At 40.1% G+C, this 247,110-nt stretch overlaps 6 protein-coding genes across 17 annotated transcripts in view; 3 read left to right on the top strand and 3 right to left on the bottom strand.

The window, feature by feature from the left end:
- Positions 1–3,664: 3,664 nt before the first annotated feature.
- On the bottom strand, positions 3,665–15,813 carry POFUT3 (protein O-fucosyltransferase 3). The gene is made up of 5 exons (XM_074812645.1): positions 15,685–15,813; positions 13,413–13,616; positions 10,635–10,911; positions 5,634–6,469; positions 3,665–3,889 (listed from the first exon to the last, which is right to left on the bottom strand). Exons 2-5 carry the CDS (start codon positions 13,491–13,493, stop codon positions 3,665–3,667), a joined length of 1,419 nt encoding a protein of 472 aa, XP_074668746.1. The 5' UTR covers positions 13,494–13,616; positions 15,685–15,813.
- A 6,490-nt stretch (positions 15,814–22,303) lies between these two features.
- Positions 22,304–33,208, top strand: FNTA (farnesyltransferase, CAAX box, subunit alpha). The gene is made up of 9 exons (XM_074812178.1): positions 22,304–22,449; positions 22,911–22,996; positions 23,573–23,687; positions 24,536–24,640; positions 25,403–25,529; positions 25,946–26,094; positions 28,080–28,142; positions 28,659–28,830; positions 30,313–33,208. Exons 1-9 carry the CDS (start codon positions 22,319–22,321, stop codon positions 30,439–30,441), a joined length of 1,077 nt encoding a protein of 358 aa, XP_074668279.1. The 5' UTR covers positions 22,304–22,318; the 3' UTR covers positions 30,442–33,208.
- Positions 33,209–41,771: 8,563 nt separating this feature from the next.
- LOC141918813 (E3 ubiquitin-protein ligase KCMF1-like) lies at positions 41,772–102,553 on the top strand. Its single transcript, XM_074813661.1, is given in 9 exon segments — positions 41,772–41,785; positions 46,369–46,612; positions 46,614–46,932; positions 70,815–70,982; positions 83,568–83,707; positions 92,799–92,900; positions 97,138–97,312; positions 99,967–100,246; positions 101,923–102,553. Coding segments are annotated over 9 exon segments (1,704 nt in total). The 3' UTR covers positions 102,185–102,553.
- A 3,016-nt stretch (positions 102,554–105,569) lies between these two features.
- Positions 105,570–198,630, bottom strand: HOOK3 (hook microtubule tethering protein 3). Of its 6 annotated transcripts, none has more exons than XM_074812071.1 (23): positions 198,439–198,630; positions 183,403–183,488; positions 172,987–173,059; positions 165,152–165,202; positions 161,903–162,035; positions 159,779–159,846; positions 150,884–150,946; positions 149,374–149,457; positions 148,184–148,347; positions 146,243–146,383; positions 144,519–144,720; positions 141,286–141,396; positions 138,404–138,491; positions 137,765–137,834; positions 134,419–134,559; positions 132,286–132,373; positions 126,734–126,768; positions 125,856–125,938; positions 123,791–123,891; positions 120,625–120,729; positions 120,438–120,509; positions 118,800–118,936; positions 107,488–110,364 (listed from the first exon to the last, which is right to left on the bottom strand). In XM_074812071.1, the coding sequence occupies exons 1-23, from the start codon at positions 198,493–198,495 to the stop codon at positions 110,349–110,351; spliced, it is 2,169 nt and encodes a 722-aa protein (XP_074668172.1). In that variant the 5' UTR covers positions 198,496–198,630; the 3' UTR covers positions 107,488–110,348. The 6 variants fall into 6 exon arrangements, with proteins under 6 accessions (XP_074668176.1, XP_074668172.1, XP_074668175.1 ...); XM_074812074.1 differs by lacking the exon at positions 198,439–198,630 and adding an exon at positions 186,670–186,709; XM_074812075.1 differs by lacking the exons at positions 107,488–110,364; positions 118,800–118,936 and adding an exon at positions 105,570–105,653.
- A 42-nt stretch (positions 198,631–198,672) lies between these two features.
- Positions 198,673–221,705, top strand: RNF170 (ring finger protein 170). 7 transcript variants are annotated; one of them, XM_074811941.1, is made up of 9 exons: positions 198,673–198,758; positions 200,804–200,861; positions 205,483–205,555; positions 206,985–207,128; positions 211,596–211,671; positions 213,060–213,171; positions 214,223–214,296; positions 216,225–216,329; positions 218,063–221,705. In XM_074811941.1, exons 4-9 carry the CDS (start codon positions 206,992–206,994, stop codon positions 218,330–218,332), a joined length of 774 nt encoding a protein of 257 aa, XP_074668042.1. In that variant the 5' UTR covers positions 198,673–198,758; positions 200,804–200,861; positions 205,483–205,555; positions 206,985–206,991; the 3' UTR covers positions 218,333–221,705. The 7 variants fall into 7 exon arrangements, with proteins under 7 accessions (XP_074668042.1, XP_074668044.1, XP_074668047.1 ...); XM_074811946.1 differs by lacking the exon at positions 198,673–198,758 and adding an exon at positions 198,765–199,257 and having other exon boundaries at positions 206,985–207,066; positions 213,063–213,171; XM_074811945.1 differs by lacking the exon at positions 198,673–198,758 and adding an exon at positions 198,765–199,257 and having other exon boundaries at positions 213,063–213,171.
- A 16,010-nt stretch (positions 221,706–237,715) lies between these two features.
- LOC141918224 (transcription factor JunD-like) overlaps positions 237,716–247,110 on the bottom strand; it is a 12,823-nt gene continuing 3,428 nt past the window's right edge. The window contains exon 2 of the mRNA XM_074812426.1: positions 237,716–245,774. The gene's annotated coding sequence lies outside the window, so the exon portion shown is untranslated. The remainder of the gene's footprint in view (positions 245,775–247,110) is intronic.

Below are 247,110 nucleotides of genomic sequence, written 5' to 3'. Positions count from 1 at the left end.
AGTGGAGCCAATTGGGAAGCATCCCCACTGGGGTGGAGGGGATGCTGCACCACAGGCAGAGTGCGCAGGGCAGGGATGGTGATGAGGGGCAGGGTCAGCCACAGCTCAGTGATTGCCCAGCAGGTCCACAGGGACAAAGCAGGTCAAGATTGAGACAGAAGTCCAGAACTTTGGTCAAGGTCAGCACCATGGCCAGGCACAGACATGGCACAGCTCAGCCCGGACAGGGACTCAGGACCTCAAAAGCAGCTCTGGCATGACAGCGGGAGTTCCAGGTGAGGCTTCTCTCAGCTCATTCTCACGCTCACCTTAGCTGCTTCCTGACAGCCTGATCCCAGGTATCACTGCACTGGGTCTGAGGTGACCTTGAGCACAGGCAGCCAGACCCCAGGGAGGACAAAGAGGACTCTCAGGCCCCTGACACAGCAAAAGTGAAGGGGGAAAATGTGAGCAAATGTTTGCAATGAAAAAACAACCCCCCTGTGTTTCGTTTCCCTACACGACCAGATGCCATGGGAGGCACAAGGGCACAGGTATGTCAGTGGGAGCTGGTGGAAGGCAGAGGATGAAAGTAAAGAGGCCAGGGGAGTGTAGTGGGGAGGGTAAAAGCAATCCCTGCCCCAGTCCTGATTTTCCTTGTGGACAGGGAGAGGGAGGACCATGTCCAAGGTTGACCTCCAGAGTTGCCTCTTTCACCAGGCTCTTCCAGTCCTGTCAGGATGGCTGCAAATCCTCGGAGATAGCTCAAAGCTGAATGCAGGCATGTTCTGAAGGGGCAGTCTGGTCTCTAGGTTTTGTATTTCTGATGCAAATCCCACTGCAGGCTCAGAGGCCACTAATATGTACAACTCCTGAGGCACCTGATGGATATGGGCTCAGGGGAATAAATGCAAGCTCAAGTAGGAACTGTCTTTGTGTCTTATATCCCACGACAGGGGAAATCAGGACAGCTTGTTACCACTATGCAGGAGGTTGGGAAGCATGCACTCACTCATTCATCCAGAATCAGCTCTTGTTGGAAATACAGTTTTTCTCAGCTCTTTTGCTATGGCCTTTCTAAGGCAAAAAGAAACTGAAAAAGAAAGGGTTGTGCCATCCAGGATATATATAAGCCTGTCAAACAAATTGAATTCCTCTGTTGGCTAGAATTACAAACCTGTACATGGCATGAAGGCTAGAAAATCAGCTAAAAAAAAAAAAAAAAAGACAGAATGGTCAGCTGTTTCTGCTTATTCCTTCTCAGAACAGTAGGGGGAGAAAAGAGATCAACTTAAAATTCAGGAGTCTTACATTTCATTAGCCTGCATAAATCCTTGCCATAAGTCTCCCAGTGTGATGTTCACTAAGACTTCTCTCCACCTAGCACAGGAAAAAAGGCTCTAGAGGGTGATGAAAGACCAAGAGGCCAAATTTATGTCGCTGTGGGAGCCAAGAGCTTAATGTTTATCCTCTAGAAAGGATGCATTGTGGCAGGATCTTGTGATGCTGAGTGACAATCATCAGTACACCTTCAGGCAGCTGCTCTGGAGACTCATCTTTCTACTGTGTATAGCAGTGGATGAAGATGTTACCTCTTCTGAAACACCTGCTGCTGACCACCAGTTGCTGACCACCAGTTACTTCAGTGTCCTTTCCCTCCCACTCCACCAAAGTAAAATGAGGGATAATCACCATATACTGAGATAAATATCCATCATATCTTTGGATAATATCTATCAGATTGCTCAGGAAGCTCAGGATATGACAGATTCCACCATGGAAATGAAAAAAAAATCTTCACTTGTGCAGCTCCTGAGGTTTTTGAGATTGGCTTGAGATTTTTCACAAAGCAGACAGCAGATCATCACCAAAAAAAGTTAGTCCTTCATGCTGCAGATATTCTTTGCCATCCTGGGAGCAGAAACAGAGATTCATGGCAATGGATGGGGGATTCAGCAGTTCCCTTTGCAAATGTTTGGGGTTTATGTCCAGCTCTTGGTCCTGATTTAGGAAAGCCTCTAAGTCTGGTGTTAATGCTACTTCCCTGAAGGGTTTCATTTGTGGAGCTTAGTTATAATTTGCACTGTAAATCACTGGGAAAGAGTTTAAGACTTGTCCAACAGATGCTGCGTGCAGCACTGGCAAAATGCTAGTGGTGAGAAATTTTAGTGGGACTGTTTAGCTTAATCAAAACTAAGTACATGCTCATAGAAACAATGGCCAATACTATAGGGTTTGTGGCTACAAAACTGGTCTTTCTCATGCTAGATTTAAAAGTAATAAAAAATTCACCAGCTATTTGGAGAGGAAATTTCTGTTGAGGAAACTTCTCCAAGGTAAGCAAATTTTGCAGCTGAATTTTTTGGTGTAAATGCTATTCACATCCTTCCCCATGGCTACCCATTCATAAAACAGCCAGATGCTTGACAGCAATCTTAAAATAGCCTGCTACAAGGAACAATTCCATAGAAATTATCAGACAGGTGAAAATCTGCCTTCCCAGCAATGTGAAGAACTTCATATTAGTAGTTATATTTGCCTGTGTCATCATACACAGGCAAGTGTATGACTGACTGTCCCTCATTTGAATGGCTCCATCCAGGTAATGCTATTTAGTAGATCCCGTGGAAGTTGACTCCTCCACAGACTGAGGTCAGAAGAATTTGGGATGAAAACTGCAACAGTCTGCACACCAGGCTAAGGCGTGTCCTTCAGCAAGTGATGACCAAGATCACCTAGGTTTTTTCCTTGTCAGATAAAGTAATTTGGGGTTTTCTGTGTTAAAACAGGGATGCTGCTTGCCTACCTCTCCTTGTGCCTATTGAAGCACCCATGGACTCTGTTTCATCCCTGCCCTTTCAAGCAAATAATTCAATGTTTATATGTGACACAAATACTAGTCCATCATCAGAAAGGCAAGAAGGTAAGTCAGATTGAGGCCAGCCCTATTTCTGGGGAGTGGAGATATTCATGTGCTCTGCTTATTTTTAGCAGAAGATGTGGGTAAATCTGAGCCAGCACATTTCTCATTCAATGTCCCTGGACACTAACAGATGGTGCTTCCTTGTGCCAAGCACTAATGCACTTTACATTGGCACTCAGTGCCAGGACACAGAGCCCGCCAAGTCCCTGCTAAATCTGCTGATGCCAGGAAAATTGACAATAAATAGCTAGCCAGGGACACAGTCCTAAATTTTTCTTCTACCTCCAAAGAAGCACAGAAGCTGTACCACTGCAATGGTGTCAGCTGCTCTCCAGCTTGTGGTTATCAGCGCAGCAAAGAAGGGTCCTGGTCTGGGGGAAAAGAGGTCCTGAGACCATGAACACAGGTATGTATCCAAAGATAGAGGGAGATCCATCCATCCATGGAAATTAACTGTGTGTTTAAAACTGGGCTTTAACAACCTTGACAAGTTGTGCCTTAATGTTCAAACATCTGAACTAATGCCAATTAATATGAATAACATCATTCTAAATATAAATTAATATATGTATGTATACATATCACCTGGCAGGGTGATTCTATTGTTTAGCACTTCTTAGTACCCCTTGAGCACTGAACATAAATTCAGTCTTACAGGTCTACTTCCTCTGGCTCCCAATCTTACATATGATAAGGCCACCTACAAAAGAAAATTCCACACACTCCTCTGAAGAGCTCACTCTGTTTTACAGGTTGATATGTTTATTCTTTGAATACAAGCATCCAAAATTCTTGAGCTGTAAAATTCCTGTTCCTTTCCACCAGGTTCCTTAGCACCCAGGCTTCTTTCTTGGATTGCTCAAAGCTTGGCATCCACATCTCTTGGAGAGAAGTCCAGCTGTGGTTTGAAGACGAGAACCAGAATGCCTCCGGTTTAGGGCAGCTCAGATGATTAACCTGAGCCCTCCAACTCTGGGGCAGCCATCCCTGGCAATGGAGAGAAATAAAAAGGCTTATTCAGGGACGCCGGCAGACAGAGAAGAAAGGTGCTATGCCATTAGTAAACTATCAAAGCAAGTCAGTGACGCTTTCTTTCTCACGACAGGCTCTAGTCATGTCCCTATGGATGTCAGAGGAGAAGTTGTCCCCAAAATGTCTAGGACAAGACCAGTCATGCTGAAAAAATCCTGAGTCTCAGATCAGGTCTGGCTGCGTATGAGCAGCACCAGCACACCCAAACTGAAATTCTAAGGCAAAGAGTTCTATTTTCATAATTATATTCTGTTTCCATCTTAAATATGTACACACTTAATGATATTTTTTTAAGGACAAAAAACAAGTCATGAATCTGACCAGGAGAGCACACTGGTCTTCATAACCTTGACTAGAGAGACACAAAAGCATGGGAAAGGATTATCTGTATGCAACATTCTATACCATTCCATGGCTGTATTCCTAACTCAAAGAGAGGACATCTGTCCAGATTTGCACCAGATTCAAACAGGAAAGCCTGGTTAAATGTAATGCTTACCAGTTTGCCTTCCCTATCACTTCAGCTCACCTTAGTAACATCAAATGCGTTCTTCATCTCCCTTCTACTGGCTGACCACATAGTGTACTGCTCAGACTGTGACCAGCTAAAACATGGGCTAATGGATACAGGAGAGCTGTAGGATACTAAAGCCATTGACCAGTTCCATTACTGGACACAAAAGGGTTTTTTTGATTCATGATGATACGTGAGCTTGTGGAGAGTTTAAAAAATGGCTACCGACTCTTAGTATGTAAATCTGGAAACTTTAAAGTAATGTGGCAATTAAAATGAGTATCTATCAATTCAGAAATATATGTGGTGAGAGTTTTAAGCTTCAGTCTAATTCTATGTAATGCTCTGTTTACACCATCCAAATCCACCACAGCTAGTAGCCTCGGGAGACTGATGGTGCCTTTGAAATGGCCTTCTGATGTCATGGCTGGCATCCTTGCAAGACTGCTGGGATGCTCAGTGCTGGGCTTCCTGACAAGACAGTCATTTCTAGCTGGTCTCCATCAGCATAATTTCAAGAGGATTAGACCAGGAGGAACAAGTCCAGTTCTTCTCACAAACACACAACCTGTCTTAAATATCGATGTTTCAATGTTTAGTCATCAAACGTGGCTACAGACAATGGCATGTTGTCATTACAGGTTTGAATGTACGCACACATACACAGACCCAGACAGTCATAAAGTATTTAAGTCAGGAGGGATCTTGAGTGATCATCTAGTCCAGTTCCCCCTTCCAAAAAGGTCTAATCATATCTAATTGCCTAGGGCAGTATTGAGTTGAGTCTTAGAACACCTCCAAGGACAGAGATCTCACAACCTCTCTGGGCAAACTGTTTCCAAAATTTCCAGGTCATCTAAAGGAAGTCACCAAGTTAGGCTACTTTCTGTAGCCAGATAAAAACCTCCTCCCTGAACAATTTAAGCCTTCTGCTGAAATGACCACCAGCTCAACGATAACTGTGTATGAGCTCAAGCACTGCAGCAGTATGAGGAACACATGCTTTGGCCGTGCACCCACATATTTTGCCAACACCTTTTGACATGACGATGCACAACCCAATGGCATTGCAGTACCAGTGATTGTAGGCTGGCCAGAAATCTGGTAACCAATCTTCCTAGGACAAATCTAAGCCCACTGCCATTTTAAAGCCTCTCTGAGACACAAGGACAAAGTCACGTGTACCTTATGTTTCCTTCTGATGTTTTCCCACACTCTGTTACACACCATGCACTCAAAGGTGTCAATGTAATTATCCTGGGTGCTGTCTTGCACTCCCCACTTGCGTTCCTTCATTGCTGTAAGTAGCCTTGGGTTGGAAATGTCCCCTTTCAGTTTCCATTGTAGGTAGGACTCATATTCTTGGTCATTTGTATCCAGTGCTTTGATATAGTGGGCCAGCTCCTGAGGATGTGAAAAACTGGATACCAGGATTGCACTTTTGTTACTAGGAAGCCAGTCTACAATGCTGGGAGACCCAAAGTACACCGGTACCACTCCCAGCTTCAGCGGTCGCCAGAGTTTTTCAGTGATGTAATCTTCACAGATAGCATTTTCAAAAGCAAGAATGAACTTGTACTGTGCCAGTATTTTATAGAAGTTCCCATCATCCATGGCAGTTGGATTTCTGAGATGCTGAGGAAGGTCTCTGTTATGCAGACATTCCCCATAAGAGTCTACTTCAATGTGGCACATCAGCTCACGCACATAGCTGTCCCGATCAGAAGGAGGGTTGCAGTCAGACTGCACATATACAAGTGGTGCAAGCCTCTTCCTCAGGCTGTTCTTCACCTGCAGTGGGATCATGTACCTCAATGACTTCAGGACTTCTACACCCTCAAGGTACTGAGTGGTCAATGGTAGGTGAGAATGGCGGCTAAAGGTTGCAGTGTGGTTGAACAGGGTGATGGTTGGTTCGTGGAAGAGTTTGTAGTTGTTTTTTGGCGACTCTTCATGGAAAAGGGCCCAATCATGATAGTCTTTACGAGGGAGGGGTAGGCTGTCTATACTGAAGTCAGTACCTAGACAAAAGCAAACAGTGTTTAATCTGGCCCTATCTATCATGCAACACTAACTGCAATGACACAGAAGTCTAGTTTTAATTAAATATCAGCCCTACAGCCATTGCATCTATGACATTACAAGGCAGTATTGCAAAGAAAGCAATTCATGCAAAAAGAGGAGTGTTAGGACAGACAAAACCGAATTTGGCAGCAGAAGAATCTAGAGAATGGGGATCAGTAGTTAATATTAGAAATGGTTTCCTTTAAGGTCATATTGGTTTAAATGCCTCTCATTTCAAAGGCTCACTAGGAATTTTACATTTTAATGCACTGAAATTAGACTAATAAAATGCTTAATAATCCCATTTCTGTAAATAGGGGAACAGATGGTACTCCCTCTATCTATGATGTGAAGGAAATGGTTACTGCAGGGCTCAATTTGGTTCTAGTAGCAAAACAACAAAAGGATGCTAAAATGTTGGACAGGGTTAAGGAGAAAAATTACAAGAATGACTTCAAGTCTTGGAAAGACATTGTAGTATAGAGGCTTTGGAAGCCAGTCTATTTAGTTTATCAAAGAGAGCTGCCTATCAGATACACAAAGAAGTAGCTTCTGGCAGAAGATGGCTCCTCAAACTAATGCCAATAGTAGAAGAACCATATGTAAACTCTAAAAGCAGAGCACTGCAGTTTCTTGCATCTTCCTGTGAAGACAGTGAGCCTCCAGAACAACTTAGGGAAGATGTGGTGGAAGCTTTAGGACAAACCTAGAAGCCTTTTCTCAAAGGCTGATCTGTGCAGAACTGAATTCAAAATACCAGCTTGTGAATCTGACCCTTGCTCTCCCTTCAGTACTGCTGTAACACACTCATACAACTAGCCTTACTGCAGATTAAATGCAAATCTTCATCAAGACACTTCCTCACTGTCTTGTAACTGTATCTGTTTTACTTAAGTACAAGCACTGAATATACAAAACTTGTCATTGTATTGTCATTGGTATTGTCAAACAAGGGAGGTTCATAAACTGAAACAGTGAAGAGCAGGTTCAGAAAACACCACAAATCCCTTCTCTTTGGACAAGTTATTCTACCATCCCAGTCACACTTGTAATTTTTCACTCTGTTCTACACTTGACCTAAACCACTAACAGGAAAAAAGAGGGAGCAAGCAAAAGTCTAACACAGAATTTTGATATAAATACTAATGTATAAAGTAGGAAAAAAAATGCCCAGTGGTCTTTGCAGCTGCACTAGCCTGCCAAGATGACTCCAAGGATGACCTTATAAAACCAAAATAAGACTTCACTACTGCAGTGAAGATAGATGTTAGTTGCCAGTAACATAAAGACTCCCTATAGCACAAGATCCTTCAAGAGCATCGGGTGAGTTTTTTTAAGGCTACTAGGTATTTGACCTTCTGTTTTCCACTGAAGGGTAGTCCCAAGCCCTCAACACTAAAAGGATGAAGGGCTGTGCCACTCACTGAAAAATGCAAAATGCTATTTGCTGCCTCTGTTTTTGATGTGTTATAGTGATACAAGAAGATGAGGAAAACTGAAAGTGAATCATATTCTCACAGGGAAGCTTATAAGGCCTATCTGGCTTTGAAAACACTTTGTTCTAAGTGATGCCCAGAAGAGAAGCAGCAGTGCATATAGACAATAATGAAACGCTGTGGTTTGAAACCATAGCACTTCAGCTCTGTCTCTCGCACGGCTGCTCCCTCTTTAAGATAGTATTGCAGGGAAGAGAGAAGGAAAATGCAGAAAAGATTGAGACAATGAAAGGGATGAGAGAGAGACAAAAATGCAACACGTAAAACTTACTAAACAAGGAGACAATTAGGCAAAGAGAAACTTACAGAAAAAATACACTATGGATCAGAGCACATCAGAATGACTGATGCTAATATAACACTTAACCTCAATCCAGCAAGAAGACAAATAGCTTTTAAGGATTAAAGGGAAGATAACATCAGCATGTTCTCTATCCCATGAGAGGAAGGAGCTAAAGGAGCTTATGAGGGGATAAAAAAAGCACAACAAGACTACAATTATGAGCAATTTCAACTTCCAAGCTATTAATCAGGAAGTCTTCGATATGTGGCAAAGTGCAGAAGAGAAAGACAGACGCTGTCAGGAGATGTTCTGCATCTTAGGAAACATCTTTCATTCAGAATTCATAATCCAAGGACTCAACACCCCAGCACAGAAAAGTTAGACATCCTCCTCCCTTAGGAACAAAACCCCATGAGGCTCTGACAGCATGGCACCAGATCCAGTTCATGCTGATTCAGTTGCATTGGTAGCTCATGCTACACAGAAAACTCTGTGAAGTATGTGACACTGAAAAGGTGGAGCTGGGAATCCCTACCAAAAGCAGAGGCAAAATCAGCAAGTGGATGCCACATCTCACCTCCAGACAGGAGATGGTGGTACTTGACATCACGTACACCTAGGGGCTTCCCAGACCAGGACAGTAAGTCAGGACAAGCTGCAGAAAAGAAGGTGTTCCTAGGCGGGCAAATATCTGTACCCCGTATTTTTGCATACTGTTTTGCCTAATCTTTGGATCATTCTTCTCTTGACTAGTTCACTGACCAAGTATTAGGGGGAAATTAATGCAGTTTCTTTGGAAAGCAAAATGGTGTCCTAATCAAACCTTAGCATGGAAATGCAGATGTTCAAGTTTTCACTCAGCAGTCTGTTTAGAAGGAAGTTGTGGAATTCAGAAATCTGCCTTTTTGCAGGACTGCAGCGCAGCGCATCAAGGGGGTGGGTGTGGGTGGGTGGGTGGGGGTGGGGGGGGGTGTGAGAGAGAGAGAGAAGCTTTTCTGTACTGATGCAGCATTTTTATCACCTTTGATACCATCTATGACCCTTGTTTCTGCAGGTTTTAGCATTGTGAGATTATTTACTGTGGTTTAAAAAAAAGTAACATTTTTGCATATTTTGACACTTGTCTTTATACAGTTCATAGCTAGCATCACCAGAAAAAGAAAAAACTACAGGGAGAGTCTTTTGCTCAGTACAAATAGTCCTTTAAAAACAAGTAATTTAACCTTCTGTTAACCTTCTACAAGCCTGCTAAAAATGAATAGACCTTTTACTGCTGAAATAGACAAACAGAATTACTAGCAGAGACCAAAATCACCAGACTTTACAGCCTTCATGTGATGCAAACCCAGCTTTCCTTGTCTTTAATTGGGTCAGCTTCTCATTCATTTGCTGCTATTCCTTTGCTTTCATGCTTGACCACTGTATTGTCAAGTGACAAAGCTGATGTACTTGGAGGTCTGAAAAGGTTAGTGTTGAGAAGTTTTTGGTTCAATGTTAACAACCAAGCTAAAGGCCATTCTCTCCTATATTTCCAGTTCACCTGTATCCTGACTGAGTGAATGAGATTCAGGATTCTGTTTTATTTTGCTTTGTTTCCAGAACTGAATTTGCCAGTCAGAGAAAAGCATTTGGCTTTATTTTTCCATCTAAAATTCACTTTTTCTCTGAAAAGCAACTGTCTAGGAAAAAAGAACAAAATTAAAAAAATAAGGCTTACTTTTAAAAGATGCATCTTTTGTGGTTTTCAGACTCACTTTACAGTGGGAAGTTTCTGAGGCAGCAGAGCCAGACCAGCTCAGAAAGTTGCACTAGCTGCTGCTCTCTGTGCAGAATCAATAGGTTTCTTTCACTATTTTCCATTTACAGTCTGCTAGCAATCTCTTGGCACATGAGGCAGTGGAGCTGCACAGTTACCAGTGAGGGCATTATTTTAAGACAAAAGACTTGCACAAGTGCAACAAAAACGTTGCAGAACCTCTGCTAGGGGTGACACACCAGAAGACTGAAAAAAGCTGGCTTGATCTCACACCGTCTTTCCATGAATTGGCAACTATGGGAAAATACCTCTTCTCCCGTAAACACGGAGCACATGTGATTAGAGAGCAGCATGAGACAAGGCAACAGTCATCCCACAGATGTGCCCGGTCAGTTTTCAGAGTACTTTTACAGACAATGTGCATCTCTGGATCTCTACTTATGGGATTCAGCACCAGACAAAGTTTAGCACGATGAGCTGTGCAAGTCTCCTGCTCTCAGTAATTGCCACCTAGATTATTTAATCTCTAAAGGAAAATAAGTGGGGAGGAAGGAAAGTTACTCCTTTAAAAAGAAACAGATCCTTACCATAGAACAGAAATGCTCTTGTCATTTGATTGTGTTGGTAGGTCTTGTTGATAGTAAAGAAGCAAACATCCTCTCCACACTGACCCAATCTCCCTGTCTCTCCAGTCAGGGGAGACCACCAGAGCAGGACGGGATAGTGATTTACATCAGTCTCTGTCTTCAAGCTACTGTGAAGTTCCTGCTTCTTAAACTGAAAAGCATGTCTCTCCAATGGCCCACTGTGTAAACTGGAGATTACTACCACCTTATTCTCTGAATTGCCCAGTTCAGTGACAACCTTCAGGGAAATAAACATACATATCACAGCACATCACTGTCATTAGCCAGGACATCTGCTTGACAAATCAAAAGTTTAAGCATCAAGCATTAACTAAGTCTGCATGTGAAGTTTCTGTCAAGCAAAGCGGATGCATTTCACTGACTGCAGCTATCATCCAGCTGATTTATGTCAGAACAGCAAAAGCTTTAATTTGACTTTGTAAGGAGGCAGGAAATACATTTCTGTACTGAGATATGGTCACATCACATATGATTTAACAACACAAATTCTGCTTTCTCCCTGGAAAAAAAGCACAAAACCAAGATCAGCCCTTTTGTAGCCAGGTTTCTTCTGGAAATTAGCTGTAAAAAACCCATGAAGTTTTCATGTCTCTGTGCAACCATCTGTACTCACCCCTACTAATTTTTAAGCCACTGACTAAATAAACCAGGTGCTGACAGGTCTTAAAGACAATGTGACTACAACTTCATGCCTAGGTAGAAGGAAAAAATCCCATCTGTATGCAGAGAAGTGAAAGACCTACTAGTATGAACTATCATTTACATATCTGAAACACTGTGAGGAACCTTAAAAATTCTCCACCCATAGGAGAAGTCTCTAACACTGCTCACCATCAGCCATGAGACAGAAGTCCCCAGAAAATATGTGGGATTTCTGGTGGTCATGAAGCCACAACTTTTTTCTACAGGTAGTACCTGCCATAAAAGTGTCATGGGGCAGAGAAGTCTGTTGAGAAAAGTGACAGGCATGGTGCCAGCAGGTATTGCCACAGGATTCATAGCTCCTGCTCTTAGCTTTAGTGGGGCAAAGACATTCCTGATACCATGCAAATGGCTTTTTGTGTATGCACCTTCACAGGCAATGCATAATGCCACCTCAGGAACAGCTGCAAGAACGATGGGGGAACTCAAACCCACCAGACAGCTTTGGCCACAGCACTTTCACTTATCGGATGACTATGAAGGAGGATATTGGGAAGCAGGAGAGTGTTGTTTATATTAAGTGGTTTGAAAAACATTTATCTTCCCTGATAGCTTTAATGCACATACCCATTTTGCTGTTTGCTGTGTCATTCACTCTCACTGTGTAACAAAACACACTGATTGTAGCGAGACTAAATAGGCTCTGTGCAACACGGGGTACTGGGACAGCACACCCAGGAGGCTGTGCAAAGTGCAGCTGTACGGAAAAATACAGAAAACACTCCCACATTGGTGAGTGGACAAGATACTAGCTGGGGAAAAGATTCATATATCTAATAGCCTGACAAGATATAACTGCAGCAATATAATTGAGATAAGTCTATAACTACCTCAGGTCCAGGTTTCTCCAGGAACACGCTCCTTCTTTGCTTACAGATTTTGCCTTGGCGGAATTTAAGGAGTCTCTATATTTGCACAGAACTTCTAGCAGCTCTCTCTGAACAGCTGGGGGTTGATACATTCCAACTATATTGACAGCTCATGTGCTACAGCAGTCCCGGCATTAGGGCACCAAGAGTCACCATCCAGTGAACACTCCCAGGTAAGAATCCCAGCTAGACACAGGGAAGCTCTAACCAGCTCCAAACCTGCTTAGCTGTGGAGGTGCAGCAAAGTCACAGACCCTCCCAACAAAGGCCCTAAAGACTTGCTAGCATTGCTCCTATGCTAAGACAGCCATATCACCTTTGGATGTCTTGTTCAGGGGAACAGAACTGAAAGTGACCATTGAGCATCAGTGTCTGCCCCCAAGAAATGGCTCCAATGTGGAGTAGGCAGCTGGCCTGGGAGAGCTTCAGAGGTCCTTCTGCTGGCTCCACTGGGAGTTACCTGAGGAACCAGAGCCTCAGTTCAGAGCACAGCCCAAGCACAAGACATCTCTGGGGCAGATCCTGACCCTCTCATGACTGAAGTCTCCTACAGTCCCATGACTGCCAGCCACGGATGATTCAATTTGTCTAAAAGTTGTTCTCTTCTAACAAAAATCTAGGGTATCCTGCACCAGCCACAAATTAATATGTCTCTACATTGATTTTTCTCTCATGCATTTTTTTACTGACCAGCTACTGGACTTCCTAATGGTAAGAATGGCCTTTAAGTCAGGACTGATGGACAGATTTCCACTTATTGATGTGCTCAGATTTCCCTGGTCTGTTTGCCACATTAGTATGAAATGGGTCCAGCCTTGACTCCCTGCCTAATGAGGTCAAACACATGAACAGCGGAGGCAGTGCTGGATGGAGGCAATACAACATGGCATGGTGTGGCATACCACTCCTGAGAAATTTCTCCAGGAGCTGAGGAGCTAATCAAGAAAGGTGTTCTTTGTGTAATGTCACTTCTGGAGTCAGCTATTAGCACCTGGCCAATGCTGCTGACAGAGTTTCTTTAAACACTACTCTTAAAGCACAGACTTGCATGGAAAATGTGTCGTCTTCAATGCTCTCTCTCATCTGCCAGAATTGTGTCATACTTTGAGACTGATCTCATGCATCCCCCTTCCCTTTGCCCCTGTACCTGGAGCGTCACCACAAGGAAAAAGGCAGCTGCAAAGCAGAAGCAAGATGCCCACAGTTTCTTCCTCCTCATCCTAATCATGCTGCACTGCCAGGCCTTCCAGAGCAGTTACAGCTAGGCATTAGGAAGGCCAGCATGTTTAAAGTCTTCGGCCTTTGCTGCAGGTCTTTCCCACTCCATCCTTATTCATCTTCATGGTGACCACTGCTGAAAAAAGGTACAGCATTAATAAAGACTGCTCCTCAAGCTCAATGGTTATCTTGATGTCTACCCATAGATTTCTGTAGACGCCAGAGCCACATTTTGAAACAGCTACCCAAAAGGCAGCCGGCACAAAACAGCTCTCTCATGCACAGCCCCAGGCATCTACTCTCTCTCTGGTCATCTTGGACTTGGGCATCCTCTCTAATCAAGGTTACACATACTCTCATCCTTGCAGTCAGCGTAGAGACACTGATGGGCCTGGCTCAGTCCTGTCTGGGAAGGGCAGCCGTTTTCCTGAGTTTCAGATGGCAAACTGTGCTGCTTTTCAGCTGACTCACAAACAGATTGAGTGATGAAAGACACTTCTTCCCTGGGCAAGCCCTGAAAATGCTTCTGGAGGAGGCACACAACTATCTGGCCTTGGGACTTACTACACAACAGTCTTCTGGGACTTATGTTCACCAGCGTATCTAGCCCAATACATAGAGAAAATAATCATACAGCACACAGATGAACTCTCTCCACACCTGAAAACATTTAAATTTAACGTTTCCCTTCCCCTGTAATCTACATCTGTGCCAGTCTGACTCTCCTCAAATAACCCTTCCTCTTCCCCAATGCTTTTTTTAGCTTTCACAGAGCCCTACTGTTTTGCTGCAAGCTGGATGTTACTGTGTGAAAATCCCAACTCCTGACAACAGGAGTTGGTGCAAACTCCACCTTTGTCTTAAAAGAAAAAAAAAAAAAAAAAAAGAAAGAGGATGGGAGAAAGGTAAGACTTTATCTTTCAACACAGAGGAGTAAAGTTTGGAAATGTGTGCGTTCTAAAAGCTCAGAGAGCAGAAACATACGAAAAAATTGTTTAATAAAATGCTATTTTAAAACATCTCTTTCAGAGATGTGCCCTCTGTAATTTAGGCTGATATTCCATGAAAAGTTGTATGTGATTATATTGTCTCCACATGCATGCACCTGCCAGCTTTCCCCCTATCCTAATCTAACTCACAAAGTTCTAAAACAAAGTCCCTGACAAAGAGGGATGGGTCCCAAAACTACTGCCTGCCATAGTGCTAAGTCTGTGGCACTGGCAGCTAGAGACAAAAGAATGATCCTGGTTCTGCTTCCACTGCAACATGAGTTCTTCTCTTCCTAGTGACCATCAGAAAAGCCTCTTCAGTAAAACCTCACATGAAACCATGCTGTGTGAGTTCTGCCCTGCATAGGACAGGTGCTTTTGAAGATTTTGTGTGGCACAAAAGTGCATGGTTGCCAGCTGAGTGTTTCGCAAATCAGGTAGGATCTTTTGTAAAGCCTCTGCATCTTCTGTGACTCCTGCACTATAGCCAAAATAAGGCACCAGGCGGGGAAGGGGCTGAATTCAGCCCACAGCTGTGTTGGTGAAAATCTACTCAAGGCACACCCTGGAGCAGAACAGTATCTTTAATACCACATCTCACCCTCTGCATGGCAAAGAATAAGACTCCAATGACCCACTGAATGCCCCTCTATGCCCTGCCTTGGTAAAAGTCTAGTAATAGTCACATTTTCAGGTATTCTAGAGGGGGAACTGCCCACACCGTAGGTGTGCTGTACCTGGGTGTTACCCTAGGTCATGGCTTCATTCTTGCATTTGCAGCGCCCAACACTCAGTACTTCTACCCAGTCGTGCGATGAGATCCGTTTTTGGAGTGGGCCACACAAGGCTCTGTTCTGTCCCAACCTCGCGGGCAAAGCTGACCTTGCAGCGATTTCCCAGCTCGGTCACACTAAAGGGAGGCCCTGAGGACTTGAGGGAAGAAAGAGATCACCACCCCCGGCTGTCCTGCTGGAGCAGCAGCTCCCTCCAAACTTCCAACCAGCTCTCCTTGCCGCCTCTCCAGGAAGGAGAGCCCTGCCTCTCTGCATTTCTCCGGGCTCAGCATCCCAGTCGGTGCTAAGCCTGTCCCCACAACGCCGCCCCTTCCCTCTCCGAGGCTCAGCCTGTCCCGCAGCCCTGGGGGCTGCAGCTGCGGCACTGCTCCCCGGTCTGTCGGGCATCGTCCAGCCGGGCGCCCCCCGCTGTACTCACCCTGAGAAAGTCGCTCCCGCCTCACCGCCGCCGTTCCCCTCTGGTTGGGTGTGAGGGGGATTGGGGTGGGTTGGTGGGGGTTTTTTTCACTTTGTTTGTGCACCTACTTGGCGCACGGAGGAAGGCGGAGGACGGGCGCTGGACGAGTGCTGCGCGGCGCCCCGCGGCGGGGCGGGGCGGATCCGCGCTTCCCTCCGCCCAGCTCTGCCAGCCGCGGGGTGGGGGGGGTGTCGACTCTTTTCTGGGTCCCCTGGCCCTGAAGAGGAAACTCAGAGGGCTAATCGGCCTGAGAGCGCCATCACTCCCCGCATCTTTCTGCAAGTCCCGCACTGCAAGAACTCACACACCCCCGAAAATAAATCCGTCCCTGTCACTGATTTCTGTAGCTGTTAGCATAACAACTTTTTTTTCGTTTTTTTTACAACAGCGCCGTTATTTTAGCCGGTGCTACCCCAACGAGGACGCAGACTGACCGCATCAAGCCAGAGGGCTGTCAGGAAAAGAAACGCGTCACGGAAGCTGGGAAGCCTGAGGCGGCTGGAGAGCCGGTCCCGTCTCACCGGGACAGAGCGCATCCCTCGTCCCGCAGGCGCAGAGCTGCGGCACGCATCCCCTCTGAGACCAAGCCTTGCTCCCAGCCTTGCCGAGGCGTTCCCGCAGGGCCGTCCGTAGCGATCAGGAAACAGTCCTGTCTGCCCGCTCGGTGTTTCCAGAGGCTGGGCCCCTCTCTATGCAGTTTTTGGCATTTGCTGTTTGTCGTGAAAGGTATTTCCTTGAAAGGCTGGTTCTGCTGGCTCAGGCCAGAGCCTGTATTTATCCACCCAATGCAGACACATGAACCATGCATGTTTGTATTTACAACACATCTATCTCATACAAACACATTAACAAAGAGATACCTGATACCTACACACTTCTGCATATGTACTTTTATTTATACACAATCACTGGAAAGTGCCATATCTGCTGCTTCTAACCAAGACATGGCAGGCAGGGGAGGTGCAAGGGGTTGATTACCTGGGGGAGTGGGGAGGAAGAATCGAAGAGGCAGAGGGAACACCTGATGTGCCTCGACTGAAATGCATGAGTGATGTAAATTAAGACCTTTGACACCATTTCCCATAGCATTCTCCTGGCAAAACTGGCTGCTCGAGGCTTGGATGGGCACACGCTTTGCTGGGTAAAAAACTGGCTGGATGGCCGGGCCCAAAGAGTTGTGGTGAATGGAGTTAAATCCAGTTGGCGGCCAGTCACGAGTGGTGTCCCCCAGGGTTCAGTTTTGGGGCCACTCCTGTTTAACATCTTTATTGATGATCTAGACGAGGGGATCGAGTGCACCCTCAGTAAGTTTGCAGGCAACACCAAGTTGGGTGGGAGTGTTGATCTGCTCGAGGGTAGGGAGGCTCTGCAGAGGGATCTGGACAGTCTGGAGCAATGGGCTAAGGCCAACTGTAGGAGTTTCAATAAGGCCAAATGCCGGGTGCTGCACTTGGGCCACAACAACCCCCAGCAGCGCTACAGGCTTGGGGAGGAGTGGCTGGAGAGCTGCCAGTCAGAGAGGGACCTGGGGGTGTTGATTGACAGCCGGCTGAACATGAGCCAGCAGTGTGCCCAGGTGGCCAAGAAGGCCAATGGCATCCTGGCTTGGATCAGAAATAGCGTGGCCAGCAGGGACATGGAAGGGATCTTACCCCTGTACTCGGCACTGGTGAGGCTGCACCTCGATGACTGTGTTCAGTTTTGGGCCCCTCACTACAAAAAGGACATTGAATTACTCGAGCATGTCCAGAGAAGGGAACGAAGCTGGTGCAGGGTCTGGAGCACATGTCGTACGAGGAGTGGCTGAGGGAACTGGGGTTGTTTAGTGTGGAGAAGAGGAGGCTGAGGGGAGACCTCATCGCCCTCTACAACTACCTGAAAGGAGGTTGCAGAGAGCTGGGGATGAGTCTCTTGCAAGTAACAAGCGATAGGACAGGAGGTAATGGCCTCAAGCTGCACCAGGGAAGGTTTAGACTGGATATTAGGAAGCATTTCTTTACAGAACGGGTTGTTGGGCATTGGAATGGGCTGCCCAGGGCAGTGGTGGAGTCCCCATCCCTGGAGGTGTTTAAGAGTCGGGTTGACATAGCACTTAGGGATATGGTGTAGTTGGGATCTGTCAGTGTTAGGTTAATGGTTAGACTAGATGATCTTCAAGGTCCTTTCCAACCTAGATGATTCTGTGATTCTGTGAAATTGCACAAATGCACACAGGTCATCTCCTGACTCCATGGTGGGTCATGCCTGCAGCCTTCCTGAGAGGCTCACAGGGGTACCCAATGGACAACCTAAATCGAGCCCTCTGCGGCAGTTTAAGTGACCCCTTTCATGCTGGCTCTTGCCCCCTTTCCTCCATAGCTATGCTTGCTTGCAGGCCATTTGGAGCAGCACCCACCTCTTGCTGCACATACTGGACAATGGAGCTCTGATTTCTCTCTGAGCTACCAGGCTGAAAACTAGTAACTGAGATTGCAGCGCTACAACATGACAGATTTATTTCATAGAACCGTAGAATGGTTTGGGTTGGAAGGGACCTTAAAGATCATCTAGTTCCAAACCCCCTGCCACGGGCAGGGACACCTTCCACTACATCAGGTTGTTCAAAGCCCCGTCCAACCTGGCCTTGAACACTGCCAGGGAGGGGGGATTCACAACTTCTCTGTGTAACCTGTTCCAGTATCTCACCACCTTCACAGTAAAGAATTTCTTCCTTATATCTAACCTAAATCTACCCTCTTTCAGTTTAAAACCATTACCCCTCATCCTATCACTACCCTCCCTGATGAAGAGTTCCTCCCCCTTTAAGTACTGGAAGGCTGCTAGGTCTCCCTGGAGCCTTCTCCAGGCTAAACAATCCCAACTCTCCCAGTCTGTCCTCATAAGGGAGGTGCTCCAGCCTTCTGATCATCTTCGTGGCCCTCCTCTGGACTTGCCTGCTGAAGCAGGTCCATGTCCTTCTTACGATGGGGGCTCCAAAGGAGGACACAGTACTCCAGGTGGGGGATTCATGAGAGCAGAGTAGAGGGGCAGAATCACCTCCCTTGACCTGCTGGCCGCACTCCTCTTGATGCAGCCCAGGATACGGTTGGCTTTCTGGGCTGCAAGTGCACATTGCCAGCTCACAGTCAGTTTTCCATCCACTAATTCCCCCAAATCCTTCTCCACAGGGCTGCTCTCAATCCACTCCTCGCCCAGCCTGTATTTGTGCTTGGATTGCCCCGACTCATGTACAGGACTTTGTACTTGATCTTGTTGAACTTCATGAGGTTTGCACAGGCCCACCTCTCCAGCCTGTCAAGGTCCCTCTGGATGGCATCCCCTCCCTTCAGAGCATCAACTGCTACACTCAGCTGGGTGTCATCAGCAAACTGGCTGAGGGCGCACTCAATCCCACTGTCCACTTCACTGACAAAGATGTTACACAGTGCCAGTCCCAATACTGACCCCTGAGAAACACCATTCATCACTGCTGTCCATTTGGACATTGAGCGCCTGACCACTACTCTTTGAGTGCAACCATCCAGCCAATTCTTTATCCACTGAGTGGTCCATCTGTCAAATCCATGTCTCTCCAATTTAGAGACAAAGATGTCATGCGGGACAGTGACAAATGCTTTGTACAAGTCCACATACATGACATCAGTTTCTGTTCCCTTATCCAACAATACTATAACCCCATCATCAGGCATAATTTGCCGTTAGTGAAACCATGCTGGCTGTCACCAATCACCTTCTTATTTTCCATGTGTCCTAGCATAGTTTCCAGGAGGATCGTGGAAAGGATTTTTCCTTCACTCTTTGTTTAGAGCTTCATTACAGCTCTCATCCTATTTGTTGCTTCTTCCCAAAGGTCCTAGTTGCCAGTCATACTTTTAAGTAGAAGCTTTGGGTGGGGTCTTAATATTCTCTGTGAAGTGTGGTTACAGATATCAGACATGTAACGTAAATGATCTCCACTAACTCTGAGCCAGGAGACATATGCTAGAACTTTCAAGTATTATTTTGTAAAGCAGATCTATGCTAAGATAGACTAATGCTTTTGCAGGCCTGACTAAAGCTTTCAGAGTGCCCCAAGGCTGCGAGGATTGAAGCTAGCATGCCACAAGAAGTGTGCAGTTCAGTAAATTAAACTGAGCGGTTAGGGACAGATCAGAAGCCTAGTACAGTTAATAGAATGATTTGCTGTGATCCCACTGGGTTTTGGTCTGGTCCATCACTTTAAAACTCAGTTACACTCATGGCTTTCAAGCTTCCTAACTTGCAGACTCATAAGTTGCTCTCATGAGGACACAACTTGTTTGTAACATGCTTCAGCTTCCTGCAACAGGCTTGCTTTTCTCAGTTACCATTCCTCAAGCCTTTATAAGCAGTCCACAGACTCCAACACCCACAGGTTCAGACTGAAAATGCAGAAGCTTGTCCTAAGGGCAGTGGGATAGCTATCCTATCTGCTGTCTGCCCCATGTTGGACCAGGTCCATCCAGTGGCTGGCATCAGAGAAGCTCACTTTTGTTTCTTGTCCTGCTATGCCACTCTGAGGAAATTAGCTCCTATTGCAGAACCTGGCCTGTCTGTAATCCATGTACCAGTATAAGCAGCGGCAATGCCAGGTCATTACCTGTTAGTTCTGGAGGAAGCACGAACAAAAAAAACCAAATTGTTGCTCAAACAGCAGAGCTAATAAAGCATTCATAAAGATCTGTGTCTCAAGTGCCCTCTGCCCATGCAGAGCTATTGGTGTCTAATGAACTCACAATGCAACCTTTGCCTCAACAGGTCAGGAACAGTGACTTTCCTTTCTGCTCTGTCTCTTACAAAACAGGATTTACTGCCTTTGAGGTTTCTCTCACTCATATGTGCACAGTTTCTCTGATCTGGTTATAATATACCATGTTCCTTTTTAGGCCTGTCTTGGTGCTTCTTCTCGTTTTTCAGAATGTTCTGCATTTTATAACTTTCGTCTTTCACTTAGCTACTGCTGTATATCCTCTGTCTCTAGGTATGTCTTTCTCCATTTCCTTTCTGTGCTATTCATAGTCCTGTAGTCCAAAGCAACCTTTCAGTAGATTGCTCTTTTTTCTCCCTCCCTTATGATATTACTATAGTCTGTATTACTGTAATATCCAGAGGCACTAACCAAACTATGCACTCCAGTCACTATACAAACATCCCAGCAGAAACAAATGAAGTCCCCAAGTGTACCATTAAAATGGGGCAGAAAAAAATCAGAGAGGCAAGGAAAGCACAGTGGTCAGGTAACTTCCCAAAGGAGGAAAAAGCTGCTCTATGACAGAAGAAGCACCTACAGGCCCAGATCTTCCTTGTCCTGGATCTTGTGTTTCGATTTGCAGCTGAGCATTTATACTCCCTCATTTCACCTCTGGCAGCATTCTTCTTTCCATAAAATCACTGTAAAAGATGTGACACACCTACAGTCCTTTCAACTTCATCACCCCAGAATTAAAGACTTTAACCTTTTCCACCACATATAGAATGATTTCCCACCTCCCTGAATATACAGCACAGATGCATGGCCCTTACTATACGTGTGCTCTGCCTGTCTTTAACCCCCTCCTCCCCAAAGCATCTCAGCATGCCCTGGATTATGAACCTGTAACATCGGGTCAGTTGCTTTCCTAATGACTTTCTTCAGCTCTGCTACTTTGTTCTACTGACCAACATCACTTCAGAGGATCTCCTGCCTTCCACAATTTCACCCACTGGTAACAACTGGCTGTTTCAAAGCCTGCTCTAATTCCACCTTTTACAGAGACCAACCATATTCCTCAGCCTTGCCCTGTCAGAAAGTTCAACTGAAATGGTGCCATTTTGTGAGTTTCCACTGGGGAGGAAACACAGCTCACCATGCCTGCCACACCACAGAGCCTGAGCATCGGTAATGCCAGGGACCTGCTATTTGCAGCGTTCTAACTTTCCACCTCAGCTGCTGCAGCAGCATTTCCCAGAACCTCTTGTCTCCCGGTGCATTCCCACGGTGTCAGTCTGGTGCTGTTGGTCTTACTGCCTTGCATCTGCAAACCCCAATATTGGTGCTAGAGTGGGTTCTCACAAGAAATACGCTACTGCTGGCATGAGAAATGCCTCCCTTTGCTTTTTCTGTCTCTGATTTTAGTTTATAGTAGTGTAAACCAAGCATGAAGTACAACAAATACCAGCCACCCAAGTAACAGCTGAGCACTGCCCTATAATGTGTGGGCAGGGACGTGACCACTGGTCACGGCACAACGCTGGTAGACCCTGCTGGGTCTACAGGTTTTCGTCAGGGCATGGTGGAACGGGAAAAGTGAACTGGAAAAGTACCCGGGGCCCGGGCCGACCCAACCTCCCGCCGCCTACCCCGGTACGTTTCTGACGGTTAATTAGCAGACCCGTGGATTAAAACTCCTCGGGGCGCAATGCGACCCCTGGGCGCTGCAGATGCCGGGTCCGCGGGGGAACCGCCCTGCCCGGCGGCGGGAAGGCCCTTGCTCGGCCCCTGCCGCACAATCCCCGCCCTCCGTGCCAGGGGAGGCGATGGCGAGCCACGCGACGCTCTGCCCCGCTGCCGCACCGCCCCGGAAGCGGCAGCGGGGCAATGGCGGCGGAGGGGACGGCGGTGGCGGAGCTGCAGCCGGAGGGGGAGGGCAGCGGCGAGCCGGAGAGCGGCTTCGGGCAGCTGCTGGAAGAAGAAGAGGAGGGGGAGGACGCCAGCTACGTACTCTACAGGTACGGCCGCGGCGGCACAGCCCCCGAGCGGCCGAGACGAGGGTCTCTCCGCCAAGGGCACCAAGGCGGTGGCGTGGCGTGGCGTGGCGTGGCGTGGCGTGGCGTGGCGTCACGTCACGTGAGGCGCGGGACGCCAGGGCCGGGGCCGTAGGGCGGCAGCGGGCGTGTATCGCGTATCGCTGAAACCCAAGTCACAGCATTGCGCCTCTGGCAGTCTGAAGTCGGGTGATTGATTACTTTCCCGAGTTGTCTTACAACTGGATTTTGATACGATTACATATGCCAGTACCTCCTTTACTTGTTTATGTGCTGGTCTGTGTCATAGACAATAATATAGCGACAATAATAGCGACCGTTGGGAACAAGGATGTGTTGCTGGACATAAATTTGTGCGTGTAGTGGTTTGATTAGCATTTGGTGCTTTTCAGAAGCATTGAAAGAACAAAAGCATCTATTTACAGGGACAGAAAGGAATGGGCAGACGTTGAACCTGTCCGTCAAAATGATGGGCCAAATCCTGTTGTTCAGATCATCTACAGTGAAAAATGTAAGTTTTAAACATGTTCTATGCTGAAAAGGTGGTTAAATTTCTGTCTGACCTTAGCTTAGCTAAAGCAACTTTCCATGTTTTCGATAACATTTTCTAGCATAGTACTGTGAAAAAATTAATATTTAATGTGTTATGGTGGTAGTACATGATGTATTCACCAAGCATCTCTGAAGTTTAATCTTCACCTGAGGTGTTACTAGCCAAGTTTTTATTTTAAAATCTTGTGGCTTAAGAGGTAATACCACAGACAGTCTGGTTCTCATAATAAGGCATTTCTAGCCCACAAGTGGAAGAGAGATGTATGAAGCTACTGCATCTGGGGAAATGGTGTGAGTAGCAGCAAGGAACTTTTCTGATTGTTTGGCTGTTATTCAGATGGTGTATTTTTAAGGCATTTTTGCACCTTTTCAGTCTACTAATCATTTAGAGGTTTCAATCAGCAGTTCTGTCAGAGCAATAATTTTAAAGAGATAGAGTACACAAAATAGGAGGTAACTTGAAAGGATTACTAACCTTAGCCCCTAATCAGGCTGTTGTCTCACAACCTTGGATAAGATGCTGTTATCTGTTTAGTTCAAGATGTCTATGATTACTTCCGGGCTGTTCTGCAGCGGGACGAGAGAAGCGAAAGAGCTTTCAAGCTAACAGCAGATGCCATTGAGTTAAATGCTGCAAATTACACAGTATGGTAAGTGATAATCTCAGGATTATTTCTATCATCATTTGATTGCCAACCTCTTATGTCTCTAATAATTTTGTTAGTCTAATCAGGGCACAACTAGTTGAGTTTACAGAGAGCAGTAGTATAGTCTTCCAGTGAACTTCTAAATAAAGCCTTTGTTCAGTATTTTCTGTGTCTCATTTTGATTTGGTGGTTTTCATTCATTTGGCTTTGAGGATAGTATCAATCAAGGTCAGGATTAGCCACAAAAAGAACTTTGCTGTTTAAAATTAGATCACTTACCTGATAACATGGCCTTGGCAAAATGCTGAAGATGCCCTTGGTTGACTTCAAGAGGCAGCATAAAAGCACGATTGCTGTCATTTCTTGCTAAATAATTGTATACTTATTAAATAGTGCATTTTAGAAGATGTCAGGTTAATCTTCAATTAGGTAATGAATAAACAGTGCATTTCTGATATTCAGATTAGGCCCTTTTAACTTGTGAATGCTAACAAGTACTTCTTGTGTGTCTTTATTCCACTGACTTGCATAAAATCAAAGTTTACATTATTTTAAGCATATAAGTCATAGTTTTTGTGATTATAAGACTAGTGTGGGCAAACAGAGGATTGAATCTGAAACGGGATTGTTGTTATCTTAGATAACATAATGTTATGAGCGGTTGTATTCCAGTTCTCCAACTGTTCGATAATCGAATGACCTGTAGCAGAGTTGGATACATGGCTTAGTTTTTTGTACTCTTTTTAACTCAATATCTATTAGAACTGTGAACAAAGGTTCGTCTGTGTTCTTCTCTATGAATTTTAGGAAAGGCCTGTATCAGTGTTCAAATGAGTGACATTTTTATACAGGCATTTCCGGAGGGTCCTCCTGCAGTCTTTGGGAAAGGATCTCCATGAGGAACTTAAGTATATTACGGCTATCATTGAAGATCAGCCAAAGAACTACCAAGTCTGGTAAAATCATATTTTCTTTTCAGTTCTTAACGTTTTTGCAGATAATTTTTGTTTTGTAAATTGTCTAGAATAAGTTGTGATCATTGATCCTAAAAGTTGTTAAGAGTTGCTTCCTGCATCTACTGCAGTGGTAGTAGTGGAGGAGTTAAATGGAGTTGCATGGGTATCTCTGCCTCTTTAGCTAAAGTCCTCTTCAGCAGTTTGTTCTAAACATATGATTATGACATGCTAAAAAATCTTGTTTTCTTTTAATTTCAATCTTTAAACTGTCAAAATAAGTCTAACAGATCAAAAAAATGACTCATGCAAAGGCAAGGAAAAAAGCAAATAGAAATTAGTATTTTTTCTTTTATTGACTTTCGGAGTTTGCTCACCTGTTGTTGGGTTTTTTCCCAAGCAAATGGGCATAGACAAAACAGCAGTGTTGTTATTGCTAGAGAAATTATGTAGTACTGGTAAATTTTATTCTGCTGAAGACTTTGGCTATGAGTGTTAAAAGTGGAAACAGTTCAAGTAAACATAACTTGTCTAAAAGGAGGTGATTGGCCAATGTGTATGTGTAGTTAAAATTTGTTATAGTGTAAGTATGCATCATGTATTTGTTGGAGTCAACTGAAATGTTTTGGTATATTTAATTTGAAGTATTCAACTAGTGGGTTTTTTCTAAGTAGTAGAGTTGCTGTATGCTGTTTTAATACAGACCACATGTTCACAAAAAATTTTTAGACTATTCTAAACATAGTTTTCTCCTTTTGTCATTAGGCATCACAGACGGGTGTTGGTGGAATGGCTGCAGGATCCATCCCAAGAGCTTGAGTTCATAGCTGACATTCTTAACCAAGATGCCAAAAATTACCATGCATGGCAACACAGACAATGGGTTATTCAGGTATTGTATCCACAGAACTCTTGGCTTGCTAAAAAACCTGCTCAGGTGTCTTAAATACAATCTGAATTGCATTTGGTTCTTTGTATCTTAATGCTGAAGGGGGAAAAACAATTGCATTTTAATGTGTGGTAGAGGTTAGCTATAAACTTGCCTTTTAGGAAGCGAGTTCAAAAAGGTCAGTCCTTGACTGCTTACTGTTAGGTGTGTGAATTTAATGAAGAGCTAATACCATTGTTGCAACTGAAGAGTGTAGTGTGTTCCCAGTGCACCCTTTCTTATTTTTCTTTGAACTTTGTGTTGATTTCTTTAAAAAAGTCTCTGTATCTAATGTTCAGAGAACTTAAGAGCAAGGAGAACATACTTTAAAAAATAAAAACTTTTGATTATGATATTCTCTCTTTCTTCTCTTTATATAGGAGTTCAAATTATGGGACAATGAACTGGAATACGTAGACCAGCTTTTGAGGGAAGATGTGAGGAACAACTCTGTTTGGAACCAACGACACTTCGTAATTTTCAATACCACTGGCTATGATGATCCAGCAGTCCTAGACAGAGAAGTCCAGTTAGTAATGCTGTTCATGCTCACATTAAACATTCTCCATGACATGAAAGCAAAGGAATACTTTGACAGTCCCTGTGGGCTTGTCTTTCCTGTTTTTAATGCAGTTTTTGGGCTCACTCTGATGACTAGCAGATCAAGTGTTAGTGCATGTATAGATGTGTTCAGAACCGCTGTTCAGTAGTACTGAAGCAAACTATGCTTGCCCTGGGCGAGCTATTCTCATGAATCTCTTCCCACCCTGCTGTTTATTGTGCAATCAAAACTTTTGGCTTTATAAAAAGCCTGTAAAGTGTATAGGTGACTATAAAATCAACTGGCTATAGTGGAACAGCCTGCAGAAGATCTGTGACACTGGAACCACATAAGTTGCACTGTTCATTAGTATCTTACATCCTACCCCTAGAAAGCTTGGAAGGAGAGGCACTCTCAGTGTTATACTGAACTGCTGTTTTAGTAGTACAGTAACCACAATGATTTAAAGATAACGTGGACATGAATTGTAGGAAGAGAAGTTGCCTTTCATGAGGAATTTGATGCAGCTGGAATAAGAAAGGAGCTTTCAGGGGTATGTGGTCAGCACAAAGACAACTGTCTGTGAGTTGGCTTGTTCTGAGGAAACTGTTGAGGAAACTGTTGAAACTGTTTTGAAGTGGTATGTTTGTAACTGAAGCAAACTGGGTTTCTAAGCTGAAGACAAACTGGGTTTCTACCCATTTATTTTATTACTGATGGTAAGGGAAGCTTCCTTGTGTGGATTTCACATCTCAGACCACTGATCAGGGTTGATGGTTATGAGAAAAGGTTTGTCTAAAGTGAAGAAGCAATGAAAAGAAGGTACTGCAATTTTTCAGAGTTATTATTGAGAAGAAAGACTGGGTCTCTGAATAGGTCCATTGGTATATTGTTCGTAGGGGATCCCAGCCTCCACCACCTTTCATGGTTGTCTTTGCAAAGTGCTGTAAGTTGTACTTCTCTTTCAATTTATAACTTCCCTGCAGCTTAATAAATCTGATTCATTTCCATGACTTAGGCTTGGATATTTACAGCTTTTTCTCTCCAGAGGTTAAATCCAACACCCTCCTTTGATCCGTTTATGCATGGTGCTGTGTTCAAGATAATTGGATACCATCTTAAGAATCAGACTGTCTAAGGTTAAGACTTCTCAGATGTCATTATAGAACCACAGTTGGGCTGCTTGTTGCTTGATAAACTTTATCTTTGTCACATTGACTGCAGAAGGTTAAAAAAGTTTTAGGGTTGGCTATGGTTTTTTTCAGTACTGTTTACAGAACTTTTTATCAGTATCTGCTGTCTCTGAAAATCAGCTGCATGCCTGGTTGTGCTGGGGAAGGGCAGAAGGTAAAGTTTGTTTTGTGAAGGTGAAATGTGGCTTTGCAACTGTATGGCAGGTCCCTCTTGTTGCTTTGCTTTTAGAGAAGTTGCCTAACTGCTACTTTAAAAGAACTGCTGCAGAAGGCTGTGTAAGCTGAAACCTCAAGCTCTGCCTTTCTGTGGGTTTGGTTAAGTGCAGCCTCATGAAAAAAGTTCTGCAAATACATACAGAACATACCACATGCAGTCATATTAAGACAGTGCCCCCTGGGCTTCGATTACTCCAGTCCTTTGCAGCCCCTTGCCATTTCTGAGCATCAGGACACAAGTTACTCCTGTAGCATACCGGGATAGCATGTCATGTTGTTTCTTAGTGTTACTGCTCATAATTTTGAGAACTCTTTCACTATTGTATAAAATGCAGCAAATGGAACACTTCAGAATTTAAAACAGTTCTCACAGTGTCTGCCTCTCCGAGACTTGCAGTGATTACATTGCGACACATTTTTGATCTATGACCCAGCTGAGATGATCTGCAAAAAGACTGAAATACAGACTAGAGGGATGTATTTGGGAGTGTCTGAGCACATTCAGATAATTTCTAACTGCATTGTTAGTGGTTGCATTCATGACCTGTTACCTTTTTCTCACAGATACACTCTTGAGATGATCACAGCAGTGCCACATAATGAGAGCGCTTGGAACTATTTAAAAGGGTGAGGCATCCTTCTCTGTGGGGCAAAGAGAATATCTGTGGGTGTCTTATGCCTAGCTCTTAACCGGAAAGAGCTTGTTGCTTTTCGTTCTAGTGTTGTGTGCTTAAGCAAGTAGGCAAAAACCTCCACAAGGGGTTAATACATGAACCTAATTTCTCTGTAACTTTCCTCAGAGTTTCTGGCCCTGTTGAATCCCACAAGAATCCTTGTGGGAGGGTTGCAAGTACTTCTCATGTTTTTAAAAACTTGACTGGTAATGTTACTGGGTTCAAGAGCATAGAGTAGGAAGTAATGAGCATGCTTTCAGTCTAATTTCTGTTCACTTGAGCATAACTACACTAGCTTACTACAACATTAAGCTGTATTATTGCTGCATGCTGCTTACTTTCTGCCTTACTTGTTTCTGCCTACCCTTATTTCAAAACTGATTTCCAAATAAAGGAGTCATAACAAAAATGTAATATTTCACACTGTATTTCCCAGACATTGTTTCAAGCCTATTACCCTCTGTTCTAGGATTCTACAGGATCGTGGTCTTTCAAAGTATTCAAATCTGTTAGAGCAGCTGTTGAATTTACAGCCCAGCCACAGTTCACCCTATCTGATTGCCTTTCTTGTGGACATATATGAGGATATGCTTGAAAACCAGTGTGATAACAAGGAAGAAACACTAAATAAGGCATTGGAGGTACGTTTTGAGAGCTTGGTTTTGCTTCTCAGAGATGCCATCTTTGCTCTTGTTTTATATCGCAGCAAAGTGGTATTGATTTTCATAAATGGAACAGGTTACTTGTTAATCACAGGAGCTCTATGAAGAGTTGCACGTGGAAGCCAGATAATCACAAGGGTCTCATAAATTTATCTATAAATAATAACTTGCCAATTACAAAATCACTGTAAGTTTTCTTCACCTGGTAGTAAAGGAAGGTTTCTAATACTGCCTGCATAAGAAAGGAGATATTTGAATAATGGAGTTTCCAGTGCTAAGTTTGTAGCATGAATTCACTTTCTTCTCTGAAGGTTAATGAATCTTGTTCTCAGAGAATCTGTATCTAAACAGAATCTCAAATTCCCTTTGCACTTCTTAGCTCTTTCTAAGAAAGCTGGCAGAATTAGCTTAAAGGCCAGCAGGCACTGGGGACATCAGTAAGGAATGTCAGGCACCATTTCCTACAGAAAATAAATGACTTCTAGCAGTACTGCTTATCTCCCTGTGCTTCATATTCAGGGAACTCACTGTAGGACAGACTGGAACTCAGAGTAGTTAGAGCTGCAGTTCTTGCCTGGAGTCTCTGTGTTCCAACATCGTTCTTTCTCAAAATTTTTCCTTTGTTGTGTTCCAGGACCAGAGTGTAAGTGTGTGCGGGTGTACCTCCCAGATTCATGTCCCTTTATAGTACTTCACTGAGTTTGACTTCTTCATCTATTTAGGCATCAGAGCTCCTGTTTCTCAACTCTGTTTCACTGAGTAAGGGAATGTTAACTGCCTAATAAAAGGGAATTGAGTAGAACATTTGTAGGCAGTGTTCATACCATATAAATTTTACACAGCATCTCCTGTGAGTAGGGTTGACATCTGCTGCGCCTCACTGCTCACCCAGATCAAAATAAAACAAAAATTAGAACATGTAGAAGTATCCATATAGCACCAGCTCTAACATGTTTTGAGAGAAGGTTACTGACTTGCATGGAGAATCCTTTTGGGACAGTCTGCTAAGAGAAAAACCATAAACAAAATTATCTCCTGTCAGTCCATCAGGAGTACTGAAGATTTAAGTGCAGGATGTTCCCCCATTGTTTCAAATGAAGTGGTTTACAGCCTACTGGATCACTAAAAGCTTGTCAGGAAGTCACAAGTGTACTGTAGTATACTGCAGGCTGAATAAGCTGGGCTAGATTATGAGTGGTAGGCACGAAAGGAGTCACGGGAAAGAAGTTACAACTGAAATTGGACTGGAGAGATTTTTTGTGCAGTGTCAGATTGGTTGACTACCAATTGGAGTTGACATCAGTTTGAGGTCATTGGACAGTTGCAAATCTGGTGAATAAAAAAATTGTTGCTAAGAAAGGCTTTTATAATACTGGCTGAAGCATATATTGTATACATTTTATAATTAAGTTTCTGTAAACTTTTGGTATAACACTCCAATCTCTCAATTTTCTTTCATAGTTGTGTGAAATTCTGGCTAAAGAAAAAGACACCATCCGAAAGGAATACTGGAGATATATTGGAAGGTCCCTTAAGAACAGGCACAGCTCAGGCCCTGAACAGAGCACACTGGCAGACAAGCAGCAGTAACTGGACATGGAAGAAAACAGAGTTAAGCTCTCAAGCTGTTCTAAAGCAGTACTAAGTAGGTTCATCAGCTAATTTAAAATCCAGTGTAGTATTCCCCTGGTGAAGAGGTATTGCAATGAAATAGGAGTGCAGAGTGCTGTATAGTCTTGGGTCACTGCTGCTACTGGTGATAGCTCTGTGTGCAGTTAAGAAATGTATTAAGGGTTAATTATTGAAATGTACCAAATAAAGGGTTTGTTTCCTAATAATAAATACATAAAGTTATACCTACTATATATAAGGCACTAAATGAATTTCTCATGTCCTGGCTTACCCACTTGTGGTTCCTAACAGACACATCAGATGCTGCAGTAATGACTGCCGGTAACTTCACAGTAGTGGCTATAAAGTAACATACTTGTGGTTAGCGCAAGCAGGCGCTGCAGTTGTTGCCTTACGTGGCAGCAGCTATGCAACACTGACAGCACATGCTATTGTATGAAACTAACACCAAGTAATTTTGTAATAAAAATAGATAAAGCATTTGTCTGAAATTTTTTAGTGTGTTTCTTTTGGTCTTTAAATGTGCACAGTCTGTTCTTCTCAGATGCTAATAGAGATAAAATATTCCCTTTAGGGAGATTGGATTCTGTTGCATTGAGGTGGCTTTTGCACTGGAGTATTCTCATCCCAGAAAATTTCAGTATGCTTGATGTATTCAGTGGAGCTTTGAATTCTTATCTGCACAGTCAGGAAAAATGCTTTGGGGATCCGCTTAGTTTTTTCTAGGAATTCTGTTCAGACAGCTGCAAGTCTGAAATTTTCTTTTTCTTCGTCTTTTGTAAACAGACCAAACTGAAGTCATAGGTCAGAAGAGATTATAACTAACTGGTTATGTTATGTTATCTTCACTGAACTTGAAGGGAAGGAATGGTTTTATTGGACACCTATTTGCATTAAATGTCTTAACCTTGTTGCTCTTATAGGCTTTTCATATTCAGCCAAGAACTACTTTTCCTTTTCTTTGTGAAAGGTAGAAGGCCTCTGCAGTACAGAACTGTAGAGTGTGTGTACCTGTACAAGAAAACTGCTGCATTTGCCCTGTTTTCAGTAAATGGCTATTGTAAATTGTGTTCTTAACATAGAGTGCTTGTCTGATATGAAGTATTTTCTTGGAGGTGATCTTAAAGGGAACAAATAAGTACTAGTATTTATTCCATAATATGAATAGTCTTTCTGATACTAAACATTAAAAGCTGCTGCTGTAAATAATGTAGTGGAGATTTTAAATGATTGAAATACATTAATGCATTCTTTAAATTTAAAACAATATCTGAAAATTTTTTATCTGAAATTTTTTAATGCTTTTGCCACTTGCCCAGCAGTAAAGAAAACATCTTTATAATGACATGTCAACATTTAAAATGGACATGAATTTCAAACTTTTGGAGATTTGTTATCTGCTTTTTTTTCTTTTTTCTTTTTTTTTTTTTACCACAGTTGAAGCTCCAGCATAGAACAAAAAGTGTATGTTTCTACCCCCATTAATTGTTCCTAATTGAAACTACACTAAATACAGAGTACTGATCACTCAGGATGTTCAAGGTCTTCAGTACCTTAAAATAAACATCATCAATGAAGAGGGAACAGAATTTGTCCTCTGAATATGGTGTTACTAAGTTCCTGTATCTATAAACAAAATTCAGAGGGCACTTGGAATAAGGCAGAGTATTCTGTAAAGACCCTGGCATGAATTTCAGAGACAATAACTCATCCCAAGGTAAGAAGATGAACAGTGTCCACTGGGACACTGTATTTTGGCATATGACCTCTCAGTCACTTGTGGTCTGAGGAAAGACCTTAGATTTAGCCCTACTGTGCTTCTGTGTCAAGAATGGTGGGATCTTCTGACAAGCCTCTTAGACTATTTTATGGTGTGGTCAACTTACAGCATTCTCATGCTTGAAAATGATGTGTAGAAGTAATCAGTAAAGAGTCATTTACTAACAAGGTTAATACAGTTTTATACTGGTTATACAAGCACAGTGATAGTTGCAAAGATAATGCCACTTCTGAGATAAGTTTACCAATGAAGGAATAACCAGATATGTACACTAACAGAAAAATATCTCATCTCATGTAAAATAAACGTGTGATCAAACAAATCATGCAAATCCTAACAAAAAAACTTGCTGGAGACTAGAGTCCATTTTTTTTTTTTAAAAAGTCACTATGTTTTAACAGAAATGTTCATTTTTTTCTTTCAAATGTTTATGTTTACTGTCATTCGGATTGCAAGGAAGCTCTAAAAATCTCTTCAAAAGGCACCTCGGTTCTGTGATAGTCAGCCATACTCGGAAATACTGAGCTGAAAGAGCTGGGAAAACAATAGTCTGCCCAGCCAGGTTGCAACTGCAGCTAGCAAGAGTTTAATTTTAAAAATGTGTCTCAGACAGAATCTTTGTATGGTAGTGGGAGCTTGACAATATGTACGGGCTCTAGAGGGAAGGATCTTATGGAAGTGTTAGATGACTTTAACCTGTAGGCATTGGTACTGACTACCTATGATAAGAGGAAACACCAAACTGATTTGTTCTAAGGGTTCACCTGTACAAGAACACTTAACTGTTGTTACTGATTGTGTGTAGCGATGTGACTCTTGTGTACAATTTTATTACTGAAGAACTGTGCCTAAATGGAAAACTGTATTGGTACAAATGTCCCTTGTAAATCAGTGTAACTGGAACATTCAGTGTAGTACAGAGAATTATTAAAGCATATGAAATAATTTCCTATGCCTGCTTTCATCAAAGACTGATCTTCTTGCCCTGGTCTAGCTGTGTCTGTCTGTCTGTCTAAGCTGGTATTGACTGCCACCTTACTGTCTTTGCAACTTGGCTGACAAAGCAGTGCACAAGTCCTTCCTAATCTATTGAGTACAAAACCACCTCAGCTAGCACAAAATGCTTCTGTCAGTTGCTGTCTGGTTGTGCTGAGGCAGATTAGGAGTGTGCTGTTCAGCTGGACCTTCTGTGAGAGCAGTATCCTCCAGCAGGGAAGCAGTGAGGTTTCTAATCACTCCTGTCACACGAAATACTTCTGTCCAAGAGCTAGCAGGCAATTCATGCAGTGGAGTGGTGATGAGGGGCTTATAGAGAGATGGACCCCTACAAGAGCACAAAATGGCTTAAAAGCTCCCGTGGCTTTTAGAACAAAGGTGTAAGGGAACAACACTAAGTGATTGTGTGGAGTCATCCCTCCCTCACATGGAGGCTTTGCAACTGCTAGTGGACTTGCCCATGTGCAAGTTCAAACTAGGCAGGGGAGATATTGCATCTGTGATTTTCTTGCCCTGTGCACAAGAATGGAGAGAAAATATCTTTATTAACACCTTGAGCCACATGTCTGAGATGTTGTCCCAGATACAGCATGGTGGATGCAATAATATAAAAAATGCTCCTTAGCCTAGCTCATGCCCTTTTCTGAACACCAGTGCCTTCAGCACATTACTAGACATTGTGGGTTAAGATGGGTGCTTTGCACTTTCTATTCCACATCTGGTTTTATTTGGTGATTACCCCTGCGGCTTTTGGGTTGGCAGCATGTTTCCCTAGTGTATCTTCTGCTTAAGGGAAATTGATATGGAAAACTGAGATAAGATGATGTTTGGCTGAGTTTTGGCAAGCCTGTTAATGTGGTTGTATGACAATTTACTTCTAGTCCACAGGTGCCAAATATCCTTCAATATTCCAATTTTTTCTTGTAAATAACTATCTCTATTAAATACCTCAGGTTGAAAGCATTTTCTCTCCCTTTAAGGCTGTACTGTTAGGCTTTTGGTACAATATATTGTAACAGCAAAGGGTAAAAAAAATTACATTTGAATGCAAAAACCACATTACTTTTGTCTTATAACAGGTCCTTTCCAGAATCCCTAGCAGTCTGGACTGTTCTGTATAATTCTAGTCATGAATAACATTGCCATTTTAAAGTACTCTGTGTACATACCAGAGAACTCAACAGATGAACTTGTGGATCCAAGACTGGTGTTACCGTCAGGGCTTTGGATTTTTCAATCATGGGTTGGTATACAGGGCACCAGACCTTTTGGTATTAGATGGAATGCACCTGTCCCAGAGGGGGGAAAGGATCTTGGGGCAGGAGTTAGCTGGGCTCATTGACAGAGCTTTAAACTAGATTTGAAGGGGGCAAAACATCAGCCCATCTGAAGTGCATGTATACCAATGCACACAGCATGAGTAACAAACAGGAGGAGCTTGAAGCCATGATGAAACAGGAAAATTATGATGTAGTGGCTATTACAGAAACATGGTGGGATGTCTCCCATGACTGGAGTGTGCCTGTTGATGGCTACAAGCTCTTTAGGAGGGACAGACAAGGAAGGAGAGGTGGTGGGGTGGCGCTGTGTGTTAGGGACTGTTATGATTGCTTTGAGTACAAGTGTAGTGAAGACAGGGTGGAGTGTCTTTGCGTTAGAATCAGGGAGAAGGCCAACAGGGCAGATGTTGTAGTAGGAGTCTACTATAGGTCACCCACCCAGGACAGAGAGGTGGATGAAATATTCTGTAGGCATTTAGGAGAAATCTCACGATTGCTTGCCCTTGTTCTTGTGGGAGACTTTAACTTCCCAGACATCTGCTGGAAATACAACACAGCAGAGCGGTACCAGTCCCGGAGATTCCTGGAATGTGTGGGAGACAACTTCCTGACACAGCTGGTGAGTGAACCGACCAGAGAAGGTGCCCTGCTGGATCTCCTCTTGTGAACAGAGAAGGACTGGTGGACGATGTGGCGGTCGGAGGACGACTAGGGCACAGGGATCATGAAATAATAGAATTCTCTATACTTAGAGAGGCCAGGAGAGGGCTAAGCAGAACTGACATCCTGGACTTCAAAAGGCCTGACTTTGTCTTGTTTAGGCACCTGCTTGAAAGGATCCCTTGAGAGACGATCCTGAAGGGTATAGGGATCCAGGAAGGCTGGGCACTCTTTAAGAAGGAAGTGTTAATGGCTCAGGAACAGGCAGTCCCCGGGTGCTGTAAGAGAAGCCGGCGACAGAGAAGACCACCCTGGCTGAACAGGAGCTTTGGCTGGAACTCAGGGAGAAAAGGAAAGTTTACAGCCTTTGGAAGAAGGGGCCAGCCACTCACAGTGATTACAAAGATGCTGTGAGGCTATGCAGGGCAGAAATCAGGAAGTCTAAAGCCCAGCTGGAAATTACCCTGGCTTCAGCAATCAAGGACAACAAGAAATGTTTCTATAAGTATGTGAGCAGCAAAAGAAAGACCAGGGAGAGCCTCCATCCCCTGCTAGACGCAGGAGGAAACATGGTAACAAGTGATGAGGAAAAGGCTGAGATGCTTAATGCCTTCTTTGCCTCAGTCTATAATAACAAGACTAGTTGTATTGAGGGAATCCAGCCTCCTCAGCCAGAAGACAGAGACTGGGAGAACGACTCCCCCGCAATCCAGGAGACAGTCAGTGACCTACTGCATCACATAGACACACACAAGTCTATGGGACCAGATGGGATACACCCGAGGGTGCTGAAGGAGCTGGCTGGAGTGCTCGCTGAGCTGCTTTCCATCATTTACCAGGAGTCCTGGCTGAGCGGGGATGTCCCGACAGATTGGAAACTGGCCAATGTCACGCCCATCTATAAGACGGGTTGGAAGGATGATCCAGGAAATTACAGGCCTGTCAGCTTGACATCGGTGCCTGGGAAGCTGATGGAGCAGCTCATCCTGAGTACCATCACACAACACATGCGGGACAACCAGATGATCAGGCCCAGTCAGCATGGGTTTATGAAAGGCAGGTCCTGCCTGACGAACCTGATCTCCTTCTACGACAGGGCGACCTGCTGATTGGATGAGGGAAAGGCTGTGGATGTTGTCTACCTTGACTTCAGTAAGGCCTTTGACACCGTTTCCCACAGCATTCTCCTGGCAAAACTGGCTGCTCAAGGCTTGGATGAGCGCACGCTTTGCTGGGTAAAAAACTGGCTGGATGGCCGGGCCCAAAGTGTTGTGGTGAACGGAGTTAAATCCAGTTGATGGCCGGTCACGAGTGGTGTCCCCCAGGGTTCAGTTTTGGGGCCACTCCTGTTTAACATCTTTAGTGATGATCTAGACGAGGGGATAGAGTGCACCCTCAGTAAGTTTGCAGGCGACACCAAGTTGGGTGGGAGTGTTGATCTGCTCGAGGGTAGGGAGGCTCTGCAGAGAGATCTGGACAGGCTGGAGCGATGGGCTAAGGCCAACTGGAGGAGGTTCAATAAGGCCAAATGCCGGGTGCTGCACTTGGGCCACAACAACCCCCAGCAGCGCTACAGGCTTGGGGAGGAGTGGCTGGAGAGCTGCCAGTCAGAGAGGGACCTGGGGGTGTTGATTGACAGCCGGCTGAACATGAGCCAGCAGTGTGCCCAGGTGGCCAAGAAGGCCAATGGCATCCTGGCTTGGATCAGAAATAGCGTGGCCAGCAGGGACAGGGAAGGGATCTTACCCCTGTACTCGGCACTGGTGAGGCTGCACCTCGATGACTGTGTTCAGTTTTGGGCCCCTCACTACAAAAAGGACATTGAATTACTCAAATGTGTCCAGAGAAGGGCAACGAAGCTGGTGAAGGATCTGGAGCACATGTCGTACGGGGGCGGCTGAGGGAACTGGGGTTGTTTAGTGTGGAGAAGAGGAGGCTGAGGGAAGACCTCATCACCCTCTACAACTACCTGAAAGGAGGTTGCAGAGAACTGGGGATGAGTCTCTTTAACCAAGTAACAAGTGACAGGACAAGAGGTAATGGCCTCAAGTTGCACCAGGGAAGGTTTAGACTGGATATTAGGAAGCATTTCTTTACAGAATGGGTTGTTAGGTGTTGGAATGGGCTGCCCAGGGAGGTGGTGGAGTCCCCATCCCTGGAGGTGTTCAAGAGTCGGGTTGACATAGTGTTTAGGGATATGGTGTAGTTGGGATCTGTCAATGTTAGGTTAACAGTTGGACTAGATGATCTTCAAGGTCCTTTCCAACCTAGATGATTCTGTGATTCTGTACATTTACATGAGTACACTCTCTATGGGTGCCTACACAATATGAGCAAACAGTAGATGAAATCTGAAGCAGAGAAATCTCTAAAGTAGACAATGATTTGCTTTTCTCCACAATATGTTATCTGATGCTTAAGTGGTTCAAATAAGGATGATCTCTACTAGCAGAAGTCACAGTGTGAAAGTGACAGGGTCATTTTCTCTATTCAACGCTTCTTTGCTCTTAGCATCCTTTTATTTTAATGCATCACTTAAGAACATACACTCTTTGGATACAAGGCTTTTTGAAAATTAGGAGCCTATTTCTGGACCAAATGTGATGCTGATGACTCTGTTGAGAGAGGAACATGTTTACAAGTTCTGGGCCTCCCTTTGCTTGGTCTGAAAAGAATACCTTACCTTCTGCTGCTAGGGTGGGCCCTGAATTTGTAGAAAAGAGAAAAAAAAAGCAGGAAAAAAAAAGGGCGTTCTAGTACATAAAGAGGCACACAAGTGTCTGCATGTGAGCATTCAGGACAAGGCTGCCAAAATCGAGGGTGCACACACTTATTTAGGTTTCTGTAAGTACTTGGCATGAAGATCTAATTGAAGCTTCACCAAATTTCAATGGGAACACTACCTCAGGATGTCTAGATGTCTGTGTGAGGTGTCCTGTGTAAGCTTCTTGGGGCTAGGACTTTGTGCTCCATTATGTGTGTCACCCATCACTGTTCCTCAAGAAGTCCTGCAATATAAGCCTACATAAGATTTCAGCCTCGGGGAATTAAAATCTTTGCTGTATCATTTTTCTGCTGCAGCACAGCAGGGAAGTGAACATTAATCGCTAGATGGCAGTGTGAAATTCACCCTGAGTTCATTGACGCCGGCTACGTGCAGGCAAGGAGAGGTGTAATTAGGACAATTCATTCTCCATACAACTCCACTAGTTTCACACCTGGTAATTAAACACGGAAGAGCAGCTGCTTGGTAAGTCAATACATAGCACCACAGAGGGCTCAAGCACAAATATTCTGGGAGGGTCTAAATGGTCATCTTCACTAAAAATTGTTGGTGTTAATCGGAGAGCAATTTTTCATTAACTGAAATGATGTCTCCTCTGACACTGGACACCTTGTACCAGATCTGGACTCTGTTGAGTCCTGGTGATCTACAGTAACCATGTGGCTAAACCCCTCTACTCAGAGCATGGGTTTTGTGGCCAGTTTACACCTTCTGGAAATGTGCCTCCAGAGTGCTACACTCATGTACCTTCACAAGCTGGGGAGTTTTGGTCCCCTAAAGCCAGCCTTATTATGGTAAGTTTCTCTGATCCCTCTGTAAGGAAGTGCTGGCCGTTGCTGGTTGTTTCTGTGAACACAGGTTGAAGAACAAGAGGACCTTCTCCTGCTTTTTGGAAGACAGGGGAGGACTTGGGCCTAACTGAGGAAATTGAGTGTGCTGTTCCAGGTTCAAAAGCGGCTGCATCGCTCAACGGGAAGCAGGACTGAGGACTTTGGTGAAGAAGGGCAAACACAGACCTCTCTTCCTCACCCACTGTTTTGTTGAAACTGAGTCTTGTGGGTTGTCACCACAGTGCAGGGATTTTAGCCAAGCCAGTTTGAGCACTCAGGGCTCCTCAGGTACAGCTGCTTCCTATGTGTGTATGCATTGAGCTACCAGGACATGCTACCATTACCCCCTTCCTGTGAGAATAATGCTAGCTCTGGTACCTCCACCTTTGTCTGAAATAGTTGGGTGACAGGTGTAATGCTGCCGTATCGGTACTGCTCATGAGCCTTGATCTTGTCACTGCAGAAGAGGCCTTGCTGTGCTTGGGCTTCTCATTCTTTCGGGTTTGAGTTGCTCTGTATAGGTGTATTTACTTCAGTGGCTTCCTGATGTGTCCTCTCCATTGTCCAAGTCATCTCTCCAACAGACCCAAGAACAGCTGAATAAATGCTTGTGATGCTACCAAGCAGCTTTGGAAAAAAAAAAGGAAAAGGGAGCTGTGTTTGTATTGTTGATGTACATGCCCTTCCTCTTCTGCCAAAGCCTGTCACTAGGACAAGAAGGTGGCAGGTAGATAGTCCTCTTCCCTTTTCAGAGCCAAGGTGCTTATGCACATCTGTCCTTGCTCTAGGTTCCAGCCACACCATGAATGTGAGTTTTACTCCTGGTAACACATTCTCCCTGTACATCATAGCATATGGTGCTTACTGGCTCTGCTGACTGCTTCTTGCACTGACAGTTTCTCTGCTGCAAAATGAGCCAAAATGACCATTTGCAGGTACCTACAGTCCAGGTGCATGGCTGGTGTGGAGGGCTCCCAAGCATATAATCCTTTGCAGCACTATGCCATCACTCTGCTACCAGTTGAGTGGTAGTGCCAATCATCTTGCTAAGTTCTTTTAGAAGTCTAGCCTGCAAAGACCCTGAGTCAGCTGAAGGCTACAATGAAAGGAGAGTGTTCAGTATTTTAAATGGGCAAATGAAAACCAAAAACATCTGTTTTTAGAAACACATTTTTAAATGTCAATGTTGACCATTCTTTAACTGAAAAAATAAAAACTTGTAAATTGAGAAGAGAAAACTGCTTGGTTTCTGACCTTCAGAGGGGAAATGTATGAGAGAGATTTGGTTTAGGTGAGACTTAATTTTTTGTTAGAAGGGGATCTGGACAAAACTCCAAAGGCTGGATGAGTTCTGCTTGTCATTAGCAGTGTCTCAGGCATAGCTAGGTCCCTCTTGGAGCTGAAATTTTCTCCTGTGTCATTGTGGAAGGAAGGGGAAGATGAGGGGTGACTGGGTCCAGGGCAATCCAAAATCACTACTCATGCATCACTAACAGCAGCTAAAAACATTACAGGAAATTATTTCAGGAGAGGGATCTGCTGCTAAACCAGACAGAGCCACCTAGCATACCCAGCAGTTCTGTGAATTTGCAGTAAGAGCAGTGCCTTCCCTCCAGGTTAGTCTGTATTGACTTTCTCATTTCTTTTTTAAATTGCTAATACATTGGTGGCTCTGTGCTTGTCTGAGCTACACAGGCTCAATTTTACAGGGAGAGAAGGGAAAGATGAGATATAACCCATTTTACTGCAGGATTGCTACTCAGCAGCCATGGCCAAGACATGACCCTCATCCCCTGAGCTTTATATCCCATGCTGCCAGCTTTCAGTTGTCACTTTATAGCATGGGCTTTTTACAGCAGAAACCACATGTCCTCATATGTTTGAGAATGCCTGGTGTACCTAGAGATGCCCCCCCCCCCCCCCTCCAACAAATTATAGCAGTCTGTTTGTCACCACAGGAATTTCACCTGCCTTCTGTTCTTCAGGTCCATGCCTGTATAGCAGACAGAAGCAGTGCAGGGCAATACTTTCCCATGCTTTGCCATGCTGCACTTACTCTGGTTAGTGCTGGAGTTGAGATTTTGCAGTTACTTCTAAAGGGCCCCTTTGCTCACAAGGGTCCTCATGGAAAAGGACCCCTGCAACCCTCCAAAGTCTTGGGCCAATTGTGGAGACTGGGGTATGTGACTCCATACTGTCCCACCCATCACATGATCCCAGCAGGTGAGTTGAGAGGTCTAGGCATAAGGTAGCAGTTGGCTTCAATTTTACTGAAATAGAGGCATACAGATCCAAAGATTAACCACTATGCTCTGCAAAGAGCAGCTTGTGTCCTGTATCAGATGGCAGCATCCACTGTAAGAACAGGCATAGAGAAGCACTCAGAAAGGTCAGATAGGGTCACTCAGTGATTTGAATTCACAGGGAGTCTGCCTAAGAGCAGGTATTGTTTTGAAAGGGGGTGAGGATAGCAGAGAAGAAAAGGCTAGAAAAAAACAGAGGGTAATAAAAACCTAGCTCATAGCTGAACTATTATTGCAGTATGGCCCCAAGAAACATGGGCATAAAATATATCTGAGTAGCAGAGGAAAGAGTGTTTACAGTGATGAGCAGATATTGTTTTATTTGCTTCCTCCTGCTCACAGAAACAGGGCTTTGTGAGTAAACAGGATACATCCCTGATATCTACTCTTTGCTGGAACAGTGCTTGGGACAGTGTTTCTGATTCATTCACACGGAATGGAGTAAAACCAGTCACATTTGTGGCTATCAAGTAGAGGAATATCAGTTGGTTCAGCAGTGACTTCCCAAGGAACAGTAATAATAATTTCAAGGAAGGATAAATTTACTTTTTCCTCTTCTGAAGAGAGCAGAGGTGGAATTTGTAGAATTTTTAAAAGCTGTTTCTATTTCCTACTACATGTAGGTCCTGTAAGAACAGTGTGCCTGCTGGAACCATGCCGTTTCAAGGGTATGTGGTCAGTTTGGAATATTTTTGTAAGAGGACAGAATGATTTGATGAATTTTCAGTGTTCATTTTGGCTCAAATTCTTCATAAAGCTTTGGCCAGAAAAGTTGGAAAGAGGTATCTGGGGCACTTTTAGTTTTATATCAACATCTGGTATCTTAACCAACATCAAAAACTGCTGAGAAGAATGAAAGCTCTCAGTAATGAGGGATAGATCTGGGATAACCTCTGAATGCTAACTTCTAAGTGGAATGGTCTGGAAAGGTGGGGAAATTAACAAGGGAGTTCCCAATTTTGCCAAAGTCTAGATATATTTGCTGATAAAAGGAAAAGAGCAGCAATGTATTAGAATTCTGTGCAGTGCCTGCATGCATGTCTGGCTGTGTACAAGTACCTATCAGTTTAACCTCTTCACAGCACCTGTCCAGCTTCCAAAAAGATTTTCTGGGGAGAAGGCAGTAGTTTCATGGTATGTGCAGGTGAACATGGGGGCACCACTGCTCAGGAAAGACAGCAAATGTGACTCTACATCTGGACTGTGTGTCTGAAAAATGGAACAGCTTCTATAGCTGCTGGTTACCAGTGAAGTATGGGCATATCGGTGCAGCACTTGCATTGCACACCCTAGTGGTGTCTGGCATTCAAAAAGAAGAGTTCTAACAAAAGTTTAAACTGATGATGAGCATTTTATAGGATATTTAGTTGTGCTTAGCTCAGTTTAACTCCAAAGCCAAATACAGTTCCCACAGCAGGGATGTCTCTGCTAAAAATTCAAGCCCTGCTCTCTTCCAGCAAGATGCTTGTATTCCATTGCAAAAGCTCTAAATGAGACCCACTAAGCAAAGGTATCTGATGTTCCTGATGACTCCAAGTTTGCTTGTGCTGTTCCTCAGTGCTTTGGGTGCTTCAAGTTGGATTGTGAGACACTGTCAGTAGGCCTGGGAACGTGAAAGGATTCAGTTCACAAGAAGTATTTATGTGGAAATAGCATTTCCTATCTAGCATACAGCCACAGGACTCCCAGAGTCTGTGTCTTCTGGTCCATTAGCATGGCAGAACAGTTGTCCGTGGTGCAGACATCAGAACAAAACAGAAGATGCTAGGTATGCAGAGTTGTTTCAGGTCTTTTCTTATTAATTAGAAAGCAGCAAGACTGTCTTTCTGTTTGATTTTAAAAGCCTTCTTTACAGATCACGCTGAACACAGTAAGCAGCTCTATAGCATGTTGAATGACTACTGAGCAAGAGAAGGCATAAAAGTAGCAGTTAGAAAAAAAAGTGTAGTGGAAGGCCCTGACATGTGCCAGTGTGCAGATTTAACACTTGAGCATGTATCTAATCACAGTTCCATATTTATCTTATGATGACCTGACTGATCCAAGCAACTGATTTATGTAAGTTTTATACCACTGTGGTGACAGAATATCTTACCTCCAAGTGTGAAGCTGAACCATCAAACCGACAAGGACCTAGCATTGCAGTGGGGTGCCCAACCTTGGTAATAAAAAGTCCAAGTAAAGTGAAGCAGAGATCACTTCCTCAAATAGATGGAGCCTGGTAGGGATTGCACTGAAACAAGTAAAACCACTGTTTAGTGGGCTTTCAGTAGCCCACAAAGGGGTGAAAGATTTCAAGGAGATTAATGGACTAAGTAACTCCTAATGGAACAGTTTTACCACTCAGGAGCTCTGCTCTAGGATGTCACTATTAAGTTTAGTACCTGAAACTCTTCTGCTCTGATCCAGACACTGAACCCTTTCACAGTGGCAGCTAGAGGAACTGCACAAGGCCACACAAGCATCTCTTCCCTAATTCAGAGGGTTTTATTACTTCCAGGCAAAAATTTTATCATCTTATGATTTCATGTTGGGAAAATTCATGGATTTTTCTGTTTCTCACTGTGGCTTATACAATGGCCTAATTAGCTATGAGATCTGGGTCTCTAATCCCTTGCCTGATTCTGACTTTGAATGACCTTGGGTAGGTAAATTTTCATTTCTCAGCTTGTGTTTACCCGTCAGGAAAATACAAATGTTGAATTTTTTTTCCTCACAGCTTTATAGTGAGTCTTACCTATGGATTATTCTGCTGCATGGAATAGAAAAAATGAGAAAACCGATTATGGTAGGCTCTTCCCTTAGGGACAGAAGGATCCATCCACACCAGAACTTTATAAACCTCACTAAAATCTTTCTTTCTCATTCTTCCTGGGGAATAAGAGCATGTGGGTTTGTGAAACAATATTGTTCAAAACAAGGGCAGTACAGGCTATTGATTACCAAGTTGATGTTAAGAAGATAAGAATATTTCCTACTGGTGGGCATGACCTTGTAAAGGATCTTCAAATTCTGTTATGCACCTCCTTCCACACCAGCCAGAGTTGTCACATGCTCATCTCTGGGAGCCTGGGTGTCTTACATTTGCAGTATTTGCTACATTTGCAGAGGAGATAATCAGCAAAATTCCCACTGAAGGATATAATGCACATGCAGGCATATTTTAATGTGATTCCAAAAGTACCAAGGCTTTTTTCTATACTGTCTCATTGGGTGTAGATACTGGCCTTAAGGCAAGAAAACAGTTATTATATAACAGGGTTACAGTTTTAATTTTGGACTGGAGTCTAAAGATGGAGAAGAGGACACAGAATTCTGCTTGGCTGCTACAGGCACCAGGGGTGTTTCAGAAAAGTCATGTGCTGAGAGGCTCACCAGGATGTGCTGGACCATGTGCACTCAAACATCCCTGTGAATACACTTAATAAAGGCAGGAAAGGTTATTAAACCATTTTGCAACTGAAGCATGGAGAGATGAGGTGATTAGCCCAAGGTCTTCCATGACCAAAGACTGAATCTTCCAGGTCCCAGTGAAATACCCTGGGTTGCAGTCTGTATTTTACCAAGTGCATGAGAAGAAGCTCCTGTGGGAGGCCATTCTGCCAGAAACTGGGTAAAACTGAGCACAGGCCAAGACAGCATTGTTGTGCTCAGAGTGAGGCAGAGTTATGTACATAGTGAACCACAGCCTCACACAGAGGTAAGATATTGCTAGTCAGCTGAGTTACCAGCTCGCAAGCTAGCTTGCTCTTCTAGGGACTGGAAGGTAGCATCAGCCAAGAGCACCTGATGGTCTGTATTTTGCATTTGGGTGGGATAATTGTCATTTGCAATTAAAAATGCTGGTGCTAAAATCAAGTAGTAGGGCACACAGGACCCACTGCCCCACTCTGTGCACTGTTGCTGTGAAATGCTGGCAAGATGGGCACAGCTTCGCCTCCAGAACTATCTTGGAGATACCACTTTCATAGTTTGGTAGTGAGTTTTATGACAGTTGCAGGCTTCTCTTCAGTTTCTTGTCATCTGTGGTGTCCTTCTTGCAAACTCCTTGCATGGTCACTGTCTCTTGCCCAGCTTTCAGAAGCAGTGAAGCCATTGATTCCCATCAGTCAAAATGACCCCCAGTTTCTCCTACAGCTTATCAAGACACAGGTACTGCTTGCTTCCAGTGAAACTGCCCACAATCCACTGGACCTTTAGATAGACTGGATCCAGGTTACCTTCTCAGTAGGTACTGTGTTTATGAAACCACACGTGGCCAAGGGAAAGACAGAAGTGAAGCAGGTGGCCAGAGTACAGGGGACAGATGTGTGCATACACATGTAAGGGGGAGAGGCAGAGGCTAAATAGTATGATTGGCATGGGAGGGAGGTGGTGCAAGGAATGAGGTTGACACTTATTCCTTTCAAATCTTACTGTTCATTCCTGCCTTTCACTGCAGCTCGATGCTTAGGCTGCTCTGGCATGTGGGCCCTCATGGCCTTCGAATGAGACTAATGAGGAGGTACTTCACCAACATGACTGTATAAGAATTGCAAGTCTGAGGCAGACATATGGGGGCCATGGCATAAGATGGTGAAGTTGAAGGTGTTGGACTGGTAGAGATAAAATACTGAGGAATGCCATGAGAAGGTTAGAAGATGAAAACTTATATGAAAATGAAGGAAGGTGGGAATAGCATGGACAGAGATGAGGGAGATGGTGCTATCTGGGATGGAAGCTGGGGGGACGCCAGGAAGTTATAGCAAGAAAGGCAGCACAGAATCAAGATGCTTGATGCATGTACCCCATACATCTGAACCAGGGAAGGAACACAGCCCTGCCACAGGTTTTTCACTCATCTCAAGACTAGACTGCTTTCATGACAGGGCAGGAAGCAACCATGACCGGACAAAAAGCTCTCATGGTGGGAGAGACCAAGACATTTGTCTGGAGTATGATGACACACTGCACGTGGGACGTCCTCCTCCTTACTGAGCTGGAGCCTGACTGGAACACACTCTTGGCAGGAGTGCTCTGCAGGCCCGACAAAGGGGGAAGGGGGAAAAATAAGAAAATCGGCCCTGTGCCTGCCCTGGAGTCCGCAGCGAGCCGTTCCCCACAGCTGGCAGAATGAGTAACGCTATCAGTGGTTGAAAAATCGGTTCGGTGCATGCGCACTGCTCTCTGCCACTCATATACACACACACATACACACCCCCACCCTCCTTTTACATAAAACCGTGTGATTAAGACCTGTCCTCTGGGTCAGATTGGTCTTGTTGGCTACTTTGCTGCTGCCAAGCTCCGTCACCTTAGCCGTTTCCTCGCCCGGAGCCCGCCCCACCGCCAGACCCCGCCACCGCCCTCAGCTCCCGGCCCGGCAGTCCGCGCGGGAGGGCCGCCGCCTCGGCGGAGTATTTCCTCTTCCTCCCGAAGGGAGGCCGGGGCGGGAGGAAGGGAAAGGGGCCGGGAGCGCTCCAGCGCGGTGGGCAGCCCCGCCGTCGCTGCGGCAGCGGGCGGAGCGGAGCGGGAGGCGGCGCCAGCAGCTGGCGGGGCCCAGAGTCCCCGTGTCACGGCGCCCGGGAAGCCGCTGCCGCCGGATCCGCCCCACGCAGGGCGAGCGAGGGTGGAGGTGGAAGGAGGCCGTCTCCTCGCCGCTTCTTGTAGTTTTGCCTCCTTCCTGGCCCTGCCCTCGGCTCCTCTCCCCTCGTACCGGGGCTCCGTGCGTGCGGCGGCTGCGGGGGGCCAGGCCGCAGCGGCGCCCGAGCAGCCCGCGGGAGCCCCCAGACGGGCCTGGGCCGCCGCCTCTGGACTAGGATGTCCCGACATGAAGGTGAGCGGTGCGGGGCGCCAGGCCGCGGTGGCGGGGGCGCGTCCCGGGGCCCGGCCCGGCGTTAGGGCCTGGCGCGGCGCCCTCTCAGGCCGATCATCATGGCGCCGCCGCCGCCGGGAGTGGGGCCCGCGGAGCCGGCGGCGGAAGGAGGCCTCAGCAGCGGAGGGCGGCGGCTGGGCCCCGCTCTGCAGTGTCATGGGAGGGGAGGCGGCCGCGGCCGTTACGGCCTGTCTCCCCGCGCGGCCTGCGGCAGGCCCGGCCGCCTCCCCCGCCGCTCCTCCGGACGTGGGGCCGGGAGCCGGGAGGCGGTGGGGAGCTGTTCCGCCCCTCTTCTCCCGCTCCTCCGCCTGAAAGACGGGCGTGCGGGGCGCCCCCGGCGGGCACGGTCCGGGTGGGCGGCGGCGCAGGGCGGCCTGCCGACGTGTCGGCCGCCGCGGCGGGTCAGGTCGGGCACGGCGCCCCGTGGGGGCGGCGCGGCAGGGGGCCGTGCCGGGAGGGCGGCCTGGCACCCCGCGGGAGCGGAATGGGAGCGGGGGCCCGCTTGGTGCCCGAGGTCGCGCCGGGCGGGCGGGAAGAGGAGCCAGGCCACGGTGCAGGGCTTGGGAGAAGAGGTGTGCGGGCAGCCTGCGTGGCCCTGCCGAGGGGTAGCTTGTGTTCTGGTAGTGCCGGGGGCTGCCTGTTTCTGTTTTGTCTTGTGGCAGAGGAAACCAGTGCTGATGTAGTGGCATGTTTGGAGGCGTTAAGAGAAACGATCAGAGAAATGTGTGTGTTTGCCCTGGTCCCACTGTGTTTACCGCCGTGGTTGGTAGTTCAGAATTAGTCAAAAGGAGCAGAATGGAGAGAGAGCTGGAAGCTAAGAAAGGAATTTCTATAGAAGAAGATGGGAGTGTGAAAACAGGAGAAAGTCGCTTGATTTTTCGGTCCTTTCTTAACGGTGGGTAAGGTGCTTGGACTAGTATTGAAATACTCTGTAAAACCAGGGTTTGTCACCTGAAAGGATAACTTTCTGCCATGTTAGGAACTTAATTCAGCACCTCTCTCCATTTTCTCTCTTATCCAATTTCTCATTTCTCTGTTTTACCTAATCTGAAAATGTTTTGACAGAAGCCTTATAGGAGAATTCAATATTTGTGGCTAATTATGTTGGCTTCTAGTTGGTAGGTGCTGGCCAATGGTATATGTGATGGATTTTCAGTGTGCTGTCACAGTTTTGCAGACTTCTTGTCTGTGCAAGTATGTGTGCTTCTGTATCAAAGAATTGTCTTGTCTTCCCTGAATCCACTAGCTTTTTTTAAGTTAAAATTAAGTTAGGGGTAATGAATTATTTCTGTGACTCTCTTCATACACACACACACACACCCCCCCAAATATCTGTTTTCCCAAGAAGGTGGAGATGCTGCGTTTCTTTATGATTAAAGATGCAGTTTCTAACAATAGTGAATGGAGTGACCTTTAATCACAAAGTTGCTGTTAGTGACATTGTGTGTTTATGCAGTCTGTGTCTGCTGTGATACTTGTATCCATGATGCTCTCTTTAAAGTACTGTAGTAGAATACAAGCTTTTTCTAGCCTGAACAGGTTAAAAATACGGTAGTAGTATCATGTGTTTGAACTGTCATAAAAGATGGTGATGTTTGCTAAAAAGACATTTCAGTCCTTGAGCAGTTAAGACAGAGAAAATGTCAAAGTAGTTTTCTTTGTAAGTATGTTTCTGATGAAGGCTATATCATAAGTTGTGATATATATTGTGTGTTAGGTTCTGTTTATAGCAGGAAAAATTGCATTTCCTTGCTTGTATATTTGTTGATGCTTTTAAAAGGAGTGTCTTAACAAAGCCAGGCTTAATACTTTGTTTCTGAAGCAGGTTCATCAGTGTTTGTTCTTTCTAGATGTGCCTAGTTAGAAAGAATGGAAATAATTGTCTGTCCTCATAAGTGAGGGTGAGTTTCGGTAATTTTGTATCACAGATGTAGACTCCTCACGTGTGTATGTGCACACACACACATGCATGAGTGAAACCATGAGAACCCTGTGAGATTAAAAATGACGTCTGTCACTGTGTCCTTGTGATATATTTTCATTAAAAATTTAGTCTGTCTCTTACCTTCTTAGTGAGTCTTCTGTTCACACTATAGATGTTTTATTTTAATCACCTTCAGTTATAGGGTAAGAGTAACTCATATTAATATGGGAGGTGTGCTTTTCCGACTTGATGGAGAAGAGGTTTGGAGACTTAATTTTGCTATAAATCTGGAAATCCTTACAGAATAAACACTCAAAAGTAATTCTTGTTTCAGATCTGTATTGTGTCAATTCACAGCTGCCAGTTTTTGATCCAGTGTAACTAGTTTGGGGAGGGCTGTCTTAGAAGAATACGGTATAGGGAAAAAGCAAGTTTTAATCATGTTTAATAAATTATATCTTTTCTGTGTGTTACCTTTGAAATGGTCCATCCTCAAAGTTACAAACAAAACTTATTGATTGTTCCTGACAGAATCTGGATGCTGTACCAGTCTTATGATGGGAAAGCATGTCTTTGGAAGGGTAAATGCTGGAGAAGTTGGAATTCCAAACTCTTGAGACTTTAAATAGACCAAGAAGTATCTGAAGGAGATTTAAGCTTACTTTCCCTTGAGGTTTCTTGACTGTTTTCTTTGATGTAATAATCCATAAAATACAATTGGTTGTGGGTTTTTTTAAAAAGAAAAAGATTTTGTTATCCTTCAGAAAAATTCTGACAGCAGCCTACCTTTTTACTGTGCTCTTATTTAACACATGAGTTCTGGGCTCACATTTCTCCTGAATTCAGGGAAACACACACACAAACCCAACACATGAGCACAACTACAGATTGAATTCTTGTTGCTCTTGCTTGAAATATTCATTCAGTGTTTGAGAGACTTTGTTAATACTGTTAAAAGAGTAGCTGTTAGTGTTTATCCACCTCTTCCTGTTGATAGTTGTTTCTACTTCTTCAAAACCATTTTTGTTCTGTGATTTGGTGTTAAGAGACTAGCTATTCCCTGCCTTTGGTTTTCTAGAATGCAACATGAGGTCATCCCCTGGTCTTGAATTTCATGTTGTTCTCTTTATAGGATTGACATGCTGTGTTTCTCTGGGCTAGTCCCTCTGTTGAGGAGTATGTGGTGGTGTAATATGTGGCAGCCTATGAGGAGCAGATAGGTAATTTTTTATGCTCTAGAAAGTATATCAGAAGATATTTTGTATATTACACATTTTCTTTCTGTGGACATGCATCCAGCAATGATTCTCTATGGCAGTAGACACCACCCAGGACAGCAGAAATGTAGAGAATCGCAACTTCTGGGAATATCATTAGAAGACCCATTTTTTGCAACTTAGTGAAACTAGGTTGCTGCAGAATTACTGGTCATACAAGGGCCTGGCTGCAGGTTCCGTACACCCAGCAGCTCCAGAGGGCTCCCAACACCACACCACCTGCACCACTTGGTTCTTGGTCTTGCAGACTGCCTCCCTGTCCCAGCATACTTTGTTTCTTATTTTCACTAAGGGACACATTCTTTAAGCTTCAAAGAGCTACCAGCAATTCAGGTGGTTGTTGTTTTTGATGCCGTATGTCCATTTGTCAGCATTTCTTACGAATCAGCAGATCTCTGCAGTTAATCCAGTCCCAGGTGAAGTAAAGTTGAGAATGGATGGTGGTAACAAAGCTAGGAATGGAGAGCAGTGACTGCCAGGAGCATGTGGAGTTTCCAAATGTTCTCGGCTGGCTTCAAGCCCTTTGTATTCTAGGGAGCTGGAGTCTCGGTGCTCCTCTTTTTTGTGGGTAGTATGAATGTCTTGCATTAAGATCTTTAAAAAGAGTGCTTATTTTTAATAGAAGGATAAATAAGTACATCTTAAAAAGAAATACACAGAACTTGGTCTTTGAAATTGAAGAAATCCTAGAGTTACACTTGAATTCATACCAACCTCTTGAAAACAGCTAATGTAAGGGTAATGTTAGCTCCAGTCTTCTAGCTGTACAATGAACAGATTGGGAGTCTGGGCTGATGTCATCTTCTGTGTGTTCATGATACAAAACATAAATAAAACTTTATCCATAACAAACTTTTTGAAAACATTAAAAGCAAGAGTGATTCCTGTCCCTTGTAATTATGCAATAGCTGTGTCATACTAAAGCTGCAGAAGGGTACTACAAACTTCTGTCAAGACAAATAACACTCAGCAGTTGATACATAACTTTTAAGATTTCATGTAGTGTCAGTTATAGAATTGCCACTAAATACAGAATTAATCTATTTTTCCATGTAAAGCTCTTAATTCAGGTAACAAGGCAACATGTTTTTCATACAAAGTACTAAAGATGCTGTGTTGGTGAATTTATAATGAAATATGCATCTATGAGACCAGTCACAACTTGCTGCCTTCTGATGCATTTTAAAACTTTGCTTGCGTCTTCTCCAAACGTGGAATTTTGCTATTCCACAATACAGAGTAATCACAAATTCTTCTGTATTTCTGTTACTTAAATCTATTTTGTAGAAGAATAAATTCAGATTAAGTTGTATGTGTAATGTAAAACAGTGAGGTTTTTTGAATTTGCACCAATATCTGAAGCATTTTCTAACTTTGTATGTCAAAGTATTTCATACTGTTGTTAGTTTTACTCTGTGGTAGCATATTAATGCATATAATTACAGGTGTAGTGCAGTATCTGAAAACAAGTTAGTGTGATAATTTAACTAGTGAGAGCTATGTTTAGGACAAAAAGTGTTAATATTAAACATAAACAACTGCAAATGTGATTAGAAATACTGGGACACAGTAATTTGCTTTATTATTAAGCTGTCTGCTTTCACTAAGAAATTGAATCATCATTTAATAATTAATAGACCTGGACACATCAGTGATATTTTAACTGGCAAGATACTTACTGGTTTTGAGAAAGCTAGGTTTTCATTTTAAAAAAGGCTTCTGGCTCTGGTGGTTTAGGAAACATGTTGTGTGTGAACCATATGCTGCTGTCCCTGTGGAGTCTGTGAACAAGGTCCTCCAAAAATACGTGTAGAGACCATTTTTTCTCTCAGAATTGTGATAGGAAATAATGCCATGGATCGAATATTCTTTGGGAAACAGGAGAAAAAGAATAGATTTAAGTGATCAGTGTTGACAGGTTGATAGCCAGTATCTTAAGCAGAAAAACTGAAACAGAACTGTGATACTTTTAACATTATTGGGTGAGGATGAAGAGAGACGACAATGGTGAAGTAACTTCCAAATGTTGGTTTGAACTAGTGATAACTAGAAGGGATTCAGGGGAAGTTTAGAGAGCCATGCAAGTTGCTTGAGCTGTACAGGGCAAATAAAATTTGTACACGTTAAATAAAAAGAGAGCTTTTCAAATACCTTTGCTTGTTTACATTACTGATAACACTTGAGGAGGAGTTCTGTGTGTCACTGTTCTTTGTTGCATCTTTATTGTTACTTCAATTACTGTTAAGAAATGCAAAAATGAATAGTGATTAATAACAAAAGTGTTATGACATTCAAGAAGCTGCTGGACACAGCAGCAGATTTGAGGAATAGCACTCGAAGTTGGGATGTGCCAGTAGTTGGTTGCACAGGCAGCACTAATTCAACCTTCTTTGAGTATCTGCATTGTGTAATTACGCAGCTGCATATTATCTACTCTATACCACTCCTGCCTCCTTTAGGGTTCACAGGAGTGTTTTGTATGTTAGACCACTGCTCTGTGTTTGGGAGTGTACCACAAATGAGCAGGTAGAGGCATTGCAGAAAGGAAGGATGGTTGAGGTGTTGACAGTGGACCTTTGTTGTGAAAGTTGGATCGACCCTCCTGTCCTCTGCTGCGGAGTTCATGTGAACTGCCAGGCAAATCACTTCAGCAAGAATTCAAGGGTGACTATTAGCTGTTCGTTCCTTATGCTATGAAGGCCTGATTCGGGATTTTGGAATCTGAGCATTCATGACTGCAACTGTAGTTAAGGAAGCAATAAGATTTGAAGATTTGAAAAACACTTAACTCTGGAAAATCAAAGATTCTGGCATCTCAGATTGGGCAACTGGATTCAGTGGACTTGCAGTTTTAATCTTTACATGCCTTGTTTTCCCTCTATTTTGGGAGAAGGAAAATACTGTTTAGAAGTGTTGCTAAAGTGTTGTGCATTGATATTTGTGCTGCGCTGTAATACTACAGAGAAGTGCTTGCAGGGAAAAGGCAGTGAGAAAATCCATAGTCAATGCAATTTTTTCCAAGTGTGTGATGAGTAAATGCTCAGACTGAGGAGTGATGATAAATAGAGACTTTTCTGTTTGTTTACTGAACACCATATGCCCTGGTGCACTGAGGTGGTATTTTTCTAGAAAGGAGTATAATTGTGTTAGATTGCATTGCCTATGGATTCTGATCATGAATTGATAGGAGGATACATATATCTTAATATCAGTGAGGTTGTGAATTTTTGTGGTTTTTGTTCTTGGAATCATTTAAGCTAAATTCTCTACACACGGTGCATTCTTCCCTCTACAGGATTTGGAGTAGATGAGCAGATTTGGTAGCTGTAGGTTCTGAAAATGGGACTTGTAATGGAGAAGAGGTATACAAGCTTAACTATAGGCAGTAGTGTCCCTCATCCATGCAGAAACACTGTTAAGGCACTATGAGCAGCTCGGACATGCTGAGTTCAGAGAACTCAAAAAGAATGCTGTTAGTGACTCAGGACATATATAAAGGGGAATTACTGCATGGATAGAAACTGGAAAGGTGTTTGTCAGGCTGATACGGAGAGGGATTCTGAAAGAGAGGCATCATCTGTGTAAGAGTATGTAATCTCCCTTTCCAAGTACAAGAACAAGGTATTTAATGAATTCAAGAGGGTGATTAAAAGTGAAGTGCTTTTTCATACAGTATGTAATGAGATTGTGGAGAATTTTTTCACTGAAGGTTCTTGAAGCTACCTAACTGCTCTTTGTCCATAGTTGTCAGAATTGTATTTCAAAGGTGTGTGCAGGTGACGGTTTGATTTCTGTCACTTGAGGTCATTGGTTGCAGCTTGGAATTAATTTTTAAGTACAGATAGAAGTCACTGGAGCCTCCAGCGTATTTGGAAAAAATGAATTGTTTTCCCCTAGGTTTTTGTGAGAATGTAGTTTGAGCGAGTGTTAGGGGGAAGATGGATTTGTTTGTTGGAATTTTAATTTTTTTAAATGTTAAAATACTTAAATAACTTTTTAAGGCTTAGCATCTTAGTCTATGATTTGCTTTTGTATGAGAATTACTCTTTTTATTGCCCATTTGTCACCCTGCAATGAGTTTTGTGAGTGTGTTAAGTCTTTCTATTGTGATTGCTTTATTTGGAGATTCTAGGAGACACCCCATTTTCAGTTGGAGACCTGGGTAAAACTACTTTATTATAATTTAAACAGGGAACCTGGACGTAGGACACCATGATATTTCTCCCATTTGCACATGGGATATCAGGTAGAGATTTTATGTCTTGTCAGAAGGCACTTAAGAAAGTCTGCTAAAGATAGGAATTAGTGGTCTTGTACACCATTGCAGTGTTTTATAGATGCAAGTCTGTTCTTCCTAGTTTTTGACTCATTGTGACATATACTGTTTGCAGCTATCACTTTGTACAGCTTCCCTATTGTATTTTAAATTTATTTTTAATTTCAATATTTGCATAGAATTTCACATTTTTATCAAAATACTGTTGATCCTGTTCCACATTTGATTTGGGTCATCCCACCATCATTGGTGACAAAATCCAGCTGAAGAAAGACATTAGTTAAAAAAAAATCAGTTTTTAAAAAATATATTGCAAAAGTAAGATGAAGCAACAATCAAAGTTTAAAAAAAAAAAAGATCACAACTCCATTTGTTTTCTTACCTCAGGTCAGATTCGGTCTTCCCCCATCACTTCTGCCACTTCGTGGTGCCAGATTCTTTTTGGGAGGCAATGTTTCTTGTCTTGACTGACAAGAGGTGCTGTCTCTGGTAGGATAAATTATCTTCTTTGCTTTCCTTCTTCTTTGTCTTTGAAATCTTTTACCCTCTTATTTCCTTATCATTGCTCTTCTTTCCCTTCGCTGTGGTCTCCCTCTCCTACTTTCCTCCTTAGGGTGCTCTAGGGTGGGATTTTCAAAAACAACTGGAGAAGCTGTAGACCCATATTGGGTTAAGTACAAGCCTGCCTCTATAAGCCTCTTTGAAAAGCAGAGCTCTAGTGTTTCTTGGTAGCACAACTAGCCCTCACTTATTTCAGAAAATAGCTATTGCTGAAAATGTGTTTAGGCAGCGGTTTCTCTGACCTATTACATAGACAGATTTGTGTTTTGTTTTTGTTAGGGACAGGTGGCTTTAGTAGTGAAAATTTTACTTACTAGTCTAGGTTATGACTGATGAATTCTTTAATTATTTGTTGAGGAGAGTCATTATTCACAACACTCTTCAGTAACAGTTGATTCTTAGTGTAAATGGCGTTTAAGGTCTGACTTCTTTTGGCTTATTGATACTAAAGCAGCCAGTATTCTTGGCTGAAGGTGATTACTAATACTGTACTTTGAGACTGTATTTACCCTAAAAAAAAAAGTGAAAGGGTGATGTGAAGTCTTTATGTATAAACAGTTAGTGTAGAAATTAACATGAATTAATGTGACAGATGGGATAAAGTGGTTTGATAATATCAATATTCATATTAGGAATGTAATTTTAAACCAATTTCTAAACAAATTCTGTACTTCTACAGACCAAGAGAGTTGTTCTCCAGATGCTTGATAGTATGGCAGGAACTTCAGAGCAGCTTCTGGGAGTAAGCACCTGGGTGTGTCTCTAGAACAACATCAGAATTACTTGGACACTGAATGCAGGTGTCCTGGAGGTTAGCTGGATGGAGAGCTGTGCTCTGAGCTGTTAAACAGGTGATATTCTCTGGATACCTATCTCAAGTATCCTAGCTCCAGCAGCAATAGATCATACAAGATTTCCAATGTCAGAAGTGTGTTAGGATATAGTCATGTAAGGACTTTTTATGTGATTGTCAGTAACTTCTGTCTTTAATTCTGAATAAATAATTCCGGGAAGAAACAATGTTCAGTTTTACTGGTAATATACTTTTTGCATCTTATCACTTTGTGTGTGTATTAACATGCTTAGAAATTGGTGATCACCTGTAAAGAATTTGAACTGTTGCGAGTCTGACTTATAAACCTTTGTCAGTTGGACATCCTTTTGTGATAGTTAGAATGAAATTAGCTCTGAAGAAATCTGTGGCTTGGGCACAAAGGCTTGTCTGTGCTTAGGGTACCATCATCTCACTTTCACTTCAACAAAGCAAATGTTTGAATTATTGCAAATATTTGCATATGCTTTTAATATACGCAGTAACAATGAGATGTGCCTAACACAAACAGTGTTTAGTGTACAGGTATTATGTGTATATCAGTATGCAAGCTGAGGTGTGGATTGTCTCTGCAAGTGGAAAATTTCTGTAATGAGAAGCACCTTGTGATTCACTGATGAAATTGAGTCTGAGAGCAGCTTCACCAAGAGTAATAGTGGTAGAACACAGGTCACAACTGGACAGACATAGTTCTACCACTGCAGTTTCCAAAGTTTCTTCTGACTTTATCACTTTCCTTTCTGAGAGTAAATAAGGCCAGTGACTTCATCACCTGAATTATTGATAGTATTATTTTTTCACATGTCCAGAGTGGACTCTGTCCCTAAACCTAGCTGTGGAAAATGAGGTAAGATTGGGAATGAGAATTCGGGGATGCTCTTGAAGACACCTAAGCTTTGCAAAAGTAAGCTATAGAGAATGCAGAGCTTTCTACATCATTACTAAACTTTTTTGAGTCTAGATGTTCATAAGATAGCTCAGGTGATCTTGATTCTATACCTGTCCCCTGTTATTGATTGTACTGTTCTGATAAGATGAAAATGTCAGTTCGTGTAGTTTGATCTCTTGACTGTGCAGTTTGAAGTTGGTTACTTCTGCTGTAAACTGGCACCAGTTGTATTTGTTAATTATATTAGATACCTTACCGATTTAAGATGACTGAGTGTTGGCTTAGGAGGAGGTCAGATACATTTTTCAACTCTCTTCTCCCTTGGTTATCTTCAATTTTGGAAAACTGCAAAGGTGAATAAACCTATTTGCCCTCCTGAATGCAGAAAGAATGGATGCTATATGATCTGCAAGTATCTTCTCCCAGATTGTTTTGGCATAAGGCCTGTGAATTTCCAGGCAGGATCGGAGAGCATACCAAATGTTCCTTATTCTGGAAGACTTCTGTGAGGAGCTGAGAAAACAGTTTGAGATTTTGCTATAGAAGAGTGGCTTTATAAGTGACGATTTGTAAGTAAGATTGTCTAGAATAATTGACTGCTGTTAGAATTTGTAGTGGTAGAGGTTGCTATAGATAAACGTTCTTGTGTTATTCCAAACTGCTGTGTGAAGTTTATTTAGAAGCAGAGGATCTGCAAGATACAAATTCTCAAGATTAACTGAAGATGTCACATGAGAAAAATAATTTAAATGGAGGATTTTAATAGGTTGTGTGGTTGTTTTGTAGTCTGTTATGATATTACCCAGCTCTTAAGTATTAAAACCAGTTACTGGGAGGTGTCATTCTCATTGTGCCTGAAAACTCAGTTAATATTTTGTTCTTGGAAGCATTAGGAATTCAAGGAAACTGACCAGAAAGTTGGAGTGGATTGTTGAGAGTTACATGCCAGAATACAGTTGTCTAGCCATCAGTTAAGTACTTTGGGGTGATAATTGATTGAGGTGCAGGACTCCAGACTCTAGCTCTGAGGAATACTATGATGTATTTTTTTTCAGAGCAAATATTTCATGTCAGCAGCTGATGAATTGTTTGTAGTGCTTACATTAAACTTTGTGTTGAGCTTTTTCCAAACCTGTTTTTCCTTTCTTCCATTGTCCTTACTCACAAATTAATGCTTTTGAAGAAAGCAGATGCTTTCTTAACTTGTGTAATATGACATTGCATTAAAGGTCCCTAATCTGTAAGATGACACTACCTGCATGCTCCTTCATAGTGCTAGGCAGTTGGAGATCTTGGCATTGTATAGAAGTTGTAAAGGTCCATACTGTAGCTTCTTCAAGTTAATCCAGGAACTCTAGAGAAGCTGCTGGGACTCTAAGGAATGTCTCAGAAATGAGAAGCTGCAGAGGAAATACTCTGAATGATCTGATGACCTATATTCAAGATGAAGCAGACCTTAGGGGTAAAAAAAACTAAAGAAGTTGTGTGTAAGTAATAAGGTTGCGAATACTTCTGTTTTCCTATTGCAACAATTGTAAGGTGTCTTCTAATTGTACACAAGAAAAATGGACTTGCTATTTGCTGTACTGTAGGCTCTAAGTTGCTGTATGTGACTGTTAGCTGTACTGGAAGATGCCTGCTAATCCAAAGGAAAAAATTCAAAACTACCTGTAAAATATAGCCTGTGTGGACAGTATTTCAGGTGCAGTGTCATACTGAAAAATTAATGTATAATTGTAAACTTTGGGAAGGTAAGAGGTGCTTAACTGCTTCTGAGTTTCATTGCTCTGCTGAGAGGTATATCGGTGAAGTAAGGTAACTGTGAGCTTTAGCACATGCAGTTTGGAGGAAAAGCAGTTAACGCTTGCTGTTTCCTGTAGGAGCTGGTGCTTTGTAACAGTGGATAGAGTGCTCAGAAAACCTGTTAAAGTAACAGTCGGCTTAAAGTTGTACTAGGAATGTGGACATTCTGTTCTGCTGAATGGGTTGAAGGTCTCTCTTCATCCTTGCTCCCCAGTGACCACCACCTTGAAGGCTGTCAAGGTAAATGGATAGTTTCACACTCATACCCAATCTCAGTTATGGGTATCTAGACTAGAAGGCTGTGCAATTTTAGTGGTAAAACTGGTTGCATGTTTTACATGCATTCTCAGATCAAACTTGAGAATTCAACAGAGTGTGCAGTAAAGCAGTCTTAAAAAAACCTGTGTGTTTAAAGAAGGTACTAACTATAGAAGATGCAAGTATCAGGGTGAATGTTTTTGCTCATAAACGTCTCAGAACTTGAAATAGCTCAGCAGCTTAGTGGGCGAAAACTACTATTCTATGTGGAATTCAAATTGAGTCCAGTGGGAAATGAAGGACATGGCTTATAACTTGGTCTGCAAGTGTAAAGAAAAAGTTGTTTTCAGTGTTATGAATGCACAGTATCTGTGCTTCCAAGATTTGGAAATAGACGTAAAACAGTGAAAGTATCTCTGGTATCTCCACCTTCCGCAGCTTCATTATGTAGGCCTTAGTAGTATATTTGTATTATAACACTCAATTTTTTTTAATAGGCATATCACTTAAAAATTTCCTTCAGTGCAGGTATGTCAGATTTGTTTGTACAATTGATTCTTCCCTTATCCTTAAAATAGTGTTTCGTGCATTTTGTAACTGCAGCATGGCATCTGAGCCTATAGTAAGGAGGAGTGAGACCTAATAGGCTTTGATGCTCCCTCTCCTTATTTCTTAAATTATGAAGTGAGGTATGTTTTACCTGTTTTGATAGAATGTTGTATTATTGGGCACCTGCTTTATTCTTGTAGTTCAGCAAATAAAGAAAAAAATCTTTGTATCTTGCTGTCTGTTAGTTTCATTTAGAAAAACATCTCTTTTGTTAAAGCTTAATTTCCAAATTTTTAGAACTCTGTGGGAAATGAGGGGTTTTTTGTAGTTATCATTCAGTTGTTAATATAGGTTCCTGTACTAAGTGTTTCCCTGCAACTGTATGTTTTAGACTTTTTATCTGGCTGTTGATCCTTTGTGCAGATGCAGTTTTCCAAATGTTTTTGACATTGCTTAATTCTGAATGTCTTATTCTAGAGCAAGACTGAATGACACTGTCTGCTATTCAGAATAAGGATGAGGGTCTGCAGAAGGCTTTTTGTCTGAAGCAAGCTGAGGGAATTGTACCTATATGATTCTTGTGGTGTAAGTCAGTGCTTGACAATTTTCTTCATTAAAATTTAACATGAGGATTTGAGACTCCAAATTTTGGCAGGATAGAACAAAAATCTAATTTTTTGGTCTTTATTCTGCCTTTTAGTGTTTCTACTTGCAACAAAACAGTTACATTGAAACCACAGGGATTGTTTTCTTCAAAGTTGTTTTTTCCCCCTCCAACTGAGAATAGGTGCTCTAAATACTGACCTTAATATTTTTTCAGTTTCTATACAGTTAAAAATATAGATTGTTTTTTCTCTTTGAAATTGTATGTGGCTGCTTTCAGTTCTAGGAATAAAAATGAATGCTTCCTTCCTGTCCTTAAATTTCTTAATATGATTGGGATTTCATGGCAGAATAGTAGTGAAGCTGATGAATTTGTTTCGTGCTTTCTACAGTTAATTGATCCCTTGTTATCTGGTTTGACAGATTTTTTTTTTATATTTGTCCCAAGTGATGCTTTCTTTCTTAGTGTGTTGGATTAAAAACCCAATTGTGTAGTGTTTTTCCTGAGAATCAGGTTTACTTTGAGGACAGATTTGAACAGAATTATTTTTCTAAAGTAGTTTTTCTTAAATTAAAAAAAATCTGAAGAGATTGAGCTAATTACCATAAAAAGACTTAAGTACTGAAGATTCATGAACTATGATCTATAAATCAGTGATAGCTTTTAGTGTTTAGTGATACTATTTAGGAAGATGATCTGACTGATTATTTTCAAACAGGGTGGTTAGGAAATTATTCTGAAAAGTAAGTTAGATATATATGTGTAAAGGATGGATGGGACTGTTGGGGAAGTGTTCAGAAGGTAATATTTTGATAATCTTTGGTTCTTTATGCATATGTGGTATAAGAAGAGAGGAAAAAAGAAACTACAAATAATAAAACTAAATGAAACTCTTCCAAACGAGAGGAAGAAGGAGAAAGGTATGCATTTGGTATGGCTAGCAAATGACTGGGTTGCCAATCCAGGGAATGTATGACCAATTAGCAAAGAAGTATGTGCCATGGAGAATCAGAAAGGGGAGAGGAGTGGAACAAACTCAAAGCCTGACCAAAGTAGGCATGAAACCTTTTTTACTTTAGGTTATTGCATTTCCCACAGCACTTTTCTGGTATAGCTTTTACATCATAAGCAATTGTAGTTTCTGCAGGCATGTTACCAGCCTGAGAAGCTGTTCTCTGTAACAAAGAGTGGGTGTAAAAATGGTTGCCAAGGCAGTCTGTTTATGTTCATAGTAAGTTAAATGCCTGAGAAAGCTGAGAGTAGAACATTGCTACTACTTAATATACTGTAGGCTTTCAGCTTCTTATTGACTTTAAAAAATAAATTTGTGTTATCATTCTGTCTTTATCATTCTCTGTCTCTGTTTTCAGAGAAACTCAATAATTTTTTGCAAGTTCCTAGAACTCTTATGGGGTGTCAAGGAAAGATAGATTCCTTTTATGACATTGTGGTGCCATTCAAAATGGTGATCTCGAAGGCCTCTCACTACAAAAAGGACATTGAATTACTTGAGCGTGTCCAAAGAAGGGCAACGAAGCTGGTGAAGGGTCTGGAGCACATGTCGTACGAGGAGCGGCTGAGGGAACTGGGGTTGTTTAGTGTGGAAAAGAGGAGGCTGAGGGGAGACCTCATCGCCCTCTACAACTACCTGAAAGGAGGTTGTGGAGAACTGGGGATGAGTAACAAGCGATAGGACAAGAGGTAATGGCCTCAAGCTGCACTAGGGAAGGTTTAGACTAGATATTAGGAAGCATTTCTTTACAGAACGGGTTGTTAGGCGTTGGAATGGGCTGCCCAGGGAGGTGGTGGAGTCCCCATCCCTGGAGGTGTTTAAGAGTAGGGTTGACATAGTGTTTAGGGATATGGTGTAGTTGGGAACTGTCAGTGTTGGGTTAATGGTTGGACTAGGTGATCTTCAAGGTCTTTTCCAACCTAGATGATTCTGTGATTCTGTATGCTGTAAACTTGAAAGTGTTCTTGTGCTCCTCTGTATAAATTCAGTTGGGTGATAGGGAGGAATGCCTGCCTGTGGTCTATCAGCCATCACTGGTCTCTTTAGTGGAGAACCACTTGTTCTCTCCCTCCCTATCCCAGTTTCTTTCTGGATGTGTTTTCCTGACATGAGAAGTTTATGTATTTCCAGACCACCTTGTGCAAGTCTTTACTGTAAGTCTCAGCTATTGTGAGACATGCTGTAATCACAAGGTATTACTGTGAGAACTGGAATGCTTGCTGCATGAAAACTTTTTTGCCTTTCACTTCTAGCTTCGTGGTTGCCCAGCCAGTGCTGCCTGCTTTCTGCATTGCTGCCTGTGCTAAATCTTAACCTCTTCTCTGTGCTGCAGGGGAGGAAAGCTTGCCATGTTTGCCTCTTTAGGTAATGTTTAAGAATAAGAGGGTCAAGAGTGAGTCTGATGGTGCAAAAGGAAGTAAAGCTGAGTGTGTTCCAGACACCAGAGCTATGCATAGGGTGTACCTAAATTGAGTACTTTATTTCTGCTAACCTTCCAACAAAGGTAAGAATTTACAAGGAAAACTAATGAATTTTGCCTCTGCCAGGTGTGTTGAATATTGATGTTTTTCTATCTGCCTGAAACAGTGGCTCATAGAAAAAGGAATCAAGGCTAGTGAATCTTCAAGCACTTTAACTTCTCAATTGACCCATACTACTCAGTTCTCTCCCATGCCTAATTGGATATGAGACTTGTTATCCTTGTTTGCTTTTCCTTTTTTGTCACTATTTTTCTTCAGTTTCTCTGAACACTGTAAACCAAAATATGCAAAGGTTTATTTTCTGAGAAGACTAGCTCTTAATTCTTGCAGGTCTTGACAGAGAAGTACTAGTTCTTTGGTTTAATTTCTCTTTAGGATTTTCTCAGTGTTTCTTACACCTATAAAACTCATTTGTGTGTAATGCTATTCCCTGCCTGCCGTTTCCTGCCCCCTCCCCCCCCGCCCCTTCCACAGCCCAGCACTCTTTTGGTGTTTGCCTGAGCTGCATATTTCTGTTGACTGTTTACCCCTGAAAGAAAATCAGGAACCTGGGCCTGTTCTATTAAATTAGAAACTTTGCCATTGATTTTACTAGATACAGGATTTAGCCCAGTGCTGTTAGTGTTATTTTCTTGCCCTGGCACTGTTTACAGCTTCCTCAGTTTAAGTATTTTTCCATTAATAGAATTTACATGCTGTTTGCCATTTTCCAGATTAACAGAGATGTTAAATAAGATCATGTCTGGTGCCAGTTCCCTTTGCTGCCACATTTTAAACTTTATGCACTGTGATAAACATGTTGCAATTTGTTTGATTTTAATGTATTTACAGTACTTCAGCAGGCTTTAATGTTGTGATGGTTTTGATGGTCAAATTAAATTATATTCATTGAATGATAAGAAACATGTGAGACAGAGGATCAAATATTAAATTAGAAATCCAAATCTGCTTGATCAAAAATCTTTACAATATACACTGTGTCTAGTTCTGCTTTGAAACATGTCTGGCAAAACCTTTCACTGTGAATCATTTCTCATGACAGGTTAAGAATTCTGCTGGTTTCTAAATATTTAGATATGTTAAATGTAACACTCTATTCTGAGAAGATACTTGACACTTTTTGTTGAAAATACAGAAGTCTGTGGTACTCTGAGAGAAAACACCTTTGTGCTGTAGGAGGCCAGGACTTAAAACTGTAACCTAGTTTTCCCTGTCCGAATTTAGGGAGCAACTAGTGAAGTGTCTGATCAGGATATGAACCCTAGAAAACACTATTTAGATTATCAGTAACTAGTTAATATGCTTTTTTTGCCTGATATATCTAGAGAGAGTGGTTTGTTTCTCTTTTGTGGGGTTTGTAGTAACTTGCAAAAGTAATAAAACAGAAAATATAAGGTATAGCAAATATTATTCTAGGAGGTTTTGAATGTTATATCTTTCTTCCAGTAAAGGTGGATTCCACAATTGTATTTTGCTAAACAAAAGTCCTTAAGTAGAAACAGGGTAGGCTAGTTAAAAAATGTGTTTGAGAATTGGTCTTCTGCAGCTGCTTTCTCATATTATCTGAAGGAGTTTTCCAGGACACTTGTGAACTTATTAAAATTTTTCCATTCATGCTTGCTTTCTGTATTTTGGCACAGGGATGTGCATTATTTTGTCTTTTCAATGTAGACAAGTTTGTTCTCTGTTATGGAGGATAGGATGATATTCCACCTAACTTGTCAGGAAAGTCAGTTTTTTTGCATCATAGGCTGTATAGTGATGCTTGGTGAAAGATGTCTAGACTGTAAGTCCAGAGTTTTCAGCAGCCACTAGAGCAGTTTCTGGTTTATGTGCCTGGCATCCCAGCAGTACAGAGAGATGGAAGAATCTGCAGATTTGTATGTAAAAAGTTTGCCAAGAAAGTGATTGCTCTTTTTTTTTATTGTATAGAGAGAATACATGTTTAATATTGACAAGAACTGATTGAGTTCATGTTTGTGGCTTGTACAGAACCTATTTTGGCCTATTTCAGGTAAGAATAAATAAATGAGTAATATTTAAACCTCAGTATTTTTATAGTATCTCCTTTATTACTGATTTGGTACTTGGGCAAATGAACTTTACCACAATTTTTAGACAGTGGTCAATAAATTAGTATCGATGTTTTTTGTTTTATTGGAATTTTTATTGAAAAGGTGGTGTTTATTAAAAAAAAGTTGGCTGCACAAGGTTTGCTAGTTGGCTGTTATGTCATCCATCTGGGGTGGCAAGAAAAAAAACTTCCCTCTTTCAGCCAGTTTCAGCTAAGGTAGTAATGAAACCACCAGTGTTTCTGGGATCTATTTTAAAAAAGGAAAATGTTCACTTGGTGTTCGTATGTGCATTGATAGTAGCAAAATTCTTGGACCTGCTGATTAAACGTCATGAGTGGCGTGGAATGCCATCTACTGGGCAGTATGATCAGTACATATGAGATATGTAAAACCTTCCTGTGAGCTGTAAATCCCAAAGACTGCTTAGGAGTTTTTTGATTAAGCTGTTGAAGAACTACAGATACTTTGTTAGCATTTCATTATGTTTTTTGATGGAGTAAAAATAGCCCTACTTATGTGTAGATATTGTGGCATTTCTCTCAAAGTTGGATCTGGAGAAGAAATGTTGAGTGACTTTTTCAGTATTAATTTTCGATGGTGTTTTAGGGAAATATAAATGGTTGTAAAAGTCGTCTTGTTCTTTGACTGATTTTAGTACTACATTATTAAAATAATTTGTGTAATCAAATAGAAATGGGTGGACTGACTTATAAAGGTTACAAATTCAAGTTAGGAAGCAGAAAAATGAAGCTAACTAGCACAACTTTATTTCATCCCTTACCTATGGGCTTTACGATAATGAGTTTAATTACTGGGCCAGATACTAGTTTGTGTCTGGGATATTCTTCTCTGACTGCCTCAGTGCACAGGATGAGCTGCTCTGAGGATTAAGTAGACACATGTATTCTATTGCACATCTGAAACAGAGATATGAGGCCATCAGCTGTGTGAGGTTCTTGTTGTGGTGTCAGAATTGGAAGGCATGACGAATGAATTGGGGAATTCCAGAGAGAAAAGGACAGTTTCATGGGATCTCTCTCTCCCCCTCCCTGCATGATTCCTGCATAGCATTGAGCGTGCTTTGCAGTGCTTACTAATCACTTATTCTTGATGCCCTAGATGACTGAAACTGTTCTGTGTATAACTTTCACAACTTGGGATGCAAAAGCAAAAATGGAAGAACTCCTTTTGGTAGCAGGCTGACTGATGCTCATGTGTTAGAACCAAGGCTGAAAGTTGCTGGGCCAACCATACTGCTCGATTCTTTCTTTTGAGACCAGCTCTAGACAAGTAGCAGACACTGCAAGTAGGCTTCATGAAACTTGTTAACAACAGGGAGATGACAGGATTAGGGGATCTGTTTCTACTCCAGGCTCTAGAGAGGAAGGAGAAGTGCTGTTCAGAAAACAAAAGCCTTTCTGGTCTAACCTAGGCCTGATTCCCTCCCTTTCCTCCCTGCTTTCTTTCCAGTCCTAAGTCAACATCATCCCTGCCTGCAGCTTTAATCCTACTACCTCTTTTTGTAGACGTGCTAGTCTGGTTGCTGCTTCCACTCTGCTATAGAAGATAGTGCATGTTCAGCCCTGTCGCACATGAGATGTGTGAGGGAATGGTGTGGTTTTTAGTTACTTCAGGGGTATGGTGTGTGGATTTTCTGTTCAGCACTTGGAGCTACAAGTGTGATGGAATATGTTTTTGTGCTGTAGGTCTCCTTGATGTCTGTTTTCACAATCTGCTTTAGTAAATGAAAAAGAAAAAATAAACAGAAATCAAAGTTCTACAGTTTGGCTGAATTTCTGGTGAAATTTTCACAGAAACAACAGAAGCTTCTGTTCCTAGCTAGGAATTAACCTCTCAAATTATGCAGTAGTCTGCATTAAGAGATGAGGCTATTAAGAAACATTTGACATTTCAATTTTTAATGGTATCAAATGGCATATATTTTACCATCTTCAGTCTTAGAAACAACTGAGCAACTTCAGTGACAACAGTCTTCACTGTTTGAATACTTCACATGAAGGCTTCATATGAGTTTTAAATGTTTTCTACTGATTAGTGGATAGAATTTCCTCTGAAATTCCTAAAAATTAAATGATACATCCATAGTATTGATAAAGTTTAGCAGCTCACATTGTTTGAGGCAGGAACATACTCCAGTGTCTCTGTATAGCTTATCTTTGACCATATGTTCTTCATAGGAAAAAAGACCTGCTGAATTCTCCAGAGATTCTCAGGTCACTTTTATCTGGGTCAGATTATTGGGCTTCTAATATTATTATTCTGATTGCCCATTTTATCTGAGGAGGCCAAGTGGGGAAAAAAACCTTTTCTCTGTTACAAACGGGTGTTCATCCAAGACAGTAATGGCTCGGGACATTCAGGACACTTCAACTGGTGTCATACCTTTGCTTGTAACTGTAAAAACAAGCTAATACTGATGTATGTAGTATTTGAACCATGTGTCTGTCCAGTTATCTCTTCATTATGAAATCAAGTTATGTGTTCCCTCTGGTCTCCGTTAAGCCCATGTTGCTTTTGTTTTAGTTAATTCATAGCAAAGCCAATTCTATGTTGTAAGAGTAAATTATATTTGGCTATCAGAATCAAAGTATGAAGGGTGCTGGGGATGGGGGTGGTCCTTGGTTATTTTTTTTGTTGTTGTTGTTTCTTTTTTTTAAAAAAAAACATTATTCAACATGTTACATTTAAAATGCTTGTGTGATAATGTCTTCCCTGAAGTCATTCACCTGGATTTAGGGGAAGATGTGAGATGGCTTGACACGAAAGTAGTAAGAATTTTGTATTGAAGGATAAAACATTTTATTAATGGGACTGTTAGGTATCTCCTGATTCATTTAACTCAAAATGTGAAGCTGGAGAGGCTAAGACTGTTGATGCTGCGAGGGAATACTGCTGAAGAAACTTTCAGACCTTGAAGTTTGATAATTGAAGTGAACCAAAACTCCTTAGGCTTTTAACACAATGGTACCCTCTAGTGGAACAGTGTTGCATTAAAAAAGCCCCAACATTACTTTTTGAGTGAGCAGCAAGGTTTTAGTTAGATATGACATATGCTATGCAGTATATGTGACTTGTATAGCAATAACAAAGTAGAAGCAGCTTTGAGGAAGCCACCTCTATCATCTCTGATAATGAAAATGTAACTAAATGTAACTAAAATGGATATTTCTTACTCTGATTGCTCCAAATCGTTGCTTTGCAAAAGGTAAAGCAGAAGGTCTCATTGAATAGCAGTTCATTCAGGGTTAATAGGATTTCATTCAAGGATTCTTTTAGAAGTCACTGGTGTTTCATGCAAGTCAGAAATGTATGCTGAGTATCTAAATCCTTGTCACATATTTTTCAGGCTACTCTTTTGGTTGTTTGTTTGCTTAATCAAAACCTGTGGTTAATATGCATCCAGCTTAATCTGACATTCTTGAGTCTGTAACATACCTGTGTTTGCAAACGTAAGGTAAACACAGGGAAATGTTGGATAGGCATCTGTTGAAAGACGTGTTGTGCTGACTGAAATATGTTATCTTTGAGAGTTTGAGATTTGTGCAGGGAAAGGAACTTGGTATTTCAGTTGATGTAAAGATACAAGTAGAGAAAAATTAAAAACAAAATCAAAGCTTTGATAAGGAAATAAGTAATCACTATAGTAGAAAGAATAGGGTGGGAAGAGGTTATTTGTGTAGGTATTTCAGTTTCCAGATCCCAGTTTGTATAGACAGGTGAGGTTTTGACAGCCAAGTAGTAGGCTTGAAAAACAGAAAGAACTGTAGCAGACCTGACTTTGAGATTGTTGTAAAATGGGAAGAATAAATGACGTAACTTCTGGAGAAGAGGTCCTACTGGATTTAGGAGGAGGTCTGGGGATTTAAGCATGGGTTTAGCTCCCAAACTGAGGCTTTTAATTTAATTACAATTTTCCCTTTTGTGGTTTTCATTCTCTGCTACACAAATGGATATAAAAGTAACACAGTACATTCCCTTCTGTCAGCCGCTTTCTTGAAGGGAAGGATGTGGTGGTTGTGGCAAAATGTTAACCTTGAGAGAATAAGAAAGCATACTGTCTCTAACATTGTTATTCTCTTGGTCTGACTTCACCAGCCATAGTGATGTGTTATGCTAATGTTAGTTTTTTCTGTTTGAATCAGATTGTAGACTTTCTGATAATTGATCATAAAAACCAAAATGAATCTGCTGCTTGAAGACATTGTACATTTCCACTGGAAATGTTCTTAAGTTTTAAATACAAACTTTATGATGCAATTTATGTTTATGGCTGAATTTCTCCAAAGTTAACATGACAAAGTGTAAGGGGATTGCAGTTTGAAATGATATGGAGAAGTATTGGCATGAAGAAAACATGTAAATGAAAACTTCTTAAGCACAGGTAGGAATATATGAGAACATGTGACAGGAGGAGTTTGAGTGCTGTAAAGAGGCTTACATCTTCATTAAATCAACTGTTTTGAGCTTAAAGGAAAAAAGTAGGGAGAATATGACTTATTGGAGAACCATGGCTTAAGTAGTTCGTCTGGAAAGCTGTTAGTGTCTGGCACAGACTCTAGGTTAAACTAGTCTGCTTATTTCAGTGTGATGTCTAACTCTTGTTTTCTAGAAGGTTTAGTAGGCAATAAAGACTTGCAGTGTTGCCAATGTTCGATAAGTGTTTTCTGTATAGCATGCATTGTTGGGGAGATATGGTTGCTGCATAGGTAAAATTTTGTAGATCTCTATATGGGAAAGAAGCAAACAAACCAGCTGAAGCAAAGAAATTCATTCTACAGAGTTAATAAGCAGGTGTTTTCAGAAGGTAGGTTGCTCTCAGTGTCCATCAAACATTGTTACAGATCCTTCAGAGTTTATGGATGAAGCTTCAGAGAAAAGCATGTCAAGTGAGCAAGATTTTTAAAAAAGACAACTTTGAAGATGGTAACAGAGCCATCCTTAAAATGTAGGGTTTTGAGGCTATTAATGAAGGTTCTTGAAATATTTTCTTCTGATACACTATTCCATGTAGAGTGATGCTTTCAAAGTAGATACTGAGTGAGGCAACTAAAGAAATAGGTTCAGTATTCATATAAGAACAGTGCTTAGACATTAGAAACAATTAGGTAATGCTTTAAGCTATCCCTGTAGGTAAAGAAGCTGAAGGAAAAAGTATAAAATAACTTTGTCCACTGTTCATCTGAATGTGATGATGCAATTGTTTCAACAAGTATCAGAGATTTAAAAGAAATCGCTTACTGTTGCATTCCTGTGTTGTGTGTGGTAAAGCTGCTGTTCAGATGCTACAGAGTGGAGTAGCACAACAAAAATTGCAGAAAAATTTCTGTAATTAATACTAGTCTTCTGGAAGTTAGGCTTAGAAAAGTAGGAAGGCTAATGTGTCTATTTAATTCTAAGCAGTTTTATTTCTCTAAAGTTGTCTGTGCTTGTACCAAGCTACAAAGAATGTGTCTTAGCTGATACTGAAAGAGGATGGTGATCAAAATCTTGCCTTAATTGTATACACTGGTTTCTTTCCTTGAGGCCCTTAATTTGCTGCTGCAGTTGAAAGAAGTCTGTGTTAGACTTGACAGATTAAAAGATGATGACATTTCTTCTGCACTTAACTAAGTAACCAAGAGAGAACTGAAACCACACAGAAAAATGAAAAGCTTTGGGAGCTATAAGGCCTTTCTTTGACCCAGGCTGTGTTGACTACCTTACAGTGCAAAGATTGAGCTTGAGAAAGAAATAAGGTGGAGAGAACTGATGCAACCTAACTTCAAAAACACCTTAACTTTTTTTCTGTTATTTAAAATGGAAAAAGGTCCTAATTTCTATTCCACATATAATGTCAGGGACAGTTAAGGTATTCTTCAAAATTATTAGGAAGTGTAAAAGTAAAGACTGAAAAGCTAGTGGATTTTTGTTAGTGGTTGCTTTGCTTATTGTTGTTTTTTCCCACCATTTGGCCCAAGATTTCTAACCGAACAGTCAAAATACTGGTCAGTGATACTAGGTAAAGGTGCCCGTAGGAAGGTACCTCTGAAGAGATTTTATAATGTAACCTATTATTCAGGTGCTTGAGTTTGCCCTTATTTTACTTCAGGAATTCAAGATTCTCATTTTGGGAGAGCAGTGTCTTCTAAAGACATAAATAACTTAAAAATTGAGTCTCGTGTCAGCTGCACATGTCAGATGTCTGTCTCCTTTTACTTGATGAGAGGCAATAGCAAGGAATCTGCCTCTTATTAACAAAAGTGCATTTATTGCTGTTTTAAAGCAACTTTTTTTGTTTACAGGTGTCAGCTGTGATGCATGTTTAAAAGGAAATTTTCGAGGTCGCAGATACAAGTGTTTAATTTGCTACGATTACGATCTGTGTGCAACTTGTTATGAAAGTGGTGCAACAACAACAAGGCATACAACTGACCATCCAATGCAGTGCATACTAACAAGAGTAGATTTTGGTAAGTGATAATTTCAAACTAGTGATTTATTGCTATGTTGTGTCTACAAATACAATATGGATTTTCATGTTTCTACTACCACTTCCCCCATTAGCACACTGATAGAGCAAATTCTCATCTTCTAAGAAACAAGTATGCTTTCTTTGATTTTAGCATACAAGAACTGATTTATATATATTTTAGTTGGTGCGTATGTATTTTAAAATATTTTTATTTTGATCTGTTAACAGCAGGTTGTCAGACTAATAAACATACTTAATATCAATGACTAGTCCTAATTAACTTCCACTTCAGAAGATGTGGCAACCTTCTCTCCCCCAGTATGCTTTACATAAGTGCCACAGTGTACAATCAGAAAAATGCTGGTGAGATTTTGTAGGGATGTTATTCAATGGTGGTTTATGTGGGACTGTTAGGTACAGCAGGATAGTGATGGGCCGTACTGAATATAAAAGATTAGTGGCAAGGGCTAGCATGTAGTCATCTTGGAAGTCCTTTGAAGGTCTAATTTAAGAATTATTTCTGACTATAAAGCCATGTCAATACTTAAAATAACAAAAATTTGTTCTTGTCTCCTGTCCTGCTGCTTGTTTCTATTGCATCATGTTTTTAATAATTTGTATTTCACAAGATACTTCTGTGACAACCCTCTGCTCTAAGATGTTGCTGGTGCTGGATGTGAATTTTGGTTTTGTGTTAAGCTCACAGAGCTAGCATTTTAATAATTATTTTAGCAATTTTTGCTGTATTCTTTAAGTTTTGAATTCTTTAAATATGATTTCTTAAAAGCTGAAGTCTTATGAACTGTAAATTACTACTTTACCTTTTTGATTAAAACAGAAGTAAAATCTACTTCTTTATTGCTTTAAAGATTAGACAATAGCTATATATGTAAACATGCAGTTGGTTTCTCAAAACAGCCTTTGAATGAAGATGTCTTCCATTTTCTTTTAATTTTCAGGCCTCTGCTTGCCCTAAGACTGTTTGGTCATGACTTCAGAAATCCAGGCCCTGGGAATCCAGGGTTTGGAAGGAAATAATTTAATGCGTTATCAAAAATGCATGCTACCTTTTTAGCTTGTATATGTTTCTTCTCAGGCTTCTGTTTTTTTGGTCTCACTAATGACATAGAATTCTCTGTACAGTATGTTAGTTCAGGATTCTGGTCACTGAGATGCACAGTTCAAACTTCTTAGCCCCTTAGCAATAGTTATTCTTGGATGTTGCACACGGGCTAAAAGGACAGCATTGCTGTAAACATTAAATGTTCATTGTAGGGGTACGAGGACTGAAACATGCTTGCTATGAAACCTTAAGCTAACATTAAATGTCAAAGCTTTCAGTGTACTTCAGTGAGGAAACTTGTTCTAAACACTACTCTTAAATGCCTATCATCAGAGCATTCATAAGAACATTTCTTGCAACTTGGATATTTCTATTCTGGAAGTTTTGATAACCATATCTTTTGGTTTAATACATTTTATTTGTACGTGTAGGGGCAGAGAGGGGTTATTTTTTACTATTTTAAGTCTCCATAAAGCATGCAGATGGCAAGGTGGAAAAATGTTCACAGTGAAGTATTGAGATGGGTATTAGAATTCCAAGGGCCACTTCTGCATTGCTTGGTGTTTATGCTACTGTAGCTTCTTTAAATAAGAAGAATAAGAAAACAAGCTCTAGAAATTTCATATGGGTTGATATCCAAGCATTACTCCCACAGAACCAGTGTTAGGAAGAATAATACTGCAACTCAGCTCTGCAGCAAGACTCCTGGTTTGATTTGATTAATGCTGTAGAACAAGAACAGGAAAGAATACATCACCACCAATTGTGAACCACAGCAAATGTTGATGACAGCCTAGTACTAGTGACCTTGTAAGCTTATACACTGAAGAATGAATTAGGGTATATTTATAAATAACATACTCCTTAGGGCTCAGGAAGCTCTGTGACACCATTCTTAAAATGTTTTTTATTTTACAGTTCCCTTTAGAATGTAAGAAAGACATAAAGAAGTGTGCATTTACAGTATTATACAGATGCTTAGAGAAGCTACAGTAACTTTTCAAAGAGTCTTGTGTAGCCAAGGAGATCATGTGACTTTGAGGGACATCCAAAAAATCAGGAGCTAAGGAATCTTAGGTTTAGTTAGAAAATCAATAATGGTAGAACTAGTAGAATGACCTGTTTCAGTGTTGTCGGGATAGCTGTACTCTAGTGAGTATTAAAATTCATTAAAGAAGCAGATATTAATGGGTTGAAATAAAATAATCTCACAGGTAAGATTAGCAATGTAAAACTAAATGGCATAGAAGTAATGAAGTCTTCTGTCACTTCTGAGTGATGTGGGAAGCCAAATGAAAGGAGAATGTCTTCTAATGTGTGACAGTATGAGTAGGGAGTTTTCCTAAATAAGGAAAACTTCAGTAGAAACACAGAACGGAAGGCTGTTAGTATAGGTAGGTGTGTGAATTGTAGTTTACATGGCCATTGACAAACTTCAATACTGTTGTCTGTAATCAGGTTTGATTCAAAGGTATGACAACTGCTTTTAATAGAATGAAAACTTACAGTTTTTGCTGATGGTGGGGAGGGAAATGGACAGCTGGTCGAAGGTGAGTGTTTTACCAAGAAGTAAGCAGAGTATGGGATCCTTCCAGTGCAAAAGCACTTCAGAGGAAGTATCATTTTTCTGATTTTTAAAAGTGAATGTGGGGATCAGTGGGTCACTTGCTCAAGGTCCATCTGCAGCTGATGAAAAGGACTGTGTACCTCTAGTTCCCATCACTATTCTGGCCAGCACTCTCTATATGCAGATAACTGTGGAATTTGCTTAAGTACTCTGTGTCTAAAGCTGTGACCGAATTCAGGTTTGTGGTGGACAGCTAATCACATGGATGATCCTATCTGTCTTGGATTGTTTCAGTGTAGAAGTAGTTAACATATTGTTGTGGTCAGAGCCTGGAGGGCAACTGAGCACCACACAGCTCCTTGCTCACTCCTTCCCCCTCAGGAATAGGAAGGAGAAAATAAAACAAGAGGCTTGGGAATCAAGATAAGGATAGGGAGGGATGACTCACCATTATGGTCATGCGCAAAAGACAGACTCATTAGGGGAAGAAAAAGGACATCAATTTAATTCAAACACTAACACCACCACCACTTAAGAGCAGGACAGTGAGAAGTATTACCACATCTTAAAAACACCTTCCTTCCCACCCCTCTCTTCTTCCCAGGCTTAGTTTGGCTCCTGATCTCTGTATGGGGTTATGGTCAGTCCACTACTCCTTCTAAGAAGGACTCCTCACATTCTCCCCTGCTCCAGTGTGGGGTGCCTCTCACGGAAGACCAAGGACTGTCTTTCTACAACATGAGTTCTTCCCATGCGATGCAACTCCTCCCAGGCTGCTCCAGCGTGGGTCCCTCCCACATGTTGCAGTCTTCCCAGCGCTGAACTACAACAGTGGGGGCTTCCCACAGAGTCCTAACCTTCGTTGGGCACAGTCAGCTGCTCTGCTGTGGGGTCTTGCATAGGCTGCAGGTTGGCATCTGCCACTGGTGACCTCTGCGGACTGCAAGGGCACAGCCTGCCCTCTCGCCACCGGCTGCCGGGGAGTGTCTGCTCTGGTGCACTGCTGCCCCCCCCCCCCCCCCCCCCGCCTTGCTAAAAAAAACCTATTTGCGTAGGTTTCTCCTTCACAAGTCCAACTCCTCCTCCCATGTTCTCCTTTTTAAATATGTTATCACAGAGGTGCAGCCACCATCACTAATTGGCTCAGCCTTGGCCCAGAGGCAGATCCAACTTGGAGCTGAGGGAGCTTCACAAAGTTTCTCACAGGGGGCCACTGCTGTAGCCCCCTCCTCAGCTACCAAAAACCCCTGCTGCACAGAGAAACCCAACACACATTTTTTTGCCTCAGTGAAAATTCTGATCAGTTTTTAGGATTCCTAGGTACTGTAGTAATGTCGCAGATTGTGTTGCAGGAAGATGGACTTCTTCAGGTGCTCTGAAGGAGCTTTTTGTTGTCATCTTGATATTTTTTTGATCATTCCTCCCACCCTTCCTCAAGACTTGGACTAGTATAGGAGCCCATATGAGAACACCGAAAACAAAAGCCCTGGTGATTCTGGCTATGCATGTATTCACTCTTGTGCCATCTGGTTGGTATATTTGTCTTTCAGGAGTCAGTGTATGACCTAGTATTAATTTTGAAACAAGATGGGATCCAGAGCAATGGCAGTGTTACTGTTCTTCAGTCCCCACAAGAGACACTGGAAAAAACTTTCACACACACACCAAGAGTGATATGCTGCAGTAAGAGGGACAGAGCTTAAAATAAAATGCAAAGTCTCATATGTAGTGACAAGTGGCCTTTAAAGCACAAATCCAATTAGATTATTTCTGAGGGGTCAAATAGTAGAATTGGAATAGGCCTGTGTAAAGAACAGGAATATGCTTACCAGGCAGTCGTCGTACTTTTGTTCCTTCTGTAGGACAATTTCTCAGGACAATGGAAAAGTTCAGAGCAAACTTTCCAGTTTTCTTTCTCCTGAAAAAGAATCCTAAGCTGTTAGGATGCTTTATGATTTTAAGCATGTGGCTTGCACATTACCCCCACCCTGCAGGTTGTACTGCAAAGAAAGTAATACAAATTGTTAGTAGAAGTCTCTGCCAAAATCATATAGTGTTACTTTTATCAAAGTACAGGACAAGTGTACCTTCACTTGTCAGTTCAGGTCCTTATGTGACAGAAGATCCTGCCACCTTTTGTGCCTAAGCCTTAGGCAAAGGAAGCTACTTAAGTAATGGTTTCCTTGATAATGCATAGTGTGAGGTCTGACTGGATTCACCAGAATTCAGCTTGAGGGTTTTGTGATATTTTTTTTAACTGCTAGAACAAGATCTGTCTGGTAACTGCATACCTTGATAAGTCAGAGCATCATAGAATAGTCTAGCTTGTTTGGAAGGGGACACCAGAGATCATCTGATCCTGCTTCCAACAGAAGATTGGAACATAAGTTGGGCTATCCCATCAAGTCAAGTCTAGTGTTTCCATCAAGGGACACTTCACCACTTCTGGTGAACCCTAGATCCTCTCCATTCTATTTCAATATATGTCTTGAATTGGAGAGAACAAAATTGAACCCTGTGTTGCTTAGGAAGTGTCAAGTATCATGGGATATCACATCCCTTAATCTGATGGTTGTTTTCTTATAGATTTAGCCCAGGTCATTGTTTGCTTTCAGTGACGCAGGGGCTCACTGCTGGCTCATGTTTGTCTTGCTGTCCACAGGGATCAATTGGTCCTTTTCAGCAGAGCTGCTTCCCAGCTGGTTGACCCTGCCTTTGAGCAGCACCTGCAGTTTTGGCACTGCTCAGTACTGGCAGATGGGCTGCAAATTCTCCCTCATCTTCAATAGCATCTGTGCTCATTCACAGCTTCACCATGTGGTTCTTACTGTTGGGAAGCAGCAAGACCAGGACTACTCTTCAAGGAATAACAAACTAGGAGCTGAGGGTGACCACAGCACAGGCAGGGGCAGTGTCCTCACTTGACAGTGTGCAGGGCAGGGTTGGTAACAGGAGTGGGTCTAGTTGACAGTCCCAGACAAAGCAAGTATAACAAGTCAGCTCTGGGGTTCATGAAACCCATCCAAGGCAGGGAGAGGGCAGGGTGCAGCTACAGCATAGTTCATGGCCAGATGGTGAGACCATAGATGTAGCCCATGGGTAGAGGGTGTGTGTGGAGGTCTGCTTTGAGGCTGGTCAAGGCAGCTAAGGCCTGTTGGGGAAACAAAACATCTGGCTATCTGAATACCTGCATGTAATCATTGTTAGCCCTGCCAACGCATTTCTCACAATGAAACAGCTCAGTGCTTTGTGGCTATGAGGTTGAATGCTGAAATTGATGGCTGATGAAACTGCATGAAGAAAAATGGAGGCTGTGCTGTTCTTCCTGCTAGACATAGCTGTACTGGAAACTTGCTGGAAGATTGAAATAGTGATGTTCTGGTTGGAAGGAATGAGCAGCAGTTTACAGATTAAAACAAGCTGTCATTTTACTCCAGTGGACGTGGCTCTTGCACTGCCTTTGTGGTGGAAGGGAAGAGTTCCAAGTGAGGCGGGTAAGGTGGGTAGAGATCACACCTGTTGAGAGTAGATCCCTCCAGTCTGTAAAACAGGACAACATTGGTTGAGTAACAGAATATTAGTGTCTAGTTGAATATTACAGCTGTATCACTGTGTATCTTTGTTTCATAGGATAATTCTGGTTGGAAGGAATTTCTGGGGTCTTTTGGTCCAACCTTCTGCTCTAAGCTGTGAGGTCAGACCTGGTTAGTCAGGTCTTTGCCTACTTAGGTCTTGAAAACCTCCAGGAGTGGAGATGGCACAGGGGCTGTTTGGGTATCCTGTTCCACTGCCTGTCTACATGGGGAAAACGTTTTTCGTGATATCCTCTTGTCTTCCCGTACTGCAGCACTGTGAAGAGTCTGGCTGTGTCTCCTTGATCCTGTTTCTGTAGGTATGGGGGCAGCTGTTAGGTGACCCAAGCTGTCCGCTCCAGGCGGAACCAGTCCTGGCCCTGCACCCTCTCCTTGCAGGGTGAGTACCCCAGCCCTGCCATCTTAATAGCTTTCTGCTGAACTCACTTCAATTTGATGTCTCCCCTGTACTAGGAGGCCTCAAACAAGGTGCAGTGCCTGCATGAGTCTGATGGGTGCTGAGCCGAAGGGATCACCCCTACTCATATTGCTCTAGGCACATGACTGGCCCCTGCTCATCTTGCTGCCCATCCTGCACCCAGCAGCACCTCCTCAGAGCTGCTCCCTGGCCCTGCTGGCATCCTGCCTGCCTGATGCAGGGCTGGGCTGAATTTTGTAAGCTTGCTGTTGGTTGGCCCATTTCTTTATGCAAATATTTATAAGTTGAAGGTAGGTAAGCATTATTTCTAAGTTTATAGCAGAATATCTAGCAGGTTTTAGAATGTTTTTCTGTTCAGAAAACCTGCAGCAAAACAGAAAAGCAGTTTAAACAGTAATACTGTTTTGAATAGTATGACTCCTTGATGAGTGATACAGGAAAATACATACTTTATAAGATGTGGTGTGTTGCCACCATTTGGTTTCTTCAAACATTAAAAAAAATTTCAAATACACTACAACTTTTATAATACCAACATTTTTATCTATATGTTTATATCCAATTGGAATTACTTACATGAAGAAAAGTGAAACTAAAATTCCTAACTGCTGTGTCCCCTTGTAAAGAAATATGTCTTAACAGAAAGCAAGGACAAGCTGTTATAAAATGTAGCCCTAAATCATCTTGAAAAATTGATTTTTTTTTTTAATCTAAGGAATCCTACTGTTCTTCTGTCTCATTACTAACCTCCTGCCAAGTTTAAGAATGTGTTAATTAGATTTAAATGTTAAGTACAAGTAGTCTGTAGCTATAGATGGATAATAAAGCAAAACTGCTCATATTTTTGGTTTAGTTTTCACATTAAATTTGGTTGTGTTTTTTGTTTTTTCCAGGAAAAGCTATGATGTCTAAACACAGTTGAATTTGAAATCTTAGCTTCATAAACTGTTGTTGAGTCCTCTTTAGACAGTATTCTGATCCTTTTACTCCTTTGTAGTCTACTTCTAATTGATAAGCAGTGTGGGGTAATGAATCCTCTCCTAGAGGGATGTGATTTAGTCTGGTTTTCTTTTTCACTAAGCAACATTGTCTTCCTAGCCACTTTGAAGAGTGCTTTAGAGGTTGAGAGGAGTTTGAAGAGGTATGAACTACCTGATTTTGTGTAGGAAGGTATTTAGAAAGAAACAAAATAATTAACTGAAAGATTTCTTTATGGCCAGAAGGGATAATTCTTCGATCATGGGCCAGTTGTATCATAACAGTAATAAAAGTGTAAATGAAAACAGTAATATAATTGTAGGTTGCTTTGCTTCTGCAGCCATGCCAAATTCTAATTTTTTTTCCATACTACCTCTAATTGTTACGGTCTTTCTTAGAAAATGAGCCTTTAATAGTCAGTAACATGACTGTTAATAATTTTTAGGATTTTTGATGTACTTGTAAAATTGAAACAGGTGGAGAAATATCCATTCAAGTAGCTTCAATGCTAAAACTAGACACAGAGATTCATGGTATCACTTAATTACCAACCTCTTTTTTTTTTTGTATAGTCTTAAAGAAAACTTACTTGGTGACCTGTATTTTAGATCAGAAAAGAGATAGATTTTGATTGTAAGAGGGGGAGAGAGATTAAAGTTCAAGAGCAAAAAAGGAAGTATAAACTTTCAAAGGGAAAATTTGGATTTGCCAATGACTGATTTCGGTTCTGACAGGTGCATTTTTAATTTTTTTTTCCAGATGAAGGCATACTTATTTGACATATGCATGTAAGTTTGCTGTGTATTATGAGAAAGATGTGGGAGGAGGTATGAGTGGGAGAACATGCAAGAGTATAATCAGGACACTAGAAAGAACTGAGATTTTTATTTTTTAATTAATAAATGGCTTGTTTCATGTCCTCTAAAAGCAAGGATTAGAAACACAGGATTTGACAGTACTTGTCAAATTTCTCCCGTCTGTGATAGGACAGTATGTACTGCTGGAATTCTTGAAATCTGGACTGACATAACAACATATCTAAGGAAAAGATATTTTCACCTGCATATTAATTAATTTACCACTCACCTCAGACTGGGTGTGGCCCTGTGCCCTTTGAGCTGGGAAGTTGGAGTTGGTACTTCTACCTTACTTGAAAATACTTGTATTCATGAAGTAGTGGGGTTTATAGGTAGAGGTTTTTAGACAATTTGATGATTTTGAGATATTTTTAGGTAGTAGATGCAAAAGTTACTCTTATATGCAAATCCTCTAAAGAATAAGATGTTGAGCCCCTTTTTCATTAGCCTTGCCCCTTTGAGTCATCATCTTTTGTTTTATCCCAATCAGTATATAACATGCCAGGACTTGGAAATTTTCCAGAAACGAGTCTGCTCAGCTAGAGTCCTCAAATGAAAATTTGACTTGGTTTTGTTGCATGTATATGTGTATGTTTGCAGTGATGGAGAATTTCAGTTTCCAATCAGTAAATAGGTATTTAATCATCAACATGAGGGTCATACCAAAGCGTGAGGGGAAATTAGAGGATCAACTGAACAAACTGTCATTAGTTCTTGATGTGTTTGCGGCTGACATTTTTGCTGTTCCCACAGGTATGCAGAATTTTTTTGCACAAGTTCTTGTTATTATGTTTCAGAGAATAATACAGTGTTTTTCTATGTGCTGTTTGAGGCAGATTAAATGCAGTTAAATTTGGAATTCTTCTTAACTGTTCAGTTCGGAAGTTTGGCCATATTTCTAAGCTTTGGCTTTGTTATATCTTTAGGACACTGAAAAAGTGAGAACTGAAGTTTGCATTTCCTCTCTGCAATGATACTGTAGAAGTAAGAAAGCTTTTTGAATCTGTAACAACTTGTGTAATGAGCTGCCTTAGTTAGAATTTTTCTTCATGTAGTTGCAAGGAGGATTCTTTCATCTGTCTTCATTGGAGCATTTTGCATTTATCTGTTCTAGTCAACCATCATTTTGAATCTTTTGCCTTACAGATATATTTTTCTGAAAGAATATTTGTTCCAGAGTCTGTATGGCTGATCCATTCAGAGACTGTTTTAGTGACTGCTTAAGAACATTATCCCATGTAAACCTTGTTCGTGCTTTCCTCATTTGAAACCCTGACATGTGTAAGTTTGTCATATTTGAGTATGCTGCAGCGTATTGGTAATTTTTTTTACCCACACTCAGGTTTTTGACTACATCAGAATGGCAGTCTGAGTGTGATTCTTGGAGGAACTTTCAGAGGAGTACTTAGTGAAATATGTACTGAAGTGGTACTGCCTAAGAGCTCCAAAACCTTGAAGTTCTGTGAATTGTGTATACCTCCTGTGTGTTGTATCTGAAACAGTCTCCATAATACCTCAAACTTGGAGCAGGTTAATTTTCATGTAGGTCTTTATTGTATATCATGTAAATAAGAAGAGAATGGAAGACTTAAACTCCTGAAAAATGTGTGTCCTGTAACTTTAGAGAAGCTGTTCAAGTCAAAAGGTAGTTGTGCATGTAAGTAAATCTAATTGGTTCATCCTTGTAGCGTGATGTTGCTTAACACCTGTACATAGAGACTGTCAGAGTTCTGAATGCTAATGGTGTAATCCTGCCTCAGACCCAGTTTTTCTGGTCACCTGCTGGAGTAATTGTAGCACCAATCTACTCATATAGAATAGACACAAGCTTGCTGTAAGTAATGGATGAGAACTACAGATAGTTTTAAAAGCTTTGACATGGGGGAATTTGCTGTTGTTCCTGTTTTTGATCATTCAGAACACACTCTAAAGGTGATTGATACTTAAGTTATAAACCAAACAAGCAGATTGAAGAGTTTGAGAGGCTTTTTTCCAATCCGGCAGTATTTTCATCTTCAGTTGAATATGGTATATTTAAATGTTGGCCAGCAACCTCTCCTGGAAATGTGGGAAGATAGACCTTCCTCTCCAAGCTTCACTGGTTCTTGTCATGGATTTATAGGGGATCAGGTAAGGACAGATGCTTTGAATTAAGACATATCACATGTCTTGTTGTTAGGATGCCAGCTGAATGCCTGACAACCTGTCAAGGAATTGTCCATTGTTCCTGTGTTGGGTGACTCAGCTGCAGTCAGAACTGAGTCCTGATACGTGTTGTGCAAGGACCTTTGGGATTTCCCTTTAATAATGATTCCAGGCAGCTGTTTGTCAATACTATTTAGACAACTTTCAGGTAGCAGGGTGGGGGTGCTAATCTTTTGGACATGTCTTCCAGTTTACATTCATGCTGACTTTTGGTCTGTATAGTTCTGTTTCAATCATATCTGATATGCAATTCCATTCTCTAATGAAAAGTTACTTCTGTGCCTTATTGTATAAAACTTTTAATGGAATATCAAATGCTGCCTTGGAGAACTAAGACTTAATTGGCTGGGAACTTTTTACTTTGGATAGTTGGACATAATGTTTTCCTCATATATGTGAATAAATGAACCAAAGATTTAGAATAGTGCTCAAGCTTAATGTGATAGTTAATTTGATGAACCAGTTAAAATGCGCAGTGTGTCAGGTAGTGTTTCTTCTTTGGCAAGACTGTCTACTTGGACATTTCTTACCATGCCTGTTAAAGGGTTATCTTTCTCTCATCCTCCAGCATTTAACTTCTCTGGAAGCAGTTTCAAAATAAGGTGTACAGGGACTACTGAACATAAACTTTAATCTGCAGTGTATTCAATCTTGTTCTCTATCTTTAACTCTGCATATTAGTATGTTACTAAGAAAGTAATTTCCTGTATTAGTCTTGTAGTATTAGGTTTCAAAACCTAGTTATGTGTAAAATACTATCTGTTAATACGGGGCATTATAGATATGTACATTTTTAGCTTAAACATCATTTTTTGTAAAGCTGCAGAAACAAAAAAGTTGTTCTGCTCTTCCTAGTCATGTCCTAAAGAGTGGTCAGTAGCAGATGTCATAAATCTTAGGAAGCTGTAACTTAAGCCATCAGAAGGACATACTCCTAATACATTGGATAGATTGATACTGCCTTGTGGTGCAGAACATGAGTTCTAGTATCTGTTCAGACTTGTCCAATTTTTATTTTATATCAGAATATTCATAATTCTATGAAAATATTTTCTCTAGGACTTACTACAAGTGACTGAAAAATGTCAGTGAAAAGATTTTTAAATTACTTGCTGGAGAAAATCACACTTTTTAGCTTGATGTGAATGTGAAGTTTATTTGTCATTTCCTGTTGAATACATAATACCTGCAGAGGATGAGAGAGAGAAGCATTCTTTTCTTTTCTTGCATGGTTTGATAAATTTTCATGTAAAGTGTGGGGAACTTCTATGTTAGCAACTTAAAAGTGCCTGCTTTTCATCAGTAGTGCAAAAGTGCTTAAATTCAATACAACTTAAAGTTGTTACTATTGTGTAACAGATAATCAGATTCCTTTTTCACTATCAGTCTTTTATATATTTGAGACATTTCTAACACTGCTTCTTGTAAAGTAGTGGTTCAGCTATGGCATAAATATTGACATATGGTATCATGGAGGACTTTTAAATTTTAATCTAAATTTTTGAGGTACTATTGAGAGTTCAGCTTTTGAAAACTCATCTTATAATTGAAAAATACCATAGGTGACCCTGTATGTGGGATAAGAAGGGTGAAGGGAAAGCGAAGATTTGGCAATATCAGCATCATTATCATAGGAGTTTTTGCTCCTAATGAATATTAGAAAACTATGTTATATTTGCTAATGAAAATGAAATGTAGTCTGTCTGTTTTTTGTAATCAGTAATTGAACACTTCTGGAATATCAGCCTATGACCTTTATGCAAGATTAAAATAGCCGTTTCAGTTAAAAGCAGATTAATTGGGCAGTGGTTACATGGAAGTACACTTACAGAGGTTTACATGAAAAAAATAAATTATGCTACTGCTTTGAAGTAACCTCTATTTAAACACTTTCTGTTTCAGATTTGTACTATGGTGGAGAAGCTTTCTCTGTAGAGCAGCCACAGTCTTTTACTTGTCCTTATTGTGGGAAAATGGGTTATACGGAAACATCTCTTCAAGAACATGTTACTTCTGAGCATGCAGAAACATCAACAGAAGTGGTAAGAAGTTTCAGAACTGGATTTCAGTTGTGGTGGAAATACATTAAGAAGAGTCTCTCTTCTGGAAAATTGGTACCCTCCTGTTCTTGTTCTTTTTTTTTTTTGAAGCATGAGTTCATTTAAATGCTTTGTAAGAAGACATACTACATTTGACAGTGACATTAAAATTCTGTGTTTCATGGGTATTGTAATATAATGAGCTTGCTTTCTTCTTTTATGGTTGCTGTTTGGTTGTCCAGATGTAAAAGCTGCCATGTTTAGGAGCTTATTATCCTGTAAGACAAAATTTAGAGTATTTTCATGGTTATTCTGTATATCTGTGTCTCCCTTTTCACAACCAGTATGTAATTGTCCTGGAAGCTCATAGCTGTGACAGTTTTTTGTAACAGAGAGAGGAAGACATACAGACAGTTTCGTGTGTTTTCAGATAGCTTTTGTGATGGACCTGGTATATCTATGCAGTGAAAGCTGTCATTCTTTTGAAACTATTGTTAAAGCAGGGTTTTTCCCCCATCCTTAACCATTAGGACACTTGACATAGTTAAAACCACACTTAAACAAGTGTCAACAGAAATACTTTAATCTGAGATGTTAGCTCCTGGTTGTCTTTTGGAGTAGAAGAAACTAGGTTATCAGAATGACATCCAGGGTACTCTTGTATGGTTAATTGCTGTACCATAGATTCCTAGAAAAATGTGAATGCTTGAAGTTGATTACACATTACTAATATATTGTAAAGAAATTACCTATAAAGAGGTTTTTCTTGTGGTTCAAGTCCAGAGGGCAACTGCTCAGCTGCTTGCTCACTCCTTTCCCCTTCAGGGATGGGGAACAGAAAATAAAACAAAATGCTCAGATTCAGACAAGGACAGGGAGACATGACTCACCCATTATGGTCACAGGCAAAAGACAGACTTAATTGGGGGAGAAAAAAAGAACGTCAATTTAATTTGAACACACCACCACCAGTTTACCAATTGAAAAGAGTAGGACAGTGAGAAATACAACCACATCTTAAACACCTTCACCCCCACCCCTTTCTTCTTCCCAGGCTCAGCTTTGCTCCTTCTTTCTCTACCTCCTCCCCTCCAGCGGTGCAGGGGGTCAGGGAATGGGAGTTGCAGTCAATTCATTACCCGTTGTCTCTGCTGCTCCTTCCTCCTCAGCGGGAGAACTCTTAACGCTCTTCCTCTTCTCCAGTGTGGGGTCTTCCATCATGGGAGACAATCCTCTACAAACTTTCTCTGATGTGAGTCCTTCCCATAGGCTGCAGCTCTCCAATGTGGGTCCCTACTGTGGACTCCAGTCCTCCCAGCAACAGACTGCTCCAACACGGGCTTCCCTCAGAGTCCCAGCCTTCCTTACATGCAGCTACCTGCTCTGGTGTGGGGTCCTCCATGGGTTGCAGGTGGGCATCTGCTCCACTGTGGACCTCCATGGGCTGCAGAGGTACAGCCTGCCCTCTCACCACAGGCTGCAGGGGAAACTGTGCTTGGGTGCACCTCTCCACTCCCCACTCCTTTCTTCCACTGACCTTGATGTTTGCATAGGTATCTCCCTCACAACTCCTCCTCTCAGGTTCCCCTTTTTAAATATGTTACCATAGCGGCTTGGCCTTGGCCAGAGGCAGATCTGACTTGGAGCTGGGGCAACTTGAAGAAGCTTCTCACAGGAGCCACCTCTGTAGCCCCCTCTCCCAGTACCAAAACCCTGCCACACCCAAACCCAACATAGTTCTCTATTCTGATCTTCTAGTTTGCTTAAATTCCAAGGAATTCAGTGGAAGAAAATTAACCTTTCCAAGCCTATTAAGGATCTTGTGCGAAGGAGTGATAGTGGAGGTGCTTGTCTATGTTTGAGACTCAAAGGTGTTCTGGTCTTTCTTAAACATATGAAGTGAAATAGTTTACTTCACAATCACTTGCAGTGTAGGATCATAATTTAACTTAGTGACACATTGCAATTTTTATAATCTCGATGAGTTTTTCTTTAACTTTGCAGCTTTCAAACATGGTGTCAACCGTTGAAAATTCCATGTTTGGATGACTTTCTTTGGTGGCTTGGTATTGCAGTTCTGACTTATACCGCTTGATGTCAGTGATATGTTCCTGACACACAATGTTAAGATTCTAGGTTTTAAAATTTGACACATCCTTGTTTGCAGCTGTGACTTCTAGAACTCAGTACATAAAGCCTAAATTTGTGATTCTAGACACCTGCTACTCCACTGGTTCCTGAAAGAGTTGTATGTGTACAAAAAAAAATTACTTCCTTTTTGTGAGTCAGTCTGCAACATTGTTATACCTTTGTTCCAAACAGTGATAATCCTTGAGTATGATTGTGAATGTTTGTGCTAAGTTTTGAATCTAGCTTTTGTGATAAATGTTTAGTGTGTATTCACATAAAACTACTTGGATACTGCAGTCTAGTAATGTAGCCTTTCACTGTCTACAGTAAAAGAGGAACATATTACGGATTCTAAATGTTTGTGGTCTTTGGCTTTCAAGCAATTATTTCTGTTTAGATACTGAGCTTGTAGACCTCTTAGTATCTCTGTCCATCCAAAGATGTGGTTTATTTTAGATATTTATTTTTAGATCTTTAAGGGAAGTTTACAGGGACGGAATCACTTTTGTTTTATAGCCCCCACACCACCCCACTCCCTGTTTTTCAAAGAATGAGTCAAAGAATTTTTCATCCCTTAAATTTTGCCATTTTATGTTCGCAGTGTCACAGAGAAGACATTTACTTTCTGATTATTTTTCTCAGGTATTTGGCATTACACCACTTTGGCAGTACACCGCTATTAGGTACTTGTGGGCAGGAATCACACTGACTGATGTTGGAAGGTACCTCTGGCAGTCATCTTGTCCAGCCCCTGCTCCAGCAGGGCCACCTACAGCTGGTTGCCCAGGACCATGTCCAGATAACTTTTTAATATCTCTGAGGATAGACACTCCACAGATTCTCTGGGCAACCTGTACCAGTGTTCAGTCAATCTCACAGTGAAAAAGTGTTTCCTGATATTCCTGAGGAACCTCCTGTGTCTGAATTTGTCCACTGCCTCTGGTCCTGTCACTGGGCACCACTGAAGAGAACCTGGCTCTGTCCTCTTTTCACTCTCCCTTCAGGTATTTATGTACATTCATAAGATTCCCCCCTCCGAACCTGCTCTTCTCTAGGCTGAACAGTCTGTGTTTTCTCAGCCTTTCCTTATAGGAGAGATGCTCCAGTCCCATAATCATCTTTGTAGCCCTTTGCTGGACTCTCTCCAGTATGCGCATGTCTCTCCTGTACATGAAACTCAGAACTGGGTACAGTACTCCAGGTGTGGCCTCACCAGTGCTGGATAGAGGCAAAGGATCACCACCTTGACCTGCTGGCAGTGCTCTTCCTAATGCAGCCTAGGACACCATTAGCTTTCTTTGCTACAGGGGCACATTGCTGGTTCATGGTTCACCAGTACCCCCAGGTCCTTTTCTGCAAAGCTGCTTTCCAGCTGAGTGGCCTCCAGTGTGTGCTGGTGCGTGGAGTTGTTCCTCCCCAGGTATAGGACTTTGCACTTCTTCCTGTTGAACTTCATGAGCTTCCTCTTGTCCCATTCTCCAGCCTTATGAGGTCCCTCTGAATGGCAGCATGGCTCTGGCCTATCAGCTACTCCTCCCAGTTTTGTCATTAGCAAAATTCCCACTGATAACCACCCTCTGAGCCCAGCCGTTAAGCCAGTTTTTACTCCACCTCACTGTCTGCTTATCCAGCCTGTGCATCAACAGCTTGTCTATGAGGTGCCTATGGGAGATAGTGTCAAAGGCCTTACTGGAGTTCAGGCAGGCAATATCCACTGCTCTCCAGTCACCTACCAGGCCATCCACTTCCTCACAGAAGTCTGTTAAGTTGTCAAGCATGACTTCCCCTGTGTGAAGCCACACTGACTACTCTTGATTTTCTTGTCTTCAATGTGTCTGGAAATGGTGTCCAGGATTAGCGGCTCCATCACCTTCCCAGGGATTGAGGTGAGCTGACCAGCCTGTAGTTTTCCTCAGGTCCTCCTTCTTGCTCTTTAAGATAGGAGTGACATTTGCTTTACTCCTCACCCAGTTGCCATGATTGATCAAAGATTATTGAGAGCAGCCTCACAATGGCATCTTCCAGTTCCCTCAGCACTCGTGGGTGTATCCCATCACAGCCCATGGACTTAAAGTATGTCCAGTTCCCTTAAGTATTCTCTAACCTAATCCTCTTCCACCAGGGGAATTTCTTCCTTGCTCCAGACTTTTTCCCTGGTCTCTGTGGCCTAGAATTCCTGGAGGCTGGTCTTGTGAGTGAAGACTGAGGCAAAGGAGGCATTCAGTACTTCAACCTCATCCGTGTCCTGTGTAACCAGGTCCCCCATCTTTTGCGCTATGGGCCCAATAATTTCCTTAGCCATCTTTTTGTTGCCTGTGTACTTCTAGGAGCCCTTCTTGTTGCCTTTGACATTGCTCACTGGTTTCAATTACATTTGAGCTTTAGCTTTCCTTACTTTGTCCTGGGATGCTCAGATAATGTTTCTGTATTCCTCCAAGGTTACCTAGGAGGGTAACCTCTATATGCTTCCTTTTTGTGTTTGAGTTTGGCCAGGAGAATCTTGTTCATCCATGTAAGCCTCCTGACACTTTTGCCTGACTTCATATTCACTGGGATGGAGCACTCTTGAGCTTGGAGGGGATGATCCTTGAATATTAACAAGCTTTCTTGGAGCCCCTCTACCCTCGAGGGCCTTATGCCCTGGGACTCCTCCAAGCATGTATTTGAAGAGGCCAAACTCTGCTCTTCTGAAGTCCAGGGTTGTGAGCTTGTTTTCATCTTCTTCCTCCCTGCCCTCAGGATCCTGAACTCCATCGTCTTGATGTCACTGCAGCTAAGGCTGCCTTTGACCTTCACATCCCAAATGAGTCCCTCCTTGTTGGTGACTATGAAGTCCAGCAGAACACCTTGCCTCATTGGCTCTGTCACTTGGAGGAGGAAGTTATCTATCATCAGTGCAGTCCAGGAACCTCCTGGATTGCTGTCATGCAGTGTTGTCCTTCCAGGAGATACTGGGATGGTTGAGTCCCCTGCGAGGACCAGGACCTGCAAGTGTGAGGCAGCTCCTATATGTCTGTAGAGGGCTTGATCCATTTGTTCTTCCTGGTCAGGTGGCCTATAGTAGACACCCAACTATAATGCCACCTTTGCCTGTCCTCTCTTTAATCCCAAGCCATAAACTGTCCATCAGCACTTCTTCCAACCCTGGGAGAGCTTTATGCACTCCAGCTTCTCTTGCATAAAGGGCAAGTCACCCTTCCTCTTCTAAAGAGACCTCTTCCTTTCCTTTCTAAAGAGTCCATATAACTCTGTTGCACACTCCAGTCATGGGAGAAATCCCACCATGTCTCTGCAATCCCAAGGAGGCTGTAGCTCTGCAACTGCATGCAAATCTCTTTAACTTGTGGTTATTCCCCATGCTGTATGCATTAGTATACAGGACTTTGGAGAGGCACCACAGCCTAGTTGAGGTCTCAGAGAGGAAGTCCAGGACGAGAGTTTGATGATATTTCCTCAAAGGTGATTGTTTTAATTCTGGGTACTTTAATTGAAAATCACACTGGTGTCTATGGGAGTAGTCATAAATTTTGATACATTAAGTCTCTAAGATTACACACTATAAAGAATAAATCATATGATTTTGGTGACTACTAAAACCTCAGTAATTACCAGTATTTCTTCACCAGTGCTGGTCACACTATTTCTAATACAGGCTAGGATGCAATTGGCTTTCTTGGCCACCTGGGCACACTGCTGGCTCATGTTCAGCTGCTTGTCAATTAGAACCCCCAGATCCTTCTCTTCCAGACAGCTCTCCAGCCACACCTCCCCAAGCCTGTAGCAATGCATGGGGTTGTTGTGGCCCAAGTGCAGGACCTGACACTTGGCCTTTGTTGAAGTTCATCCTGTTGACGTTGGCCCACCGATCCAATCTATCCAAGTCTCTCTGTAGAGCCTCCCTATCCTCATGCAGATCGACACTCCCACTTAACTTGGTGTCAACTGCGAATTTACTGATGATACTCTCTATGTCCTTATCAAGATCATCAATAAATATGTTGAACAGAAATGGTCCCAACACCGAGCCCTGAGGAACACCACTTGTGACTGGCCACCAGCTGGGTTTAACTCCATTGACCACCACTCTCTGGGACCGTTGATCCAGCCAGTGCTTGACCCAGCAGACCATACACTCATCCAGGTCATGAGCAGCCAGTTTTTCTTTGAGAATTCTATGGGGAACTGTGTCGAATGCTTTTCAAAAATCCAGGTAGACAATATCCACAGCTTTCCCCTCATCCAATAGTTGGGTCATCTTGTCATAGAAGGAGATCAGGTTTGTCAGGCAGGACCTGCCTTTCATAACCCCTGTTGACTAGGCCTGATCCCCTGGTTGTCCATTATATGACTTGTAATGGCACTCAAGATGATCTGTTCCATGACCTTCCCTGGTACCGAGGTCAGACTGACAGGTCTATAGTTTCCTCAGTCCTCCCTTCTGCCTCTCTTGTAGATGGGTGTCACATTTGCCACCCTCCAGTCCAATGGGACCTCCCCAGTTAGCCATGACTTCAGGTAAATCATGGAAAGCGACTTAGCGAGCACATCTGCCAACTCTTTCAGCACCCTTGGGTGTAACCCATCCGGTCCCACAGACTTGTGTGCATCCAAGTGGTGTAGCAGGTCTCTGACCACCTCCTCTTTAATTGTGCTGACCTCATTCTGCTTCCCCTCCCCATCTCCTAGCTCATGAGGCTAGGTGCCCAGGGAACAGCCAGTTCTACTGCTAGATAAGATGTCATCTCTGAATCTCATTTCAGAACAGACACAAATTTTCTATTGTTGCATTGTACTGCAGCCACTTTCTCAGGTTTTGCAAGGCAGTAGCTAGGCTCCTTGTACATGAACTGTAAGGACTAGGTTCAACAACCTAGTCCTTACAGTTCATGTACAAGGAGCCTATGTTACTGATAAAATTGAGGAGAGCTTTTCTTGCAGTAATAGACAAAAACAGACAACCTAGGACAGTCTGGTTCCTGTTTCATTCTTGAAGATTACAGTGTCTCTTGTTGAGGTTACAGAAATACTGTCATTTCAGGTGGTTACCTTGTATTTAAATAGGGAAGTAGTGGTAATATAAGCAGACTTCTGGAAACTGGCAGGTATTCTGTGAGCATGATTGACATAGGACTTTGCAGTCATCTTTCAGACATCATTCAGGGTAACATGATTTTTTTAATACAGATGTTCATAACTTCAGGAGAAGCTTCTGATAGTGTTTTCCTCTCACTGCACCATTTGTTCATGTGTGTTCTGTTAACAGTGATTTTTAGTTGTCATGTTTCATCTGTGACACTGCAGTCTTTGTGTTTTGCCAGAGTTTACGCTTAACAGAATTTGTGTAACAATGCTTGGGTAACTTTTCCCAGTCAGACTGTTTGTGAAATTTAGTTCATGTTTAGAATTAGGGTTAGGATGCTTGCTCTTTACAACCTTTTCTTAGCCGATTTTTTTTCTGAGGGCTGTCTCTCTTAGCAGGCACATACACATCCTTCATAATGCCATTGTTCTGCTAACAAAAGAACTTTCTTTTGCTTCCCTGCTTTCAGAAGTGTGTTGTTCTTCTCATGTTGGGGTTCTGCTTCCTCAGAGTAGCTTAAATGAAAACAAGATTGCTTTGAGGTGTTGTCTCCTGTTGGTATGAAAGACATTCTCAAAGATTAGGCAGCTTATAAATAAGTTTATGGACTTCAGAACCATCTGTCCAATATTCATTCCTGTATCCCTACAGGGTGATATGTTGGCATAGTTGAGTATTTATTATATTATGCTGTAATAAGATGTCTTTGCTCTGTAGCATGTCCGCTTGTATGGCTTCTGTAGTGGTGAAAAATATGGGAAGAGATGTTCTCTGAAAAGAAATGCTGAACATTGAAAATAAAGGGGAAGGGGTTGTAGCAAAATGCTTTTAAAATGTCTGGTTTTCTGTTTAGAGCTGACTACAAAAAGTAAGGTGGCATTAAAGATGTAGCAGCTGCTGTGAAAAAGCAATGGAGATTTTATAGTAAACTTATTTCAAGACCTTGTCCTTACCTCCATAAGAGTGAGATAGGTGTGTGTGCTATTATATAGGTGTTCTTAACACCCACAGTCTTTTGATATCTACTGTCAACAACTTAAGCATATGCATGAAGAGCACAGGGAAGCTGGACTTTATGTTGCAGCCAGAGTTGCTCCATAAAGTCAAGACTGTTTGACTGTGAGGAACAAAGGTAAATTCATAGACAGCAGTTGCATTTAACTGTCAAAGTGCTGTTAATTTGAGCACTTAACATTTGGGGAATAATTATGTGGAATTATTTTTTGTCTGCCATCTGTAAAACTTTAAAATTAGTCTGCAAAATATTGCAAAGAAAAATAGAAGATGCTTTTCAAACTATTTGTGGTCATTCAGAAAATAAGTCATAATTACGGAAATTGTAACGGCACTATCTATTTAGTTAACGTGTATTTTGGCTTTAAAAAAAGACATCGGTGCCTTCTCCCAAAATACTGTTGTGGTAGGGATATGGAGATCAACGCTTTTCTGTCAGACCTGTAGTTATGCACTGTCTGGATGGGTGGTCCCAGTTTGATACTTTAACAAATACTTACATCAGTTTCATTCTGATTCCTCTGGGATGAGTGTGAAGCAGACAGATAGTAATCCTGTGTAATCAGACTGCTGTCTGTGGCAGAATTGGCATACAAAGACTAATTTTCAAGACATTGCAAATTGCATTTCAAAATTCTAGCTCTGGTTTTCATAGCATTCTGAAAATCATAAAGATGCCTAAAATATTTTTTTCACTTGAATATGTTTTCTGGGTCTTTTGAATATATTGCTATCCAAGTGTTTTTGAGTACCTAGAATGTGATTTTTCTTTAAAGCATAAGAATCAACATCTAATGATTGACTCGATGTGAGTGTCTATTTTGTGTAAAATTTGTAAAGCTGTTTTTTTTTCTCACTTTATCATTTCAGATTTGTCCAATATGTGCAGCATTACCTGGAGGGGATCCGAATCATGTCACAGATGACTTTGCAGCTCATCTTACACTGGAACACAGAGCTCCTAGAGATTTAATATCCTTTCCAAGTTGAGGCAAAAGGGCTAGACTGTTTCATGTAGTAGCAATGATGACTTGTTTTGATTTTTATAGTAAAAGGGTCATACCTCTGGTTTTCCTGGAACTTAAGCTGCTAAAGATCTGTATGTCAAAACTAAGAAGGTTCATTTGCTAGTTTAGAGAAGTATAAATACCAGATTGTGAACAGACTGTAGGTATACTTGATAGTGCTTTTTGCTGTAGCAGTGAAAATGTTTAAAGAACTTTGACACTGAGAGGTTTTTCTGTTTGCACTGTGGTTTATCCTGCCTGATCGTTAGTCTTTATACTGCTTTACGTATCCAAATTCAGTACTCTTTAAATATTTGTGACATGAAGATGGTGGTCTGAGAATGATTCAAGCTTAGCTGGTTTTGACAAATGGTTTTAAACTTGCTAAACTACTTCTAACACAATGTTTTAATAATATAATTTCATAGTGTTACTGAGATTTTGTAATATAACTCAGAAAACTTAGATTTCCTGGGATTTCAGTTAGCTTAGCAACAGGTTATACAGAAGAGCATATGCTGAGAGCTGGAACTATTGGCTTTTTTAATCCTTGATCTAGGATTTTCTTTTTTTAATTCCTCCCCCCCACCCCCCCCCCCACCCCGGATTAACTGATGAAATGTATTTTGGTTTGGGCTTTTTATTTAATGACGTGCAGGGTATGTAGCCTACATATAGTAAGTAATGTCTCTGAAGTATTCCTTTGTGTCTCATTTAAACAAACAGACAAAAAGATTGTTATTACTTTGATAGTGGCTTTTTTGTTTAAAGATTTTTTTTTTAAAAAAGGAAAAAAAATCTAAGCCCTAGCAACTAGAGTTCATTACGCTAGCAGCAGGGAGACAGTGTTGAGGAAGATGGCTCTGTTTCAGTTTTGATTGTGTTTGATTACATTTTAAGTTTGCTAGAGTTACCATGACTTAGGGTCAGGACAGGCTAAAGCCTCATGTTAATTACTACAGAATAATTCAATCAGTGTAAAGGAATTTGGACTTTTATTTGCTCTGCAGAGGAGTAACTAATAATGCTAAGAACACTACAAAGTTAGATAAAAGCAGTTATCTTCACCTTTCCCTGTGGACAGGAGCGGGGCTCTCAGTGGTTGGGAGGATCAGGGTGCTGAGTGCAGTGGCTCTGGCCATGTGAGCTTGATCCCAGGTGTCCAGGGAGGTCCTCCATGGTCAGATGCCCCCCAAGGCAGGGTCTTGTCATCCTCCCTTTCAGGTAGAGGTGGATGAGATTGATTGAGGGGAGAGCATCTTCCAGACCATTGGATCTTTCCTGGCCTTTGGATGGCTTTTCAGTGTTGCTTGATAACTGGTGTAGTGAGTCACTAAGCAATTCTTGTATCAGTTTAGTTCTGCTCTTTCTACCAATTGTGAGTTTTTCATAGCACCTTTCTAATATGCTTTTTTCCTAACAAAATTTACATCCCTACTAACTACATAGCAATGTACCAAAGGTCAAACTGTGGGCTTCCAACATCAGCTTAACTGCTCTGTAGTCCAGGAAGCTTAAATTTTCCCAATTAAGAGTGAAATTATTTCCTACTGAAACAAACAAGATGTTTGATTAGAATTCATGATTCTGCAGTTTTTTCTCCCCCTCCAGTATCAGAGGTGCCACCAGATAGATGACTTTTAGTTTGGTAATGTTTGAGCTAGCAAAATCAATCTTCAAATGCAGAGTAAGGCTTCAATGTTGGTCATACCAAAATGGATCTATATTGGATATATTTTGGGAATACATTGTCCATGAGTCAGTATTAAAGACAATGCATGTAGAATTTTCTGCTTGTACACTTAGTGATCAGTGTTGTCAAGTCTCCAAAACCTGGTAAGTGTATCCTGAAGTAATTATTCCATGCTGGGCTCTACATCATGTCTAGCAACAGGCAGATCTGAAGTAGGAAAAAAGGAAGAGATGCCCCTTTTCATCCAGGGTCTGGTGGTGTAGGAAGGAATAACTGTCAAAATCATGGAGCTGTGAGAGAGCTGGTCTCTAATACCATTATATTGCTGTTCCAAACATCATATGAATTTAAAGCTGTACAGAACAACTTTCCATGTTCTGTAACAACCTTCATTTACAAAAGAGATGGAAAGAGAGAAGACTCTTTGCTTGCACTTTCTAGAGTGAAGATTTCTGTTAACTTGAGGTAAGCTTTTACTGTTGGGTCTCCTGGAGTTATGAGGAGTGGCCTCATCTTCCAAGTATTGATTAGACATGTGTGGGGTTTTTTGGTTTTGTTTCTTGTTTTTTTCTTAAATTGTCCCAGAAGGCTGCATGTGTTCCATGTTATAAACCTTGTGCAACCATTGCAAGGTATGTCCTTTATTCCTACAGTCTAGGGACCGCTCTTTAAAGCCCAGTTTCTTACTTCAGCAGGAAAATATTTGAAAATTTATTAAATACAGCTTTCAGCATCTCAATCATACAAATAGTTCTCACGTGACTATTCAGTTTATCTGTTTGTCACAAATTAAGATTTACAAAGGTTTTTCTTACTCTAGCATACCTCATGAGACTTTGGCGCACGCTTAGCTAAGTATTTAAAGAATGGTTTATCTCAAAACACTTTAAAAGCTACAGTTAGGAAAGTTACACCACAGTCCTGTGTCTGCTTGAAAAATCCCCCAATACTGGCCTTTTCTACCAGGTCTAGTTATGAAAAGCTTGCCAAACATCATGGGGACATTAGTCCATCTAATACAGTATCTCCTCTCCAGCGGCATCCAGTTTTAGTACACTCAAGAGGTAAAGGCACTCTATGCTAGGCAAAGTATGTTCTGTGCCAGGGGAGATTTTCCTCTTACACCCTAGATATTAAGTGGTTTACACTGTAGCATAACTAATGGGTTTGAAAGAGGCAAATGTTCTCTAAAATCTTTTTGTAATAGCCAGAAGTTCTTTCTTGCCATGAGAAGTCTAGTAATTTCTTTCAGTCTTAAGTTCTTGACCTCCATGATGTCCTGAGGTTTTGCACTCTGTGTTTTATGAAAAGTACATTGGATATTACTCTTATACAGTAATGGATACCATATAAGTAGTAAGCATACTATTAATGGCCTCAAGTTGCACCAGGGAAGGTTTAGACTAGATATTAGGAAGCATTTCTTTACAGAACGGGTTGTTAGGCGTTGGAATGGGCTGCCCAGGGCAGTGGTGGAGTCCCCATCCCTGGAGGTGTTTAAGAGTCGGGCTGACATAGCGCTGAGGGATATGGTGTAGTTGAGAACTGTCAGTGTTAGGTTAATGGTTGGACTGGATGATCTTCAAGGTCTTTTCCAACCTAGATGATTCTGTGTTTATAAAAACAAAGAAGAGGGGAGGGTCTAAGCTAAAAGTCTAGTAACAGTAAAATAAAATACTCAAGCCTATGCTATTTCATTTTGCACTAGTGAATTATACTAGTGATTTTTAAAATAAAAGGAAGCCTTATCTGGACTGTCTTGGAAGAATGAATGTTAATAACTTTCTGACAAAAATAATCTTTAAATAATCTGTTGATTGCCTGAATTTATATGAGAAAGTGTATAAAAGGAATGACTTGAAATATACGCATCTGATACGGACAAGTAGGGTAAACCAGGAAAATGAAAGGCATCATTGTCATAACTGGAATTAGTGGTATTTGTTTGGCTAAAAGAGGAAAGGTGAAAGAAAGGGGTGTGATGAAAGTGCTGAATACTCCAGAAACCTGCAATATCTTAAGGACTGAAGTGATAAAACTTGGATAAAATCATGAAGCACAAAAGTCAAAAGGAATACAGTAATTATTATGCACTTTTGATAGGAATGGCAATAAACTTTATTTTTTTTGATACTTAAGAATTGGGGAGGGAGAATAAAAACCTTATGTCTCTGTAATAAGCTTGGGTGAATATACATTTGTCAGTTTTCAGATTACTGAGTAGAAAACTTTGATCTAAAAAAAACTTAAGAAAATAATGCTGATGTTTTGTAGACACTATAAAAAGCTGGAGAAACACCGGGAGTTTGGTGTACACAGCACTAGGTATCTTGAGCTTAGATTAGTATGTCTTGCACCATAGCTACAGTGTAATTTACCTTTGCTTTAGAAGTTGAATCATTATTTTAGGAGTGAGGAACAGTGCACACCTGCATATTTCACCCATCAAATGTCCTTGCTGTTTAATAGTCAATGCCAAACAGTTCTGTTTTCTTAACTTCTTGGTTACGATGAATCCAGTGGTGTTCGGCACGTACGTAGGATGTTCCACCCAGGCCGGGGTTTGGGAGGCCCCCGTGCACGTAGATCAAACATGCACTTTACTACCAGTTCCTCTGGTGGGCTTTCATCTTCTCAGAGTTCGTATTCTCCAAGCAATAGAGAAGCCATGGATCCTATAGCTGGTAAGAGCTGTAACCATGAATTTTACCCTAGTTTCCTTCTTACATGGAGGAGTGGTAATAGTTGCCCTGCGTTCTGTTATGAATCTGCATGTATAGGTGTGTTCCACAGTGCAGGTGTGATTGATGGCTGCTTACAGGTGAGCAGTGTTCTTGGCTGGGTTGTCAACAGGGCCTGTGCATGGAGATGCTGAAACTGCTGCCTGTAGCTTGTGCTTTTAATCCTAGACAGTGTAAGGTTGTTCCCAAACCTAATCTATGCACCGGTATATATTTTTTACAAGTGATTGTGTCCAACTTCCCTCACCTATTTCAATACATCTCATTTTAATTGTCATGTGGATAAAGGTGTTTATGGAAGAGAGTATCTGTCTCAGTGAAGATGAAATTAGCTGAATTTGAGTATTAACAGACATTGAAAATATGTTCAGTTTGCATTCAGGCTGCTGTATGAATGACAGACTTGCTAATATCATGCCCTTTTTTTGTGTACTTGGAAATTCTTACATAAATGTACTGCTGCAAGTATTTGCAGTGTATTTTGGTAAAGTTTAGAAAAAGTGTGAGGGGGAAAGGGTGTCTCATTTTCAACACCAGAAAATAATGAAGATGTCTTTAGGATTCCCCAAAATAACTTATTTGGTGTATGTTTAGCTCTGATGTGAAAATAACTTTTTTTACAGGAAAGAAAAAATAGAGAATGAAGACAACTCTGAAAACAAATATAATTTTCCGTAGGGGGAAATCTAAACATGTTTATGCAGTGGTCTTTGACCATACGAGTGTGTCAGGGAAACCTCAGAATTTCTGTCCTAATCCACCTTTGCTTCAGATGCCAAGAAGTCATAATGCTTAAACTGGAGCTTCCTACTTATATTGAGACTTCTTCAGGGGGAGGTAGACAGAAGCCAGCTTAATGAGGCATTGGCTCTGAAAGGGGAGCTGTGGCTCCACTGCCTTCCTTAATCATGGTCCCCTTGCCTGCCTTCTACTGGCTCTGGTGCCCTGTTGGCCTGTTGTGACCTGATTTAACTCATTAAATTAGCTGGGACTAAGTATCCCATCAAGAGAAGAAAATAAGTTACATCTTAACTATCTGAAGGATCTGAAAAGAACTAGAGTTTGTTCAAGGAGGGAGGCTGTTTGTGACGCCTCCAGTGCAAGACCTTGACTTTCTCTTACAAGAGCAGCTAGTTCAACTCAGTTAAATGTGGTGTAGCTGCTGAGGTTTGTTTTCAACCTCAAGGCCTCCCCACTTAACAGCATTAAATGTGGTATAAAATGGCATTCTTCTGAATCTTTTTTTGGTGGAAGCTGTGTTTTTGCATTCAGAGTTCAGTTGCACACTGAGCTGGATGCCCTCCTTACACCAAGACACTGTCTCAACCTCACATCTGCTTCCAAAATACTGGTTTGCTCTATTGTAAGGTTTAACTTATGCTTTAACTTGCAGTGAGAATAAATACATCTGAATCCTGTCTGGAAGTTTGATATGTCTTCCCTTTTACTGGAGTAATAAATAGGAAAGACCATCAGAATTTTTCTGATTAAAATAAATGGAGTTTAGAATACATTACACATTTCAGATGTTTTTTTCTCCCTGTGGCACTTACTAGTAATTGCAACGGAATTAAGTTATTTAATTTTGATATTGCTGTCACTGTTGGTAAAAATGACTTGACCGTCCTGAGTTCCTGATGTGGAAAACAACTGCATTTTGCTTTATTTCCTCAAAGAAAGCCTTATTTAGAAGGATTGTATTTTGTTAATGCTGGAAGGAAAATTGACCTATATAGTAACTTTGTAATGTAGAGATGAGGGGCAGAAGCAATATCATCCCCTACTTCCTCTGCCCTCGTATCAACTACAGCAAGCAGGTGATATAAGAAGTACATTCTGCACAGGGTGTAGAAGAGATTCTGCAGTAATGCACTGAGCAGAAATTTGCTGCTAGTATTTATTTCAAAAAATTCTTTGTGGATGAAACTTGCTATAAGCATTCCATACCTCTGAACTGGAATACTTAAGGACAGAGGTTTTCTAATTGCTAGGCTATCTCCGTACTTTTAGCAGAAATAAAAATTCATACAGCAGAAATGCTTGACCACTTCAGTTTTGATGTGAGGAAATGCTTTAATATGTTTTTCTAAGTAAATATTTTTTTGAAATGTTTGAAACAATGGTATGATGTTTTCTCTGTTTGCTGCAGCACAGCTTCCCTCTGAGATACTGGGAAGGTGAAGCCTATGTTTTGAGGGAACATTTGTTGAGAGGAAGATAAAATCACCAACCAAAGCCAAAATTAAGTAGTTTCTTAGTCAGTTGCTATTTTGACTTGAAGTTTCAGAGAGCTGCTGCAGAGGACATCATTTGCCAGGCATTCTCTGTAGATTGGCTCTCCTGTTATTTTGAAGGCATTACATTTTGACTTCTTATTTGGAATGAATCTGCATAAATAAGTCTTAATCTTCATTACCCTTTGAGACATTTAATGCTAGGACTTTTTTCAGGAGCTCCATGGGCTCTTCAGCATTGTTTGTTCTTTGATTTTATTGATTGAAAAAGGGAGTTTATGCACTGGAACTCAAGGTGTATTCATTCTATTGTGTAATGCTTATTTAAGATCTTTCATCACAGAACTTTCTCTTCTCTGGCAGAGCTTTTATCTCAGCTATCAGGTGTGAGGCGTTCTGCAGGACAGCTCAACTCCTCTGGCCCTTCTGCTTCTCAGTTACAGCAGCTGCAGATGCAACTGCAGTTGGAACGACAACATGCACAGGCAGCAAGACAACAACTGGAGACTGCACGCAATGCAACTAGACGCACCAACACGATCAATGTCAGCACCACTATGACACAATCTACAACAACAACCAACACATCTAACACAGAAAACAGTCAACAGACTATCCAGAATTCCCAGTTTCTTCTTACAAGGTAACTTCTACCGTTTCTGTTTGCCTTAGTCCTGATAGAGACATAGAGCTCGATGAAACTTCTTAGGCACATGCCCTTGTAAAGCAGTGGCTGATCAAATATGTCGCAGAATTAACAGGCTAATTCACCATACAGAATATAATATATTCATGGTAGACATCAACAATGGTCACAGAATATGTAATATATAAAACTTGCTTCATCCGCATTTGTAGCATGAAAGTAAAACTGGTAATTTAATATCCAAGAGTAGCAGTTTATAGCTGGTGCATGGGAAATTATTATGCTTTTGGAAAGCCAGCTCCCAGAGCTGGCTGCAGAAATATCCTGTGGTGGTCTAGTGCTGCAAAAAGGAGAGGCAATCTCACAAATGCACTGTACTTTTTGTGACACAGCTAGAATGTGTTCAGAGGATTAGACGTGAGTATGGATTTCTGCAAACCTTGAAAAGGAGGCTGGTTTTGGGTTTTGGTTGAATAAGTTAGTCATGGCTCAGGCAGGGGACTTCTGCCAGATCCTTCAAGTCTGTAGCCAACATACTCTTGCTTTTGTTTGCATTTGTAACATCTTTTCAAACCTGCTGTGTGTCTGCTTCTAAGCAATGCGTAAACATTAGTTGCTGCATCTCAACTTCAAGAGGAACAAAAAGAATATTTCTTAACTAAATTGTGCTTATTTCCCCTACTACTTCCAACAAAACAAGTGCATTTCCAGTGATACAAGTATATACACTGGAGTCATAATGGAGAGGGAGAGAGTCAGAAGATAGTATTGTTCAATAGGAAATTGATCTTTAGTAAAAGCTGGAAGTTGAATAGCCGTTTATACATAAATTATTTGCTTTATTATCAAGTCTCTAAAATAAAGGATGCCATTAATTAACAGAATACTTATCTGGCTTAGAAATTATACTTGGATCCCAGGGTTATTTTAAAGAGAAGTCGCCCACTATGCCATTCCAGTTCTTTTAGAAGGTTGTCTATGGACATGAAATAATAGTTTTCTACATCTCCCTGGCCATGCCCTGCCATACATATTCTTCTTTGTTTGGCATTGTGAAAGAGTGTGGGTGTTTTAACAACTCTTGTGTCAAGAAACCTGGATTTGAGTCAATCTGATTTTTGTCAAAGGCAAAATAACACCATGTGACATCTTTCAATCAAAAACTCATTTGAGAAATTTAATCAGAAGTACCTGCAAGTGTCACAGATTGTGACTTTCAGAGTTGGATTGAGCAATTTCCTTGCCAATCAGGGCATGCATTATGACCTAGGAGAAGTGGTGGAATGAACGTTCTATTGTGCTTTGGGAATCCTTAGGCTTTACACATTCAGTCATCTATTTTGTGGCATATGTGAATTCAGAAGTTGACCTAGAAACAAAATGGGCACATAATGAGTCTCTAGGAAATCACAACAGCCCTCCCTAAATGACCTCTGAATAACAGGAAACCTCACAAATAGTTTATTTTCCTCTAGCTTTAGGCTCAACTTTGAATGCTGTTGTAGCAACAGGAAAGGGGTGGTCAGAGGTTGCCAAAGCTGTACATGTCGAAGGGCAAGCAGGACTGTCATGAAGGAGTGGCTTTTGAGTGCCTTTTGGTGCCTGTCAGTAGTGTCATCAGTGAAATGGGCTTTTACCAACTGCCTGTCTTCTCTTCCCTTGCTGCTGTACAGGTTGAATGATCCGAAGATGTCGGAAGCAGAGCGTCAGTCAATGGAAAGTGAACGGGCAGACTGCAGCCTGTTTGTTCAGGAGCTTCTACTGTCCACTTTGATGCAGGAAGAAAGTTCCTCCTCAGATGAGGATGAGCGGGGGGAGATTGCAGATTTTGGTGCTATGGGCTGTGTAGATATTATGCCTCTAGATGTTGCTTTAGAAAACCTAAATTTAAAAGAGAGTAATAAAGGAAACGAGCCTCCTCCACCTCCTCTTTGATGACATCCCACTTTGCAGACAATGTCCTCTGTGCTGTATTTGCCAATGAAAGTGGACAACAACTATCTTGGGTTTGTTTTGGTGATTGTAATTTCAGGTCTGTCACTCTTGTTACATTGTGTACATTCAAAAGAAAGAGAGAAAAGATATATATGATAATCATTTCCACTTAACTAATTTTTACTTCTAGCAGGTAAATGTAGGCTGCAGTGCAGAGCAAAAAGCTCTGTGTCCTGTACCTTGACATGCAAAAGGCTCTCCTAATACTCCACATTCAAACTGAAGAGGAAAATGAAAAATCTCTAATGAAGCTGCTGTGTGTATTTATGAATATTAATGAATAAAAACTGCTTGGATGGTTTACCTTAACTACTGCATGACGTTTTTTGCAGCGTGCATGAGTTCTAGTGACCTTGTCATTTAAAAATTTAAATACAAGGAGTTAAACTATAAAAACCCAAAGCTTTCCCATTATTCAAAGGTTACATGACAGAAAGGTTAGTGTTGACTAGCAGTTTGTGGCCACAAAGTAGCTTTTGAATAATATGTAACAGAATGACATCTCTGTGTGCTGTTCCTGCACAGGATGGAGACTCTGCAGTGGGATATATTGTCATGACCAGGGTGTGGCATTTTGCTGTATGTGACCATTGTGTTGCCCTGTTAGCCATCACCTCAGTGTGGAGTTGAACTTCATTTTATGCATCTGTAGGAGACACAACAGTAAGGCCACTACTGGAAGCTACTGCAAGGGGCTTTTGTGTGCCCTAAAATGAAATTATGTTCACTTTTGTTTAAAGTTTTTCATTTTTGTGGTTGTTAATTTTTTTGTTAAATATGTTTTATTCAGGTGTAGACAAGTCATATATTCGTTGTGTTTTAAAAAAAGTTAACCTGGATCATGTTATCTTAGTTTAAAAAGCCTTTCACCGTCTCAATCATATTTTGAGTTATTTATGTATTTGCTTCATAGTTTGCAGAGACCTGTCAGTATCAAGAGAGCTTGAGGATTTGGATTCCAAGATTATCAGTATATTACAATTGAATTCTTAATGTTAACTTTAGCACCTTTTATTTATTGTTTCTTTTGGTTATTTTTGCTGGTATAAAAAAGTTGAAAAAGCCTTTTAGTTGAATCATGCCACCTACACGCCTATACTGTTAACTGGTTTGGAAAAAAAGAGAGTATGGTGTTCTTGTGCATAGATGTTTATAGTAGCCCCAAGACAAGGACGGAAGGGATATGGTTTTGATTTTCTTTCCTTTTTTTTGGTGGGTTTTTTTGAATGTAAAGTTAGATTATAAAAACAAAAGTGCGCACAGCTTCTGACGAAAATTTAAACTATGCTGATCATAATGGTGTCTTTCCAGATCTTTCTCACCTCACCCCCTCTCTCTTTCTCTGTATCCTTCCATCTCTGCAGCATTGCTAGCATTTTAGAGTAAATTTACAGACTTGAACACCAGATGGTGTTCTCAGCAGAACTGTGATGTGTATGCTAATCCAAAATAACAGCAGCAAAAGAAACAACCCTGTAGACTTTTTTTTTAAATTCTCAAATCCTGATTGTTTCCACATAGAGCAGTACTAGCTTTGTTTTCTTTTAGTCTCTGCAACAAAAAATGTTTCAAGGGAAACTAAATGAGACCTCTGCTTATCTTGAGAGTTACCCCCAGTAGGAACTTTTTTTATTGATTGTTGAGGATTTTCAAAATTTTTTCAAGCTGTAGTCTTTCAAACACATCTTCTGCACATTACAATAAGACACACGGTTCAATAAAGCATTTTCAAGACTGTTGTTCAGTTGATTTTCTTTGGTTTTGATGTATTACCCAGACAGTTTTGTTCCTGAAATTTTTGCAGCTGTCTTTAATTCCAACTGTATGCAAAATCAGTTCATGTTTGAGTAAATCACACAGGATTTCTACATGTTTTAAAACCACATGCTTTGTCAGGTGATGAAGTATGTAACCCTGAACTCTTCACAGGTAGGTGAATTCAAGTTTCCATGCAACAAGATGCATTTAAAATAGGTTCTTCTCAGTGTGTTGTTACTTAAAATTGGTGTATGGCTGGTCTCCAGAGGACACTTGCATTGCATGGCTTCCAGACGCCAGTCCACTTGCTTTGAAGAGGTTTGCAAAACAGTATTATCCATGTTTATTTAGAGACTGAATATATGGTGACTTGAACTTAAATATATACTTGAACATCACATTAACTTTTACAAATCTTCAATTGTTTGGGGGTTTTTAGGTTTAGAAATAATATGGAATGGCTACTAGGAAGCTCTTTATTCTAGTAGTCTGCCAATTCTTATTTGCAGGGGAAGTGTTTTTCCTTCACACAGTAAGCTTTGTCAGAATAGTATTTTTTTGGGGTATTTCCAAAACATTTGTGTTTATTTTCAAGGTGCTCTGGTTTCAATGAAAATAGCCTTCAGGAGCTCTGCAGGAGAGTTACTGCCTTTTCCCTGTGAAGGGAACAAACCCAAACAAAAACCCCAAACCCAAACATGTACCATAATTTCAGAAAAGGAAGCCTTAATACTTTGCACTCAAAATTCATGGAGTACAGTGAAGCCTGTATCAGATGCCAGTGTTTGTAAACTACTGGTGCAGCTGGTGGGGACCCTCACAGAGGTTTTGATGCTGAATATACATTCCCTTGACGTGCATGTTCATAGCTGGGCTGGGACAGGTCCCAGGCTGCCTGTGATATGTGTTGTGCCTGTGCACTGCTCAGGCACCTGGCATCCCCCAGATTGCTGATGGTGCATCAGAGGCTGCCTTGTCCTTTACTGTGCTGTCAGTGGAGAGTGTGCCAGGCCTCATGCCGGTGTCAGTCTTCAGCTAGTAAGGACTGTCAGAAAGCCTTTCTGGGGAAGGGGCAGACAGCATGGTATGTTTTCATTGCCAATATTTTACAGCAGTTGAAAGTATATGCAGACTTGTTTGAAGGTGCTGTGGAACAAGACCGTCCATGGAAAAGTTAATTGGAATTGCACTATGTTCTGTTAGTGATCGGCTATAATCTAGGGTATGTTATTTTTTTTCTGTTTGGCATTGACCTAAAGACAGACCTCTGTGGTGTGATAAACAATGAAAATTCATTTTAACTTCTGTCCACCATGAGTTGTACTTGTGGTGGTTATGGCTGCCTTCATGAGTTCCCTGCAATGTTTAGGGGGTGGGAGTTGATTGCATTTTGTTTGTGGGGTTTTTTTTTCCTTTCTCTACCCTTGTCTCAGGAAGGGTTTGTAAGACCTTCCTTCTTGGTGTGGAGTTGTTCTCCCAGGTAGCTTGTGGACATTGTAGCTTGGCCCAGAAACCAAACATCTAGATGTGTGCACATTTTGCAGTTTTGAGACGCTTGTCTGTTGGGAAGGCGTAAAGGCAATGCTCTGTTACCAGCCAGAAGTCCCAGGAGGCAGAGATGCTCTGCTGCCTTCTGGGGCTCTCAGAAGACCTGAAATGGAATCAGTGGATATATTTGGTATGTAAAGGCTTTTTCAGTTACATCACTTAAAAGTTCCTCTTCCCTGCAATACCTAACACACTTCTGAATCTGCCTGATTTGTCAAAGAAATGGGACCCCTTGCTGTTTTGAGACCATTTTATTCTTTCAGATGCTAAGGAAGAGGAACTAAGTACACATGCCTAGCACTGGTAGAATCTCTCCTCTGCTGTGCTGTGTCCTGTGGTGGAAGGGTGGAGTGGCACTCCCCTCCTTGGTGGTCCTGCAGTCCTTGCAGCCAGTCTTGTGCATCCTGCTGACAATTGCACTGCTGACTCCTGCTTCCAGAGCAGAGTGGATACAAATGTGCTGGGCTCTGCTTTGTTGCGCAGAGGATCTTGAGACAGGCCTATGTGCACAAAGGGGAACTGTAAAGAGGAATTGTGCAGCTTCTAGCTTGTGCTTCTGCAAGTCCTTTTAACACAGCTGTGGCTGTTGCCTCCTGCAAGAGTATCTAACACAAGGATAAATGTACTTAGGATACAGAGGTAAAAGCTACAGCTGTGGTGGGGTTAGGGTGAGGGGTTGGGTGGGCCACAGTGTCCCATCCCCCCCACCCCGGGCCTAAGGAAAGCGTAAGGAGATGACTGTTGCCTTGCAGGAGTTAATGTAGAGAAAGGAAAGGGAGAGGGGAGGCGGAGACAAGGGATGCTGATGTGGGTCTCAGTGCAGGGGGAGAGGGGGGGAAATGACAGGACAGCAGAGGGGTTGGTGGTTGGAGGCAAGAGATGAAGTAATGACCAAGGTGAAGAGGAGTGACAGGTTGGGACTGAGGCAGGTGGAGGATCAGAGTGAATCACTATCCACCTCATACTGCCTGTGGCTTGGGAGAGTTGGCCACCACTTCTGGTGTTCTGCCCTCCTCAGCTAGCGAACACAGCTGCCCAGGGCTCTCCCATTACTGCCACAGGGATGCTGCAGCCCATGGCAGTGCCCAGCTGCAGCATGCAGGCAGGGCATCCTTCTGGTTTTGCTTTCTTCCTACAGGGCAGCCCCTGAAAGGCTGTGACAGGGGTCTTCAGGCATCCTTCTCAGCATCAGCACCACACATGACACCTCTGGGCTCAGTATCTTGTGCTGGCTGTTGCCATCTCTTTCACAACCAACAGTGTTTACCCATGTCTGACAGTGCCTCCCCCTCCCACCCCAGGTGGCAAATCTGCTTACCAATGCAGAAAGGAAGGACAATTGTTTCCATCTGTATTACCAGTGGTTCCCCCCCCCCCCTGCCCCCAGCCTTTAGCTCTGTAGCTAATCTTCCATCAGCAAGAGAAAATTATTACTTCAGCTGTTTAGCCTTGGCCCTTTGAGAGGCAAACCATGTAAGGCAATTCTTGCTGTGATGAGGCAGCCAGATCAGATACTTTCCAGCAAAAGTCAAGAGGTCTGTGGTGTACTCCTGCTGCTGCCTACCTGCCATTCACTCTCCTTTGCACAGCCCCAGGAAAAGCATTTCCAAGATGCCCTTTGTATATCCAAGAGTCAGACAGACCAGTTAAAACTAAAGCAGCCCAGGTGTAGCTTTGCTTTGTAAAAAGTCCCTTTTTTTCCCTGGCTGTTCTGTAGTGACTGATTCTAAGTGCACTTAAAGGCAAGGTTTGTATTATCTGTGTTACTCCCCCTCCACTGAGCTCCCTGTTGATCACCGGCTGGCTGCAAAAGCCCCCACCAGCTACCCTCACCTCATACAGCAGAACAGCACTCCAAGGTCAAACAAGTAACTTTAACATGAACTGTGCATTGGCCTCACTTTATATCCTACTACCAAATAAAGGAAAAACAAGCATTTACATTTTATATAAGCATTTATTTACAATTTGTTTAACAACTGTACACTTCTGTCACCGTGGAAGCATTAGTGTATTTGACTGGGAAAAAATATTAAACCTTTTGATTCCAATAATCATTACTGAGTATGTTTTTTGTCTATATACAGATATGTATATTAATACTGCTACCATGACAATTTGGTAGTTACACAATTCATAGATGAACTGAAATGGGAAATTAATGTTTTGACACTCTAGGAATCCATTCTTTTATAGAAAATATATCACTGGCAACTTCACAAACAGTTACTTTCATACTGGTCAACACATAATTCAGGACAGTCAAACAAGCTGCTATTAAGAAAGTAAAAGAGTTTCCTATGCAGCACAAATGAAGTTAGTACATCAGAGACATGCTGGAGATCACCTCTTGAGTTGTGAGCTCTCAATCACTTCATGACAGAGATGCTAGGCTAATCTAAGCAGCCAGCTCACTTGCTGAGTTGCTGGCTCTACCTGACATCTCTCTGTTGCATTAGTGAACTCAAACTAAACACACTTAGATACAAATGTCTTCAGGCTCAAGAACAACTGATACTTAGTCTCTAATTTGCACAGACCACTTGGAGAAATGAGGTACTGCTCAGCTTCACCTTGAGACACCTGTGCAGGCAGGTGCATGTAAACACAGCTATCCCTTCCTGCCCTGCACAGAGCCCCCAATTTCAGGGATCCTGCACCCAGCCTGGCTTGGGGCAGGGTGTGGTCCCAGCCAGAGCAGCACTTGCAAATGAGAAACAAACCATGCCTTTAACGCCCAACAAAAAGTTGTTCTTCTAGTAATGCTTGCCCTGGCACATAACAAGGGATCAATGGCTAGGACCTGGAAAGACACAAATCCTTTAGCACGCTGATGGACTCAAGTCTGATGAAAGTGCTGCTGCCTCTGCTGCAGGAATACCTGACTTGTCACCACCAAACCCCAGATCCTGCCAGCAGGTCACATCAGACTTCACCACCCCAGGTCCTGTTGGACCACTAAAGACATATCCCCCTCTGGGAGTCTTTCCAGACTGCTGTCAGTCAGAGCACCTGACAGCCACAGGCTCCCCTGTCTAGTACAGTATCCAGAAGGGAACATGCCACACACTTCTTACCAGGATCTTAATGCTTATCCTTCCCCCTCTTGCACTGCTTGGAGTCCATTCCTACCTGCCCTTCCCTTTGCTGGGTGGCACACACACCCCTCTGGAAAGAGAGGTGGGGACATGATCTGTCTTTTCTCCAAGTCACTCTGCACAACACTACTGATGCAGTGGGTATCCAGATCCCTGAAGACTGAACACACACAGGTGTCTCAGCACATGAGGTGCAGCTCTGCCCAGAGCCCCACTTGACTGGCCAGGGACAAGGCTCGCACTGTGTCTTGTGACCAGAAGTGACTGCAGAGACTATTGGACACAACATTTCTCCAGCATGGGGGTGCTCATATGGAAAACAGGGCTGATGGTTATGCCACTGCCTGAATAAGCAAAACCATTTTTGGAGTGAGCGGAGTACATACGTGTTTATATTTTTGCAGGAATATATTTTGCTCCAAGTGAGCAAGAATGGGGTTGCTCTAGAACTGGACTTAAACCAAACCACTTGCAGTACTCATCATTGAGACTCTCTTCAGATTTTCCTGCAAATCCTATGGCTTAAAAGCACCCTTCCCCGTTTGTTACATACTGACTCCTATATAATCTTAACTTACAACACTACAGCACTCCCACCATCTTCTGAATCTTGCCAGTACTGGGTGTCCAATACAAAACAAAGATACAGTAGTACAAATGTGCAGATACTTAAGAATATTAAATAAGCAGCTTTTTAAATTAATATAGGCAGTACAAAGCATTTTGAGTTACACTGTCTACATATGGCAACTCTTATAGCTAAACTTTGTAATACAAAGAAACAGCCAAGCTAGTGCAATTGGAAATTAAACAGCTAAGACTGCAATAAGGAGAAGAAAAGAAAAAAAATAGTACAGATATAAGATAAACGACCCAAATTATAAACTGGCAAGGACAGTCTGCATAATACTGAAAGTGTAGACAGCTTTCAAACTTATCTCCATTCATGTTCTTTTCTCAAGATTGTTTTAACAATTGCACACAGATTGAAAAAAAATGTTTCTGAAAGAAAATGACAACACAGCTAAAATGTAGAGAGAAAAATACAACACCACAAACTACAGTGTATATACATAGCAAGGAACCAGGCAGTGCCTGTGAACAAAATACCACCTGGTAGTTTGCCTGGCTCGGAGATTATCAGATGAACCTTGCCTGGTTTTCTAAGGAAGATGGAATGGCCAAGCAGCAATTCATTAGTCATTTCTCCCGGTAAAACACCTCCTTCTCTTTAATTTTAAAGATGCAAAGGGTGCACATACTTTGAAATTTTAACAGTAATCAAAAGGCATTTTTAGGAACTCATTAGGACTAGATTTTTATAGTTCAGTATATGAAAATGTTGAAGAAAGTCTGTGTGTTAATACTGTTAATCAGAATTAAATAAAGTGGACAGGTGGAAGTAAAATGGAGAGCTGATAGTGCTCTGTCAGTTTGCAGAACGCCTCCTGTTGAGTTCTGAATACTGGATTTTCTCTTTTCTAGCCTCATAGGAGACTTTTTGTGAAGAGAAAGAGTAAATGGAACTGGGAAATGAGAAAGCCACTCCCCAGGATGGTAAGCTTCTCTGCAAGTAGATCTCCCTTTGAAATCAGATGGTCATGAGTCTTAAGTGTAGAACTGGTTAAGTTTTGGTTATGCAGTCTGGACAGAAAAGCAAGTCATGCACTGAACAGTCCCTGTTATAATAATGCTGCAGGTCATGCAACCACATCACTGCAAATAAAAGAATAAAGAAGAAAGTTAAAAAGCAGATAACATATTATTATTGAAAAACCCCAGAGAACAGAACAGTTATTTTTCAGAGCAGTTTAGTAAGGCTGTCTCTACTTAGAGTTGTGCAAATTCACAGGGAAAGCATCTTTGCCAGAGCAACTCTTCAAATTAACAGGAAGGTTACACACCAATAATTGGGAAAAGCAATAAAACACTCTTGAACAGTATCTAAATTTAGACATAATTCAGACAAATTTAAACACTTCTGAGTAAAGTGCTTCAGGGCACCATTCTCAACTAACACAGCTATGAAACAAAGTTTACACAGTGATGAAAAAGTCTCAGGCATTCCTGCTGTCTGTGAGTACAACAGTTAAAAAACTAAAGCAATAACAAGTAAAAGGTGCCTGTCCAATACTGTTGTGGTCATATATTAAAGACAATCAGGGTCATAATGACCCTGTCTGAGTCTTCAAGCTCTAAGCACCACCAAAGACTTTAAGTGTTCATGTTTCACCAAAGCTCATCCTGTGCAGGAGGCTACAACAGCATCACTGCCACACTACACTGGCAAATTCTATTCATTGCTTGCAAATGCAGGTTTGAATTGCAAGAAAATTACATGTATTCTTGATAAAATAAGCAGAGTAGGAGCCACTGAGCAGCCCAAAGTGCTCATCACAATGCTGTGGAAGTGAATCTAAGTTTGGAAGAGAACTGGAGAGCTTGGCATATTTCTCCATCCTTGTTGATGCACACTCTTTTTTGGCCAGTCTAACTGGACAGGTAGAATGCTTTACTAACACAGCTACGGTGCTTTCAGCTTCCCCAAGTAGCACAAATATCCCTACACAGCATGGCACAGCACTAACTGCTCATTCTCATTTTCACATGGCACTCACTGTGATGTTACAAAGAGCAAAATAGCTTCACCAGACTGAAATCAAAGCATGCAAGCAGTTTCTCTCTCTGCTTCCTTCTTCCTAGTATTGCACTGGTCAAAAATGATTCTAAGAACAGCTTCTGTGACAGGAAAATCCAGGTTAAATAGATAAGGAAGAATATTTATAACTAAACTCAAGGATTTATTGAAAAACACCTGCCTTTCTGATACAAGTCCTACAGCTTGCACACCCCTTTTTTCTTCTCATTCACCAACCTAGAATACTAACCATAGTTGAATAACAAATAGAAACATAGAAACATAAGTAAAATAGAAGAAAAATTTTAAAAATTAACACATTCAGCACATTCAAAGCAGACCTTGAGAGTGTATTTTGAGTACTTTGGCTGTTAAGCTTGCTTGGCACTGCTTGGGTGCATAGTTACAGAGTTCAGGATTAATAATATGAAGATTGCTGTAGTTAGTTTATAAAAAAAATTAAAAGTTCAAGCTACATAAGCATGTATCTATTCTATTGTGCATAAATGGTCTAGTCCTTTAGTCTTATGGGGCTATTACTTAGTTCAGACTTAATATTTAGTAGCACTTCAAGCATCCTGTTGCACATAAACAGAAATGACATCGTAGCTTTCTCTTTGAGTCAGTAGTACTTTTGAGAAGTCTTGTAAACTCAGGACAGTATATTCTCTTTCAACAAATTCATTTGACAGTGCCCTTTCTTGACCAGAAATTCTAATCTTGTTCTAAAAAAAGTCTGTCAATTTCTTTCTCTTGGAGAACTCCTCAAAATTAATCAGTATATTTTAAAGCTACCTGTTGAGGTAGCAACGCTTCGGAAGACAACAGATATGAGATGTGAGGGTAAATTCACTCAGCATAACCTGACATTGCTTCTGCAGCATCTTCAGAAAGACACAGTTTATGCAGCAGATGATGTGTCTACAGGGGAGTGACTTTCTCTTATTTCCTTTGTCAGTGCAAAATATTCCAGCTATAAGTGAACGCTCGTTGCCAGCCTGGAGGATTATTTCTAAGTAAGGCATTTCCCTTCAATATTCAGTGCCTAATCTCATTAGCTCTACTTTGTTACAAGTGGTTATCCATCCCTTAAAATCTTCCTTAACTTATCACTGTCCTCTTCTGTTTTTTCAACACACAGAAGTGACTGGGACAACTCCAGCATATTGAAGCCAGAGAAATGATGGCAGTCTTTTTCATTAACCTAGCCAGCTCTGGAGGCACCTACCAACACAAGAACTTTTAATTCAGAGCGCTGCTCACACAAGTCAACCTGATGCAAAAAAAAAAAAACAAACACTGAAACCCAGCCATATGTCCTCTCTGAGAAACTACTTTTTTCCTGTTCAGTCTATGTTTGGTCCTTTCTTTAGCCAACAACTCTGCTTTCTGTAAAGCAGTACTTTTGTGACTCAATCACCAAAGCTATCAGAGCAATGCAGTCTACTCACTTTCAAGTCTAACACTAGACACTCTATCCAAATATTTCTGCCAAGCTTCTGCTTTGAAGTAACTGCCTCTAGATTTCTCTTCCTGCAGATTTCCTAACTTTATTACTTACTGGCTTCTACTGCCAAAGTTTGCTTTTCTTTCTCAATCTATTCTTTCTATGTCTTTCTCCATGGTACTAGATATTTTAAAGGAGCCTTTCAATATAGCATCTTCCAGAGCTGTATTAACACCACTTTGCACTTTTGTAACTCCTACAACCAGAGAATACAAACGGGACTATAAATTCTAAGAATTGTGGCCTTACAATGTCATGCCTGTAACTATTCCAAGATTTTACTGGTACTGCTAAATAAAAGCTTTAAAATCTCTCTCAAAACCACTGATAACTCCAGGAAATATGCTTACTCTCCTGCTTACTAATCTTTGGTAACTGAGAACTATAATCTCTGCTTTACAAAATTTTAAATTACATAATGAATGTTCAAACCCAAATCAAAAGCCTGATGGTCTCATTACAACTATTCTATAACTCCATAAATACTATACCATTTGGAATTTTCTCTTAAAATTCTGCTCATTTTCATGATCACACTAACAATAGGAGCATACTAACAAGCTAACAATTGGCCCTTATGTTTATTTTATATTCTCTTAAAGTTAGGGATAACTATGAGGGGTTCAAGTTCCATTTGCAGAATTTCAAATCTGTACCATGCTTGTAGTTATCAGCTCTTCAAAATGCTGACAAATTACCACTTCTGTAACAATAACTAATGCAGAAATCTACTTCAGGAGTTATGCATTACCTTGGCAAGGCCTAAAAGCGAAGGTTAGAACCTGGGCCACAGTAAAGTTAACAGAAAAACCATCCTCGAGCAACTAATGGATGAAGACTTCAATTACAGCAGTTATCATGAGCTACTTCTGATCCACTGACTAGAAATCTGACACCAGAAGAATTTATCTGGGAAGCTGCCCTGCCTATACTGCTAGGTGTTGCTTCAATGCCTCATGGGACTGTATGATTTGTCAAGTTTTCTAGAGCTCCTCAACCGACATTCATTCTTACGTAACTCAATGAGTTGATAAATTTAAAAATGAACATTGTGTCCCAATATTTCAATGAGTCCACAAAAGTAAATCAGAGAACAAAGCTAGATAAGTCTGCAACATCTCCAAATAGTGCAGTGAACCTGGCAGTAGAGTCAAAATCTCCGGGGGTTCACTGTACCAGATGCAAGAAGTCTGAAGTTGCTGTGGCTGACAACGACAGCTTCTGCCTTATTGACATAAGTAAAGTCTCTAATATTTAATCAACTGCAATTCAAAAATAATAATCATAAATTAAAAAAAAACAGCTCCAAAAGCTCAGGTTCTGTTTCATTGGTTTTAAATTAACACCAAAAAGCAAAAATGATGAAAGACATACTGCTCTTCAGATTTCTGTATGTAATAGTTGCTTGCATCTGTCTCCTTCACACTAAAGAAATCACTCCTTATTTTTACTTACAGCCTGCAGAGTCACTGACAAGCTCCTTTTCTGGACTTCCAGAGGGAAGAAAGATCACAGGAACATGGCAATGCAATCAGTCACACCAGGACATTTTCTTGATTCCTTGAAAGTGACAAACTGGCAGTATGGCTAGGATCCTACCTGGAATCTGACATCTGCCACAAGCCAATAATATGATTTGGCTCATGGAGATGATCTGAGTGCAAGTGAGATTTGTTACTTGCTTATACATCAACCTATGATATAACATGAGATTTCACTTTCTTCCAATGCAAGGCACAAAGTCAAAATGAAGTACTGCTCAGATTTAGGAGGGGACATGTGTCTGGGCTGTGTGCAGTTGGTAAGGCTCAAAACATCATTCACTGAATTTCTTGCTTACCTGATCTTTACACTTAAATTGTTATAATGATCCACCCCTTCATTTTAACAGAACACTACATGTATCATACTGCCAGCATTAGCTACTACAGTTGTTCTACAGAAGGACTTCTGAAAAGGTTTCTTTGTAAGTGCTTGATTTCCTGAGCTCACATTTCAGACATAACCCAGCTATCAAACTGTAGGTGACACTCCTGAAGTATGACTACTTGGTTTAGAGAAAAAAACACCCCTTGAAAGTTATTTCCTGACAGATTACCTCTTTTAGGTATTTATTTGCATAATATTGGTGAAGAAAATGCCTGCAAAATTTGCTAAACTTGGTTTGGCAATACTAGTTTATCAATACAATATTACTGCAAAACACAGAGTCCACATTCTACCTAAAATACGTATGCAAAACCCCGTAAAGACGTCAGTATGGCACAGCTGAGTGCAAAAATACCTCTCTCATCAATTGTTACAAAAAGTCAAAATGTTGGGCAAGAATAAAAATCACTATAAAATTAGTAGAATTCAGGTACTGTTTTGCTTTATAAGAAAAAGAAAAATTAGCCACATTCAGGGCAGTCTTCCTCCAAATCACTGACTAGAAGAAAATCAAGTGGTGAAACTAAAATATTTTCCAGTTACCAGATTTACAGAAAATCCCAACACATCAAGACAATTAAACCCACTAAAAATCATACAGGAAGCTGCTAAGTGGATAGTTTCATATACTAGAGAATGGAGGAAAAGCAAAAGCTGCTCAGTCATCGGTCAGCAGATGGTGAGCGATTGCACTGTGCATCACTTCTCTTGAGTTTTATTTCTTTTTTTAAATAATTATAGTCATTGTCATGACTATTGTTATTTTTAAATTTTTATTATTTTATTTTTGTTATTAAACCATTCTTATCTCAAACCACCATGAGTTTTAGTTTTTTGTTCCAATTCTCCTCCCCATGCCGCTGGGACGGGGGAGCAGTGAGAGAGTGGCTCCGTGACACTTAGTGGCTGGCTATGGTTAAATCACAACATTTGCACATGTCAAAATATCAAGGACTTTAGAATTGACAAATCCTCTTACATTTTCTTGACAGCTTGCACAAACAACTTACTATTTAAGATCATCATAAAACAGTAGTAGGAATATTCATTGTTAATTCTTTCTAAACAATGAATATAAAATTGCCAGTGTTCCTTACATGAACAGAAAGCGTTCACTGGTAGCTCGTCTATACATGTGCTTATTCCCTACAGTCACACTCTGAGCCCCTTCTTGTTCTTAATACCGTGCTACTTCTAAAGCTATGTAACAAGAAAGGAAATAACAACGTGGAACCCTTTTCAATAAAGAAGCTGTTCTTGTGAGAGAGAAGGTTCACCACCTGCATTCATCCACACCCAAAGATTAAGAATTGATGTATGCAACAACTATAGAACTAAAATGCTGAAGAACAAGGAATTAAATTCTTGATGATTATCATTAGAAGACAGAACAAATTACTTACTGGAACTGGACAGCAACAGAGTATATAGATTGCAGTATATTTTTAGGTTTTTATATTCAACACAAATTCTGGGAAATACCAGAATTTCTACAAGCTTGTGAATTCTCAAAAGACAAAATGCTTGTTCAATCTTGCCTAACCATTACTATGAGCAACAGTAAAACACAGATTCAATCTCTTGTTTTGCTCTTTGATGCTATATATTCTTGAAGGGAATTATAGAAAACACTTCAGTGTCTTATCTTAAGGGAAAAGGAAAGACCAACCAGAACCACAAAGCAGAAGATAAAAGCCAACAACCAAGAAGCAAAAGAAGCCATAGGAGATAGGAAAGTAAAAGCTAAAAATGAGGCTTCTGATCAGCATATGTTCATCTCCTAACCATCAGGGTCATTTATTTGCCTGTCTTCAAAACTTTGGAGACAAAATGGCAAAACAAATATTAAATCAGTAAAAGCAAGTAGTTTTATTCTAGTGTGCAGATTGTGCTCAAGTTATTTTAGACCTGCACCCAATTAATAGCAACAGGAAATTATTAGACAAAATTAAGGGATAAAACTTCCAGTTAAGGTCCTGGTATTCCTTGTTTTCACAAATAGGCTTTAGCAGTGTGTTAACAGACAGCGCCAGTCAGATTAAAATAAAAATGGAGCTTTAGGCATTCTTAGGTTCTTTCTCTGGGTGATATAAAATGCCGTAATCTCAAACAAGAACATCAAATTCCCCCAGAGAAGTGTTTTTATTTGCTTGTGTTCACACATGGCATGAGGTAAAGAGTTCTTCAAATGACTAGAATAAGATCAGTAAAAAACGTCCCATATACACTGTGGTCATCTTACTAGATAACACATACTACTTCTTGTCCCTTTAGTATTCTGTACTTCAGTAAGACAGCAAAATGACTATCACCCCACTGAGCTACAGAAATTGTCCTAAACTTCCTTTACGTTGTTACCTTTCTGCACACAAGAAGATACTTTCACTGCTTCATCTAATCTTGCAAGCATAGCCCAGACACATCATACGTTGACCAAGTAAAGAGAATTTTTAGAAAATCAGTTTTTTCCAAATGTGAGGAATAAAAGACAAACGTATATACAGTTAACAGACTTCAGCATCTGTTTGCAGGGGGCGGTGGGGTGGGGTGGGGGTAGGGGGGGGAAGAATCAGAACTGATAAATTTTTTCAGACACATATTGAATGCATTTCTTAGCATAGATTAAAACCTGTAATTATCCTTTGCTTATTCCACCCAAGTTGTGAATTAACATAGGCCTTCAGATGATTAATGAATGCTAGTATGTCTTCTTTCTTAAGTGATTTATGAAAAAATATCTTCACTTGGGAGGGCATTAAAATAAGGTAAAAAATAAATGTTGTGTGTGCAGTAGGGTCCAAACAGTCTCTAAATGAAAAATGTTTAAAACTTGATCACCGCAAGATGTATGTATATGAAACTTTCAGCTAATACTCAGGTCCTCTGTATTCATCAATTCTTTTGACAAAAATGATAAGTACAACATAATTAGGCAGGGAAAAAGCAGAACTTTGTAGGAACAGAACCTAAATTAAAAAGTAGGGGCCACTATCCACCCCACTGATCAACATGAAGGTGATACAATGAGAGACGTGCAATTAACCAGCTACACACTAAAGGGGCAGTACAATAAATCACAGCCAGTTTCCAACAGTCAGCAACAAACTCACCTGAAGGCACTGGTACCATTAGTAAGGCAACTAATACAATTATACCCTGAATCAATATATTAAAAGCAAGTCTTTTAGTAGGGGATTACAACTGGAATACATCAACATCAACAATACTGATTGGGCCTTGATCCATTATGTACTGTTCATCCATAATTATAAAATATTAAAACAAATGTCCATTTAAATGGATGATCCAGCAGCATATTAAAACATTCTAAATATTTCTCAATCTTTTTCTAATATATATTAAGCATATACTTGACCAAGAGGAGTGGAACAAACCATTTGAAAATATTCAGCTCTGCCAGCAAAAGAGGTAACACCAGTAGATAAAGAAAAACCTGAAAAATTCATCCTGCTTCCCCATTAAACACCAAGAATAAGAGCAAACTTTGCATGTAGGAGATTTTTAAAAAATCATTCTTTCTGCCATTGGTAAGGTTTTTAGTAGCAAATATAGTTCACAATATTATAATATACTAATTTTGCATTTCTGTAATGAGTTTTCAGCATTTCTTTTAAGCAACAGGTTAGCACTTGAAACTAAAAGCCTAATTCCCTTTGAACAAGACAGTCTTATAAAGTGTAACAAATAGACACAAACGTATCAACTGTGACAGGAAATGTACATTGTTACACAGCCTGTATGAGGCTTTTCAAAACAGATGAGGCTTCATACAAATAAGACTGTTATTATACAGCACTTCTCTAGATGTTTTCAAAACTTTGGCACATTCAAAAAATGCAGAGAGAGAGGGAGAGAGATATAGACTCAAAAAAATATAAGCAAAGGGCATTACAGAACAATGAGAAACCATAATAAAACCCTTTCCTGAACTGTAAAATAATAGCAGTAACAAGGGAGAAAGAGAAAGGATGCTGGTTGATTTTCCTTGAATGTTGTCACTTGCAACAGAAGTGGCCTGGATCACAGGGTTTTTTTCTAAGGCCAAGGCTTCTCTACCTTGCTGTTGCTGGCTGGACATGACCAGGGTAAGATCTCCTTGTGCTCGTGGCTTGCCTTTGTCTAGCAAGGAAGGACTGTCCTGAGCCTGTACTAGCCAGTCTATCTTCTGCTGCTTTTTTATGCAGAGTCATTCCCTACGGACAAAGAGATACTTCTCAGTGAATACCAACACATAACACGAAACAACTTTACTCATTTACATTTTGTTTATTATCTCCTTCTTCACCAACACTAAGCTATTTTGAATTTCAAACACGAAGCATTATATTTTCAAGGATAAAGCTAAGATATTTTTCCTAATTCTCTGTGTGTTCTTCTTCCCCCCACTCCTACCATTGTCTGGGTTTGGAGTCACTGTTGACAAGCTGGTCCCCATGTCCCAGATTTGAACATACACTTCTCCACATAAACACACAGTAACTGGACAAGTCTTTTTAAAAGTGCTTCCCCTACCCACCCTGGCCGCCCTTCAGCATGTTGAGATAGAAGAGTACTTTTCTTGTGAAAATAAAGTATTGTCATCCTCTGTGAAAATACCAGCTCATATGGCAGGAGAAGATCTTGAGAGAAAGTACGTTTTCAGCGGGAGTAAATGCAAGGAGGAAATGAGGGAAGCTGTGATGGACTGTGTAGTTGTGTATAAAAGCAGAGGCAAATTAGAGAAAGACACAAAGCTATCAGTGCTCATCTTAGTGTTCATGACAGGCTATTGAACCACAGCTCTTAGCTCAGGCTTGTCTCCTGCTTGTCAGTGGGACTACTGCTACTAATGCTACACTAACTGCTTGAAAATACCTTCAATATTTAAAGGATTCAAACATCCTGCTTAAGTACCATTTTTGGCTTACTATTCATGGACATGATAAGAACATAGAACAGCAAGAAGGAAACTCTTCCAAGGGGAAACAAAAAAGATTAATTTTGAACTCTATGATGAAGCAGAATGAAACATGAATGTTACACAGGTCAGGGATTCTTTCTATCTGAAGAGCAGTTTCAATGCAGCCACACTCTGCCAAAGAGAAGTCTTGAACACATTTGACAAACGTGAAAAATCTCCTGGCATACAGGCCCAACAAAAGCTGTAAGGCTGCACAGATCATGTCCTTATGGTTTGAATCATTTAAGTAACAGTCTTACCCCTGTGCTCACCCGTTGCATGGGGCTAAACTTGCACCCACGTTAAAGGGGTCATTTCTCAGAGTGCTTACTGCAGCAAGTAAGCTGTACTATTTTTCTTGTGACCCCTCATTAGAAATGACTGGAAGACTGGAGAGTGGAGAATCAAAGAAGAAAGTAAATTTGAGCACTGTAAATCAGTATAACTGAAGGGCTGGAATTACAAAACAGTAATCTGAGGTATCCTTCCCTCTAGAAAGTTCCATTTCTGGTTTTAAAACTTGAAAATAATGAACATGTTCTTTTTCATTTACCCCAAGGTTATAATAGGAACATACTCTTATATAGTGATAAAGTAAAATTATTAAAAAGCATTTGGTTTTTTGTCTGTGTGTTGGAAAATGCTTTTCAAACAAAAAAAAATGTACATGAATAAATACTGTTATAAACCACTGAAAACCACCTAACATTAATAGTTTCTTTTTTTTTTAAATCAAAAGTTTGGGAGATTCTTACCATATTGTACCAGGCACTAACAATAAATTTCTCCTCCATTTCTCTTTGACTTTTTGTTTTTTCATATTCTTTCTATAAAACAAGCATCAAAAAAACATACATTTAAAACCAAAGTATAATAAAAGTATTAGTCTATACTTAAAAAACAATGAGGAAATAAGCATCTACCAGGAAACATGATTACTACCTCCAGTGAATGAAACATTCTGTCCCGCTCCTGCAACTGATTTTTCAGAGCCTGAATCTCAGGAGCTGCACCCTGGTTCTGCTTAGGATCTAAGGTGCGGATGACCTGTAAGAGAAAAGTTTTAATTAAATCATGCTAAAGCAATCTAATTGAAGGGAAAGACATCAAGGAATTACAACCTTTTAAGTCAGGTTAAGAAATAAGTGAATTAAAACATCTCAGTGATAAGAAAGGACACTCCAAAATGTGAAACAGAGTGATGTGCAGTTTTAAGAGGCTGATTCCTGTAAAACAATCTTGACAGCCAGCATGACAGAGGCTCTGACTCTGAATATCAGCTGTGATACGTTAGAACATCTGAACTGGGCTCCCTTTTACAGGACTGTGAAACAAAACTACTGATAGGAAAAAGTGACATCTAAGAGGTTTAGTAACCCAGACTCACATATGCAGTTCCTACCCCTAGCTTCACTACCCTGGGGCCACAGTGGTAGAAACATTTTCTCAAAGGTTTCTCTATAGCTAGGGTTTACATACCTGTCAATTCCTCGTGCTTGAGGAAGGACTGCTTTGGTCCTTATGGAAAGATGTTATAATTTACCTACCTAGGGTACTAGGTGCTGTCATTTCTAGATAGCTCTGTTAAGCCAAGAAGCATTCTGTGGCACATGCAGGATCATTATGTTACTAATAAGCCAAAGGGACACCTGGTTATGTTTGTGGCATCCACCACAGGTAGCATGACTGCTAGCAAACACAGAGCTAAACCAAGAACACATACAGCAAAATGCCTAGATTCCTAAGCCTTTAATAGAAAATACCTCAACAACCTCTGGGTATATAGAAAGAGACTTCACATCTTTTGATTTTTTTCTCCCATTTCAGAATTGTCTCCAGATGCTGAAATAAAACAATGCTTTAAATTCTAGTAAGTAATTTTTATTGAATGGTACTCATGAAGGAAGATTCATAAAAGTGTACTATGTTTCTAAGAAAATACACATTAGACCTGGATATAGTTTCTATAGTGGAAGGCTGAAATGATTGGACTTGTCTTCACCAAAAAAAAAAAAAAACCAAACTGAAAATTGATTAAGAAGATCAGAAAAAACTAATGTAACTAAAATAATTAATGTTACTGTTGCATAAAACACCCTATAGTAACCCAGTAGATACATATAAACCTTATTGTGACTTTGTCATTCACTGGAATACTCTGAGACACAGTCAGCAACATAAGATGTAAAAAAACCCAAAAAAACCAAGAAAAGAGATTTGTTTCAATTTCCTGAAGACTCTTGAAACATCTCACAAGAAGTCACTGAGGAAACTACACAGAAGTAAAGGAAGGAAGCATAAAGTTTGTCAAATTAGAAACCTACTTGCACATTGCAATTTAATGAGACGCAGTGGTAGCAAAGATCTTGATATTACCATGACCAGATGAACAAAGACACAGGTATGCTTTTAAGAAACTCAAATAAAATATCAATGTATAGTAAGAGAAGAAATGGGACAATGACTGAAATCACAGTATTGCCATTTCAAGTATACCCATATCCTCAATAGCATACTTAAATATTAGCTACCTTCTTGACAGAAGCATATATTAAACAGTAGAGGCAAAGAGAATGCTGAATGTCAGAGAAATGTAACAGCTCTCAAAGGTTGTTCAGTTAAAAAGAGCACTTTACTTGGAAAAAGCATCAACAAAACAGTTCATATAAAAACAGTTTCTAAACCAGTTAGCTAAACCAGAACATTAATAGAAATCAGGGGCAAAAGATGAACAAAGAAAGCAAACCCAAATTTAAATTGGTAAAGATGGCTCTGGCACATGTGTAATTACCTCTGCCTGTAAATTCTGAGTTGCTCAAAAAGAATAAGCAATTTATGTGAGCAATTAGGACCTGATGAAATCTGAAGTAGGTTAAAGCTGTATTTATAAAAAAGTATATCAAATTATCTGTTCCAGGTAAGACAAGACATTACTGACTGAGCACCACAAGAAGTCTACACCACTCAGAAACCTACACAAACAGATCCAGCCACCTGGGAAGGAAAGAACTCCAAACTTCCTTTTCCCTCTCTGCCAAACTGATAAAACCAGAGTTTGTTGGTCCAACTGTGCCTGTACTTGGTGTTACTAAGCTATATTTGTGTGTACAAAGAGGTAGAACTCTTCATGATAACTATGCAGAAGTGCCCAAAAGTCCCAGCACAAATATCAGTTAAAGAGTACTTTTGCTCGCAGACCTTCCTTCCCTTGAATTGGTTTAGATGGGTGTTGAGGTTTGAACTCAGCCGGCAGCCAGACGCCACGTGGCCGGCCGTTCACCTCCCTCCCCCCCCCCCCCCCCCCCCCCCCGCCCTCTGGTAAGATAGGGGAGGGACAAAAAGAAAATAATTCGCAGGTTGAATAAAAAGAAAGAATTTACTAAATATAACAAGAGAAAAACAGTAACAATAGAGAGTCCAAAAAGAAACGGGTGAAATGCAGCAGTGGCTACCGAGCGCGGCACCCGGGCCGGACCGAAATCCTGGAGTGCCTGAGAGAGCCCTCCCCCTATATCCCTGGGCATGACATCACATGGTATGAAATACTCCAATGAAAGTTAACCCCATCCTGGTCGAAACCAGGACAATGGGTGATTCTCCAATTCTAAAATACAGCACAGCTACTTCGATTTATTTCCATGCCACCGTTCCTAGTACAGGCACTGCTTCAGCTGATCTATATACATTTGTCACTCAGAGACAGAAGTCTGGAAGAACTTCTGCAAAGAAATAGGTTATCACAGCATTAGAAAGGGTTTAACACCCTCTCCTTGTCATCAGCTGACATGAAAGCGTGCTTAACAAGGTTTGTCTGGGTGACTCAAAAATCTGTAGCAGTGAGTATAGATTCGTACAGAGGCATCAGAAGGGCTAATGGATAGGTAGCAAAAGGGGACAGTCATGGACACAAAACCAGGGCAAAATCTGCAGAATTAATCAGTATTAGGTACCGTAATGATACAAAGATACAAAGATCTGACTGGGCCTTCCTTCTCTTTTACTTGCCAGTGTGTATACAGTTACCTCCTTTATTCTTATCACTGCACAGTGTGGTAGTGTGGTACAGTCTGTCAGAGAGGAATCGTTGAAGTGGAACATATATACTTACACTTTTGGCCTTTTCCAAATACTTTTTGTATCGTTCTTCCATTTGCTTCATCTCCTCCTCCTTTTTCCGTAAAGCTTCTTGTAATTCTTCAATTTTGAGTGCTTTATGTCAGGAGATGCACACATTGGAAAATAACATAATTATATTATGTTTATTTTCATGTTTTCCAACAGACATTTAAGGCACAGCTGGAATTTGTTTCAGTTAAGATAAGCTAACGTAAGGAACATGATGTAGCAGGTACCATAGTTTTAATTACTAAACATCTCAGAAACACAATAAAAATGTACTCCTATATAGTCTCATGAGATGGTTGTTTGTACACAGATTTTGCTTTTTTTAAATTATGAAAAAATAAAGAGAAATGGAATCATAAAACAATCCCATTACTGAACACACATTCTGAGTTTAGTAATGAATTACAGATTCCATAATATCTTGGTATTGTAACTCAGATAAATATGAGTTTTCCTATTCTATTAAGAGGAATAATTCTTCACAGGCACAACTCTTGCTTAAATCTGTTAAACTGCAACACTGAACACAATTTATCAGAGTCAAGGCCTGAATATAGTCAATTTAATTTTCCCCCCACATTTTCTTAAGCAGCAGCACAAACCAGTAGGACAATTTCATTACACAGCTTTTTCCTGTGTTGATACAAGAATATGTCAAGGCACTATTGCTTGTACATCTTTGATACATCATCTCAGATCTCAGAGAAAAAAAAAAAAAAAATCAATTGCATCGTCCTGGATCAAACAGCATATAACACTGATGTCTGGTTCTCGGACATTAGTTACTTGGCAACCCTTAGTCCATCTGTTTTGCGGCCTCATTTTGAAACATTCTTTTGTATTTTTCCTACAGTTTCTCTCTAAGCACTCAGAAAACACTAAGCTGGTAACAGGATCAACTAAGATTTTCACTGATCAGTAAGAGGACCAAGAGCAGATGGTTTGCAAGACTGCCAGAATTCATTTTTTCAAAATGTGCCATGATTCTTGAATAACGCCCAAGCATTTTGGCCATATCCAGCATAGTTAAAAGAATCTGAAAAAATAATTTACGCACCTTTTCTGAGTGTGGAAAGAAAGGAAGAAGGTACAACTATTTTTATTTTACCAAGACAAAAGATCAGACCTAGGTTTTTAAAACACAACTTGCAATTTCAGTAAACTACAGAAGCCTCAATATGCCCTAATGTTTAGAAGCTAGTGAGTCAGAAGACCACTATTACACTCGCACTGAAGCTTATCAACTATGACAGAATTATGTGTTTATTAGCTAGTCATTAAGTCCATCGACCATTAAGTCATTTTCAAGTGTTCTAACATTTTGTAAGATGTGGAATTTATAACATCTGCAGTTCTAGCTCAACACAAATGAAAATTCTTTTTGGATACAGAATGTATGTAATGAATACTGAACTGATATTTTCATCTTCTCCATCTCTTTATGAATAAAATTGCACAAACCAGAAAAGCTGCCATTGGTTGCAATCTTTTGCCTTGTTCTCTAACAAATAGGCTTGAAAAAAACCTATCTACCTCCTTCAATACTTCTCAGGAAAAAAATAGCATTAATGTGCTAAGCAGTTGGATGCTGGGTTCTGGATAACACCTGAGCAATATGACATATATCCTATATTCTTCGACCAATTTCAAAAAATTTTCTCAAATTACAACACAGTTCTGAAAGCACACTGAAGGAATACATATTGTGAGTTAAAAATAAGACAGTGGATGGCAGCAAGGATCTCCTAAACTAGAGTCTTAGGAGACATGACAGTTCTGAACAACTGATGTTCAATGACAGGTATGACAGTGACTTGGTATTTCTATTGTAAATTCTCACTATGGTGGTCTCTAAAATGTGATCCTCTGCATTTCAAGTGTTAGAAGCATTTTTTTGGTCATCATAGCTTCCAGAGAGACTAACAACTTACATACCACTGCCATTTAAAATGTACATTTTGTTTGTCTTGCACCTCCTATAGGTATTATAAAGACCTTGCACATGAAATACTTTACAAAGAAAAGAATGGACTGCACGGGTAACTCACAACTGTTATTGCATCTTGGTTCCAAATCTTCTATAATAGCTCGTTTCTTCTGTAGCTCATTGTTAGCTTCATGGAGCTTCTCACTGTTAACAAACCATAAAAGCACATATTGTTTTCCCAATATTTTTACTGCGCTTGAATGAACTTTAAATGATACAAAAAATCCTCAGATAGTGATATATCTTATGATTGATTGATTTTTGCTGTGGGGCACGAGGACAAATGACAGTGACACTGTGGAAATATTTGTTAAATAAGCTGAAAAACATTACGGTGTATGGAGAACAGTCAGCTTCGTTCTCAGTAATTATAAACTCAATTTAGAATTTACAGTTAATTGTACAATGCATGCTCAAAATGAATACTCGTAATTGAGATTACACTAAGAAAGAATGGCTAAACCCACAGGCAACAGAAATTACTTTATTTTTGCAAGCCAGTCAAAAAAGCAGACAGCTCTTTGCGTTTTAGGGAAATAAAAGAGGTGCAGAAATAGCAGAACAAAAAGGTAACACTTTCTAAAACGTTACCTTTTTGCCACAATGTATACTAAAAAGTAAACAAATTAATTTTGTTTACATTAATATGCTTTCCTCAGAACAAAGTTACTTACTCCTCTTGAGTAAAGATTTGCACAATGTTAAACAAAGTTTCTCAACAACCACAAAATGATGGTTCCTTCATTGCTCTTACTGCTTTCACAAAGGTTTTCTATGAGATGTAAATAGTATCTGAACAGCAGATTCCCAAACATTCTGTGTTATCCAATTTCTCTTAGTTGTATATTTTCCAGATGCATGATTAATGACTGCCTTCCTTACCATATGGAAAACACATCATTGCAAATGGCAAACAAAATAGGCAAGCAAAATACTTACAGATGTTCTTCAAGTTTCTTTTTCAGAAGAATTGACTAAAATAGAAAGTTAGATGTTTTATTCTAATATATTGTGGAGCTTTAACATAATTTCAAAATTATTTAAACCATATAATTGTGACATTCTAACCAAAATCAAACTTTTTACTTCACTCAGTTTTAGATCACAACTTAAAATCCATACTCTGTGGTAGCAATCCTTCTCTCCATAGCTGTGTGACTCTCCTGAAATTAGAGTGCTTTATAATTTTATAAATATTTTCCCAGGAACTAGATCAATAAAAGTAAGATCCAGTTGTTTTATTTTCTTCAGTATTTTTGTAATTAGACTTAATAGAGTAACCTGAAATTGGAAAGTGCAGCAAAATTCGCTAGAAGAGCTGCCCTACAAATACTGCAATGTAATCTGCACGAAGACATGTAGGAAATCAGTTGAATAAATTCCTGTCCCCATAGAAACTAGAGGCAATAGACTGTTTCTGACTGGAGTATAGCAGAAATGTTACCCTTTTTCTGTTTCTCATCTTTATTGATTACAGACACATAAAAATTATCATACAACTTACAGTGTTCCACTTTCTGGTTAAATAACATTTAGATAGGCTCTCTGAATAAAATCTTCCAGGTAAATTTTATTTTAATTTTAAACTCACTTCATACACAGTGAGTACCTTTCAAAAAAAAAAACCAAAAAACAAAAAACAAACCACCCCAATAAATGTCTATAAACTGAAAGTAGTGTTAAGTAAATAGAAAGCCATACTCACAATAGCCTTGAGCAGAAGCCCATGCCAAGAAACAGAGATGACATTAGTATAAAGCAAAACAGCAGCCAACAGAAGAAACTTTAGAAAGTCATGAACAGAAAAAGTTAAAGCTATGCACTTTTTCACGCATGTGCATTTTTCTCCTCTGTTCTCATCAGCAGTTTCATCCTGTAACATTTTCTAAAGCATATCACTAAAACCAAAAATACAAAAATAGTAAAGAAGCACATTTATAAATAGCTGTGTTTAAACCAGAATTTCAAAGGAGAGCAACTGCTATTTTGGAAAGTGATTTTAAAACAAAAATCATACAAGTAACAAAACAGGAGAAAATACACAGTCTACTGGGCTAGAAGCAAAATTAAGAGATGCATGTGTTTTTGTGGAGTGATTCTGAACTGTGTTATTGCCACACTGATTAAATACAAGACCAATGTAGAATATATAAATCAGAAACTGCCTTTTTGGTTTGTCCACTACCAATCACATTGGAGGTCTAGTATGTGACTGATGGTCCAGAACACCATCAAAATGTAAGATAAAATAATCAAGAAAGTTACTTCATTGCTTTTTCTCCAGTGGTCTTCCAACAAAGGTTTAAGACACCTGGCCAACAGAGACAATTACTGTGTGCACCCAAAAAAAGCTTTTAGCTTTGTTGTAGTGTAAATACTTCAAAATATTGTCTTTGATCACACTCCTGGGTCATGCTTTTTTGTTATTTCCTTATTGCACTGTAAGAAAGGGGAGGATGATGTAAAAACAAGCCAGCATGACTCTACTGACTTCAGTGTCAGAAATTTGTAACAGCTAAGGATCTGCAGGTTTTGACCATCTGGCTTTTTACTTTTCCAGTCCTCTAAACAACTGCAGCAACACCATCTTTTCTTTAAAAATAAATGTTTATATGCATCTTTCTTGGTCACAAAGCATTTGAACTGGCACCATCACTTATGTCTGATCATTTAGGGGACTACTGCTTGGTTTGGACAAGAAAGGGAAAAGTTGGCAGGAGTGTTCATTTGCCTAAGGTAAGAAAATAAAAATTGAACTCAGCTTTTCTTTTGTAATCCTTGTATTGCACTTAGGCTTAGCTTGGAACAGATACAACTACTTGTCAGCATTGATTCCATGGGTATATTTTCCTACATATTATTTGCATAGTACCAGCACTGTTCTGGGAGTAACCCCTCTCCCATCTAACCAGATTGTATGTTCTCACAAGCAAGAAATTAACAAAGATAAACAGCACACACAATTAAAAGAAGTGGGACTGAGTTTATGCAGAGTAGTTTACCCAAGATACAAGAATAGGAAAAAGAATGGTAAAATATGTGATTTTAGCCACCCTAAGATCCTGTATATACTTGTAGCAAGGCAAATAAATTACTCTAAATATGGGCAAATATTACTTTTTTTTTTGAAGGCTCAGTTAGCCTCAAAGCCACATATCCAAATCCTCTGCTCCTAATAAGTAATTATTGTAATTGTTGTTCTCTCATATGAACACCACTCTCTTAAAAGATCCCAATTTAAAAAAAAAAAAAACCTTTACCTAATTTTGAGCTAGTTTTACATTTAACTTCATTCAAATGTTTTATCTGTTCATAATAGAAGAACATTTCTGTAACCAAACTGTAAAAATCAGCAAACACACACTTGTTGTTTTAGTTTTTCCCCCCACTGCTAACAAGTTTCACTTACAAAACACCAGAAAAAAATACTCTGGTGTGGTTTTAGAAAATAGGTATCCTCCCCAATATTGAATTGCTCTTTTCTTTTACATCAAAAAAACTACAGAAATAAAGACTTTTTGCTGGAAAATTCCTTAATGATTAAACAAGCAAAAGGAACAGGTCTTTCCCCTTTTTGAGGACAAAGTTTGGTTTTGTTCTGCATGTTAAGGCCACAGGCAGACAGCTAGGGTCTATCTTGAGGTTAAGCTAACAACAGGATGAGGGAAACTGGCACATGACTTGAAAAGATTGCTTGATGAGACTGGTAATACCGTGAGATGATGACAAAAGTTATAAACAGCGCCAAGAGGGATGGTCAGATTTCACAGACGCTACAAGTAATCATAGAATCATAGAATAGTTTAGGTTGGAAGGGACCTTTAAAGGTCATCTAGTCCAATCACCCTGCAATGAACAGTAGCGTCTTCGACTAGATCAGGTTGCTCAGAGCCCCCATCCAACCTGACCTTGAATGTTACCAGTGATGGGGCACCTACCACCTCTCTGGACAACCTGTTCCAGTGTTTCAACAAATCAGCAAAGTGGCTGAACTTCACAGGTAACCGAACAGATAACAGTTTTGGGGACTTTTAGGGAGGTGTCAAGTCAGAAGGACTTAGTAACTGTATCAGTAACAGCATATATGGCCAAGATTGCATATATAACAGTAGAAGAAACACCCTGTGTGGTATGGATTTAGCACGACTAGGTCCAGTGGCATAGAACTAACTAAAGGCAGGTTGTTGATATACAAAGGGATTAAGGCAGAGAAAGGGGAGAACAACGATGACAAGAGTGACAAGGCAGCATGCAAATGATGTAGTTGAAGCTGTTACAGGTACCTGTTGAGCAGCCCTACACATGACCACTCCATTCTGGAGGACAAGAAATCAAATGTGCTATTCTGACCACACCAGGCATGTCTGAGTTGAATCACTAGTTGGGAAAACTGGGATAAGGGAGGCCTTTCCCTGGCTAGCAAGGGGAACAGCCAGGATGGACTAATCATGCATCCCAAGAGGATGTGTCAGTGCCTAGTACAGGCCTAATGGCACTGATATCTTTCTAACATCTGTCTCCACTGCACTTCAATAAAAAATCAAATCTGCTTCCCCATGCAGACCTCAGCAAGCAGCATGTATCAGTGCCAATGATGCTTGCCTGGGTTAGGATAGTGCTTTTACTACTTTTTGGGCAAGCCTAAAAATTATTTCAGCTCTGAAAACAACAAAACTGAAAAAAAACCAACCAAGCCCTATCATACATTTCTAGACTGAATACTAACAGGAACTTCAGTTTTCTGGGTTGAGTGTATTTACGGTGTAAGTATACAAAAATACAAACTGCAGTGTACTATTGCAGAAGTAGTGAAAACCAGAAGAAACATGCTGAAAATGATGCATCAGTGAACTGTATGCCATGTCTCTCCTTATCCTTTTTCTTATGCTTCTGAAGAATCACTCTTTCTTAAGGATATCTTAAGGATAACTCAGGTGGTCCCAGCACAACTTTCATCTACTTGAGCAGCTGGGTTTAACTTTGAGGTTTGCTCTTTGTGTGGGAGATTGGATGAGGTGTCCATACTTTCAGAGGTTCTTGCAGTCTCAATACTTCTAAAAGTCTACATTCTCTCTTTTGCTTCTTGAAGAGTAAATTAAATCCTACACACCGAACTCAGCAAAACAGGCCATGGGATTAGTGCTTATAAATCACCACTGGCATGAGCAGACCTACACAGAAGCCAGGAATGCAGAAACTGCATCATGAACTTGTCAGCTCTAATTTGATAGATAGGCTGCCTGTTACAGCTGCACTTTGTTGTTAAAAGAGTCATCCCAGGTGATGCCTACATAGACTGCAACCTGTCCTTTAAGTGAGCTACAGACACATCCTAAATTACTGTCCAAACCAGAACCTCAAAAAGGAACACGATTAAAATTGCAGTAAATAAAGCTGAATTCAATTAGACAGGGATCATTTATGATACTTAATATCCAAGAATAATTTTTTTCACATTCTTGTTCACCCTCAAAAATCTGATTTTGTCCAATAACCAAGACAATAAAGAATATCTCAGAATCACATAATAGTATGGACCTATTTTAAAATATATTCCAAAATGCATTCTAAGTTATTTAGGAAAATAATCTTATTTGAACTCGGCTAGGTGTTTTACTTTCATACAGTTTATTCTAAAAATTAAAAGGATAAGATAAATTAAACACACTCTTAAGTGAAAATAAGCAGCTACTAAAAACTTTCACTGTTTTATATAAATCTGTTAAAACCACAAAAATAGAAAGTAACACATTACAACTTGTTGCCAATTATCAACACAATTCACTGAGATTGTGAGCACACACTGTGCAGGTACAGTCCAGCAAATCACTGCTTTCAAGAAAGTTCTAGAGCTTCTTCTCTCATATAGAGATGGCAAACACAATTTTTGAGTGGAAGACTGAAAGTTGTTTTCCACACTAACTCTGCCACAATGTGTATTCTTACATTAAAAATAAAGTTAAGTCCACATACATAAACAGAAAATGCTGTATTATGTGGACGGCCTAATTATTTGACTTTTTTTTTTTTAGCTTTGGCCTGAGTGGCTTCTTGCATTACAAGATACATTTACATCCACAATTACAGAGTTTCCACTGTCAGGAAAGGCCTTAACTTTCATTAAAGAAACTAAGCCAAAAATAACTTCAGATACTTTATTAAGACATGGAGAATTAACATTTACTTAATTCTCTGCAAAACTCTATTCTAATTAAATAATTTTAATGCTAAGTTTACTATTGTAAGAGACACAATTAATGAAATAAAACATATTTGATACCTTCTCTACATAGGATGGTTTTCTTTCCTAGACAAATGTCTTACTGTATCTTACAACCTATTTAGAGAAGCACAATTGAGTGATAAGACAATACAAGTAAATATGAAAACTATCAGAAATCTCCATTTGCATATTTTTATTTTTTTACAAAAATATGAGTTTCGAAAAATGTAACTACTTGAATGTAAGTTTGATGTACATTTCTACTTACATCTTCAGCTTTTGAACCTTGATCCTGCAAAGATTTTTGTAGTTCTTCAACCTGGGACTGCACTTCTAGAAGTCTCTGATTTACCAATCTAGGAAAGAGATAGTATTTTGTTTTTCAGAAAAAACTAAACAACTTCAAGAGGAGGCCTGAGATTCTTAGTGTCCAATGTTTTCAGGTCATCTGCACAAGAGATGCAATACTGTATTTTATTCACAGAAAATTTACAACTGTAGTTAGAGCATACAGCTGTTCCAGAGATTATAGCCTGTAGTCATCCAGAACATTCGGATACTCTTCCAAGACAACATAAATGCATGTATTAAGAAATCATTTCTATATAGACGAAACAAGAGTTTCTAACAGTCAGTTTTACTGTGTGAGAGCTACTGCTTTTACATAGACACAGAATCCTATAAACCTACAGGTTGGAAAGGATCTCCAGAGGTTATATAAATCCAAACTCTTCCTTAAAGCAGGTGCACTTACAGCAGATTGCTGGGAACCATGTCCAGTCCAGCTTTGAACACCTTTAAGGATGGAGGTCTGACAATCTCCTTGGGCCTCTCTTATAGAGCTCAGACTTATACTCCATACTGCATCTTGTCCCTTGTCCTTCCACTGTCAATCTCTGAGAAGAGTCCAGCTCTGTCTTCTTGACACCTTCCCATCAAGTAGATGTAGATAACAGTATTATCTCCTCTATGCCACCACATCTTTGGCCTGAACAAACCCAGTTGTCAGTCTTATCCCACATATCACATGCTTCAGCATCCGTCACCTTATCAGTATTCTGCTGCTCTCCTGTACAATCATGTCTTTCTGGTATTGGGGAATCCAAAAGTATATGCTATGTCCAGATGTGATCTCCTAAGTACTGACAAGAGGTGAAGGATCATTTTCCACTCACTTTACTGTCCACTAATTTAGTCTATATCTAACCATTCCACTAGTATTCAGTCCAGAATAAAGTCAGGTTGGCCTTTCCCAATTACTTTCTTGTCCTTCATGTGGCTGGAAACAGATTCCAGATGCACTTGCTTTGTGAAATTCCCAGAAAATGAGCTGTGGCTGACCAGTCTCTGTAGTTCTCCAGAAAGCGTTTACCTTTTCCCAGGCTTCAGGAACCTCCCCCAATCAAAGGGGAAAATTAGAGAGCAGACTCAAAGCTTAAATAAAGAGCAGCCTCACAACAACATCAGCCAGCTAGCTACCTTACCATGCTCATATGCACACTGTCTGGTCCCATGGATGCCTGTGTGTTCATTGGCTTAATCTAGCAGGGTCAGCTAGAGCAGGTTGCCCACAAACATGTCCTGTTGAGTTTTAAATATCTCCAAGGACAAAGACAACCTCTCTGGGTAACCTACAGCAGTGTTCAGCAACCCTCCCAGTAGAAGGAAGCATGTTCTTACATTTAGATGAAATTTAATGTGTTTTAATTTATGCCCACTGACTCTTGCCTTGTTACTGGGCATCACTGAGAAGAGTCTAGGTCCATTTCCTTTAGACCCCCCCAACAAATATTTATAAACATTGATAAGATCCACCCTAAGCCTTCTCTTTTCCAGTCTACATAGTCTCTATCCCTCAGACTCTCCTTATATAAAAGATGCTGCAGTCCTGTAGTCACATCCTTGTGGCCTTTCACTGGACTGACTCCAGTAAATCCATGCCTTTCTTGTACTGGGGAGGCCAGTATTGGACACAGTACAGTGTCCTCGTTCAGCTAGGATAGGGTTAAGTTTCCCCAGCAGTGGGGGGGAAGCTCTAGCCGTGTTATTCAATACCATGCTGACGTCACCTCTGGGCACCCAAGCGCAGGAAGATTGGTAAAGAAGTGGTGTGCGGTTGCCTCTCTCACTGCTGTATCGGTACATTTCTTGCTCTGTTGATTGTTATTACTGTTATTGTTCTTGTTGTTGTTCAGTTTGTTGCTGTTGCACTGTTGTATTAAACCTCTCCTTATCTCAACCCCGGGGTTTGTATTTCACTCCCTGCTCCATCAGGTCAGAGGGTGGGGGAGGAGCACTGGCAGCATGGTCTCGGTCCCGGCAGGGCCTAAACCACCATATACAGTCAAAAGTATACGGCATTGTTAGAAAACCAATTGAAACAGAGAACAAAGCTTCTTACCTGTTTTCTGTCTCCAATTCATTCTTCCGTAAGTTTGCATCATCAAGAAGGCTCTGCAACAAGGCAATCTTTTCATTGTCAGAACCTTCTTGGTTCAGCTTTAACATCTTGTTCTCATGCTGAAGGCGAATGAGTTTCTCCCTAAATACATAGAATACAATTTTGTAGAAAAAAGTATACCAATCTCTACAAACAGTTTACTACAGGAGGTGTAAATATAATGTAAAGATCATCTTTACCTATTTAAGGAAGACAGCTGAGACAACAATGTTTTCAAACTTCCAAATACAAACCTGATTAAAGGAGTTGTAATTGTAGAAAGCACAACACAAGGAAGTTGCCCAAATGCCTCTATTAGATCTCAGAGTACAGCTGGACAGATTTATAGGCAGAATGTGGAGAACGCACAGCTTGATGCCAAGTATTAAGGGAGGGTGTAATCTCAGCTATCACTGAGCTACTGCATGAACCTGGGCTAGTACCCTTGGGTGGATCCCATCCAGACCCATAGACTTGTGCATGTCTAAGCCATGCAGCACGTCACTAACCATTTCCCCTTGGATTATGGGGACTTCATTTTGCTCCTTATCCCTGTCTTCCAGCTCAGGGGGCTGGGTACCCTGAGAACAATTGGACTTTATACTGAAGACCGAGGAAAAGAAGGCATCAAGTACCCCAGCCTCTTCCTCATCTTCTGTTACTATGTTTCCCCCAGCATCCAATAAAGGATGGATATTCTCCTTAGCCTTCCTTTTGTTGTGAAAGTATTTACAAAAACATTTTTTATTGTCTTTTACAGCAGTAGCTAGATTTAAGTTATAGTAGGGCTTTGGCCCTTCTAATTTTCTCCCTGCATGACCTTATGACATCTTGTAGTCCTCCTGAATTGCCTGCCTCTTCTTCCAAAGCTCATAAACTCCCTTTTTTATCCTGAGTTCCAGACAAAGCTCTTGTTCAGCCAGGCTGGTCTTCTTCCCTGCTGGCTTGCCTTCTGGCACATGGGGATGGCCTGCTCCTACACCTTTAAGATTTTCTTCTTGAAGAATGTCCAGCCTTCCTGGACTCCTTTGCCCTTCAGGACTGTCTCCTAAGCAACTCTGTCAACCAGATCCCTAAACAGGTCAAAATCTGTCCTTCAGAAGTCCAAGGTAGCAGTTTGGCTAACCTCCCTCCTTACTTCTCCCAGAATTGAAAATGCTATCATTTCATGACCATTGTGCCCAAGACAGCCTCCAACCATCACATCACCCACAAGTCCTCCTCTGTTCACAAGTAACAGGTACAGTGGGGCGCCTTCGCTAGTTGGTTCCGTCACCAACTGTGTCAGGAAGTTATCTTCCATACACTCCAGGAAGCTTCTGGACCGTTTTCTCTCTGCTGTATTGTATTTCTAGCAGATGTCTGGTTAAGTTGAAGTTCCCTGTGACAACAAGGGCTAGCAATTGTGAGACTTCTCCCAGCTGGTTACAGAATATTGCACCTGCCCCTTCATCATGGTTGGGTGGTCTATAACAGACTTCCACCATGATATCTGTCTTGTTGGCCTTTACCCTGATTCTTATCCATAAACACTCAACCCTTTCATCACCATTGTCAAGCTCTAGACAGTCAAAATACTCCCTAACATACAGAGCTACCCCACCACCTCTCTCTCCTTACCCATCCCTTCTGAAGAGTTTATAGCCATCCATTGCAGCCCTCCAGTTGTGAGTCATCCCACCATGTTTGCATGCAACTGTATCATAGTTTTGCAGCTGCACAATGGCTTCCAACTCCTCTTGTTTGTTGTCCATGCTGTGCGCACTGGTGTAGATGCACTTCACTTGGGCTATTGATCCTGCCATCTTTTTGAGGGCAGAAGCCCTAATTCCTATGTGACTGTTCTCAGGTGCTTCCATGGTCTCTAAAACACCAACAACCCTTATGTCTTTTCTGCCACACGCATCTCCATCCCCTACCTCCACTGAGATGGCTACGGTGCTGTGTGCATTAGTACAGGGACATTTCAAATGTGCTCATCATGAAGCAGACTGAAGGACCCTTGCTAGCACACTGTCTTTCAAACAGTAGCATGCTGTCCTCACGGCTTATCTCTAGTGAGCCTGGTTTTATCCCTTTCCCCCTACAAATCTAGTTTAAAGCTCTTTCAATGAGCCCTGCTAACTCCTCATGTCACTTGTTGATTTCCTCAGGTGCAACTGACAGGTCACAGACTGAATCTGTCTCATGGAACCCTCCTGTTTGGTCTGCAGGCCTTCTCTATGAGATGGAGAAAGACCCATGGTCTGTCACCATGGAGGGAAAAAGAGAACAGTAGTAGCTACTCCTATGGTTGGGGTATCTTGGGCAGACTTCCAACTTCAGCGGCAGCCCAGACTTCCAGATCAGGAAGTTCCAGTCCCACAGCAGACACTGCTACTGTCCACCTCTATTAAGTTGGCATGGAGGCCAAGTTTAGCAGCTACAAACACTCTGCATAGATGTATGCTTGCATAAAATCCATAATTCAACTTCAGGAGCCAAAGACGAAGAGCCACTGAAACCACGGGCTATGCTTGGATATTTACGGCGCTTAGGGTGCTATCCTCTCTCACACAATCATGTGGAAGGTTTATGCAGTAACTCCATAATTCACTAACACTGCCTCAAAATGTTTCTAAACAAAACTAAAAAGAATTGCTCTTGTAGTAAGGTGCAGCAGCACAGCTGGAAGAAAAACAAATTTTTTCTATTATTAGCTTTCTAGAAAGGTATTATTTTACTACTGAACTGTATTTGACCCATATTGAGCTTTCCAACTGTTAAAATACCATATCACTATTAGTAGAGATAAAAGGAAAGAATTCATGAAGAGCTAACTGTTTTCTGAGATGTGACTGTCTTAAAAATTTTAGTATACTGGCAAGGCTAAAAAGAGCCTGCAACATCTTAGGATACAATGCTCTCCCACTGCTGTTTTCCTTTTTAACAGACTGTAAACATTTGCCATGATACAAATGGAACTTACAATTTACTCTTTCTTTCACAATTTTAGTCATTTTTTTCCTTGTACAACACCATGTTCTTGTTACAAACATTATTGTCTGTTAATGCGCATATAAGCTGCAGTTATATGAACTCTCTGCAGTAAAAGAAGAGACAAAACATGAGGATAAAGGGTTTGTTTTCCCTTCCTTTTTTGGAGCACAATACGAATTCAAAAGAGGTCAACTGAATTTTGTCTTAAGCATGACAGCTCCTGTTGTGCAGAAATCCAAAAGGAGAAGAAAAGACAAACACTGAAAACTAACTGATCATCTATGCATACATTGTAAAGGTTAGTAAAACAAAGCACGCATTAGCTTACTTTATTTCGGGAGTAACGATTTCTGCTGCTAAACTGTCTGAAGGCTCTTGTCTTCCCAGAGGCATCAGTCCTGGGTTCGGAAAAGTAAAAAAAAAATTAACAATCAGACTAATAACTTTCTTTAAAAGACGAGAAGTAAACGCAGTTCTGGAAGATTACAATTTTAGAGTAGTGCTAGACAGTAGAAAATGACACAGAGTCAGGCTACAGCAAGACAGACAGACAAGCACAATTTCATCTGGAGAATAATCATTGATTCTGATGAAATAACTTTGTGGTGTATTTTCTGCTCATTAGTGGTGCAACATTACACATAGGAATAAGTTGCAACACATGAAACATCATACACACATGATGAAAACTTAATCTCTCTAAAGAAAATTATGTAACTACACAGAAATCGGCAATACATTATAAAAATATCACACTGGGGAGGAGTCTAAAATTTCTGATTGACTGAAATAACATTTGATGTCTACAAAAGCTTACAAAGTTATGAATAGCTGAAGCAGCTTTTCACTGCTGATCTTAGAGGATCTTAAATTTATTCTGTGCTAAACAAAAGCACATTCAATAATCTCCAGAGAAGTCCTGTAAACTTCAGAAAAGATGCATTTAATCTCCTTATTTGTTCTTTACCTGTAGTGGTGAGTTGACCCTCCTGAGCTTGTACACATCTAAGCTCTTCAATAGTTTCTTTCAAAGAATCCCTTTCTGTTCTTAATCTCTGAATAATCGGAAAGAGAATGAATATCAGTCTTGGTACTACAAATCTACCTCTAACAGTAGACAAGTTGGCAAAAGACACAGCCTTCAACACTTTGAAAAGAATTAAATGCAACTTTAGAGATTATTTTCAAATCAAGACATCTCAGTCTATTTGATAATAGAATAAACACAAATATTACACATTCCACATGAACAGTGGGTTTTTTGAGAAGAGTTACTGCTCTGTATTACATTTACAGGAATAAAAATATCAGGGTATAAGCTTACAAAACCAAGATATTAGTGACACAAAGTTCTAGTACCAGGTAGTAAAGAGCATCTACTGGGGCCACTCAGCCAATGCTCCTTTTCCCCTCATCAGGGCTCATTCCAAGGGAAAGGGAAGTGAATTAAGAGATCATAGACTTTTCTCTCACCAAGAAACCAAGGTTTAGCCAGGAGTGAAATAAAAAGAAGGTGAGTACATAGTCAGCATAACAAACAAACAAACCGCATTAACTTAGTTTTGTTTGTCTTTCAACAGTGAAAGTGTGAGCAGCATTTCCATATCCCCTTCCTCTCGTGTATCAGCTGGCCTTGCCATTCACCAGCATCTTAGCTATTGAAGAAAACTAGTTGCTTGAGGCTCAGTCCAAAGAGAACTGAAGAACAGAACTGGACCATGTTGGGATCTAGACAGATGGGCTCTTCAGCAGTATCAGGCAAATACTCTGCCAATTTGGCACAAGTCCCCTTTTGGCAAAAAATGAGAATCTGCAGGTGGCATCAAGCTTTTGTCCAGAAGGTTGCCAAGATTCAAAAATGAAAGGAGAAAATGGCAACTATGCAAAGATCCAAGTTGTAGTTTGCTTCAAAATCAGATATGTCCAGTATTACTAAGAGGCCTCAGTTCTGTGTAGGTATGGAGTTGTGACAGCTGACAGCTCCTTACATATCATCCTATTAACAGTCTGATTCAGATATATTTTATCTTTCAGCCCAAATGGATCCAGAACTTGGAATCACTTTGGCATGAATACGTACATTCTGTTGTGAAAGTCATTTCACAAACCCCACTGGTTTTACCATAAATACTACAGAAGAAGAGCCACACAGAGGACTGCTCAAATTCAGCTGCTGAAAGCAAGGATTCTGCAGTCTGCTACCATCAGTCAGAAAACACCAAGCTGATTAATCAAATGTCAGAATATTTTAATGAATTGAAAGGGTTCACTCTAGGGCTTCATTTGTACACTGCAGACAAAGTAAACTCAACAAATTATCTTAGTACTTATCACACAACATACCACAGAGGTAAAATTCCAAGCCACATAGCTGAATATATCAAACACACTACCACACTGTGCCAGAATATAAAGACAAAGACAAAATCAATTTCAGTAACCATTTCCAAAATATAACCGATCAGATACCACTACATAGCTTGTGACCTGTGGTGGGCAACCATAGTGATACAGATGTGACAACAGGGAACAGAAAGAGTAACACAGGTAGTGAATCACTAATTCAAATGTTAAGAGACTTCAGCTGTAATCTACTTCTCACAGGTGCATATTCATTCAAAAGAATGTATTGAAAAACAACATCTGTCCCTAAAAATTATATTTGCCAGGGGACAAAACAGAAACTATATGACAATGGCCTGCAATTCAGATCCTTTGTGCAAGATGAAATGGTCCACCAAGCAATGGGTAAGCCACAGACACAACCTTACCATTGTCAAACATAACAAAACTGGAAAATCAAACTTTAAATAAAGAGCAGGAAATAAAGCCAAAGCACAGTACAAATACAGGTACTATGAGCATTCCAATCTGAACTGAAGGGTAGATGGAAGTGATATCAAGGACAAGTGTCCACAATAGTTTGAAAATTTAATAAAATATGGAAATCAAAGACCTATGAACTGAAAATAACTGAAAACTTTCAGTTCAATTGCTACTCAAATTCAGGGGCTGGAAAGTTTAGAAGGAATTGGACAGGAAATATGATTACTGAGGGAAAAGCCTACAGAGATTCTGACTGATGGATTAGATGGACTTAAAATAAGCCTAAGAACTTAGTTTGAGGTAGTTTGAGGCACCTGCTTCCTAAGAAACAAGCCAAAATAGGCTGGTGATAAACGATAGTATGCAAGAGAAGTCTGAAGGATCATGCTTGGCATGAGAGGACAGAGCAATTAATCACAGAATCACTTGCGGCAAATGACAGAGAGGAAGGGAAAAGACTGGTATCCATCCTGTGTGTTCCATGTTGGTGGTGCAAGACAGATCAACAAGGACCTGTCATAAAAGGTGAGATCACCACAAAGGACACATCCCTCTACATGAGTCCTAAGCCTCTAGCTGCAGTAGTCATGACTCCACAAAGAGAAGTGTGCTGATGGTACCTCAAAGAATACTTTAGAAAAAATGCAACAGGAGTTTAGTTCTAGGATGATACTGCAGAAACCCTACTTTAAATAGTTTTTCAGAATTCATTACAATTACTCTGGGTGTTTATCAATCTTATGGTAAATGGTCAAGAAACAACTTCAGATCCCAAACATGAAGGCTTTTCCTCTTAAAAATGGGTTACATATTTTTTTATACAGTCACTTTATTCCATGCTGTACAGTTCCTAGGTTTAAAAAGGAACTTTTACACAAACATTAGAAAATTTTAAGTGAAAAAAGACTTCCTAATTTTAAAAGTTTGCTATAAATGGCTAACTACAATTACCATATCTCTGCGTTATAAATGACACAAAGTTGCTATTGCTACTACCAAAAAAAATAACACCTTGGCACTTACATCTTTTTCTTTTTGGAGGCTGTCTACTTTTTCTTTCAGTCGTTTGCATTCATAATCTAATTTATCAGCTTTCTTGGATTCTTCAGATAACCTGTTTTGTAGTTCAACTGCCTGTGAGAACAAGAATCAATAATTTGTCTGCAAATATCAATATTAAAACAAAATACAAAAGACCAAGTAGCCAATTACCATGCACCATGACTCATGTTGTAAACAAGTGAAATAGTTATCTATAGGACATACTAATTCAACCACCAGTTTATGCAGTCAGGTAATGTTTCTTAACCTGAGATTTTCCTAATCATTTTTAATAGATTAATATAAGGATTCAGCCACAGGCTCATAAACAGTTCTCTTTACTTCAGAAGAAAACACTGCTAACAAAGTTGCATGTATACTTCCAACTACAGATCCGTAAAGAGTTTTTTAAATTAAATGAGCAGAAATCTGAAAGCTGAGCAGAAATGATCAGTGGACAGGAGGCAAATCAGTGAAATCTTGCCTTTTCAAAACTCTCAGCCTTTACTAGCAAAGGCTTATTCCCAGAACATCAGTAAAGCTCATAATGCAGAGAGCATGGAAGCAAGTAAGCTGAATGAAGATTGACCTGCAAACACAAAAGCTGAATGAAGGCTCAGCTAAAGAAATACAGCTTCTTCTGAAACAATTCATAAGAAAGCTTTTTTATGGCTTTTAGATTACAGATAAAGTGATTAATGTAAATTGTGAAGCAAAGCAGTAGCCATACCTACGTTAAGACTGCCTAGTGGTTCTAATTACCTTTTATTTTCAATGTGTATAGCTATAGCAAAATAACTAACAGGCCTAAAAATCTGCATGGTCTTAAGTCTTAGAGAAGAGAGAACAACAAGAAGACTTGTTGTTGTTGTTCTTAAATTAAAAGCTGCAAAAAAAGCATAAGCCTGCCATTTCTGAGATTATCAGATTAAAAAAAATGTTAGATATGAAAATATTTCATTTCTCAGATGTGACATCCATCACAGACTATCAGAATAACTGCGGGTATAAAAAACACATGCAGGCCTTATCCTGTGATTGTGTCCCCACTTGCAAAATAGGTATACTTTCACTTCAAATGAAAACAAAGGCATTAATGTTTGTAATCACTCATGCTATGATAATGGTATGTAGAAAAACACAGCAGGAAATAAACTGTCTTGAATCAGGATTTAGGAGCGTATAGAAAGATATACAGCTACATGATAATGCAGAAGGATTAAAAAAAATGAACTGCCATCACATTTACTGCGCATTATCTGACATGTGGAATGCGTAAAGCAGGAATCTTGCAGCAAAGAAAAGTAAGACATACTGTTAAAAATATATCATAATGCACATGCACAAAGGGGCTGAATTAAAATTACAAAAACTAATCCTGGAATTTTCATGTTTCAATTCTTCATGCTGCAATAAAAAGTTTCTTAGGAAATGCTTGTGCTTGCTTTCAGAAAAGTGAACAAAAACTCTTAAATAAATAAATGCTATTACATCTCTAGCACAATACACCACCACTAACCTCATCTCACAGAAACTGGTGGGTGGGGTAAAGATGCGATTTCCTTACAATTCACTATAGGATTTTCAACCAAGGACTTTCATCTGCACAGCACAGAGCTAAGCTAAAGAAATAATTCCTCTGATGGCATCATCATGAGAGGAGTTGAATCCCTCACACATCAGACAAGACACATTCCACTACAGGGGCACACCAGTGCTCAGCAGTGACATAACATCAGAATCCTTATACCTGGCTCAATTCTTACAGCACAATTTAGGATTCCCAGAAACTAATTTTGTGACAGCTCATGATTCACAGGCAGGTCTCAAAAGAAGCTCAGCCTTACAGACACTGAAAGCAAACACACTGTTCATTTTGAGGTACTGTGGTTAGTTGAAGAAAACTCACATCTGTCACGAGACACCTAAGGTTTATTCCAGTCTCAGCCAGCAGAACAGTTTTGTACAAATCAATAGCTCCTCAGACATGAAATCGTACCCATAAAACAGAGAATGATGAAGGAAAGGAGGAGTACTTTTGCAGCACACATGATGGGACTTCTTCTTCCAAAATCCTTGTAGTTGGTGAAATAAGAACGATCAGATGCAGCCATCGAGGTTACACAACTACATCACATGCTCAGCTGTTCAGTGGAGTGACATATTTGTTGCCAGTAAACATGATAGTACTCATTTGTGAAAGGCCATTGCTTTCCACATTTACTTTTTGCTTTGATTGTCTGTTATTTCAGCATTTCTCTTGTCCAAGTTTTTTTTTCTGGTGGCACCATTTGGACTTTATCTACAATTAGCCCATGGAAGCTGAAGCTAGTTGTCATAATAACTAAGATGGCGAGGTGCAGGGAAAAGCTACCAAGTCCAAGGGACACACATTGCTCCTGGGCTTGCAATGTTAGTGTTTTTTTCTGTATTTTTATTCTGCTGTAAGCTGATATAAAGGGACTCTTGTGCATTGACCACTCAAGCTTATGAGCAGACAGCACTACAGAGGAGGCACTACTACTTTAACTAACCATGCTCTGTCTAGCCCTGTAACAAGAATCCCAGAATAATGTCATGTCAATGTAGTGTAGAAGCAGAGAGAAGATTAAACACATCTTCCACCTTTACAGAAACAGGATCACATGACACTTAGATAAGCAGCAGGACAAACAGATGTTTTTCGCTCCACAGAGTGTACTGGTGATACATTTGGTACTCTGCTGGGTGCATATAAACAACAGGGATGATACGCATCCTTCTCTTTTCATAACTGGACAAATTCAGACATATCAGACAAACTAGAATCTTGAGAGAAAGGGCTTACTTAATCACAAGAATAACTTACCTCAGCTGTGGTGTGTTCCTCACTGCTGAAAATTTTTAAGTGAAAAGTGGATACTTTTTTTGGAAAAAGAGGCTCTAATTCAACCCCCACTACTGAAAATGAATTAGGAATACTTTGAGAAAAAAACATCTCTTGATTTTTTAAAAGTAAGAAATACTGTTTATTGGCAAACTAATGTAAAATTGAAATAATGGCAAGAATTGCAGGAAAGGAGGACAGAGGTAGTACCTACAAAACATGGAAGTCTTCTAAACACAAGGAGCTGTTTGTTCATAATTTCTTTTTTACTTAGAGGTATTAGTCATGTTATAAAAAGAAAGTGTTGAACAATACAGAGAACTGTTGCATTGATGATATTTGTTCTCACCTGTCTCTTATATGTTTCCAGCTGACTGCGTGCTGCGTTGGCCTTCCTCAGTTCTTCTTCCAGGCTCACCGTATTTTGCATATACATTGTATTCTTCTCTTCTAAGAGTTTTACTTGTCGTCGCAAATCACCCAGGTCTTCCAATTTCTTTTTGTATGACTCTACCTGGCTTTCTAACTTGGCTACTTTATCAGAAGAATGCCTGGAGGGACAGATTTGTATCAAATTTGTACTCTGAAAACTAGAAAATGAAATGTCCTGAAGCTTCCTCAGTATTTTGCCTTAATGCAGAAGACGTTCTGAGACATCGTGGGCAGAACAAGAAAGCAATCATATCCTCCTATTACTAATGTTTTTATTTTTGTCTGCTTCCCTCCCATAACTATTTGTCAACACAAAGGGCTGCTGATGGAGGTACTTTTAGACACTATCACTCTTCCTAATACAGCCTTCTTATCTGCTTCCAATCTTAAAATAAGTTAAAGGACCTTCACTCCTACCCATTTCCTTTCAATTCTAAATTGATCCTCAGTCCTGCATTTTACAAGGGTAAAGAATAAAATTTTCTGCCCTTCAATTTGGTTTAATGATAGCCAGGAATAAAACCACAAAGATCTATCTCCTGAGCAGCATATACTTGATGACACAGAAGTACCATAACAGCTTTGGAGTCTGATCCCTTCAAAAAAACCTGAAATACTAAACTCCATAACATTTCAAGAATTTTTTCAATCCTCCTGGTGTACTGCCAGGACAGCAATAGCCCTCACACCCACCCTCACCTCCTGCTATTATTACTTCCCCAGTTTCATTTTAGAACCATCAGACTTACAGACTCAATATCCTGTCAAATCTGGAGAATCCCCCATTGAATTGATGGTTAATTCAGGGGACACTGGGGCAAGTCAAATGTCTTTAATCCCCACTGAAATGCAGAGCCTCTCTCTGGGGCAAGGAATTGCTCTTTGAACCCATGCTGTCCACACACATAGTTTACGGAATTATGAAGCCTGATGGGCTCATTCCTTATCTTAATGACAGAGGAGGCAAAGACAGATAGCTCTGGTAGAAAGCTGCTGGTGAGCTGGAAAAGGCAGTATTAAAATAAGCCTTGCTAGACTTCCTAGAAGAGTGATATAGGTGGGTAGTGGATAACTGGTTCTGAATAACCCATAGCAGTAAGACACCACTACTGAAGGATTATGTTCCATAGTAAAATGGGTTGCCCCACCCTATAAACCCCTTGCACCATCAAATCACGACAACTTTGAGTACTAAAATTCAGTGGCAATAAGAACTGTAACAGATGTTGTTCATATTAGCATTATATGATGAACGAAAAGTGCCACCCAAAGTCCAAATAACGCAAGCCCAGGAAAAAGTCTAGTTCCCTGATGAGAACAGATGCCCAAGTCATGATGAAGGTGACTAGAGAATACTCAAGAGACCAGTAAGTGACTTGTTATGACCATAAAATGGTGTAGCGTTGCTGAGTTTACTAATAGTTCTTGATTAGGTACATAATAAATAACTAATTTACTTAAGCAAAATTGTGTGGTGGTTTGTGTACTTAACTAGAGGATCCAAAAGAACCTTGGCATTGACAAAGTGTTTGCATTTAATATTAAAATTATTTAAACAAAAGCTATTGGAGACTAAGTACATGAATTATATGGATTAAAAATTAAGAGTTTAAAAGTTCTCTCCATTAGAACAGAGTTTACCTGAGTACATCTATCTCATCCTTCAAAGACTGAGCCTCCTCTGCCAATGTAGTAAGTTCTTCTGTTTGTTGTCTTAATTCAGCAATTTCCTTTTCTAATTCTTCACAGCGTATTCGATAGTCATCTTTGGCAGCTTCTAATCTGGAGAAATGAAGTAAAACAGAAAATAATTTCTCATCTTGAGTCACAGTTACCTTTCCTCGTCATCATGCTCTCTGAAAACATATGAAATGGCCTTCTGGTGCAGTGAAGGAAAACAGCAGCTCAATGTGCTTATTTAAAAATGTAGAAGCAGACTGACTTTTCTGATGCTCCCAATTTGATATCGATCTATTTGGAAGATCACATGGTAATGTATGTTCTCAGAAAGACAAATCCTGAGATTTTTCTGTCATAGTAATTTTTCACAATGGAAACTCAAGCAGAAATTTCCACCTTCTTTCATCTTGGGGCATACAGAGACTGAACATGACATCTTTATCCTAAGAATTTCCTCAGCTGTTCAACTCCTACACACCTTCAACAATATTGACCTGATTGTCAGATGTTCAACATGCTGTAGAGCTCTCACCAAGGTGGCTTTATTTATTAATTTACTTACTTATAAAGAACCTGTGCCTGCCCAGTACCTCTGAAGAACCAAGTCATTCATTTAGTTATCCAGTTAGCATGTAAAAACTCAGACCAAAGTTTCTGGAGTGATCTACTTACATAAAGCATACACAGGCAAAGCTGTGTTAACCTGGCTGTGAACAATGGGAATAACTAAGAGAAACTTTGTCAAAGCATTTTGAATGAATGGAAGAAGACACAACCTGGAACATAAGGTCCTATTGTGATTTTGATCTGAAATGAAAATAAAAACAATCCAGAAAAGGAGGTGTGGCCATTAAAAAAAAAAAAAGTATTCTATTCATTAATTCAAGGAGTCCAAAAAGAATCTACAAGAATGGAGACAAGAGATACTCAGTAGGTAATCTAAAGCATACACAACAAAGATTCAGATCATGATAGACCAGAACTGTCAAAGGACATAAAGAGGCAAGACTGGGAGAAAAACTGTTGTACCACACTTAGCATCAGTTAAGCTGTACATATGTGCTGTTTGGCCAGGTAGAGCTGAAGAAGGAACACACACAAATTGTCATTAGAAACCACATCCTATGAAGGCAGGGGAAGGAGGTAAAGGAGGTTGGGAGATGAGTCTCACATGTGAAAATGGTTTAGAAAGACCTTCAGAACCTAAAACTAGACTAAGAGGCAGTGCAGATATTGCATATGGGGAGAAAACCTGTTCAGACAGCAGTTGATAACAGACTCACGTAGAAATCATTCCAGAGCATGGAGATGAATAAGAAGAGATAAAAGGGGACATTAGAGAGACATAACTACAGTATTCCTTTACACGGTAGGTGTATAGAAAGAAGACAACCAGGCACTAGCTGCTGTGAAAGAGAAACTGAACATTTTTCAAGAAACTGAAGGGAGAGGGTGTGTCTGAACATGCCATAAAGAGGCTTAGCAAGAGGAAGTGGAAAACTGAGAGGCAGACACACTTTTCTGTATAATAATACAGTCCATAGCAAACCTTCAGCTAGGAATTTCTACACCTTAAAAATACAATCTGAATAATTTACATAGAGGAAAGCATGCTACTTTTCATTTGCACTGATTTTGAAAAACATGGGTGAAATGACTGCATACAAACAAGTCAACTTCACAGAGAAGAGTTACACGTATACAGCATTTCAGCATTAAGAAATTACAAATTTTTTTATACTGGAGCTTGTAAAGAGGTAAATCATTACATGTACCTCACTGTAAAAACTCCACTACTGTGGTTATACCACCCATTACACTAATTCATAACTGCCAGCAGAACCAGAAGTATGTAAGTCATGTCTGTTGCCAGCTACAAACAACGAAGTGCACCCTTACTACCTGAATGTTTCCTCTTGGAGTTGTTCTAGTTGCGTCTGCAGCTGCAAATGCCTACGACCTGCAGGGCTGTTGGGATCTTCAATAGAATCAGATTGATTTAAACGTTCCATCAAAATCTGATTCTCGGCAAGCAAGCTGCTCTTCTCCTCTTGGAGAGCTGCAACCTGTGATAATAAAAGCATAAACTAGAATAACTGAGCTATCCAGCTATTGAGAGCAATATTGTTCTTGTGCATAATAAAGTATCGATACAACTTCATTATAAAAAAGTTTGCATACTTTCCCAACAAACAAGTAAAACTAGCCCTCCACATAAAGCTTTTAAAATTGATTTCCAAAAGAAATAATGCCTATCACCCATACAGAATATCCAAGTCTGGATATCCAAGGGATAGCTATGTCCTTCCTAGATTTTTTTTTAATCCAGTGGCCAACTGCAAGAAGACCTGAAACAGGAACACAGTTGCAACGATTTATGCCAATGTTGTGAAAACAGGCGGTAGTGCAAAGAACCCAAAGTTCTGCAACTCAAAAACAGCTGAAGCATTGCTTCATATCTCATTAAATAGTATAGAATTAGCATGCAGGAGGAGGAGGGGAAGAGAGAGAATGTGAACATCTCAACAGAAGTGTTTCATTATGAGCTTGAATCATCAAATACACCAAAATCAACCATGACACACAAATCAGCTTCATTAATTCTAACAGTTACTGAACTGCTTGGCAAAAGCCTGAATTATACTCCAAAGTAGCGTTGCAATGGCAAAGGGCTCCCACTTTACACTCCTCATGTCTTCTAGACGAGTTATGCATGATTTACATGAAGACTTAGTCTAAAACCATACACAGCTGATAGACTACAGTAACTTCTGATTGGGGTTTAACTCTTAACTGAAACTGTTAGAGCAGCATAACCTCTATTAGTTTTCTAATGCAGGAGTTGAACCACACAGCTCAACCCTTTCCTACCTGAATCAAAAAAAATTATGAATCATCTTAATACTGGCAACATTGCATCAAGATAAGAAAACAATTAAATTCTCTCCATTAGCACAAGTAATTACTGTGCAATTTTCATCTCCCTTTTAAAAATGTATGTTTCCACACTATACTTACTGTTTTCAGCTGCCTAAAAATTAACATATCTCTTTCCCACTTCAAAATTAATATGTACAATATAGCAAACCTACCTGCATATCTAACTCATGACATCTCTGGGCAATTTCTTCTTTTGTTGCTAGTGCTTCATTTAATTCTTCTGTAGTCTTCTTCAGCTACCATAAACAACAAACATTTACGGTATCATCACTCTGTGCAAAGTGTCTAGAAATATTCTGAACTACATGACTGTAAAATTATTTTTACATTTAGGTAATATATTAAATTTTTGGAAAACTGAGGCAATTCTGCTCTTACAGAGAAACAAAGAAGGAGATATGATTACTGTTCAGTTCGTGCGACAGTAAAAGGTAAACATACCTTTAAGTAATATTTGGTCTTACAAAAATACATCAGAATTATCACATCTATTCTATGAATTGAGTCAAAAAATCCTGGAGAACTTGGGTCTCAAAAACTCATCAACTCTGTACACTAAGAAGTTGTGAATACCACTTTTCTTTACGGATGCAAAGAGTGCATAATTTCAGTTTTCAACCTACTTTTAAAATACAGAAAGGACTGGAAGGTGGAATGCAGGGAATGGACAATTAGGGTAAAGTTTCTCTAGTCACTGGAAGCTACTCTTACTGCACAACAGGAATACAACTAACATCATGAGGGAGAAGTCTACACCTCTGAAAAAGGGCACTTAATCTTGTAAGCAGTGGGAAATATTCAGATACTTCCCTTCAAAGGCTTTATGTTCAAAGATACATGTCTTGCAAGCTTGCATATGAATGCAGTTAAGATAACATAAATACATAGCTACAAGAAAACTGGTCTGTTAAAACTGGTGCATGCATATTACATATATAGAGATATAGATATGTATTATTATATATGATGAATTTTATGTAGGCTTTCTCAATCAGCATCATCATATCTTATCTTTACAAGCTTAATTCTCAAGGGCCTGTTGACATACAAAAATTAATTCTATCTCCCAGAATTTACATACATCTGCAGAGAAAGAATGATGAACACAGGGAACACCACTATATTCTCAATTAGAAAAAAAAATTAGGAACAAGGACAGTGTTGGCATGAGGTTAAGCTAGTAAAAAAAACAATTGGCTTTGCACATTCTTTAAATATATCAAACAGGGAAGGATTCTCTTTGGAAAGTTCTCTTATATACTGTAACAGGACTCCTTTAAGGATTTCTGAGCCACATCTACTTTTTTTTTTTAAACTGACTTTGGAAGTAGGAACTGGCAAAAAAGTTTTATTCAAATACTACTTTCTTTCTTTCTCAATACCCAAAGATTTGTATCTGTCTGCAGTTTTGTTATACTATGTCATACAGCTAAACCTGTTTTCCAAACTGACTTTTTCCTCTCCTTTAAATACACAAAACAGATAAAACCAATTTATAAAGCAAAAGAACTTGAAATACTGAGATTTAGTTTTACATTCATTATTTGATTATCCCATAAAATCCCTTCATGATTAAAGACAAAAAGACAGACTTAATAAAGCAAAATGATTGGCCACCCATGTGCTACGATTGATGGAAAAGAAACATCTAGTCTTAGATACCTGACGATCAAGGTCAACGTAAGCATCATTTCCAACAGTGACCGGAGACTCTTTACTCATCAACTGCAATTAGATTACACTGGATTAGAAAAAGCAAGGATTTACTTTTATATTAAAAACTAAGCTTCAGTGAAATACCCAGCTGATTTTAACTTTTGGGAGCTTTAATCTGACTTCATTCAGAAGTTTTAAAATTAATTTTTATATATGACATATTCACAAACAATTACAGAAAGAAATCTTCAGAATGTATAGTATTTAAAGCACTATAAAAGAAATCTTACATCATGTCTTTTTCTTCTAAAAATGTACATTCTTTATCCATGATGATACCTACAGTACACTCTGCTAAGCATTTTACTGAAGTGACAGTGGATGGTAGCTATCAACACACCATGCAAGACCTGCCTTTAATTGTTCTCCGCCAGTGGTTTTTATTTTTTGATCACCTGGAATTTCGTATCAATTTATTTATTTAACTAAAGTTGGGAACATCTCTATCGCAGCTAATTGTGCAAAACAAAGATGACCAAAATTTCCGCTCTGGAGTTGTCTGTAATTTGCAAATTTAAAAAGCAAGTTTACAGACCTATTCCTGCAATGAGTATTACAATTCCTTGTATACTAACCTATTTCATTGCAGGAATGGCTAATAGTGGTTTAGTCTTGGAAACATTACCTTTAGCCGTGATTTTTTTTTTTTTTTAAAAAAAAAAAAAAGTCCCTCAAATTGGTTGATGTGCTTGCTAAAAGTTAAAGTGTTGATAAGAAAGTAAGTTTTCCTTCAGTAACCCACTGATCAGCTATATAGATAGTTAAAAGTTAAATCAAAGATAACAGAAGTTGTAGCCCAAAGACCTCCTCCCACCTACCTCCAGCAAACATACTAAGGTAAAGTTTTTACTGAAGGTTGTCAGACACAAAAAGGAACGGTCTTCCAAATACGAAATATGCTGTAACTAATTCAAAAGGCAGCATTACAGAACCACACTGTTGGTTTCTGTAAGTCTGTCCAAACACAAAATGTTTTATAAGTTCTCCAATAACACAATTCATTGAAGTTACAATCAAAAAGGCCCTATCCCAACCAAAATCAGGACAAGATTTCTTTCCTAAGGTATCCTGTTCAGTCTGGTTACTCTCTCCAGAAACAGGGCTTCCTTTATTCCTTCCAGAAATCAGGTCTTTTGCATTACTTTTCATTGGCAAAGCTCCTAAGATACACAGCACAGAGCTTTCATTCCTTCTCCACCCTTTCTGTATACACCACTGTTGACAAGACAAAAATCTGTTTGACATTTACATCATTCAAATATTTATACACTTATGTTTCTCTTCCTTTCCCCATCTCCTTAATTGTGATTTAGCTGCATACCACATGCTTAAATTCATCTATCTGTCCCCAACAGTCCTCCTCAGACCTGGATGGTGTTTGTTGCTAACTGCTGAATTCCTTCCATTTTGTCTACATCTTTACAGTGACAAACTACTCTGAAATGAAGCATTCCATGAAGTCCAGATTCCCTGTAACAGTAATTAGAAAGTCCATGGACTCAGAGCTGTCACCTAAAAATGAAGCCATGTGTCATTTTTATTACCATATAGAGTGGCATTACAAACTTGTATTTAATTTAGGGCCATGTTTTCTAATCTGATTATCGTTTTGTCATCCAAAACAAGAATTTCCAATCCCTCTCCGCTCTGTGATGTTTATACAAGTTTCAATTACTCCATTTCACTAGCTACTGCTTAAATACTTTTCCAGATGACTAACAGGGATATCCATATTAAGCAAATACTGACGTCTTCTCCCTATTCTGTATCACACAACACTGTTTAAACACACTTCAGACACTAAGTAAGTTCCATCCACTAAGCCAGTACTTTCTAACTGGCAGGTCCCAGCCTGCATGCAATCTACAAGAGTGTAAAACAATATGTCCCTGACAGCCAGCGCTCCTTTCTAGTCCTAGCACAACTTCCTCTTCAGAAACCCAGCTTAAGAGGCCTGCCCAAGACTTACTGTAGGAGGAATACAAGAGGCTGCACAACTCACTAGAGGTCACTGTGGTGTTGCTGCTTTCTGGGGATTACCATAAAGGACACAGGCCGAGGCCAATAACATAATACCTTTATTCTTCAAGGAGTTTTGCCATCTCTCCCAAAACTTCCTCACCTTGAGAATCCTTCACAGAAATGTCCAGAAAAAAGGACATTAACTGGAGAAGGATTAGGTGGTGGAGATACATGGTGTGGGTGTAGCATGAACATCACACAGAATTTGTGAATTTAACTCCACGGGATACATCAGGAATGTCATGGGAAATGTACACAAGGCACTGACAGCAAAAGCCACTGACATACATGCAGATGACTGACATAATGCAACAAGAAACATCTTGCAATCTTAGGGCCTCTGGTATGGTAGGGATGCTAAAGAAGAAATCTAAGGGATTGTGCTATGTAGCACAACCATACAAGGAACAAGAACAAGATTGATTACTCACAAGTAATACAGGAATCTAACTTCTGATCATCAGTTACAACTAAACTGAAGTTAAGAAGTGGGGTGAAAAGGGAGAGTTATCAGGGTGAAGGTGTGCCTCCATCTTTTCCTTACACATCTCCTCACATACTGGAGAGAACAATGGTATATGTAAGCAAATGTCTTGACTGCGCTCTGCTTCTGGTTTGCCTCTACCTGGTTTCTCCCCGCTTAATAGCAAACACTTCACTGTAAACAGCACAGCTAATAGAGTCCAACTCCACCCACCTGTCCAACCTTCTCTCTCTTTAGTAAGAGCTCCTGAAGAGTTCAAGAAAAGTTTTAATGAATGCTGTGGTTTAGGATTCCATACAGATATGTATGTCAACTCAAAACACACACTACACCTTCCAACCACCTAAAAAATATAAGGTAACAGAGGCTTGGCTAGTTTCCCCTATTCTTCACTTTGTTTCTTGTCAATTGGCATTCTTTGATTCTACTGAAGTTTAGAGCTTCAAAATGCTCACTTCATCAGTTACCTGCATATTAAATACTAATCTGATGATACTAGTAGGTTATTATTATTTTTAAAGGCAAATTTCCTTACTGTGTTCTGCTATATCTCCTTTACTTACAAGCTCACATTCAGACAAATTCCTGAAATACTGGTGTAGTTTCAGTGCTTCACATGCAATCTGCAAGTGTGATATTAGAAGACACGGTCTTGAGAGGTATGGGTCAATGACAATACTTTTGAGTTTAAAGTGCCAAACTATTTCATTTACATATCAATTGGCTGACTCAAGACAACAAAAAGCAGAAGGAAGTGGCCCTCTCATTCTCCCTCCACAGCTGCAAGCTTTCATTTCTTCAGGAGCAAACTACAGGTGGATATAAAGGTCTGCCTTCACAATTTTGCAGCACTGGAACTGGCTTTCATCTCCAAACTGACAATTTAGCTTAAGTATAGTATTATCATTTATTTTCACATGTAACTTTAATAGATGATGATACGCAGAGATGTTACAAGTAAATTAATTATAAAAAGGGAAATTAAAAAAGTGCCTGCAAGATCAAGCAATTGCATTAGGCCTCTACAGTAGATGGAAAAATCTGCTTAAGAGCCTCCCACAGTGAAAAAGCAAGCAATTAGCATTTACTTCCTTGCTCTTTTTCTTGTTTATTTTTCATATTTAGAGCGAAGACTTGCAGTAGCACAAGTATTTGTTCAAATAATCAAAATGCCATTTAAAATCAAAAAAGCTTATTCTGTGGTGAAGAGGCTAGTCTGGATTTTAAATGGTACAATAACCTCAACAACACGACAATTTTTATAATTTTTTGTGTAGTTTTATTAGAAGCAGTTGTCAGTTCCTGTTAATCCTTTACATGTATATATTTGCATGCTCATAGCTTTGGTACGATGTCTTAAAAAAATACTTGTAGATCTGCTAATTTTATATTATTAAAACATCACTTTTTAACTGCTTTGCTTGTGAAATGTGAACAAGACGTGTTGTCATGGATACATAAAGATTAGGGAAGGGGTAAAACTATCACAATTCAGGTTATTCATGCATGCAGATTTTATGAATGCTTTTTTTTTCCCCATGATTTGCATGATTTTGCAAATGCAGCTGCACCACTTAGTTGATGATGTCAAAAGTTCAAAACATTTGCTTTATCTGAAATGCTGCTTCTATAAGTTGCTAATGTTGTACAAGTGCCCACAAAACAATGTCAAAACCCAGCTTCTGTATTCAGAAGGTTGTTTTTCTTTTTTAAAACATCTTTTTGTTCGTTTGCTTTTTAAGAGTCAAGGTTATGAATGACACAGTGTGTATCCTTTAATGGTATAAAATAAAGACCACCTTCTTCCTCCAGTACTGATGACAGACCCAAAGAAATATTTTTCTATCATTTACTAGCTATTCAAAACCCACTTTTACTTCAGATAATATGAGCCTTAAAAGAGTCAGGACAAAGTACAGGGGAGAAAAAAAAAACCACAACAAAATCAAACAGTTTCTACCTTGTGGAAGTAACACAGTTGGTATTAATCCAGTCAGAAAGTACCTTTTGTTGTGTTCCCCAAGCAAGTTTTGACATTACCTTAAGTATTTTGTGGTTAAGACTTTTCTGTGAGGTTCTCAACCTGACCTGCACAGACATTTGCAAATTGATCCAGTTTGCAGGTGTTCTAAAGAGCAAAGGCAAACAATTTCCCCAGCTACTGCTTTCATCAGTAATGAACTTGGCTGCTCAAAATAGAGACTTGGGAAAATGACAGCAGATTTTCCAAAGGAAGTCAAGGAAAGGGGAAAGGGGAAAGGGGAAAGGGGAAAGGGGAAAGGGGAAAGGGGAAAGGGGAAAGGGGAAAGGGGAAAGGGGAAAGGGGAAAGGGGAAAGGGGAAAGGGGAAAGGGGAAAGGGGAGGAAAAGGAAAATACATAATGGCCAAAAATATTTCTGTAAGGAAAGATTTTTGGCCTTTAAAAAAATCTGCAAATTATGAAATTAAAAATATGTTCTATTATACATAGCAATACATTAATTGCAAGTATCAACAAATTATAATAATATAACCAGAATATAGGTGTATATATTACAGAATATATAATACAATACATAATTTATATGGGGTTTTTTGCAATATTTTTGATAACTATATAACTCTTGCTCTTCCTCTATCTTGTGCACAGCTTGCATTTAGAAATGTGTATCTGCAGATTAGAATCTGAGAATCTACGTGGTGACAACACACCAGGTCAATTTAACTGCACTGAAAAAAATAACAGAAAAGTATTGCTCAATTTATAAAATCTTTATTGAGCATGAGGCATATTTTGTTATTAATATTTTATTTTAAACAAATTAATGAAGAAAGGAAATGCTGAAGAGTCATGAGTTATTAAAAAATTGAAATAACCAAATAAAATTTAAAACATAAAATGTTCCTTCTTCCATTTAAAAATCAGCTTCTTCATGCAAAAAAACAGAGCAGAAGCTTGTTATACTGTGCCTCATGAAATATTTTCATGAGTAAGATGATTTATGAAAATGAAAGCATCACCAAAAAACAGTTATATGCTTTGCTGAAACAGAAAGATGAATACATAATACATCAGTAAAGCTTAGAGATATCTTTTTACATACCTAATTTTGAAGAAAGAGCACGTGCATGTCAAATGCTTTGAAATGTTTGGATTAGGTGACATACCAACTTTTCAAATATGCATATATAGCTACTTTCCTAGGCACTTTATTTTGGTGTCTCCTACACATTGCTTAGTCCAAGTCACTTGGATTGTGAGAGCTAGTCCAAGTCCAAGAAATAGAAAAACCCCTTTAAACCAGTGAAGCTTCACCCCTCCAAAGACACAGACTGCAGGTTCAGCTCTGAAAAGACTCTCTGGATCTAAACTTGTTAGAATCATAGAATATCTCAAGTTGGAAGGTGCCCATAAGGATCACCAACTACAACTCCCTGCTCCTTACAGGACTACCTAAAACTGAACCATATGACTAAAAGCATCGTCCAGACACAACTTTAACTCTGACAGTCTTGGTGCTTTGACCACTTCCCTGGAGAGCCTGTTCCAGTGATCAACCACCCTCTCAGTGAAGAACCTTTTCCAATGACCAATCTGAACCTTCCCTGACACAGCTTCATTCCATTTCCTCGTGTGCTGTTGCTGGTCACCAGAGAAGATCAGCACCTCCCCCTCCACTGCCCCCCTTCGGGAAGCTGTAGACTGCAATAAGGTCACCCCTCAGTCTTGTCTTCTCAAAGCTGAACAAACCAAGTGACGTCAGCCCCTCCTCCTAAGTCTTGCCCTCAAGGCCTTTCACCATCTTGGCCACTCTCCTCCAGACACACTCTAATAGTTTAATGTCCTTATGCTGAAGTGCCCAAAACTGCACACAGTACTCGCAGTGGATCTCATCAGTGCAGTGTAGAGTGGGACAATCACCTCCTTCAACCAGCTAGCTATGCTGTGCTAGGTGCACCCCAGGATATGGTTGGCCTGTTTGGCTGCCAGGGCACACTGTTGATTCATATTCAACTTGCCATCACCCCACACCCCCAGATCGCTTTCTGCAGGGCTCCTCTCCAGCCTCTTGTCCCCCAGTTTGTACATATAACCAGGATTACCCCGTTCCCGGTGGAGAATCCAGCACTTGCTTTTGTTAGATTTCATGTGGCTGGTGATTGCCCAGCTCTTTAGTCTATCAGATCTCCCTGTAAGACCATTCTACCCTTGAGAGAGTCCACAGCTCTTCCTAGTTTAGTATCATCAGCAAACTTCCTTAATGTACATAATTTCTGCGTCCAAACCATTTGTAAAAACATTAAAGAGCACTAGTCGTAAAACGGACCTCTGAGGAACCCCACTTGTGACTGGCTGTCAGCCTGTTGTAAGTTCATTTACTGTGACTCTGAGCCTGACTCAACAGTAAACTGCTCACCCAATGTATTATGGACTTGTCTAAACGTATGCTGGACATTTTGTCTAGAAGGATACTGACAGAGACAGTATCAAATGCTTTGCTAAAATCCAAAAACCACACATCTATTGCCTTCTCTTGGTCAAGTAGATGGGCAACCTTGTTATAAAAGGAAATTAAGTTGGTTAAGCAGGACTTTCCCCTCATGAACCTGTGATGACTATGACCAATGACTGCATTGTCTCTTAGGAGTTTTTCAGTAACTCCAAAAATAACTTTCTCCATAATTTTGCCAGGCACTGAAGGGAGGCTGACAGGCCAGAGTTGTCCTCCTTTTCCTTCCTGAAAACTGGGAAATCTTTGCCAGCTTCCAGTTGCTCCTAAGAGCATTGAGAAATAATGGAGGGAGGTCCCACTCTCAAACCTCTTCGATAACCTCTTCAATGACCACTAAGCACCTGACATTCTCTTCATTTGGTTCTGAATGCCTTGGATTTTGCAGTAGCTTGGAAGGTAGAACTAAAATCACTCAGAACTGGACCAGTACATGAATAGCAAGCTTTTTGATTCACTGCATTTCAAAAATCTGTTCCAGAAGAACAGACCCTCATCCTGTGATTTCTTCCCATTTCTACTGCCCACCTCTGGAAAAGGACCCAAACACTAAGCAAGTTAAATGCCTACTCATCGAATGCTGAAAATTGTGGGCTGCTTCAGATCTGGCTATTTTATCAAATGAAGAAGGAGATTTTTACAAAAAACAAACAGGATATTTTCAACAGAAGGGGAAAGGATAAGAGGTTTTCTGTTTTAAGACAGTGCAGAATAAAGTGAAGCTGAAAGTTGGGTTTAGAAAAACAAAAAAAGAATAGATATTAGAAAAATCCACCAAAATATTGGATTACAGTTAAAAAGAATACAGAAGTAAAATATCCCAAAACTCAGGCAAACTCGTATTTGGTAGCACTGACTGGAAGATGATTTAGCATAAGGATTCTTTCAATGCTAATTTCAAAAGTCCTCTCTGCAATGTTATAGATAGCCATCCACACACAGACAACAGGATGTACAACTGTGTGTATACAGCATTGGTGAAAGGGATAATAGGGGATGGGGTCCCTGTAGGCTCACTGACATCTCTTTCTCTATTCAGATGTTACAGAAAATTGATATTGCTCTACAGTGCAATGTGGAATTTAGTTCCTCTTGTTTGGGTTCAGAAGAAATGGGATTACAAGCAATTTCCTGCTTTCCTTAGTGGCCTGTCCTGCAGTAAACCTCCATCTATGAAGACTGAAAGGCACTTCACTTATAGGCACTTTGTGGTCCTAAGAAGTCACATAGGGGCTTTATGGCTGTAGCAGTCACTAACACTGTAGTTTAATTTCCACTGTGGTTTTAATTTACTACTGAACAGCTCTTTTACAAAATACACCGCAGTATACTTACTAACTTGTAAAAACATTATTAGCACAAATACCTTCATTAGTCTATTCATATATCTAAGGATGACAAAAGAATACTCTGCTATCCGTTTCCTTCTTTTCATTTGTCAAGTAAAATAAATAATTTACAGTTCATGGAGTTTTGCAGTTTCGAGTTACAAATTTTGAAGAAATTCTACAACATTTGGTTACTCATATAAAACCAGTCTTGTGCACTTCAAGAGCCACAGAGGGGGAAAGGTAGAGGAAAGGGAACCAGTATCAAAAATATCCAGAAGTTTCAATCTTCTAGATTTAAAGAAAAGTGGGACACTCAAACAGAGTTCCTTGACATGAAGTGATTAGTGATTTGTTTTTCTAAGGAAAAATAAGGTATGTTTCAATGTAAAATGGCAAAAACCTATGCTCTTCATTTTCTTTACTTCCAACTAAGTTTTTCCAAAGTGGGAAATAGCATACTTTTGTAAAATACTAAAAGGCTGAACTTTTACACACTGTGGGCATCCCAGCATACCTCCTGAATGGCTGTCATGACAACATGTTGAACCGATTCTTCCATCATCATTATGGTCTGGATGTACTCTGAAAATAAGAGCATTCTGAAATGTTACTGTTGAAATTCAAGTCACACTGAACATGAAGACAGAAGCTGCATCCTTCCTACAAAATGACTAGAGGTGCCACAGATGACACTGAAATGCATAATCACCAGTCAAGTCCCACCCCAACATAATCAACAAGACTTTATCAGAAGTCTGTTCAGACATAAATCCATTTTTTGCCTTCTGGCATCTCACACTCCCTTCCACACTTTGCTCCCAAACTATTCAGGCTATACATGTACATGATCCACGCATAGGTTGTCGTTTTCCCTAAGTTTAACAATAATGTCCAGCCTTCCTAAAGCATCCTCATTTTAAGGCATTTTCACATCTGTTCTTGGTTTCTGTTCTTACTTCTGTGCTATATCACAAATAAGTTCCCTCCACTTTTTTATTCCTCACCTATGTGTTGATGTGAGCTACACAACAGGTACCTTGTAAGATGATACAGTGGTTAGGAGGACACATTCTGGTATTTAGATCATGTCAAGGATTTTATGACTTGCCCAGTATCATATGGTTTCCCCTCAAATATGACCACTTTTACAGGCAGCCTGTATTCTTTCAATGATTTGTCCAAGAGGAAGATGCTGGGAATCAGTCACCTCAAAGTACATAAAACTAGGCTGTTCAAACATGTACATTTTTAATGTCCAGACTGAAAGAGTAAGAGATACTCTTAGGAGATAGGAATAAGATATACTTCCCACTTGAGGATGCCAAATAGTCATGAAAAGGAAGGCAGATAATTTTACACAAAACCGAGGACAGGAAGCCTAATAAAACAGAGTTATTTATGTACTCATGTAAGAAAATTACCTCTATTTTAATTAATAGGATAGCCAGACTGTCTCCTGATTAAGGGAAGAATAAAAATAATTTCAGAGGGAGAAATTAAAGTGATTTGGACACCTGAGAAAACTGGAAAGGGGGAACTAGCTATATAAGCTAAGATGCACTATGCAAGAGGAAGACAAGAGGTCTGAAACCCTGGCTGCCATTTTGTCAGAAAGGAACTGAGTTAAATCAGGAAAAGACAGATATTTGATGCAGGTTTAACGTAAATAAGTAAACACAGTTTTATTTACCCACATGTGTATTTTATAAACATGTTCCTATGCTTCCTGTTTTAAGTGTTAAGAATAAATGTTTGTAGTTGCTTTGTTACCTTAACCTGGCTTGAATTAAGTGTAATTTAAGGTAATTGGGTAACAATAAGACACACTGGACCCAAAGCCAGTTTAGAGCATGAGATCTGGGACATCTCACCAAGCATCTCCATTGCTCATCACACCCTCTGTGGCATCTGCAGGAAAAATGAATGGGTCCCTACTTTACTTGTTCAGGTCAGATAGACAGTTGGTGCCATGGGAGTCAAGAGAAGCAGAAGTCTCTTTCAGTGACTGCTGAAGTGGGATGCAATTGTCTAACAGATGTCTCAAGTGATATTTTGGATGCTGTTAAGGTATCATGCTCGGTTGTCAGCTGCTGACCAGAAGGGCATGATTGCCAACATTACTTTTTCCTATTTGCCAACCTCATGCAAAAGTCTCAGAAACTACAGTGTCCCAAATCACATCAGACTTATCTTCAGACCAGCCCCCCGTCATACTGATGGTTGCTGGCCATACTGTAGTAAGATGCTGACTGGAATGAATTCATAAAACCAAGAGTCACACAGAATAGTTCAACAATCACAGTTTTTGATTCTTAACTGTCCCGATCTACCTCATAAATCGTTAAAGGGTGGGCCCAAGGATTTTCCTTTGTAGAGTGCCTTTTCTTCTCAGCAAACAAAAACTGAAAATATGTATGTTGGAAGCAAAACCAGTTCCACAGTTTGAGACTCCAAAACTAGTGAAGCTTATAACAAAACAACAGTTATTATCTGTAGGACAAAATAATGTCATCATTGAAAAAAAATACATGTCTCTTGACAGCAGCCTGAGAAATACAGTTCTTCCCCTAAGTAGTTACACAGCTAGCCACATTTTCATTCACTGCCTGGGAGTAAACATGCTTTCAAAATTTAATACCTTGCTTCTGTTCACAATTCACAGCACATCCCAAAATAAGCTGAAGCATTCTTCCAAGCTCCGCAGCATCAGCATGTTCTCCGATCAGGTTAACATCAGGAAGGGTGAAGTCATTAATCTGTTGCCCTAGAATCTGCATAAAGACCCAGTACATACATGTTTTTACCACTACATATATACAAACACACATATTTTAAAATACAAAGGTGATTCAGAATCAACAAGAGCAATTCACTAAGACTTTAACATAGTTTTCAATCTTTAAAACAAACTAAATTGCCTAACACCTAACATCCAAATATTAAATCATACTGCTTGACACAACTAATATTTCAGAGAAGACAAACCTGATTCTTTCAACTAATAAAAAAGTATTAGTTTCAAACTTAGCAAGACTTTTTTCTTCAGGTAAGAAAGGTAACAAAGGCAGGCTTCCATGGTGATCAACAGCACAGTGATAATTAATCTTTTTAAAAACCATTCCATTAAACAAAATCTCACGCCTAAAAATATCTTATCTAGCATAAAATATTATACACAAATATCATACTTCTTAGCACTAGAAAGCCAGAAATTGAAATATTTAACTTATACAATACATGTGTCTAGCACTGATGGATAACAAATTTGACAGTAAAAAACTCAATCACTTAGCTTCACACTTTTAGAAAATTTAGAGATATTTAGCAAGTCTCAGAGGTAGGAAAGCTGGTTCCATAGAAGAGAATTTGACGTAGTAGTACATTACATAATTAAACAGCCCACATACAGAAAGAAATAAAAAAAAAACAACACCAAAAAAACCCCATGTGACTTACCATTACTGTAATCTGATTTATAATTAAGAAGGATTTACATTAATGATTGTCAGTAGAAGGAATTAAACAATTCTGCTAAATTGTTCATAAAGAGCTTTCAGGGGGTTGAAAATATGAATATGAAACATGGAATTAAACACCTCTCTGACATATTAATTGCAGATAAAAAGAAACTGTCACTTCTTAAGCAGGGTGCAATAAAGAAACAATGACTACAGAGGGAATCAGCCATTTGTTTGCTGGATGCCCTTTTTTGTGTTATTACTCAAGAAAAACAGAAAATCAGGTAAAGGTATTTGTAAAAAAACATTTAACAGATGTGTATGAAGAATACATGGAAATCAAGCCATTCAAAAGTTTTCCAGGGTTGGGCTTTGTGGAAACGTTGTGGTTGTGTTTGTACTTGTTTTGTATGGTGGTTTTTGTATTGTGGCATTATTATTTTTTAAACAGTTTTCTCAAAGAATGAGCACACTACTAAAATTCTCTGTATATTTTACAGGACCCAGATTCATTCTTGTTGGAAAAGGCTTCTTTAAGTCATACTAGTGAGAAAACCCTAATTCTATGAATGCATCAAGCACAATGGAAAATATTACCACTGTATATAGACTGTGATAATACAGTAAAACACAATATTATTTGACTTATATAAATCTGATATGTATTTATATATTGATCTGTAGTTCCTGAATTTCTTTCAAATGCAATGCTGGATTTAATACTACAACAACAGCTTCATAGTTACTGATAATATAATTGCTGTTAAAAAAGGCTGAAGGGAAGAGGCATATCAGCAGGCACTATGAAGAAGCCAAGGACGTGAAGGTGTAAACAGAGGATTTTGAAATAAAATGAGATACAATTTTAATTTAAAAAAAAATTGAAAGAAATATGGAAATGAAGTATAGACTCTGGAATAAATATCCTGAGATAAAAAAGATCATTTTTCTGCTTTTTTTAAAAAATAAATATAAAAGACCTTTACAAAAAATGAAAGTTTCAATTCCAGAGCAGCAAAGTTCTGCAGCAAGTTTACTGGGGCATAACAAAGCATACAAACTATAAATAGGTAAACTTTGGCTTCTTGTTCTTCCATACTATAATTGACAGACAGCAATGTAAGGCAGCTATTGAAAGATTGTCCTCCTGAATGCAACACAAATTTTTGAATTTTTGGAGATCAACAAAATTAGCATATACACTTTTTAAAGTCTTTTCTCTACATCAGGTAAAATCCATATACATTCATATCTACGTTTTTGTAGAATGTGATTGCTAGGAGAGGGAATCAGGTTGAGGAAAACATAACCAGGATTCATACCAGAATCCAGATCATCTCCGTTATCAACACAAGCACTGCCTCAGCAGAAAAAAAAGAAACCAAACCAAAATCCCGCCAAACTTACAAATGTGCATTACTTTTGCAGAACTTAATCAGATTGAAACAGCTCAAAACTTGTTTAGTAGTAAAGTTTTCACACCAGAAACTTAATCATCATACATACCAATGAGCCAAAAAGAAGTTGACATTTCCATAGTAATATTAATATTTTATAACAAAAAACTTACTTCTTTCTAGAATTGTCAGTTATGACCAGCTTGCTTAACCATCAATTTTCAAAATTTATTTCAACATGGATACCTGAGCATTTATTGAATATGAGCTTATGAGTCTAACTTTTCCTTTCTGAAAATCTGTTCATTTTTAAAGAATTAAGTTTATTAATAAATATCTTCCTCTTCAAAGTATTTATGACAAGCTAATATTTTGAGACAAGCAATGTCCAGAATGTACATATTTTGGTACATATTATGGATTTTGTGCTGCAGCCTGTACAGATCAATTTGCCTCAAAACATCACTGAGAGTAAAAGCATATTTCAGCTGAAGATTCACCACTGAAAAAGATACCGTATTGTATCTCCTCTGGAGTTGTTTACTTCTGAGTTTGCTCAACAGTCTAAGAGAGAACACCAAGGGCAGACCCCAATATCCCAGGATTAAAGCATTTCCTTGAAAATTTTAATGTGGGGAAAGGCTGAAAATTATCTTTACTCTCTCTCCTTAAGAGGAAAATAAAGGAAAGAAGCAGTCTTTAGCTGGAGCAGAGGACAAAAAAAAAAAAAAAAAAAAAATCAAACACAGTTACTGTTAAAGTCCATCATCAGAACATAGTCAGCAAAGACATCTATTGTTTGTATGACAGATTTTGCATATCAGACCCCACTGGAAGCTCTGAGTATTCAAGAAATCAGATGAAAAGTTTTAGAGAAGGCTAACACCTGAGAATAGACCATGAAACAGTCTGTATGCCAAATACTTTGCAAGAAAAATTCAAAACTTAATCAGTAGAATATAATTTACATTAAATAGGTTAACTAAAATATGTAACAAAAAAGGAATGTAGATGACTTAAAATGGTTCTTACCTCATGGTTGTAATCCAATATTCCTTTCAAAATTTTCTTCAAGTTGCTTACCTATTTGACAAGAAGATGAAGGAAATACAACAAATGCAGGGAATAAATTACAGAGAAATGATCTTGAAGTAGGCAATCACAGAAGAATCACACAAAAGAATCATACGATTACATCTATTTGCACAGTAGGACTTTCTGTTTGAGCAGTTTAATTTAGAATCATGAAAGTTATGCAATAGTCCCTTATGATGAGACTCCCAGACCTTATCACAAATCATTACTAATTGACAGAACCTATTTAAATTTATGAAAAACATCACATTGTCTTGGATAGGCTTTAGATCAGACTCTAAAGGATGAATCTTTTTTGGAAACCTTGTTTGTGCTACATTTATTTTATAATATATATATTATATATATAATATAATAATATATATTTTTAATTAAAAATTTTATATCTACAAGTCAAAACATTTTTTCTTCTCTTAAAGTATCCTAGTGATCTACTTTCTGCAGAGATAAACCTCTTCTTCCAAACCAAAACGAGCTCAATATCTTCCTTTATTCCCAACCTGTGCAACCTTAATTTATTAACTTTCTCATTAATTACTCCTTTTACTTCTTTCATTTTTGTTCGTCCCCCCTACGCCAGTTCTTTACAATTGAATGTCTGTCTTATGACATAAAGGCAAAATTCACATTTCTCAGTGATGCCTTCACTGCCATACGAAGATAGCTTCTGTTCACTTGCATAAACAGTGGCATCAATAAAATGTCTCCTGCTGTACAGAATCTATGCCACACTTCACTAGCACTGAGTACTGCTCTCTTTGCAGCAAAAATCCATTTACATCAAGTCTCTGAGATAAAGAGTGCATTTAAAAATTAAAAAAAAAGACCAATGGATCTCACAGGTGATATTTAGAAAAAAAAAATCTTTGCTGAAAGTAACTGCTACAGATTGCCACAAATTAATGTCCAAGTATTTAAGCAAGGAATTTAGATAATAGTGCACTGTCTTCTGTGACAGAAGAGCAGCTGAAGGAACTGAGGTTGTTTAGTCTGAAGAAAAGGAGGCTAAGGGAAGACTTTATCACTCTCTACAACTATCTGAAAGGAAGTTGTAGCAAGGTGGGTGTCAGTCTGTTCTCCCAAGTAGCAAGTGATAGTACAAGAGGAAACAGCCTCAAGTTGCACCAGGGGAGGTTTAGGTTGGATATTAGGAAAAATATTGTCACTGAAAGGGTTATCAAGCACTGGAACAGGCTGCCCAGGGAAGGGGTGGAGTTGCCATCCCTGAAGGTATTTAAATGATGTGTAGATGTGGCGCTGAAGGTCATGGTTTAGTGGTGGACTTGGTAGTGTTCAGTTTATCGACTCAATGACCTTAAGGATCTTTTCCAACCTAAATGATTCTATGATATCTACAAACAGGTTCTGCAAAGACTGAACCTGACTGCCTTAGGATTCACAAAGTGCTAATCTTGACAAGAGTAGCCACCAGTGGCAAACTGCGGAACTATAATGGAGAGCAAAAACTCTCAAATCTGAACTGTCTTTAAAGCCCACAATAACTTCTATTGATTACATTCCAAAAATATCCAGCTAGGACATTCTGTCCACTGACAGAAGTCATCTATCTTCCAAAAGATCTGAAGAAACACTACAGAAAACAGGAAACATGATACTGAAATCCAGGGACAAACTCAACACTTAACACAGTCAACATTCAAAATGAGGTGATGAAAGCAAAATCCAGTCTCTTCTAAGAGAAACTCAAGAAAGGAAGAGGCTACACACACACAAAAAGATTGAGCCATGAAATCCAAAGTGATAATGATCTGATTATCTTATTCCTCTTAATCCACTCCCTATGGAAACAAATGGCAAAAGCTGACCACTTATTAAGATATAAGAACATCCTCTTTGTCTTCATAATCACTGAACATTAAGTCACACAAACAAAAATTCACTTGGACTTGAAAAGTGACACACTGAATATTCTGACAACCTAGAATGAGAACTGGAGATGCTACATGATAGCAAGTATATAACAATATTTACTGTTCCTCCTGTAACAGCATAAAAATTAGTTTACTTTCAGATTTACACCTTCTACTCCCAAACACATACTATTTCTGTAATATTACACATAACACATTATGTTTCTGTAAGAACTACAACTATTTTCTAGCTGTCTGCCCAAAAGCAATCACCACTACCTCTCAAAGGCTATGCAGAAGCATAACCAAAGTCTGCAGTAGATTTAAGGATTTAAAGAAATGTAAATAATTTTATTTTGATGTCAGATCACCACAAAGAATACTGCACTAATTGGAATATAATTTTCAAACTTGATTCATTAAATTTTGCAGTTTGCAATTTACCTGAGTCTGTTGCAGAAAGTGCCACAGAAATGCAAGGGCCGTGTTGCAGAATTTAAGTCCAGTTTACCAATGAGAACATTGTGAGGAACCTTGAACTTGAACACAATCCCAAAAAATAAGAAACAAAATGAAAGTACCCATGTACAAAATACTTTGTTTCCCCTTTCTTTGTAAGCATTGTTTGAATTAAAATCCCTTAAACACAAAGAGTCATCTTACTCCATATAACTTTCACAGAGCTTAGAGTTGAGATGCGGCAATAAAATCAATATTGATCAAAATTTGTGATCAAAACTAACATATAGGGCAGCATCCTCGGAAAAAGAAAAAAGCAAGCAAACTGAAAAAAAGAGTGTTGTCTTTGAGGTACTATTTTATTTCACTGTCAATAAGGAGTACTAGGATAACACGCTTTCAAGAGTTAACTGTACCATCTTTGTCTCTGGCACACAATCAGACAATTATAAGGCTGAAGCAGCTTCTTTATAGACTGGCTTAAATTTAACAATGATCTTCAGTACTACTCAGAGGGGTCTCGATTTTTTTTTTTAACTTGTCTGCAGTGAATACACTTAGACGGTTCTACTGCCACTGGCAGAGGATCACCACGGGGAAACTACTACAATTGTTTTCTATTTTGAGATTCAACTCGGTAGCTCCAGTAACATTTGTCAGCTCATAGCATAAGTTCTTAAAAGGAAGACTTCAGAGATGAATGAAAATGAACAACAACAGCACAAGAAAGTGCTACAGACAACCAATTGCATTAGAATTTAAATCACAGCAGATGGTGGTTGTTCAGAATTTTTTTTCTCTTTTTCTTAAGCACATGGGAAAAACCTAATTACGAACTAACAAAGTCCATTAAATCATGCAATGATAGAAGACAACAGATAGAACTTCCAATATCGATCATGAATATAAAGCGCTGTATCATCTTTTGGAGATCAGCCCATGGGACACTTACTTGCTTTCATCAGCAATCTGACTTCCTCCTTTTCCATACAAAGCACATACAATACACTACCCTCACAACTCATTTCACATCCATTCCCTGCACCCATACCTCTGTTGGAAAAGACATGAAGCTTACTGGGAAAAAAAAATAAAATAGTGACAATTACACTTTATTCTACTTCAAAAGCTGTTGCAACTCACAACAGATTAATTTCTTTCACAACAGATTAATTATTTCTAGATGAATCTCTATCCATTTCCAATCTCTTTCCCATCTGTCATTTCCTGTTTTACCTCCCCAATCTCATATTACCAAGGAGAGAACACCCGCTTTGAACTAATGCATCCACAAATGCAACCTGCATGTCAACATTCATTCTTTTAACACCTACATTTCACTAATATCCACAGCAGAACTGTGTGAATGTTTCTTATGTTAAATGATCATTACCCTGCCAGTTTACTGACATCTTGGCTGTAGTATAGTACTTCATAGTTAGCATACACTGTTCAGTATGAGACTGACCCTTATTACACAGCATTAACCTGATAAACTGTCTGGAATGAAAGCAGAGATGATGGGTCCTGGGTTACAGAAGACAACACATGATCTGGCAACACTGTACAACTTAATGTTTGTGGGTTTTTTCTTCTATTTTTTTTTCCTCACCGGTTATATGAAATATCTGTTTTTATTTAATTACAGTTTACTTACTAGTTCCAAAGCAAGTTCCAAAGTCCCATAGTCTGTAAGTCTGCCTAGATTTCTCTCTTCATGAATATACTTGAGCAACAAAAGGAAAGCCTGATGAAGTGGACAGTAGAAATGCCCTTAAGCTTGTGATTACTGAAAAAAAGGGAGCATGGTTTATCTAACCTCTTGTTTTCTCCCTAATATTATGACAGTGAGTCCCCAGTTTTGCATTTATCCATACATCACATGTATGACTGAAATCTAGTTTGTGCTGAAGACTGTGCAAACTGACATCCTTGTACATTTCAGGTCCTTAAGTGTCTGAATGGGAGACCCCATGTTCTGAAATGCTGTTCAAAGGTATCTTTCCTGGATAATTACTTGCAAGGGGTGAGAGAATTCTTAATCAGCATCATATCTCATTAAGGTACATATTCTTCCTGGTTGCATTTAAAAGGGGCAGGAGGAGGGGAAGGGGGGGAGAGAGTGTGCATACATGCTTCCCCCCACATACATTAGTTTTCTGCTCTAAAATGCATTCTGCAGGAGCCTGTCTCTTCACTGATTATATAAATGAAGCCTAGAGAGACTATACCACTAGCTCTGGGCGTTATCTCTCTGCAACCTGTCTTCTGCAAAAAGAAAACCCCAAAAGAACAGATATAGATGCTTTCTTGAGTTAAATGACAAGAAAAAAAATAATTAAATGTGGCTCTCAACACAGAGAGCATTCCCACATTAAACTTATATTTGGAGAGACTGTTGACTTAGGAATTAAGGGTATCAAAACAGAATTAAATATATCAGTTGCCAATTATCTTTTCCACAGAAAAGAATGCTGTCTTATAATACCCCTATAATCTCTGCTTTTTGCTTGCAGAAGAACATTCACATGACAGCTTCCACCTGTATCAAAAAAAAAAAACCCTCTAAAATATGCTTATGAATAAGTGGCCCCTTCCCTCACAAAGGAAAAAGAAAGTAGCAGAAAAATGATACTGTACACTCAAAACTAGCTTCCATTACTCCACCAGTCAATCCAGCTTGTACTGTAGAAGAATTCAGAGCAAACATAACTGTACTACTGCAGGGAGTCAAAATTAATTCTCAAAAATCAGGTTTATTTACTTAGATAACAGCACTAAGTAGTCTGTGAGTTCCATTTTGCAATATTGTATCAAACACAAGGCATTCGAACTGCACTAGTTGCAGAAAGTCTAGTGGCTGCTATTGTTTGAATGTGCTATTCAGTAAAGAACAAACACAGCTTGTTACTATAAACATCAATAAAGTTGTACTTTAAACTGATGCTGTAGTCTGAATGCCAAATAGAAAAGTCCAGAAGAAGTAGTCAGAAATCAAGCCAGACAACGTATCACCTTCCTCTTCCAAGCTAGATATGACCACACTGAATGGAAGGGGACAGCAGGGGGTGTGCCAGTTTTAGTCCACCCCTGAACTTATTTTGTAATTGCTAAAATTAACATTGTGTATCAAATCACTGACTGTTTAAATTTCTGTTCTATCACTGGTATTCCTGTATGACTTGACATTGAACTATTCCTGTCTCTTGATTAGGGAACTTCATTCCCACAAAACTTTGGCAACAGAATTTTCTATGCCGTTTTCCATTTTCAATAAAGGCCATTTTATCTTCAAAATGTCATCTCCTTCAGCATGAAATACTAGTGTGTGTACAGTTAAACTCTGACCATATATTAAAATGTTCAGTTGTACATCAGGAAACAGATATGTCTTTGCCTATTTTTTTTTTTACCATGACATAAAATTGCAGTTAAGGCAGCAGTAAGAAGTTTTTTTGTTGCCCAAGGGAAAACAAACTGCTACGTACACTGATGTATGCTCTGCCCCAGAGATTCTGAGACAGTGAGATAACCCAATTATCATTTCTCATGGTGCTTCTTAAAATATGAAGGGAAAGCTGTATCACCAAGTCATGCAGAAGTATGTTGCCTACATTGTAAGTCTAATGACAGATTAATAGAAGTGCACAGATTGAAAGTGTTCCTACAAGTCATACTATAAATGGCAGATTGACTGATAGACATTTGAACAACTAGATTACTAATAGTATTTACTCACATATAAAGAAGAAGAGTTGGCAAAGTGTAGGATTACTTTCCTGGTTACAAAATAAGAGTTAAAATATCACATTTGTGCCTTTTAGTATTCTTCATGAAAAGGGAAATAGTATATTAAAAGTTTATACAAAAAAATGGAGTATATATCTCTTTTAAACAACAACAACAAAAAAATCAGTCTTCAGTTCTTATTTACATGGATATATGAAAAACAAGAAGGAATGACATCAACAAGAAACTGAAATTTGACCTGATGTTTTTCCAAGTTCAATCACATAAGGAAGTTACTAGATTGCCCACCTTTTTTTTTTTATTCACACCTGCTAAGGCTTAGTATCTGCCAAATTTGTGGGAAACATTAAAAAGATTTATGCCTCAAGCTCCATGAGTGTTACAGAAGCTGCTGCTCTGCTTTCAATCAGCTGAAATGCTACTATAACAAACAGTTTGCAATTTGTTGTTCTGCAAATTTAACAGCCAAGACTTTAATATTCCTTAGGAAAAAGCCACAGAAATATTTTAGAGAAAAATAAAACCTTGTATCCAGCTGTTCACTTGCAATTCCATATGCTTCTTTGAAAAGTTCATTTAAATTAACTGCTTTACAAGCAGCAGAACTAACAAAGCTTTTTTAGGGATCACGTCTTTTATTCACCAGCCAGTCAATATATCCTCACAAATGCACCTACATTTTTGCTGGCAGCCGTGGTCAACAAAACATTCCAAAGCAGTCCAGACTTGCACACAGTTGGCCAGGCAGCAGAAACCATGCTGACAGGTCTGCTGGCTAAATCAACAACATATACAGCAGCACTATGTTCCATCCTTGTCTCAGATGTGTGTCCCTTCTATTCAGCCAGTGATGTTGACAAGCCTGTAAGTACTAGAGAATTTCAGTTGTAGCCCTACCTCAGATGCTCAGAAGGGTTTTTGGTGGCTGAAACAAAACCGTTTTATAGTAAACATGAACTAACAGAGAAACCACCACTACCTTGCTTCCCCAAGTAGTCAGGCTGAAAATGGGAATTTAGAAAGGTACATGTATCATCCTCTGAACAAAACTGGTCAGAAACTACACTAACTTCTGCATGTGTTTTTCAGGTTTTATAAACCAAAATGCTTCTCAGCTGTAACACCGAATTCTATTGCCTTAAGGTTTACAGAGAAAGTACTAGAATACCAAGTGATACAAATGAACCAGCAAATAGACTCTGGTTAAAAAACATGCTGAGTACAAACAATACAGAAAAAACATGACTTCCTTTCCTAAAGCTCAGTAGTTGAGCAGAGGTGACAAAGTAAAAGGAAACAACGCTTTGCTATTTTTATGTAAATAAATTGCTTATTATTCTGCTATTTTTATGCAGCTGCTTCTCAGAGCTCTTTTTTATTTAATGCTACTTGCACACTTGCATTTAAAAAAATCTTTCATTCAACATTTGAGAAACAAAGAGAGGTAACTGATGCATAAAATTTATTTTTATATTTTCCTTTTAAACTATTTACAAACTCAGAATGTTTTTTCTTCACTAAACTGTGCAGGACTATAACAGCATAAAAAAACAAGTTAATTAAAATTATCTAAAATTCAAAATGCTGTACTATAAAGCAAGGTCTTAATCTAGAAATATGTTACTATTTAGATACAATGCTGTATTAAGAACTGAAATACAGATTCACAGACAAGCAAAGTAAGTCAAATACCTTTAGCCTCCAATTATCTCCTACTTCTGTTTTGATCCTGTTCAGCCAATTTTCATCAAAGTAAGCTGGATCTCTGAAACACAAAAAATGTAGAGTATTCATTAAAAATAGGTTACAGAAACTGTGAGGATACCTTAGTGATTAAGCCCCTATCTCAAACTGAGGTTATTTAAATGACTACCTCTGTATCTGACATAGCTTGTATATAGTAGTTCAGAATTCTGTTACTACTCACTTTTCTAAGGCCTTGCACCCTGTTGACGGCACAGCTTCATTTGTGTGCCAAGAGTAGCTCATACTTTTGAAGAAGCTGCTTTACTTGGAATACATTTTGCCAGTTTTTCTCCCTGTAAGTTCTTCTTCCTCTAATTTATCAGCTGGTGCTGCAGCAACATTTGCTTGTGTTACTTACAAGTGTTACAAAAACTATTACTTTTCCACGTATTATGGATCCCTACTGCTATATGCTGCTTACAACTATTCAACTTCTAAATGAGAAGCTTGAGACTGAAAACACGTCATCTTTACACAGTGAGAAGAGTTAAAAAGTATCACTGAAGTTAAGTATTTACTACTGAGAATACACTTTACTATTATTTTATCTACCAAACACTATCAGTTTTTGCAAATCTCTTTTCATGGTAACCCTAGACAAATCTTTTTATGAACATCTTTCCTTAATTTTTTCTGTCTTCTGCACTTTTGATGAGGCAATGAAGATAAAGAACAGAACAGCTACTGCTTATAGAGTATACTTCTATTTCCAAAAAATTCTTCCCTCTCTTCCTTTTTCTCACAAGCACCTTCCATAAATTGCTTCTTCAAGACAACTCCCAAGACCCTCTTGCCCCCAAGTTCCAAGGTCACCTAAAAGGCTAACATTTTCTACTGTTCACTTAAGACAAATTTTCCTTCTATCATAAAGAATTTTGAGAATGCTATGGTCAGAACTAAGAAGAGAGAATGCACTAGAAATAACTGGTTTTAAAGAAGTAGGTCAACATAATATAAGGAAAGGCTCATATTTCATCCAACATATAAAGTTAATATAATCAGAGGAAAAAAACCCACAACTTTCCTTTTTTGTAAGCATAAGGCTCTTAAGGGTCAGTGTGATAGACCAGGTTAGAGTTTCACCTGAAGTATTCTAATATGGCTGCATCTGCCACCGAGTACTTATTAGATTTACTGCTGTATCCTCTACAGATGGGAGGGTTCTGGATTAAGCTCTTTTTTTAAGGGCAAGATGCCATGAGATCTTTTGAGAAAAGCTCAAGAAAACCATGGATGTGTCTGGAGATTCAAATGACATCTATATCATATATTCTGTAAACCAGCAATTACATCAGTACTTATATTAGGGCACAGACTTTGTAGCCACACTTTTTATCTGATGTACAGTATCTCCTGTACTCCATCTTCCTCACAATGTCTTCTTCACAATGCATCAAGGTCTGCAAGAAGCCCATGATAGAATACATAGCAATGGAGAGAGATCACAAACAGCAATGTTTCTCTACTGACACATTCCAGTTGTTATTTTTACACATTCTGTTACAGACTCTAGTGAAGATTATGGCATAACTCCTTTCCTCTGTCATGGCATCCGCAAACATATAGCTGGAAGAACAGCTTTAATTACTAGTTAAGTTGATGACTCCAAATTACTCCCATTCAAAACCAGTGCAGTTCTAGCACAGATGACAGAATCTTAAACTACAAAACAGAAAAAACAGTATCTTATCCAGTTTCATCTGGTTTTGAAATAGATGTTTGCAAATAGCTTTCAAATGCCTTTTCTGCCCTCAGAAGACATGTAAACCTAAGAATGAAATTCATTCGAATACATACAAGAGCTACTAGAGATGAAGGCGGCTCACATTCAGCTTTTACATGAAAAAAAATGACTCTCCTTGCAAAAAGTCTTAATTTTTCCACTCAAGCACAACAAACTCAGATGGACAGTAGAGAAAAAAATGAGAGTTCAAGCCGCATGTAGCCCCACTTGATTCAATTTGAGGTGTGGGGTACAAAAAGCACCCTAGTACCTTTCAGATGGGTCTTCTGGGAATTGTGAAGAGTCAAATGAACATTGCTTACAACAGACTCACAACTATAAAGTGTTTGTGCACTGAGTCTGAGTGAGACAGCAGGTATGCCTAATTATCTGTGCTTCACCAGCAAAAAAGACCAATGGGGCTTTCTTAAGGACTGTATCCTATCATTTTAAGGATTTCACTTGGTCACTAGCATCTTCAGCTGCTTCAGGGCTGCAGTGCCATGAATATACCAATTCTTGACTTACCATTTTAATTGTAAATGACTCTAAGAAGCAACATAGGTAAGCATAAACAACTGCCCACAAGCAGAATTATGTTTGGACTGACCGGGTGGCTAATACTGCATACCTGATTTTCAACAATAAGGATGACAGGTGAGGAAAAGTAACAAGATTTCAGGGTCAGCTCCAACTCATTTTACTCTGGAAGCCTGTACTTCAATAGCAACTAAGCAGCTTTTCTCAGCTACTACTGCAATAGAAATAACACATGGACCAGCAACTGGCCTTTACTGTCTTGATGAAAGTCTTGAGTTACCTACACCTTTATATATGTCATCAGACATATATATGGAAGGTCCCTGAGAATTAAATCTAAACTCAGTGTGGTAGTCCTCTCCCACAGATCTCATTTGTTTTTTCAAGTATACAAACCTCATGGAAGTATCCAAGCATACAGCAGCTGATAAACAATCCACTCTAAATTATCAACACATAACAGTGGTCAGAATAGTGGCAACAATTCAGTTTAAAGCACCTCCATGCAGATTACACAATAATTAGTAGCATATCACAAAAACACTTTGCCAGGAATACAAGCAACATGTTGGGTACCAACACCAAACAATTCTAGAACAATCATCCTTTCCTCATCCACAAATAACATCAGAATCATTCCTATTCTGCTATTATACCTTAATTTCTGTCCTCAAAAGTCCAATTAAGGTTCAGAATTAATAAAAACGGCCACATATTTTCTATCAAACTAATGAAAATCAAATCTGAAAAAAAAAATTTCCATCAGAATTTCTACAAATATTTTTTAAAAAGGGCTTCCAGACATTAGGTCATTCACAGCCCTTGCTGCGAACAAGTCTCCCTCTGCTGAATCTTTGGGAAATATGATTCAATCATATTCAGAGTTCTCGAACTCCCTTAGTTTATGTCATTAAGAAAGACGCTGTCATTTTTTACAGCCTTTGAAAAAGTGCCACCTAGGCAAATATGAAAATGTGTGGTTGAGAACTGAGCAGCTGTGATTACAAAACCTACCAGCTCATTTTGAAGAGATACTGCACTAAACAAGGGTAGCAGAAAACAGACTAGAGCATCATGATGATGATGAGATGACTTGTTTGAACCAATTATTTTGAATTCAGTAAGTTCCTGAACCTAGATCCAAACTTGACAATCTCTTGCACTGGATAAATTTCCAGGTTTATAACAGCATTAGTACATCCATTGCTTGCTGCCTAGTATCTGAATAGTACTGCAGATACCTGGGACTTTTCTCCAGAGCACAAGATACTTATGCTGTTGTTAATGCTGTATCATTTCATGTCATGTTGTTTTCAGCAGTGCTCATTTATACCATCTCCATCTTATTTTGTATGCAAATTTTCCTTTATTTAAGTGATCATCTCTCCACATTATAGATGCCAAGAGACAGAAATATTCTTCTGAAGAAAACCAACCCACAGAGCATGTAGTATAACTCATGATTATTACTCATTTTAACAGTGGTACAGTAGGACGCTTTAAGAAATCTCTGTTTACAGAAATTTGCCTCCCCCAGAGATACACAAAAGCATGGCTTTAGTGTTCTGCATGTGTCAAAACATACAGAGCATGCTGCAAAGTATAATATAACAAAGGAAAAATTCATTAAGTGGGGCACAATACACAGATGACAAATGAAAATACATAGTATCACTTACATTTACCAAAGCCAGTATAACAGATGAAGAAAGAATTAAAACAAGAGGGGGACACCTGGTACTAAACAGTCTCCAGAGTGGGATGAAAGGAAATTTAAAACTGTAGTATAAACCAAGGAATTGTGCTGTTCTAGGGATATCAACGGATGGTGAAAACATGAGTAACATCAGTGAAAGCTACCAAAAAAAATTAAGAAAGAGAGGATGTAATTCAGAAGCAAGCTATGGCAGCACTTCTACCTGCTCTAAAGAGCATAAGCTACATGATTTTAGGCAGTCTACTCACAGACAGTTCAAATATTTTCTTTTGCTTCCAATCTTTTCTCCTGAAGTACAGCCCTCTAAAATAGTAATCAATACTGATTGTGTACAGGCATTTTATCAGACCATTCTAGTCAGAGGGACCAGTAATCTTCACATCTGAACACAAAGGAACAGTGAATCTTACAGAGTATCACAAAAAAGATAAACTAAAGCATAGACTGAATTTCTTCTGCTAGATAATAGAGTCAGCACTGGAGAATTCCATTCAATGCTACTTTAACCTGAAATTCAAAGATAAAGGTTTTATGATAAAAGAAAGAAAGTGTCCTTCAGGGATTTACCAACATCTGTTTATTAACAACTGCATCTGTAAGCAAAATTGCTCATAGTTGGTTACTTAGCACACATTTAATTTCCTCTGTACCCTTTTCAGCTCACAGACTCTTCCAGCAGTTTTATTACAGAAAATTCTGCTACATTAGTTGTTATGTCTGATGAATGGCCCTTACTTACAAATGGGCTACTACTTTGACTACAAAAAATATTGAGAACAATGTACAAAAAAACTGAGAACAATTGAGGGAGCTGCTGGCCCCTTCTTAACACTTAAAAGAAGGCACAGCTGTTTTTTATCAGAAGATGAATAAGCAATATTTTTCCTTTTTTTCTTTTATTGACAACAAATCCTAAAGTTCTGCAGTGTGCAAATTTTCTGTATATCTAAAGCACCTAATTCCCTGGACTAGGGGTCTCTCTGAAAATGTTCCTCATCATAAACTACTGTCTTAATTTCATCTTGTTTCTACTATCTTCTGCCCTCGTAAGTACCAAAGGGTTCTTTCTATGAAGGTGGAGTTTAAAAAATAGAAAGAATAGAGAGTTCAGACTTCTAAACTTTAAAGTTTTCAAGAAGAAATGCTATTCTTACTCTCCTATGGAAATAGATCCAGATCACTGGATCATCCCAATATCTTTCAATTTTCATCAATGTTCTACCTCACACTACTCACAGAGTTCTTCACTGACTGTTTATTCATAGCAAACTCTTTTTTTTCTTAAATTCTCACTGGACATATTAATCTGCTCTTCCAGCTATTTTTAAACATTAATTTACTATACTAAAAGTCCTGATGCACACAAAAGTTGTCAGAATTCTCCCTTCCCACCTTTATATAATTAACCTATTAGTACTATTAGCCTCAAAGAACACACATTGATGAAGAACCCTAAATGGGAGCAAGCTATACTGAAATACACCCAAATTTCAAGGAATATGCATTACAGAAATAGTAGTTTACTCAACGTAATAAGAGTAACAGCATTTAGGATTTGTGTCTCCAGATGAGACAATAGATTTGTCCTTTGAATATTATCTTGTTGAGGGATTTTCATGTCAATGCCACAACTGTTCAAGTTTTTACCGCATATGACATCTGTTTGCAGTGACCTGGTGCTTTCAGGCTGTGCTTGCTCTTTACTATTTAACATCACTGCATGACTTTTCCAAGTAATCTTGAGCACCCAGGTGTCTTGCTCTTACACATTTCTATACATGCAAAAATTTTCTTCTACGTGGTGATCTTTCTCAAGATAGCGCGGGAGCCAGTGCTGCTAATACAAAAAGAAGGGTAGACTGGAAAAGCCTGCTCTAGACTTGCTTCATATCATTGAACATTCCCTGATTCCTGACTAAGTACTCTTTCTGTGGTATCTGTTTGAAGGAACAAAAGGAGGACTTCACTGCTAGTGTCAAATTTGCTTTTGTTTTCAAGAAAGAATACTTAAAATGGCTTTGTCAACATGCTCCTGATCGGTTTTATAGTCAACTATACAAATGTTGATCCCTGTATTAGGCCTATGTTCCCATCTCTCACGTTCAGGGAAACAGACAATGTTTGGCTATTCTGCAACCCTTGGTATCTACTGCAAAAATCTGGAGTCATCTTCAGTTACTACAAAAAAAAAAGCAGCAGCAATAATATTTTCCCTCAAAAATTGTTCATATGTTATCATTCCTGTTTTACAATGCAAGATCAGCTTGTTGCTACTCTTCAAAGTTTATCTCAACAGGAATGCAGTGAGAATCAAGGCATTCACAGCAATGTATGAGAATCAATGTATTCATAGCACAAGTATGGAAATGTTAAATCTGAAGCACAACTATCAGAAAGTAAGACAGCCAAATACTGATTTTGTCAGGTTCAAATTATTACCGAGGGCACAGAGAAAGAACTTTAAACTGCTTAGTTGATCTTTACATATAAACTGGGTAAACTATAGAATTCCTGCATTCAGTCTCATCATGGTAATTACTAAAGGAAATATTTTAAAATCATGCTACAGAAATGCAATATTTGTATTGTACATCTCTTTTTTAAAACATCAGTTCATCAGCTGAAAACAATATCTCAGAACAGTTTTCTTAATACCGAGACAGTATTTCAGGTCATGGTAGTACCAGGCTAAAATAGTCAGTAAGGTTATTGAAGGGCCTTTGACACTGAAGTTTTGGTTTGTATCAAGGTATTATTATGTTTTAGATCCAAATTCTGTCTTTGAACTAGTCAGTCAAGAATATATACAGTTATTAACTGTTGGCCCATCATTAAGTTAAGTGAAACCTGTACCCTATGAAAAACTACAAAAGTTCAAGACAGATAAATACTCATATTAAATATGTCACTACTACATTTTTTCTAAATGCTCTGAAAACAAATTTACAGATGATTATGCTGAAATCCTGACTTACTGTAAAGTTTACTGAACACACCATTTATATGGTCACTACCTTTCTATACTCCAGCAGGTAAAAAAGAATGATATCTTTCCAACCCTAAAAAAGAGGAGCAGTATCAAGTTTATGTTGTATTTACCTCCAGACTTGTAAACCTGATGTTCAGACTTCAGAAAACTTACACGTGAGCTGATTTAAATGCTGGGTTGGAAAACCATTTCTGCTGGAGGGTGTGGTGTTGTGTCATCTTTTGTGTACCAACAAAATAGATTAAAGCAGTAGAAAGACTGGTTCAATCACTGAAGCAAGAGGACTGCTGACATTACTTGAAATTAGTTTTGACTAATGCAAAAATACATAAAGATTGGATAATTCTTATAAGTGACACCTCATCTTCCTCACAGAAAGAGAAATTAAGTGCATAAAAAAACTTTGCAGCATTTACTTCTTCAAAGTTTCAGGTAGGAAAGAAAGACTGTTCTCTAAGCTTTTAAGATTCTATGCTCCAGATCTTACCCTTCCACATGCTGAAAAGTGTTCCCTTGAAATATTTGACTACATAGGGATTTCCTCTTTCCCTTTTTCTTCCTGTTGAACTGGCAGCTTTTTTCTTTCACTAGGAGGAAGGCTCCTGCTCCACTGGAGGATTTGCAACCTCAAAACAGATTCAGTGCCCTCATAGCTATTAAGGTGCTAGGAGCTCTGTCAAATGAATCATCTGTGTTCAGTAAACCTGAGCCATGCAGCAGTACAAGAGGGAAGTGGCAAGCATTAACAAGTGATGGAGGACCCTCATCTTCTGACTGACTCATCATCTGAGAAGGGTTGCTGCTTGCAAGGGGTTTGAATTAATGGCACTGCTGAAAGACTGCCAAAGCTTGTCCAGCCCTCAGACTATTACTCCTTCTGCTCTTCCACCTGGGCACCAGCTGTACAGCTAGGGAAAACCAGAAAGTACCAAGTGAGATTACATGGCTCTGGAAGCTATGGGCAAGGCCCAAGTGGTATTCTCCCCAATCACACCAGTTAGCGGGAAGGGCTTGAGGAGCAGACAGATTCTGCAGGTCAATAGCCAGCTGTAAACTGGTGTTGGCAGCAGGGTTTTGGTTTCTATGACCATAAAACCCTCTTTGAGAATCAAGGACTGCTTGGAAGAGATGGGACCCGCCTGACTATGGTGGGCAGAAGCATCTTCACCAATGGGCTGGCCGACCTGATAAGAACAGTTTTAAACAAGAAACAATAGAGGAGGGAAAATACAAGCAAACATCAAGTGACAAAGTCATGGACTCTGTTGGCAAGCAAAGGGTGTGGGACGACTTAAACAAGAAGTACCTCACAGTCAACAAAACAAGGCTGAAGTGGGGCCATCCCAAGCATATGCACATAAATAAGGAAAGGCCTGAAGAAAAACACTACAGGGAATGTTCTCATTCTTGGGAATCAGCAATACTAGATGTACATGTGAAGTGCCTGTGCACTAATGCATGCAGCATGGCAAACAAACAAAAAAAACCAGAGCTCTGTGTGTGTGTAGTTACAAATCGAAAAATGACTCAAGTGCCAGGCTTAAAGGGTTATGAGCAGCAGCATGAAGTCTAGCTGGAGGCCATTCCACTAGCAGCACACCCAAGGGGTCAATACTATTAAATGTAGTGACCTAGACGATGAAACAGAGTGCAAGTTTTCAGATAATACAAAGCTGGAAGGAGTGTTTGATACACCTGATAGTTGTGCTGCCATTTGGAAGGACCTCGACAAGCTAGAGGAACAGACTGACAGGAGCATTATACATTTCAGCAAAGGTATGTGCAAACTCCATACACCAGTATATGCTGGGGGCCAACCGGTTGGAAAGCAGTTTTGCAGAGAAGAAGCTTGGTAGAAACCAAGCTGAACACATTCTAGCAATGTGTCCTTGTAGCAGAGGTGGCCAACCACATCCTGGGCTGCACTGGCAAGAGCATTGCCAGCAGGCCAAGGGAGGTACTACTCAGCTTTGGTGAGACCACATCTGAAGTGATATGTCCTGGGCTCCCCAGTATAAGACAGACCTGGATATACAAGGAAGCTCAGCAAAGGGCAATTAAGGTGATTAACGGATTGGAGCATCTGTCATACCAGGTGAGACTGAGTGAACTGTGTCTGTTGAGCCTCAAGAAGAGAAGGGTCAGTGGGCTCTTATCAATCCTTTGTATAAATACCTGATGGCTCCTTCTTTATACCCTCACATAATCTTCTCAGTGGTGTTCAGCAAACAGACAAGAGGCAGTGGGCACAGACTGAAAAGTACTTCCATCTGAATGTGAAGAAAATAATGCCCTCAGCTTTTTTTTTTGTTTGTTTGGTTTTGATTTTTTTTTTTTTTAATAACTGTGAGGGCAATTGAATATTGGAATAAGTAGCCCCAAGGGGCTGTGGACTCTCCACCCTTCCATATACTCAAAATCTGATTTGACACAATCCTGGGGCAACTTGCTTTGAGCAGGTGAGTTGGATTAAACAGTCCAAAGATGCTTTTCAAACTCAACTATTCTATGATTCTTAATGCAAACCAGAAGAACTCTAACAGAAAGCTGTTCATATCTATTGTGCACCTGTCCAGTCTTCATTTTCAACAAATTACATAGAAAACATTTTATTCTGCATTTACACTCAGGACAGTACCCTCTTCATGTTAAAATGAATCTTTTTTTTAAAAAAATAGGTCTGTAGAAACTGGCATGCTCAATTTGGACTGCTGACTTTGGTAAATGCTCCTTAAGTTTCTAATGAACAATAAAAAATTGTGTTTCTGTGAAAACAGGTAAGTCTGCATATAGCCACATTTCAGATGCAAATCTTAGTTCCCCAGAAACATCCTAGATTACACTGAGATGTTGAACTAATGCATTTTATCCTATTTGATCTTAAAGTTCAAAAGAACAAAAACATTATCCAGTAACAGCTATTATTCCTTCACCTGCTTTCAAGAACATAGTATCTTTGTAAACAACTAAATTGACAGTTCCCTTCAGTGTATCACAGAAGTTTTATTGAATTAAACTAATTCTAACATTACTGATATACTGACTGTATTTTCAAGCAATGATCAGAGCCAATACCTTACCTTGCACCAGTTCCAAGTTTTTTAAAGTTCGATTTTGTAAGCTTAGTTTTAATCCAACTTACTTTCCAGTAAACTTGCACTTGAATAAATATGTTCCTAAGACAAAACCTTTCTTCTTGCATTTAAGGCAGTTATCTGAATACTATAGAGAAAAAACTTATTAGTCATGTTCCAGATTAAAGTACTATCTAAACACAGGAAAAGCCATATCCTTATGGAATACCAGCCAAGTTTGAACTAAATTACACTTAAATACAGAAAAATGCAGAGATAATAAAATTGTATTTTATTCATTAAATAAAAAATTTCTTACATTTTTTGAAGAACCTGGGCCATCACAACCCCATTCGTTAAATCTTCCACGGTCTGGCATGGTGCCTCAACATTAAACGTCTGGATCTGCGAGAAAAAAGAAAAGGTTATCTTCAATGTCAAGGGATTTTCAAAAGTTAAAAAAAAAATGCTACCAAATAGCAAATAGACAGAATAAACCCCACACATTTAGTGTATGTGTTAGGAATTAAGAAGCTTTAGATTAAATAGCAATCAAAGAAATTAACTGCTCTCAGGGCTTACCATCTTTGTTTTCACAAACTTGTAAACTTTGCTACAAATAACAGCAGTATATTCTCCAAAAGGGAAATTTTCCACAGCATCTTCTCATTTGGAAAGTCACTGGGCCTGCTGTTCTCCCACTCGAGTACTTCTAGAGCATATATTCAAGTACACTCTCGAGCATACTAAGAAACTCAGCTTTTAGAAGTAACACTGATCACACAAAACTCTCATAGGGTCCCCACAACCAGAAGATCAAACGTAGAGGGACATACATATTCCAGACTTCACTACTTCCCTCTATCAGATGGAAAAGGAGAGCACAATGCTACTAAACCAAGATGCATACTCTTGGCTGTTTTGTAACTAATTTTATCATCATACTTCCCCAATACTTTATGCACAAGAAAAGGTCAACACTGTCATTAAGGCTCAGATAATCAGTCTGAACTCTTTTCCCCACAGTCACACATGCAAGATTGCCATTGAGGGCATAATGCTTTTCATAGTTAGATGACAAAGACTAAAGAAAGACTAATTATATGACTTGTTTCTTGACATACATTTAAATTTTGTAATAAATGTCTTTGCTTGCATAGGAAAGGAATACATAGGATAATATTTCAATTTAGGTTTCAAATTTATGCTACAAAATGTTTATTCAGCTCTTAAAACAAAGGAACTACATCCTTTTCATATCCTTCAGAGATACCAGAGTTACAAATTTTCTTAAAAAGAAATCTTATATAAAACAACTTTACAAATTTATGTCAAACTCCTATAACATTCTCATATACTTCTACAAAATGCTAAACCACTCTAAGAAACAGTAGAGTTCATTTTTCAGAAGGGAGAAGAATGATAAGAATGTGGCAGTGTGGAACCAGAGTCCAGCTGTGAAGACAAAGAAGCAAATATTTTTGTGTGTGTGCCTCTAAACAGCTACTCAATAGCAGCTGTTAAAACACTGCCCTTCCTGTGTACTGGGATGTGTTTCCTCCTAGAAGACTTCTCTCTCTTCTAGCTGGAAGTGCTCCTGCTTCTTGAGAGTCTGCAATATTGTCCCCATTATTAGTTCCCCAAACCCGTAAATTAATTCCCATTCCCTGTTATGATTTTTTTTTTTTCTATTTCTTGTACCACTACATGGAGCCTTGACATTATGCCTGAGGGAACAGATGACAATCAGAGGGACATGGACAAGCTCGAGAAGTGGGCCCATGTGAACTTCACGAGGTTCAACAAGGCCAAGTGCAAGGTCCTGCACATGGATCAGGGCAACTCCTGGTATCAATATAGGCTGAAGAATGAAGGGATTGACAGCAGCCCTGTGGAGAAGGACTTTTAGGTTATTGGTGAGAAAAAAATTGGACATGAGCTGGCAATGTGGTCTTGCAGCCCAGAAACCCATCCTGGGCTGCATGAAAAGAAGGGTGGCGAGCAGGTCAAGGGAGGTGATTCTCTTCATCTACTCTGCTCTGGTGAGACCCCACATGGAGCACTACATCCAGATCTGGAGTCCTCAGCACAGGAAAAATGAACCTGCTGGAGCAGGTCCAGAGGAGGATCACAAAAATGATCAGAGGAATGAAACACCTCTCCTGCGAGGACAAGCTAAGGGAACTGGGGTTGCTTAGCCTGGAGAAGAGAAGGCTCGGGTGAGACCTTATTGTGGTCTTTCAACACTTAAAGGGAGCTTATAAGAAAGATGGTAACCAACTTTTTAACTGGGTCTGTAGCAATAAGACAAGGGGTAATAGTTTTAAACTAAAGGAGGATAGATTCAGACTGGATATCAGGAAGACATTTTTTATAAAGAAGGTGGTGAAACACTGGAACAGGTTACCCAGAGAGGTGGTGTATGCCCCATACCTGGAAACATTCAAGTTCAGGTTGGATAGGACTCAGAACAACCTGATTTAGTTGAAGATCTCCCTGCTTATTGCAGGCAGGTTGGACTAGATGACCATTAACCTTCCAACCCAAACTATTCTGATTCTATCATACAAGAGTATGGGGAAAAAAAAACACCAACCACTTGGCTCAATCACTAGCCCTTGTAGGCCTTCACACCTTCTATCAACTATCATGTAATGAGAAAAAAAAGGTTTTATTTCATTTTATTAATTATTAATCCAGACCTCTGATTCACATGGGCATGAATATGAGCTGTCCATTTTTATACAAACCTTAAAATAAGGAGTAGCAAGTGACTGTTTCAATGCAAAGGAGGCTATCACTGGGAACTAAATAATTGCTGCAGGAAGTCAGAACCTTAGAAAATCTGAGTTATGGTTCTGGATTACATATATGACTAGTGAGGATTTGTTATCTACTAGGGGTAGGAGGCAGAAATGTACTTCATGAAAAATATTCTTGGTATGAAGGTGTAGAAGAATTTTAAATATAACCTCTGGTATATTTGAAATAGATTTTAAGACCTAGTAAAATGTGTTCAGGACTTAGCTATCTTGTAATATTACCAAAGCAACCAGAATGCTGCTCAACAGCCTGACAAGTGTTCTTAGCCTGTTTCTTGTATAGTCCCAAACGAAGGCTGGTTTAAAACCCAGTCAAGTTAATCATATAAAGACACTTTTAACAAAGGATAATTAATTGACTAAACACAGGTGTTTTGCTAGATTAAGAGAATTTAGTATATAGAAACTGCTTGCTCTACCTAAGCTTTTAATAGAACATCTGGAAGTCTTTCTCAGAATTGTGCGAGATGAAGACTGGTGGAAGAAAGATGAAGATGATGATGACCCAAAAGATGACCCTGAAACTGAAACAAGGATTGGAACCAGAAGAGAAGAATTCAGCTGAGACAGGGGACTGTAGTGAACTTTAATAAATTATGAGAATCAAGAACTAAAAGGTTGAGTGGAAACTTACAAAGACTTTGGACTTAGATAATAGATTTAGAAATAGTATATAAACTGCATGAGTTCTTCAGACATTTGCCATTCACTGTAGTGTTGGCCCAACTCTGAGTTGTTAATAAAGCAAACCTAGAGATACCCACGTCTGGTCATTCTATTTCTTCCTCAGTTCTCAAAGACAGTATCTGAAGAACAGGATAAAAGTTGTGACAGAGAATCTAGCATCCCATGAAGCTGGAGGAAAACAAAACAAAACAAAAATTTAAAAACCACCAAAACTCAAGCTCTTTCCCCCCCAAAGATAAAAAAGCTCTCCAGCAGCTTTCACTTCTCAACACTAAGAGTTAATGAAAGACCTGCGCTCTTTGCACAGTGATTATATACATAGCTTGCTTTTTATTGTTGGTGCAGTTGCCTAACAGATCTTTTATGTATTCTTTGTAATAGGGTAGCAAACGCAACACCCATCTACAAGAGAGGCAGAAGGGAGGATCGAGGAAACTACAGACCTGTCAGTCTGACCTTGGTACCAGGGAAGGTCATGGAGCAGATCATCTTGAGTGCCATTACAAGTCATATAATGGACAACCAGGGGATCAGGCCTAGTCAACAGGGGTTATGAAAGGCAGGTCCTGCCTGACAAACCTGATCTCCTTCTATGACAAGATGACCCAACTATTGGATGAGGGGAAAGCTGTGGATATCGTCTACCTGGATTTTCGAAAAGCATTCGACACAGTTCCCCATAGAATTCTCATAGAAAAACTGGCTGCTCATGGCCTGGATGAGCGTATGATCTGCTGGATCAAGCACTGGCTGGTTGGACGGTCCCAGAGAGTGGTGGTCAATGGAGTTAAACCCAGCTGGTAGCCTGTCACAAGTGGTGTTCCTCAGGGCTCGGTGTTGGGACCATTTCTGTTCAACATCTTTATTATTGATCTTGATAAGGACATAGAGTGTATCATCAGTAAATTCGCAGATGACACCAAGTTAAGTGGGAGTGTCGATCTGCATGAGGATAGAGAGGCTCTACAGAGAGACTTGGATAGATTGGATCGGTGGGCCAACGTCAACAGGATGAGCTTCAACAAGGCCAAGTGTCAGGTCCTGTACTTGGGCCACAACAACCCCATGCATCGCTACAGGCTTGGGGAGGTGTGGCTGGAGAGCTGTGTGGAAGAAAAGGATCTGGGGGCTCTAATTGACAAGCAGCTGAACATGAGCCAGCAGTGTGCCCAGGTGGCCAAGAAAGCCAACGGTATCCTGGCCTGTATTAGAAATAGTGTGACCAGCAGAAGTAGGGAGGTGCTAGTCCCCCTGTACTCTGCACTGGTGAGGCCACACCTGGAGTATTGTGTCCAGTTTTGGGCACCTCAATACGAGAGAGATATCGAGGTACTGGAGCGAGTGCAGAGGAGGACAACTAAGATGGTGAAGGGCCTGGAGAATAAATCCTATGAGGAGCGACTGAAGGAGCTGGGACTGTTTAGTTTGAGGAGGAGAAGGCTGAGGGGAGACCTCATCACTCTCTACAACTACCTGAAAGGACATTGTAGAGAGGTTGGTGCTGGTCTCTTCTCACAGGTAATTAGCGATAGAACAAGAGGGAATGGCTTTAAACTGCAACAGGGGAGGTTTAGACTGGACATTAGGAAAAGATTTTTCACAGAAAGAGCGGTCAGACAGTGGAATAGGCTGCCCAGGGAGGTGGTGGAGTCACCATCCCTGGATGTGTTTAAGCGTCATTTGGACGTGATGTTGGGGGATATGGTGTAGGGGAGAACTTTGTAGAGTAGGGCTGATGGTTGGACTCGATGATCCCAAGGGTCTTTTCCAACCTGAATAATTCTGTGATTCTGTAATCTTTATTAGAGGTTCTTAGCAGATAAAACAGTGTGACTAGTTACCTTATGCGCAAACACAACAAAAGTTAATGCCCAGTTTCCAATTAGTTCTTTATCAGAGCAAAGTACTCCCCAACCTATAAATGATCCTTTAGAAGTATTTACCCACTACTTCCCTACATTTTTGGAACTGACTATGCTACCTTACAACCAGCTGGCACGTAGAGCCTAGAACAATTCTGTATCACGACAGAAGAAACAGATCACACAGCCGAGACAGGGAGAAGCGGCTAAAAGGACTAAGAACAAGAAGGTAACCACCCTCAGTGGGTTGGATGTGAATCACTACTCAAGCTATTAGCAAGAACACTTGAAAGAGCAAACGGGCAGAAAAGATTAAGGAGGGTTAGATACTTCTGTCCTCATACATTCATCCAATATTACCTATGAGATCTTCAAGAATATCACTAAAACAAATTTCACTCAGCTTAAATGCCAGCAGGAAACCAGACCGTTATTTTTTTTTCAGGATGGTGAGCTAATTATGTGATACAGGAAGCTGTTCTTCCTCAGATACCAAATTCCTCTGTCGAGCCACACCTGTCATAATGAGAATCGGATTCCTATCCTACAACCAGATCCTGTGCTTCTGGACAACTTTAAGGTTTCTTCACCCATTTTTCTCCTCCCAGTTGGAAGCACTGCTACCTTCTGCTTGGATAGTCATGCTATAAGCTATTTTTTCATGCCTTCCAAGACAGCAGCAGACTGCATGAAACAAAGGGGATCCAGGCTCTCCAACAAGCAACAACAGTTTTATCCAGAACTTGAATTTCCAGATATTTTCACTGATTTTTAGGTTGTCAGACTTTCCTTATTAAAATCTCAAGAGTTACTTTTCAATCCAGCCATAACATTAGGCACTCAATTAGCCAAACAATGAAATGGCAAGGTCTTTACATTACTGTCCAGGGTGGGGATTCTTTCAGGGAGAAGTAGTTGAGTGTTACTTTCATTAATTTTCTTCTTATTTTACACATACCATGTTTGACCCCAAATACCTGAACAGGTCATGAAAGATCTCAGTCAAAATATTTCATTCATAGTTTAAAGATTAAACATTTCCTTTGCAGAAACACAGTGCAGAAAGTAGAGACATCTTGACTAAAGCTGACTTACTAAAGGACTTGTGAGATGAGAGAGTCATGACAGCATAAACCAGTTATTACTGCACTATTTTGGCATTGCCAGTAAATTGCTGCTAACTACAGCGTTCAAGTACAACACATTATTAAAATACAATGAACCGAGTCTCAAGTTTGAATGGTATTTACTTTAACCATTTCAGAAACATCCATGGGAAGACAAGCTAATCCACCAATGCCTAAGGAGAAAATGATTGTATTTTTGTTTTCAGTTGAAAGCCAGATAAGCCAGCTGATGAAAAAGAATACTACACAGCATTTGTGATTAAGATAAAATGAAAATATGATATGTAATAGGAAGGCCTAACACAGCACTGTAAACAACAGTCCTTTCTAAGCTTTCATCTACTTAATCATGTTTTATATAAAAGTAATATTTACCATTGATGCTTTCTCTTTTCTCAAAATACAAGCTATTAGTAAGTGCAAAACTGGCAAACATTACCTCAGTACACCCACATTTATAGGATACATAAATTCATACTCCACCAAGCACCAATGAATGTTAGAAACCAAAAAGAGTGCCCTTTAAGACCAGAAACATCTTCTGATGGAAGAAAACAAATGGCAGGGTTTACAGGACGTGAACCACCGGCTTCCTCTGCTGATCAGAGTGGAAAAATTTCCATCTCTACTATCCAGAGTTGACAAAATAACATAATTAAAGTGATGTCTGTAGGATATCTTCTGTCTTCAGCACTCTGACTCACAGAAGCCTAGCTGATAATGCAACCTGTAGAACTGGGATGGGATGCATGAAGTTTCACCAAAGGTGTTCTCTAAAAGTAGGTGTTAAATACAAACAGCAGAACAGTGCTCAATAAACCAAAAAGCAAAACTCTTCTTATCCTGAATGAAGACTGCTAGGCTACTAGAAACCTAAACAGCACCAGGCAAATGTGCCCAAATTGACCCATACTAAGATACAGGACATGCATCAAGGCATAGCTTCTATTTGCATAAGGCAAAGCAAAGTCCATTAACTTCTAGGCTAGTGGTTAGCCAGAAAAAATTTGCATACTAGTAGCCCAAATTTATACATATTTAGAATCATAGTATGGTTTGGGTTGGAAGGGACCTTAAAGGTCATCTAGTTAAAGACCATCTGCCATGGGCAGGGATACCTTCTACTATAGGTTGCTCAAAGCCCCATCCAATCTGGCCTTGAACACATCAGGGAGGGGGCAGCCACGACTTCTCTGGGCAACCTGTTCCAGTGTCTCACCACCCTCACAGTGAAGAATTTCTTCCTTATACCTAATCTAAATACAACCCCTTTCAGTTTAAATCCTTTTCCCCTCATCCTACCAGTATGTTCCCTAATAAAGATCCCTCCCTATCTTTCCTGTAGGTCACCTTTAAGTACTGGAAGGCCACAGTAAGGTCTCCCCAGAGCTTTCTCTTCTCTAAACTGAAGAACTCTCCCAGTCTGTCCTCGTAAGGAAGGTGCTCCAGCCCCCTGATCATCTTCATGGTCCCTTGCAAAACACAGAAAAAGAAGAATAACTATTTAAAGCCCAGAACTTCCTGCACCTATAATCTAGATGAAAAGTACCATCTCTATTGACAGGTAGAATAAAGAAGTCTCCCCCAAAGGCACAGAAGGTGAATCCAAGAGCACTAAGCTCTACTGAAATATCATCTCCAAAAAATTCCACAGTGTGGAAATAATCTTTAACAGGATCACAAGAGCAAGAAAGACTTAGCAGCTAAAAGATAGTATTCAGAGAGAGTTGGCAGTAAGTTTTCATCAGGCTAAGAGATTTCAGACTTAACAGATTCTAGAACTGGTAACACAGATGTATGGCACACCACTAAATTTAGCATATCTTGCAGTTCTCCATTTCCAGGATTTATATTTCAGCAAACATTTTCCTGAACTTCGTGGAGACTGTGTAGGTATGCAGAACAAAATTTTTCAGAGGCTGACTAAAATGATTCCTTAAAAAAGGCAGGAGCCACCGTGGAGCAGGCTGCCATCTTTTAGCATTGTCCATAAAACAAAATCAACTAAACCATGCCAGAGTGATCAAGTCCTGCTGGTCTTTTTTTTCCTAACCACCAAAGAGGCAGTAGAATTGATTAACTTCAACAGAGATTATGGTGGTTTTAACACAAACTTACTTCTATTTATTCCTATCCTGATGTAAAACTATGGATACCCTGCTGCCATGGCAAACAAGTTCACTCAAAGGTTTATCTTATATAATCCAGAAATGTAGGAAAGGCTATAACCTATTTAATACTTTGCAACTCTGGAATGAATAAAATACGAATGCTCACTTCCCAGATCTAATGCCCACAAAACATACAACACATGGGGTGCAAACACCCAATTGTTGTTTAGCTTCAGTATCTAAACTTAGCTACCTTGAGAGACTAATCTCTGAACAGTCAATGGGACTTCTGCAGAGGAGACAAAGCACTACATTTCCAGTGTAGTGTGCACTTGCAGAGCAGCTATCAGCTAAATGACATGAAAGAGACCTACAAATTCTAGGGCTGAAGCACATTATCATCAGATTTACAATGCAACTTTTGTGCAATATTTGCTCTACTACATGCACCGCTCCAAAAACACTTCCTGTGTCTCCCCTTTGAAAAGATGCCATCCCGTTGTGGACCCAACCAGTCCACTGAAACACTTGCATTCATACAGAAGCTTTTGCCTGCCACATGCAGTAGTGGAGTGCTGGCTGGCCTCCTCCTACCTTTAACATTAGAGAGCTCTTCCCTCCACCAAAACCTTCCTCCTCCTTTCCACACTGCCTCTTGTTCATTGCCCTGAATGAGAAGTACCAAGTAACTCAAAAGAATGAATGAGTCATGCATGGCAAATTAAAGTAGCCAGGAAAACAGCACATGCATACTCTGCAGGGCAGGAAACCACTACCAGTAGGTTGGGGACAGAGTTAATCCCTTTCACTTTCCTGTGTGGCAGGACCTGCCAGGCTGTTGGCAACAAATGCCACAAGAAGGTCACTACTACCTCCTTCCCTTCAATTCCAGCCATGCATTCCTGCCTTAACCTTGTGGTAATGTTAGTTGCTGTGTGGCCAATAACTTCATTGGGTTTTTTTAAATTAATGACTAGGACTTGCAAATTAAATTGATTAAGCAACCCTGGACTTAGGCTCTGAAGCTGGAGGCAAACTGAAGTTATTAAGTCTTTCTAATCTATCACAGTACTCAAGAGTCCTCAGCTCAGCCAAAAAAGCAGATAGCAGCAAGTGCAATTGAGTCTGGGGCCCCTCTTCTTCTCCCTCCCGTGCTCCACAACTTGAAAGTCTGCAATTGCTCTACAGAAGTCAAACAAATTGCAGCAAAGACTTTTAATGGTCCAGGAAACAAAGACTTCTGATGGTCCAGGAAAAGAATGTCAGAATATTATCTTCCAGTTCAAGGGCCTCAAAATGGTCTCACAATAAGACAGAGATAATTGTGCAAAATTCAAAATTTGACTTCATCTTTTTGAAATAACTGTTTAAGTATTTCAAAAAGAAGACAGAAACAGGTTTCTCTCCTCACCTCCCACCTTGAGATTAACAGAAAAGTTGTTTCCTTTATACTGTTTAAGGTTCACAGTTCTCAGCAGCAAAATCTGTTTCTTCTCCAAGCAACATCTCACAATTCCCCCCCCCCAAAAATGAAGGGGCAGAACTGGAAGATGAAATTGAGCACATACTGAATCACATCTAAATGGTTTTTTTTCTTCAGAGAACTAGCAATTGTTATAAATGTACTACTGCTATAGAGCAGCTCTTCAGAAAGGAGTAAATTGAAAAAGGCAGGATTTGGGACAAAGAACACTGTGTCAAAACACCTCCAAATTCTGTGTTCAGCCTTCCTTCCTGTTAGTGACTTAAAAGAAGGGTGGAGAGGGAATACATACAAAATGTATCTTATTATCTTCATATATTACCTGCTTTATATCACTTGCTCTACAATCTTTAAGAGAAGCCTCTGCTTGACCTCTCAGCAATAGCTCAGAAAAATCCCTATAACCTAACAGTGGTGCTAGACACCTCAGCTCCTTCAAACATAGTGAATGATATGCTCAAAATATCACTCTTAGACAACTAAAAAGGTGAAGCAACAAATTCTTTACCATTTTGGTGAGAGGTCATAAAAAATAAAAAAAGGTTGCTCAACCTACTGGTCTGTCACAGCAGATACAGGGGCTGTGATCTGCCAGATACCTCGATCCATGCTTCACGACTGCTGACAAGCAGTTTTTCTTCCCCTCTGTCTGAACAGCAACATATTCAAACAGAATTATCTTCTTGACCTGCTGTCATCACCAGCACAATCAACTACTCCCGAAATTTGATGTTTACTTCAAGAGCTAAGAGATGCTGATGTGATGATATCATCAGAAGAAAATGAAACCCTGCAACTTTGTGGTCAATGACCGAGGATTGAAAGAAGAGTTTAAAACAGGCTTAGCAAGTCTCCTACAATCTTGGCATCTACAAGAAAGCAGAAGAATACGTAAAACCATAGATTGCACAAGGATCAAGAACAGCATAGTCTAAAAAGAAGGTAACTAGACAGTAGGCCAAAACACAGCTTTCCTCGTAAAGTCCAGCAGATTTGATCTCCTCTGAAAAGGGTGCCTACAAAGCATTTACAAGCAGCCTTCTTGAGGAATCAAAATCTGTTTCAGCACTTGCTGACATGGTCTCTGTATTTCATACTGATACAGGCAAATCCTTTCAGTTGGGGATAGGCCACCACACAGAAGACAGATATACACTCTACTGAGATTTTTCAGCCAAAAAGGAGAAATGTCAAAAGATTATACGACATAAATGGCCAGAGTGCTTATAAAATGGAGGGTGCTGAAACAGGAGCCTTGTACAGTGTTTACAAAATTCTCATTTATCATAAAAGTTTTAACATGTCTACCACAGAAACTATATTTGGCCTTGAATGTTGGAAGAGAAAGAAGGCAAGATGCAGCTTGGTGGAGGCAGCACATGGCAAAATAAAGAGATATTTATCATAATGAAGGAAAGAAAGTTCATGACATCTCCACAGCAATCTGCAACTTATAACCAGACAGCTGTGACCTCTGAGGAATCCTGCTGTTTACATACCAATGCTAAGCAATCTTTTCAGTATCACATCTTAGTCTATATTAAAAAAGAAAATTTCTTAGATTACATAGCAAAAGCCTGTAGCCGTCACACTGATTTCAGATATAGACATATTAAAGTGTAACTGCCACATGTATGTTTGACAGCTTTCTATGTTTTAAGAAATGACTCAGTGATATACCTGAGTTAAAAGCACTCCTGACACTATATACAAAGCAAAAAAAAAAAAAAAAAAAAAATCCATGTGTTCCTATGTGGACCAGTCATAAGATTTAAACAGAAAATTGAATCTGTATTAGATATGGTGAAACAATTGCAGTATCACTGCAGGTTTACCTCACAGTAACATTCTTCTAAACTGCTTTGGCTGCACTGCAGCTTGGATAACTATACCACAATGTCTAGAATAGTCTCAGAAGAGGCTGCTGGGACATTTTTGGTAGAGTAATAGTTCTGCAATTACAGTAGGCTCCAAACACTGGGGCAAAGTAGGTATAAATACCAACTTTCAGATGTCAGTAGCTGGGCTCCAGTCCTTTGTTCAGTTTTGTTCAAGTTGCCACTACCCTGACTGCCTCAAAATACCATGATGGTCACCTGCTAAAGTGGTAGGAAGCAAAAGCTCTTTAAAATCCTGAACAAAAATGATTCAGGTACCCATTTGATGATGCTGTCAAAGAGGTAAAAAACCTGAGAATTACAACCCAAGCTAGAGTGTAACACCAGAAATGGGGTGTTGGTGAAATATGAAAGAATAAACGAAAACACATTCACAGGTAAGCAGTTTGCTCCAGCCTGAAGATACCAGAATAGGAATTGCAGGCATGCAAGGCAAAAGGCTTGAGAGATTCATTAAAATCATGAGTTGGCAGAGGGAAGAGCAGTTTCATCTCATCCTACATCCATCTGAGCAAACATTAGGTTTAGGCTGAACAGGTTCTCAGACTTGTGGAAAGCCTTTATCTACTCTACTTAAAACACAGACAAACCAGTTCAAGTACTTCTATATGAATGTGAAGCAAGCAATCTGGGAGGTTAAACCAGTTCTTAAGAACAGGCAGCTTCTGTGTCATAATGGAGAAGATGGGCCATCCCAGGTATGCATAAAATGCAATTAAGACAGCTCTGTTGTCCCACCTAAATGAACGGTTTCCCAAGAATCATTATGTGACTTGAGAGAAAGCCAGGCAAAGTGTTCATACAGCTGGTTTCACTGAGGACTAAAAAACTTCACTGCCTCTTTTGCAAGTTTCATGTATCCTGGAATAAACTGAAACCACCTTTCTTCATTTTTTTTTTTTTATTGAGTCTGTTTCAAAGGCACTTTCACACAAAAATACTGAAATTGTAAAAATAACCTGTAACTCCACACATTCATCTAAGCAATATGTTGACTAATTCTAATGCTATTTACAAAGGATTTACTAATATTTCTGCTAACCAAAAAAGATGCAGTTAGTTTCTTGATTAGCTCAGTATCTGAGGGGGTGAGAAGGTTAGAAATGCAAAGGGATTTGCATGGACAATTACTACAGACAGGACAAGACTTCACTGGATAGGTAAAATTTCAGGACCAAATATTATAAATACTAAGTACTGCTCAAACATGACCATATGACTGAGTAATAATTCCTACAGATGGTCAGTGCCATAGGACTTTTTCCGTTGCTGATATTTCTCTCTCTAAGCTTTCCATTTTCCAGGACAGCTTTTTGGGCCAAGGTAATTTTTCTCAATGGTTTAGCTTTTCTAAGAAAGTGCAAATTATTTTCAAGGGTAACAGTAGTTTGGTGCTCAACAAATCAATTGCCTCAACTACCAACCTCAAATGTGGCAAGGAAAAACTAACAAAAAAATCACTACTTTTTTTTTTTTTTATAATGCAAGAAAATCAGGGGAGATTTTCACTAACACTGAACAGACTTCATATAGATACATTTGTCCTCTTCATCTCCACAAACACGAACCAGTGACTTATTTTCTATCAAGACTAAACCAACTTCCACCACATTTTAACATGTACAGAAGCTGATAAAACAATTCTTTTGAACACATATAAACCACTGGTTTGTACTATATTTAGCTGTACAAAGGATTCTTTTGGGGAACAAGGAAGTAGTCACTGCCTTCTGACTCTGTATGTTGCGATTTCCCTCACTAGCTAGCAAACACCTTAACCTTATGAAGTTTTAAAAACAACTTCATTGAAATATTAACACCTCAAAATCAAATCTGAACAGCATAGTTATGTAACAGAATATTGGAATATTTTTCGTTTTGAAATCTTTTCAGATTTGACACAGACTTCTGCACAGATGGTATACTTCAACAAAATATTCTCAAGTCATCAACAACTTTGTCCAACTTTCCATTGGATAATGGGTAGGATCAACAGTTCAAATCACTCTTAACAGGCCAATATCATACAAGAGAAAATTCAACCTCTTTCATTCTGCAGCAGCTTACACGTTTTGAGTACAGTAGTGTCACACCCAAAGAAAAGAGGTAGTCTGTTGGTTACTTGGAAGGGGCTGCAACCACTTGCTAGGTAAGCTTTGAAGCTTATGCTTCTCCCATTGGCTCAACTGCTTTACTGCCAGAGAACACAAGAGGAGCGTATCTAAATCAGCTAAAACAAAAACACACAGAAACTAGCAGCATATAGCAACAGATCTTCCTCCACCACTCCCCAGTAAACCTTCTTCTTTCTCCTACTTCTTCTTGTCTCCTCTCACAGCTTTAGCCAGCTCTAGCCTTGCAGACTAAATGTCTAGAAGAGAAAATCTCTTTCTCTTCAACAATCAGTTGTACTCCAGAGTTCCATATAATGGGTATTTCCTTGGCAAATTTGCTTAAGGAGGGGAAAAAAAACCCAAACAAACAGTGCCCGAACCAAATTCAGTGGTTCCAAACAGCTAACCAATAAATCAGCTGCTACAGAAATACAAGTTTCATGGCTATGTTACAGTCACTGCTCAAATTACTGAGTAGCTGCAAAGCCAGGTTCCATATCCACTACATTTTGGTTGCTCTGTGAATGACAGCACAACCTGAAGACGTCTATGGACCAAACTCCAAGCATTAAAACGGGAAAACAGAATTCTTAGATTGATACTGTATTATCTGCGACTTCACAAATGAATTTTGTCTCTCAAGGCTCAAGCACTACTTAAAAATACAGAAACAGACAAAAACTAAGTTTCTGGTCAGAAAGCCTGCCGAGAGCAGCCGGCAGGTTAGAAAAACGCGGCACTGGCACACCGGAGCCAGGCCAGGAACGGCGCGGGTCGCGAGGGAAGGTTCAAAGCTACAAGCAACACCTCGCCCACCTAGCCCGGACGCACCGACAGGGGACGGGGGCGCACCTGGCCGCGCTTTCTCCGGCCATGCCGGCGCAGGCCCCAGCCCCCACGCCGTGCATGTCGCGGCGCCGCAGGGCGCCGGTTCCTTTGTTCCCCCGACGCGGGGCAGAGCTAAGGCGCTGAGGACATCCCCTCCCGCCCCGGGCAGCCACCAGACCGCCTGCCCTGCCGCGGCTAGACGAGACGGAGCAGGTCCTCCAGGGCTTCGGCGACACGGGCCGGGCTGAAGCAGGCCCGAGCGCCAGGGCGCGGCTCGGGCGGGGGCTGGGGAGGCAGGGCGAATCCCCCATCTCCCGCCGGAGCAGGGCCGGGGCGGGTGGGCGCGGGACGGGGCGCGCACGAAGCCGTATCCCTGCCAGGCGGCTCAGTTCCAGGCGGGGGCCTGGCGGCCACGGCACTCACCCAGGTGAGGAGGCTCTCTCCGAGCTCGGCCCGCTCCAGGCTCTCTACGTTGAACATGGCGGGGAACGGCCAAAGGGGCTAACGGCCGCGGCCGGGTCGGTACCGCCGGCGCCCCCTCCCGCCCCGTCCCGTCCCGTCCCGTCCCGTCCCGGGCCGGGCCGTGGCGTCGACACGTCAGAGCGACCTGACAGGAACCGCCCGCGCGCGCCTGCGTCGTGCGGGCCCTACGCAGGGGCGGAGGAGACGCGACGAGGCGCAGCGGCGCTCGCAGGGGGCGGGGCCGTGATCGGTGGCGAGCGTCGCGCGCGCCAAGAGCTGAGGTACCACAGCGCGGGGCCGCGCCCCTCCCCGCGGCGCTGAGGGAAAGGGGCGGGGGCTCCGTTCAACCCGGCCCGGCGGGGGCTTTCCTCCCCCCGCCCCGTTATAACCGGCTGGGGGAGAGGGTGTGCTGGCCCGTGAGGGGCGTGAGCGGTGCTGTAGGCGTCTGCTGTATTGCTCTAGTCTCTTCCGGTCCGGCCTGCTCCGGTGTGGCGTGGCTGTGCTTAACCCCGCTACCGGAGGTGTCAGCAAGTGGAGGCCGGTGGCGAGGCAACCGTGGTCCGCTGTAGGCCGTGGAGGGCCTTGTACGCCGCCGGGCCCCCGAGGCGTGCCGACTGAGCCGCAGCCCTCCACGGGGTCTGGGTCCTTTCCCTGGCTGTGTGTGCCCTCGGCGCTTGGGAGGGTCTCGGGCAGGGCCGGAAGGGACCTGCAGCTGCATCCTGAGCCCCTGGCTTCGGGAGAGTGGGCTTGTGAGGACGCTGCACCCACATTCTCTTGCTAGTAAGTAATATGGCTTGGCTTATGGAAGGAGCGGCCTCTACAAGGATTTCTTCTCTTTGGGGTAGAGAATGACTAACTTCCTCTCAGCAAAACTCTGCTGCAATAAAAATTAACGTAAAATAAAAATTACTTATTTAGCATTAGCCGCAGGTAATTAGATTAATTTTTAATCTCAAAGACCAGGAGTGTGTTTCATGGCCAGAGTGGCTCTGCATCCTTACTACCCCAGCCCTAGTAGCTCTCCATCATGCTCTGAAGGGATTGCCTGAAGAAACTCCTTCTTGGTAGTCAGTTGAATTTTGGCCCATCTGAAGTTTGCAATGAGAATATCAGGTGTCATAAGCTGTACAGTTTCCTGTTAGTTAGCAACTGGCCTGACACGCAACATGGAGTAGCAAGCATAGTGCGCTGATAACAGCTGAAGGTTGGGTAAACAACCAAGAGGGGAAGGATTGCAGAGCTAATAACTGTCACTTTGTTCCTGTTTTGTTGTAGTTCTTCCATTAAATAAATTAGTACCATAAACAATCTGAGTGTAAAGTATATTGTAAAAGCTATGAAAATTCTGAAGTTTTCCCAGTAAAGTATCTTCTCACTGATCTCATTGTATAGCCTGCTGTTTTAATTTTTAAGTTATGAATTCCATTTCCCTTTGTTTAAAGGTAGCTTTCACATTTGGAAATGAATTAAAAGGCCTTTGAAAGCTACGTAAGCTGTGCAACTGTAACTTTCCATTTCAAGTTTTAATGCCTACTTTAAGCTATGTGCTTGGTACTTGTGACAAGCTGTCCCACAGGTATATTTCGGTGTTTAAGGTTTTCTGCCACGTCTTCCTTTACCCATTTCCAGCTCTGCTTTGCCTGTTTTCATGATGTGTAGCTTACATTTTGTATTTGGTTGATGCAAACAAATACAGTAATGCTTTTTTTCTTGCTGTCTAGGTTGTGTACGGAAGAATTGCTCTCTACAATAAAGAATTCTTGGGCACATTTCTTAAAAGATATTTAAAGCTTTTTCTTTCTTACTTGAAGTATTACCATATTTCAGTAAACATTATTATAAATAAGTGACATTAGTACTTTCTCTTCCTGTCTGATCAGAAAAGTCAGATATCCAAACTGAAGGCATTGGCAGGCTCTTTATCATGTTCCTATCTGCATATGAATTCAGTTCCACCCTCCTTTTTTTTTAGAACTCTATACCTTTCAGTATGTTTTAGCCTTATAAAGCAGTGGAAGACTTTGGAAATGTTTTTATACAGGTCATGCGTCACCCAGACAGATACTCCAAATAGTAATGCTATACAGACCACTGAATTTGTGTTTTTGCTTCAAGCCATCAACATAGTTTCAGACTCATGAGAAAAATCATTGGACACTTTTTGTTTTCCCAGTAGAATGGTGTATTAACTTGGAATTATTTTTTCTTACAGAGTTACATCTGGAGTTTGCATCTGTAGTATTTTTAACTTTCAAAGCATGATTCCACCAGCAAACATAGAATATCTACTTTCTTTTTTCTTTTTTTTTTTTTTTTTTCTCTTTAGGAAAATATGTGCCTCAGAGACTGCTGATCTCAAACCTTGCAGAGACCTGCTTTACCAGGCAAGTGCCTCAGTTGGTCAGTTCTTAAGATATATTGAACAAAATTATCATTTGCTTACTGAAAATTCCCTATTCCCTATTTTGACAAGACTCTTTAGGCTTTTTCCTTTCTTTTGCAAGAGCATGCATGCACATAAATGTAGTCAGCATAGTACTGAAAGCAAAGGTGGTTTATGGTGAAGAGATAACTGAATATGATACAGCAGAGTTTGGCTGTAATTTTGCTCTACCAGCTGAATTGATTTGTGACTCATAATAATGCTGACTGCATTGAGAATAATAAAACAGACTGCATGAAATCCTAGTAAAATATTCGTGTCAGTTTTAACAACCTTCTCACAGAATGTATCTTGTCAATTTGTATGTTGCTATATTTGATTTTTTTTTTTTAACTTCCCTTGGTAAATGCACCCTTTGGGTTGTCTCCTCCTGATTTTTAGAACATACGGAGATACTTAATACTGGAGATTATTTGTGCCTATTCAAATAAGACTATGCTCACAAAAATGAAAAGCTAATAAATCCTGTTTCCTCAAAACCTCTTTTTCTGAGTACACCATCCATCATTTTCCTTATTTCTGTTTTATAATGTTATATATGTCTACACTGCTGTTTTAAAGTCCAACTTCAGTACACTAAAGCACCTGGACAAAATGCATCAACTCAGGGTTTAGATGATTTAGGCTAGTAAACTCATGCTAGAGTCTTCAATGTTGTTTATACATTTACTGTTCACCATGCAGGCTTAATGCCTGCTGTTGTTAACACTTTCTGAATGCAGTCTAGGCATACTTTTTGCTCTTCAAGAAGGAGAGTAAAAATGACTGTAGGATCCAGTTTGCTGGGTCAAACCCATTCACAAACTCCCATTCTCAACCACAGACACTGGCCAGGACCTGCTCCTACCCTGAAGTAGGAAGTAATTAGATAAATTCTGATAAGAGACGTCGCAATTATTGCCCCACATTTAAGAATTTGTCTTTATTTTGGGAATTTATGTTTATTTTTCTCTTAAATGAAAGACAACCACTAAATTTATGCCTTTGATATTTCCATATAAGCTAATATGCATGCAGGAAGTAGGTTACAGAATTCATATGCTCCATTTTAGTATGCTTAAATTCTTAGAAGTTGATTTCTGTTATCTAAAACAGGTCAATCTTACTAGAAACCTGTTGATAAATATTAAACTTTTTTTTTTTTTGGTTTGTTCCTTTTACAATGGAAGCAAATTTTGAGGAATTAAAGCCTTTTCAGCCTTAAAAAAATGTGACTCATAGTATTTTGCTAGTTGTAGAGGAATTAGCTTACCCTGGAAAAACATGTGATCCCTACAAATTAAGCAGCATTTTTAAGGAGGGTGGTAATGCTTCTGCTAATAAAAGACAACAGGCCAAAGTTATTACAGGTTCTGACTTGCACCTGGGCCCACCACCGTCTGGATTTTATCATTTTTTAGAAGCACTGAGTGTGGTTGCCAGTGCTGCATCAAGAAGAAAACACAAATGAAGTGAAAAAGAACCCCACCAAACCACTTTTCACTGGCAGGCCGTCCCTGAAAGGACACATTGTTATCCATTGTATCTTTCAGATGTTAAACAAATTGTATCTGCTCTCACAGTTATTAAAATGTTGCTCTTGCTTACTAATTTGTATCTCACAGCAGTATTGCCTGTGTGTTTTCTTCACAGTGGTGAAGATAGCCTCTTCTCTTTCACTATGCTTGTGTATTCCCTTGGTAGTGGGTCCTAAAATCTCTGTGGTTGTGAGAGTATATTAGCATCTGGTACTTCCCTGATAAACCTGAAAAAGTTCAAATCCTTAAAAAAACTATGGGGATATTCTGACTTTGGGTAGCTGGCAACAAGTGTTTAATATATCATGGCAAACACCGGATTGTTTTTCATTTCATTATGAATCATGGCATGGGGTATTGTTCTGTGTGTGCTGTATGTTGAACATGGAGAGTCTTCATAATACTTTTCAAATCTGAAAAATCAAGAAATAATACATCCACATTAGTGTATGTCCTCATGCCCTCACATTTCAATGTGATCTGTATGAGTTTCCAAGAATAAAAGATGTTGTAATTGCAGTATTGCTCATATGGTTCTCTTTTTTTTTTTTTTAAGGCCTTCAGATTCTTATTTGAAATGTAACTAAAATAGTGTTGCTTTCTGTCAGTGATTACTCTCAGAAAAACTGATAATAAACAAGGTGATTTTAAAATTATTTAACATCTGAAAAGCCTGTGGTGTAGAACACTGATCTGAAAAGGATTATATGATGAAAAAGTTGATGAAATACTACTATTTTTTCATAAACAGACAAATGTGATGGAACAACATAAAAAGGTTGAATTTAATACAAACCACATCAAGTTGCTATTAAATGACATCAAATTATTACCAGTTATTATTTTGGGAGAGATTAGATGTTTGTGATAAAGTCTGGTTCTTGAAGTCTGCTCTGATATACACTTAGTCCTTGTCAGTGCTGGTTGTCTCTGAAGACTGAAGGGTCTTCATTACATCATTTAAGAATTAAGTCTCCTATAGCCTGTTTATTAGTCATACCAGTTAAAAGAGCACCACTGCTAAAGACATGCACTGGGAGGCAAGATTCCTTAGCAGCTATTTTAGGACTGTTAACTAGTCTATTACAGATTCAAACCACTGGGGATGTGTTCATTGGCTGTTGTGGTTGCACCTGAAGAAACATGACCTGCAAGCTTGCAGTTCTAGATATTTTGTTTGAAAATGTTCAAAACTTGAGAAACAAGACTTGAGATCACATAATTCCTTCCTCCTTCAGTCAGACAGTTTTTCAAATAGTGTATTTTAGCAGTGTTCTCCTTGTAGCCATTGCTTTTTTCACATCCTAACCCAGAGATAAGAGTAGAAAGAGATTGTTACTGTCCCTACTGAGGCTTGAATGACTATTCTAAAAAAGTATGTGTTGATCTTTTGAAGTGAAACCCTTCTGTTTGTAGTTCCTAGTCTACACAATTCATCTCGGCCCTCCTGTGCAATGGTCTGGTTCTGGAAAAGTGCTAGAGGTAATGAGGGGAATATTCTCAGCATTTGTTGACTGTCCAGAAGCAGCAAATAAGTTTAAACTTGAAGAACATGAGCCTTAAGCATTGGCAGCCCATCTTCTCTAGAATTTAGTAGTAGAAGCAGCTGGGAGAGACAGGTGGAGACTCCACTCCACGCTCTGTACATCTTGGCAGTATTGATACATAAGTGAAGACAAAGTGTTTGAGAGAGTGGCATTTTATGTAACTAGAAAGGCTGTGCAGGAATTTCTTCTGGACACTAAGTTTGTTTGAAAATGGTTATTTGGAAAGTCATATGTGGTAAATGAAGGGGTGAAGTAGATACAAGTAACTGGCATTATGTGTGGAAAGGAATAGAATGTGGGGATCCATGTATTCATAGTCTGCTGCTAAGTTTGGCACCATAGTTTGGTATTTCAAGAAGAGTGCATGAACAGAAATGAAGGCAAGCAGTTGTTGTGAGTGCTATTAATTGTAGGCAGATAAGGATTAAGACTGTTGTAAGGAACATGCAGAGAGGGAGAGTGTGCTCTAGAGTGGATGTCTTGCAGGCTGTTCAGGGACACTGAGTTAACTTTGTGTGATACTGGCTATTCATATGTTGGTTTCACAGTGCACCAAGCAAGCAGTGACAATAGAAAGCCTTCCAGATGTCAGTGTGACAAACACTTGCTTTCCAAAGGTGTGGTTAAATCATCTGTATGTCACTGCAACAGTGTGTATTTCTGAAAAAAGAAGTGCATAATACTTAATGTGATGTAGTTGTTATTAGTATGTTGGTCTATTCCAACAGAGCTGATGCAGGATGGTAGAATAATCATCACATACCAGTTTCTTGCCATTTACTTTTGGCTTTGTACTGAGTGGTCAATCCAGAAGTGACAGTGTGACGCAGTAAAAATTAGTGGACTGATTATGACACTTTAGGAGAGAAAACATAGGAGTTGAAGATACAAGCACACTGCCTGAGACACAGTTGTGGAAAATGAGTGTCCCAGAATGATGTATTATAAGAGAGAGAAGCTTCTTCAGGATTGGCTATGCAACAAAATGAAGTATAATGTTTGGTAATGTTGGGCTGGGGAGGCATCACAGTACACCTACCAGACCAGATCCTCAGCACCAAGGAACTGCTGCTCAGAAAAGTTCCACACACCTTATCCTCATGGCTTTAACTATAGCACTATAATTGCATAACTAGCTACACAAAAAAATGCTGTAGCTCCTTGTGTAGGCTCTTGTTCCTATGTTAGACCTTTCCACAAATATCTGGTCTTTTATTCATTAGTGTATATGAAACCTGTGTCAATATTGACCTACTTTAAAAATGGCTCTTGATGAGTCACTGGTATTCCACCTTTGGGAAAAGTTACTCTTTCCAAATACGGATCGACACTTCAGTACTTAGACTATGACACAGTTGCTATTGGAAAGCTGTAATTAGCAAAAATTATGACTATAATTACAGAAATAATAGTCTCACTTCAGACTGGGAAACGTAGGATAACTTAGTTTGTTATTTCATTTCATATACGCTTCATTATTTCATTTTGTTTTTCACAGTGGAAGCCCAAAACACCAACAAGAATTAAAGGAATCTACCCTTTGTTCTCCATGAGTTTTCTCTGCTCTTATGGTACTTAATTATACCACTGACCCTTTTCTGCAATAATGTTAGAATACACCAGCTTCTCTTGCATTGCTGCTACAGAGGGTGGCTACCATGAATGTAAGAAAGCTTGGAAAAAGCTCCACAACTTGTACAAGAAAAGATCTGGAGGATGAGAGTAGCTATCTTATGGTAAAGATGACACTTTTGAATTAGCAGTAGACTGGCATGTTGAAATCTTGTCAGGGCACTCATTACAGGTATCCACTAAAATCCCAATGACTTGTATTCCATTTCAGCTTTGCAATTACTTTAGAGCCAGGCACTGTCTGATGGTGTTTGCTAGACAGCAAAGTTCGAATTAAAAAATGACACACAAGCTGTAAAGTAGACAGAAACACTAATGAAAGCTTGCAAGCTTTAAGGAACACACTGGACTAGCAAGTAAAGTAAATGATACCAGTCTTACTTGACCTCATAAACTGATGCTGAGATTTTATGTTAGCTCTGTATGAAGAATACTTTAATTGTGTATGGAGACATCTTCAATATGACTTTTTTGGTCATTTGTTAGTCTTAGCTTAAGTCTCCTGATTTCATAATATTCACAGCTGTAGTTCATTTCAGTTCCTGAATGCAACAGGAATGATTTAGCAGTGTGTTGGAAACTATTTTATTTTGCTTGCCTCCAGCTGTAGGTTAATGCTGTAGGTTAATCAGTGTTGGCAAGTCATTCTGATTGTTGCATGTGTGAAATGAATATAAAACAAACAAGTCAAACTAGAGAAGCCTGATAATACTTTTGCCATCAAGTTTTTCCCATGTTTCCAGCTGAAGATGGTAATGCATAGAAAAGACATATAAAATATAAAGTGCATCATGTGATTCCTGTGTATCCAAATGGGCATTTAACACTCTAAAAATAGCCAAACCTCAAATATCCTTGTTTGTTTCTTCACATAAATGGTGAAAATTAGGTTTCTAAAAATTACATTGTCTCAGCCTAGCAGCAATGTTGTGTTGTATAATAGCTAAAATTCTTGATAATGCAGAGTCATTATACTTTTTTTTAAAATGAATTGTTGTTAAAATATGTCCAATTTAGCAATGACCTATTCCTAGGTAATTTATATTCACAGGCAAAGTATCTGACTGCTGTTTAAAAAAAAAATCTTTAGATCACAACACAGTCATTTAAGACTTGTTTGTTATTGTGCAAGACAAAAGTTTTGCAGTCCTCTGCAGCAAGCCCAGTGTTTGGTAAAAATACATCTGTTCCCTTCTTCTTCCCATTTTTTCCCCCAGCAATGACTAATCTATTGCTTCAGGAATTTATTGTGTGTATGAATAGATGTGTATACATATTATTTGTAACAATTTTTAAAATGTATGTGTGCACGTGTATGTTTTAATATGTATATGTATGTATATGTATAAATTTCTTTTTACATTTTAGAGCTGTGATGGCCAGTCACCAAGCAGAAGTTCAGAGTTTGAAGCTAGATAATGATTCGGTTATAGAAGGAATAAGTGACCAGGTACTGGTGGCAGTTGTGCTCAGTTTCACTTTCATTGCTGCTCTGGTATATACACTTTTAAGGTGAGAATATGTTGACAAGAATTAATCAACATACCTGCATTTGTAAAATTCTAACTTTCTCAACAAATTTTTGCATTGGTATATAAATCAACTGTGATTTTGTGATGTTAAGTAAATGATTGATCACCTACTCTGTTTAATTAATTGCTTGGCAGAGTCCCATAATTTAATTCACAGTTAGGATGAAATGATGCATTTCTCAAAAGTGAAGTTTAACTCTTCCTTATTTTCAGACGATCAAACTGAATAATGTTCATTATTCCTTAAGACTGAAAATGGTTGAATTTGCAGTCTATATGGCTGGTCAAAGTACAGATTTGTCAATAATGACTCCACAATAAATGTTGGATGTAATCCTCCAGTGTACATATGCTGTTGCAGTCTCCTTCCAAAGAATGAACAAAAATCCCCCCAAACCTGAATAAATTGACTGATTTGTTTATAAATGAATATGCTGGAAAACAGTGGACTTTAATATGCTTTCCATAAAGCAAAACATTAAGTTCAGAATTTGATAACTTTAATGATCAAGTAATCAAAGCTTATTTTTCATCTCAGAGTTTTCCTTGCAAACTAACAAGTATCTTGGACTATGTGTTTTGGGAAAATAAGTCTGAGTGTCAGATTGGCTCTTTTTTTTTATGGATGTCTGTAGACTTCTGAACACAGAAGAGTTTTAACTAAGAGAACTCAATTTTAGTGATGCATTTGCCTTATGGAATTTATTGAGGATCTGCCCATATGAGACATATAAGTGGGGAGGAGGTATCTGAAGAGCAAGCTATGAAAGAAACCAGAAGTGGGACAGGTTGGTTAGACTGCAAGGCAGTTCTGCTGTTCAGGACTGGGAGATAGCAAAGAAATCTAAGAGAAACGTATGCACTTCACCTTGCTTTTCTTTCCAAGGCTGTTTCAGTTATTCAGATGGCTTCAAGAGTGCCTTTTTTTCCTCTGCTCTCTTATGCTTTCTCTAACACTTACATTGACATGTTTGTGACTTGAATTTTAAGTGTTTAGTTTAAAAGTAAACTTTTTTTTTTTAACTTTATAAAGGAGAGTAAGTGAGGAACATGAAAAAAAAAACCTGAGTGGAACAAGGATGAGCAGTGGAGAAGAGTAGCAGGAGTTCACTCAGGATTGGAATTCAGGGACATGATACATCAGTGATGAAGGGTTACTTGCGGAGGGAGAAAAGGACTAGTTAGTAACTACTTATGCACTGTAATGAGCTAAGTAAAAAGTTTGTCTGTGGATTCTGTTACATTCCCTGATGATTTGTTTTCTGGAGGGGCAAACAAACTTGGACACAAAGCTTCCATACTTTGGAAGTCTTGAAGTTTGTTTACTTTTGCATTGTATGACTGACTATTGAAAGTCCTATCAGCATCCTCCTAGCTCTCCACTGTGCCTTCTGATACCTTCTGAAATTGTCTCTATTCAGCAGTGGTTTTTCTCTACCTCCTTTGTATTGTCTCCATCAAAATCTGCACAGTACAGTAGAAAATTCTGTACAGTAGGAAAATCTGTACAGTACAAAAAGTATAGTAATTTTTATTTATTTAGCACTGAAAGAGAAATGCAGGAGAAAAGAAGTATTGGGTTTTTTCTTCTCTAGTTATCTTAGGCAACACAGTGGTCTCTGTGTTCCTTATACTGTGTCCATCACCCCAGTCTCTTTGCCACCCATACTTCTGTATGCAACATCTGAAATGCTTAAGTTGGGTAGGAACAGGTCCTCATTAAGAATACTTGAAAGAAAGCTTAAGGTAATGGATAAGGTTGCAAAATAAAAAGGGAAAGTAGGCAGCAAGGAGTGTATGTTGCAGTAGATTTTAGGGGACAGAAGTGGAATATGGAAATAACTGTTAAGGGGTGTGGTTGCTGTACTGGTTTCCAGCAGGGAGAACTCAATGAAGCATCACATCAGAGCATGAGCTGAAGGTCTCTGTGCTTTTGATGGAGAAACTTGTAAGCGGTAATTAACATATATACCAAGTTGCCGATGTTTACTTCAGTCACTATAAGATACTTTTTCAAAGCCTGTATGTCTTTGAGTTATAAATTTTGATAAAATACAGCCAGATTGTTTCTGTTATCTTTTAAACTTGCAAATTTTCAGTCACTCACAAATGAGACTCTGAAAATTTAGTTTATCCAGGAAATTAAAGGGAGCCTGGTCCTCCGGTGTTTTGTATCAGAGATTTCCTACTTGTCCCAGGTGACTTACGTAACCCATGTTTATGAATCTGCAGGTTTAGATCTTTTTCTCTCATTTTTCTATCCCAGTATATGGTTTGATTACAAGATCAAGTCAATATTTTCAGCAGAAGTGACATCTTGATCGTTGGAAATTAACAATGGCCATCACTGCACAGTGATACACCACTGTGTTTACATCCCTGTATACTTTCCCTCACCTACCCTGTGTGAGACTGCACACTGAATGAGTAGGCAGCCTTCCTCCTGGTAATGATAGTTTTCTGGGGCCCTTTGTGTTGCATAGTACAATCTTTCCACATCATGGGACTTCTTTCCTCAAGTTATGGAGTACTAACACTCAGAAATGGAGAAATTAAAAGACTCTGCATCTAACTTTGTTTCTGGCTTGTGTTTGATAATGCCTTTAATTACATATCACTATACTGGTTTTCATTAATTTCATTTATTTTCTCACACTATTTGCATGAGAGAAGTTATGAATTGGATATGTCTTGAGCTCTGCCTGGCCCCTTCTGGACATTGCACAGTGTTCTGCTACCTCAGCATCTTAGGCATAAGTGACAAATGTTGTACATACAGCTCTACAAATACTCTCATGTATTCAACATGAATTTCATTGTACATCAAAGTTCTGGCAAACTGAAGGCACAAGGTATTCTCATTTGTAGCATCTGAACAGGAAAATACTTTTATACATATAACATGTATGACAGACAACATCCACAAAATCTGTCTCATGGAGACCCAGGGTTTTAATGTGAGCTTCCATCTCTCATATGTCACCCAAATTACTGTTAAATAAATTTACAGAAAACCACGTAATTATTAGTATGAAAAATATGGGGTTTGTCCATTCCTCTTTGAAGAAAGAATGAAGGAGACAAATTGTTAAAGATAGCAGTAATGCAGTATTATAATTGCCCACATCAAATGAAGGAAAATATTGCAGAAGCTCCTAGAGGCATTGAGGAAATTACGTAAACAGAACTGCAACCAGAAAATGTCATAAAAATTCAGCCAGTCCTGCCCTCAGCTCTGACAGAGGATCAGCTTGCCTAGATCATCCCTGGAAGGAGTGCAACCTGTTTCTTGATCTAACTTTTAGTCAAAGATAGATCACAATACCCTGAGGTAACCTTTTCTGATTTTGTACACTTAGCAGTTAGAAATGTTTTTTCACCAGCCTTAGATAACTGTGGGAAATAATTGCTCATATTTATAGAATGAAAGCCTTATCCTGTCCCCTTTTCTCTCCATGAGTAGTCTTCTATATGAACTGACATTTCTTCACTCTTTCTCTAATGTTTAAAAAATGTGGGAAGTAGTCTTATTCTCTTCTGAACTTCCTCCAACTTCTCTATGGGTTTTTTATGCATTTAGCCCAAAATGGAAAACAGAATCCAGCTGAGACCTCAACAGTGCTGAGCAGAATGTACCACCAGTGAAATCCATATGAATAAATAAAGCATAAAAATTCAGAGTTTTGAATATGATGCTGTTGACTCATATTTACTATAACTCAACACTTCTTAATGTTTTTGGCATCATTTTTACTTCCAGTTCTGCTCCCATTGTGCTTTTGAATTTCAAACTTGCAATATATCCAGCTTCCTTTCTTCAGTGAGTCCCTTCCCTATGATTCCCCTTGGCATCTCTAACCTGTGGTTTTCTTGCCTGTAGAGTCTTTCCTTTTAAAGAGTGATTTAAAAAGAGTGATTTCTTTTTATATCTAGTCTGCTGATAGTTACATAAATTCAAAATTCTAAATCTAAGACTTTGCCTACCCCTTCTTATGTAAATGTTATGTCTTAATCTCTTATGTAGAAGATAAAATTGAAATAATTAGGATTTTTCAACTCTATAACTTAACCAGTGAGTGAAAAAAATAAGAAATTTACAAGTAGACCAACAATACAAAAAACCAGCAGTGGAGACAAAAATTAAAAATATTTCTGCATGATGAATGGCTTAATTTTGTTTCAGATGAAAATCTAGTTTTAGCATGATTTAATGATCTGTCTCTGAAAAATCTTGCTACTGTACAGCTTTAAATGTCCAGAGTAACTTTAGGATCTAGAATAAATGTCCTGTTTCCTTAATTGTTTGTGTACTTCCTTAAAATCCTTTATAGGAGGAAAGAATGATTTTTTTTGCCCTTTGTTCAAGTTTCTTTTTTTTCAATCAGTTATTCTTCAGTGTAGTATCACAGTGTCCAGTTTTTCTTATTGCTTATATTTCCTTTCACAGGAATGAACATCAGAACATACACCCAGAAAATCAAGAGCTAGTGCGAGCTCTTCGTCAGCAGCTTCAAACTGAGCAGGTGCTGTGCTAAGTGTTGGCATCACTCAATTATTTTGTTTGATGCACTCTAGACTTCTGAGGTTCTGGAATAAGCTGGTCTTAGAAGTTATGGAAGCTTTACAGAGGCATCCTTGAAATTTATCAAGTAATGAAATAATGTAGGCTTTTTTTTTTTTAATGGATATGTTAAGTAATTAAAATTAAATATTTGGCTGGTTCTTTTTTCAAACAAGTTTTTGCCACAAGGTGGAGTATGTTAGATTACGTTGTGAGCTTCCTGCAACGTTCCTGGGAATTTAGTGGTAAGGGAAATGAAATCTGGAGTACAGCTTGCTGCCACAGGACAGGGCTTAGATGTTTAGACTGATAAACTCTGTGTAGCAGAACAATGGCACAGCAACAAGACCAAACAACAAAGACTAACAGAGAGAAACTTTTCATCAAAGCCTTTAGTAACAGGATAAGGGGCAGTGGCTTTAAACTGAAAGAGGTTAGGTTTAGATGGGACATAAGGAAGAAATTTTTTACAATGAGGTTGGAGAGACACTGGAACAGGTTGTCCAAAGAAGTTGTGGATGCCCCCTTCCTGGAAGTGTTCAAGGCCAGGTTGAATGGGGCTTTGAACAACTTGATCTAGTGACAAATGTCCCTGCCCATGGCAGGGGAGTTGGACCACATGATCTTTAAAGGTCCTTCCAACCCAAACCATTTTATGATTCTATGATTGCATCCACTTCTGACATGTAAAGGAGAGGATGGGAGAGTCTAAGCCAGATTACTGGAAACTGCTGGGTCCCAGCCCTGGAGTGGAAAGCTGTACTTTATGGAGGAGAGTCTTTCATCATAATACTTCTTGAAATAATGACAGATTTTTAACTACGGTGCATATTTATGTGGAAGACAAATATGGCAAAATGGGGAGAAAACCCATTTCATGGCAGTGACATACTTAAGCTGATATCTATGCTTGGGCTTGGGAACACTAAATACTGCAACTGGTAAGCAATGCAGTTCAGTTACCTGGCTCAGGACAGAACTACTTGGGATAATGAAGTAACAGTTTAGATCTGAGTTGTTATCCATGCTTCAGCGTGTCTAACCTAACTTAATGTGAAGAACCAAGGAGGTTCTTTCTTTGCAGTATTTAACTGGATTGAAGCACACACTTATATAACAAATGAAGAGAAAATAATGGAGTTATCACAAGAACTTGCTTAGTGAATCAGTTTTTGCATTTAAGTTGCATTGATTTTTGAATTTAAATGCATTTGTCTTTCACTTCACATAGTTTTGCATTTGGCTGTTTGACTTCTAGTAAATGAACAGTGAATTTATTATTTTTCTTTTAAACTCAGTAGACATATAAAAATAGAACCTCTAACTCTTTGCATTTCTCTTCTGTTCCAGCAGGATGCTTCTGCTGGTGATAGACATCGCTTCTATACAGACATGTCCTGTCCAGTCTGTTTGCAACAGGCTACATTTCCTATAGAAACAAACTGTGGACATCTCTTCTGTGGTAAGCAAGAAAAGCCCCAAGCAGCAGAGAAAAAAACAGAATAGAAATACAAACTTTTGGCACTACTACAATCACCCTAATGCAAAGCTTTGTTTGATTTCAACTGCTTATCTTCTAGTCTGCATTAGAAATAATTTTTATATAAATTGTTGAGAAAATACATTTGTGAATAAACAGTCACTTTGAGAGTGTGCTGCATTTTTTTCTGTGCTATCAGAATTGAAACTGCAGTTAATTTGAAAGTGTCAGGGATGAGAGAATAGTTTATTTCCAGTTAGTAAAAAACTGAAGAGGCTGAAAAACACTTGGAAATGTACCATCTTAAAAAACTAGTTTAGAAAGAGTAAGACATTCTGCTTGGTGTTATCTTTATCTCAGAGTGTTTTGGGTTTTTTCCTTGGAAGTCCTGAAGAATTAAGACTAAGTTCACAGTGCATTAAGTTTTTGCATTTTTTTTCTTGAGGCCCAGCTATTCAAATTTATATATAAATGCCCTATATATCATTTTGCTTCCTCTCCTTCAGGTTCCCCATTGGATTCTTTCACTGCATTCATCTAGTGTTATGGAGTACTTAGTGCACACCATGCCTAGTTGTTTAAACAAAACAAATTACAAATTTGGAAAACAGTTACAGTACTCAGATTTTTATATATTCCTTATCTGTTGGAACTCTTATAATAAAGCCAGGGTTTTAGGATAAATTTCACTTCTCTTCACATTTTTGTGACTTCAAAATTTTAAACTGGTAAAATTTTTAATGATTTGCTTCATCAGTTAATGATTAAGACATTCTGTATCTTTATGGAAATAATACCTTAAAATTATTGATGCAGTTGAACTTATTCAAGATTTTTCTCATTAATAGCATTGAATTTGAACACATTGGTTCTTGGTATCTTCAGTGAATGCTGTGTACAAAATTATACCAGAAAAGATAGATTTAACGTAACTGTTTATACACTTCTGTTGTTTTCCTTGATGTGTAACAGATTATTTCATACAATGGGTGTTCAGCTCAGAAGTTTAATGTCTGTAACTTACCTTCATCAGGTTCCTGCATTATTGCCTACTGGAGGTATGGCTCATGGCTTGGTGCCATCCGTTGTCCAATCTGCAGACAAACGGTAATATTTTAAGTAGTCATGGACCTGATAGTTTGGCTATCTAGTATAGCTTACAAAAAATCACTTACATGTGAACTGCAATAGTGAGATTGACAGAAGTCTGAGAATATGGATATGCAAGACATAGATGGTGGACATGGAGGTTTTTTGAACTTTTTGTTTTGCCAAGTGGCTCAAAAAATACAGATTGTTTCTGCAACTCAGATTTAAGTGAACAGCACTGATAACTCAGCTGCTTTTCTGTAAAGAAGTATATGAAAACAGAAAATTGTTAACGTCTTAACTGTGATTCTTCCATGTTTTCTGTTTGGGATGTTATATAACTTATTTACCAGAACTTGCATCTGAAAGACCTGGTTGTTGTGGAAGACTGCCAGTAGGCAGTATACTGAGGTTTCTGAGAAGCACCCTCTCCCTTCCTTCCCTCCCTGCCAAAAAAATCTACCCATGTCAATTCCTTATATTGTCCCTATTTTTAGTTTGTATGTATTATTAATTTGAGCTTTGTAGAGCAAGCATTGACTTACTTCCTACGCAACTTACACTGTCAGTTTGAAACATGCCCCTGCAACTCACTAACACTGAGGATCTCTGAGTCTTACAGTGTATGTTTTAACAAAAGTATGTTTATTTTAACAGTGCACAAACTACAGAGCTAGTAACTTCTATAACATTCTTCACACCCTTGCCCATACATTATATCCTGCTTCGATTTTGTATCAGCAGGACAAATGACTGTAAGAACACAGAGAAAGGAAAGAAAAATAGGTATGACTAGAGGAAGAATGAGTGGGTTTACAGTGTAGCCAGTGAGAAGAGACAAAAAATCAAGGTGAAGAAGATTGAAAAGGTGAAAATAAGTGATTTTTTTTTAGTGTCTGTCCTTACATAGATATTCTTTTACCTTCCTCTGAGTAACAGGTAAACTGTGTGGTACTGCTTGCATGGTTATGTGTTCATTCTCACCCTGTGAAATAAGAAAAGTAAGGTCGATTTATAAATGGGGGATGGAAGTATGTACACATGAACAACATGTGTCATACACAAGGTTTGTGGCAGGGCTGGGAGTTGAATGTAGATCTGCTCGTGCTGTCATTTGCTTAAGGTGACTGCTGCAATGATATGTATACAAGATATAAGATATGTATTTAGTGGCCAGGTACAGAGGGAGCTTTTGAAGACCGTAATAAATTAAAGTGCTCTGCATTCTCTGCTTCCTATGATAATCTGCATTTTGTACCTGAATATCACTTCCAAATACAAGTCTTAAGTTTTCAGAAACTCGTGCACTGGAAGATAACATAAGATATATGCAAATATTACCTTACATATTTTCCTATGTTTGCATGAAAGTTAACCCAAGAACATAGCAGAATTCTCTGTGCTTTCAAAAGAGACGAGGTTAATACCTTTTTCTGTTAACTTATTAATCACCTTGGTCTTGGTATTAATGTTCATATGGAAAAGTACCAGTTTTGCTGCTCATTTGCTGAAATGCAAGGCCATTCTAAAGGTGGAAGAAGAATGGCGTCATTTGATTTATTTGATTTTTAGTTTAAGAAACAGAACTAGACTAATTTTGTAAATTAACTTTATTCTCCAAATCATCTCTCCCACTTGTGAAACATAAACCATTTAGGTGTTTAGAAAAATTTCCTGTAAGCCTCTCTTAGAAGGAGGGTTCTCACACTTTTTAACAATCTTTTAAAAAATTAATACTCTGCAAAGCATTATAAGCAAGGAATTTGTTAAAACTTAGCTGCAGTGTCCATGTTAGTAGTTTTCATTTTATTTTGTTACTAAATATTCAACTGAAACAAAGTTTGTTCCGTGTAGTTAACTGATGATTACTGTTTTCATTTATAGTTCACAATGCCTGCATTTAAAAGACAGTTGCACATGTAACAAAATCTCCTTGCTGTTCCTAGGTAACATTGTTTTTACCACTCTTTGGTGAAGATCAGCAGGATGCAACCCAAGTATTTCAAGATGTTAACGATTACAATCGGAGATTCTCTGGACAGCCCAGATCTGTAAGTTTTGAGTAAATTTGTGTGGAAATCAGGGATTTTAGGGGAGTTAGCAGCATTTTTTGTGATTTTTTTTTTTTTCCCTGGGATATGAATTTTCTCTTCATGACAGTTAAGGATTATGCAAGTTTTCCTTAGGAAATTCATGTTTATATGGTTAGAGCAAACACATGACCTTGAAAATATTTTTTTGCAGTTTGTGGAAATGTATGGAAACTTGTGTTTTTGTTGTGAGTGAGAACTGCTAATAAGCCTTGAGTTCCCTATTCATGTGTTAAGCTCTTCTTTAACTGTGACTCATTCATTTGAAAGGATTAACAATTAGTCAGTAAAAATACTTAATAAAATACATGACCTGCAAGGAGGAATAGTCACTCGATTGATCTATTTACATTGATTAAAAGAACCTGAAGTTCTATTCTGTGACTTTCTTCCTCAAATTTCAAGCTATATGCTGTTTTGATTTTTTTATTTTCTTCCTAGATTATATTACAGTCTTTATTCTGCTCTCTGAATGAAGAAAACAAGATTTTTTTTGATAAATAGCTAAGAGAGATGATTGAAGTTCTACGAACTTTAGAAAGTCAGCCTCGTGAGCCTGTCTTCTATGTGCATGTTTTGATTCACAAGGTGAAATACACACACATGCATACTAGTAACTTTTCTGCTTGTCTTCATCTGTTCATTGCATTTAGATATAGTAACAAAACATTAGCAAGAAAAATTTACAGACAAAAGAGGTGTAAGATGGGAAATTTTTTTTTTGTCATGTTCTAAACCACAAAACAGGTTTTTTTGATCCAGAGTAGATTAAAATTACCTTTCAGACTCCATTAGACCTCTCTGTGGCTCTGTGTCTAGTCCCAATAACCTGTCTGACGTCAGGCCAGAAGTCTGCATTAAAGCACTAGTCGGACTAGATGAATTGTCTTTGATTTACACACAATGTGTTTCCTTAACCACATACAAAATTCCTTTCTAGAGAACTTTCAGCCTTGGCAATAACTCATTTTAATGTCATGACTGTGTAGAAACTATGTACAGTAGAAAAGGAACCAGCATCAAAAAATTTCAAAGTTCACCCTTCCCTATGACTCACAACAAAAACCTGAATATTTTCTACTGAACAGTCCCTCGCTAAGATGACAGAATCATCGTAGGAAAATGGAAAAGAGCCAGAGATGGATTCATTTAAAGGTTCTTCGGTTTACTTTGAAGCTTGATCCATCCTTTGTAAACTTATGTGAATTACTGGTTATATGCCAGGGGAGTGGGTGTTGTGTTTCTGAAGAATTGCAACCTATTCTACTTTACCTATTGTTTTTTTCTCACAATCCCTAGCTGTCCTCCATTCTGAACAATATTTCACTCCAGTTAACCTGTTTGCTGTTTCTCACTTTCTCAGTCGTTTGTTTTACCCTAGTAGTCACTGCTTTTCCTTCTTAATAGATGCCGATGTATTCTGTAGTGAGTTACATGTATGTTTTATTGTATAGAATAACAGTTTGACTGTTTTTTGAAAACATATATATTCTAAATATGACTTTTTACCCAGCAAAACTAAACCTGGGAAGTCTTATCTTACTGGTTTTTATATAGTTTATATACTGTTTTTTATAGTTTATAATTCTTATAAACTAACAGATTCCAAAACTGTAACATAGTAATAGAAACGTCAGACTAAAACCAAAATACTCATTTAGCAAAATATTAACTATTGGTTTCTTTATTCACAGATTATGGAAAGAATTATGGATCTGCCCACTTTACTGCGACATGCTTTCAGGGAGATGTTTTCTGTTGGGGGCCTCTTCTGGATGTTTCGAATCAGAATATTCCTCTGCTTGCTTGGAGCCTTGCTCTACCTGGCTTCACCTCTGGATTTTCTTCCTGAAGCCCTCTTTGGAATTCTGGGATTCTTGGATGATTTCTTTGTCATATTTCTCCTGCTGATATATATCTCTATAATGTATCGAGAAGTGGTAACACAGCGACTGAATAGATGAAATGGATGAAAATGACCCAAATGCAGAGGTGGTTGTGGAATGTTTTAGAAAGAGAACTGTAACACCAGTATGATATAGCAAGGCTCCTGTGTGCAGTTTCAGTAGTTACAATGTCATAGCAGATCATCTTATACAAATATGAAGGGTCAGTATGTGGTGATGCTTAACTGGAATCTTTAATTTGTATATTACATATGCTTCATAAGGATGAGGTTAGTTTTATAATGTAATAAACTACCTTCGTCTACTTCCACCTGATGAACAACTGTATGTAATCAAAGCAGAAAACACCTTTTTGTGGTGTGATTTGTGAAAAAAGAGTTCTAGTAAAAGACTTCTAACAAAAAGTCCCCTTGGGTAATCTAGACATGTGTAAGGAAATTCAGAAATTCTCCTCAGTACTGTTATCACAGCTAAATTATTTAAAATCTCTCTGTTGTGGGCTAGAGTTTTTAAAAATAAAAGTAGCTTTGTGTGTCTCTGTGGAAGAAACCCAAGGATCACATTACAATTATGACCCTGCAGTTTGCTGTTGTGCACGTTTCACAAAAACAAGGAGAACACCTCAGTATTGCTTGAACTGCACTATGTACAGTTGCATGCAATTCATACAATTTTATTTTTATATTTGGGAATATACACCCTGTATCTCATCTAGATAGAGAAATCAGTATTATGCACATCAGACTGGTTAGTGGTCTATTTTTAAACAGGAGAATGGGTTTTCTTTTCAGGCTTGTTTATTTGGTACGTATGTATGTTGGAAGCAGGGGTTTTATGCTGCTTTGGGTCAGCACAGTGTAACTGAAGTGAGAGTTTATATTCCTTTAGTTGCAATGGAGAGAACCCTTAAAATTTTAGATAGTGTTTGAAGAAAAGAAGTCAGAATTGGATGTTTACACTACAAAACTTTACCTGAATGTACATTCTGCAAAACAAGTATTAAACAACTTAGGTATCAGGGTGTTTGATCTTCAGTTGGGGTTTTCTTGTTTGGTTGGTTGATTTGGATGTGGGTAAAGGGTGTTCTGAATTACAGTGAAAAAGGTCTGTAGTAAGGGACCACAAAAAAATCCTGGAAATGTTTTCAAAAATACTAGGGTATTAATTATCCTTAAAGTTTTTTGAGGTTTTTTCATGTTGAATTTGAATATAGGCTATCATAGCTACAGAAGTAATTTGAAAATATATTCATTTTAAGAAATGAATGCCACTAGAAGGGTCAAGGATATGATAGATCTATGTACTTTTTGGCTAGAGGAATGATAATTGCCAGTTTATTTTAACTTCCTGAGTACTTGAAAGACAGGGATAAGACAGGTGATTCTCTGTGTGTTTACATATATGGGATGCAACTTACAATGAAAGGGACCTTTTCACAACTTCTGTTTTGCCCATGCAGGCATCTTTCCACAGCTTCTAGCACCTAGGCATGTGCAAGAAGATGATAAGAGCTGGCACTTGACATGTCAGTGGATGGGGTTGGAGATTGTCCTTCAGTGTCTGTTTTTTAAATTACATTCATTTAAAAGTAAATTCACTGATTCTTCATTTGAAAATTCACTTTTGAAAGTCCAAATACATTTTACAAATTAACTGGAAAGCTAAATTTTACCTTGTTGCTGTTTGTTAGAGATGGGCAAGAGGAGAAACAGGAAGTGAAGCAAGGGTGGGAGGAGGAGAACAAGACAGAAAATTACATTTTTGGAAGCAAATTCTATTGGTTTTGGCCAATTAACTGTTCTTGATCATCTTAGTTGAGCTTCTCCCTTTGTGTTGGCATCACTAATATATGGTGATGGTTTAGTGGCTACCTCGGTTAAAAGTCATTAAGGTATTATTGAGTAAGCGTGGGATATTCATAAACTGTTAGGTACATTTACAAAGCAAGATAGTAGTTTAGGATGTTAGGTAAGACAGGATTTTGCAGTTTTGCTGTAAGCATTGTTTTTGTTTTGTTTCTTTTTCCCCAAGAGATCCAGCTGAGAGCAAACTCCAAAAAGGTATTTGTAAATGAGTAAATTTAACACCCCCTTTTCTCCTGGAGTTTAACTTATGGGTCTGTTTAGAGAAGAGTGTGAACTGCTGTTGGTGAACAACTGGAGCCTGTTCATAGAATCTGTTGATCTAGTACTTCCTCCATATGTTTATCCTATGATAATGTTTATACTTTTTCCCATGACTTTCTGAATCCAGTGTGGGTATAGATGTATGTGAGACTGGTTACTGATTTGTTTTCATTGAGCTCCTCAGTGCCACATGCTACTGTAAAGTTCAGGCAGAAATACCCAAGGGGTCTGCTCCTGAAGAACAGACCTTCTTGTGTATCTGAAATCATGTACAAGCACATCTGAGTAGCTATGTAAAGTTTTTCCTGTATTCTGTTTCTTCCTTCACTACGTTTCTGCTAGCCAGAAAGCTTTCACTCAGAGGCTTCTGATTACTTTTGAATATGGAGTAACATTGTAAGCTTAAATTTAACACATGAAATGCTTGATGGAAATAGGACCATCCTTCCTTTTCATCAGTATGTGTGCTTGCTTGTGGAGACTTTTTTTGGACCTGCAAGCCACTGATGAACAGCATTATGACTTGCTCAAGTCCTTATGTGAACAGCTGTAATGTGAAGATGAGTCTGTCGGCAGCATCTGGCTCCTGCTCCTTTACACAAATCTGAGCTAGCTGTAAGTTAGCTATCTTGGATACTTTGCTTGAGTTTAACTTAATCTCTAGAACTTCCAAGAAGCTGGAGATTAATACATGAGCATGTAGTATTCCTGAATGGTGTGCTGCCAGGCTGCTCTGGCAGCAGTGTTAAAGGTAAGTGCTATTGTTGAATATTGACTTCAGAATGCGAGGGAAATATATGGTTCTGTGTGGAGAGTGACTGCAAACATTGCTGTGGTTTTGTATCCTGGAGTGGGGTGGCCATGTCGCTGAGGGGTAAAAAGAAAAAGAGGAAAACTTTAGCATCTAAGGAGAGATACAGGGAAAAAATACAGTTCTTAAAAGATTCTTGGGTCTTCGCCAAAAACTCTGTGAAATATTTAATTGTTCTAGCAATACTAACAAAGGGGAAAACTAAAGTTGTACTTAATAGCTCTTACAGAATAACTTGTAGCATCTTGAGGCCTAATGATCATCCTTATGACAAGTGCTGTACAGAGCAATCTGTTTCTGTGTTGTTTGTGTCCCACACCATTGATGTCTATGAGGATGAGGCAGAATAATGTGATTTGGGGATACAATTTTGCCACAGGTTGCATAGAACAGTAGCAGTGACTTGTGTGTTATACTAGATTTTTAAGACAAAAGGATTTAAACCTACTTGTTGTTACTTTTAATGATAATAAATTGCAATTAAAGTGAGAAATTATCTTGATTTATTTTACTGACTTTCTGGGTGGGAAACTGTTTTATTTCCCTTTTTCCTTTTTCCCTGGGCTAAATTTGGCAGTAACCCTTCTGCAGTCTTAATCAATTCTTATCTTGGTGTCTGTGAACAGGATGTTCAGAGATAACTCAGTGGTTTTAATCTTCATTATTGCCATTATAAGGATTACAATATTTCTAAGATCTTAGTCCCAAAAAATTAGATGTCTTTTCTCTGAGTAGTCTGACCAGTACCTTCAGATCCATGGGCACTAAGCTTTCAGGATGATAAACCAGTACAGATGATTAATCAGCACCTTCACATATCAATCCTCCAAGCAAACAAAAGCATAAAGCAGGTTGTTGAGAATCCGTTTAGTGAAGTAAATTGAAGGAAACAGCAAATAGTCTCTGTAGATTTGCAGGAAGGATGAAGGTTAGGGTAGGACAGGGAAGAACTGGATGTGACTGGTCTGTGCTACAATCCTGTGCTTTTCCTGATTCATGCCATGAAAGGCTCCTGGGCATCAGGAAAACATGATCCATTCTGCTAAGAAATGTCCAATAAGTCTTAGCTGGGAAGCCCAGGGCCAAGGTGGGCCAAGTCTTCTGAACTCAGAGGTGAACTTTGTAGCCTGCTTTGGTACATGGTTCCAGTGTTTATGAAAAAAACATGTAATTATGTATTTGGTAAGAAGCTATTAAGTTGGGTTGAAAATTTGATAGGTACACACTTGTTCGTCCATCTGATGCCTCTGTTGTTGCTGTGGGAAGCTCAGCTAAACACTTGAGAATGCCTCAGTCAAGGCTGCCAGAGTAGATGGCTGTTTTAGAAGGTCTGTTGTACAGTTGCAGCTGTAGATAGGTTTTCTGCTTCCAACTTCCAGTCAAACAGGCGACTGCCCATTCGTCACAAATACTGGAAGCCACGCAGGCATTTGTTCCAAGGAAGACACAGCAGTAAGTCTCGTTATCCATGTTTCTTTCAGATGTAGTGTCCTAGTGGTTTGCCTTCTTCCCTGTTGGGGACACTGGAGTTTTAACCTGGGTTCTGAATTTCAAACCTGGCTACTAAATTTCATTGCATCTGTGATTCCCTCAGCCCAGGGACCTGCAGATATTTAGGGCAGAGATAGGGCTGCATGTGTTGTTCCTGTGTGGACAGCACATCATTAGACACTGTGTTAAGTAGAGGTGCTTTCTGTAAACTGCGGATTTTGTTCATTCAGAGAGTGAGAGGTCAACACAAGTAATTAAATAATTAATACTGCAAAATGAGGCAAGCAGGAAGTTAGAGTTGAATTTCCTATAGTACAATTTGGATACAGTCTCTTTGTATGCCCCTGCTCTGTATCACATTGCCTTATGCAAGATGTTTGTCATTTCAGCATCCTCATAAAGATCTATTATAGACACATTTCATTTGTGCCTAGGTAATCTCAGATCTTGCCATGGGTCCTTCTGTTGCAACTTTCATGGGAAGTGCTAGGGCTGCTCTGTTGAGTGGATTAAATCAAAGGACAGGGATGGACAGGGGGAACAAAAAGGGTTCTTTTAAAAATCCTTAATTGTGTTATCTACTCTTATTGGTACTGTATGGCCCTGTATAAGAACATCTAAATATCTTGTGTCTCTTTGTTTATGCTAACGGTAGGTAAAAGGTACAAGAATGATGAAAACTCTAGAAAATACATCCAAGGGGAAATGTTGGAGAGACTGATATTTTGCCTGTAGAGTAGACTGAGAAAAACATGAGTCTTTAAATATGTTAAAAGGGATTGCTATTCTCTGCATTACGTATGAGTAGAGGAAGTAGCCGTGAGCCTGAATTGCAGCAAATGAGACTTAGATTAGAAGAAAATTGCTTGAATTGGGAGAGGATATTGTCTGGGGCATTGATGGAACCTCTGCTGGGAGGCTTCTGAAGGCAGGCTATCATCTGTGAGGACTGGTTTCTGCACACCTAGTCCTGGCTGGGGAAGGGGCACCTGAATGAAATGGCGTCTGCTTTCAAGGCAGCTGGTCTGGGCCTTAATAGACATGAGACTAGAGAAGTCCTGATCTGACCAAATCTGTCTTGTTGCTGATGTTTCTGACACGTTACCTATATGCATCAGCCAACAGACCTGCCCAGCTTACTTTTCCCCAGGAGTTTTGCTAAATAGCAGTTGTGCTGGGTTTATGTGGTGGGGTTTTTGATAGTGGGGAAGAGAACTACAGCGGTGGCCCCCTGTAAGAAGCTTCTTGAAAGCTACCCAGGCTCCAAGTCAGACCCGCGTCTGGCCAAGACTGAGCCAATTAGTGATGGTGGTGGCATCTCTGTGATAACATATTTAAGAAGGGCAACCTGAGAGGGGATTAGGACTTTGAGGTGTTATGAGAAGGAAACCTATGTGAACACTGAGGGCAGTGGAAGGAAGGAGGAGAAAGGGGGGGAGGTACACCAGAGCGTGGACCCCCCCTGTATCCCATGGTGAGATGTCAGGGCCTCCCTCCCTGCCACCCATGGAGGCCACAGGAGGAGCAAAGATTCACCTGTGGCCTGTGGAGGACCCCCAAGACTCTGTGGGAATAAGAAGCCCCCACTGTTGTAGTTCAGTACTGGGAGGACTGCAACATGTGGAGGTGACGCACGCTGGAGCGTACTGAGAAGAATGCATCCCATGAGGAAGACTTGCAGCTGAGAGAGTTCATGGAGGACTGTCTCCTGTGAGAGGGATGCCACATGGATCAGGGGGAAGAATGCAGAAGAGTACTTCCCCCTCACCTTGGAAGAAGGAAGTGTCGGACTGACTGCACCCCCTGCCCCTGTGCCACTGGTGGAGGAGGTAGGAATGTCGGGAACAAAAGTGAGCCCGGGAAGAAAGGAGGGGTGGGGGGAGGTGTTTTAAGGTATGGCAATGCTTCTCACTATTCCATTCTGTTAAGTGTTGGTTTTGTTTCTGTTTGAATTAAAGTGATGTTCTTGTTTTCTTCCCCTAACGAGCGTCGTTTTTGTCTGTGATCCTTAATGGGTGAGGGACCCCTCCCTGTCCTTATCTTGATTCCTGAGGCTTTCGATTCATTTTTCTCCTTCCCAGCACTGGGAGGGAAGGAGTGACTGAACAGCTGCCTGGTGCTCAAGTGCCCTCTGGGCTCAAATCGGGACACAGTGCTTAAAATCCCTGGGGTAACAATATGGCTCCACCTTATTTCAGGACACCTTAATGATTATTTACAATAATATTCCATTTTATTACAAAGCTCATTATTCGTCCCATCTTTTCCAAGAGGAGTATTATTCCTCATGATTAACAGATGCTTAATTGGTGGGAGGGAAGGAGAGGGGAAGGGAACATAATTGGTAATACTGAGTCAATCGCTCATTGCTGGCAGGTAACGGATGGAGAACCATGGGTGTATCAGGTGTTACTAATAGCTTGGCTAGAATATGTTGCATGGAAAGCTGTTTAGCTTCATGCTAGCATATGTTGTGCTTCATGGTTGAGAATTGTTTCTCCCCTCTCCTGCTTTCTGCCTTCATTCTGGAAACTTATTTTTTCTTTTACTGAGATGGGGAGGCAACAGAGCCTGAAAATAATTCATGCCACACTTTATACAGAGCAGTCCAAGCACTCCTAAGTAAATGACCTTTTTCAGGAAGAGGCCTCTCATCATCCCATGGGATGCAACCTTATTCTCCAAAGTGGAAGGTCATGCTTTTGTCTGTCTTCCTGCCTTCACTGTCTGGGTGCTAGGGGTTGATGTTTCCTGATATTGTTGCCTCTGTCCCTGGGCTCTAAGGAGGATCACAGTACTCAATTTAATGCAGGTTGACTCAAAATAACTCTTATAATATGTCTCATTGGTGAGTAGGTTTATGACAGTTTATGGTTTATGTTTTCATCCTACCTAGGGTCTTCAGCATCCGACCAACTAACCTGAAGTTGCTTTAGTCTCATTTCTCTTTTCCTTGAACGCTTTTGTAGTTTTGTTCATCCCCCTCCCACTTTCTTATTGTGGTGCATAAAGACCACAGTAAAGATCACAAAGCAAATTTTGATTAATCACTTGTTCATATACCACATAATTTCAGCCAACTCCTTTACTCCCTTGCATCTCACAGGCCACGCATCAGGAAGGAAGGCAGAAATGTGTCTAATTAAGTGGTTAAATTCCTCATGTAGCAGTCTCAAGAAAACAGCTCACTACAGCTCTGTGGTTCTGCCTCATCCCTACACAAGGAGCTGCCTTTCCTCAAGAAGGATGAAGGACCTGAAGTACAGCAACCTCTTGGTTTAAACCTATAACTTCCCTCAGCAATGCCCCCTAGTTTGATAACTGCAAGTGGAGAACGAAGACCAGAAGAAGCTCCAGTTAGGCAGGACTGTATTTGTGCCTGGAAGGCTGGATAAGAGCCCGTGTACTAAGGAGCAATTAAATACAGTTTCAGTCATGTCTGGAGAGACTGGTTTTTTCTGTCACTGAGGTTGTCATGTGCAAGTCTTTTCTTGATGAAAACCAAGGCATTGCTTTGAAAATAATCTCTGTGGTGTTACCATTTATTTACATACAGGTATTTTGAGCCCCTGGGGTTCTTGTTCTCATGGTTTTGTTCACAGCTCCCACAATCAAGGATTGTCTCAATATGAAAAGAAGAGAGAGAACTCAGTAATCATATTGCAACTGCAAGAGCCCCTAGTATAAAAAAAAAACACAACACAACCAACAAAAAACCCCAAAACCAACAACAACAACAAAAACACAACCCCCTGCAGACGCATATTTAAAACCACAAGGACTGGCAACATTGTTTTGACAAAGCCGCTTCTCTGGAAATCCCATGAACTTCCCATTCTGGGCTGCTAGACAGAACCTTTCCTGGGTTCAGATCTTCACTGTTGATTCATTTCACCTTGCTCAGAAGAAATGGGCAATTGATAGCAGTAATTTTAGATGTTAGATCATCAGCAGAAGAGGCCATGCTAGCCCAGGCCCAGCAGAACTTTTCCTGTCCTACCTCCTGTTCCTCAGTGGGCTGCTGCCCTCACTGAGTGCCTCACTGACTTGCAGGGGCACTGTGGACGCCACAGTAGATCTGGGGCAAAGGGGTGTAGGGAATAGTTGAAACATCTCCTCATAAACCAGGAAACCACTGGTGTTTCATTGCCAGGAATGGAAGAAGGAAGTAGACAGATCTTCACTCTCTGGAGAAAAGAGAGGGACAGAGGAAGTCAGGGGACCACCCACCTGACAGGAAATGCCTAAAAGAACAGCCCCCAGTAAGGCATGGTGCCTTGCAAGGGGCATTGAGATCCTAACAGGGGCCCATGCTCATCCCGTGAGAAGTGTGAGACAGCCAAAAAGTAAGGCTGTGGTGCAGCTGCAGCCTGGGCAATGCATTCCCAGTGTCAGTGAGCTGATGGAGGGGAGCCACAACAAGACCTGCCCTGCTGAACCCTCAGCACTGCAGAGCAGCTTCACCACACACCAGAGAGGCAAAACAGTGCCTGGGGCCAGGACTGAGCTTGAGATGGCTACTGGCCCAGGACTCTTGCAAGTTGGAGGGGTTGTTAGGAGGGTGGGTTTTCTCACACTGTGCTGCTTGATGTGACTGAAGGTCTCTCCAGTTTTTTTGAGGGTCACCTGGCTTCTGAGAGCATCTGTTGCTGCCTTTCTTTGAGCTGCTGCAGACAGCGTGAGCTGAGTCCAGTGGAAATTAATTAGTTGGACATCTCTTCACAAAGCAGTTTGCTTGTGTCCTCTTTGTTTCAGCCAAGGGGACTGATTCCTGGGTAGTGTTGTTCCTCGTAAAGATGATGGCAGGTTAAGCAGAGGCTGCATGACCCAAGCTGTTCCTGCCATTATGGGAAGTTTCACAAATAGACCCAGCATGGGTGGGATCCTTGGAGTAGTGCAGCTAGTCTTGGTGTCTTGCCTGACTCCTTGTAGGCATTTGCCATGTTTTCTTTTGCAATTTGCTCTTTCTGTGCATTTTCCTGAAGTATTTATACTTTCTTGGAGGGGCTGAGTCCTATAATCTCCATTGCCTTTGTTTTTACTATAAACTTGGGATTTGCTGCTACATATAAACTCTATTGGGGTACTGCTAAGGAACTAGCCACTTGTCCTTCTAGCATGTGAAAAATCACAACAGGGAGACCCTAAATGGTTAAACTTTATTAAGTACCAAAATCTAGTGAAAATAAAATAATCCGAATGGGAAAGGGGAATCAACTTGGGGATTAGTCATTACTGAGTAGGATTTACAGAGGAGTAAAACTAGTGTAAAAATGTAAACTAGCTTTGCATCCACCCACCATACCGTGTTTGCTTGCTGAGAAACACCAAGCAGAAACCAGTAGGCACATCATCTGATTTACTGCAGCAAAGGTCCATGGGTCAAAATAATCTAACGAAAGAATGACAGCAGGTGTACATGCCTAAGCTGGGAAAGACCTACTTACAAGCACAGCACTTACTGGTCCATTGGCCACCAAGGGCTTCTGCAGCTTTTGCCCAGAGCTCTTTCTGCAGATCTTGGTATTGCCCATTCTCCAAGAGGTTTTCCACAGGGACTGTTGCAATCAAAACTATTTGCCACCCAAAGCTGTACTCTACTCCTTCCTGCTGGCACAAGGCAGATCAGATGCTTGTCTATGGACAGTACTATAGCTTTGATGAGGTGGTGGACAGATGTACTACCCCAAAGAGGGCTCCTTTCCCTTTGATATGGCCTTTTGCAGTAAGGATGGCGATTAAACCACTGGTGTCCCAACAGTCTTCTCATGTCCTCTGACAGCCCTCTCCCACCAAGCCCAACCACCTCCCAACAGATGGCTGCAGCCTAGCACGTTGCCAGTGCACAAGGCTTGACACTATACAAGGATGATGCTTGTGTCCGGCAATTTTGGGCATGTTTTCCATTCCTAGTCATTCAAAGACCTTTTGTTTTCCAGGCAAATGTAGTCTGATAAAAAGATTTCAGGACCTTGACTGCTCTTGGTCTATCATGTATCTCTTCCCATGGCCTTAATAAGTGCCTCTTCTTTTCTTCTGATGGCATCAGCACTGCTAAGTCAAATCAAGCTGACAGCTTGCTTATAGCCCCAGCTTTGGGAGTCACACGAGCATGGGAAAGTCTTGGTTTACATTAACCCTCCTCCCCACCAAGCCTCATATTTCCTGAGAAAAATTTGATAGCAGGGACCCAGTGCCTACAGTCTTATATGCCAAAAGAGGAACAAGAAGGAACATGTTGAACTCGTGTTTTGCTAAGTTTTATATTTGTGAAGCATGCTTATGCTTTTGTAGGACTCAAGTCCAGTCAGCTTTTGAAGGTAGAGTTTGTCAGCACTAATGCTTCTCTTCTTTCCCTCCCCTCCTACTACTGTCTCTAAGTCCATTTCTTCTCCCTTTTGTCTTTCTTGTTTCATAGCTGCCTTTTGCTCTTTCCCTTGTATGACTGGGAGAGTTTCTGCTTGCTTACTGCTATCCTCTCTACCTACATCTTTAGTGTGACACCCCTTCACAGAAGGCAATGTAAGGCTGAGGGAGGTCCTTTCACTAAAGACCTCAGCATTGGTGCTGTAGAAGTAAAAACCATAGGCTCCAGAAAATGTGTGAAGTTTTAGATACATTTTCCCCCAATTTAAAAAAAAATAATTCTGCCAAGCCATCTGTTGCTAATGTAAAAAAAGATGTAAATAGATGATACATAGTGTACGGAGTGTCACATGAGTGCTCCATCTGCTGTGGGGAAAGTCACCATTCCCCAGCAACAGCACCAGGGTTTGAAGCAGCCTTAGGCTTTCCAAAGGCATAACCAGCTCCAAAGGCTGCCCCAAAAGTAAAGCAACTCAAACAAGAGTGGATGGGGTAGATCTCTGCATAATAATCATTCCTCTCTGTTTTTCTGACAAGCAGCAGTTGAGGACAGGGTAGGTTATACCTTCATGCTCTTGTTTCAGACTCTGTGCAAACTCAGGGATCTTGCTCACTTACTTACATTGTCAAGGTTTACCTGGCAGCCAGGAATCTAGCAAGCTGTATGTCTTTACTTAATGACAGCAGAAGACTCCCACAATGTTGAAGTAATTGGGCAATAAATTGGCAGATGAAACTTTGATGAACATAAAGTGTTGTGCATGGGGCAACAGCAACCCTCACCATGACTGCAGACTGATGGACTCCGTGTCAGCTGTTACCACTCAGGAAGAGACCCAGGAGGTGCTGTGAATAGTTTGGTGTGCTCAGTAATGGTCAGAAAAGGAAATAAAATGTTGAGAAGTATGAGGAAGGGAATAAAGGTTATTAATGAATTCTCTGATGTTTTTGCATCATGAGCCCTCCACCTAGTTCTGGTCTCCCCATCTTAAAACAGGTGCAGTGACAGGACAGGACAGACTCTGAGGAGCTGAAAGTATGGAATAGCTCTGTGCCAGGACACAGCGAAGATACTAGAACTCTTAACCTGCAAAACCAAGAAGGTACAGTAGAGGTCTAAGAAATCAGGACTCAAATCGGAAATGTGAACAGGAAAACCACTATTCACTGCTTCTCCTGTCACTGCTTCTCTGGGTGACACCCCATAGAGCTAGCAGAGAATAGGTCCTAAACTCACACAAGCTGCTTCACAAGATGCACAGTTAACTTCTGCTGCTGGAGCCGGAGATGTCAGGAGTTTGTGTGGTTTCCAAAAGCTTCTAAAAAATTCTGTGGCACAATTTCCACAAGAACTGTTAAATGTGGAGGCCCCAGAGCAATCTTTCCCTCCAGAAGTTCCCTAATACTCACTGGTAGTAGATGGAAGAAGATCTTTTATCCCGCCTTACTCTTTTCTGAAGTGCCTGCTGCTGTCAGCCAGGGAGCTGTGTCAAATGGCCCCATGGTCTCAGCAGCTTTGGACCAGCAGTTTCACAGAACATGGTATGTTTCCAGCTTGCAAGATTTGGGACAAGGGAGTGCAAAGTAACACAGATAAAAATCCTTTACACTACCCTATAGGAAGCACTGCTTGGTTGAGAAAACAGTCTCCTTCCCCACAGTACTAACAGCTCTTCCTCCTCCAGGTGCTCCCTGGGGAGTGTGGGGCAGATGGATGCAAAGGGCAGGCTTTTCCCCCAGGGGCAGAGCCAGTGCTGCCATGGCCTTCGAGCAGCCCAGAGGTGAGGAGAAAGGCAATGGCACAGGGAGCAGGGCAGGTCATGGTGGCTGGACCTTACATGGGGCTCCCCACTTCATGGTCTCCTCCTACCCCCAGCAGTTACTGCAGGGACGAGACATTATCCAGTCCAGGGATGGAGGGTGAACCATCCCTCGGGGACACAAGTGAGTGTTTCTTTTTCTTTTCAAGTGTTGGAGGGTATCATCCAGCCCCTCTTCATTTCCAGAGGGACTAGGAGGCTTCCCTCTGGGGGTACAGCTGTTCATTGGCAGCTTTTCACCCCTAAACAAGAAGGTGGCATCTAACTCAATGTGGATTTCCACAGTGAAAGGATGGCTAGGAGAAAACTGAGGAGAAACCATCTAAAATCTTTTGGGAGAGGGGAAGTTTGAAACACAAATCTGTCCTTGTGTTCCTTGGGCTCAAGATCAAGTCAGGAGCTGGTGCCAGCTGTGTTCCCCCCAGTCCCAGTCTCCCAGCCAGAGCTCAGCAATGGGCAGCTCCTGCTGCAGATGTGGAGGAAGACATGGCACAGGAAGGTCTTTTCCCTCCCTCTCCCTTCCTGGAAAGCTGTTTCTGAGAGGTACAAGCCAGCAATCAGAGGTAGGTGAGCCACCTCTAAGATGATGCTCATACTTGTGCTCGGAGGGCATTTAGGCATGTGTAGACAGGCTGTGACTGGCCTACTCCTGGTTTTCACCTTTTACGGCTGCTTGAGAGACCTGAATGGCCCTGGCTTTGCATTTATGTCCTCTGCATGGCTGAGCAAACAAGCAGTGCCTTGTCTTCACTGGACTTCTCCACCCTGGCTGCCTTTCAGTTATCTGCCAAAGTGCATTGCAAGCAAATATTTGTTCTGTGGTCTCAGACACTACCTCACTCATGTTTGCCCAGGTTCTCACTTCAGTGCCTTGAACATCATGCTTACTCCACCCACACTCTGTGGTGTTCAAACAGATACCAAGTCTCAAGGGCATGGGCTTTGTGCGCACTACTCTCCTGCGTGCCTTCCTTCCCTAGCACTGGCAAATGTGGAAGAAGAAGAGACAACACAAGGACAGAGATATTCAGGCTGTCAAACCCACCTGGAGTCTTTGTAGCAAGCAAGTCCTTGGTGGGGAGCATGTCAGCCATGCCCAGCACAGCAGTAAGCACCAGGAGACAAAGAGAAAGGGCAGACACCAGGCCTGCTTGCTGTGGACCTTTGCGCAAATGCTAAGCCCTTGTGTTTCAGTTTGCTGGGACCCTGGTTTGCTGCAAGCTCAGATAAGTGGAGGGTTGGGGTTACACCTTTTTCACTCACCTGTAGGTGCCTTGCATGCAGAGCTGTCACTTCGGATGGCTGCATTTAATTATGTGTGTATTTTTATTGTTGTCTGTACTCCCATGAGGAGATACAAGCTGGATAAAACCATTAGCTGTGGACCATAACGAGTGCTGTGCCTGAAACAGCCTGGAAGGCTGCCTGGGTCTCCTCGTCTCAGCAAAGTTGCCCAGTTAAGCAGCTGCAAGTCCATCCTTTCCAGGACTCTCTCAACAGGGTGCTCAGTTTGGCTGGGTAGTCTGTAATCCTGTTGGAAGAGTCCTGATGTAGTGCTCAAGGAGTGAGAGGAAAACAAAGTTCCCTTTTCTTATCTTTCTTGTCTTTTTTTTATTAACCTTCCTGAGCGCATATCCTCAAAAGCTCAGAAGTGCAGCCAGACCCTTCTTGTTAACATCGCAGTGGGGCAAAGACTTCTGAAATGTTCCCTACGTGTCCTGATAGCAAAGGTGGCCTTGATGCATATGGGAAATTTTATGCAGGACTAACACCAGTGCTAATGCAGACCCTGAGGACTGTCGGAATGGAGCAGCAGCTTTTCAGATGGCCCCGCATGGTTTTAATTTGGCAGGTACTGGGGAAGAACAGCACACTGAAAGGTCAGGTTCCAGCTGTTGTAACAGTTCCCAGCCAAGCAGACACATTCTGCTGAATGATGCCGTGCAGCTGATGCAGTGGCACAAATCAGTAAGAAGCAGTACAAAGAGGTAAATACGATGTACCAGCCCAGCTGCCAGCACCATGATGCCCCAGATGTAACAGCCCCAGATCTGTCTGAGAAGGAGGGACTCACCTTCCTGCAGCTTCTTGCAAAGCTAGTGTGTGTAGCAAGGAATCAAAGTGTGTGGTTTCAATCAAACAGTGCCAACACACAGTTTGACATACAGCAAATTCTTCCCTTCAAGTAATTTCTCTTTCTAGCCCAGCACATTCATTTCACATAAAGGCAACAGAGGACACTAGAAAGCCTCTCCTGGTTTTGGCTGTCAAAATGAAAGTAGTGATGCTAATTTTGAAAGTAGAAGGGAAAGGAAGTGAGGACAAGAGGCAGCTGTGCATCAATCCCAGCTGTGGGCACAAGGCACACACTTCCCTGGGCCATGTTTTGCAAATCTGTCATTTCCCAAAAATGACAGTGAGTCATATTTGCCCCATGTCTCATTTAAAGAAACTGAAAGGATTAACTGGTAAGGCATTGGGAAAGGCTGCCAGAGCCATAGCTATGCAGGCACTGGAAAGTCCATGTGGCTGTTCTCAAACAGCGGCTCATGGGCAAGAGTGTCCCTTAAAATCTCCAGTGATCAGTGGGACTCCAGCACCTTCAGAAAGGCACGGGGTGATCCAAGGGGAATACTGAGGGTTGAAGATGTCTGATGATCTAGTAAGATGGACAGTCATTTGCACAACTGTTTGGGCTCAGATCTGTCTTATCCACCACAGTACATACTTTCAGATGGTCTGGAAGCAGAATTCGGAATAGTCAGTAAGAAAGCATTTTGTCCACCACCCACTAAAAATAGCCACACTGTGAAAGAGAGAAACTATAGGTGAGGATGAAGAGTTATTAATCTCTTGAGATCAACCCAGTTGGCTAGCACCTGGACTTAAATCTCCATCCCTTCTCAAAGGACTACCCTGAGGAGAGAAAGAGACTGGAATACATTCCTCCCCAGTCAACTCTTACTTAATCTCCAGCTGCAAATGCTGGAGAGCCTTGCCCTGTGGCAAAAAAAGCAGAAGTAATCTGGCACCTCTGTTGTGCTTTCTTAATTACCTTCAAATTGCCAATTTTCTAAAGTGTGTTTTGGGTAACAGTTCAAGTCTCCTCACGCTGGCATTTATCCCTAAGTATTTACATTAGTCTCAATTTTGTGTAACTTTCTCTCTGGGATTTTCCTTAATTCTCTCCCCCATTTAAGCACGCTAAACACAAACCCCAAAGAGAAGTGAGATCCAAGAGCTCATTGGAGTCAAGGGGCAAATCTGCAAAGCCCACCCAGTTTTTAGGGCCACATTCTCGCTGTGGCTTTACACAGGTCCTGCTCAGCACAGCACAGCAAGGCCACGCTGACCCTGTGGGCTCATGGTGCTCACATTTTAGTCTCCTCTACAGCTGCAGTTATTGGTCAGTTTCCTAGTTCATTGAACTGAGATTTTCCTCTTTTGTACATCAACAGATGAAACAGTGGAGGGGAACACTCCTGCCAGTATGCCCTCTCTCTGTCCTTCTCTCCCCAGGAGGGTGTATTCAGCGAGCTGCAGAGCAGAGAAGTACCCACACACACCTGCGTGAGAAAAGCAAGGAGATAGGGAGGGAAGCCTGGGTGCTGGGGAGACTGCCAGCTGCAGCCGGAGGGAGCAGATGGAGACACAGCATTAGGGTTAGAGAAAAGCAGTGAGTGGGAGGTACTGAAGGAGAGCTCAGGCATAGAGAAAGGATGGGAATGGAGTGAAGAGGGAGGCAAAGAAGTTGTCTTTGCAATTGGTATAAACATCAGGACTTGCAGAGCATGAGGAAGTCCAGCTGTTTGCTGAAGAATAGGGTAATGCAGGGGCATGGCTATTCTACTATAGAGCACACGTGGCCAGAAACCTCCTTCAGGGGTAAGATTTGCCAAAGGTTCGTGATTGAGGCTGTTAAGCAGATGCAATGGTTGCAACTAACAACCCATTTCATATTCCTTTCAGTTGGGCCCACAGCTCAGGGCTATGGATCACTGAGTTGTTTGCTGTCCTGCATGCTAGTCACTACGAGGAGCAAGTTCCCTATGGAAACTGCAGAGAGACTGCTCTACCAGGTCCAAAGGGAAAAACTTGCTTGATTAAAGAAAAAAAAATAGCCAATAAATTGAGCAAAGGATGGACATTTAATCCAAGGCTTATTTAGCTTAGGTAGTGCAGTGTTCAGAGCTGCTGTGTTGTGGGTTATGTGACTCTGTGGCTACAGGTACATAGGAGCTGTCAGGTCTGAGCAGAGCAGGAGTCCATTTAACACAACAGTATGGCTCGGAGTGTGGCTGAGTCCAGATGCGTCCACAGATTAGTAAAAGCTGCAAGGAGATGGTCAGAAATTATGTGATCTGACTGCCTTATTTGTCTCCTCCTGCACCAGATTACTTTATTCCTGAAGAATGAGCTTTGAGATACCCTCCAAAACTCAATCATTAGAATGCATTGCCCATAGCAGTCAAATCATGGGACATAACACGTATCCAGGGAGCTATCACTGCCCTTTGCAACTTGGACTCTCAGGAATCAGGCCTCCAGCTCTGCCCAACTTGCAGACCACAGGCTGATAATAGGGAACAGCCTTCATCCATTCAACCACCTCTCTGAACCAACACACCCATGGGTTACAGTCATTGGCTTCCCACCTCCTCTGTGGCCAGGTCTCTCTGGGACTGACATTTGAGAGCTGCATCAAGAATGATGAAGGCATGAATTTTGGATTCAGCAGGACGGCTCAGATGATGAGACATCTGTCCAAATGTGCTGAAATCTTGTCATTTACACTTCCTGATCTCATTTACAGTTGGGAGGGGGGAAACCCAATGCAACTTGTGTGTCATATCTTGCACACTGCTACATCATACCAGAGAAAGGGAAAACTTCTTAAAATTACTTTAATGCAGCCAGCTGCAGGTGAAACAGAAAGTAACCAGCCCATATCAGAAGAAGAAAGAGAGATTTGCTTTTGTGTGTCACCTGCTATTTGACTTCTGGCAACTGATGCAATTGCCGGATTGCCAGATCCACCTGAAGGGCATATGTCAGAATCTGAGTCACTCAGGCTGAAGGAAAAGAAATAGTAGCCTGCAAGAGCACCATTGGGCCTTTGCCTCACTTAGTCTAGAAGACAGGCAGTGCCCAGGAATAAATGATGACCTGTTGAATTACCACCTTAGGACACTGGTTTTGAAAGCTGTGCAAGGGCCATGTCTGTTCCACACTTGCAAGAACCCTGGAGACAGACGGGAAGGAGAAAGTGACCATCTCAGAAGAAAAAAAATTTAACACAATCTTGCAGGTTATCCAACCAAAGCAAAACACCCAGCTTTTATTCCACACGCTATGTATAACAGAACACAGTCAGTCTAAACTATGTCCTCCCTGAGCACTTCCGAAGGCAGCACTCTGAGATACTCAAGGCCTGAAGAACTGAAAGCTTAAAGAGAACAAGTAGATTAGTTCCTATAACACATATTTGAAACACTTTTCTATGGAACTAGGCTCCTGAAGCTCAAATTGACATCCAAAATTAGCAACAATACCCTCAAATATCTGTCAAAGTGTTAAAGGCTCTCACCATCTTGTTGTTCTGCCTCCCCTCTGTGTTTGATTTGGAAAGCATCAAGATTATACCAAGAGTGCTACAGACTCTCCCAGGAAGAAACCTGCTACGAGTGGAGTAGAAATCTGCAAGGACTGGTCTGGCTATCGTGTGAAACACAGCCTGCAGCCATGCACAACGTGGAAACTAAAAAGCATTAAATAACTCCCAGAGCACTGAAGAAGGCATGGTTCACATTTAAAAGTCACAGTAATCCCACATCAAACTGATTATGTGGTCATAAACCATAAGTGCCGACATACAACAGCTTGAACTACAGTGTGCTTGCAGCTTCCTTATTTTTTCTCCCTCTAACTTTTGAATGCTTCTGAAATCTTAGTATTTATATCTTAAACCAGAAGAAATCAGTCCCTCTACCATTTCTTCAGTGTCAGACCCATCCACCTCTAGATAACAAGCCAGGGTCCAGCTTTGTGTTGCGTGTGAGCCGACATAGCCAACACCACTGGCACTGCCATGCTTCATGGCTCTTGCTTGAACTTGGCGTCCTCAGAGCATTCTTGGTGTGGCTTGGCACTCAGTCCTTCCCCTCGTCACTCAGTTTGGAAGGATGTATCCAGAAGGCAGGGCTGCCTTCCCAGAGCAGGGGAGCTTTCAACTGGTACTTCAGCAGTGTTTTTAGCATGTGGCGATGTTTGCTGAGGAGCTCTCCTTTGGGAATACGTCAAGATGTAACGGGCATAAGAACAATCATGGGAAAGAAAAAGCCTTATCCAACAGATTTGCTCCAGATATGGCTTCAGAACAGTTTAAATAGCAAAAAGTTTTTACCATCACTCATCTGCTGACACAGGAAAGTCAAGACATAGCAACTGGAGTCCCATCCCACAGTGCTGACAACTGCAGTCAGTTTCTCTTAGCAATGGCCTAAAATCTGATGTTACTAGAGCTGGACTTTCTCTTCTCCTCTTTTGCTCTTTTTAGAAGTTTAGGTTTTGAGTTGCATCTGCTCTAGCGTATAGGCAAGTTATCCTGAAGAGTACCATTTTTATCAGAAGAAATTCTTCCTTCCTTGCACTACAAAATATTGATACAATCGAAAGAAGGAGCATATTAAGCATGATTAAAAAATATTTTTTAAAAAAAGCCCAAATCAACGAATTCTTCTTGAATTTTCCAACAAAATTACAACCATGCCCTAAGCTGACTTTTAAATTTGTTGCTGAAATATAATGAAGGACACAGCCAAAAATATGAATATAAAGCAATTTTATTTTCCTCTAGATATTTATATCAAAGAAATAATACTCATGTCCAAGTACTGTACATACAATATCTTCCCTATAAACTCTTTAATTTAAAACACATGTACAAAATTGCACATTGCAGTTTGCAAAAAATCATAAATACCTTTTTGCATGTAAACAGTTCCAGCACAAGGATCAATGGTATACATTCCAAAATGTCTCAGTGTCTGTTCAGAAACAAACAAAAACAAACAAAAAACCCACTGTGATCTCCATAAAGGTCCTAGTGTTACAAATCAATAATTAACAGATTTCTAACTGATGTACTACACACAAGGATACATAAATGAGCACAAGGCAAGTCGCCTTTTAGTCATAAGTACTTAAGACAGAGGCTTGGAATACAATTCGGCTGCCATTTAAACCCATGGTATCCATGCCACGGTATTTACCGGTAGCAGCATTGAGTTAATTTTTCCAACATTGCCAATCACAGTATGCCTTATTTCTAATTCTTAAACAAGTTGGCTACCACTGAACAGTAGGAATTGGAAAATTATTGTAAACACAGTTATCACTGTTGTATATTCAGTAAGTTACAGTATTCTCCTAAACACACCACTAAATTAAGAAAATGTTTTACAATCAAGTGCAACTAGTATCATCCACTTTGCCTCAGAAATAAGTATTTTGAATATAATACTACATAGTTTGTAAAAGTAACGTAAAAAAATAAAAATCACAATGGACATAATCCTCAGTTGTACATTATTAAGCCCTGTAGCTTCTGTTTACATAAAAAAAAAAATCACCTTATCAGAAGAAAAGCTGTCAGAAGTGTCCTTGATAAACCTCTCCTGACCAAATCCAGCAAATGAGTAGCTACTGAATTTAGTTTCACTATTATTACCTCCATCTGTGTGCACTGTCCTTAACAGCACACCTGTTTGAAGAGTTGCCAGAAATAATCAGGTTTTTAAAAAAGGGGAAGTATTTCTGTATCCTCACAAAGTCATTTGTTTTGTTGTTTGGTTTTTTTTTTTGTTTGTTTGGGGTTTTTTTAAATCTATTTAAATACTGTAATTTTTTTTAATTCTACCTAAGCAGAGATTTTGAAAGGGTTTCTCAGAGGCTTTCTCTGTGCCAGCTAATTTAATAAGGCAGAATAAGAAGGTACACATAAACCCAACTTACAGGAACCCAGGAAAGGATGTAGGCAGACAACCACCCACCCACTAGTTGCATGTAAGCTGCTGGAAAAGCAAAGCCAAAACTGAACTGCTTTGTCTCCACCTTTCGTTTTGAACAGCTAGCCTGAACAAGAAAGTTTCAGCCCTGAAGAACCAGTTTGGATTCAAAAGCTGTAAGAATTGGCAGTTTGTTCACACTTCTCCTTTTGGACAAAAAGAGCTTGGGGATGCTGGTGGCTACACAGCAGGGTGGGGCTGCTTCTCCTTTTCAGGAGGTCCCTTTGGTCTGTTGATCAGCATGTGGCACAACTGTAATCCCAATAAGGACCACAGGACTTGCATGATGCTAGCAGCAGCCCAAGCCCATGATATGGCAAGGCTTATGGTACTGCAGGGGCATTAAGCGTTTTTGGCCCTACAGAAGTTCAGCAAGAACCAGATATCAGAAAGCACCAAGCACAACCAAAGCTGGGTCCTATTGCCCAAGAGCTCTTTCCTTTTTAGCTGATGGGAGTTGGTTGCTCTATTCAACTGATGCAAAGACATAATGCTCAAAGAATGATAGATTTAACCTTTCCCAGCCTGCACCTATCCAGAGCTGATCCTTTCTCAGGGGGTCTATTTTGAGTGATACAACATAAGCCATGACAAACACCACACAGCAACGGCACATGTGTGGTCCCCTGAACCTCAGGAAGGTTTTCTGTCTAAGCAGAAACTGCAGAAAGAATAAGCCAGCCTTAGATGAGCTACTCCAGGAAAAAGAAACTGTCCTGGAAGAATGTTCTCCAACTCCACAGACTGAAAAAGATGGAGAGCTGAGGAGCTACTTCACCAATGAGACTTATTCAGCAATACAGACCCAGCTGCCTTTCCTGGTAAGACCCTGCATCGGGAGCCTAAGGATTACTTTCAGACATCATAAACTAGAGCTAATGTAACAGATAAACTTGAGTTTTAAGGCCCAGGAGGCTCAGGGCCTTTCATGGCAGAATAGCTCTGATACTGCAGTCTCTCAAGATGCTTAACCTTCTCTCCTTTTGACCTTAAGAAGTCAAAGCCAGTAGATCCATTCCTAATTAAGAAGAGTGGGAGTGGTAAGAATCAGTGGCCAAATTTTGTGGGTGAGAGGCCCATACAAGGCTTGCTCATCATTTTCTACTTGAAAGTCAGGAATTGCACAATAATATATTGCAACACTTATTCCCTTCGCTTTGCGCCCTACGAAGTAGCTAAGTGCAAAACCAAAGCCAAATCACTGCTGGAAAAAGTGTTTACATTGATGGCTCACGCTCAGAACTGCACTGTGTCTCTGTGATCAACGAATAGTGCTTTGCAACAAAGATTTGTTTTTGTTCCTGGTTTGGGGGTTTTTGGGGACAGGAGGGGAAGGGAGGAGGAAAAAATTAACAAAGCCTGAATATCTAATCTGTTACATATGGAGGAATGCTCAAGGGGCTCGCAAGAACTTGTTTTGCTACATGTTGAGCAACACCACATGGGAAAGCCTTGAAATTAGAGCAAATGCTTGAAGATAGGGCGTAGCTGCCTTTTGGAGCTCATCCTTCACAGGCTGCATTTTATTAGAGAGCAGTCCTTTGCATCATCAGTCAGCACTCAGACCTAGACTTTACTTGATGACATTTCAGTATGGTGGTTGCCATGGCTTTAAATAAATAAGGGTAAGTGTGAAATTGCCATTCATCAGGCCAAACAGGGAGGGACACAGTTTCCAAAGAAGAGAAATTTTAGAAGATACTTAAGCAGCAATAACAAAACAAAAATAAGCTAAAAAGCATTCTGAAGAGCAATCTTAATTCTCCACCACTTAAACATACAATAAATATTACCATTAAGTACTGTACCAGAGATACATTTTATTTCTTCTGTGGATTCCTTGTTTTTTCTTATGTTGCTGATTCCTCCAGCTATCATCTCTATTAGCACGGGGAAAGCAATAGAAAAGTAGAAATTATTACATGCTTTTGGCCTGCTGGGAAAGTGGTATCATACCACAAAGATACCCTAGACATACCAGGTTGTGCTGTGATTTCAGTTATAGTTTGTCCAGAAAGACTTTCAAACATCACAAGGATTTACAACACCATTTTAGTAACTGGCACAAAATGGTTTGGACTGATAATGACACTTAGGCAGCATTTTAAGAATCCCTGTTCTGAAGGTGTCATGCTGCAGACTGTAAATAGAATAGGTGTCCTAGCTACTTATGGCTATAGCTTATGTGACATATTATATATATAACAAGATAATTTAACTCTCCAGTAGTCAGTATTTTCCTACTATTTCTGTCACTCTTCCATGAAGGATATTAAAAGACAGAATGGTAAAAGATGGAAAAAACATGAGTTCAACCTCTGGCTCTATTCATCAAGAAGGGCAAGTTTTATACCAGTATCTTCTACTGCTATCTTTCCTTAGCAGTTACTAGGGAAAAAGAAGGAGGGTATCCTAAATACACTCTCTGGAACAGTCCTCTAACCTTTGCTTGTGTCCTGCATTACAAGAAAACCTGGAGATTTATGAAACAGAGGTGTGGGAAAGGTTCTCCTCAACATGTTATCCTTCAAAAGGCTCAGCATGAACCCCAAGACTATCTTTATAAGCCTTGGTTTTTAACACTGTTCATTCTTAAAGGTCAATTTTCCATGTCAGGCAGGAGGGCCAGGCACCCCTCAGGACAGTGAAAAGCTTTCTGGAGAGGACAAGAAAACGTCATCAAACAGCTCTGCGGAGTTCAAGCTACTGGTTATGTTTTTTCAAATGTTCAGTCTGTGGTCTAAGAACTGGGATGCAGTGAGAAGCCTGACTTTTAACAGCTTCAGCTTTCTCCATCTATGACAGAAGTAATACCACAATCTCACTGACTGTAACTGAACAGTTGCAAGAGATGCTTCGAGGTACTCAGCAGAAAGGTTTTCAAATTTATTTAAATAAATTTCAAGGGAAGAGTAAAATAGGACTTAATCTAGAAAAGTGACCAAATTTGCAAAACCAAAACCAACAAAGACTGCAACCAAAGATTTTTTTTCTGGGATGGGATTGAGGGTCTGTTACTGATCTCCAGTGACACATCTCTCTGGACTGTGTGGACCTTATTTAGGTAGCTTACAATTCCACCCTGAACTAGTTCTTAACCAGTAACGGTAGTATTAAATCTTATCAACAGTGTAGTAAATATCAGAATCTAGCAGTGTATTAGGGCACAGTGAACTGGTCATATCTATTATCTTCATGGGTTAGCAAGCCTTCACAGTCAACCATCACTCCAAAGCATTCCTACAGAAATCATAATTCCTCCAGAAAAACCATTTAGCCAGCACACATACTCCTTAAACTATTGCAGACCGTGTTTATCACTAGTACTAGAAATTCAGAGCAAAGCTCAATTTACAGCTAGCTGTGCTATGGATACAGATCTTCTGATAATAGACAAAAAAGCAAACAGCAGGTAGGTAATTATTTAGGGTGACTCCCTTGCAAACATTATTTATAATAACCTTCCCTTCACTTTGCAGTAAACTACTACATATGAACTGCAGCACTTCAGGTTACATTAAGGCTAAATGTGACTTTAAAATAAATGATCTTTTTTGTGTTAGTTTTGGAGGATTTGACAGTCCACCAATTTGACTGGAAATCTAAAAAATAACTTTGCAATCACACACAGAATTGCAGCTTAGTTTTCTTCTCGAAGAACTCAACCATGACAAAGAATATGAAGATGCCCCATCGTGTACTGCTGCAGCTAAGAAAATCACAGTCCCTCCATTTGGCCATGCCCTTCTCTATGCATGCTAGTGTCTGCACAACACTTTGACATGTATTTGCAGGTATCTGTGTGCTTCAGAAGAATTTGTTGATAGAGGCTGGATTTGATGGCTTTTCCCGTATCAGTGGCTGGTACTGAGCTGAGAGGACACCACCCAAAGCAGAACTCCAGCACAAGAACTCATGTCCCCTGCAGGCACAAGACCAAGATTTAGTGCTTTTACATCAGTGACATACTTTTGTCAAGATTACTCAACAGAAAGTTGTATTTCAAAACACAACGTTGGTGTGAAGATACAGATCCTAGACTGGTTTCCTTCCTCTCCCTGCCACTGTTTCCTCAGCAAGACCCTGAGAAGACAGCTAGAGCATGGCATTCTGGTTGACCTACATGCAGTGGACTGTTTCAACATCCAAGCAGAGATCTGGTTTGTGACTATGTTGTCACAGAAAGTAAACCTTCTGGTATGCAACAGCTTAGGAAAACTGCTTCCAGAATAAAGTAAGCAGCAAGGATCAATGCCTGTAGCAAGTCAACAGGATGGTGTCTTGGAAAGCCGCTCTTGTTATGAATTAGGTGTATATGTTTCTATACTCTCTTAGTAACACACTGATAACAGCAGGTTCTCCACTGTGCGCTCACTGTTGTAGTGTTTTTCAGAAATCTACATTTAGTTTGTCACACATGACCACTTCACACAAAAGCTGCTTCTGTCCTGCCTTTGAGTAAATACCAGCCATTATGAAGAGAGAAGTGTCACAGCACAAACAGCTGAAAGCCACTTTATAGGCAGGATAAAAAGAGAGAGATCTTTGAAACACAGAAGTAACTTGAGAATTAATAAGATCTCTTCTCTCCCATAATGTACTCTAATGGCCTAAGTCTCCATAAATTAAGATTTAATTCATCAACATTAATTCTTCTTTACAGTAAAGTTTCACCATGTGCAGCAAGATTAACAAGTTTATAAGAAACTTTAGATTCTGCAGTTTGTTACAGGAACATTTATCATACTGTCTCAGGTACAGTAAACCCTAATGCAGCCCCACAGCAAGTCACTGTGGCATTGGATGGATCAGTCAACATTTGCAGAACTATTATGCACTGTGAAAGATTTCTGTTTAAGGCTCTTTCTGCTGACACAGGTCTCGCTAAATGTTAAAAAAGGTGAATCCCTGACAGATTTTACTGCACCTCTGCTGGAAGATGCACAGTCACTGCACACAATACCGATTAAATGAAGCAACCAAAGAGTGTCAAAACAGCCTTGGAACTCTTCAACACCCATTCTTGGTTACAGCAAAACTGAAAACAAAATACTTGGAAAATGGAAATGGTTTTGTACAAATCAAATATGTACACAGATATGTCATAATTCAATTTGTCTACTTGCTAAACATAGAAACTTAGAGAATCAAGTAAGGAAAGAACAAAATCATTCAGCAGCACTTAAGAATTCAGCTGCACATAAGAATAAACAAAAATGTAACTCATCACTTTTTCAATTTACATTCCAGAATCAGGACAACACATAAAATGCATTGAAGAATGACTGTTACAAGCAGATAGGGTTTTTCTTTGCACATTAATTTCAGAAATAGAGAAATTTTCCCTACTACTGGATTCAAATAGCCAAGACTCAGGTTATGGCAGCCAAGTCACTATTTTCAGCACAACCAGTAATTCAGCCATAGCATGTATCTGTACATCAGACACCACCAGAAAACACTATACAATAATTTGGAAAGTATCATTCAGCTATGTAACTGATTAGAAATTGGTTTAACACTTTAACAGCTGCAAACTGGAGAATGCCTCAGGGCTTAACTTTGGGACATCACTCCTTCATCAAAGGTGAGACAGACACAGTCAATCAGATATTTAAATGAAAAAAAAAAAGGATGCCTCATGACTCTTCCTTCAGTAATGACATAAACATGAACCAAGATAACAGCGAATTGTAGTAGGGCCACCCTTTGATCTTGAACTGTGCGTGATAGTCAATAGTGATTTATGACATGCAGTGAAGAGTCCAAATCCTTTGAGGTATTTACCTCTTGCAAGACCATCAGAGGCTCATGACAAAAATATCATCACCACCATCACCAGAATCACCCCTCTCCGTAATCAGGACTTACCATCCCCAAACACCTTCATTTCTCAAAGTATGCCCAGTACTCATGTTTTGGGAATTGCTCTCTAAGCCTGCCAAATGGGCTTGACCTGGAGTCAGACTGAAATTTGTAATAACGACCTGGGCCCATCTGGACACCTTGTGATACTGACACATTTCACTACCCATTCTACGTTGAAGAGAAAACCAATCAACTTTTCCAGTAATGACATAATTTGAACCAATCATAGCAGAGTACTTTCCCTGCAGGGGCAGATCTGATGGGAGCTCCTCCCTCTGCCCAAGCAAGAAGTGAACAAGACTTCCCTCACCACAAACACCCCTCCTCCCATCTAATAACAATTCAAAGAAATGAAAGTAATTTATGAATCAAATTATTTTGCTGTAGCACCTAAATAGGAAGGCACTTCACATCTAGATCAAGACACTGGTTCAAGTGCATTCAGAATCTTCTGATGAGTAGCAAGCGAGATGTGCACAGGGGCAAGCATCCACCAACCAAACAGACATGGAAGGGACTGCATAATCTCCAGAGCAGAGATTACACCTAGGGCAAAGAAACAAAGAGGGATGTTTATTTGTCATGGGTTCACACCTGGAATGCAAAACCAGATCAGAAGGGCATGAGGATAGCCCGCAAATAAAGTCACGCAGTGAGAATCTTTGCAAGGACTAGCAAATAATGTGCACAGGTATAACAGAACATGGTACAGTTTCGAAGAATGAAGAAAAATGCTAAGAAGTGCTGAGGTTCCACTGAACATAAACTGATTTGGGGGGGGTGGGGGGTGTTTGTTGTTTTTTATGGTGATGCTTATACAGCCAACTTGCCTGCAGTTACTGAAAAGTAGCTACATTAATGCAAATCATATAAACAGTCTGGAAAACTTTTACCCAGAATCTGTCTTTCAGCATCTCACAGTGACCAAAGCTTCAGGCAGAAAATCAAAACCTAAAAGAAATAGACATGAAAAATGCTGCAACAAACAGAAGAAAAAAGGCAGGACAAAATAAAGAAGCCATATTTAATGATTTAGGACTACTGCAGGCGTAAAAGTCAGAGTATTGATACATTTTAGAAGACAGTAACAATCCAGCCTCACTGCTGCAGCAGGCAAGAACTCCTGAGTCTTGTTACATTGGTTTAAACTGTTAGGTGCTTAGGCTGTCCATGCTTATCTCTGCTACAGACGCAGCAACATCTAGCAGAATCAACAGAGTGAATAAAAACAACCACCCCATAGTATTCTCAGATTTTGGTCATGCCTGAGTTAGATCCTGTGTCTTAGCCTAAATACCAGATAAAAGAAGGCATTTATGAAGGTAACCTGTCACTCTACAGAAAACACATTTCTTTTGGACAACTCTACTACCAGAATAGTAGCCTCTGGCAGACAGCTGGATCTGCCAGCGTCACTAGTAACCTCTCATCAGTCATCAGGGTAACAGGCTGGCCTGTCAGTGCTTCTACCACCTAACAGATGTCAGCTGGACATAAAGCAGGTTATCGAAGAAGTTACCACATGAGATCTCTGAGAGGCTTGGATGCAGGACTGCTGTTGCAAAAAGTCCAAATGGGAGAGGGGTAACGTGTGGTGGTTTCCAGCTTTAATATTACCATGGTGAAAAAGGTGAGCTCATTATAGCCCTGATAGGTTATAGCCCATTATAGACCTGCTTGTGGCTGGGGAGGGAAATTGCAGTGATTTCCTGTGTCTTATGAATCCCCCACTTCTCCTTGACATCACTGATTTATTCTGACCAGAAATGGCAAAATAAGTAAAGAACAAGTACTGCACAGCTGCATTTATCACTGTCCTGTGTCCTACCACAAGATCTTTACCTAGCCCTACACTCATTTACAAATACAAGAACTGAAACAGCAGTCTCCACCCATGTAATTTTTATGAATTTTTCCAGGATTCTTTACAAAAAACCCACCTCACCACACATACAGTAAAGCTAAGCATCTCACATCAATGTATCTACCAGGCAGCATTACTTCTCTCACTAGGGAAAGCGTGTTAAGTGTGCGTGGGGGGAAAAATGTCTTTAGCAGTTTCTCCAGTCTTCAGCATCTTTGCAGATAGGTGATGCCTGCCCTATAGTAAAAAACAGTTGTTTTTCACCCAGTTATATAACAGGCATTGCTACAGATTGTATGCTGTATGGTTCACAATGCCTTTAAGAAGTCTTTAAAACGGTGTTAAGACCAAAATAATTTTTCGTCTGTTCATTAGTATTTCTAACAGCAGAAGGTAATCATTTCAACGACCGAAAAAGGCTCC

The sequence above is a fragment of the Strix aluco genome, chromosome Z (assembly GCF_031877795.1).
Source record: "Strix aluco isolate bStrAlu1 chromosome Z, bStrAlu1.hap1, whole genome shotgun sequence".
In the NCBI taxonomy this organism is placed as follows: domain Eukaryota; kingdom Metazoa; phylum Chordata; class Aves; order Strigiformes; family Strigidae; genus Strix; species Strix aluco.
Note: the sequence above shows the minus strand (reverse complement) of the source record. Positions and strands in the feature narration are given on the sequence as shown.

Coding starts and splice junctions, on each gene's coding strand:
- POFUT3 (XM_074812645.1), bottom strand. CDS start 13,493: ATGATTAGGATGAGGAGGAAGAAACTGTGGGCATCTTGCTTCTGCTTT. Junction 10,912..13,412: donor TCCTTGTGGTGACGCTCCAG/GTACAGGGGCAA, acceptor ATTTCCCTGAAG/GTTGTCACTGAACTGGGCAA. Junction 6,470..10,634: donor AAGAGCATTTCTGTTCTATG/GTAAGGATCTGT, acceptor GCTTTTGTCTAG/GTACTGACTTCAGTATAGAC.
- FNTA (XM_074812178.1), top strand. CDS start 22,319: ATGGCGGCGGAGGGGACGGCGGTGGCGGAGCTGCAGCCGGAGGGGGAG. Junction 25,530..25,945: donor ACAGACAATGGGTTATTCAG/GTATTGTATCCA, acceptor CTCTTTATATAG/GAGTTCAAATTATGGGACAA. Junction 26,095..28,079: donor GTCCTAGACAGAGAAGTCCA/GTTAGTAATGCT, acceptor TTTTTCTCACAG/ATACACTCTTGAGATGATCA.
- HOOK3 (XM_074812071.1), bottom strand. CDS start 198,495: ATGTTCAACGTAGAGAGCCTGGAGCGGGCCGAGCTCGGAGAGAGCCTC. Junction 149,458..150,883: donor ACGTTGACCTTGATCGTCAG/GTATCTAAGACT, acceptor TGTTTATGGTAG/CTGAAGAAGACTACAGAAGA. Junction 146,384..148,183: donor CTCCAAGAGGAAACATTCAG/GTAGTAAGGGTG, acceptor TCATTTCTCCAG/ATTAGAAGCTGCCAAAGATG.
- RNF170 (XM_074811941.1), top strand. CDS start 206,992: ATGGCCAGTCACCAAGCAGAAGTTCAGAGTTTGAAGCTAGATAATGAT. Junction 211,672..213,059: donor AGCAGCTTCAAACTGAGCAG/GTGCTGTGCTAA, acceptor CTTCTGTTCCAG/CAGGATGCTTCTGCTGGTGA. Junction 214,297..216,224: donor GTCCAATCTGCAGACAAACG/GTAATATTTTAA, acceptor TGCTGTTCCTAG/GTAACATTGTTTTTACCACT.